This window comes from Jaculus jaculus, chromosome 4, assembly GCF_020740685.1.
Source record: "Jaculus jaculus isolate mJacJac1 chromosome 4, mJacJac1.mat.Y.cur, whole genome shotgun sequence".
In the NCBI taxonomy this organism is placed as follows: Eukaryota; Metazoa; Chordata; class Mammalia; order Rodentia; family Dipodidae; genus Jaculus; species Jaculus jaculus.
The window spans coordinates 78268802-78516671 of record NC_059105.1 but is presented as its reverse complement, the minus strand read 5'-3'; the positions used below and the strand labels follow the sequence as shown (position 1 = coordinate 78516671).

At 38.8% G+C, this 247870-nt stretch overlaps 2 protein-coding genes across 4 annotated transcripts; both read left to right on the top strand.

Annotated features, from left to right (window-relative positions):
• Positions 1-81400: 81400 nt before the first annotated feature.
• Psmd14 (proteasome 26S subunit, non-ATPase 14) lies at positions 81401-190908 on the top strand. 3 transcript variants are annotated; one of them, XM_045147433.1, is made up of 13 exons: positions 81402-81575; positions 96275-96401; positions 99081-99133; positions 118693-118735; positions 147934-148005; positions 148210-148329; positions 150611-150681; positions 151646-151796; positions 166955-167062; positions 172938-173012; positions 177420-177545; positions 187900-187962; positions 190495-190908. In XM_045147433.1, exons 6-13 carry the CDS (start codon positions 148210-148212, stop codon positions 190591-190593), a joined length of 813 nt encoding a protein of 270 aa, XP_045003368.1. In that variant the 5' UTR covers positions 81402-81575; positions 96275-96401; positions 99081-99133; positions 118693-118735; positions 147934-148005; the 3' UTR covers positions 190594-190908. The 3 variants fall into 3 exon arrangements, with proteins under 3 accessions (XP_045003367.1, XP_004651938.1, XP_045003368.1); XM_045147432.1 differs by lacking the exon at positions 118693-118735 and having other exon boundaries at positions 81401-81575; positions 96280-96401; XM_004651881.2 differs by lacking the exon at positions 118693-118735 and having other exon boundaries at positions 81401-81575.
• Positions 190909-195220: 4312 nt separating this feature from the next.
• Positions 195221-205155, top strand: Tbr1 (T-box brain transcription factor 1). Its single transcript, XM_004651882.3, has 6 exons — positions 195221-196142; positions 196719-196873; positions 197379-197500; positions 197988-198146; positions 199280-199341; positions 202593-205155. The coding sequence occupies exons 1-6, from the start codon at positions 195451-195453 to the stop codon at positions 203458-203460; spliced, it is 2058 nt and encodes a 685-aa protein (XP_004651939.1). The 5' UTR covers positions 195221-195450; the 3' UTR covers positions 203461-205155.
• The last annotated feature ends 42715 nt before the right edge of the window (positions 205156-247870 follow it).

Here is a 247870-nt window from a genome sequence, read left to right as displayed (position 1 = left end):
GCAATTGTCTCTGCATGTTTATTGAATGGTATACTTCTCACCCACTGTCTTAAACAGACTTCTCTTTGTTTGTTTGTTTAACGTAGGGACTCACTCTAGTCCAGGCTGACCTGGAATTCACTATGTAGTCTCAAACTGGCCTGTAACTCTTCGTATCTTCCTACCTCTGCCTCCTGAGTACTGGGATTAAAAGCATGAACCAGCCACCACATTAAAAAGACTTCTTTATTTTTTTATTTATTTTTTTTTTTCAAGGTAGGTCTCACTCTGGCCCAGGCTGACCTGGAATTAACTAGGTAGTCTTAGAGTGGCCTAGAACTCATGTCAATCCTCCTACTTCTGCCTCCCCAGTGCTGGGATTGAAGGTATGCGCCACCACGCCCGACACGCCCAGCAGACCTTTTAATTCATCTGAAATCTGTTATACTCTACAATCCACTCTTGAGGTTGATTTCTGCACTACCATTTTCTCTATTCTTCCACCTTTGTCACAATATTTTAATTTTACTCTCCTACATCTGGTATTACAAGACCTTCTTAAGCAGTTTTTAAAAATAATTTCTTTGTCACTCTTGACAATTTATTCTTTCATGCACTTCAGAATTACTTTACTGAGTTTAAAAGATTCGCTTGAGAACATATGCTTTGCTATGGAAAAATGCCCAAGATATATTAAGTGAAGAACAACATGTATAACATTATCTTTCTTATAATTTAAAAATGGCAGAAAAGGCACAGAAAGTGTTCATGTCCATTTATATGTGAATATGTACTTTATAGTTGCATGTTGGGAAATGTTGGGAAAAGGACCACAAGTAATATTAGCACTGTTTATCTCTGATAAGAATTATCAGAGATAAAGATTATAGAGAAGAAAATATAAGGTATCATCATGCAGTCTAGATTTACTACCATGAAAAGGTATTATTTTCACAATTTTTAAAAATTTTATTTATTTATTTGCAAGCAGAGAGAGATAGAGAGAAGAGAGACAGATAGAGAGAGAATGGACACTCCAGGGCTTCCAGCCACTGCAAACAAACTCCAGACACATGTACCCCTTGTGCAGCTTGATTATGTGGGTCCTGGAAAATCGAACCTCGGTCCTTTGTCTTTGCAAGCAAATGCCTAAACCGCTAAGCCATCACTCCAGCCCTATTCTCACATTTCTTTGTTAAAAGAAAGCCTATTTAGGACTGGGAATGTAGCTCAGTTTGTATACCACCTGTCTACCATGCCTGAAGCCCTGTGTTTGATCCTCCCAGCACTGCATAAACCAGGCATGGTGACAACGGTGGTAATCTCAGACCTTGTGAGATAGAAGCAAGAGGATCAGAAGTTCAAGGTCATTCTCTCCTGGGCATCATAGTAAATGAGGCCACCTATACCACATGAGACACTATTTAAAAAGGAGATCTTAAAAAAAAAAAAAAAAAACTATAAAGCTGATTGTGCACAAGAAGATAAATGCTGTATATCCTCAGTCACATGAAGTACCTAAACAGTCAAATTCTAGAAAATGAAACAGTGGCTTCCAGGGCCTGACGTGAGGGGAGAATGGAGGGTTTTGTTCAGTGGATGCAGCATTTCAATGGTGCAAGATGAAAAGTGTTCTGGAACTTCAGTGTGAATACAATGGTTAAGGTGGCAGATTTTATTGTATGTACATTTTATCCTAGTCAAAATAAGTAATCCAGCCAGGCATGTTGGCACACGCCTTTAATCCCAGCCCTCAGGAGGCAAAGAGAGGAGGATTGCTTGTCAATTCGAGGCCAGCCTGACACAAATAGTGAATTCCAGGTCAGCCTAGGCTAGAGCGAGACCCTATATCAAAAAACATAAATAAATAAATAATGATACTAATCCTTATGATTTACTTCTGAGAAATTGGACAGAGAAGGAATGATGATGTTTCTCATTTATATCTTCTTTATGGACTGAACTTTTCATTAGAAGCCTGTGCTATTTTCTTCTGCTGCTTTTTTTTTTTTTTTTTTTTTTTTTGGTTTTTCAAGGTAGGGTCTCACTCTGGTCCAGGCTGACCTGGAATTAACTCTGTAGTCTCAGGGTGGCCTTGAACTTATGGCGCTCCTCCTACCTCTGCCTCTGAGTGCTGGGATTAAAGGCATGCGCCACCACGCCCAGATGCCTGTGTTATTTTCATAAGGAAAAATTAGTATCATAGCTAATTTAAAAATTACTTAAAATTATAAGCAGAATAGTAAATTTATAAATTAATTGGCATTCTTTTTTATTTTTATTTGTGTATACCCAAGAGATGGTTCAACAGTTAAAGGTGCTTGCTTACAAAGCCTGCAAGCCTGGGTTTGATTCGCCAGTACTCATATAAAGCCACAGGCACCAAGTGGCACATGTGTCTAAAGCTCACTTTTTGGGACAGGGGCCTTGCCTGGAATGCCCATACTCTTTCTTATGTAAAAACATTAAAAAAAAAAAAAAACCTTTAAAATGGTGTGTGTGTGTGTGTGTGTGTGTGTGTGCATGCCAAGGTGCACACATGGAGGTCAGAGGACAACCTTGGATTATTGATCCTCTCCTTCCACCTTGTCTTTAGACAAGTTTTCTGTTTGCCACTGGGAAGGCCATACTAGCTGCCCTTAAGCTTCAGATTCTCCTGGTTCCACCTCCCATGACCTTAGATTGTAGGGCTTTTATTTCATTTTCCTTTATTTTGTTATAGAATCTTGCTGTGTAGCCCAGTCAGGTCTGGAACCCGAGTTTTTCCTGCTCAGTCTCTTAGGTTGCTGGGATTATAGGTACATACCACCATGATCACCTCATTTAAAAACAAAGCAAGCTGGGCATGGTGGCGCATGCCTTTAATCCCAGCACTCGGAGGCAGAGGTAGGAGGCTTGCCGTGAGTTCAAGGCCACCCTGAGACGCCATAGTGAATTCCAGGTCAGTCTGGGTCAGAGTGAGACCCTACCTCATAAAACTCGAAAAACCAAAAAATTAAAAATTAAAAAAAAAAAATAAAAACAAAGAAAAACAAAATTATTTGGTCCTCAGTAAAATCTGGGAATTTTCTTCACGTAAGTACTACACTGTAGCTCATTTGTTTGCCCTTGAGTTTTATATACTTGTATCTGTAATTTGATATGTAGAAATATAAAGCTATAAATAAAAGTATTACATAATTGTTATTGTATGTTAATTTGCCTCATTAAAGACTAATCCCTCAGTTTTTCTCAAGTTTAGAGAAACTTTGCATTTAATTTTCTGAATTTTAAGTTTAAAATCAATCCTAAAACAACTTATAAGTCCAAATTCAGATGAAAAGTATTGATATATGTAGAAATATTTAGTTTGGTCAATATAACTTTTTTTATTTACATGGACTTTTTTTAAGTGGGTACACATGACTTAATAGCTATTATGAGTAATACTCTATAAGTGATGACCAAATATAATACCTGTCATTTTCAAAAGGAAATGCAAAAGAGTAATGAACAAAATATAATGAATACTGTAGATAGGATGTCCATGAATAATTTATGAGAACTTAAGCCAGGAAGAAACAACAAATATGACCTATTTTGAGTTTGTAGAATTTTTCTCATATTTGTAGAATGTTTTTCTCTCCGGAAAGATTTTTTGCTACTCTAACAATAAATATATCTTCATCATAAAAAGTTTTTGATATTGGTTTTACAAAGAACTTTACTTTTTTTGTTTGTTTGTTACATAAATTAACCCATTTATTGCAGGCTAGGGATGTCTCAAATGATAGATTCTACTGGTCCTTCAGTCGGCTGGTGGCCGACTTGACTGTGACAGCAGAACGGGTGGTGGACGTCCTGGCCCCGCCAGCCACCGTTTTCATGCAGGACCCGCAGTGCCACATGCCCACAGCCCGTCGCTTCATCTTGATTTTGCCACAAAAGGAACAAGTGTACTTGGCATGCTGGCTGATTTTAGTTTTCTCCACCATTTTCTGGAGGGAGGCACCATAGAGGTCCCATACTTCAGACGTTGCTGACCTTCTTGGTGCGTTTGGCCATAATGCTGTGACCCGACCAAGAACTTTACTTTTTAAATATTTTATTTATTATTTATTATTTATTTACATTAGAGAGAGAGAGAGAAAATGGACTCACCAGGGTCTCTTATTTCTGCAAATGAGCTCCAGATGCATGCACCACTTTGTGCATCTGGCCTTATGTGGGTACTGGCGAATTGAATTCAGGCTGTCAGGCTTTCAATGAAGTCCCTTTAACTGCTGAGTCATCTCTCCAGCCCAGAACTTTCTTTTTTAAATCAGAGTCTCATGATATAGCCCAGACTGGCCTAGAATTCTTCAACCTTCTTCCTGAATTTCCTGGGTTCTGGTTAACAGGTGAAAACCATTGCTATAGGTTTGAAAGTACTTTCTTTTTCTTTTTTTTTTTTTTAATTAGTTTTTAATTTAATTTTATTTATTTGAAAGTTAGAAAGAGGCAGATAGTGAGAGAACGGGTGCGCTAAGGACTTTGGCTGCTGCAAACAAATTCCAGACATATGTGCCACCTATGTATCTGGCTTATGTGGGTCCTGGGACTCAAACGTTGGTTCTTTGGCTTTGCAGGCAAGTGCCTTATGGCTAAACTATCTCTCCCCAGCCTGAAAGTACTTTCTTTTTTTTTTTTCTTTGAGGTAGGGTCTCACTCTGGCTCAGGCTGACCTGGAATTCACTATGTAGTTTCAGGGTGGCCTTGAACTCATGGCAATCCTTCTACCTCTGCCTCCCAAGTGCTGGGATTAAAGGCATGCGCCACCACGCCAAGCTGAAAATACTGTCTTATATGAGGTCAGCCACAGAAATTTCCTTGGCCTGCTCTTCAAAAATTCTAACATATATTTCATATATTTATAAAAATGAGATTACACTACACATGTGGTTATATAGCCTCCTTTTTTGTTTTGTTTTGTTTTTCTAGGTAAGGTCCTACCTCAGGCTGACCTGGATTTTGCTATGTAGTCTCAGGGTAGCCTCCAGTTCATGCTGATCCTCTTACCTCTGCCTCCCCAGTGTTGAGATTAAAGGCGTATGCCACCATGCCTGGTTGGTTGGTTGGTTGGTTGGTTTGTTTGTTTGTTTGTTTGTTTGTTTCTTTCTTTCTTTCTTTCTTTCCTTTGTTTGTTTGTTTGATTGTTTGTTTTGGTTTTGGTTTTTCAAGGTAGGGTCTCACTCTAGCCCAGGCTGACCTAGAATTCACTATGTAGCCTCAGGATGGCCTTGAACTCTCTGCTATCCTTCTACTTCTGCCTCCACCTCCCAAATGTTTTTTTAAACATTTATTTATTTATTTATTTAAGAGAAAGAGAAAGAAAGAGGAAGATGAGTGTGACAGAGAGAGAATTGGCATGCCAGGGCCTCTAGCCACTGCAAACAAACTCCAAAGGCATGTGCTCCCTTGTGCATCTGGCTTACATGGGTCCTGGGGAACTGAACCAGGGTCCTTTGGCTTTTCAGGTAAATGCCTTAACCATTAACCCATCTCTCCCAGCTCTTGCTTTTGCTTTTGTTTTTGCAAGGTAGGGTTGCACACTAGCCCAGGATGACCTGGAATTCACTGTGTAGTCTCAGGGTGGCCTCAAACTCATGGTGATCCTTCTGCCTCTGCCTCCTAAATTCTGGGTTTAAAGGCACACACCACCATGTCCAGCAACCCTTTTTTTTTTTTTGTTTCCTCTTGTTGTATCATCACTGCTGTCTTCTCATGTCCATACATGTAGATCTTCATAACTCTTAACGACTACAATTAAAATGCATTTTTTAATTTTGTGGATGTCCCAAAATTTATTAATAATTTTTGGCTGGTTTGGTCTTGTTTATTTAGTTTTAGGTTTTATGTTTGTTTGTTTGTTTTGGTTTGATATTTTAGCTTGTGGTTTGTTTTTTGTTGTTGTTGTTTATTTATTTGAGCGCAACAGACAGAGAGAGAAAGAGGGGGAGAGAGAGAGAGAAAGAGAGAGAGAGAATGGGCGCGCCAGGGCTTCCAGCCACTGCAAATGAACTCCAGATGTGTGCACCCCCTTGTGCATCTGGCTAACGTGGGTCCTAGGGAATCGAGCCTCGAACCGGGGTCCTTAGGCTTCACAGGCAAGTGCTTAACAGCTAAGCCATCATTCCAGCCGTTAGCTTGTATGTTTTGAGATAAGATTTTGTTGGACAGGAACTCATTGTGTAGTCCTGGATAGTCTCAAATTGGAGGTCCTTGTGCCTTGGTCTCCCAAGTGCTGTGATTACGGGTATGTGCCCCGGATCTGTGAATCACTGTCCTGTTGGGTTCAACATCCAAGTAGTGTCAAACTTGGACAATGGAAACTGTAAGGCAACTTCTCACATTTCATAATTACTCCCTTAAGAAGTGGAATTTATGTGGGCTGTAGTAGTGCACATCTGTGATCCCAGTCACGGCTGTTCACAATTGCACACACCTACACCCCAGAATTCAGGAGGCAGAGGTGGAAAGATCTAGAGTTCAAGGCTACACAGGAAAAGGAGGAAGAAGAATAGGAGGAAACGGAGGAGGAAGAAAGAAATGTAAGTGCTATTTATGTCTTAAAATTAAAATATGCTTAACTGGGCTAGAGAGAAGGCTTAGTGGTTAAGGCATTTGCCTACAAAGCCAAAGTACCTGAGTTCAATTCCCCAGAACCCATGTAAACCAGATGCACAAGGTGGTGCATAAGTCTGCCCATTCTCAATATCTCTTTCTCAAATAAATAAATAAAATTCAAAAAGCTTTAGCCAGGCATAGCGGCACACACCTTTAGTCCCAGCACTTAGGAGACAGAGGTAGGAGGATCACCCCGAGTTCGAGGCCACCCAGAGACTACATAGTGAATTTCAGGTCAGCCTGGGTCAGAGTGAGACCCTGCCTTGAAAAACAAAAACAAAAACAAATATATATATATATATATATATATATATAGTAATTAAAGTTCTTTTTCCCCCTCAAAGTAGGATCTTGCTCTAATCCAGGCTAACCTGGAATTCACTATGTAGTCTCAGGGTGTCCTTGAACTCATGGCAATCCTCCTATTTCTGCCTCCCAAATGCTGGGATTAGAGGCATGCACCACCACACCCAGCAGTTGTCTTTAGCCTTTAATCTAGGTATGCTAGTTTTATCATACAGAGTTGTATGTAATCAATGGTATAACTATATTTAATGCTTTTTATGTCAATCTTACAAAGACATTCCTAGGCTGGAGAGATGGTTTAGCAGTGCAGGTGTTTGCCTGCAAAGCCTAAGGACCCAGATTCAATTTCCCAGAACCCACACAAGCCAGATGCACATGGTGGCACATGCATCTGTTTGCAGTGGCTAAAGACCTTGGCACATCCATTCTCTCTCCCTCTCCCTCTCTTAAACAAATAAATAAATTAGACATTCCTATAAGACTAATGAGAAAAAAAAACCTGAGACTGTATCCTAAGTATATTTATGCTTTCATATTTTATGCTTGTCTTTTATCTATCTATAGTTCTTTTTAAAGGTATCTGTTAGAAATGTAACCATTTTTTCATATTGGCTATTTAATATTCCCATATCATTTCTAAGAAATCCAGATTTTGCTACTGTTTTCTTGGATATATTATAATCTATTACATGATTTTATTTCCTGTTTCACCAGTCTTTATCAACCTTTTGATTCTAAAGTATCATGCAAGTTTTCTACTTCTTGTGTTGTCCTGCAACACAAACCCATACCCAATCTTTGTGGTTCACAACCACAAGTATTTTTTTCCTGGGTCATGTGAGGCTGGGTCAGTTGAGACATTTTGGTGCTTCCTTAGAGACATGCTCCCTTCCCTCCTGACTCCAGGCCAAACTTCGGACTTCTATGCCAAACTTCAGACTTCTATATAGCTCATTGCTCAGGCTGGCAACAACATCTGCTGTTGCATGATAGGAGGATAAGAAGATTGGCAGAGATTTGGTATACTCCCCGCACCATTTTTTTTTTTTTTTTTGCTTTTTCGCTTTTAAGTGTGTTTATGGAGCAGTGCTCATTTGTTTGCAGGGATTTATGAACATGTGCATGAAGACCAGAGGACAATCTCAGTTGTCATCCTAAGGAATTCAATTCACCTGTATTTTTTTTTTTTTTTGAAGAAAAATTTCTCATTGGCCTCTATACTGATTTCCATAGTGGCTGTACTAGTTTATGCTCCCACCAGCAGTGAATAAGCGTTCCTCTTTCTTCACACCCTCTCTAGCATTTGTTGTCATTAATTTTCTTTCTTTCTTTTTTTTTTTTGTTTTTCAAGGTAGGGTCTCACTCTGGTCCAGGCTGACCTGAAATTAACTATGTAGTCTCAGAGTGGCCTTGAACTCTCGGCAATCCTCCTACCTCTGCCTCCCGGGGCTGGGATCATAGGTATGGATCTAATTTCATTTTTCTGCAGGTAGATACCCAGTTTTGTCAACACCAATTTTGAATACGCTGACTTTTTTGTTTCAGTGTATGATTTTGACACCTTTGTCAAAAATTAAGTGGCCATAGATATTTGGATTATCTATGCCATACCATTGGCCTATATCTATTTTTCTGTCAGTACTATGCCACCATTGTCACTACAGCTCTTTAACAAATTTTATAGTCAGATACTTCTAGCTATTTTTTCTTTAGAATTGCTTTAGCTATTTATGGTCTTTTGTGATTTCATATGAATTTTTGGATTACTTTTTCTAGTTATGTGAGCAATATCACTGGAATTTTGATTGAGATTACATTAAATATGTATTATTTTGGTAATATATCCATTTTTACAATATTAATTCTGCCAATCTAGAAGCATGGAAAGGCTTTTCTGTCATCTAGTTTCTTCTATGATTTCTTCCTTCAGTGTCTGAAAGTTTTCATTGTAATGGTCTTTCACTTCCTTGACTACCATTTTATCTTGAGATGACTTTTGAATACAGAATAATTAGGACTTTGATTATATGACATGTATTTATCTCTTTCATAACTGAGGAAAATGTCTACCTGGTCATACTTTTATTCTTTTATTTTATTTTATTTATTTATTTATTTTTATTTTTATTTTTTTAAATTTTTTATTTATTTATTTGAGAGCGACAGACACAGAGAGAAAGACAGATAGAGGGAGAGAGAGAGAATGGGTGCGCCAGGGCTTCCAGCCTCTGCAAACAAACTCCAGACGCGTGCGCCCCCTTGTGCATCTGGCTAACGTGGGACCTGGGGAACCGAGCCTCAAACTGGGGTCCTTTAGGCTTCACAGGCAAGTGCTTAACCGCTAAGCCATCTCTCCAGCCCATTTATTTATTTATTAAAGAGACAGAGAGAAAGAATGGGCACACCAGGGCCTTTAGCCACTGCAAACAACTCCAGATGCATGTGCCACCATGTGCATCTGGTTTATGTGGGACCTTGAAAATTGAACCTGGATCCTTAGATTCACAGGCATGTGCCTTAACTGCTAAGCCATCTCTCCAGCCCTACTTTTATTCTTTATTTGTTGTTTTTTTTACTTTTTTCTTCTTATATTTTTTTGGAGGGGAGGGGTGTCATACTTTTAGACTAATGAGTAGCTTATTCCACAACCTTCTTGTGACAAGGTTGAAGGATGACTCTTGGGGCCCATAATAATAAAGTTGTGCTCTGTGAATTAAAAACCAAAATTATACTATATTAATTTTCAAATTATGCTAATGTAATTGAAATGGGTAATGTCCTAAAAATTTAAAGTAAAAATCAAATTAGAACAAAGATCCTATAAAAATGATGCATGATTGTGCACACCTTTAATCCCAGCACTCGGGAGGCAGAGGTAGGAGGATCACTGTGAGTTTGAGGCCACCCTGAGACTACATAGTGAATTCCAGGTCAGCCTGAGCTAGACTGAGACCCTACCTCAAAACACACACACACAGAAAAAAAAATATGCATGAAAGAAGTAAATGGAAATTATATTCTAAATACTCAAGGAAACACAAATGGTCCCCAATTTACAATGGTTTCATACACACACACACACACACACACTCACATTTTGTACTTTATACATACAATCAAAATTTTACGTTGAGTGTTAATCTATTTGCCAGTCTAATGATAAATGGTAAAATTGTCTCTCACAATGTAGAACATCAGCAGTGAGTTGAAGCTTCCAGTTATTCACAGGATCATGAAGGGGAGCAAGTGATACTTCACTATGTACTGTATTGCTAAGCTCAAAATATTATCATCTTACAATAGGTTTATTGGGACATAACTGCAACTGTGAGTTGTGAAACTCCTGTAAGGAATCCCACATACATCTTGTACAATCAATCATACAAGTGAGTAGACAAAAGACATAGAAAAATTAACTTAAAGATCCATCTAAAAGTGTTTTGAGGGAGTTGGGCATGATGAAACATGCATGTAATTCTAGCACTTGAGAAAATGAAGCAGGATGTCAGCTCAAGGCCAGCAAGACCATGCCAAAAGACAAAAAAAAAAAGAGGAGAAGCCAGGCATGGTGGCACACGCCTTTAATCCCAGCACTCTGGAGGCAGAGGTAGGAGGATTGCCGTTAGTTCGAGGCCACCCTGAGACTACATAGTGAATTCCAGGTCAGCCTGAGCTACAGTGAGACCCTACCTAAAAGAGGGGGGGGGGGAGAGGGAGGGAGAGAGAGAGGGAGAGGGAGAGAGAAAAGGAGGTAGAAGTGGAGAGGAAGAAGTTACTTCTTAAAAATCTATCAAACAGTTAACAAGGGGTGATTTCACCTCTGCATCATGCATCACTTAAACTTTCATTTGAAAATTATTTCTTGATTTGAACATATTTTTAAGGAATAGGAAGAAATTAATGAGAGTTCAAGTAATAAAAATATATAACTATAAAGTTCTAATTTAGGTCTGTGGTGATTTGATTGAGGTGCCCACCATAAACTTAGGTGTTCTAGCTAGACACTAGGTTCCCCAGATGATGGCAAATGGAAATTAGAGCCTCCTGGGGGCAATGTATTGTTGGCTTGTGGGTATTATAGCCAGTTTCCCCTTGCAAGGGTTTGACACACTCTCCTGTTGCTATTGTCTACCTTATGTTGGCCAGGGGATGATACCCACCCTCTGCTTATGCCATTGTTTTTCCCTGTCATTGTGGAGCTTTCCCTCAAGTCTGTAAGCGAAAATAAACCCCTTTTTTTTTCCCCAAAAGCTGCTCTTGGTTGGGTGAATTCTGTCAGCAATGCAAACCTGAGTGCAACAAGGTCCTTGAAACAAACTAAGGGAATTGGCATTATTCAATTTAAAAAAGCTGAGGTCAGTGGGGAGTGGAGGCTCATGCCCTTAATCCAAGCACTCCAGAGGCAAAGGTAGGAGGATCACTGTGAGTGCGAGGCCAGCCTGAGACTACATGGTGAATTCCAGGTCAGCCTGGGCTAGAATGAGACCCTACCTTGAAAAAACAACCCAAAAAACAAAAAGAGCAACTAAGGTGAAGTTGGGCTGTGTGTGTCTCTTCTTGGTGGTAGAGTTGTGTTTTTCAAGGGGTACAAGTGTGAACAAGGGAAGGAGGGAGGGGATAATTTAAGGCATAATTAGATTAATATGCAATTGTAATATTTATTTCTAGTGAAAGATGATCTTCTACATCTGAATTAGAACAATGTAGTACACTATATGAAAGTATTTATTGTCAGTTAGGTCAAGGGAGCTGGAGATAAATATCAGCAAGTATTTTAGGATTTCTATATTTGGAAAAAGAAATATTCTATACCAAGTAGGAGAATAGGCAGTTATCAGTCTGATAAAACTGTCATTTGAAAGTCAATGCCTGCCAGATGAACCCTTCCAACTTATGAACCTATGAGTTTATCTTAAAATAAGTTGCATAACATTTTAATGTATAATATTCATTACTATTTTTTTTTTTTTTGAGGCTGGTTTCAGTCTAGCCCAGGTTGACCTGGAACTCACTCTGCAGTCCAGGTTGGTGTCAAACTCATGATGATCCTCCTACTTCTGCCTTCTGGGTGATAGAACTAAAGGTGTGCATCATAATACCCAGCTTCATTAATCATTTAATTGAAGTCTTTATTATAAGGTTTCATCATAACAATGTATCTGACATATTTACATACATTATGTATATGCAGTAAAATTACACAGTTTCCTAATTTACTCATTTCTTATTAATAGGTAACCATAGTGATATTAGAAAAATGCATTTGGATAACTATAACTATGTTCTGGAGATTAATTGGGTTTATTCATTATTCAAACATAACCAAGTAAAGTTACTAAATTGTTCCCATCATTCTGGATTAAAACAGAAATTTTAGGGTTTTAATTTTGTTGTTGTTGTTGTTTTTCAAGGTAGGGTCTTGCTCTAGCCCAGGCTGCCCTGGAATTCACTATGTAGTCTCAGGGTGGCCTTGAACTCATTGCGATCCTCCTATCTCTGCCTCCCAAGTGCTGGGATTAAAGGCATGCACCACCATGCCTGGCTTAAATGTATTTTTTAATATTTTATGTTTATTTATTTATTTGAGAGAGAGAGAGAAATAGGCAGAGAATGAGAGAGAGAGAGAGAGAGGGAGAGGGAGAGAGAGAGAGAATAGGTGTGCCGGGGCCTCCAGCCACAGCAAAGGAACTCCGGATGCATGCGTGTGCCTCCTTGTGCTTCTGGTTTACGTGGGTCCTGAGGAATTCAGCCTGGGTCCTTTGGCTTTGCAGGCAAGTTCCTTAACCACTAATCCATCCCGGTTCAATTCTCTAGGACCCACATAAACCAGATGCACAAGGGGGCACATGCATCTGGAGTTCATTTGCAGTGGCTGGAGGCCCTGGCACACCCATTCATATTCTCCCTTCCTCTCTCTCTTTCTCTCTGCCTCTTTCTCTCTCTCTCAAATAAATAAATAACATATCTTTAAAATATGTTTTAAAAACAAATTTTATTTGTTTATGAGAAAGCGAGAATGGGCAAGCCAGGGCCTCCAGCCACCACAAATGAACTCCAGACACATGTGCTACCTTATGCATCTGAGTTACATGGGTATTGGGGAATTGAATCTGGGTCCTTAGGCTTCACTGGCAAGTGACTTAACCACTAAGCCATCTCTCCAGCCCTGAAAAAATGCATTCCTTTTTTTAAAAAAAGTTTTTTTGGTACTTTTATTTATTTGAGAGTGACAGAGAGACAAAGAGGCAGGTAGAGAGAGAGAATGGGTGTGCCAGGGCCTCCAGTCACTGCAAACAAACTCCAGACGCGTTCGCCCCCTTGTGCATCTGGCTGACGTGGGTCCTGGGGAATCAAGCCTCAAACCGGGGTCCTTAGGCTTCACAGGCAAGCGATTAACCGCTAAGCCACCTCTCCAGCTAGCCCGCATTCTTTTTTTTTATAGACAACTTCCAAAATTGTAAAAAATATCTCATGGTAATTCCCTCCCTCCCTGCAGCTTCCCCTTTGAAACTCCACTCCCCATCATATCACCTCCCCTTCTCAATCAATTTCTCTTTTATTTTGCTGTCATGATCTTTTCCTCCTGTGATGATGGACTTGTGTAGGTAGTGTCAGGTACTGTGAGGTCATGGATATCCAGGACATTTTGTGTTTGGAGGAGCATGTTGTAAGGAGTCCTACCCTTACTTTGGCTCTTACATTCTTTCTGCCACATCTTCCACAATGGACTCTGAGCCTTAGAAGGTGTGATAGAGATATTTCAGTGCTGAGCACTCCTCTGTCACTTCTTCCCAGAACCTTGGTGCCTTCTGAGTCATCAGAGCTCACTACCATGTGAAAAGAGAAGCTTTTCTAACCAAACATGAGAGTAGCATTAATATATAGGTATGAACATTAAGAAGAGTGCTTACTGGGAAGTTTGGTGAACAAAGTGTATACATTTAGCCAGACAGCAGCAGACGTTACACCCCTAGGGATCATGACTACTCCTGTTGTAGGTTTTCAGTATCAGGGATCTATTTACACTGGAGCAGGCCTCTACTACTAAAGGGTGGTTGGTTTCCTCTATAACAGATGTGCCACTATTGCACCCATTGGCTCATTTAGCCTGGCCAAATATAAGGTTGCAGTGTCCACCATTGAGTATCTTCACTGATGATTTCTCTCTCTCCCACTGAATTGCATGAAGTGTGGCTTTTTCCATCTTTCTGTCAGCTGGTCTACATGGAGGAGGTTTTCAGCTGAGCTCCAACAGGAATTCTCAGTGGCCTTGCAGCCCAAGTATGTGGAGTCTTCAACAATAGGGTCTTACCATCTATGCCTGGTGGGAAACCAAGGGCCCTGGCAATGGCCTTTGATGTTTTGAGGGCATCAGTGATCTCCCTGACCAACAACTCACTGGAAGGCATCCCATCCCTGGCACTGAAAAATTTTCAGTAAAAATCTATGGCTCCTCAGTGTTCCATGGTCCAAAAAAGTAGGTTTCTATGACTTATTTATATTCTCTTAGATTTTGATTAGCCCTCCCTCCCCTTTCCTTTACTCAATCTCTTCCCCTGACCTCACTTAGGCCTTTTCATCCCCATTAATCTGTTCTTCTACTTACAGATATATAATTCTATCCTATTAAGTGTCCCGCCCTCCTCCCTTTCTATTCCCTTTATAGCCCCGTTCTAGCTTACTGGCCTCTGCTACTGAGTTTTAGTCCTACTCACATAGAAGTCCAATCATTTGTAGCTAGGATCCACATATGAGAGAGAACATGTGATGTTTGGCTTTCTAGGCCTGTGTTACCTCACTAAGTATAATCCTTTCCAGATCCATCCATTTTCCTACAATTTTCATAACTTCATTTTTCTTTACTGCTGAGTAGAACTCCATTGTGTAAATGAGTCATATCTTCATTATCCACTAATCAGTTGAGGGACATCTCAGATGGTTCCATTTCCTAGCTATTGTGAATAGAGCAGCAATAAACATGGTTGAGCAAGTATCTCTATGTTAGTGAGACAAGTCCTTAGGATATATGCCTAGGAGTGGCATGGCTCAGTCATTTGGTAGATCTATTTTTAGCTGTCTCAGGGACCTCCACACTGATTTCCCCAGACCTGGGCCAGATCGCATTCCCACCAACAGTATAGAAGGGTTGCTCTTTTTCTGCATCCTTGCCACCTTTTATGGTCATTTGTTTTCATGATGGTAGTCAAATCTGACAGGAGTGAGATATAGAATCTCAATGTAACTTAAGCTGCATTTCCCCATGACAAGGGATGTAGAACCTTTTTTAAGCTGTTTATATGCCATCTGTATTTCTTCTTTTGAGAACTCTCTACTTAGTTCCATAGCCCATTTTTAAAAATTATTTATTTATTTATTTATTTATTTATTTGATAACAGAGAGACAGAGACAGAGACAGACAGAGAGAGAGAGAGAGAGAGAGAGAGAGAGAGAGAGAGAGAGAGAGAGAAAGAATGGGCACACCAGAGCCTCCAACCACTGTAAATGAGCTCCAGATACATGTGCCACCTTGTGCATCTGGCTTATGTGGGTACTGGAGAATCAAGCCTTGGACTGGGGTCCTTAGGCAAGCACTTAACTGCTAAATCATCTCTCCAGCCCATAGCCCATTTTTAATTGGGTTATTTGATTTCTTATTATGTAACTTTTGAATTCTTTGTATATCCTAGATATAAATCCTCTATCAGATGCTTAGCTGACAAAGATTTTCTCCCATTCTGAAGGTTACCTCTTTGCTTTATTCAGTGTCCTTTGCTATACAAAAGCGTTGTAAGTTCATGAGGTCCCAGTGGTTGATATGTGATTTCATTTCCTGAGCAACTGGGGTTATATTCAGAAAGTCTTTGCCAAGACCAATATGTTGAAGGTTTCCCCCTACTTTTTCCTCTAGCAGTTTCAGGTCCAATATTGAGGTCTTTGATCCATTTGGACTTAATTCTTGTGCATGGAGAAAGATAAGGATCTATTTTCATCCTTCTACAGCTACATATCCAGTTTTCCCAAAACCATTTGCTGAGAGGCTGTCTTTTCTCCAGTGAGTATTTTTGGCTTTTTTTTTTTTTTTTTTTTTTTTTTTTTTTTTTTGTCAAAGATCAGGTACCTGTAGCTGCTTGGAGTTTCATTTGGGTCCTCTATTCTGTTCCATTGATCTACATGTCTGTTTTTGTGCCGGTACCACACTATTTGTTACTATGGCTCTGTAATATAGGTTAAAGTCAGGAATTATTTTTGTTGCTCAAAATTGTTTTAGATATTCAAGATTTTTGTGCTTCCAATGAATATTTGGATTTTTTAAAATTTCTGTGAAGAATGCCATTGGAATTTTGATGGGAATTGCATTAAATGTGTAGAATGTTTTCAATAAGATTGCCATTTTCACAATATTGATTCTTCCAATCCAGGAACAAGGGATGTCTTTCCATTTCCTAGTGTTTTCTGCAATTTCTCACTTGAGTGTTTTTAAGTTTTTGGTTTACCTTGTTCTTCTTTTTCAAAGGCTTTCAGGTAAAGCATTAAGTTGTTACTTGCAATCTTTCTTATTTCTTTATTATTATTTTTATTAATTAACAACTTCCATGGTTATAAACAATATCCCATGCTAATGTCCTCCCCCTCCACTTTCCCTTTTGAAACTCCATTCTTCATCATATCCCCTCCTCCTCTCAATCAGTCTCTCTTTTATTTTTATGGGATGATCTTTTCCTCCTATTATGATGGTCTTGAGTAGGTAGTGTCAGGCACTGTGAGGTCATGGATATATAGGCCAATTTGTGTCTGAAGGAGCATGTTGTAAGGAGTCCTACCATTCCTTTGGCTCTTACATTCTTTCTTCCACATCTTCCACAATGGACTCTGAGCCTTGGAAGGTGTGATAGAGATATTGAAGTGCTGAGCACTCCTGTCACTTCTCAGTACCATGGTGCCTTCTTAGTCATCCCAAGTTCACTGCCATCTGAAAAGGGAAGGTTCTCTACCAAAAGTGAGAGTAACATTAATATATAGGTTTGAACATTAACAGAAGTGCTTACTGGGCAGTTTGATGAGCATAGTATAGTATAGATAGCAAAGACATTACACTATTAGGGCTCATGACTACCCCTGTTTTAGGTTTTCAGTATCAGGGATGTATTCCCTCCCATGGAGCAAGCCTCTACTCCCATTAGAGGGCAGCTGGTTTCCACCATGACAGATGTGCGACTATTGCACCCATTGGCTCATTTGGCCTGGCTGGCCAAATTAAGGCTTGCAGTGTCTACTGTTAAGTATCTTCACTGATGATTTCTCTTTCTCCCATTGAACTGCCTGAAGAATGGCTTCTTCCAGCTTTCTGTCAGCTGATCTACATGGAGGAGATTATCAGCTAAATTCCATCAGGATTTTTCAGTGGCCTTGCAGCCCAAGTATGTGGAGTCTTCAGCAATAGGGTCTTACTATCTATTCCTGTTGGAAAACCTAGGGCCTTGACAATGGGCTGTAATGTTTTGGGGGCATCAGGGACCTCCCTGGCCAACAACTCGCTGGAAGGTATCCCATCCCTGGCACTGAATTTAATTTCTTAATATAGGCACTTAAAGCTATAAGTTTCCCTCTTAGGACTGCCTTCATTGTGTCCCAAAGGTTTTTGTATGTTGTGATCATATCTTTTTTTTTTTTTTTTTTTTTGGTTTTTTGAGGTAGGGTCTCACTCTGGTCCAAGCTAACCTGGAATTAACTCTGTCATCTCAGGGTGGCCTTGAACTCATGGCAATCCTCCTACCTCTGTACCTCTGCCTCCTGAGTGCTGGGATTAAAGGTGTGCGCCACCACACCTGGCTCACATTATCTTTTGATGCTATGAAATTTTTTTATTTCCTTCTTGATTTCTTCACTGACCTGTTCATCATTTAGTAGTGTATTATTTAGTTTCCATGGCTTTGTTTATGCTCTATTGCTTTTCTTGCTATTGTTTTGTAGTTGGATCCCATTGAGATCAAATAGAGTGCAAGGAATTATTTCAATTTTCCTGTATTTGTTAAGATTTGCTGTATGTCCTGATATATGGTCTATTTTGGAGAATATTCCACATGCTGCTGGAAAGACTGTATTCTGCAGCACTTAGATGAAATGTCCTGTATATATCTATTAGATCCATTTGTTCTAAGACATCATTTAATCCAGATGCTTCTCTGTTTATTTTTGCAGGATGACCAGTCAACTGATGAGAGTGGGGTGTTGAAGTCACCCACTACAACTGTGTTTGGTGTTACTCGTGACCTTAGTTCTACTTGCGTTTGTTTGATGAAGTTGGGAGCCCCTATATTAGGTGTATATATGTTTAGAATTGTAATGTCCTCCTGTTGGAGTGTTCATTTAATCAACATAGAGTGACCTTCCTTATCTTTCCTAACTAATGTTGGTGTGAAGTCTAACCTGTCAGATATTAGGATAGCAACCTCTGCTTGTTTTCTAGGCATATTTGCTTGAAACACCATATTCCAACCTTTCACCCTAAGATAGTGTCCATCCTTTGTAGAAAGGTGGGTTTCTTGGAGGCAGCAGATTGAAGGATCCTTCATTTTAACCCAGTCTGCAAACCTATGTCTTTTGTTTGGAGCATTGAGACCATTGATATTAAGAGTTATTAACAAAAGGTGTTATTTTTACCATTGTTCTTATTTTGCAGTTCTTCCGGTTTTACCTTTGCTCTCTTGTATTAAGTAGTATGTGAATATAGTTTATCTTTACCAGGTTCCTTAAATGTGTGCTTTTCTTTCTCTTCAGCTTGGAGGATTCTTTCAAGTATTTTCTGTAGAGCTGGTTTTGTCTTCAAATATTCCTTTAGCCTGCTTAAATTGTGGAATATCCTTATTTCTGTCTATTTGAATGGATAGCTTTGCAGGATAAAGTAAACTTGGTTGACAGTTGTTATCTTTCAGAACTTAGAATACATCATTCCAAGCTCTTTTAAAGTTTGTGTTGAGTAATCTCAACTGTTGTGATCCTGATGGGCTTGCCTTTGTATGTGTCTTGATTTTTCTCTCTAACTGCTTTCAATATATTTTCTTTGATTTGTATGTTTGGTAGCTTAATTATAATATGGCAAGGAGAAGTTCTTTTTAGGTTTTGTCTGTTTGGTGTTCTAAGGGCTTCTTGTATCTGCATTGGCATCTCTTTCCCAATTTGGGGGAAGTTTTCTTCTGCCTACTATGCCTTTGGAGTGAAATTCTTCTCCTTCTACTATACCTTGAATTCTTATGTTTGATCTCTTCATAGTGTCTTGAATATCTTGAAATTCCCATTCATACTTTCCTAATAGTTTGTCTTTCTCTTTATTGGACTGTATTAGATCTGTCACCTGGTCTTCTAGTATAGATATTCTGTCCTCTCCTTCACCCATTCTACTGGTGAGATTTTCTACAGAGTTATTTATTTCATTGACTGTATTCTTCATTGCTAGTAATTCTGACTGGTTTTTCTTTATTATTTCTATTTCCTTATTTATGTCTTCTATTGACCTCTTTATTTCATTAAATTGGTTTCCTGTGTCTTCTTTAATTCCTTTGATTTCCTCTTTCATTCCTTTGATTTCCTCTTTGACTTCTTTGAGCATATTATTATTGTATTTTTGAAATCTTTCTCAGGCATTTCCTCACTGGAGGTAATTTCTGATGCATTAATTTCTGGTGGATTCATATTGTCTTGATTTTTTGCGTTTCTTGTGTTACAATGTAGATAAATTTTTGCATCTTGGATTAATTTAATGTTTGGATTTCCTAATTATCTGTGGTATTGTTAGATATATCAATCAATCTGATGTTATATATCTTCAGGGTAGGAGCTTAAAGTGCTTATTGTGGCTCTGAAGATTCTCAGAGTAACCACAAAAGTGACCCTAGGTGTTGGGTTTGCCTTCTATGAGAGTATTCAAAGAACAAAATACTGGCAAATTCTAAAATTTAGCTAAACAATGTACACATTCAATAAAAACAGCTCCGAGTATTTATGCAAGAGTAGTTATTATGACAACCAGATTCTCTAACAAAGCCACAGTCCCTAAGGATGTGTGTTGTCCCACACTCTTAATCCTGTCAACTGGGAGGCCAAGATTTCTGGTAGAGGGTTCCAAATCAGCTTGTGACCAAGTGAGACCCTTTCCCAATGAACAACAAAAGAGGAAACAAAGGCACTATAAATCAGGAAGGAACAAATGACAAGCACAAAATATAGCTTATTTAAGAATGGAGGCCAGGCTTAGTGGTGTATGCTTTTAATCCCAACACTTGGGAGGCAGAGATAGGAGGATTGCCATGAATTTGAGGCCACCCTGAGACTCTATAATGAATTCCAGGTCAGCCTGAGCTAGAGTGCGACTCTACCTTGAAAAACCAAAAAAAAAAAAAAAAAAAAAACCCAGAAAAAAGAATAGCAAATCTAACTATTTGACATATAATTTACCCTGCCATGGAAGGTGCAATTAGCACTTCCAATTCAAGCTTATATTCCAGGCTTACTTGGCCGATTCTGATGTGGTATAATCCCAGTTACCTTTTGGGGTGGTTTTGGACTCAATTATGCTGTGGTCCTGCTTGGTCCCTCTTTGCTGTGCTGTGGGCTCAGGTAGGCTGGCTGGGTCAGTGGGTCACTGCTCTGATCACCTGTGCCAGGTACTATGTGGGTGAGCTCCCTTCCCCAGGTCTCTGGTGCTTGCTGGCACTTGTATTGGCCATGGGGGAGGGGAGGACAATTGGGCAGAGCTGTGAAATATTTTGCTTTCAGTCTTAAGAGGACCTGACTAGTTTTATTTGTGTGTTTCTGTGTGTGTTTACATGTATGTGAGATGAGAATTTTAAAAATATTTTTATTTATTTATTTATTTGTAAGCAGAGAAAGGTAGAGAGAAGAGAGTCACAGTGAGCAGGAGACAGAATGGGAATGTCAGAGTGTCTAGACACTGCAAACGGTCTCCAGATGTATGCGTCACTGTGCCTGTGGCTTTATGTGGGTACTGGGGACTCAAACTCAGGTCATTAGGCTGTGCAGGCAAGCACCTCCACTGTTGAGCCACCTCTCCAGCCCAAGAGGAGAATTTTTAAGAGAGAATAAATGTCCATTTTCAAAAATATATGCTAGTCCAGTAAAGTAGCACAAGCCTTTAATCCCAGTACTTAGGATGCAAAAGTCAGAAGATGGCTGTGAGTTTGAGGCCAGTCTGAGACTGCATGGTGAATTCCAGGTCAGCATGGGCTAGAGCGAGACCCTACCTCAAAGAACTAATAAATAACCTATCAATTAAATTAGAGCAAATCATAAGAAACATACATTTGAAGATTATAACTAAGCCAATTAATATTACCATAATTAAAAAAATTTCTTAGCCGGGCGTGGTGGCGCATGCCTTTAATCCCAGCACTCGGGAGGCAGAGGTAGGAGGATCGCCGAGAGTTCGAGTCCACCCTGAGACTACATAGTGAATTCCAAGGTCAGCCTGAGCCAGAGTGAGACCCTAACTCGAAAAACCAAAAAAAAAAAAAAAAAAAAAAAAAAAATTCTTGCTCGAACCATTCATGTTATTTGCTTTCCTCATTTTTACCTGATTAAATGGCTGCTACTGATTTTAAGGCTTCCAATATGTTCTACTTTTTTTTTTTTTTTTCCTGAGGTAGGGTTTCACTCTAGCTCAAGCTGACCTGGAATTCACTCTGTAGTCTCAGGGTAGTCTCGAACTCATGGCAATCCTCTTTCCTCTGCCTCCCGAGTGCTGGGATAAAAGCTGTGTGCCACCATGTCTGTCTGTTCCACATTTTTATTGTGTTATTCAAACTACTGAAAAATCTCTTACTTGTAAGACTAGTAGACTATCAAAGTGTACTGATGTCTGTGTTAGTTTTTGAAGATTCCTTGAAGTATTCTTTGAATTAGATGAGAAAGATTAACCTACTTACTTATGATCTTGTTTTTAAATTTTATTTGAAAATTCAGATTATAGCAGTATGTCAAAACTTGATTAAACCGGACATGGTGGCGCACGCCTTTAATCCCAGCACTCGGAGGCAGAGGTGGGAGGATCGCCATGAGTTCGAGGCCACCCTGAGACTACATAGTGAATTCCAGGTCAGCCTGAGCCAGAGTGAGACCCAACCTCGAAAAACAAACAAACAACAACAACAAAAAAACCTTGATTAATGTGTGTGTATGTGTGTGTATGTATACTCTAAGGATTAACCCTTAGGGCTTCAAGTTGGTAGGCAAGCACTCTACTAAGCTATAGTCCCAGACCTAACGTTTGCATTTTTGAAAATTTATTTATAATATTTTGTTTATTTATTTGCAAGGAGTGAGGAAGGAAGGAAGGGAGGGAGGGAAAGAAGGAAGAAGGAGAGAATACACACATCAGGGCTTCTAGCCACTGTAAACAAATTCCACATGAACTCACCACTTTGTGCCTCTGGCTTTATGTGGGTACGGGGGAATCTAACTGGGGTTATTAGGCATTGCAGTCAAGTGCCTTAATAGCTGGGACTTCTTGACAGTCCAGACTTGCATTTTTTTTGCCATAATTTTCTACTGGTGGCATGGTAGTGACATCATAATTATTAGTAACTATAACCTTCTTACCCAAAGTCTTAAAAATGTCTTATTTGGCTGGAGAGATGGCTTAGTGGTTAAGGCGTTTGCCTGCAAAGCCTAAGGACCCTAGTTCAATTCTCCAGGACCCATGTAAGCCAGATGCACAAGTGGGCACATGCATCTAGAGTTTGTTTGCAGGGGCTGGAGGCCCTGGCATGCCCATTCTCACCCCCCCCCATCTTTCTCTCTCAAATAAATAAATTAAATAAAAAATATAATTTTTAAAAAATGTCTTCTTCAGGAGGATAGACGTTGGGCTCATCCACCTTCACAATGAACATGAGAATAACCCATTTAGAAGAAAATATAATGAAAAAGTGATAGTTTTGATTTCTTGGCCACAGACTCACCAATATGTGTAGATATATGCACAAGGTAGAAATAATGAAATATATCTCTAATTTCAAAAATCAGTTTCATTTTTATATTATTTTATGTTTCACTCAAGAAGCCACTCCTTTATATAAAACAAAAGAGAAAAATATAGCACAGGACTCCACTGTCAAAACTAACTGTGTAGCCAGGCATGGTGGCACACTCCTTTAATCCCAGCACTCAGGAGGCAGAGGTAGAAGGACTGCTGAAAGTTTGAGGCCACCCTGAAACTACAGAGTGAATTCCAGGTCAATGTGGGCTACAGTGAGACCCTACCTCGAAAAACCAAAAAAAAAAAAAACCAAAAAAAAAAACTGACCATGGTTTTAGGATGAAAATACTATTGGTTGTGTCCTATAACTAATGGTCCCAACCCTTCACAGCACCTTAAGCACCTGTAATGGAATGACATTAAAACTGGCCCTGGGTTCTTCAAACGTCTGCATATCATTGCTGTTTTAAAGGTACGGTTTAAAATTGTTTAGCTGGCATTTTCATTCACTGGAGTTAGCAATCTGGATGTGTCCCTCAAACTAAAATACCTAGTATTTCCAGTTCTCTGAACCTATCAGTATTAGCTACCCTCTTGTTGCTGGGACAAAATACCAGACAAAAACATGTAAAGAGGAGAAGGATTTATTTTAGTTTATAATTACAGCATGAAAAAGATGGCACCAGGAGCTTGAGGCAAGTGGTCACATTCATTCCACAGTTAGGAAGCAGAAAGCAATGAAATGTTCATGCTCAGCAAACTCTTTCCTTTTGATACAATCCAGGACTTCAATCTTATGCAATAGTGCTACCCACAATTAAGGTGAGTCTTCCCATGTCAAGTAATTTGTTGAGACAGTCTGTCACGGTATGCCTAGAGGTAACTCTAGTCTAGGTAAACCCTCACTGGTGATTCTAAATACCATCAAGTTGACCAACAATATAAACCATTACACTATCCAACAAAACACTCAAACATACCATCACAACAGTGTATTATAAGGTTACTCCTTGCATCATTGTGTCCAATGGAAAATGCTTGAAAAAATCTACATGTCCATCACAGATAGGTAGTTAAAGGTACCTATGTTCTTTGGAACACTATGCAGTGTTTTAAAAAAAAAGTGATATAAGCTGGATATGGTGGAAGATTCATGCATTTTCACATGGCCATGGGGCAAGAATGTTCCCTTCAACCTCCTTTTAAGGGCCATAATTACATCACAAGGGAAAAACTGTCAGGATTTACTCCTTTCCCCAAAGGTCTCAGAACCTCATTTTAAGAATTTTTTAAACTATTTTTAAAATTTATCTTATTTGAGAGAGAGAGAGAGAGAAAGGAGAAATTGGGAGAGAGGGAGAGAAGGAGAAAATGGGCATTCCAGGGCCTTCAACCACTGCAAATGGACTCCAGACTCTGCAAACAAACTCCAGATGCATGTGCTACCTTGTGCACCTGGTTTATGTGGGTCCTGGGGAACTGAACCTGAGTCGTTTGGCTTTGCAGGCAAGCACCTTAAATGCTAAGCCATCCCTTCAGCCCCCATTTTATAAATTTTGAGGGTACACTAATATTTAAACCAATACATACATCAAAATTTTAATCTCACTTATCTCTGAGCCCCAGAAGATATGTTGGTGGTAAAGTGATGCATTTTAAGGTATGGAGAAGAACTTTCAGTTTTTACTCTAAAATATTAATTTATACTTTCACTAAGTTTTACTCATTAATTGATATATCTTAATTTTAAACAATCATGCATCTATATATTTAATAAGTAAATCTGTAATTGTTAAAAATACTTTTACAAAGAAAAAAATTCTTTTATAAATAATTGTTCTTGGTCTTTTTTTCTTTCTTCTTCTTCTTCTTTTTTTGTTCCAAGGTAGGGTCTCACTCTAGCCCAGGCTAACCTGAAATTCACTCTGTAGTCACAGTCTGGTCTGAACTCACAGTGATTCTCCTACCTCTGCCTCCCAAGTGCTGGGATTAAATGCATGTGCCACTACACCCAGCTCAAGAGTTTCAGGTCAGCCTGGGCTAGAGCGAGACACTACCACAAAAATAAATAAATAAATAAATAAATAAATAAATAAAAAGCAAAATTTTAAAAGAGAATAAAACGGACTGGAGAGAAGGCTCAGCAGTTAAAGCACTTGCCTGTAAAGCCTAATGACCTACCTGGGTGTGTGGCATGCACACACACACGTGTGCAAATAAAATAACTGTAAGTAGAAGGGGGACTACTTTGGGATTATGGGACCACCAATGGAGGAGGATAGGAAGTATATTGTATACATGCATGACAATGACTTCATAAAATAATAAAACTTATTATTTTGTACAATTAATAATCCCCTTTTGAAAAGACAATTTTAAGCTGACTTGTAATGAAGACTCATGAAGAAAAATTAGGCATCACCTGTCCGTATGGTATCTACAGAATCTGATCTGGCCAACAAAAGTATACACCAAATAATCATTTAGTAAAATTTATTACTATGCTCCAAATGAAAAGGTATTAAATAAGATGGACCAAATAGAATGACAGGCACCTCCTTTTGGTGCAAGGATTCTGTTTTTATAGCAATTGGGCTCCAATGAATGTGATCCTAACAATTTAGTTCTTGTGCTTGGTGGGTGAGTTGGGGCACCATGGCAAACATTATTTCCATTGAGGATCTTTCCACTAGAACTCTTGGTTTGGAATATTGTACCTACCTGAAATGACAAGAGTATTCTGAGTTCCATCTGAAAACATAGTCTATTTCTTTGAGTATTGTGGTGTGGTGGTTTGATTTGGGTGTATGGACAATTAATATTTTCAATTTTCTCTGTTAATTGGACTTTTAGTTATAAGGCAAGCCACTGAAATGATTTTTCCTTGACACGAGAAGTACTATAAAGACGTTGGGTTATTTTACACCAATACATTTTATTGTGACCAACTCACAGTCATGTTCTGAAATGGGGCCTCCCATGCCTTCCATGACGTCAAATGTAAGGTTCTGAGGGTGGGTGCTTGCACTGCATCCCAGAAAGGACCATTATTCTCCAGGGTAGCACCTCTAATTATTTAAGGTAGGTCTTCCTTTTTTCAAATAGCTGTTATTCAAGTTTGAAAAGCAGCTACTCCGTAAGCAGCCTGACTCAAACTGACAAAAGCAAGGGAATTCTGGATCCATAATCCACCTTCCACCCCTTGACCTCACAAACCGCCATATTAGCGCGATCACACCAAAATACCAGCTTGTGTTTACAGTCTCAGGCCTCCTGATGGCGGACGGGCGCGTGTACACGAGCTCTCGCTCTGTGTGCACTGAATAGGATCACGATCCGGAGAGCTGAAAATGTAAACACAAGCTGGTATTATGGTGTGACTGGCGGTTTGTGGCTCTTTGTTTGAATACTTTAAAAATGGGCACCCTGGCAAGAACAAAAGAGGCAGGAATGCAGAACTGCTCTGAAATGGCTTCTCTCATCCTTGTTCTGCCTCAGGTAGACCCCAGAATGACTTATCGATTTCACGGGTCCCTAGCATCATGTGTTTTTGCCCAGTTGGCTACACTTCAACGCAACAGTTTTGTTTTCAAATGTAGGCCGTTCGTACTTTGCCTTTGGTAGTATTAAGTGATATTTTCAAGTCCTCAAGTGGTTCCCTGCTCTAGTTATATATGTCAAAATCGTCCACATTGCCAAATTCACTCCAGTGTTTGATGTGTTTAATCAAGATCCCAAACTACCCTATATGGCCTTTAAAAAGTATTTACAAGTTACCAATGGTTCTTTTACCCCAAATGCGTGTTGTCACCTAAACCCTGTGACAATGGATCTACCTATCATTTTTTTTTCTTTATGTTATTTCAGTTATTAATTTTGAAGTGCAGAAGCTGAGCTCAAGAGAATGCAAAGCATAAAAGTTAAATGAGAAACTTTATTTTACCATAGCATGTAGTTTCAGAATCTCTTTCCCTTCTAGTCTTGGCCATTTCTCCATATGAACATTAAACAAGTTTGACTATTGGACTCTCCACGGTAGCTTTGATTTTGAAATTGATTTCCTAGTGCATTGAAGAGATGATCATATTATTTCAGAAAGAAAATTAAGACACATTAAAAAAGAAAGTTTGAAAAAACTTTTCTGAAAAATGTCAACACAAAACAGAATATGCTTGACTCAGTGATAAATGACATTGTTGTTTTTCAAAGAACAAAATTTTCCCTTTGGAATTAGATACACACCATCGCTACCTAAAACCAGTAACTAAAGGAACAGTGGGTAGTTTGGCAGATCTCTTTTCTTAAATAAAAGTTACAAATTGATTTTTACACCTATTGAAGCAACCATTCGCCACTATAAACCTAGTTTTGACAACTGTTTCTTTTAGAATCAAATAAGTAATTGAAAAACAAAAGTGATTCTCTTGATGCAGTTGAAAAGTAGATAATGTAAAGACATAAACACAACTTATGGTCATACCTGTGGACAGCTTGATGCAGGCTATAATTCTTAATAAAGAAATGAGGGATGTTTTAATGACATGCCACTCAACTGGAGGCAAGTTATTTCAGAAGTGTTGTCAGTCACTTTAGACTGAAAAGAAATAATAAGAAATTCCTTTTAAGATATTAAATAATTTGCACTAAAGATGCTGCACTATAGCACTTCACGTTTGAAGAGGCCAACAATGGACTGCACTTGACCACTTCACGAAATTGCACAACTTCCCTGACCTTGGCCATGGTATATCTTGATTATCTCTCCCCATGTGAGATCTCTCACCAAGACTACTCACAAGCACTTCACAAATTATAACACAGGAAACACCTACATGTACATCAATACTGACAAATACCGATAGTCTTATTTTCACCTGAGATTTGTTCAGGCACAATTGAAAAATAAATTACGGAAGAAATAAGTTTCCTGAAAGAGTGAGTTTGGCCTTATCATACACATATGTTTTGAGAACAGCCACATAAAGCTGCTTTAGAAATTCAATATCTATGGTAATATGTCCAGGTATACAAATAATTAATATACAAAGAATTGACATATTCATAAGTTTCAGCACCAATATGACATAAACTCATTGTTGCACTTACCTTCTCACTGCTAGCACAAAGAACCCAACAAAAGCAGTTAATGGGAAGAAAGGATTTATTTTGGCTTATAGACTTGCAGGGAAGCTCCATGATGGCAGGGGCAAGGATGGCATGAGTAGAGGCTGGACATCATCTTCTGACCAACATCAGGTGGACACACATCAGGAGAGAGTGCCAAACACTGGCAAGGGGAAGCTGGCTCTAACACCCAAAAGCCTGTCCCCAACAACACACTTCCTCCAACCAGGCTCCAATTCCTAAATTGTCATAGCTGGGAATCAAGCATTCAGAACACTTGGGCTTATGGGGGATACCTAGTGTAAACCACCACACTCATCTTCCAAAGTATACTTCATATTCTGGAGAAAAAAACTATAGGATACAGGAATTCATAGCCATAAGTTTTAGCTTTTAGTTCTAGGGTTTGTTTTTAATACTACATTACAAATAAATGATGGAACTATACAAATGGTTCAGAACATTATTCCCATGCATATGTCCTCTTAATCCCCATAATTTTCTTTGCCTTACCTGCTTTCTAATGTCACCATTTTTATTGAAAATTTTTATGTATGAACATACTGCAATTTGATCATAACCCTCTCCCACTACCTTCTTTTGTTTCCCTTCCCCACCCATCCCACTGAACCCCCTTCTTTCCACTAGTCTCTCTCCTATTTTGATGTCTTTTTCTCCTCCCTCATCATTCATGTCAAAATGTTCATGGGCTCAACTTTGTGAGATCTTGTAATGGTAATGATAGCTGACAACTTATATGAAGTCATAAATGTACAGTGTCATTACTTTCCTGTTTGTATATTGGTAGCAAATAAAGATAAAGGTGGTAAGTTTATCTTGTTGGAAACAGCTAAGAAAGTAAAATGGATATAAGAGCTGCAGCAGTGACCCAACTCTACATCTCTAAGTGAGTTTTTTTTTTTTTTTTTTTAAGATGTAAAGGAACTGAGGAGATGGCTCAGTGAGTTAGAGCACTTGCTGGCAAGCATGAAGACCTGAGTTTGATACCCAGCATCCACATAAGAAGCTAGGGGTGTAAGCACATGCCTATCATCCCAGTGATGAGAGGACAGAAACAGGTTGATGACTGGGGCTCATTGTTTGGCTAGTCTAACTGAAAAATGGCACAAGCTCCAGGCTCAGCGAGAGACCTCATCTCAGGGAAATAAAGCAGAATAGTGACAGAAGATACTTGGGGTCTCCCCTTGACCTTTGCACAGAGTGTGTGCATCTGCTGCACATACATTCACATGCAATACACACAGAGAAAATAAATAAAAATAAATACTTACAAATAAAAATAAAAGGATAAAACAGTTCTACAAAGGAAGTAGACATGCGACAGATTAAGCAGATAAACTCTTCCCAATCTCATAGTTATACTTAGGAATGGCTAGTTTTGGAGTTCATTCAGACACCAATTATCATGTGGAGTGACAAAAACAATATTAAAGTTAAATAAAATTTATTAGCTATTCTTTGCTCCCTTTTCTGTATTTTTCTAACTGAACGTCTTTTCCTCCGGGTTATTTTTAGTCCATGCACATGAGCATATAACTTATCTGTATGGCTATTTGTAAAAATGGAAGAAAAAAGAAGTGAAAATAACACTGCCTTAAATACTAATGAATTTCAAGTAGTTGAAATTTTAAAAGTAAACTCTAAGTCATACTTTAGGGCCTACTTTCCCACTTTTTAATAGCTTTCTAAAAAAGCTCCAACCTTGAAATGCATGCAATTAGAAACATGCAACCGTGAGGCTAGGCTTAGTCACAGCACTATTTCAATGCAAGCTGCTTCTATTTTTGGTGTCCTACAGAGGAACAGAATTAGAATGTTCTAACCTCTGCTCATTCTGTAGGTGAGAGTATTAAACTGACTGTTTAAACAAATTTGGGAAGTCAGTTCTTTCTCATGTTGTAGTTCTTAGGTGATCGTTTTACTGTGATGTAGAACACTAAGGACACACAATTAATTTTGCACTCATTATTAACTCCAAAATCTCCCATACAGATTGCCATGGAGATAGCCTGTCTGTGAGTATCAGGACCTGGATTTCTCAAATTGTCTTAGCATATTGGTTTCACATCCTAGGTGCATGATTTTTAGGGCTTTCCATGATCCATGACAGACCACCATTATATGGATTTAAAAGATCTCAGAGCTTGTTGACTATTGGATTCACTAGTTCAAGCACCTGTCTGATGCTTGAATTGCTTCAAGTACTTATGCTTCCTCAACATCAATAATCCTTGTGATGGCAACACTGTTATAGCAGCAGCATATACAGGAAACAGGAACAGGAAAACTAATGAGCCAGGAATAAATTACTACTTCTTAATCTGTGGGAAAAAAAAAAGGATTAAATGAATTAACCTACATAAACCTGCCTAGCATAGTACTAGAAATATAATGTGAACTAAAATTTGTCATATTTAAATCCATCTGTGTCATGCTTACCCTTTAGGTTTCAAGTGCCTGGTGCTATTTTATGTTACATAGGCTTTTTTGTCACTTTGTTGTATTTACATTAAAGTTAGGGCTGCTGGAGTGACATGAGTCTAATATTATGCTGTAGTTTCAATTCACAATTTTTTAAAACAAAAGGAAAATGAAAATATCTATATTGTATGCTAGATTTTTATGGTACTGGGGCTTTGGCTACTTTAAGATAAATTTGCATAAAAATTTGCCTGTTAATTTTATTTGCCTTACTACTCATTCTACTGCTAATGACATATTACTAACAAACTATAAACATAGCCAGAAATTTTAGAATCTTATGACAACTTCAATAAATAACTATCTTTACAAATTTGAGGCTCTTCTACTTTATGCATTTCTCTTGCTTGACTAGGTTCTGAAGAGTGGGAAAGACTTAACATCTACATCTGAATTATCCCACAGGGCTATCTCATAATTTCATATGCAGTTAAAAAAAAAAAGGTTTTGCAAACCAATCAGCTGTCCCTCAGCTCACCTGAGCTGGAAGGTAGAGCCCACCACCATAAGGTTATAATTTTGTCTGCAGGGCGAGGGCAAGCTCTTTGAGCTGCCTGACCGCTAGCGAAACTCCAGCTCCTGGTGAGTTCTCCTTGGCTCAGTTCAGCCAGGTCAAGCTGAGGGGAGAGGCCCCTAGCCCCTACTTTCCACATGGGTTCGCTCTTTCTCTACATGGCAGGAGATCTTTGTACTCTCTTTTCTGTTCTCTCCATGGTTTTTCCAGGCCTGCCATGTGGGCTTTTCAGCCATGTAGGTGTATTCATTCTCCTTTCCTTGGTTCTGTACTTCCCTAAATAAGTATAATTTAATAGCTATCCTTCTCAGTCTCATTTTATTCAATTCTTCGCTTAAATGTAGACACGAGGGCTGGAGAGATGGCTTTGTGGTTAAGGTGCTTGCCTGCAAAGCCAAAGGACCCAGATTTGAGGTGGTGCATGCATCTGGAGTTTGCAGCCACTGAAGGCCCTGGCATACACATTCTCTCTCTATCTGCCTCCTTCTCTCTCTCTGTCTCTCTCTCAATAAATAAATAGTTTTTTTTTTTTTATTTTTCTCTGGTAAATTTTTTTCTGCCAGATATAGTTTTTGAGCTGTGTTCAAATTATCTTAGATTTCTAATTCTATGATTATGATTATTATTAAAACCATCTGGCTGTAAGTAGTTTAAGGTAATTCAATTTTTGAATATTACTTTAAAATCTTTTAAATAATTAGCAGCTCTGGTTTACCTTAAAGTTGCAGTTATCAGGATCATGTAATTTAATATCAGCACATCTCTAATATCGATGTTATTTAAAGCCATACATTAAGAGTCATAAGCATCTGTAGTGACAGAAGAGCATGCAGCAAAGTACTGAAAAACTGGAATAGAACTAATTGGTTTTGGTCTACCCACTTCAAATTAGAAAATAGCAACAGGGAAAAAAAAAAACACTAAATGTATTCGTTAGGCAGGATCAGCAATCATGCTGCCCACACATGATCTGCAAGTAATTTGTAAATAAGAAGATTCTTCACCTGAAAGATAATAAATGCTAGCTTTATGGCCAAAAAGACTAGACAAGTAAAAACCACTAATGAATGCACTGTATAAACACAGGGGCAAAAATGTACATTGGTTGAGCAAGTGAGGATAACAAGGAGAGTCTTTTCTTATTAATGTAAACCAAAAGATGTGTGACACATATCTGGAGATTTTTCTGAAGTGTTAACACTACTCAAAACAGGGTCACTTAAAAGGCGTGGAACAGTGTTACTACAAGGTAAGGAGGGCAAAAGTTGATGTTTAGAAAGAGCATTTTAATTTCTTATTTTTATTTATTTACTTTGTCATTTTGGAAGCAGGGTCTGATTCTAGCACAGGCTGACCTGGACTTCACTCTGTATCCCTGAGAGAACTTGAACTCATGGTGGTCCTGCTACCTCAGCTTCCTGAGTGTTGGGATTAAAGGTGTATGCCACCACACCTGAGAGAGTTAGGATTTTAAGAAGTAAGAATTGGAGCTAAAGAGATGGCTCAGTGATTAAGGCATTTGCCTGCAAAGCCTAACAACCTGGGTTCAATTCTGCAGTACCCACAAAAAGCCAGATGTCACAAAGTGGTGCATTCATCTGGAGTTTGTTTGGAGGCCCTGGTGTGTCCATTCTCTCTGTCTCCCCTCTCTCTCTCTCTCTCTCTCTCTCTGCTTATAAATAAATACTTTAAAAAAAAAAGAATCACTGAAAAAAAACAACAACAAAAACAAACCTGAGATACCTACCTTTTTTTTTTTTTTTTTTGGCTTTTCAAGGTAGGGTTTCACTCTACCTCAGGCTAACCTGGAATTCACTATGTGTAGTCTCAGGGTGGCGTCAAATTCATGGCAATCCTTCTACCTCTGCCCCCCAAGTGCTGGGATTAAAGGCATGCGCCACCACGCCAGGCTAACTACCTTAATTTTTTTTTAAAAAAAAATATTTTTATTTATTTATTTGATGAAAAGAAAGAGGGAAGGAGAGAGGACGAGAGAGAATGGGCGCGCCAGAGCTCCAGCCACTGCAACACGAATTCCAGACACATACGCCCCCTTGTGCATTTGGCTTACATGGGTCCTGGGGAATTGAAACTGGGTCCTTTGGCTTTGCAGGCAAATGCCTTAAGTGCTAAGCCATCCCTCCAGCCCAATTATATATAATTATATATATATATATGGTGGGGGGGGAAAGGTGTATTTAGAATTAACCAGCTGGATCCAGTTTAGATGATCCCAATTTTTTTTTTTTAAATCCAAACTTTACACATTGCCTTTCTCTTTTTTTTTTTTAATTAATTTATTTATTTATTTGAGAGCGACAGACACAGAGAGAAAGACAGATAGAGGGAGAGAGAGAGAATGGGCGCGCCAGGGCTTCCAGCCTCTGCAAACGAACTCCAGACGCGTGCGCCCCCTTGTGCATCTGGCTAACGTGGGACCTGGGGAACTGAGCCTCGAACCGGGGTCCTTAGGCTTCACAGGCAAGCGCTTAACCGCTAAGCCATCTCTCCAGCCCTAGATGATCCCAATTTTGTTGGCAACATCCAAGGCATCATAATCGGGAGCCAGCCGAATTATGCCTTCTTTCCATCAGGCCTGATTAGGGTGTTGACTTTCTCCACGTCAATGTCATAGTTTCTCACAGCCTGTTTGAGCTGGTGCTTGTTAGCCTTGACGTCCACAATGAACACCAGGGTATTGTTGTCTTGTATGTTCTTCATGGACGACTCGTGGTCAGGGGAACTCGATGACGGCACAGCGGTCAAGCATGCTTCTCCTGGGAGCCCTTCCCAGGGTATTTAGGCTGCCTCTGGATGCGCAGTGTCTTGGGTCGCCGACAGGTGGGTGACGGGCGGATCGTTTTCTCTTTGTGGCTGTGGATGCTTTCAGCGCGGCCTTCTCGGCTGTCAGAGCCTTTGCTTTGGCTTCAGCTTTGGGAGGGGCAGAGCTTCCTTCTTTGCTTTAGGCGCCAACTTGGCGAAAAGCACTACCTTAATTTTAGTTGTTACAATTGCATATTTGAAAGTCTGACTAGTAAATAATCATCTAAAATTATTATTTTTTTTTATTTATTTATTTGAGAGCGACAGACACAGAGAGAAAGACAGATAGAGGGAGAGAGAGAATGGGCGCGCCAGGGCTTCCAGCCTCTGCAAACGAACTCCAGACGCGTGCGCCCCCTTGTGCATCTGGCTAACGTGGGACCTGGGGAACCGAGCCTCGAACCGGGGTCCTTAGGCTTCACAGGCAAGCGCTTAACCGCTAAGCCATCTCTCCAGCCCATCTAAAATTATTTTAATTTACCCTCTTCAGATATGACTAAGCCTAGGACGAGATATCCCACACATAAGTTATTGAAAAAATAAGTATAAATGGAATTTAAAGTATAATTCTACTTTTGAAGAATTTTTGATGTGAAAAACTACATTCTACTGGAGAGATGGCTTAGCAGTTAAGGCTTATGCCTGCAAAGCCAAAGGATCCCCGTTCGACTCTTCAGGACCCACAACCCACATAAGCCAAATGCACAAGGGGGCTCACGCGTCTGGAGTTCGTTTGCAGTGGCTGGAGGCCCTGGTGTGCCCATTCTCTCTCTCTCTCTCTCTCTCTCTCTCTCTCTCTCTCTCTCTCTCTCTCTCTGTGTGTGTGTGTGTGTGTCTGCATCGTTCCCTCTCTCAAATAAATAAATAAATAAATAAATAAAAATTTTTAAAAACCCTCCATTCTCTTTTTTTTTAACTGCAGTTGTATACATTACATCTGCATTCAAGCTAAAGCACTCATTCAAGTGAAAATTTCTTTAGTGGCAGCTAAGAACTCAGAAGCAAAAAGGTAAAAATCTATTGGGTTGTTCATTTAAAATTCAAAGACCTGTTCTCCATGTCATACAAATTGAAAGCGGGACCCTGCAGTCAGTATACAATAGTAACTAATGCTCTGTTTGATTCCTATGCATACTAAAATTCAAAAGTGACTTTTTTTGGCTAATATCATGATTTTTTCAAGTATTTCCTGCTTAGGAAAAAGTGTTATTGTTTTTCAGACTCATATGGAAATTACATATGCAAAGTGTGGAAAAATATTTAAATGAAATAAGTATGGTTCTAGACCTGAAATGGAATCTAGATCTTACTGGAATTAGTAACACTATTACATTACTGCTAAAATCAAAAGGAGAATGAAGCCAATAAAAAAAAAAAAAGGAGTTCAATGCAGTAAGTAGTATTCAAGTTTTTGAATGATTGAAATATGCATATATTTCATTGTATAGTGAAAATAGTTTGAGGGTGGCCTCAAACTCACAGTGATTCTCTATTTCCCAAGAGCTGGGATTAAAGGTGTGTGCCACCATACCTGGCTTTGAGGAACTTTTCAAAATGTAAGACAGATGTCATAAGACACACAAATGAGATGCCATAAAGCATATGCAAGCTTATATAATTCATCCATAGGACTTATATTAGAGCTAATTTTCTTCGTATCTTATTTCATCACAGTACTTTATTGGTTGTAATATTTACAAAAATTATTGTAGAAAAAAAAGACATTTGCTACTAAAAGTTACTTGTAGGCATATCTGAGAAAAGAAGGAAAATTCTAATTAAAACATAAGTTTCACAAAAAACCTCAAGTATCTAAACAATTTTGAGCAACAAAAATAAGGTTGGTGGTATACCCAAACCTGATTTTAACCTATATTACAGAACCATAGTAGCAAAAACAGCATGGTACTGGCACAAAAACAGACACGTAGATCAATGGAACAGAATAGAGGACCCAGATGTAAGTCCAGGTAGCTATAGCCACCTGATCTTTAACAAAAATGCCAAAAACACTCATTGGAGAAAAGACAGCCTCTTCAGCAAATGGTGCTGGGAAAATAGGATATGTAACTATAGAAGGATGAAAATAGATCCTTACCTCTGACAATACACAAGAATTAAGTCTAAATGGACCGAAGACCTTAATATCAGACCTGAAACTGCTAGAGGAAAAAGTAGGGGAAACCCTTCAACATATTGGTCTTGGCAAAGACTTTCTGAATATAACCCCAGTTGATCAGGAAATAAAACCACAGATCAACCACTTGTAGCTCATGAAATTACAAAGCTTTTGTATAGCAAAGAACACTGTGAGTAAAGCAAAGAGGCAACCTACAGAATGGGAGGAAATCTTTGCCAGCTATACATCTGACAGAGGATTAATATCTAGGATATACAAAGAACTGAAAAAACTAAATAAGAAATCAAACAACCCAAATAAAAAATGGGCTATGTAACTAAATAGAGAGTTCTCAAAAGAAGAAATACAGATGGCATATAAACATCTAAAAAAAATGTTCTATATCCCTAGCTATCAGGGAAATACAGATTAAAACTATGTTGACATTCCATCTCACTCCTGTCAGATTTGCTACCATCATGAAAACAAATGACCATAAATGCTGACAAGGATACGGAAAAAGAGGAACCCTTCTGCCACTGTTGGTGGGAATGCAATCTGGCCCAGCCATTGTGGAAATCAGTATGGAGGTTCCTAAGACAGCTAAAAACAGATTTACTATATGAGCCAGCTATACCACTCCTAGGCATATATCCTAAGGACTCATCTTACTACCTTAGAGATACTTGCTCAACCATGTTTATTGCAGCTCTAGTTACTATAGCTAGGAAATGGAACCAGCCTAGATGTCCCTCAACTGATGAGTGGATAATGAAGATGTGGTTTATTTACACAATGGAGTTCTACTTAGCAATAAAGAAAAATGAAGTTATGAAAATTATAGGAAAATGGATGGATCTGGAAAGGATTATACTTAGTGAGGTAACCCAGGCCCAGAAAGCCAAACATCACATGTTCTCTCTCATATGTGGATCCTAGCTACAAATGATTGGACTTCTATATGAATAGGAATAAAACTCAGCAGCTGAGGCCAGTAAGCTAGAAAGGGGCTATAAAGGGAGTAGAAAGGGAGGGGGGGACACTTAATAGGATAGAATTATATATCTGTAAGTAGAAGAACAGATTAATGGGGATGAAAAGGCCTAAGTGAAGTCAGGGGAAGAGATTGAGTAAAGGAAAGGGGGAGGGAGGGCTAATCAAAATCTAAGAGGATATAAAGCTGGGCGTGGTGGTGCACGCCTTTAATCCCAGCACTCGGGAGGCAGAGGTAGGAGGATCACTGAGAGTTCGAGCCCACCCTGAGACTACAGAGTGAATTTCAGGTCAGCCTGAGCCAGAGTGAGACCCTACCTTGAAAAACCAAAAAAAAAAAAAAAAAAAAAAAAATCTAAGAGGATATAAATAAGCCACATGGAAACCTACTGTTTTGGATAGTGGAACACTCAGAAGGGATAGATTATTACTAGAAATTTTTCAGTTCCAGGGATGGGATACCTTCCAGTGAGTTGTTGGCCAGGGAGGTCCCTGATGCCCCCAAAACATTAGAGGCCATTACCGAGGCTCTTGGTTTCCCACCAGGAATAGATGGTAATATCCTACTGCTGAATATTCTACCTACTTGGGCTGCAAGGTAACAGAAATCCTGCTGTAGCTGAGCTGAAAACCTCATCCATGTAGACCAGCTGACAGAGAGCTGGAAGAAGCCATTCTTCATGCAGTTCAATGGGAGAGAGAGAAACCACCAGTGGAGATACTCAACGGTGGACACTGCAAGCCTTAAATTTGGCCTGCAGGCCAAATGGGCCAACAGGTACAATAGTGGCACGTCTGTTATGGTGGAAACCAAACACTCTCTAATTGGTCTGGAGGCCCACTCCATGGAAGGGAATACATCCCTGATACTGAAAACTTAAAACAGGGGTAGTCATGAGCCCTAGAGGGTGTAATGTCTGCTGGTGTCTGGCTAAATATATATACTATGCTCACAAAACTGCCCAGTAAGCACTTTTCTTAATGTTCATACCCATATATTAATGCTACTCTCACTTTCGGTTACAAAAGCTCCTCTTTTCAGATGGCAGTGACCTTGGGATGACTCAGAAGGCACCATGGTGCTGGGAAGAAGTGACAGAGGAGTGCCCAGCACTGAAATATCTCTATCACACCATCCATGGCTCAGGGTCCATTGCAGAAGAGGTGGCAGAAAAAATGGAAGAGCCAAAGGAAGGGTCCTTACAAAACATGCTCCTCCAGATACAAAATGTCCTGGATATCCATGACCTCACAGTGCCTGACACTCCCTACACAAGACCATCATAATAGGAAGAAAAGATCATGACATCAAAATAAAAAAGAGACTGATTAAGAAGGGGAGGGGATATGATGAACAGTCGAGTGTCAAAGGGAGGGAGAAAATTGCCATGGGTTATTGTCTACAATTATGGAAGTTGTCAATAAAAAAATTAATTAGCCAGGTGTGGTGGTGCATGCCTTTAATCCCAGTACTTGGGAAGCAAAGGTAGAAGGACCACTATGAGTTTGAGGCCACCCTGAGACTATATAGTGAATTCTAGGTCAGCCCGAGTTAGAGTAAGACATTACCTTAGAACTCCCCCAATAACAACAATAATAAAGTAAATAAATAAGTAAAACTATTACAACCTTCCCCCCCCACACACAATCTTCCATATACTATATTACTAAAAGACTGTAAATGGGTTCAGAAAGCCTAACTATCTCATTCCATGTAATCTGGGCTTAAACATTAACACAATTATAGTCATGTTTATAGTTGAATAGTGTAATTGAATTTTGTATTGATCACTAATCACTGGGAAAGAACTTTTTTAGGGGGTCATTTTACTTTTACTTTTGAGATGCTTTCTATTTCCCAGGTTGGCCTTGAATTCCTATGCTTCAGCTATCCTCTTAAGGCAGTGGTGGGAGGATTGTCATGATTTGTAGGCTACCCTGAAACTACATAGTGAATTCCACCTGGACTAGAGTGAGACCCTACCTCAAAAAAAAAAAAAAAAAAAAAAAGGAAAGGGTTCAGTGTGAAGGTGAGGGAGCAATAAAGGGTAATTATGGGATGAATTTGATCAAAACACATTATAGGGACTAGAGAGATGGCTTAGCAGTTAAGGTACTTGCCTGAAAAGCCAAAGGACCCAGGTTTGATTCTCCAGTACACATGAAAGCCAGATGTATATGGTGGCACATGCATCTGGAGTTTGTTTGCAGTGTCTAAAGGCCCTGGCATGCCCATGCTCTCTCCTTTTTTTTTTCTCTATCTGCCTTTTTCTCCCTCTCTCCCAAATAAGTATAAATCAAATATTTTTAAAACACATTATACATGTGTATGAAACTATCAAACAAAGTTAATTGAAAGAATTAGTAATCTTTACATATTAAAGAGCATCTCAGATTTACATCAAAGGAAGACAAAGTTGTTCCCAAATATTTAACTGAAGAATGGATTTGAGTTACTTAAACATAGGTGTCATGGAACAAAAGAAGCAGTAGTTCCAGGGTAATTGTTTCCTTATCTGACTAGGACAGTAAGGAACTGGCTGAATCCAAAGGTACTGCTAAGCTTCAGCTATATTGACTACTCTGAAAATTTCTCACTTTTGGGCTGGGGAGATACTTGGTTGGTAAAGTACTTGCTCTACAAAACATGAGGACCTAAAGTCAGGTACCCAGCACCTACATAAAAGGTGTGTGGGATGGTATGCACCTATAACCCCAGTGCTGGGGAGGCAGAGATAGGAGGATTTCTGGGGCTTGCTAGTCTACCCAATCAGTGAGCTTCAAGTTCTATGAGAAATGCTTTCTTAAGAATAAGGTGGAAAACAAAATGAGGAAGACATTCATTGGCTTTTAGACTCTACATACATGTGCAGACAGACATACAAATGTATGCACATCCACACACACAAGCACCCCACACACAAATATGCATGTACACCTACACCATACATATGCACATGTGAAAAATGGTCCACCTAACATTGAAAAGAATAAAGACGAAACCGGGCGTGGTGGTGCACGCCTTTAATCCCAGCACTCGGGAGGCAGAGTTAGGAGGATCGCCATGAGTTCAAGGCCACCCGGAGACTCCATAGTGAATTCCAGGTCAGCCTGGGCCAGAGACCCTACTTCCAAAAACTAAAAAAAAAAATAAATAAATAAATAAAGAATAAAGACTAATGAAGACCACAAAGTAAACTAAGGATGAAGTAGGTACTGTTAAGCTAAATAGTAATGGTGATATGGGGCATGCAAAATGAAACCAAGTCCCTTAATTTAAGAAAAATGCTTATTGAATTTTTAAACTAAATACATATAGATATTTAATGGAGAATGACTTTCATAAATTTTATTAACATCTTCCTTGTATGTTATTAACATGGAAGGGAATGGTCTCTGATGAGTGTAGTTACATGGGATACTTGATTTTTTGGGGGGGAATGGTGCCATGGATTAAATCCAGGGTCTCATACATGTTAGACAAGCACTCTACCCTAAAGTCCCAGTTCTCAACACTGTAACTTAGACCACATTTTGTAGCCCACATTGACCTCAAATTTGATAGGCAAGGTTGGCCTTGAATTCCTGATCCTCCCGTCTCTACTTTCCAAATGTCACCACATGCAGCTCATGAGGTATTATATATTCAAAAAATTAGTCCTTGGTGCTGGAGAGATGGCTTAGCAGGTAAGGTATTTGCCTGCAAAGCCAAAGGATCATGGTTCGATTCTCCAGGACCCACATAAGCCAGATACACAAGAGGGTGCAAGCATCTGAAGTTCATTTGCAGAAACAGGATGCCCTGGCATGCCCATTCTCTCTCTCTGCCTCTTTCTCTGTCTCTCAAATAAATAAATAAATACAAATATATTTTTAAAAAGACTACATGGGGGGGCTAGAGAGATGGCTTAGCGGTTAAGCGCTTGCCTGTGAAGCCTAAGGACACTGGTTCGAGGCTCGATTCCCCAGGACCCACATTAGCCATATGCACAAGGGAGCGTAGGCATCTGGAGTTTGTTTGCAGTGGCTGGAGGCCCTGGCACACCCATTCTCTCTATCTCTCTCTTTCTCTCTCTCTCTGTCACTCTCAAATAAATAAATAAAAATAAACAAAAAAAAATTTTTAATTACATGGGGTGGTGAAGGTCATTCTTGGCTACAAAAAGGCTCCATGAGATCCTGTCCAAAAAAAAAGAAAAAAAAAAGAAAGAAAGAAAGAAACATTAGTCCTTTAGAAGGCAAAATGGTTTTACTGATTAATTATAGTTAGCCAAAAATTTTTTATTAAGAGGGCTGGAAAGATGGCTTAGCTCACAAAAGCCAAAGGACCCAGGTTCATTTCCCTAGTACCCACATAAAGCTGGATGCACAATGTGGCACATGTGTCTGGAGTTCATCTGCAGTGGCTAGAGGCCCTGGTGCGCCCATTCTCTCACTCTATCTGCTTCTCTCTCTCTCTCTCATAAATAAGTAAATAAATAAATAAATAAATAAATAAATAAATGTTATTAAGAAATCACTATGTAACTAATGTGTTCCAGGAAATTAATGATATTGAAAGAAAAATTAATCTTTGTTTACAGTCTAACAAATGATGACTTAAAACAAAAAAATACTTAGTTATCAAGTAGGAAAAATAATTTTAATAAGGAAAATAATTCAAAAGGCATTTTAAGCCTCTAGCTGCTGTCTAATCAAAGCCCAATTCTTGCTTTTCCTGGTGTTTGGTGCCAGTTTATAAAGAAAACAATTCTCCTAAAAGTCTCTAGTCTTATATTTCTATAATTAACATATATTTCTATAACTTCTAAAACTGTTCATTCAAACATAAATACAAAATCATTTTTTTAAGCTAAGTGTGGTGACTATTCCCTTTAATCCCAGCACTCGGGAGGTTGAGGTAGCAGGATTGCCATGAGTTTGAAGCCAGCCTAGATTACAGAGTGAATTCCAGGTCTGCCTGGGCTAGAGTGAAACCCTGATTCAAAAACAAAACAAAAAAGATCATCATCATTTTTCCCTGAAGTTAAATAGATAGAAATTCTTTATGAATCTGTCACCATTGTGAGATGAGGAATATACATATAGAATTTGGAGATAGTGGAGCATTGCATTGAATCCTAACTTCACCACTTTTTAGTTTTGAGACAATTTGAAATTTCTCTGAACTACAACCTGCACTTCTACAAATAATTCATTATAGCAACTATGTGAAATCCTAAGTGGCACTGTGTGGCTGTGGTAGGGATTCAATAAGCTTTGCTTCCTTTAGTCCTGGGGCCCTTTCATTAACACAGATAAGCAAGGCTAGTCAATAGTAAAAACCTAAATCGGTACTGAAGGAAATGTTTCAGCTGGCATACGAACAGACAAGGGAAGGATTTAAGATGTTCTGAGCAAGAACTAACAATAGAATGACAGATTTAAAATGACAAAGAGAGCAAAAAGGCATATAAGCTAAGAGCACAGAACTGAAATTTACATGTAATATTGATGCAAAGGCACAGGTAAAGGGTAAGAAAAAGTAACACGAGAATGGCATTAGAGTTATATAAGAAATCAGCTCTTAAAAATTTATTTTATATGCTGGACATGAAACCATAGTGTTTTCTTGAAAAATGAAGTAAAACATGAGGAAACCAGCTGGTTTACCACATCTTGTCATTAAGCTGACTCAATGAAAATGCCTGATTTTCAAGTCTTTCCAAGGGAGAAAAATATAAAAGGGTCAAGTACTTCATGACTATGTGTTGAGAAATCCTAAAGGAAAAAATTTTGTTTGTTTGTTTTGTTTTTCAAGGTAGGGTTTTGCTCCAGTCCAGCATGACCTGTATATCACTATGTAGTCTCAGGGTGGCCTTGAACTCAAGGCAATCCTCCTACCTCCACCTCCCAAATGCTGAGATTAAAGGCACGTGCCACCATGCCCAGCCTCCTAAAGGAAATTTTTTTATTTTCAAGTTTTCTTTTTTTTTTTAAGTTTTTTTTTTTTCCATTTATTATTTATTTGCAAGCAAAGTGAGAGACAGAGAATTGAGTATCCCAGGACCTCCTTGCCACAGAACTCCAGATACATGTGCCATTCTGGGGAATCGAACCCAGACCATCATCAGGCTTTGTAAGGAAGTGCCTTTAACTGCTAAACCATCTCTCCAGCCCCACAATCATGTTTTCTACCAACACATTTTGACTTCTTCCTTTCTGTTCTGTACTAGTTTTTTTTTTAATTTTTATTAACATTTTCCATGATTATAAAATATATCCCATAGTAATTCCCTCCCTCCCCACCCCCACACTTTCCCATTTGAAATTCCATTCTCCATCATATTACCTCCCCATCTCAATCATTGTAATTACATATATACAATATCAACCTATTAAGTATCCTCCTCCCTTCCTTTCTCTACCCTTTATGTCTCCTTTTTAACTTACTGGCCTCTGCTACTAAGTATTTTCATTCTCACGCAGCAGCCCAATCATCTGTAGCTAGGATCCACATATGAGAGAGAACATGTGGCACTTGGCTTTCTGGGCCTGGGTTACCTCACTTAGTATAATCCTTTCCAGGTCCATCCATTTTTCTGCAAATTTCATAACTTCATTTTTCTTTACCGCTGAGTAGAACTCCATTGTATAAATGTGCCACATCTTCATTATCCACTCATCTGTTGAGGGACATCTAGGCTGGTTCCATTTCCCAGCTATTATAACTTGAGCAGCAATAAACATGGTTGAGCATGTACTTCTAAGGAAATGAGATGAGTCCTTTGGATATATGCCTAGGAGTGCTATAGTTGGGTCATATGGTAGATCAATCTTTAGCTGTTTTAGGAACCTCCACACTGTTTTCCACAATGGCTGGATAAAGGAAATTTTTGCTTAAAGATTTTCTTAAAGTTTTTACCTATGTTAGGAGCCGCGCAGACGCTATTACAAGCTGGCGCCGGTTTCTGGCCTCTTATTGGTCACAGCTGGTGTAAATTTAGCACAGTGCGCATGCTCCAACCCGTTGCGGGCCGATGCTAATGAGGCATCCAGAAAGTAACCAATCACTGGTGGCCACATATCCTCAGTTGACCAATCATTTGTGGGTAAGCAGCCTAAAACCCTATATAAACAGTTGCCTTTCGTGGTTCTGGGTCTTCGCGTCTTCGCATCAAGCAGTTTGGCAGTCCCCAATAAAGTGTGTTCAGAAGAATCCTGATTGTGGCGTCCTCCTTGCTGGTGAGGCGGGCGTGACATACCTAGATGCTCACAGTGCTCAATAAAAATTTGTACTATTTTTCTTCACTACACTCATTTCATTTGAAACCACTCCATCCATAGATAAAGCATTTATGGCTCATTGTGGGAGTGGATGTGTTATGCAAGTAAACTCTGTCGATGCATGTTCCTCACCATGTGATATCTTCTGCCATGTTAGGATGCAACAAAAAGTCCTTACCAGATATTAGCTGTAGAAGAAATTAACAACAGCAGAGAAGTAGGAGAGATCTGGAGAAACTAAAGCCTACATAGGCAGACAGAAGCGGCTGCAGCAGTGGCAGTACCAGGTCCGCTGTGGCAGCAGGTCCGTGGGCCCACAGCTCCAAGGCTCAGCTTGAGCCACAGGAAAAGCCAGGTGAGGGGATTTTCCACTCATGCTGGAGCTCAAGAAACATGAAGGTAGGACTGCAGTGACCAACAGAAGAGCAGATCACAAGGTAGAGGATCACGGGAGAAAGTTACCATCCACAGCCTCCCCTCCCCCACTGCCAGCAAAAAACCAGACACCTGGGGAAGGGAGCTCACAGCACCCAGCAGCAACTGGAGAAGCAATCCAGCAACCCAGCCAGCCTATTTGAACCCACAGTTCACCAAAGAGAGACCCAAGTAGAGTGCAGCATAACTAAGACCAAAATCATCCCAAAAGGTAATTGGGATTACACCAGCTCAGTACCCACCAAATAAACCTGGCATATAGGCTTGAATCAGAAATGCTAATTGCACCTTCTATATCAGGATAAATTAAATGTTAAATATGGTCGGATTTGCCATTCCTAAATAAACTATATTTGGGGCTTTTTATTTCTTGCTTCCTGATTTATAGTGGCTTTGTTTCCTCTTCTGTTGTTCATTAGGGAACAATCTCATTTGGTCAAAAGCTGACTTGGAACCCTCAACAGACCAGACATCTTAACCTCCTAGTTGACAGGATTAAGGGTGTGGAGCAACACACACCCTAAGGGACAGTGATTTTGTTAGAGGATCTGGTTGTCATAATACCTACTCTTGCATAAATACTCTGTGCTGTTTCTCATTGAATGTGTACATTGTTTAGTTAAATTTTAGAATCTGCCTGTATTTTGTTCCTCTCAGTCTACTTAAATACTCTCATAGGCAAACCCAACATCAAGGGTCACTTTTGTAGGTACTCTGAGAGTGTTAGGAGCCACACCTAGCACCTTAAGCTCCTACCCTGAAGATATATAACATCAGATTGATTGATAAATCTAATAATACTGCAGCTCAGCTAAGTAGGATATCCAAGCATTAAATTAATCCAAGATGCCAAAATATGTGCATTATTACAAAAGACACACCAAAAATCAAGAAAATATAAATCCACAAAAAAGTATTAATGCATCAGAAATGACCTCCAGTGAGAATGAGTTAGAGGAAATGCCTGAGAAAGATTTCCAAAGAATGATTATAAATATGCTCAAAGAAGTCAAAAAGGAAACCAAAGGAATGAAAAAGGAAACCAAAGGAATCCAAGAAGACACAGGAAACAAATCACAGATAACACCAAACACAGTTGTAGTGGGTGACTTTAACACCCCACTCTCATTAATTGACAGGTCATCCCAGCAAAAAGTAAAAAGAGAGGCTTCTGGATTACATGACATCGTACAACAAATGGACCTAACAGCTATATACAGGACATTTCATCCAAATGCTGCAGAATACACATCTTTTTAGCAACACATGAAAAATTCTCTAAAAGAGACCACGTATTAGGACAAAAAGCAAATTTAACAAATACAGGAAAACTGAAATAATTCCTTGTATTCTATCTGACCACAATGGAATCAAACTACAAATCAATAGCAAGAAAAGCTACAGAGCATACACAAAATCACGGAAACTGAACAATACATTACTAAATGATGGATAGGTTAATGAAGAAATCAAGAAGGAAATCAAAATTTCATAGAGTCAAATGATAATGAGAATACAACATACCAAAGCTTTTGGGACACAAAGAAGGCAGTCCTAAGAGGGAAATTTATAGCTTTAAGTGCCTATATTAAGAAATTAGAAAGCCAGGTGTGGTGGTGCACGCCTTTAATCCCAGCACTCGGGAGGCAGAGGTAGGAGGATTGCCATGAGTTCAAGGCCACCCTGAGATGACAGAGTTAATTCCAGGTCAGCCTGGACCAGAGTGAGACCCTACCTCGAAAAACCAAAAATAAAATAAAATAAAATAAAATAAAATAAAATAAAATAAAATAAAATAAAATAAAATAAAATAAAATAAAATAAAATAAGAAATTAGAAAGGGGGCTGGAGAAGATGGCTTAGTGGTTGAACCATTTGCCTGCAAAGCCAAAGGACCTCAGTTCGATACCCCAGGACACACGTAAGCCAGATGCACAAGGTGACACATGAATTTGGAGTTCGTTTTCAGTGGCTGAGGCCCTAATGTGCTTGTTCTCTCTCTCTCTTTCTCTCTCTCTCTCTCTCTCCCTCTCCCTATGTGTCTTTCTCAAATAAATAAATAAATAATAAAAATTAAAAAAAAAAAAGAAATTAGAAAGGTCTCAAGTAAACAACCTAATGTTTCACCTTAAATACTTGGAAAAAGAAGAACAAGGCAAACCAAAAGTCAGTAGACAGGAAGAAATAATAAGGATTAGGGCAGAAATTAATAAAATAGAAACAAAAAAAAAAAATCCAAAAGTCAATGAAACAAAGAATTGGTTCTTTGAAAGGATAAACAAGATTGATAAACCCTTAGCAAATCTGACCAAAAGAAAGAGAGAAGAGACACAAATTAATAAAATTAGAAATGAAAAAGGCAGCATCACAACAGATACCAGAGAAATTCAAAACCTAGTAGGGATATACTCTAAAAACATATACATCACTACATATAAAAATCTGAAAGAAATGGATGATTTCTTGATTTATTTGACCTACCTAAATTAAATCAAGTTGAGATTAATCACTTAAATAGACCTATAACAAGTATGGAGATCCAAGCAGTTATCAAAAATCTCCCAACTACAATTGCCCTCTATCTAATTGAACTGGAGGTCCGCTCCATGGGAGGGAATACATCCCTGATACTGAAAACTTTAAAAAGAGGCAGTCATGAGCCCTAGGGGTATAATGTCTGCTGCTGTTTGGCTAAATGTATATACTATGCTTATCAAATTGCCTAGTAAGCATTTCTCTTAATGTTCTTACCCTTATATTAATACTGCTCTCACTTTTGGTAGAGAACCTTCTCTTTTAAGATGGCAGTGACCCCTGCCCTGGATCAAAGCAGCCGTGGCGGTGGCCGCAGATCAAGACATCCTCGTGGCCCATGGGGCATCACCTCTCATGCTCTCCCGGCCTGCGACCATGACCGGAGCGTGGGTCGCTGCCAACGCAAGCCAGGATCGCGCAGCCGGCCACTGGCATGGTGGTGCACGCCTGTAATCCCAGTGCTCGGGAGGCTTCCAGAGTAGCAAGATCACTGTAAGTTCAAGGCCACCTTGAGAAGACAACATGGTGAATTCCAAGTCAGCCTGGGTTAGAGGAAGACCCTACCTCCAAAAACTTAAAACAAAAAAAAAAAGTTTTATTGTCATTGATAAAATGTAGACTTTGAAGTAAGTTTCTTAAAAAGTGTCAGTTTATTATGTTCCAAATAGTCTTGTTCATTTTTTTAAATGAAATGTTCTGAAGAGGTCTTGCTTAAACAAAGAACTCATGTTCAAATCTCCAGGTCTCACATAAACTAGATGCACAGTGATGCAAGTGTGCAATGTCTCATGCATAGAAGGGGGCGTATATGTCTGAAGTTTGTTCATAGTGGCTGAAGGCCCTGGCATGCCCATTCTCTCTCTTGCTCTGTCTGCCTCTTTCTCTTAAAAAAAAAAAAAAAAAAAGATAAGCTGGGAGTGGTGGCACATGCGTTTAATCCCAGCATTTGGGAGGCAGAGGTAGGAGGATTGCCATGAGCTTGAGGCCATCCTGAGACTACATAGTGAATTCCAGGTCTGCCTGTTCTAGAGTGGAACCCTACCTTGGAAAACCAAAAAAAAAAAAAAAAAAAAAAGTAGATAGTAAAAACTTCTTAAAACTTAAATCTTTAGTGTTCTCTGAGTAGTTTGTGCATGTTTTATTTGTATAATAAAAGAAGTTTCATGTAAGCAAGAGACCAAAAATAAGACAGTAATGAGACATTTTTGTGTTAAAAAGCTAGGAAAGGTATACAGATCAAACACACTGAGAAATGTATAAAATTACAAACCATATTCATATTGATGGCAAAAGTCTTGCTGTGTAGAGAAATCTATAACCTCATTCAGGCATCGGATGACTTTTTTCAAATCAGTCCCAGAAAACTCCCCAAGTGATGCTGGCCAGGGAGGTCCCTGATGTCCCCAAAACATAAGCCATTGCCAAGGTCCTTGGTTTCCCACCAGGAATAGATGGTAAGACCCTATTGCTGAAGACTCCACATACTTGGGCTGCAAGGCCACTGAGAAGTCTGCTAGAGCTGAGCTGAAAACCACCTCCATGTAGACCAGCTGACAGAAAGCTGGAAGAAGCCATTCTACATGTAGTTCAATGGGAGAAAGAGAAATCACCAGTAAAGATACTAAACAGTGGACACTGCAAGCCTTATATTTGGGCAAATGAGCCAATGGGTGCAATAGTGGTGCATCTATCATAGTGGAAACCAACTGCCCTCTAATTGGACTGGAGGCCTGCTCCATGGGAAGGAATACATCCCTGATACTAAAAACTTAAAACAGCGGTGATCATGAGTCCTGGGGGCTGTAACGTCTGCTGTTGTCTGGCTAAATGTATATACTATGCTCACCAAACTGCCCAGTAAGCACTTCTCTTAATGTTCATACCCATATATTAATGCTACTCTCACTTTTGGTAGAGAACCTTCTCTTTTCAGATGGCAATGACCTTGGGATGACTCAGAAGGCATCATGGTGCTGTAAAGAAATGACAGGAGTGCTCAGCACTTCAATATCTGGATCACACCTTCCAAGGCTCAGGGTGTGATGTGGAAGAGGTGGCAGAAAGAATGTAAGAGCTCAAGGAAGGGTAGGACTCCTTACAGTGTGCTCCCCCAGACACAAAATGGCCTGGATATCTGTGACCTCACAACACCTGAAACAAGACCATTATAATAGGAGGAAAAGATCATGACATCAAAATAAGAGAGAGACTGAGAGGGGGAGGGCATGTGATGGAGAATGGAGCTTCAAAGGGGAAAGTGGGGGGAGGGAGGGCATTACAATGGGATATTGTTTACAATCATGGAAGTTGTTAATAAAAAAATTTTTGAAAAGAAAACAAAAGATGGCAGTGACATTATGATGACTCAGAAGGTATCATAGTGCTGGAAAGAAGTAACTGGAGTGCTCAGAACTGTAATATCTCTATCACACCTTCTAAGGCTCAGGATTTAATGTGGAAGAGGTGACGGAAAGAATGTAAGAGCCAAAGGAAGGGTAGGACTGCTTACAATGTGCTCCACCCAGACACAAAATGGCCTGTATATCCATGACCTCACAGTGCCTGACACTACCTACACAAGACCATCATAAGAGAAGGAAAAGATCATGTCATTAAAACAAAAGAGAGACTAATTGATATGGGAAGGGAATATGATGGAGAATGGAGTTTCAAAGGGGAAAGCAGGAGGAGCAAGGGTATTACCATGGGATATTTTTTATAATCATGGAAGTTGTTAATAAAAATTTTAAGAAAAAAAAATCTCCCAACTAAAAAAAGTTCAGGCCCAGATGGATTCACTGGTGAATTTTACCAGACCTTCAGGGAAGAGCTAATACCATTGCTTCTTAAGCTTTTCCATAAAATATAGAAAGAAGGAATCCTAGAAAACTCCTTCAAGACCCGCACCACCCTGATACCAAAACCAGGCAAAGATAGAACAAAAAAAGAAAATTACAGACCAATCTACCTCATGAACGCAGACACAAAAATTCTCAACAAAATATTGGCAAATAGAATACAAGAATATATCAGAAAGATCACTCACCCTGACCAAGTAGGCCTTATCCCAGAGATGCAGGGATAGTTCAACATACACAAATAGATAAATGTAATATATTATATAAATGGACTGACGGGCAAAAATCACATGATCATCTCATTAGAAGCAGAGAAAGCATTTGACAAAATCCAGTATCTGTTCATGATAAAAGTCCTACAGATACTGGGAATAGAAGGAACATATCTCAATATAATAAAGGCTATTTATGACAAGCCTACAGCCAACACATTACTAAATGGAGAAAAACTGGAAGCTTTTCCACTAAAATCATGAACAAGAAAAGGGTGTCCATTGTCCCCAATTTTATTTAATATAGTACTGAAAGTCTTAGCCATAGCAATAAGGCAAGAGACACACATCAAAGGGATACAAATTGGAAAGGAAGAAATCAAGTTATCATTATTTGCAGATGACATGATTCTATACATAAAGGACCCTAAAGACTCTACCAGCAAACTGTTAGAGCTGATAAACCCCTATACGCATGTAGCAGGATACAAAATAAATACACAGAAATCAGTAGCCTTCATATATGCTAACAACAAACACACAAGGACAAAATCAGAGAATCACTCCCATTCACAATTGCCTCAAAAAATAAATAAAGTACCTTGGAATAAACCTCACCAAGGAAGTGAAGGATCTCTACAATCAAAATTTTAAAACACTTAAGCAAGAAATTGCAGAAGACACCAGGAAATGGAAAAACATCCCTTGTTCTTGGATCAAAAGAACAATATTGTGAAAATGTGAATCTTTTTTTAGAAGATTTTTTTTTAACTTTTTGATCATTTTTGTTTATTTATTTATTTATTTGAGAGCAACAGACAGAGAAAGAGGGAGAGAGACAGAGAGAGAAAGAAGGGGCACGCCAGGGCTTCCAGCCAGTGCAAACAAACTCCAGACGCATGTGCCCCTTGTCCATCTGGCTAACGTGGGTCCTGGAGAATTGAACCTCGAACCAGGGTCCTTAGGCTTCACAGGCAAGCACTTAACTGCTAACCCATCTCTCCAGCCCGAAAATGTCAATCTTTTTTTTTAAATGACCAGGTTTTACTTTATTCTTTTTTTTTTTTTTTTTATTTTTATCACCATACCTGATTTTAACCTATACTACAGAGCCATAGTAACAAAAACATGGTATGGGCATAAAAGCAGACATGTAGATCAATGGAACAGAATAGAGGACCCAGATGTAAGTCCAGGTAGCTATAGCCACCTGATATTCAATAAAAATGCCAAAAATATTTATTGGAAAAAAGATAGCCTCTTCATTATGGTGCTAAGAAAAGTGGATATGTAGCTGTAGAAGGATGAAAATAGATTCTTCTTTCTCTCCATGCACAAGAGTTAAGTCCAAATGGATCAAAGACCTTAATATCAGACTTGAAACTCTGAAACTGCTAGAGGGAAAAGTAGGGGAAAGCCTTCAACATATTGGTATTGACAAAGACATTCTGAATAGAACCCCAATTTCTCAGGCAATAAAACCACAGATTAACCACTGGGACCTCATGAAATTACAAAGATTTTGTATGGCAAAGGGCACTGTGAATAAAGCAAAGAGGCAACCTATAAAATGGGGAAAAAAAATCTTTGCCAGCTATATATCTGATAGAGGATTAATATCTAGGATATACAAAGAACTCAAAATATTAAATAATAAGAAATCAAACAAACCAATTAAAAAAAGGGCTATGGCCAAAACATTATTGGCCATTGCCAAGGCCCTTGGTTTCCCACCAGGAATAGATGGTAATACCCTATTGCTGAAGACTCCATATACTTGAGCTGCAAGGCCACTGAGAAATCCTGCTAGAACTGAGCTGATAACCTCCTCCATGTAGACCAGCTGACAGAAAGCTAGAAGAAGCCATTCTGCATGGAGTTCAATGGGAGAAAGAGAAATCACCAGTGAAGATACTCAACAGTGGACACTGCAAGCCTTATATTTGGGCAAATGAGCCAATGGGTGCAATAGTGGCACATCTGTTATGGTGGAAACCAATTGCCCTCCAATTGGACTGGAGGCCCGCTCTGTGGGAGGGAATACATCCCTGATACTGAAAACTTAAAACAGGGGTAGTCATGAGCCCTAGCGGTGTACCGTCTGCTGTTGTCTGGCTAAATGTATATACCATGTCCACCAAACTTCCCAGTAAGCACTTCTCTTAATGTTCATATCCATATATTAATGGTACTCTCACTTTTGGTTGAGAACCTTCTCTTTTCAGATGGCAGTGATCTTGGGATTACTCAGAAGGCAGCATGGTGCTGGGAAGAAATGACAGGAGTGCTCAGCACTACAATATCTCTATCACACCTTCCAAGGCTCAGGGTCTATTGCAGAGGAGGTGGCAGAAAGAATGTAAGAGCCAAAGGAAGGATAGGACTCCTTGCAGCGTGCTCCCCCCAGACACAAAATGGCTTGGATATCCATGACCACACAGTGTCTGACCCTACCTACACAAGACCACCATAATAGGAAGAAAAGATCATGATTCCCAAATGAACGAAATACTGATTGAGAGGGGGAGGGGATATGATGGAGAATGGAGTTTCAAAGGGGAAAGTGGGGGGAGGGTGGGCATTACCATGGGATATTGTATATAATCATGGAAGTTGTTAATAAAAAAAAATTTTAAGGGCTGGAGAGATGGCCTAGCAGTTAAGGAACATGCCTGAGAAGCCTAAGGACCTAAGTTCAATTCTCCAGGTCCCACCTAAGCCAGATGCACATGGTGACACATGCATCTGGAGTTCTCTTGCAATGGCTAAAGTCCTGGTATGCCCATTCTCACTCTCTCTTTCTCTCCCCCACCCTCTCTCTGTATCTAATAAATAAAGAAAAATAAATGTTTAAAAATTTAAAAAATTCAAAGGAGAAAGTGGGAGGGAGGGAATTAACATGGGATTTTTTTTATAATCATAATAAAAATTTGGAAAAAAATAAAAATAAATAAATAAAATTAAAATGTTACCATCTACCTGTAATAAGTTTTGTCATTTTTGCCAACAAACTCAAATTTCTCTACAAAAATGAGCCCATTTACACCCAAATTGGCAGGAAATTCTTCTGTTATACTAACATTTTAAAATGTTACACTTAGTGTTCAACTAATTAAATTTACAATAATACATAAAGAAATCACAAAATACTAAGAAGCTAATACATTAGATTACATTAGAAAAAGGTTTTAGTGAACTAGTCTGAATATCACACAAGTTCATTATAAAAATAGTTATACTCTAATAATAGAACTGTTTATAGACAATATCCTCTAACAAAGATGATTTGTTTAAACTGCCTCATTAACAGCTAAGAAAGCTTTTAAAGTTTAACTAGAGCAACATTTTCTGTTACTTAACACATTTTGATTTAATTCTTATACTTATGAGTAGATTATGTTTATTTTATTAAAGGGTTGGAAGCTTTATAAAAATCCTAATCAATAAGAAACTAATATTTTTTCTGTTAAAATAGCAACTAAGTTTTCAGTTTGAGGATTTTATTAAATTAAGAAAACTAAGTTTCTACTCAACTCTTTTTTTGTTTTGTTTTTCTTTTTCTTTTCAAGATAGAGTTTCACTTTAGCCCAGGCTGACATGGAATTCACTATGTAGCTCAGGGTTGCCTCGAACTCATGGAGATCCTCCTACCTCTGCCTCCGGAGTGCTGGGATTAAAGGCATAAGTCACCACACTCAAAATCTACTCAACTCTTAAGAGAGTATGATCTTTTGAAAGCACTAGTGTGAGTATTGAAACTAAAAAAGAACAAGAGGGGACAAGAAAGGGAGATTGAGCTGAGTGTGGCACATGCCTTTAATCTCAGCACTGGGGAGACAGAGAGAGGAGGACCTCTGTTAGTTGGAAGTCACCCTGAGACTACATAGTGAATTCCAGATCAGTCTGGGCTAGAGTGAGGCCCTAGTTTTTTTTTGTTTTTTTTTTTGGTGGCACACACTTTTTTTATTTTATTAGCATCTTCCATGATTATAAAAAAATATCCCCTGTTAATTCCCTCCCTCACCACCCCACACTTTCCCCTTTGAAATTCCATTCTCCATCATATTACCTCCCCATCTCCATCACTGTACTTACATATATACAATATCAACCTATTAAGTACCCTCCTCCCTTCCTTTCTCTTCCCTTTATGTCTCATTTTTAACTTACTGGCCTCTGCTACTAAGTATTTTCATTCTCACGCAGAAGCCCAATCATCTGTAGCTAGGATCCACATATGAGAGAGAACATGTGGCGCTTGGCTTTCTGGGCCTGGGTTACCTCACTTAGTATAATCCTTTCCAGGTCCATCCATTTTTCTGCAAATTTCATAACTTCATTTTTCTTTACCGCTGAGTAGAACTCCATTGTATAAACGTGGACATCTTCATTATCCACTCATCAGTTGAAGGACATCTAGGCTGGTTCCATTTCCCAGCTATTATAAATTGAGCAGCAATAAACATGGTTGAGCATGTACTTCTAAGGAAATGAGATGATTCCTTCGGATATATGCCTAGGAGAGCTATAGCTGGGTGATATGGTAGATCAATCTTTAGCTGTTTTAGGAACCTCCACAGTGATTTCCACCATGGCTGGACCAGATTGCATTCCCACCAGCAGTGTAGAAGAGTTCTTCTTTTTCCACATCCCCACCAACATTTATGATCATTTGTTTTCATGATGGTGGCCAATCTGACAGGAGTGAGATGGAATCTCAATGTAGTTTTAATCTGCATTTCCCTGATGACTAGTGACACAGAACTTTTTTTTAGATGCTTACATGCCATTCGTATTTATTCCTTTGAGAATGCTCTATTTAGCTCCATAGCCCATTTTTTGATTGGCTTGTTTGATTCCTTATTAGTTAACTTTTTGAGTTCTTGGTATATCCTAGATATTAACCCTCTATCAGATACATAGCTGGCAAAGATTTTTTCCCATTCTGTAGGTTGCCTCTTTGCTTTTTTTTTTTTTTTTCGAGGTAGGGTCTCACTCTAGCCCAGGCTGATCTGGAATTCACTATGGAGTCTCAGGGTGGCCTTGACTCATGGTGATCCTCCTACCTCTGCCTCCCGAATGCTGGGATTAAAGGCGTGCGCCACCACGCCCGGCTGCCTCTTTGCTTTTTTCACTGTGTCCTTTGCAGTGCAAAATCTTTGTAATTTCATGAGGTCCCAGTGATGAATCTGTGGTTTTATTGCGTGAGCAATTGGGGTTGTATTCAGAAAGTCTTTGCCAAGACCAATATGTTGAAGAGTTTCCCCTACTTTTTCCTCTAGCAGTTTCAGAGTTTCAGATCTGATGTTAAGGTCTTTAATCCATTTGGACTTAATTCTTGTGCATGGCAAGAGAGAAGAATCTATTTTCATTTCATCCTTCTGCAGATATATATCCAGTTTTCCCAACACCATTTGCTAAGAGGTTGTCTTTTCTCCAATGAGTATTTTGGGCATTCTTATCGAATATCAGGTGGCTATAGCTACTTGGGCTTACTTCTGGGTCCTCTATTCTGTTCCACTGATCTACATGTCTGTTTTTGTGCCAGTACCATGCTGTTTCTGTTACTATGGCTCTGTAGTATAGGCTTAAATCAGGTATGGTGAAACCACAAGCCTTATTTTTGTTGCTCAGTATTATTTTAGAAATTCGAGGTTTTTTGTGATTCTAAATGAATTTTTGGATTGTTTTTTCTATTTCCATGAAGAATGCTTTTGGAATTTTGATAGGGATTGCATTAAATGTGTAGATTGCTTTTGGTAAGATTGCCATTTTCTCAATATTGATTCTTCCAATGCATGAACAAGGGTTGTTTCTCCACTTTCTAGTGACTTCTGCAATTTCTCACTTGAGTGTTTTAAAGTTCTCATTGTAGAGATTCTTTACTTCCTTGATTAGGCTTATTCCAAGGTACTTTATTTATTTATTTATTTATTTATTTATTTATTTATTTATTATGCAATTGTTAATGGGAGTGATTCTCTGATTTCATCCTCTGTGTGTTGGTTGTTAGCATATATGAAGGCTACTGATTTCTGTGTATTTATTTTGTGTCCTGCTACATGGCTGTAGGTTCTGGTCAGCTCTAACAGTTTGCTAGTAGAGTCTTTAGGGTCCTTTATGTATAGAATCTGGAAATAATGATAACTTGATCTCTTCCTTTCTAATTTTTATCCCTTTTATGTGTGTCTCTTGTCCTATTGCTATGGCTAAGATTTCCAAAACTATATTAAATAAAAGTGGGGACAGTGGACACCCTTGTCTCTTGTTCCTGATTTTAGTGGAAAAGCTTCCAGTTTTTCCCCATTTAGTAATATGTTGGCTGTAGGCTTGTCATAAATAGCTTTTATTATATTGAGATATGTCCATTCTATTCCCAGTCTCTGTAGGACTTTTATCATGAAGGGATGTTGGGTTTCGTCAAATGCTTTCTCTGCGTCCCATGAGATGATCATGTGATTTTTGTCTTTCAACCCATTTATATAATATATTACATTTATAGATTTGTGTATATTGAACCATCCCTGCATCTCTGGGATAAAGCCTACTTGGTCAGGGTGAATGATCTTTTTGATATACTCTTGTATTCTGTTTGCCAATATTTTGTTGAGAATTTTTGCATCTATGTTCATGAGGGAGATTGGTCTGTAATTTTCTTTTTTTTGTTCTATCTTTGCCTGGTTTTGGTATCAGGGTGATGCTGGCCTCATAGAAGGAGTTTAGTAGAATTCCTTCTTTTTATATTTCCTGGAAAAGCTTAAGAGTCACATGTTGGGTCATGATTTGCAGAGACATTTAGCATACCAATAACTGGGGACTAACGCCACAGTGCACGACCCATTTACATCAACAAGGAGGGTCTAATGGGGGGGGGGGGTAGATCATAGATGAGCCTAAACAATGGTACCAAACTGCCTGTGTTTGATGAAAAGAAAACTAATAAATCAAATTAAAAAAAAAAAAAAGCAATGGTGTTAGCTCTTACTTAAAGGTCTGGTAAAATTCAGCAGTGAATCCATCTGGGCCTGGGCTTTTTTTAGTTGAGAGATTATTGATAACTGTTCGGATCTCCATGTTTGTTATAGGTCTATTTAAGTGACTAATCTCATTTTGATTTAATTTAGGTAGGTCATATAAATCAAGGAAATCATCCATTTCTTTCAGATTTTCATACTTGGTGGAGTATATGCTTTTATGATATGTCCCTATGATTTTTTGAATTTCTCTGGAATCTGTTGTGATGTTACCTTGTCCATCTCTGATTTTATTAATTTGTGTCTCTTCTCTCTTTCTTTTGGTCAGATTTGCTAAGGGTTTGTCAATCTTGTTTATCCTTTCAAAGAACCAACTCTTTGTTTCATTAATTCTTTGGATTTTTTTTTTGTTTGTTTCTATTTCATTAATTTCTGCCCTAATGTTTATTATTTCTTACCATCTACTGATTTTTGGTTTGCCTTATTCTTCTTTTTCCAAGGCTTTAAGGTGAAGCATTAGGTTGTTTACTTGCGACCTTTCTAATTTCTTAACATAGGCACTTAAGGCTATAAATTTACCTCTTAGAACTGCCTTCATTGTGTCCCAGAGATTTTGATATGTTGTGTTCTCATTATCGTTTGACTCTATAAATTTTTTGATTTCCTTTTTGGTTTCTTCATTGACCCATTCATCATTTAGTCATGTATTGTTTAGTTTCCATGATTTTGTGTATGCTCTATAGCCTTTCTTGCTACTGATTTGTAGTTTAATTCCATTGTGGTGAGATAGAATGCAAGGAATTATTTCAATTTTCCTGAATTTGTTAAGATTTGCTTTGTGTCCTAATATATGGTCTATTTTAGAGAATTTTCCATGTGCTGCTTAAAAGAATGTATATTCTGCAGCATTTGGATGAAATGCCCTGTACATATCTGTTAGGTCCATTCCTTCTATGACCACATCTGGTCCAGGTGCCTGTCTGTTTATTTTTTCCTGGGATGACCTGTCAATTGATGAGAGTGCGGTGTTAAAGTCACCCACCACCACTGTGTTTGGTGTTATCCGTGACCTTAGTTCTAATAGTGTTTGTTTGTTGAATTTGGGAGCCCCCATGTCATGTGCATATATGTTTAGGATTGTAATGTCCTCCTGTTGGAGTGTGCCCTTAATCAATATAAAGTGACCTTCCTTATCTTTCTTGACGCACGTTGGACTAAAGTCTACCTTGTCAGATATTAGGATAGCAACCCCTGCTTGTTTTCTATGCCAATTTGCTTGAAACACCATCTTCCAACCTTTCACCCTAAGATAATGTCTATCCTTTGTAGAAAGGTGAGTTTCTTGGAGACAACAAATTTTAGGATCCTGCTTTTTAACCCAATCTGCAAACCTATGTCTTTTTGTATGGGCATTGAGGCTGTTTGTATTAAGAGATATTATTGAAAGCTGTGTATTTAATTTTGCCTTTTTTTTTATGGTTCCGGTTCTACCTGTGCTCTCTTCTGTTAACTAGTATTTGTGTATTGCTTGTTTTTTCTAGGTTCCTTATATGTGTGCTTTTCTTTTTCTTCAGCATGGAGGATTCTCTCAAGTATTTTCTGTAGAGCTGGATTTCTCTTCAAATACTCCTTTAACCTGCTTTTGTCATGGAAGGTCCTTATTTCTCCGTCTATTTGAATGGATAGCTTTGCAGGATAAAGTAACGTTGGTTGACAGTTGTTACCTTTCAGAACTTGGAATACATTACTCCAAGCCCTTCTGGCTTTTAAAGTTTGTGTTGAATAATCTGCTGTGATCCTGATGGGCTTGCCTTTGTAAGTAACTTGATTTTTCTCTCCAATTGCTTTCAATATTTTTTCTTTGGTTTGTGTGTTTGGAAGTTTGATTATAATATGGCGAGGAGAGGTTTTTTCCAGATTTTGTCTGGCTGGGGATCTAAAGGTTTCCTGTATCTGCATTGGTACCTCTTTCCCAATTTGGGGGAAATTTTCTTCTATGACTTTGTCCAAGACGCCTACTATGCCTTTGGAGTGGAATTCTTCTTCTACTATGCCCTGAATTCTTATATTGGATCTTTTCATAGTGTCCCGAATATCTTGAAATTCCCACTCATACTTTTCTATAAATTTGTCTTTCTCTTTGTTGGACTGTATTAGATCTGCCACCTGGTCTTCTAGCTTAGATATTCTGTCCTCTCCTTCATCCATTCTACTGGTGAGATTTTCTACAGAGTTTTTTATTTCATTAACTGTGTTCTTCATTGTTAGTAATACTGACTGTTTTTTTTTTTATCATTTCTATTTCCTTATTTATGTCTTGTATTGCCTTCTTTATTTCATGAAATTGGTGTCTGCATCTTCTTTGATTCCTTTGATTTCCTCTTTGAGTTCCTCTTTGACTCCTTTGATTTGTTTTCTGACTTCTTTGAACATATTTACAATCATTCTTTTAAAATCTTTCTCAGGCATTCCCTCTAACTCGTTCTCACTGGAGGTCATTTCTGATGCATTAATGCTTTTAGGTTGATTTATATTGTCTTGCTTTTTAGTGTTTCCTGTGTTATAATGTATATATTTTTGCATCTTGGATTAAGTTAATGCTTGGATTTTCTAGCTAGCTGGGTATTTTCAGCTGTATCAATTGATTTGATGTTATATATTTTCAGGGTAGAGCTTAAGTTGTTAGGTGTGGCTCTTCAGACTCTCAGAGTTTCTCCAAAGATGCTCCTAGGGGTTGAGTTTCCCTGCTATGAGAGTATTCAAGCAGGCTGAGTGGAATAAAATACATGTAGATTCTAAAAGTTAATTAAACACTGTACACATTCAATCAAAAACAGCCCCAGGTATGAATGCAAGAGTAGTTATTATAACAACCAGATCCTCTATCAACAAAGAGGTTAAGATTTTTGGTCTGTTGAGGGATCCAAGTCAGCTTGTGACCAAGTGAGAATCTTCCCTGGTGCAATCCCAGTTACCTTGGATGATTTTGGTCTCATTCAAGTTGTCTGCCTGGGTCATCAGGCTGCTGTCCTGATTTCTGGAGCTGGGCACTGGCTTTTCCTGCGGGGCAAACCGAGCCTGACAACTGTGGCCCTGCACATCAGCTGGTGGAACTACTGCTGCTAAAGCTGCCACTGCTGGGTCTGTTGCCGCTGCTGCAGAAGCTGGTGCTGCTGGGTCTGCTGCTGCTGGGGCCGATGTTACCAGTGCCAGAGCTACTGATGTTGCTGCCGGACTCTGCTCCTGCTTGTGTTCCGCTGTCGGCTCATGTTGGCGTGGCCGGTCCCAGGACTGCTGCTCTGTTCGTTGGAGCTGGGCTCAGGTGGTGGGGGAGAGAGGAGCCGCAGCTGCTCTCGTTCTCTCACTGTTCCACGTGTTCTACCTCGTGGTCTGCTCCTCCCATTGCTCACTGCTGCTCTCCCTTCACGGTTCCTGAGTTGCGGAGAGCGCCGGTGTGAGTGGAAGCTCCCGCATCTGGCTTTTCCTGAGGCTGGAGCCGAGTCTGGGGGCTTTCTGGGGCGCTGCCACCACCACTGCCACCGTGGTTGGCAGAGCTGCCAGGGCTGCTTTTGCCGGCCTGTACGGGCTCTGCATGCTCTGGATCTCTTCTACTTCTCCGCTGCCACTTCAATTTCCTATACACCCTCCTTTTTAGTAAAAGTGTGTATTTTGCTGAGTTTTTTTTGGTCTTTTTCCCCCCCCTAGGCTGCTTTGGCGTGGTACCTACGCCACCATCTTAACCGGAAGAGGAGACCCTACTTTGAAAAACAAACAAACAACAACAAAAAGAGTATGATTAAAGTATGTTATAATCTTGTATAAAAAAGTTCACAATGAAACTCATATATGCAGATAAAAATGAAAAGAATAAAAGGAAATGATAACTCCATACTTCTTTCAGTTCTGTAATTAAATTACAGCTCAGGGGCTGGAGAGATTGCTTCGTGTTTAAGTGCTTGCCTGTAAAGGCTTGATTCCCCAGGACCCACGTTAGCCAGATGCACAAGGTAGCTCACGTGTCTGGAGTTCGTTTGCAGTAGCTGGAGGCCCTGGTGTAGCCATTCTCTTTCTCTCTCTCTCTCTCTCTCTCTGTTTCTTTCTCTCTCTGTCTGTTGCTCTCAAATAAATAAATAAAATAATCAAAAAAATGCTTTAAATTACAGCTCAGTAAGAGGAATATACATAAGCAGCAATACATAGAAGAGTACCTCTAAATGGGACTGTGGAGATACATGAATTGGCAAAGTGCTTGCCATACACAGTGTGGGAACCTGAGTTTGGATTATTTGTACCCATGGAAAAATGCTAGGCAAGGCAGTGCACACTTGTAATCCCAGCACTCAAGAGACACAATCAGGCCAATCCCCAGAGCAAGGGAGGTAGCTAGACTACTTGAATCAGTGAGCTCTGGTTTCATGAGAGACTCTGTCTCAAAATAATCTCAATAAAGGGGCCTGGCGTGGTGGCACATGCCTTTAATTTTAGCACTCAGGAGGCAGAGGTAGGAGGATTGCGGAGAGTTCAGGGCCAACCTGAGACTACTTAGTGAATACTAGGTCAGTCTGGGCTAAGTGACTTAGAAAACCATGCTAAAGTACAGCCTTTACATGCATGACCACATATGAAAGTCCAGCCCCCACGTGTGACCATACACATACGAGCATGCATATACAAATGCATACACATCACACACATACACATACATATACCAAAGAAAAAGTATCTCCAAAGGTTCAGCTACAGTAGTTCATACTGGCTTACTAGACCTCTCTTCTGCTTCTTTTGTCTTTCCTATAATCTGACAATTTTAGGGGAGGCTCCTCAGCTTTTCCCCCTTCTATATACCCCCTTCTATATATTCCCTAATTAATATGTGTTAGAAACAATAATATCATTCCAAAAATTGGGTTCCTCCTCAATGTTCTTTGTATTGAAGGGACCAAACAGACACCATGACAGGCTTTATAAGGTGCCACCCTAACTAGGCCTAAGTTTCAGTTTCCAGGACAGGCAGGCAACACTTCTGGGAAAGGGTAATCAACAGTGACCCTGACATGTGGCCGGAGAAGATAACCATCCAGGGGCTGAGTCACTTCCTGGAGACATGTCCCTTTTGCACCTTTTGCAACCCTTTCACGCCTTTTGCCCCAACCAATCAAAGACATACAACTGTAACTGATGCTTTTTTTTTTTTAATGAGAGAGAGAGGGAGAGAGAATTGATGCACCAGAGTCTCTAGCTACTGCAATAGAACTCCAGACACGTGTGCCACCTTTGTATCTGGCTTACATGGGTTCTGGGGAATTGATCCTCAGGCCTTAGGCTTCATAGGCAAGCACCTTAATTGCTAAGCCATCTCTCCAGTCCTGTTCTAGTTTTTTTTTTTTTTTTTTTTTTTTAAAGCAGGAACAGACTTGTGTTTCATCTGGTGCTCAATCCTTAGCCTATACCTTTGTGTTCCACTTTGGTATCTCAATTCATGCTATTTAAATGATGTTTTCCCAAGTCTATCTGGGGATAGTCCTTTATCCTAATCCTTCATATGGTTCTTTCCCTCACCCCCAGCCGCACCAATGCACTTACTGGTCACAACTAAGTGAAATGGCTGAGGAAGTCTCTTTTCAGTTTTCCGAAGTTCAATTTTATGTTATTTATGTTATTTTTTTTGCAGAGGAGGATGTTAGGTGTCTATTGCTCTCCCACTGTTTCCTTAAGACAGGATCTCTCAATGAACTTGGAGCCAAGACTGGCTAACTAGCTAGCTCCAGCCATCCTCCTGTCCCCACTCCTCTCAGTGATAGCATCAAAGGCATGTGCAGCCATGCATCTCAGGTGGCCTTGAACTCATGGTGATCCTCCTACCTCTGCCTCCTGAGTGCTGGGATTAAAGGTGTGCACCACCACGCCTGGCTTCCATGCATGTTTTTCATATTGGGGGTACTGAAGCTCAAACTTGGATCTTCATGCTTATGCAACAAGTGCTCTTACCAACCAAGCCATCTCTCCAGCCCTGAAGTTCTACCATACAAGTGCTAACCAGGCCTGACCCTATTGAGCTTCCAAACTCAGGTGATATTAGTTGCATTCAGGATGATATGGCTTCCTGAAGTTCTTTCTGTACAGCTCTCTCCTCTTGGCAATGTCCTGTATCTCTGCTCTGCAGCCTTGCCTTTCCCAGATTTCCAGATAACGCTTCAACTGAGGGAGGTCTCTGGGCTCATTGTGGTCTGTCCCTTGTGGTGCTGAGGCTTGGAAAACTTCCAGACAGTAAGCTGGAAAAACTGAGGAAAATGCAGTGTTATGGCCATTTGTTTTTCACCTCTCAGAGATATTTGATTTTATTGAGTGACCTGTGTCTTGAGTTCTTGTTTTCTTCCTTCTCATTAGAGATAAATCTCTTTTACAGCTAGCCACTGGAATGAAAAAAAAAGTGACATGGGTAAAATCTAGTTCATGCTTCAATACTTCCTATTATCTCCCTTTTCACCAAACAATGGTGTTAGAAGATGAATGGAGTGGTGTCACCCTGAACCTCACTGCCTTGAACTTTAGACTTTCATATGAGAAACACAGAAATGTTAAAACTGAGTTCCACTGGGCATGGTGGCACACACCTTTAATCCCAGCAGAGAAATCACCAGTGAAGATACTCAACAGTGGACCCTACCAGCCTTGTATTTGGCCAGCCAGGCCAAATGAGCCAACAGGTACAATAGTGGCACGTCTGTCATGGTGGAAACCAACTGCCCTCTAATTGCACTGCAGGCCTGCTCCATGGGAGGGAAAATATCCCTGATACTGAAAACATAAAACAGGAGTAGTCATGAGCCCTAGGGGTATAATGTCTGCTGCTGTCTGGCTAAATGTATATACTATGCTCACAAAACTTCCCAGTAAGCACTTCTTTTAATGTTCATACCCATATACTAATGCTACTCTCACTTTTGGTTACAAAAGTTCCTCTTTTCAGATGGCAGTGACCTTGGGATGACTCAGAAGGTATCATGGTGCTGGAAAGAAGTGACAGGAGTGCTCAGCACTGCAATATCTCTATCACAGCTTCCAAGGCTCAGGGTCTATTGCAGTAGAGGTGGTAGAAAGAATGTAAAAGCCAAAGGAAGGGTAGGACTCCTTACAACATGCTCCCTCCAGACACAAAATGGCCTGGATATTCATGACCTCACAGTGCCTGACACTACCTACACAAGACCATCATAGTAGGAGCAAAAGATCATGACATCAAAATGAAAGAGAGACTGATTGAGAGGGTGAGGGGATATGATGGAGAATGGAGTTTCAAAGGGAAAGTGGGTAGAGGGTGGGCATTACCATGGGATATTGCTTACAATCATGGAAGCTGTTGATAAAAACAAAATAAAATAAAAATAAAACTTAATCCATTATTATTTGGTTTTTGCTAAGGCAACTCATATATTAACCAATACAAGAAAAGTAAGTAAATTTCCCAAATTCACATAAATTGGAAATGATCAAGTCACTTTATGAGTTCAAGTCTGTCACTATCAAAATGATTGTTCATGGTCTAGAGGGATTGCTTAGCAGTTAAGGCTTTTGCCTGCAAAGCCAAAGGACCCAGGTTTGATTCCCTAGGACCCGTGTTAGCCAGATACACAAGGGAGCACATGGGTCTGGAGTTCATTTGCAGTGACTGGAGGCCCTGTCACTCCCACTCTCTCTCTCTCTCTTTCTCTGTCAAGTAAATAAATAAATAAAAATAAAATATTAAAATGGTTGTCCAGAATTTCCCCAAATTTTGTCCATTTTTTCTATGATTATCCTGTTTTTCTTGCATTGGCATACTTTTTGTGTGTGTGTGTGGTAGGGTCTTACTCTAGCCTAGGCTGACCTGGAATTCACTCTGTAGTCTCAGGGTGGTCTTGTACTCATGGCAATCCTCCTCTGCCTCCTGAGTGCTGGGATGAAAGGCATGGGCCACCACATCTAGCTTTTCACCAGTTTATCTTAAAAATAGATGCAGTTTATGGGCTGGAAAGATTGCTAAGTGTTTAAGGCACTTGCCTCCAGGGCCTAATGACCTGCTTCAATTTCCCATTACCCATGTAAGCCAGATGCACAAGTGGTACATGCATCTGCAGTTCATTTACAGAGGCTAGAGTTCCTGGTGTGCTCATATTTTTTCTCTCTCTCTGTCTTCCCCTCCGTGTATAGGTGTATGTCCAATAAATAAATAAATTAATTAAAATATTTTAAAAATTGACACATTTTATATAGTGAATTCCAGGTTAGCCTGGGCTAGAATGAGACCATATCTAAAAAAATAAAAGATACATTTGAAAGTAATTTAGCATGGCCTTCAGCAATAATGGCCATGAAATGACAGGTCTGATATGTTCTATTTTATTTTTTTGTTTTTGTTTTTTCTAGGTATGATCTCACTCTAGTGCAGGCTGACTTAGAATTCACTATATAGTCTCAGGCTGGCCTCAAACTCATGCAGATTCTCCTACTTCTGCTTCCCAAGTGCTGGGATTAAAGGCATGTGCCACCATGCCTAGCCTGATATGTTCTTTATATTTTTTTCTAATATATATCAAAATAAGTATATGTCCCTGTTAGTATAAAAACAGTGCCACGAATCATCTAAAATTATCTTGTGCACCATCTGTGGCACTAATAGCAACAAGAACTATACTGTATTTGTTTTGCTTTTTAATCATTTCAGACATTGAGGAGACAGATCAGAGCGTAGGGTCACAAGATCCTTACAGACCCTGCTTTTCCTGAGAGTACATAAAAAGCAAGTGGTTGCTAGGGCAGGACACATTTCAGTCACACAGCTGTCTGTACATGACCCAGGGGACTTTCTAGTGTGGGTGATGCAGTCACCTTTGGGTTGGTAGCATTCTTATAAGTTTGGTTCATCAAGCTGGATGTAGATGGAATCCCTTCTGTAGTCATTGGTGCCCTCTGTATCTGGGATGAGTGGACGTTTCTTCCTGCCTTCCCAGAAAATGCCATGGAAAACAGACTCATCCACAACTCTTTATTAAACTATACTTTTCCATAGCCCATCCCTTTTTTTCTTCCATATTTTTATTAACAACTTTCCATGATTATAAAAAAAAAATACCCCATGGTAATATCCTCCCTACCCCCACTTTTCCCTTTGAAACTCCATTCTCCATTATACCTCCTCCCCATCTAAATCAGTCTCTCTTTTAATTATGATGTCATGATCTTTTCCTCCTCTTATGATGGTCTTGTGCAGGTAGTGTCAGGCACTGTGAGACCATGGATATCCAGGCCACTTTGTGTCTGGAGGGAGCATGTTGTATGGAGTTCTACCCTTCCTTTGGCTCTTACATTCCTTCTGCCACCTATTCCACATTAGACCCTGAGCCTTGGAAGGTGTGATAGAGATGTTTCAGTACTGAGCACTGTGGTCACTTCTTTCCATCACCATGATACCTTCTGAGTTGTCCCAAGGTCACTGCCATCTGAAAAGAGAAGATTCTCTACCAAAAGTGGGAGTAGCATTAATATAAGGGTTTGAACATTAACAGAAGTGCTTACTGGGCAGTTTGATAAGCATAGTATATACATTTAGCCAGACAGCAGCAGACGTTATACTCCTAGGGCTCATGACTACTTCTGTTTTAAGTTTTCAGTCTCAGGAGTGTATTCCCTCCCATGGAGCAGGCCTCCAGTCCAATTAGAGGGGAGTTGGTTTCCCCCATAACAGATGTGCCACTATTGTACCTGTTGGGTCATTTGGCCTGGCTGGCCAAATATACGGTTTGCAGTGTCCACTGTTGAGTATCTTCATTGCCATACCCCATCTCTTAAAACTGAATGTCCAGAACCATTGTTTATAGATATTCTGTTATTTTCAAATATAATAACTCAAATATAATAACTCAAGGCTTAGTGTAGTCTCTCCACTAAGCCCATATATATCACCGTAGCCAAGAAAAGAACATATCAAATCCAAAGAATATATAGTCTTCTGTTTCCTGGACAAGGTCTTACTATGTAGTCAGGGATTGGCTAGCCTTGGACTCTCAATCTCCTATCTCAGCCTCCCTATTGCAGCCTCCTAGTGTCACAAGTGTGTCACCCTACTCAACTAAAGCATAGAATACAATCTCAAGTGTCACTGAAATCTAGGGAAGTAAAATTAAAACAGAGAAGGAAATAGCATCACACATAAGTTGTTTTATCCATAAAGGAAAATAAATCATGTGGTACTATGAATTTTAGCTCCACTATTGACAAACTCTATTTTTGCTACTAATTAGCTATATAACTTTTTCCTTATAATGTACTTTTTGGGGCTTCCTTTAATTGAGATGAAGAATGAAAAGTTTGAAAATGCAATAAAAGACAAGAAATTCCAAAGAAAAATAATATCCTAAAATCATGAATTGGCACTTCAGAAAAGAGAAATAATATGAATGTCTAACAAACATGTGAAAGGTACTCAACTTTATTAGTAATCAGGAACATTCTGGTTAAAAAAAAAAAAAGCCATTTTATCCCAGTTAGTATGGAAAAAATAACAAGTCTAATGATATTAATTCTTTTTTTTTTTTTTTTGGTTTTTTGAGGTAGGGTCTCACTCTGGTCCAGGCTGACCTGGAATTAACTCTGTAGTCTCAGGGTGGCCTTGAACTCATGGCGATCCTCCTACCTCTGCCTCCCGAGTGCTGGGATTAAAGGCGTGCGCCACCACGCCCGGCTATGATATTAATTCTTAACATTCATTGCTATGACGTGTCCCAAGGAAATGTTCTGATCATATTAGAATTCAATAAGCATTAGCTAGTAAAAATTGACATGTGTGTTTTAGAACCTACTGATTTTACTTTTAGGTGTATACACTTGAGAATCTCTAGATTAGATAACCAGAAGACACCTAGAATATTCATAGCAGTATTCACAACAGCAAAAACCTGGAAAGAATACAAATATGCATCAACTGGAAAATGGGTGGTGACACACCATACAACAATGAAAAAGTGTATGTACATGTAATTCTGACCTTAATACCTAAAAGACAGCATTCACTAGAGGGCTACAGCAGGTGGAGGATGACTGAGTAAGAGAGCCTATCAAATTCTCTTTCCAAAAATGCACAGGAAATGAAGGTGTAGAAAACCTTTGTCAGTTTCCTTTTTCTCATTTAGATTAAATGCTAATTCTGTTTTTCTGTAGCCCAGCATGGTGGTGCACACCTTCAATCCCAGCACTTGGGAGGCAGAAGTAGGAGGACTGCCATGAGTTCGAGGCCACCTTGAGACTACATAGTGAATTCCAGGAGAGTCTGAGATAGAGTGAAACCTTACCTCAAAAACAAAACAAAACAAAAAACTTTTCTATAAATGGAAAATCATTTTATAGTATGAAATAATCAGCATTTTTACAAAAATCTTTAGATTATCCTGAGTTCCTGAGCTTAATGAAGCTAGATACAGGCTGTTTTGTGTTATTCTGTATATTCTATTTTACTAAACGATAGGAAATTAAGTTCTAGCAGCTACTTGAAAGCAGAAGTTATTCTTCTCACCCAAAAGCAAACAGCAAAGATTCTGTGGATTTGATTTATACTCTTATTGTGTTTTTTCTTAGCAGATGGTATCACAATTCTTCATTGAATTATTTGTTCAAACAGTTGAAGAGAACTAAAGAAATTACTATAAAAGATTAAATTTTATTGACACCAAAGATACTTATACCACATCACCAAAAATTGATGGCAATATCAGTAGTGCCTTTTAAATTAAATGACAAATTGGAAGTGTTTAACAACATATGGTCGCTTTTCCTTGACATATATGATTAAGAATGTATCTTTTTATCAAAATGTAAAATACCATCTGGCAGAGGTAACAATTATTCTATTGGCTTTATACATTAAATTGATTCACTGTACTTTAAAATGTAAATATTTTCCTATTTTTTTCTCTTCCGAGTGCTGGATCTATATTTATTTATAATACAAACTGCATAACTCAAAAACTATAATTAGGTATAACAATTAAAACCAATTTTTAATTTTGAACATAAAATGTTTCTTAAATGCTTTCCAAACATTTCTTAAAAATTTAAATGGCAACAACCCCTTTTTAGCATTCATAATTGCAAAGCTGGGTGAGCTGAAAATTTACTATTGCAACTTATTAGGCACATCATCAGACAGGAAAGTAGTTGTTCACAGAGCTCTTTACAAATAGGAAGAAATTTTTATAACAAAGTTGATGCTTTTAAAGGTTGTAATCATGTATGTAGTAATGCTACTAGTCATTCATTCATTCATTTAGTAAACATGCCAAGTTTAGAGAATACCAAATGAGCAGGAAAGATTTTCTCTAACGTTAGACATTTCGTAATATGAACTTTTGGCAATTTATGATTTTTAGAAAACATATTCAACATTTCACAATTCTGTATGCTATACTATTCTTCAAAAACCACAGTGGGACTAAAATAATGAATGCTTTAAGCATTTGCATGTGATGTTCATATCAGATATATAACTATGTAAATTTTGTTGCTTGTTCTTAAAGAATTTATTTATTTTATTTTATTTTTTGGTTTTCTGAGATAGAGTCTCACTCTAGCTCAGGCTGCCCTGGAATTTACTATATAGTCTCAAGGTGGCCTTGAACTCAATGTAATCCTAACTCTGCCTCCCAAGTGCTGGGATTAAAGGTATGCACCACAATGCCTTAAGGAATTAGTTGGCTTAAGGAATTTATTGTTTCCAGAGTTGTATCTGGATTTAAAATGTTCTATGTCTTGAAATGCCCAGTACTGTAATATCTCTATCACACCTTCCAAGGCTCAAGGTCTAATGAGGAAGAGGTGGCAGAAAGAATGTAAGAGCCAAAGGAAGGGTAAGATTCTTTAACAATGTGCTCCCTCCAGACACAAAATGGCCTGGATATCCACAACCTCACAGTGCCCAACACTACCTACACAAGACCATCATAAGAGGAAAAGATCATGACATCAAAATAAAAGAGAGACTGATTGAGATGGGGAGGGGATATGATGGAGAATGGAGTTTCAAAGAGGACAGTGAGGGGAGGGAGGGCATTACCACGGGATGTTTTTTATAATCATGGAAGTTGTTAATAAAAATTTGAAAAAAAAAAAAAGCCCTTGGTCTTTTCCAGTATAATAGGAGTATAAGATGATGACATCAAAATAAAAGAGAGGCTAATTGAGAGAGAGAGGAGATATGATGGAAAGTGGAGTTGTGAAGGAGAAAGTGAGGAGGGAGGGAATTATCATGGTTTATTCTCTATAATTATGGAAGTTGTCAATAATAAAATTAAAAATATGAAATAAAATAAAATGTTTTTGGTCTTTTGAAGTTTTTTTTGGTAAAATATTTGGATACATAGCTCTAAAATTCAACAATAGTTTTTAGTATATTCTGTGACTAAGCCATTCACTCGACTTTTTTTTTTTTTTTTTTTTTTGGTTTTGTGAGGTATGGTCTCACTCTAATGCAGGCTAACCTGGAATTCACTATGTAGTCTCAGGGTGGCCTTGAACTCATGGTGATCCCCCTACCTCTCCCTCCAAGTGCTAGGATGAAAGGCGTGCACCACCACACCTGGCTTCAGAGTTTTATTAGAGTGGTATTTTACAGTATTAGTCGTTTGCAACTTATTTAATTTCCTGATGTTTTCAAAATTTATCCATGTTGTTTGCATGCAGTTTCCCCTTTTACTCCTCATTCCCTTTCCCCCTCCTTCTTCTTTTCAGTTTTTTGAGGTAGTGCCTCACTCTAGCCCAGGCTGACCTGGAATTCACTGTGTAGTCTCAGGCTGGCCTGAAACTCACAGTGATCCTCCTACCTCAGCCTTCTGAGTGCTGGGATTAAAAGTGTGCATCACCGTGCCCAGCTACTTTTATTTTTCAAATATTGATCTATAGATGGCAAGACCCTATTGTTGAAGGGTCCACATAATTGGGCTGCAAGGCCACTGAGAAACCCTGCTGGAACTGAGCTGACAACCTCTTCCATGTAGACCAGCTGACAGAAAGCTGGAAGAAGCCATTCTACATGTAGTTCAATGGGAAGAAAGAGATACCACCAGTGAAGATACTCAACAGTGGACACTGCAAGCCTTATAATTGGCCAGCCAGCCCAAACGAGCCAACGGGTGCAATAGTGGCACGTTTATCATGGTAGAAACCAACTGCCCTCCAATTGGACTGGAGGCCTGCTCCATGGGGGGAAACACATCCCTGATACTGAAAACTTAAAACAGGGGTAGTCATGAGCCCTAGGGGTGTAACATCTGCTGATAGCTGGAAAAATGTATATACTATGACTATCAAACTGCCCAGTAAGCACTTCTCTTAATATTTATACCCTTATATTAATGCTACTCTCACTTTAGGTAGAGAATCGTCTCTTTTCAGATGGCAGTGACTTTGGGATGACTCAGAAGGTATCATAGTGCTGGAAACAAGTGACTAGAGTACTGAGTAACATCTAGATCACACCTTCCAAGGCTCAGGGTCTAATGCTGAAGAAGTGGCGGAAAGAATGTAAGAGCCAAAGGAAGGGTAGGACTCCTTACAATGTGCTCCCTCCAGACATAAAATGGCCTGAATATCCATGACCTCATAGTGCCTGACACTACCTGCACAAGACCATCATAAGAGGAGGAAAAGACCATGACATCAAAATAAAAGAGGGACTTATTGAGATGTGGAGGGGATATGATGGAGAATGGAATTTCAAAGGGGAAAGTAATGTGGAGAGGGTATTACCATGGGATACTTTTTATAATCATGGAAAATGTTAATAAAAATTGAGGAAAAAATAAAATAAATATTGATTTATTTTCAAACAGAAAGAGAAAGATTAAGATAGAGAATGGGTGCATGAGGGCCTCCTCCCACTTCAAATGAACTACAGATGCATGTGCCACTTTGTGTATATGGCTTTATGTGGGTATTGGGAAATCAAACCTGGGCCATCAGGCTTTGCAAGTAAGTACCTTTAACCTCTCAAACATCTTTCTAGCTCTGCAGCTTTTTTTAAAAAAAAATTAAATTAAAAAATTATTTGAGGGCTGGAGAGATGGCTTAGCGGTTAAGCGCTTGCCTGTGAAGCCTAAGGACCCTGGTTCAAGGCTCGGTTCCCCAGGTCCCACGTTAGCCAGATGCACAAGGGGGCACACGCGTCTGGAGTTCGTTTGCAGAGGCTGGAAGCCCTGGCGCACCCATTCTCTCTCTCTCCCTCTATCTGTCTTTCTCTCTGTGTCTGTCGCTCTCAAATAAATAAATAAATAATTTTAAAAAAAGTTTAAAAAAAATTATTTGAATACAGAGAGACACAGAAAAAAGACAGAGAGAGATAATGTGTATGCCAAGGCCTCTAGCCACTGCAAACAAACTCAAGGTCCGTGTGCTACTTTTTGCATCTGGCTTTATGTAGGTACTGGGGAACTGAACCCATGTCCTTAGGCTTTGCAGGCAAGTGCCTTAACTGCTGAGCCATCTCTCTAGCTCCTGTAGCTTTTTAAAATGAAGTATCACTAGCTACAGATGATTGGGCTTCTGCGTGAGAAGGAATATACTTGGTAGCAGAGGCCAGTAAGTTAAGAGGGAGACATAAGGGGAAGAGAAAGGAAGGGAGGAGGATACTTAATAGGTTGATATTGTATATATGTAAGTACAATGATTGTAATGGGGAGGTAATATGATGGAGAATGGAATTTCAAAGGGGAAAGTGTGGGGGTGGGGAGGGTGGGAATTACCATGGGATATTTTTTTATAACCATGGAAAATGTTAATAAAAATTTAAAAAAAATTACAACTAAAGGAAAAAAATGAAGTATCATGTTTATGTCTTAATGTGCACATTTGTTTTTATATATATGTGGTGAATATCAAAACAACAGCTTAATGGATCAAATGTTAGTTATATTTTTTATTTTGTTTTATTTTTATTTTAAACTATTTTTTATTTCTATTTATTTGAGAGAGAAGGAAGGAGAGAAAAAGAGGTAGAGAGAGAGAGAGAGAATGGGTGCATCAGGGCCTCTAGCTGCTGCAAAGGAACTCCAGACACATTGACCACTATGTGCATCTAGCCTACATGGATCCTGGAGAATCAAATCTGGGTCCTTTGGATTTGTAGGCAAGCACCTTAACCACTAAGCAATCTCTCCAGGCCTCTATTTTTATTTTTGAGGTAGGGTCTAGCTGTAGCCCAGGCTGACCTGGAATTTACTATATGGTCTCAGGGTAGCCTCCAACTCTCAGCTGTCCATCTACTTCCATCTCCTAAGTGCTGGGATTAAAGGTGTGTGTCGCCACATCTAGCTTATTTTTATTTTTTTATGTATTTTATCTATTTATTTATTTATTTGAGAGAAAGAGGCAAAGAGAGAGAAAGATAGAGAGAATGGGCACACCAGGGCCTCCAGCCACTGCAAACAAACTCCAGATGTATGTGTCCCTTTGTGCATCTGGCTTGTGTTGATTCCTGCAGAATTGAACCAGATCCTTTGGCTTTGCAGGCAAACACCTTAACCGCTGATCTATCTCTCCAGCCCTTTATTTACTTATTTATTCAGTTATTTGGGGGAGAGAGAGAGTGTGTGAAAGAGGCAGAGAGATAGAGAGAATGGGAGCTCCAGGGTTTTCAGTCATTGCAAATGAACTCCAGATGCATGTACCATCTTGTGCAATATGGCGTTCGTGGGTCCTGGGGAATCGAACTTGGGTCCTTTGACTGTGCAGATAGGTACCTTAACCATTAAGCTATCTCTCTAGCCCTTTTAAATTAAGTAATTATACTTTTTTGGTGGCAGGGGAAAACAATGGCATGAGCAGAGGGTGGATATCACATCCTGGCCAACATAGACAACAGCAACAAGAGAGTGTGTTCTATTTCCATTTATTATTATTACTGTTTTTGGTTTTACAAGGTAAGGTTTCACTCTAGTCCAGGCTGACCTGGAATTCATTATGGAGTCTCAAAGTGGCCTTGAACTCACAGTGATCCTCCTACCACTGCCTCCCTAGTGTTGGGATTAAAGGCATGAGCCACTATGCCCAGTTGACTCAGTCACTTTTTTTTTTCCTTGAGGTAGGGTCTCACTCTGCTCATGCTGACCTGCAATTCACTATGTAGTCTCAGGGTGGCCTTGAACTCTTGGTTATTCTCCTATCTCTGCCTTCCAAGTGTTGGGATTAAAAGTGTGTGTCACCATGCCTGCCATTCAGTCACTTTTGATAAACTTCCTACTTGAGCCTCTAGCAGGCAGACCTTTGGCACAGGGGATTGTCACTGGTGGTGATCCTGGTATTCAGCTCTAAGGTGTGTTTGGGGGTGGATCTGAGTCTAGCCCTACAAGGTGTGTAGAAAGCAATTTGAGCTCTGATGATCAATGCTTATTGGTATTTGCTGGCTATTTGGTGATGTCTCTCTGCTTGGATCTATGAAAGGGAGACAGATTCTTCTACCACTGATGGAACTTCCCCTGGATCTGTAAACCTGAAATAAGCCCCTTCCTTTCATAAACTACGCCTGACTGGATGTTCATCTCAGCAATGAGAAGCTGACTGTAACAGCATGTATATGGAGATCAGAGGACATGGTTTAAGATCCTTTTACTCTTTTGAGGCAGGATTTCTCTTTGTTCGCCACACAGTTTGCCAGGCTAGCTGGTCTGTGAGCTTCTTGAAAATTCTTGTGTCTGCCTCCCATCTCCCTGTAGGTGTGCTGGGATTACAGAAGCACATCACAGCTTCTGGCTTTTATGTGTTAAAGGGATCTCGATTCAGGTACTCATGCTTGTGTGGCAAGTACTATATTCACTGAGCCACCTCCCCAGTCTTTATATGTAAAAATGTTAAAACAAGCCTAATGTGATGACACCTATAATCACAGACCTCAGGAGGCTGAATCCAGGGAATGCGATCTTGAGACCAGGTTGGGCTTTAGCAAATTCCAGGCCAGACTAGGCTATATAGTGAGACCCTATCTAAAAAAGAAAAGAAACAGAAAAAAGTGCTAGAATAAGTTTTGAAGTGTTTGTGCTTTTTAAGTTACTGTTTGCCTGACATATTTTTTTCTATCCCTTTTGTATAATTGATACTAAAGTTTATCTCTTGTGGATGGAATATTTTTGTACCCATTCGCCAATGTCTACCAATATAATTGGAACATTTGTTCCATTTACATTTTTGTGTGTGTGTGTGTGTGTGTGTGTTTTGAGGTAGGGTCTCACTCTAGCCCAGGCTGACCTGGAATTCGCTATGGAGTCTCAGGGTGGCCACGAACTTATGGCAATCCTCCTACCTCTGCCTCTGGAATGCTGGGATAAAAGGCGTGTGCCACCACACTCAGCCCTTCCACTTACATTTAATATCATCACAGATAAGGTAGGATTGACATTTGTTGTTTTGCTATTTCCTTTCCTTCCCTTCTCTTACACCTTCCTTCCCTCTCAATTTAAAGTAAGCCTTTAATTTATTGTTTTATTTTATTTTATTTGTTTATTTGATTGAGAGCAACAGAGAGAGAGAGAGGGGGGGGGGGAATGGGTGTGCCAGGGCCTCCAGCCACTGCAAATGAACTCCAGATGCCTGAGCCCCTGTGCATCTGGCTAACGTGGGTCCTGGAGAATCGAGCCTTGAACCAGGGTTCTTAGGCTTCACAGGCAAGCGCTTAACCGCTAAGCCATTTCTCCAGCCCGTAAGTCTTTAATTTAATTCCTGAAGGATAACAGACTTTAAACATTTCCTATGATCGACTCAAGCTCTAAAAGTCAAGTATCACAGGAATGGAGAAAACAGAGGAAGTATAGCTAAGATGTGGGGAAGGCATAATTAAGAAGAGGCAGGTTACAAAGGGCCTTACAAGAAGGTAAAAAGTATAGTTTTGGGGGCTGGAGGGATGGCTTAGTGGTTAAGCCCTTTGCCTGCATAGCCAAAGGAGCCAGGTTAGATTCCCCAGAACCCACGTTAGCCAGCTGCACAAGGGGGCACACGCATCTGGAGTTTGTTTGCAGTGGCTGAAGGCCCTGGCATGCCCATTCTCTGTCTCTCTTTGTCTCTCTCTTTCCCTCTTTCTCTGTCAAATAAATAAATAAAAATAAAATATTCTTTAAGAAAAGTATAGATTTTTATCCTAAGGGCAGCCGCTTCTCTTCTTTTAAAAAATTTTTTTTTGTTTATTATTTACTTATTTGAGAGTGACAGAGAAAGAAAGAGAGAATGGGCGCACCAGGGTCTTCATCCACTGCAAACGAACTCCAGACATGTGTGCCCCCTTGTGCATCTGGCTAACGTGGGTCCTGGGGAATGGAGCCTTAAACCAGGGTCCTTAGGCTTCACTGCAAGTGCTTAACCACTAAGCCATCTCTCCAGCCCTCCACTTCTCTTCTTTATGTCATGTCTTTCTGTTTTGTTTATGCATTTCTTCATTACTGCAAGCTTTTGTTATGTTAAATATATTTCCTCCCTTCCTTCACCTGTTCCTTCCCCCTTCCTTTATTTATTTATTTATTTATTTGAGGTAGGGTTTTACACTAGCCAGGCTGACCTGGAACTCACTATGTAGTCTCAGGATGACCTCTGCCTCCCCAGTGCTGGGATTAAAGGCATGCCACCACACCTGCCTTTTTTTTTTTTTTTTTTTTCCTCTCAGGGTTTCACATTGCAGCACTAGCTGGGCTGGAATTTGCTATGTAAATCAGGCTGGGCTCAAAGTCCTGATGATCCTCCTGAGTCTGCCTTCCAAATGCTGGAATTATTCATGCCTCTGTAATGGTTAATCTTGTCAGTTGGACAGGATTTAGAACCACCATGGAAACACTTCTGGTTATGTCTATGAGGATGCTTTCAGAAAGGGTCTATTGAGCATGGAAGACTTACCTTAGACACAGGTGGCATCATCCCATGGGTTGGAGTCCTGAAAAAGGAGAAAATCAGCTGAGCAGCTACATTCATCTCTCAGCTTTCTCACTGCATATGCAATGTGAACAGCTGTCTAAAGCACCTGCTATCATGACTTCCCTGAAATGATAGACTATGCCCATATGAGCCAAAATAAGCCCTTCTTTTCTAAAGTTGCTTCCTTTTGAACAATTCAGGAACCAGATAACCAGACAGACATCATGACAGGCTTCAGAGTCCTCAGTTTCTGTTTCCCAGCAAGGTCTAAGTTTTTATTTTCTGGTAAGGATGGTTTTAACAGTTACTAGAAAAACCACAAACTAATTACACCATACATTCTTATAGTCATAGGTAAGTTCAGTTCCCCCGGCCCCAGCCTGCCAACTTTCCCTGACAAAATCCTAAGCCAATCAGAAGAGTACAAGTGCAATTACTGTTTAAGTCAACCAACCATGTACCTAGCCCCTTCTTCTATGTTCAAATTCCTATAAAAACCCTACCCTCCCACTACTCAGGGCTCTTGTACAGATCCACTTCACTGGTGAAGTCAAGAGACCGAGCTTAAGTCCAAAATAAAGCTCCTTGCCCTGGCATACGTGTTTGGTTCTCCTTGGTGGTCACTGGGGGTGCCGAGAACTGGGCATAACACTTTCGGGTATTTGACCACAGCAATGAAAAAATGAACACAGCCAGCATGCTCAACCTTATAATCCTTGTAAAATTTTCTAGTATGCCATTTTATTTCTCTTGTCCTTTAATTGTGTGTGTGTGTGTGTGTGTGTGTGTGTGTGCGTGTGTATACATATATATTTGTGTATGTGTTTTTTGCTTGAGGTAGAGTCTCACTTTAGTCCAGGCTGACCTAGAATTCACTCTGTAGTCTCAGGGTGGCCTCGAACTCACGGTGATCCTCCTACCTCTGCTTCCCGAGTGCTGGGATCAAAGGCGTGCACCACCACACCCGGCTTGATCATACATATTTTGGATATTCTGAATTTGGGTAGAGCAACTTAATTTTAATACTATATGAAAGTTTGTGATTATAGGTCTTCATTTCCTTCCTCTTCATCTCTTTGTCCTTCCTCTGTTATATCTTTATATATACCCCCATTAATAAAGATTTGTAATTGTTGTTTTAAGCAGTTGTCTTTTAAAATCAAATAGGAGGAAAATGAGTTACAGACAGACACACACACACACACACATACACACACACAATAATAAAGAAAGGAAAATGAGAGCTAGGTCCTAGTATACTGAAGAGACTGGAGAAAGAGTTCTCTGGTTTAGTGGTACAGGCCTATAATCCCAGATACTTGGGAAGCAGTAAAGAGGATGGCAAATTTAAGCCCCATTTAGGCTTTAGAATGTATTAAAATACTAGGCAGAGCAACTTAATGAGATCCTATTGAGATAACCATTTAAAAAAAAAGGCCCAGGCCTGACTTAAAGAGAACTAGCTGGCCAATGTGCTGATCTTTTGCTTCTGTAAACTTTGCTTGATTAATTGCTGCCTTTCCCCCTAAAGTTTCTGAGGAATCTCCACTTCAAGGACATTGCAGAAATACTCCACTGCTGGGGGGGGGGGGGAGGGGGGAGCTGGAGGTGGGGTCCTCCGGCCTCCAACCACCTGCTTAGATAAGAAACTGAGGAATCTCTACTTCAAGATCAATGGAGATTATTTCACCTGCCTGGAGTGCCCCTAGCTCCTGCCCCCAATTTTGCCCGCTGAAACCCCAAGCCAATCAGAGCTGTTTAAATCAACCAATCATGTATCTATCCCCTACTTCTTTGTTCCAATTCCTTTATGAATTCCTTCCCCCAAAAGAAAGGGGCTCTCTCCCTCACTACTGCTGTGCAGGACTGTGGGGACAGAGCCCAGGCCTAGGCTTGCAATAAAGAAACCTGTTGCTTTTACAATTCGAGTGTCTCGGATTCTGTGGCGGTTCTCTGGGTGACTCCTGGGTGACGGGGGTGAGGGGGGTGGGGGGGCGGCGGGGTGGGAGGGGACTTGGCTCCTGGTCAGTGGTCTTGGCACAACACTATCTAAAAATAGAAAGTAAAAAGAGATCTGGGATAGAGTGCTTACCTCATCCGTATTTATGAGGCATTAGATTCAATCCCTTGTGGAGGTTGTGGGAGGTGGACTGGAAAAGCTAATATTGAGATGATACTATGTAATTTCTACAGTAATTAAACTGGCAGAGCAACTTGGAATGATATTACCTGTGAATAACTTAATCTAAGTATTTTTCAGTAGACATGTGAATATCTGAGAGAATATGAACTGCATACAGCTTTAGATTCATAGTATGTAATCTCTTCTCACCCTCTATCTACCATTTTTAATTTAGAAATGCTTTAAAGTTGTGTTGGAACAAGTCTGAGAAAGTGGTGCCCTAAACAGAGACAGTATCTACACCCAGAGTGTGATATAAGCTTGTCAATATTTATTTCTTGGGCAGTTTTGCTTTTGAAAATCTAGTATCACATTGATAAAAAGGTGTGTTGGAGACGAGGAGATGAGCCCTGAACAGATCTTTGCCCTGAAATAACCTCTGCCCTGAGATAACTTCTGCCCTGAGCAACTTCCGACCTTTCCTCATCCCCCCCACTCTGCCATACCTAACTGATTCCATCCCCCCACCCCGCCACACCTAACTAATTAACATCCTGCCTGGGGACTACAGAGACGTGAGAACTATACCGTGGTTCTTGGAATAACTGCAAACTGTCCTAGGCCAAAGGCCAAGAAGATTCTGTAACTTTCCACCACCTGCCTCCTCCAGCCCCCCCCCCCAAGACCCTAACCCTAACCCTTAAAAAGGCTGCTGTGGCTCAATAAAATTGGACTCTTGACAAGTGTACATTTGCTTGAGTCTCTTCCTCTCTCTCTCTCTCTCTCTCTCTCTCTCTCTCTCTCTCTCTCTCATCTTATTTCAGGTTAGGGTCCCCCTCGCCCCCACGAATAACGAGGCCCCGCGGGTCGGGACAAAGGTGAAAGGTAGCCAGGCATGGTGGTGCATGCTGTTCATCTCAGCACTCAGGAGGCAGAAGTAGGAGGATTGCTGTGAGTTCAAGGTCACGCTGAGACTACATAGTGAATTCCAGGTAAGCCTGAGCTAGATCAAGACCCTACCTCAGAAAACAAACAAACAAACAAAAAAAGTGAAAGGTAGATGATGATTTGAAGAAGCCTGGACAATTCTTTTAAAAAATAATTAATTAATTAATTAATTAACTTTGGTGTTTTGAGGGAGGGTCTTACTCTATCCTAGGCTAACCTAGAATTCACTATGTAGTCTTAGGCTGGCCTGGAACTCATGGTGATTCTCCTACCTCTGCCTCCTGAGTTGGGATTAAAGGTGTGCACCACCACAACTCGCTTTATTTATTTATTGGAGAGAGAAGCAGATAGAGTGATAATGGGCATGCCAGGGCTTCCAGCCGCTGCAAAGGAACTCCAGATGCATGTGCCACTTTGTGCATCTGGCTTAAGCAGATACCGAGAAATCAAACGCAGGAAAGTGTCTTAACCACTAAACAATCTCTCCAGCCTGAGCAATTCTTTAAAGCCCGTAAAGTAAACCAAATAGGGAGCATAGACATTTGGAAAACGTTAATTTCCCCCGAAATCAGGTCCAGTGAAACAGTCAAGCTCAAGTGGACTATGGAAATTTTTCTTTCTAATCGTATTACCCTTGTTCTCTCTCTCTTTTATTTTCCCCTTTATTTTTTTTGTTATTTCGAGGCTGACCTGGAATTTACTATGTAGTCTTAGGGTGGCCACGAACTCAGTGACCCTCCTACCTCTGCCTCCTGCACGTTGGGATTAAATGCGTGCGCCACCACGCTCTGCTCTTTTTTTTTTTTTTTTTTTGCTTCTCAGTTGACCAAATGTAACTTAATAAAAAATTAAGTTTCACATTTTGAAAAGGGCCACAATGGTGATGAACGTGAAAACAAAACGGGTCTGGGTTGCGCAGTACTGGCAGATCAAGCTAGTCACGTCTCAGGAGGAAGAGCCAGCCAGAGTGCCCAGGCTCCCAAGCGCAGAGGTTGGGAGAGACCAGAGAAGCTGTGCAAAGGGCGGAGCACAGCGGGGCCGACTTCCGCCTCGCGCTGCGGGGTGGGGGCGGGGGCACGCCGCGCGCCGCGGGCTCCGATTGGCCGACAGGGAACGGAAACAGAAGTAGCGCCGTGAACCCGGAAGTACTTTACCGTTGAGGCCTGAGCGACTCTTTTGAATGGGATCGGGCTGATTCATCGCTGATTTTCCGAGCTACTGACTGGCGGGGTTTGAGCCGCTGTCACCGCCGCGGGTCACAGCAGAGGCAGGACCAGGGAGCGGACCCTTACCTGCCGCCGCGCCGAGCCTCAGGTGAGACGGAGAAGGCAAGCCCGCGAGATCCGGAGGCGGCCGCCGTAGGCCGCCGCCAGCCCTGGCCTTTCCTGAGTCACGTTGCCCGAGCCTGGGTGCCCCTGTAGCTCGGAGCCCTAGCGGGAGAGCCCAGACCCTTCTCGGGCTCTCGAGGGTCTCTGGCAGGGTCAGGTGTGGGTGTCATCTTCCTCCTCCAAGCGTTTCTACTCCGCAGCTTGAGAACTGTCCTTAAACAGGCGAATCCGGAGCCCTGTTTGTGTTCTCTCGTTTGTTGCTCTTTGTTAAAAAAAAAAAAAAAAAAACAATTTTAAAACAGTCAAAGGAAACAAGGAAGAGAGAACAAAATTAACCTTCCCGCAGAATGCATTCTTGTTTTATCATTCCTCTCTGCTAGTAGCCTGAGGTTTTCTACTCCCTTCAAACATTAAAAATCCTTGGAAAGGCATTGTTCTTAATCTTGAATATTTTCAAAACAAAGTGTGATTATTCCTGCAATGTCCGTTAACTTTGAATATTGCCCCAATTGAGTAGCAATGTATGGATTGATTATATTTCCTGTTGATTAAGTATATGCTACTGCATGTTAGCTCAGTGTCTATGAAGAGAGTAGTGTAAACATTTTAGGAGCTTAAATAGAAATCTAGCGACTATATTTTTTTTTTGAGACTTGGGCTCCCGCTGTAGCCCAGGCTGGCCTGGAACTCATATAGACTTTGCTTGCCACAAACTGTAGGCAGTCCTGCCTCAACTTCCTAAATGTTGGGATTGCAGTCAGTCATGAACCTGGCACAGAGTGAAAAATAAAAGAGAAAGTGATAACCAAATGTTAAACATTTCACTTGAAAGGCTTTTTTATTTTGTTTTTAAAGAAGCTTCTCTGATTCCCACGTTCTTTTTATTTTTATTTATTTATTTGAGAGAGATAGAGAAAGAGGTAGAGAGAATGGTCATGCCAGGGCCTTCAGATATTTGCGCCACCTTGTGCATATAGTTTATGTGGGTACTGGGGAATTGAGCCTGGGTCCTTAGGCTTTGCAGGCAAGCGCCTTAACCACTAAGCCATCTCTTCAGCTCCTGAAAGGCTTTAAAATTACTTTGTTCTTGTATTTTGAGATGGTGTGTTGTAACTGTATAGCCTGGCGCGTGCGCGCGCGCACACACACACACACACACACACACACACACACAATATATATATATGTATACACACACACACATATTTAAACATTCTATTTGAGAGGGAGAGAGAAAATGGCAGCACCAGGGCCTCTATCCTCTCCAGATGAACTCCAGATGCATGCACCATCTTGTGCATCTAGCTTATGTAGGTACTGGAGAATCAAACCGCTTCACAGGCAAGTGCCTTAACTGCTAAGCCATACTCCAGGCTTAAATTATATAAGTTTTAAGCAAATTGCTCAGATTGTGGATTTATAGAGATGTAGATAGAGGCTCAAAATTAACAGTAGGTCAGGTGGGGTTTTTTTTGTTGTTTGATTTTTTTTTTTTTTTTTTTTTGAGGTAGGGTCTCCCTCTAGCTGAGGCTGATCTGGAATTCACTATGTAGTCTCAGGGTGGCCTTGAACTCATGGTGATCCTCCTACCTCTGCCTCCCAAGTGCTGGGATTAATGGCAAGCACCACCATGCCCAGGTTAAGGTGTTTTTGGTGAAACATTTGAAAGTTGAAGCTGGGCGAGGTGACACACACCTTTAATCTCAGCACTCACGAGGCACAGGTAGAAGAATCACCATGAGTCAAGGCCATTCTGACACTACATAGTGAATTCCAGGTCAGCCTGAGCTAGAGGGAAACCCTACCTCAAATAGCAAACAAACAAAAAAGAAAGTTGAATTTTTCTTAAAACAAAATTAAAACTTGCTAAGATAAGAATGCTTTGAAGTCTCTTTCATTTTAGCCTCACCTATTGAGTTTGGAAGTTTTACTCCCCCCACCTTTTGCCATCCTAATTGCTAGGTAAATAATATATTGCCATTTTAATTGAAACACTGGATTTTATTTTAACCTCAGTGACATGATTCATCTTAGTTTTATATTTGTCATATAAACCTTGCGTTTTTTGTTTAGGTTGTTCAGAACCATTTGTTTGAAAATCAGTCACAAGAAGTCATTGTGATTTTTATCTTATTTATTTATTTGAGTGAAAGAGGCAAATAGAGAGAGAGTGGGCACACTGGGGCTTACAGCCACTGCAAATGAATTCCAGATGGATGTGCTACCTTGTGCATCTGGCTTACGTGGGTCCTGGGGAATTGAACCTTGGTCCTTAGGCTTTGCAGGCCAGTGCCTTAACCGCAAAACCATCTCTCCAGCCCCAATTTTCAATATTATAGCAATATTTCCTTTATAATTGAGGGTGTACCTGGAAAGCTTTGCCTGAATATTTATGTGATTTTGTTCATAAGGTTTTCCTACACATTTGTTGCACTCATTTCACAATTCATAATTTTCTGATGCTATGGTATCTTTCTCTGTACAATGAGAGAATTGAACAGTCTTTACTAGTTCTAAGATCACTGCAACAATAATAACAGCATTTATTGAGTATCTAGGAGGTTCCAGGCAGTACGTAGTCATGTTCATGTTGGATTCATTCTGACAACAGATTTGCAAGGTTATATATATATATTTGACTTTCAGAATATAGAAAGTGACTTGCTTGAAGAAATGTAGTGAGTAGATAGTGAAGACTGAGGTTAGATCTAGGCTGACTGGTTCTAGTGCCTTTCCTAGTCTATACTATTGTCTTTGTGCATTCTGACTTTTGTTTTTACATGCCCATCCCCTTGAGAGTATAAATGTTCTTTCAGCAAGTCACTAAATTTCTTGAGTGCACATGGTATAACCCAGTAAATGTTTTGTTTTAATGTTATAATCAGGAAATATCTTAATAGATACTTTTTTAAAAAGTTTATTAGTTGGCTTAATTGTTTGTGTTTTGTTTTTTGTTTTTCAAGGTAGGGTTTCATTCTAGCCCAGGCTGACCTGGAATTCACTATGGAGTCTTGAACTCACAGCTATCCTCCTACCTCTGCCTCCTCAGTGCTGGGATTAAAAGCGTGTACCATCATGCCTGGCTAGTTGATATAATTTTTTTAAAACATTTATTCATTTTTCCAATTTTTATTAACAACTTCCATGATTATAAAAAATATCCCATGGTAATACCCTCCCTCCCCCATTTTCCTCTTTGAAACTCCATTCTCCATCATATCCCCTCCCCCTCTCAATCAGTCTCTCTTTCATTTTGATGTCATGATCTTTTGCTCCTACTATGATGGTCATGTGTAGGTAGTGTCAGGCACTGTGAGGTCATGGATATCCAGGCCATTGTGTGTCTGGAGGGAGCACGTTGTAAGGAGTCCTACCCTTCGTTTGGCTCTTACATTCTTTCCACCACCTCTACTGCAATAGACCCTGAGCCTTGGAAACTATGATAGAGATATTGCAGTGCTGAGCACTCCTGTCACTTCTTTCCTGCACCATGCTGCCTTCTGAGTCATCCCAAGGTCATTTCCATCTGAAAAGAGAAGGTTCTCTACCAAAAGTGAGAGTAGCATTAATATAAGGGTATGAACATTAAGAGAAGTGCTTCCTGGGCAGTTTGGTGAGCATAGTATATATATTTAGCCAGACAGCAGCAGATGTTACACCGCTAGGGCTCATGACTACCCCTGTTTTCAGTATCAGGGATGTATTCTCTCCCATGGAATGGACCTCCAGTCCAATTAGAGGTTGGTTTCCACCATGACAGACGTGCCACTATTGCACCCATTGGCTCATTTGGCCTTGGTGGCCAAATACAAGACTTGCAGTGTCCACTGTTAAGTATCTTCACTGGTGATTTCTCGCTCTCCTATTGAACTGCATGCAGAATGGCTTCTTTCAGCTTTCTTTCAGCTGGTCTACATGGAGGAGGTTATCAGCTCAGTTTCAGCAGGATTTCTCAGTGGCCTTGCAGCCCAAGGGTGTGGAGCCTTCAGCAATAGGGTCTTACCATCTGTTCCTGGTGGGAAACCAAGGGCCTTGGCAATGGCTTATAATGTTTTGGGGCAACAACTGGCCAACAACTCACTGGGAAAGTATCCCATCCCTGGTACTGAAAATTTTCTAGCAACAATCTACAGCTCCTGAGTGTTCCACTGTCCAAAAAAGTAGGTTTCTATATGACTTAATTATAGCCTCTTAGAAAATTAGCGTTCCCTCCACCTGTTCTTTACTCAGTCTCTTCCCCTGACCTCACTTGGGCCTTTTCACCCCCATTAATCTGCTCTTCTACTTACATATATACAATGCCATCCTATTAATTGCCCCCCTCACTTCCCTTTATATCTCTTTTCTAGCTTAATGGCCTTTACTACTGAGTTTTATTCCTTACACAGAAGTCCAATCATCTTTCACAAGGATCCACATATGAGAGAGAACATGTGACGTTTGGCTTTCTGGGCCTGGCTTACCTCACTAAGTATAATCCTTTCCAGATCCATCCATTTTCCTGAAAATTTCATAACTTCGTTTTCCTTTACTGCTGAGCAGAACTCCATTGTATAAATATGCCTTATCTTCATTATCCACTCATCAGTTGAGGGACATCTCAGCTGATGTTCCATTTCCTTGTTATTGTGAATTGAGCAGCAGTAAACATGGTTGAGCAAGTATCTCTCAGGTAATAAGGTGAGTCCTTCAGATGTATGCCTAGGAATGCTATAGCTGGGTCATATGGTAGATCTATTTTTAGCTGTCATAGGAACCTCCACACTGATCTCCACATTGGCTGGACCATATTGCATTCCCACCAACAGTGTAGAAGGGTTCCTCTTTTTCTGTATCTTCACCAGCATTTATTGTCATTTGTTGAAAACTGGTTTTATTTAAACCTGACATTAACCTGGCCTAATAATATTAGGGTCTTCATAGCATCATTTAAGCTGCAAGCTGTGGGCCCTGTGTGGTCCAGGATAGCTGTGAACAAGACCCAATTCAAAATCATAAACTTAGCCGGGCGTGGTGGCGCACGCCTTTAATCCCAGCACTCGGGGGGCAGAGGTAGGAGGATCGCCATGAGTTTGAGGCCACCCTGAGACTCCATAGTGAATTCCAGGTCAGATAGGGCTAGAGTGAGACCCTACCTCGGAAAACAAAAAAAAAAAAAAAAAAAAAAAAAATCATAAACTTAGTTAAACTTGAGTTTTTTTTTTTTTTTTTTTGGTAGAATCTCACTGACCTGACCCTCCTGAGTGCTGGGATTGAAGGTGTTTACCACCTTGCCCAGTGATATGAGGGTTTTTTCTTTTCTTTTTTTGTAATTAGATAGTGTGTCACTATTAAGCATGAGCTTTGTGGTTGACAAACATGTTACAACTTTGAAAGTCTATATACTTTATACTATTTTTGCTAATTAGTGTTCTGAATATTATTGTATGACATTGGGTTGAATATGTTAAACACTATTCATATTACCTAATGCATTCAGGAACTTCTTTGTGTGATTTAAAAAATATATTTATTTATCTATTTATTTGAGAGAGAGAAGTAGAGGCAGACAGAGAGAGAATGGCCGCATCAGGGCCTCCAGTCTCTGCAAATGAACTCCAGATGCATGCACAACATTGTGCATCTGGCTAACGTGTGTCCTGGGGAATCGATCTTGGGTCCTTAAGCTTCACAGGCAAATGCCTTAACCACTAAGCCATCTCCTCCCCAGCTCTCAGTAACTTTTTAGTAGTTATTTTTATTACTATGAACTTCATGGCATGAACATATTGCACATTGGTCATATTCCCATGGGGTTACAGTCTTTTCCCTTGTCTCCTATCACTATTCCACTGAGAGTTCTTAGTGGAGTGTTTGTATTTATCATGGGGCCATAAATGCACTAGTTAGTCTCAGTGGGCAGGAGGAAGAACAATGTCTTGGATACTCCTTTGACCCTGTGGCTCTTACAATCTTTCCACCCCCTCTTTTGCCATGTGCCCTCAGCTCATGGGGCATGCTATAAGTCGTCTTTGGTGTTCAGCTTTCTGTATCCTTTGAAATTATTTTTTGATGTGTTTTGAATCTCCTCAGTGTATGCCACCATTTCCCTGAATGAGATTGCCAGGCCAACGGTGAGAGCAGCACTGTAGTTTATTGGGCAGTGGTAGTTGTGATAGAGGTGACTCATCTCTTGCTAGACAGTGCTACCTTTTCTTGTCATATCTTGTTGATGGATTTGCTGCCGTCTGTAAAAAAGGAAAAAAACAAAAAAAGATTCTCCAGCTGTAGCAGACAGCTTCAGGTTGCTGAGATGAACTTCCAAAACAGGCGCATTTATGAAAGGATATTTATTGCAGTTTACAGATCTAGGGGAAGTTCCATAATGGCAGAAGTTGGCCTGCTTTCACAGGTCCAAGCAGGGAGAGAAAATACAAACCAAAGCCCCAAAGCCACCCCACACAGCACACTTCAGGAACTCTAGGTGGAACTCAGATACTTTGCATATCTGTAGACTGGAATTCCAAATCTACCACCACACCATAGGGTTGACCCTAAGATCCACCCACTGATACCTCTTCTAGTCAAGTGGCTGGAAATCCAAGAAGTTTTAATAAACTCTTGAAACTATTGGGGGAGCGGCATCTATTCAAACTACAACAGGAGTAACATGGATCAAGGAAGTGTCCAGTAATTTTAATGAGTAAGATTTTTAATCTTCAGCTTTTTGATAGGTATATAAAGTTATCTTAAATATCTTAAATATAGTACCTTTTATTTTATTTTTATGTATATGTGTGTATGCAGGTGTACATGTATATAGATGTGCATGCATGTAGAGGCTAGAGAACAACCTTGGATGTCATTCCTGGAAGTCAGTCTGTCTTTATCTAAGACAGTCTCATTGGCCAGGAACTGCCATTAGGCTAGACTTGCTGGCCAGTGAACCACAGTTTGTCTCTTACTTACCATCTCTGGGATTATAGGCATGTGCCACCATACCTGGCATTTTTGTGTGGGTGACTATCAAACTCAGGTCCTCATATTGCAAGGCAAGCCGTTTACTAATTGAACTTTTTTTTTTTTTTGAGGTAGGGTTTCACTCTCGCCCAGGCTGACCTGGAATTCACTGTGTAGTCTCAGGGTGGCCTCAATCCTCCTACTCTACACTCCCCCCCACCCCTACCCCCACCCCCGGTGCTGGGATTAAAGGCATGCACCACCATGCCTGGTCCCAATTGAACTTTTTAGTGCTCCAAAAACCTTTTATATTGCTGTTATTTCTAAGAATTGAAATTGTTGGGACTGGGGACATGGTTCAGTGGTAAAAGGTGTTTGTTTGCAAAGCCTGCTGGCCTGGGTCAGTTCTTTAGCCACTTAAATAAAGCTGGGCAAGCATTTGTTTATTACAGCCAGAGACCCTGGCAAGACATTTTTCCACACAAATAAATAAATAATAAAAATTACTAAGGAATTGAAATTTTTCTCTTATGGTATAACATTTTAACTTTGTGACCCTCTTTGCTGAATTTTCTAAAATCCAAGTACCTTTCTTCAATGTGATTAATTTAGTTATGTGTAATATGTATGATATTTTTAAGCCTACAAAATGGCAAATTATGTAAGGAAGATGAGAAATGACAGTAGACAACATTGATCGTGTATTTATGTAAGGAAGATGAGAAATGACAGTAGACAACATTGATCGTGTATTTATCTTATTATTCTTGAGATTGCATTAAGTGTTTTTCTATGTCTATGAGATAGATGCAACCATTGTTCCTAGGAATTAAGAGGCTGAGGAAACTGAGGTTGAGCGGTAGTTGACCCAAACACACAGCTGGTAAGTGTTAGAGCCAGTATTTCATTCCTGCTACTCTTAATTGCAGAATGATAGCCACTTGCCCTTAAATGCCAAGAAAGGTGCTTGTCATCATTTACCATCTCGGCCCTCTGGGCCTTTTTTATTTTTTGTGCCTTTAGGTCCTCATACAAGTAATTTTGAGATGAGAAAATGAAAGGATAGCGAAGATTTTATGTCAGGGATGTTAATGAAACTTAACACATAGCAAAGACAAACATTTATGTTATGTTATTATGTTTTGAACCTATACTGTACCTGAAATGGACAACGTCCTTTGACTATAGTTAACTGCTCACCAGTCACCATATATGACCTGGATCATGTGTCTTGTATAGATTACTTCTGTATTTCAATATAGCTGTGGGCTATAGAGTTCCTCCCTAGCTTCCAAGAGTCTCTGGGTTTGATCCCTGGCACTGCCAGAAGGAAAAACAACCCCTGAACATGTAACTACATTGTTAATAGACCCTAGCTTATTATTTTTGGTTTTCTTCTTGTATGTCATACATTCTCTATGTGTGTTTGTTTATAAAATGTACATCATAAAATTTATCATTTTTAATTCTTGCTATATAGTTTTATGGAATAAGTACATTGACTTTACTGAATCACTTTCATTATTGCCATTGACCATCTCCAGAGCTTTTGCACCTTCCCAGTTGTAGTACTTAGTAAACATTGACAACTCATAATTCTGTTGACTAGTAAAGGAGACCCACAATAGTGCTCTATAACTATAAAACACTTTTATTTTTAGATTTATAGACAATTTCATTTCTATATTGTCTATTTCCTTCTATTTCCCTTTGTACACACTAGCATCTGTCCACTTAGGAACTATATGTCAGTGTCATAGGAGATCAGATAGATACATCGTGTCTTTAAGCCAAACAGATGCTTGTTATAAAATAGTGTGATGAACCCTTGTTGACTAACAGGCTAAATAAGACTGACATGTATTTTTAAAAACATTTTATTTTATTTATTTTATTTTTGGTTGTTCAAGGTAGGGTCTCGCCCTGACCTGGAATTCACTATGTAGTATCAGGGTGTCCTCAAACTCAATAGCAGTCGTCCTACCTCTGTCTCCTGAGTGCTGGAATTAAAGTCGTTTGCCACCCACCATGCCTGGCAATATTTTATTTTTATTTATTTATTTGACAGAGAAAGGGTGGGGGGAGAAATGGGCGTGCCAGGGCCTCCAGCCACTGCAGGCGAACTCCAGATGCGTGCCCCCCCTTGTGCATCTAGCTAATGTGGGTCCTGGGGAATGGAACCTGGGTCCTTTGGCTTTGCAGGCAAACAGCTTAACTGCTAAGCCATTCCTCCAGCTCCTCAGATGTCTTTTTTAAACTTAGAAACATCATTCCCTTATTGATTCTTGTAAAAACTAATTGTGAGGAAATTCACTTAAAAACCATTTTAAAATTAACAGTTCAGTATTCTTTAGTCACAGTACTGTGTAATTATTATCCCAGTCTATTTCTAGAGTAGTTCAATCATTTCAAGGTGAAATGCCTTATCTCATGAGTAGTTTCTGATTTCCTCTTTTTCTCTTGTTCTTGGCAACAGTGTATCTGCATTTTGTCCCTGGACTTGGATATTTCCTATTAATGGAGTCACATGCTATATGACTTTTATATTTGGCTTCTTTTTCCTTTCTTTTTTTTCCTTCCCAAGTGTTGGGGATTGAGCCCAGAGTTTCCTACAAGATAGACAAAGATTCTCTGGCTTTGCATAATGTTTTCAGCTTTAGCTAAATTATAACATATATCACAGTACCTTATTCTTTTTTTTCTTTTTGTGTTTATTTTTATTTTTTTTCTCAATTTTTATTAACATTTTCCATGATTATAAAAAGTATCCCAGAGTAATGCCCCTCCCCCCACTTTCCCCTTTGAAATTCCATTCTCCATCATACCCCCTCCCCATCTTAATCAGTTAATCAGTCTCTCTTTTATTTTGATGTCATGGTCTTTTCCTCCTCTTATGATGGTCTTGTGTAGGTAGTGTCAGGCACTGTGAGGTCATGGATATCCAGGCCATTTTATGTCTGGAGGGAGCAGTTGTAAGGAGTCCTACCCTTCCTTTGGCGCTTACATTCTTTCTGCCACCTCTTCCCCATTAGACCCTGGGACAGTACCTTATTCTTACAGAAAAGTAATATTCCATGTATTCTGCTGTATGAGTAGATAGTAGAATTTGTTTTCTATTCATCTTGATGAGCATTTGGACTATTTTTACCTTTTGGCTATTGTGGTAAGATGTTGTCTACATGTGCACACATGTCTTATTTTGTTTTGTTTTTTTTTCAAACTAGGGTTTCACTCTGGCTCAGGCTGACCTGGAATTCACTATGTAGTCTCAGGGTGGCCTCAAACTCACAGCAATACTCCTAACTCTGCCTCCTAAGTGCTGGGATTAAAGGTGTGCACCACCATACCCAGCTCTCACTAGTCATATTTTAAGGACCAATTTTATATTCTATGGTGCATATTCCTAGGAGTTGGGTTCGTGGGCCACATGGTAATTTTATGTTTAAATTTTTGAAAAGTACCTAACTTTCCAGTAACCTTACTTTTCAAGAACTAAGTATGCTTTTTTGGTTGTTGTTGTTTTGTTTGTTTTTTGAGGTAGGTTCTCAGTCTAGTCCAGGCTGACCTGGAATTCACTCTGTAGTCTCAGGCTGGCCTGAAACTCATGGTGATCCTCCTACCTCTGCCTTCCAAATGCTGGGATTAAAGGCATGCACCACCATGCTTGGCTATATGCCCATTTTAGAAAGTGAACATAGGACATTGTTATCTTGAGGTCCACAGTCTAAGGTTTTGTTTATATCAGTGGTTCTCAACTAATAGTTATTTTGCCCTTTATGGGACGTTTGTCAATGTTTGAGACTTAAAAAAATTTTTTTGTTCATTTTTATTTATTTGAGAGTGACAGAGACAGAAAGAGGCAGAGAGAGAGAGAGAGAGAGAGAGAAAGAGAGAGAGAAAATGGGTGTGCCAGGGCTTCCAGGCACTACAAACGAACTCTAGATGTGTGCACCCCCTTGTGCACCTGGCTAATGAGGGTCCTGGAGAATTGAGCCTTGAACCGGGGTCCTTAGGCTTCACAGGCAAGCACTTAATCGCGAAGCCATCTCTCCAGCCCTTGAGACATTTTTGATTGTCACACTGAGTAGTACTACTGGCATGTAGTGTTTTAGGACCAAGAATGCTACTAAACATTCATTGTGTCCATGCAGGTGTGTATGTGTGGTCACATATGTACCTTGGAGTGCATTTGGAGGTGAAAGAACAAACCTTTGGTGTCAGTCCTAACTTCTATCTTGTTTGGGGCAGGTTTTTCTTTTTCGGGTGTTCCCCGCCCCTCCACCCACACAGGTAGGGTCTCACTGTAGTCCAGAATGACGTGGAACTCACTCTGTAGCTCCAGGTTGATCTTGAACTCATGGCAATCCTGTTACTCAGCCTCCCAAGTGCTGGGATTAAAGTTGTACACCACCATGCCCAGCTTTTAAAAAAGTTTGTGGGTATGGGTAGGTGTGCCAGGACCTCTTGCCACTGCAAATGAACTGCAGATTCTTGTGCCACTTTTTGTTTTTCCGAGGTAGGGTCTCACTCTAGGCCAGGCTGACCTGGAAATCACTTTGTAGTCTCAGGGTGGCCTCAAACTCAAGGTGATCCTACTGCCTTTCCCTCTGCAGTGCTGGGATTTAAAGGCATGTGCTACCACACCTGGCTTGTGCCACTTTTGTATCTGGCTTTACATGGGTACTGGAGAACTGAACCTATGCAGCAGGTTTTGTAAGCAATTACCTTTCACTGTTAAGCCATTTCCTCAGACCAAGGACCAAGGGGCAGGGTTTCTTTTGTTGTTCACTGCTGCCTTCTAGCTGGACTACAAGCTACAAGCTTCTGAGATTCTTTTGCCTTCTCCTATCTTGAACAAGGAGAGTTGAGATTATTATAGATGCTTACTACTGCAAACAACTTTTTTTTTTTTTTTTTGAGGAAGAGTCTCACTATAACCCAGGCTGACCTGGAATTCATTCTGTAGTCCCAGGCTGGCCTTGAACTCAAGGCAATACACCTACCTCTGCTTTCTGAGTGCTGGGATTAAAGGGTGTGCCACCATGCCCAACCTGGATATGACTATATGGATTTTGAGGCTCTGTATTTGTCATCATGCTTTGTACAGCAAGCACTTTTAGCCATGGAGCCATTCCCCACTTCAGACATTCTGTAATGCATAAGGCAGCCCTCACAGAAAAAATTTCCAGCTCTGAATGACAGAAGTACCAAAATTAGTAAATTCTGACTTGGAGCATCAATTTTATTATTATTATCAAATACCTAAGTGTTGTTACCTGCTTTTTTGCATTTACTTTGTGATTCTGAAATAATTGTGAAGCTTTTTTCCTAGTAGCTTTCATCCTATGCTGTTATAAGTGGAAAAGTGAAACTTGTAAATTGTGAAAGCAAGAGAACAGCAATAATATTTCTAGCCCTCCTCCCCTGTTTTTATTTATTTATTTATTTATTTATTTATTTATTTATTTATTTATTTATTTATTTATTTGAGAGTGACAGACACAGGGAGAAAGACAGAGGGAGAGAGAGAGAATGGGCACACCAGGGCTTCCAGCCTCTGCAAACGAACTCCAGACGCGTGCGCCCCCTTGTGCATCTGGCTAACGTGGGACCTGGGGAACCGAGCCTCAAACCAGGGTCCTTAGGCTTCACAGGCAAGCGCTTAACCTCTAAGCCATCTCTCCAGCCCATCCTCCCCTGTTTTTTGAGAAGGGTCTCAATATATAGCTCAGGCTGCCTGTAGCTCACTAAATACCCCAGCCTAGTCTCAAACTTTCTCTATCCTCTTTTCTCAGCTTCTGGAATGCTGTAATTATAAGCATGTGCTACCAAATCTAGCCATCTCTAGTGTTTTATTTTTGAGGCAGGATCTTATTCTATGTACTAGCCTGCTTCAAACTTGAGATCTCCTGCACCATCCTCTTTTTGAAAGATAAACAGGTCAATGCAGTAAAAATTGAAGGATGTTCTAGTTGCTGTAATTTGTTTTACTTTTGTATTGGTGTATACAGTTCTTATCATCCTTTCATTTTCTTACCTTAACCCTTTTGTCATAGTCATGAATAATTTATGAAATTTATTAATTTTTTAATGTATATTTTAAAATTTTATTTATTTGTGAGCACAAAGAGAGAGAGAAGAGAGACAGAAAGAGAATAGGTCTGCCAGGGCCTCCGCCCACTGCAAATGATCTCCAGATGCATGTGCCCCTTGTGCATCTGTCTTACGTAGGTCCTGGGGAATTGAACCCGAGTCCTTTGGCTAAGCAGGCACCTTGACTGCTAAGCCGTCGCTCCAGCCCTAAACCATTAATTTTAAGGAGGCACATTACCATATCCAAATGTCACTAGTCTTTTTATTTTTGAGGAAGGATCTTATTTTATAAGTAAATTTTTGTTGTTTTGAGAATTCTAGAAAGACTAAAGTCCATAGAATGTTAGTACTCAAAGCCAGTGCTCCAAAGTGAAACATGTGAACAGAATTTGGGTACAGAGTTATTTACTATATTTTGTAGCTGCTTTAGATGGTCAGTCAGTCTCTGCTTTCAGAAAATGATTCAAAATCAGTTCTAGGGCTAGAGATGTATGAGTGCTTGTCTAGCATGTGTGAGGCCCTGGGTTTTTTCCTCAACATTGGGGGGAAAGTTGAGTTCTATTTCACTTGTAGAATTTTGCCTCATTTAAAGATTTCTGTATAAAGCTATCCTCTTTAATTATTTTATTAATTATATGTACCTTCTTTTCTTTCTTTTTTTATGTATATCATGCAACAAAACCTTTATTAACATTTTGTACACAGATTCAGCCATTGTTGAAACAATTTCTAAACTTAAATTGAAGCAAATGGCTAGTGCAGAATAATTCCATCCTTGGCCACTGGGAATGGATTAGAGAATTAACAGCCACCCCTAAGACAGAGGACCAGGTCCAGGGTGGACTCTGTCTGGATGTTGTAATCAGAAAGAGTGTGGCCATCATCCAGCTGCTTGCTGGCAAAGATGAGAGGCTGCTGGTGGGGAGGATGCCTTCCTTACCCTGGATCTTGGCTTTCACGTTTTTTTTTTCTTCTCATTTTAATTTATTTGAGAGTGACAGAGCAAGAGAAAGAGGCAGAGAGAGAGAGAGAGAGAGAGAGAGAGAGAGAGAGAGAGAGAGAGAGAGAGAGAATGGGCACGCCAGGGTCTCCAGCCACTGCAAACGAACTCCAGACGCGTGCGCCCCCTTGTGCATCTGGCTAACATGGGTCCTGGGGAACTGGGCCTCCAACCAGGGTTCTTAGGCTTCATAGGCAGGCGCTTAACTGCTAAGCCATCTCTCTAGCTCGGCTTTCACGTTCTTGATGGTATCACTGGCCTCTACCTCCAGGATGTCTTGCCTGTGAGGGTCTTCCTGAAGATTTGCCTGCTACCCCTCAGGCACAGGACCAGGTGCAGGGTAGACTGTGGATGTTGTAATAAGAGTGTGGCCATCTTCCAGCTACTTGCCAGCAAAGATGAGAGCCTGCTGGTCAAGGGGGATACCTTCCTTATCCTGGATCTTTGCTTTCACGTTCTTGATGATGTCACTGGGCTCCACCTTCAGGGTGATGGTCGTGCCAGTCAGGGTCTTCACAGAGATCTACATTTTAACCTGTTAGTGAAGGTGTACAATTTGCATCTCGCTGACCTTGTCCAGGCACCCCAACACCAACTACACAAGCTCTCCAGGCGAAACAACTCTTCACTAACTCTTTTTTTCCCCTCCCTAGGATAGAAAGGGGAAAAAACCCCTACTTGGTCAAAATTATACCTGCCAGAATTAGCAAGAGTTTGAATTTAAGAAGAGATTTGCTAAACCTGACAAATATCACCATAAAAGTTACACTTGCTGAACAGGTAAGGTTGATGATTCAGGATATGATAAAAAAAATTACTATGAAATGTATGGTTTGTGCATATATGTGTGTATGATATGCATTTATATATAATGTATATATGGTGTGTGCATATTTGTATATTTATGAAGGAGCCTGTGTGTGTGTGGTGGTGTTGTGTGTGTGTTCAGAGAAAAGCTAGAGGATATTATCCTTAGGAACACTATCCATCCCTTTTTAGACCGGGTCTCTTATTAGCTTAGAGTTCACAAATTAAGCTAGACTAGTTGCCCAATGAGCCCCAGGGTTCCTTTTGTTTCTGCCTCCCCAGCCTGTGACTCCAAGTACATGTTACCATGCTCTGCATTTTATGTGGGTACTGGGGATTGAAATCAGGTCCTCATGCTTGCATTGCAAGTAGTTTACCCAATGAGCTGTCTTCCTAGCCCCTAAATGTATTTTGTTGTTGTTGTTGTTCATCTATTTATTTATTTGAGAGCAACAGACACAGAGAAAGAGGCAGATAGAGAGAGAGAGAATGGACGCTCTTGGGCCTCCAGCCACTCTAAACGAACTCCAGACACGTGTGCCCCCTTGTGCCTCTGGCTAACGTGGGTCCTGGGAAATCAAGCCTTAAACCAGGGTCCTTCGGCTTCACAGTCAAGTGCTTAACCGCTAAGCCATCTCTCCAGCTCATATTATTTTGTAAGAGATCTCAAATTCTGAATATATGCGATATACAGATTTTAAAGTACATAATTTAGAATAGTTATCAATATATTTCATTTCAAACTGTTAGTATTTTTATTGTGTTTGACTTTAATGTTTTAATTTGTTAGATATATTTTCCTGTTCACTGAGAAAGTTTTGCATAAAACACAAATTTGGCCTGCCAGATTTTCTTTCTCTGTGCTCCCCACGTTGTTCATGTAGATTCACAGCATCTGGAGTCTATAAAGTCATCAGAAACAACACAGGGAAAAAAGATAAACTGAATGCAGCTGGGAATAGAGTTTGGCCTAGAATGAATATATGTATATATGTTCTAAAGTACTGAATGTGTTTCTCCTCCCTTTAGTTTTGTAAGCTTGACATGTTCCAAAATAATTTTTTGCCTTCTTTAGGAACATATTCTAGAGAAAATGTCTAACATTTTAAGTAGACGAGATATTTTGCTCTGTAGCCTTTAAAATATGCATTTTATTGAATGGCTTATTAGAGTTGAAAAATTTGAAGATCTTATTTATAAATGTTACAAGATGAGTAAGGTTGTGAAGTGAAAACTTTGGAGTATCAAATTTTCTAGCTGTTGAGTTATAAAAATGAATTTACACCTGTTGTGAATTTCACAAACACATTGAGTAAAACAAGCAAGACACAAAAATTATATGAATCTGTTTACGTCAACTTTGGAAGCAGAACTCATTCGTCCTGTTTTAGTTGTAGTTTCACCTTTAGAGTGGTAGAGACTGGAAGATGATAATGTTGTATTGATGTAAGTAATGTTAGTATCTTTGAATGTATTCACCTAGTGAACCTTTGTATTTGTAGACTTGAATAAAGATTGCAGTGTTATCATTGTTAATTATCAGTAGTATTAAATTATTAACAATTGACTCAACAAACGAGTGAGGAGAAATGTAATAATCATAAGTACATGATTAAGGATTCATTTGTATAGTCATTCTTACTAGTACAACATAGACAAATCACTAATACATTAGTATTTAATTTGAAGTAATTTATAGTGATATCACTTTTGAAAGCATACACACAAGAGGAATTTTTAAGGCACAGAAGCAACTTTTAACTAGAAAAATGCGTTTTCATTTTAAAGTAATTGTCTTTCATTAATTTTTTTAATATTTTAAGGCCATATAAGTATACTTGATATTTCTTCCCTTTATTTCTTCTATGAGAGTCTCATGCATGTATCTTCTGTAGTGTTCTAAACTGAAAATGAATCAAGTTGTTACCTAAAAGTTAATGCTCTCTGTAATGATTAACTCTGAATTGTAATTTAGAATACCAAGTGAATTTCCTTAATGGAGGGGTATGTATCTCATATACAAAATAACAATGTATCTGTACAGGTTCTAGAACACTATCTTAATGCATTTAATATTTACTCTATAGTATTTCTTTTAGAGTAATAATTTCATTTTTAAAAAAACTTTTGATGCTAATTCTGAGATCCATAATCCACTGACAATGTCTTTTACATGTAGTTTTGATGATAACTGACAAGCTGTAAGTTAATTAGTGCAGCACTTACTAATGAGGATGTTAAAATTTAATTTAAAAGTGAGGATTTTTATTTGTACACTCTGGACAAATTGAAGAAAATTCAATCATACATATAAGCATTTCAGGTTTTTCCCTCCATTCAGGTACTTTATTAGATAACAATAAGAAAATATAATTAACTTAATGATAGCAAAGTTTTGAAAGTATGCTAAGATTACTTGTCTTTAAAACTGGGGATAACCAAAAACCAAAGCAGTAAAATAAGGTTTGTTAATTAGCATGGAAGACAGCTTCTTGAATTAATATGTGGTGTTAATTAACAGGAAGTCTGATGTTGTGTTGTAATTACCACCAATATTTTTGACATACTGAGTGACTGAAGGTGAATTACATAGATAGCAATTGAGTAAACACTTTTGTGCTTAGAAACATTTCCTTTGTTTCTGTTTTCTAGAAATAATGGACAGACTACTTAGACTTGGAGGTGGTATGCCTGGATTGGGCCAGGTTAGTATGTAGATGCAAAAAAATTTTTTTAGTAAGTATGCTGTAAGTTTTTCTGTAGTTATTCAAAGAGAAAGAAACCAACAGATAACCTTGTGATAATAAGTTAACTGTATTGCTGATTGCTGTATTGTAACACTAAATAACCCAGAAACCTTTTTTCTTATTATTTTAATTTACTTTTCTCCTGGGAATAAGACTTTTCACTTTGCTTGGTTAAAAATTTTGAGATATGTGAGATTACAAAGTTGCCTTTTCAAAAAAAAAAAAGAAAGAATATGTTATTTCTGTGTTTGTAGTTAAACTTTATATGTTACACATGAAAAAGTAAATGTGAAGTATTTTTAGCTAGATCCAGAATACTGACCCATAGACATAAAGTATAGTATTAACTGGTGAATTCCTGCTAACAATTCCAATACATGGATGAATTGATAAATAATTTTTTACATTTGTTATGTTTATAGTTTCTTTTATATCCCTATTACAATTAAATGCTCTTTCAGTTTTTTGTTTTTTTGTTTTTTTTCCAAGTAGGGTCTCACTCAGTCTAGCCCAGGTTGACCTGAAATTCACTCTGTATTCTCAGGGTGACTTTGAACTCACAGAGATACTCCTATTTCTGCCTGCCGAGTGCTGGGGTTAAATGCATGTACCACCACACCCGGCACTCTTAAGTTTTTTTTTTTAACATTACTATGTTCAATGCTACTGGGAAAATGGTCTCTAGAGAAATTTCTTTTGAGGATATTATGTGTATTTTCTTTCTTTCTTTTTTTTTTTGGTTTTTCGAGGTAGGGCCTCACTCTAGCCCAGGCTGACCTGGAATTCACTATAGAGTCTCAGGGTGGCCTCGAACTCACGGTGATCCTCCTACCTCTGCCTCCCAAGTGCTGGGGATTAAAGGTGTGTGCCACCACTCCCGGCAGTTATGTCTATTTTCTTTTTTTTCTTTTGGTTTTTCGAGGTAGGGTTTCATTCTAGCCCAGGCTGACCTGGAACTCACTATGTAGTCTCAGGGTGGCCTCGAACTCACAGTGATCCTCCTACGTCTGCCTCCCGAGTGCTGGGATTAAAGGCGTGCGCCACCACGCCCGGCAATTATGTCTATTTTCAACTAAAGATTGTCTGTCTCAATTTTGCTGGGGATCAAACCCAGGGCTTCACACATGCTAATCGTATGCTCTACCACTGATTTACAAATCCAGTCTTCTCCTTTTGCTTAATTAAAAAAAAAAAGTGATTAGCTATTTTTTCCTTAGTTTTTTGTAATGTTAGTGTTTTATGATTAATAGTAATATCTTGTAACCTAGTTGAAGAATCCTTTAGTTAGCAGCTTTCCCTCATTTGTAATATCACTATCAATAACTTTATCTTTTATTCAGGGTAAATTACATTTATAGCAAGAAACAGTTTTGTTTGAAACAATGAGTAATTTTCTTTATTTTAAGCACTTTTAAAGTCTTTGGTTAAATCTGCCATGTTTTATCCCTGGTTATTCCTTTTAGAAAGGTGTCATCCTTTTGTGATTCTATATTGTATTACTGGATAGACTTCAGTTATTTTTTATTTACTTTTGTTAGTTTTAATTTTTTTTGTTGTTAATCAATTTTATCATGATTCATCACTTTGTAGCATCTGTAAAATGCATTCTTTTTTTTTTAAATTTATTTATTTATTTGAGAGCGACAGACACAAAGAGAAAGACAGAGGGAGACAGAGAGAATGGGTGCGCCAGGGCTTCCAACCTCTGCAAATGAACTCTAGATGCGTGCACCCCCTTGTGCATCTGGCTAACATGGGTCCTGGGGAATTGAGCCTCGAACCAGGGTCCTTAGGCTTCATAGGCAAGCGTTTAACCGCTAAGCCATCTCTCCAGCCCGTAAAATGCATTCTTTAGCTCATAAAAATGTGAGGGCAGGGCTGGAGGAATGGCTTAGTGGTTAAGGCATTTACCTGCATAGCCAAAGGACCTAGGTTTGATTCCCTAGGACCCATGTTAGCCAGATGCACAAGAGGTCGCACACATCTGGAGTTCCTTTGCAGTGGCTGGATGCCCTAGCATGCCCATTCTCATTCTAGCTGCCTGTTTTTCTGTCAAATAAATTAAAATAAATAAATAAATAAAATTAAATAAATTTAAAAAATAGTTTAAAAACTTGAAGGCATGGAAAAAAACCACAAAGCATAGATTGCAATATTGTCTTAACAGAATTCTTTTTTAATTTTTAAAATTAATTTATTTTTATTAAAAATTTCCATGATTATAAACACTATCCCATGGTAATGCCCTCTCTCCCCTTACTTTCCCCTTTGAAACTCTATTCTCCATCATATCCCCTCCCCCTCTCAGTCAGTCTCTCTTTTATTTTGATGTCATCACCTTTTGCCTCCTGTTATGATGGTCTTGTGTAGGTAGGGTCAGGCACTGTGAGGTCGTGGATATCCAGGCCATTTTGTGTCTGGAGGAGCACGTCGTAAGGAGTTCTACCCTTTCTTTGGCTCTTACATTCTTTCTGCCACCTCTTCCTCAGTGGACCTTGAGCCTTGGAAGGTGTGATAAGATACTGAAGTGCTGAGCACTCATCTGTCACCTCTTCCCAGCACCATGATGCCTTCTGAATCATTCCAAGGTCACTGCCATCTGAAAAGAGAAGGTTCTCTACCAATAGTGAGGGTAGCATTAATATATGGGTATGAACATTAAGAGAAGTGCTTACTGGGCAGTTTGTTGAGCATAGTATATACATTTAGCCAGACAGCAGCAGACGTTACACCCTTAGGGTCTCAGCAAAATTCTTAACAGAAGTTGCACCAACCTCAAGTTAAGCTAACTTGTTTTGTAGTAACCTCTGTAAGCCTTTGTATTATTTGGAAAACTAAATGATTGTTCAGTAATCTCTCATTGGCTTCTGATTATATTAACCAGCCTTTGGGGCCTCACCGTGTACTCTTATTGGAACTTAAGTATGTGCTGCTTAAAAACCTGTCATTTAATAGATATATTTCATTTCTATAGTTAGGTGATAAAGGAATAATTTGTAGAATTCTCATTTTTGTGGTATCACAATTCAAATAGTATATCAATTTTTTTCTCTAAAACTTTATTTGACTCTTGTTCTAGGACTAATTTGACAGTGTTACTTTTGCAACATGAAATGTATATTATTTTTTAATAAGCAGAAGTGAAATATTAAGTGTATTTTAAAAAAATATTTTAATTTTTATTTATGAGAGAAAGAGATGGGTGCACCAGGGCCTCCACCTGCTGAAAACGAACTCCAGATGCAAGCACCACCTTGTGTATCTGGCTTACATGGGTGCTGGGATTTGAACCTAGGTCCTTTGGCTTTGCAGGCAAGTGCTTTAACTGCTAAGCCATCTCCTCAGCCCTATTTTTACTTTTTATTTATTTATTTACTTATCTTGGTTTTGTGAGGTAGGGTTTCAGTCTAGCTCAGGCTAACCTGTAATTCACTATGTAGTCTCAGGCTGGCCTTGAACTCACGGCAGTCCTCCTACCTCTGCCTCCCCAGTGCTGGGATTAAAGGTGTGCGCTACCTCGCCAGGCTATTTTTTATTTTTAATAAGAGTTAAAGTCTCTTTTTGTTGTGTTTTGTTGCTAGGTCAGACATGTACCACTGAACCTCTAGCCCCATAGGAAATCAATGTTTTACCACTGGACTAGATAAAGTCAAAAACCTGTGAATAAGTCATTGGGCTATCCATCCAAAAAATAGTGGGAAAGATTATTTTTTTCCATTTAGTAGAAAGGCATAATTGTCTCACAAATAGGATGGGGTTATTTGCTGCTTTCAGGTTGGTCCTTTAAAACATGACATTAGATAAGAGCAGCCAGGCAAGGGTCTTATATAATACCTTGAGAGTCCCTTGTAGTTGTAAGAGTTGGATAGGCTTTGCCTGTTTTCAGTAATTAATTTCATTGATTAATGTAGGTGAACCATGGATATTTTATGGGTGAACAGGTCTTGCTAAATCATGTCCTTATGAATAGCCTAATGGGTAAGTTAAACGTTTAATCAAAAGACAGAGAATAATAAATAAAAATTAAAACAAAATTCTAGCACAATTTTTTTAAAAAAATTTATTTATTTATTTGAGAGCGACAGACACAGAGAGAAAGACAGATAGAGGGAGAGAGAGAGAATGGGTGCGCCAGGGCTTCCAGCCTCTGCAAATGAACTCCAGACGCGTGCGCCCCCTTGTGCATCTGGCTAACGTGGGACCTGGGGAACCAAGCCTCGAACCGGGGTCCTTAGGCTTCACAGGCAAGCGCTTAACCGCTAAGCCATCTCTCCAGCCCTAAAACAAAATTTTAAAAACACACAGAGGGGGTTAGGGAGTTGCTTTAGTGATTTAGACGCTTGCCTACAAAGCCAGAGGACCCCAGGATGGGGAAGGGAGGCCTCTTACTACTGCAATCTCCAGATGTATGCATTATTTTGGCATCTGGCTTTATGTGGGTACTGGGGAATTGGCCTCTGACATGATAGACAAGTATTATGTTGTATCACTGAGTGTTGCAGTCCAGTTCACATTGCTGATAGAAATCACCCAACCAAGAGCAGCTTCTGGGAAAAAGAGGTTTATTTTGGCTTATAGGATCGAGGGGAAACTCCACGATGGCAGGGGAACATGATGACATGAGTAGTGGGTGGACATCAACCCCTGGCCAACATAAGGTGGACTCTAGCAACAGGAGAGTACCAAACACTGGCATGGGGAAACTGGCTCTAACATCCATATGCCCCAACAATACTCTCCTCCAGGAGGCATTAATTCCCAAATCTCCATCATCTGGGAACTTATCATTCAGAATACCTAAGTTTACAGGGAACAACTGAATCAAACCACCACACTGAGTTACATCACCAACCTTGATGCTAATTGTTTTTGTATCTTGCCAGTATTAGGCTTAATACCTTTAATGTAACCAAGTTGTAGTCAGAAGGCCTTTAGGTTTTGATTGGTAGCCTTACTCTCTTTTTAGGAGAAGTTCACTGAATTAGGAATGCCAGTATTAGAAGACCTGATTATTTTGTCTTACTGTTGGGTTCGACAATAAAAGCAAGCTTAAAAATAACAAATTTTCAACCATTTTAGTCTTAATTTTTATTTATTTAATTTATTTGATATGGAGAGAGGAAGATAGAGAGAGAATGGTGGGCATGCCAGGGCCTTCAGCCACTGTGAATGAACTCCAGACACATGCATCTGGCTTAAGTGGGTCTTGGGTAATCGAACTTGGGTCTTTTGGCTTTGCAGGCAAGCACCTTAACCACTAAACCATCTCTCCAGCCCGAGTCTCTTGATTTTGGATATAAGGAGATTCTTCTTTTCCAAGGTTAATAATTCCATAGTCTCTTGCATCCTTGTTTGTCTCCACTAACCTCTTTCTCTGCTTACAAAGATGTTTATGTGTACTGTATTAAAAAAAACTCAGAGTCAGGCGTGGTGGCGCATGCCCTTAATCCTAACACTTGGGAGGCAGAGGTAGGAGATTGCTGTGAGTTCGAGGCCACCCTGAGACTACATAGTGAATTCCAGGTCAGCCTGAAGTAGAGCAGTAAGACCCTACCTCAGAAAACAAAACAAAACAAAAAAACCCTCAGGTGTATCTTTTCATTAACCATTCCCCCATTTGTTTCTAGATTTCCTGAAAAAAAAAAAGAAAAAGAAAAAAACCCCTATTTTCTACTTGCTTCTTTTTATTTATTTATTTTTTTTACAGAGAATATTAACTGAGTTTATTAACTTTAGGAACAATAATTTAAAAGGCTCTCATATTACAAGTAATGAAAAAAATGACTATACAATAAATGAAGATCAGTGGTCATACAGCCAATGGCCCATATATACAATCAACTCACAGAGCTGGAATGTGTACCATATCCTCACTTGTTTACCAAACATAAAAGTGGATTAATTCAAATTAGCTCTGTTAACTCTACTTATACGTCCACCTGATATTAATATTTGAATGGAACACATAGCTCACACAACACTAGTTTTCTAGGGTTGTTTTTTTTTAAATTTTTTTTTACTCTAGATGCATGCACCACTGTGCATTTGGCTTATGTGGGTACTGGGGAATTAAACCTGGGCCCTTTGGCTTTGCAGGCAAACGCCTTAATCACTATGCCATTTCTCCATCCCTCTACTGACATTTATTAACTCCACACTCATGAGATTATATTCTGTCTCTTCCATTATTGTGGTGAATTTGCTCATTTTGCTGAGGCTATTGGTCAGTAAACCTCCTACCCATTCTCCCTTTCTCCTAAGTGCTAGACAAGTTTTCTACATCCTTTTTATTTTACTTTGAAACAGGTTTTTCTAAGTTACTTACATTAATTTTGAACTTGTTACCCTCATGCTGGAATTCTGGATGCTGGCTTGATTTTAGTTTCAATTAAATTTCAACATTCCACAGTGTCTTAAGACTTAGTTTTCCGATAGTTCCCTTTGTTTGTATGCTTGTGTACTATGTGTGGTGTTGCATGTGTGGGGTTTTATACATGTGTGTGCAGATGCACACACTCTGTGTGCCTTTATGTGACAGAGGAGAACATCATGTGATCTCTTCTTTGCTCATCTGTGTATTTCCTTGAAACAGGTTCTGTGAATCTGGAGTTGTAGTTTTCCTGGAGTCCCAATGATTCTCAGGACTGCCAGGCCATGTCCAATGTTTATGTGGGTGCTGGGGAGTCAAACTGAGATGGATTCAGGTCTCATGCTTCTGTGGCTATTCCTCCTAACTGCTGAGTTATCTCCCCTATAGTTCTTTATTATTGTGAATATACCTAAAAGCAACTTATGTCTTTTCAAATTTTATTATTTTTGATTTATTCTAGACAGGGTCTCTAGCCCAGGCTGAACTTAACTGTATAGTCCCAGGCTGTCCTTGAACTCACAGCAGTCCTTCTACCTCTGCCTTCTGAGAGCTGGGATTAGTCATATATCACCATGCCTGAACAGAATGTTTTTTTTTTTTTTAAATATTTATTTATTTATTTGAGAGTGACAGACACAGAGAGAAAGACAGATAGAGGGGGAGAGAGAGAATGGGCGCGCCAGGGCTACCAGCCACTGCAAACGAACTCCAGACGCATGCGCCCCCTTATGCATCTGTCTAACGTGGGACCTGGGGAACCGAGCCTCGAACCGGGGTCGTTAGGCTTCACAGGCAAGCGCTTAACCGCTAAGCCATCTCTCCAGCCCCAGAATGTTTTTATAGTATGTTGTCTGTCATATTGTAATGTATCAGTACTTGAATAATGGTGGGTTGAAGAGACCAAATCTGTCCACAATTTATTTTTATTTGTTATTATTATTTTGATGTAGGGTTTCACTGTAGTGTAGGCTGACCAAGAATTCACTGTAATCTCAGGGTGGCCTGGAACTGGCAGTGATCCTACTACCTCTGCCTCCTGAGTGCTGGGATTATAGGCATGTGCCACCCCATCTGGCTCACAATTTTTGTTTTTTGGTTAAATTTCATTTATTTATTTATTTGAAAGAGGTAAAGAGGCAGACCCCCATGGGGGAGGGGTGAGAGAGAGAGTGTATGAAAGTGGCCACCAGCCACTGCAAACAAACTCTAGACCCATGCACCACTTTGTGCATCTGGCTTACGTGAGTCCTGGGGAATCAAACCGAGCTCCTTTGGCTTTACAGGCAAATGTCTTAATAGCTAAGCTATCTGTCCAGCCCCACGATTCTTTATGTCCATATAACATTAGTAGCTTGAAGCAGTAGAAAATGTTAATACTAACTTAAATATGTAAAACAATATCTTTGAATTTCAAACATGTTTTTTTAAGTTACTTTGTTAAAGTCTAAATTCTTGAAATTACTAAAAATGTGTGTTGATTATATTAGAAGCATGTATTTCTAGAACTTGGCTAATTATCTTGTACTAGGTCTTGTCAGCTAAACTAGTTAAGCAGGAAAGAATAAAACTGGCCAAACATAGTGTCTAGCTCCTAAAAGTTTTCATTTTAGCTTGTTTCTCAGTTTCAGTTTGAGAATGTATTCTTTCAATCCATGCTGAAAAATAGATGAAGCTTTTGTAAAGTGTTAATGACATTTACTACCTTATCTACAGTTTTAATTTTGTTGTGGCAGTGTTTTAAATATGATTGTTAGACTATAGGGAATGCCAAGATGAATGAGAACATCAATACTTTACTCAGGAATTTTCTAACCCGGTAGATACATAAACGATTATGTGTACCTGGCATGTATTCACTACTTTGTGATTTTTAAGTGTGGTAGTGCTGGGGTTTACTTATTCCTACACAAAAAAAGGATAATAAGGCTGAATTGAGGTGATGTGAGCTATGTTTTGAAATGTATGCCACATCATGCTCAGAAAGGCTAGAGACGTAGCATAAGAGGAGAGAAGCTGGTAAAAGAAGTTTGGAATAGGTTGTGACAGGTTTTTATTGGAGTGTCATGCCTGGTGATCTCTTTTTTTTTTTGGTAAGCCTTGTAGTTCCACAAATATGTTTTTCTTATAGACTTACGAGATAATTTAATGTGTATTTTTATTTAATTAAAATTTTTTTAAAATTATTTATTTATTTACTTGAGAGTGACAGACACAGAGAGAAAGACAGATAGGGGGAGAGAGAGAGAGAATGGGCGCGCCAGGGCTTCCAGCCTCTGCAAATGAACTCCAGATGCGTGCACCCCCTTGTGCATCTGGCTAATGTGGGACCTGGGGAACTGAGCCTCGAACCGGGGTCCTTAGGCTTCACAGGCAAGCGCTTAACCGCTAAGCCATCTCTCCAGCCCTTGTTTTTGTTTTTTGAGGTAGGGTCTCACTCTGGTTTAGGCTGACCAGGAATTCACTATGTATTCTCAGGGTGGCCTCAAACTCATGGTGATCCTCCTACCTCTGCCTCCTGAGTGCTGGGATTAAAGGTGTGCGCCACCACGCCCGGCTTTAGAAATTATTTTATTTATTTTGTGTTTTAAATTTTTTTGCTTATCTTTTTATTCATTTATTTGAGAGCAACAGACAGAGAGAGAAAGAGGCAGATAGAAAGAATGGGCGCGCCAGGGCCTTCAGCCACTGCAAATGAACTCCAGACGCATGCGCCCCCTTGTGCATCTGGCTTACATGGGTCCTGGGGAACGGAGCCTTGAACCAGAGTCCTTAGGCTTCACAGGCAAGCATTTAACCACTAAGCCATCTCTTCAGTCCTTAAAAATTATTTTTAAAAATATATTTTATTTACTTGAGAGAGAAAGAGGGAGAGAGGGAGGAAGAGAGAGAGAGAGAGGGAGAGGGAGAGAGAGAGAGAAAGAAAGGGCACACAAGGCCTTCACCCTCTGCAGGTGAACTCCAGATGCATACGCCCCTTGTGCATCTGGCTTACATGGGTCCTGGGGAATTGAACCGGGATCTTTTGGCTTTGCAGGCAAGCGCCTTAACAGCTAAGCCATCTCTCCAGCCCTAATCATTTTTTTTTCAAGGTAGGGTCCCACTCTAGCCCAGGCTGACCTCAGATGGCCTTGAACTCACAGCAGTCTTCCTACATCTGCCTCCCCTGTGCTGAGATTAAAGGCATGCACCACTGCACCCGGCTTCTAGCCTAATTTTAAAAATATTTTATTTATTTATTTGAGAGAGAGAAAAGGGGAGAGGGAGAGAGAATGGACATGCCAGGGCCTCCAGCCACTGCAGATAAACTGCAGAACTATGCACCACCTTGTGCATCTGGCTTACATGGGTACTGGGGAATCAAACCTGGGTCCTTAGGCTTTGCAGGCAAGTACCTTAACCATTAAACCATTATTTCCAGCCTCCTACCCCCTTTTACAGACAGTCTCATGTTGCTTAAACTGGCTTTGTACTCACATAATGGAGAATGACCTTGAACTCCTTCCAAGTGATAGAATTACAGAGTGGGCTAGCACACCTGGCATGTCTCTAAATTTTTTTTTTTTTTTTTGGTTTGTTGAGGTAAGGTCTTACTTTAGCCCAGGATGACCTGGAATTCACTCTGTATTCTGAGGGTGGCCTCTAACTCATGGCAATCCTCCTATCTCTTCCTCGCGAGTGCTGGGATTTAAGGCATGCACCACCACGTCTGTCATGTCTCTAATTTTTAAAACAGTGGAAGCCAACTAAGCACATACATAGCAGTTCTAATTTGTTTACTGGTTTGTCTGCCACCTTTAGCTAGCAAAATGTAGACCCTTATAGCTTATGATACAGTGATTAAGATGTAAAAAAAAAAAATACAGTGGGCAAGTTACCTGATGAAGCTTTTTGTGATGAGATCTACTTTATATTTTGATAGCTAGAGTTCAAAAGTTGTTCTATGGATTGAATATATTTTTATAGTTCCAAGTTAGTTTAGTGAGTATTAACAACTTTGTGTGTTTGTATGTAGGTAGTAGGTGTGATGTGGGGGGGGGGGAGGGTATATGTTTGTGTGTGTAAATATGGCTCCCCTTGTGCTCTTTGAGGCCAGTGGAGAAAAGTCAGGTGTCCTTTCTCCATTGCTGTTCCACTTGTTTTCTTGAGGCAGAGTCTTTTCACTGGTTTTGCAGCTTTGGTGTCAAACTTTATAACGTATACGTTGGAAGGCATGCCTGTTGAGATGGCTGTTACCAAGCCAAAAAAAAAAAAAAAAAAAAAAAAAAACTTGAGGAGAATTGGAACCTTTGTACCTTGATAATAGGAGCATAAAATGGTGTAGCCATTATGGAAAACAGTGTGGCGGTTTCTCAAAAGATTAACAATAGAATTTCCTTACAATGCAAGTCCTACTTCTGGATATAGGCCCAAAATAGTTGAAAATAAGACTCCAACAAATGTGAATGCCAGTAACATGAATAATAGTCAAAAGATGGAAGCAACCTATATATTCCCGTCAGCAGGTAAATGGATATATGTATAATGAAGTATTATTCAGCCATAAAGGAATGACATTCTGATATATGTTAATACTAATATAATAATATGTTCTGGGTAAACCTAGAATGCATTCTAAATGGTATAAGACCAGATATAAAAGGTCAAATGTTGCATGCTTTTATATCAAATATCTAAAACTGGCAGATTAACAAAAATAGAAAGTAGTATGGTGGTTGCCAGGGCCTGGAGGGGAGGATAGGGGAGCATGGAGAGTTATTGTTTAAACTGCAGTTTGGTTTTTCAAGGTTGGGTCTTGCTCTAGCCAGCTGACCTGGAATTTGCTATGTAGTTTCAGGGTGGTCTCAAACTCACAGCGATCCTCCTACTTCTGCCTCCTGAATGCTGAGAGTAAAGGGCATGCACTGTCACACTTAACAAGAGTTATTGTTTAATAGTTGTAGAGTTTCAATTTGGGAAGATGAAAACAGTTCTTGAAATGAATGGTGGTGCTGGTTCAGCAGTGATGAAAACACACCATTGAATTGTCAATTAAAAATAAAAAATACCTTTAAGTGATGAAAAAAAAAAATATATATATCTTTTATTCCCCCAAAATTCAGTTACTATACCTTTTGTGTGTATGTTTGGTGTACGTACATGTATGTGTGTTTGGCTATACATGGTTATGTGTGTGTGCATGTGTGTTTTGCATGTGGAGACCAAAATTAAAGTTGGGTATCTTTTTCTCATTATTCTTTACTTGTTTTTAAAATTTAATTATTGCTTGTATCTGTGTATATAATTAATGAGGTGTATATATGATGTGTGCATGTATGTGCTCTTGCCTGCTGTTCCATTGTTCTCCTACCTGTTCTTATTTGATCCAGACTTTCTTACTGTTAACTGGAGCTTGCTGTTGTTTTTCATGAGCCTGGACAGTTCTGTGTTTCTGCTCCCCTTTGCAGGACTGGAATTAAAGATATGCATGTGGTCACACCTAGCTGTGTAGAATCTTGAGTTTTGAACTCAGCTAGTTTCAGGCCCCCTCAGGCCTTCATGCTTGTGCAGGAAGCACATTTAACCACTGAGCCATCTCTCAAGACCTCTTTCTTACTTTTGAGACATCTCTCATTGAACTCAGAGCTCAGCCATTAGACTAGCTAGCAAGCCCCAAGGATCATCCTGTCTTTGTTTCCCCAGTACTGGAATTAGAGGGGAATGCCATCCTTGCTGGCTTCCACAGCAAGCACTTTGTTACTAGGCCATCTCCAAGGTCCTGTCTACCATATGTTTAAAATCATTAATAACACTGTCCTCAAATAATTCTTTATGAGCATTTAATAAACTACCATGTGAACGTAATAGACAAGGAGAGGCTATTTCTCTTCCTCAACAAGTTTTGCTTTGATATAAGAAAGAGTAAGTCAAAGATTCATAATTTCCCTATGTTTGCACAAAATTACTAATTCTTGTTCAAAGAGACCAACTTAAATGACTAGCAGTAGAGGAGAGGAGGTAATTGTAATACATCTAGCAGAACCACAAATCATAAATAACCTGTGAGAAAGAATGTAAATTGATAATTTGTAGACTAAGAATGGCCAGTATAAATATGGCGTCACTGTATATTGGAGAAATGAAAACTAAAACAACAGTTAATGTTTGAGGTTGTAGAAATATAATATGATGTAGAAGCATTAGTATAAATATTAAAAAACACAAAATACTTTTTAAGGGCACAATTCAAGTAAATCATTATATTCTCTGGAGAAGCACTATGCAGTACAATTTTCTGTGAGGATGGAATCTTTGTTCCATATCTGCACTGTCTACTACTATAGTTATAAAGAGCATGAAATGTGGTTGAAGCATCTCAAGGACTGAGTTTTAAATTCTATTTAAGTTTTATGTGCCTATTGAGACCATAAGATATCTAATATGATTGAAGAATTGAGTTTTAAGTTACTTAAACTTAAGTAGCAATATGTAGCTAGTGGCTACCATGTTTCCTCATGCCAGTGTTTGGCACACTCTCCTGTTCATGTTGTCCACCTGATGTTGGTCAGGAGGTGATGTCTACCCTCTGCTTATGCCGTCTTTTCCCCCTGACATTATGGAGCTTCCTCTTGAGTCTGTAAGCCAAAATAAATCTTTTTCCCCCTAAGCTGCTCTTGGTTGGGTGATTTCTGCCAGCAATGCGAACCTGACTGCAATATCATGCTTGTAAGACAAACATTTTGCTAACTGGTAAAAGTTTTTCTGAGGAGGGTTTTAGTTTGAAATGTTATGAAAATTGTAGTAACAGCAGGGTGTGGTGGTGCACACCTTTAATCCCAGCACTCAGGAGGCATAGGTAGGAAGATTGCTGTTGAGTTTGAGGCCAGTTTGGGACTACAAAGTGAGTTTCAAGTCAGCCTGGGCTAGAATGAGACCCTACCTTGAAACAACCAAAAATTGTGGTAACATAAGGAGGCAACCAAATACTCTGAATAAGGAATCATTGCTTGTGGAGTCTAAAGCAGATGTATGGATCCTTAGAACCATATTTGTTGAAAATTGGGATTCTTATCTAGCATTTACAGAAGTGGAGTGGGCAAGGAGAATAGAGTCAATAGCTGAAGGTATTTCATGCTCTATTTTAATGCAATTAGTCTTTGCTTTTATTCTTAAAATTTTATTTATTTGAGAGAGCGAGAGATAAAGGTGGGCGGGGGGGGGGGGAGAGAATGGGCGCTCCGGGCCTCTAGTCACTGCAAACAAACTCCAGATGCATAAGCCACCTTGTGCATTTGGCTTACGTGGGTCCTGGGGAATTGAACTGAGGTCCTTTGGCTTTGCAGGCGAATGCCTTAACTATTAAGCCGTCTCTCCAGCCCCTGCTTTTATTCTTTTTAAAAATGTTTTTATTTAATTACAAACAGAGACAGAGAGGGAGGGGGTGAGAGAGAAGAGAATTGATACACCAGGACCTCTAGCCACTAAAGGAACTCCAGATGCACATGCTACTTTGTGCATCTAGCTTTACATGGGTACTTGGGAGTCGAACCTGAGTTGCCAGGTTAGACTTTGCAGATAAGCACCTCAAATGCTAAGCCATCTCTCTAGCTCTGGCTTTCATTCTTAAACAGTTCTGCAAAAGCAGGGATAATTTTTTTTTTATATGTTTCAGTCAGAATTGATAGAAAGTATAGCTAGATCTGGAACACCAGTCTTTCTGATGACATAACATTATCTGTCAATAACATTTCCTAAAGCAGATAAGCTATATTGTTACTGGCTACCTGCTTCATAAATTAATAAACTGTAAGTAGCCTTAATCAAGATAAGATAAAGAGTTAGATGCTTGCAATTTTAGGAGATCTAAAATATTTAAAGGCATTATTCTTTGTTCCATAATACTTTGTCCATGTCTTAAGAATTTCTAAAAGATGAATATGTCTTCATTCTATTCCCTATGACAATGTATATGTTGGCACATTGATAAAGGTAGAGGTTATATAATAAAATTGTACAATTTTTAAAAAGATTTTCAAAACATTTTTCTTACTATTGCTCTAAAGTAGTTGCCTAACTATACTGCCTAAATGAAAAATTGTTTGGGGAGCGAGGCTTCTAGTAAGCTGATTTCAGTGACCCATCAAGATATACCTAGACTTGTAATAATGAAAAAAGAGGTACAGGGAGCTGTTTTATTTGAATAGAGTTGCCAATTAGCCATCAAGTGCTTCCATCTGTGAAATTGTTGATCAGATGGGTTAGCTGGGATGTTTCCAGACTAGGGCATCATAAATGGCACTTGAAAACTGTCACTTTGATGATGAGTTTCAAGTATTACACTGCTTGATGCTGTGGAACCTTTTTTCCCCTCTTTTGCAGCACCATTTTTTTTTTTTTTTTTAGAACATTCTGATCCCATTTATGAATTCTGTGGCATCATGAGAACTTGGGAGACCTGCCACTGATGTAAAGTTCTGCTTAATCTTCTGCTCTGGTCTGTGCTGGGTTTAAACCAGAGTGGGAACAGCTTCTTTCATGGCATTCACAATAATGTTGTGTGGCGATCTGACTGGCACAGGGAGGCAATGCTTCCTGCTTTTTGGCCATGGTGTTGGCACACTCTGGCAGGTTTCTTTGCACTATCCAATAAATATAAGCTCATTTTTAAATGTCTCATTCCTTTATATAAATAAAGTAATTAAGCAGTATTTGCATATGTCACTTGTATGAAATTTCTTTGGTATCTGTTCTGTGCAATATTTAAGGATTTAAATTACTTTTTGCTAACTTAGACTTTAAACTTTGTTTGCTAATAACTTGAGAATATAAATTTCTGTAAGTAAAAAACATTAAAGCCCAATGTTAATACTCAGCACCCTGAGTATAACATTAGAAATAATAAATTCACATTATATTTTTAAACATTGGAGTTTTTGAAACTAGTAGCTTAAACTTTCCCAAGTATTCAGATTCAGACTCAGTTTGGATATTCTCTATATTTGTATAAGCAAGAGGGAAATGTGCTTTACATTTTTTAAAATTTTTAAAAATTGTTTATTTATTTGAGAGAGAGAGAATGGCACATCAGGGCTTCCAGCCACTGCAAACGAATTCCAGATGCATGCACCACTTTGTGCATCTGGCTTATGTGGGTACTGGGGAATCGATCCTTGAACCAGGGTCCTTAGGCTTTACAAGCAAGTGCTTAACTGCTAAGCCATCTCTCTAGCCCTGCTTCACATTTTTTTCCTTTAAAAATTTTGTCTACCTAAAAAGCATATTTGTGTATAAAACTCAATTTAGGGAAAAACAAAGTATTGAACTTTTATGTCTAAATGTAGTACATAATTTCTAAAGCATATACGTATTGAAATTAGATTTGCTATGTTTTTGGTAGACACTAGTAATCTTAAGTATTAAAAGTTTATTGTTAGAAGTAGTGGGAGGAATAGCAGCTATGTGCCAGGCTCTGTACCAAATACATCCCATATGTTACCTCTAATCCTTACATTAAACAGTACCATGTGATATGATTAGCCCCATTCACAAAGAAAACTGAGCCTTAATTGTAGGCAATAAAGATGCAACCTCAGATTTCCAAAATAGCCTTTTGATTTCCCAAAACCACCTGATTGTAAAATGCTTCACCAGTCTTTAGTTTGAGAGGAGAGGGTTAATCAGATTGATAGACATTGCTGCTTGCCTTATAAACTTGAAAGTTAGGGTTAGCAAAGTATGCAAATAGATCCATTTGCAGTAACTGAAATGATATATTTCAGTGAAGGAAATTGGACTTTGGATCAAGAGATACAAGTTCTAGTTTTGACTGTGTCATCGACCTGTAGCTTGTACAAGTTATTTATCTGCATCTTTCCGTGTACCTAAAAAATGATGTATCATTCCTCTATTTCATTGTTGTGAAGATCAGTATATAATGCAGTTAAATCATATATATAGCACTGATACAGGTAATTTAATCTAACTGATGGTATGTGTGTAGTGAAGTGTACTTGTCTAGGCTCTGGGTTCCATTTTTAGCACAAACAAAGCAAAAGATGATCTCTAAGCATGTAGCATGGTGGTGGGTTGTAGAGTCTTAATGAAACATTGAAACTAGATTCGTGTTTTTTTTGATGAGAATTTCTCTCAAAGAATTCTTGGAGCTATTTTTGGAAGTATAAGTTACAAGAAGTGAAATTATGAAACTGCAGTGTGTGTATGTGTGTGAACACAGATGCTTTAATCTACTTCCACTATAGGTAGGGCCAGGAGATATTTTTTGCAATATGGAAAAATTGCTCTTAAAATTTTTTATAGGGGGTACATCTATGCTAGCCTTTTTTCCCTTTCTCTCTCACTCTCTTTTTCTCTCTCTCTCTTTTTCTCTTTCTTCCTTTCTTTCTTTTGGTTTTTTGAGGTAGGGTCTCACTCTAACTCAGGCTGACCTGGAATTCACTCTGTAGCCTCAAGGTGGCCTTGAACTCACAGTGATTCTCCTACCTCTGCCTCCCAAGTGCTGGGATTAAAGGCGTGCACCACCACACCCAGCTTTAGTCTTTTTTCTTGTCATTTCCTAAACAATATATATATGGACTATTTTCATAGCATTTTTTCATTACAATAGGTATTATAGGTAATCTAAGTAAATATGGTATGTTATATAGGAGGATTGCATAGGTAATACACAAGTATGCCCTTTTATGTAAGAAACTTGAGCACCAAGATTTTGACATCTTAGAGGGAGTATAACCTGATGAACAACCATCACTCTCCAGATTGATTTATGCTCCTTACAACCCTCCCTTTATTCCCAGGCCACCACCACTCTGTTATCATTGTACATTAGTTTATGTTTTTACTCTTTACAAGAGTAAGATGTTCTTACCTGTCTTTCATTGCTTCATAGATGGTGGCTCCACTTACAAATTTTCAACTGTACCGTTAGGTGTTTATGATAAGCAGTCAGTAGGAACCATACTTTGCATTTTGAATTTTGAAATTTTTGTAGGCTAGCCATATGTAGTGTGGTAACTGTCTAGATACAGCAAGCTACATAATCCTAGTCAGCCTCATTATGATGATGTAAGCAACGAGAATGGATGCTCTGTATTAGACTATGTTACTGAGCTCTGATGTTTGGGAAGTTGATATGTGTCTGGAGTTCATTTGCAGTGGCTGGAGGCCCTGTGTGCCCATTCTCTCTTTGTGTATGGCTCTCTGTCTGACTCTCCCAAATAAATAAAAGCGCTTAACCACTAAGCCTTTTCTCCACCCCCAAATCATTTATTTTTATTACTGATTTGTATTTCAGTATATGGATATACCTTACTTTATCCATGTACCAGCCTGTCCATGGATCTTTTTATGTTTTCTGATTTTTGGTTATTAAGGTGTTATGAGTATTATGTACATATCTTTGTATAGATAATTGTTTTTAATTTTTCTTTGTTAAAAACTTAGGAATGGATTGTCCAGATCATATTGTAGGTTGTATATTTAACTTCTAAAAGCTGCTAAATTGTTTTCCATAGTGGTTGTGGCATTTTATTTCTCAAACTGAAGTGTGTAAGAGTTATATTTCTTTTACATTCTTGCCAATACTTGTAATTAACTTTTATAATTTTAGCCATCTTATTAGTAGGTCATAGTACCTTTCTGAGTTGATTTAATTTATATTCCATGTTACTTTTTATTTTTATTGATTTAGTCTTTTAAAATTTATTTGCTTATTTACTTTTTGGTTTTTGGAGGTAGGGTCTCACTCTAGCTCATGCTGACCTGGAACTTTCCCTGTCACAAATCTACTCTCCATCATATCCCCTCCCCCTCTCCATGAGTCTCTCTTTTATTTTGATGTCATCAGCTTTTCCTCCTATTATGATAGTCCTGTGTAGGTAGTGTCAGGCACTGTGAGATCATGGATATAAAGACCATTTTGTGGGCTGGAGAGATGGCTTAGTGGTTAAGTGCTTGCCTGTGAAGCCTAAGGACACTGGTTTGAGGCTTGATTCCCCAGGACCCACATAAGCCAGATGCACAAGATGGCACATGCATCTGGAGTTCGTTTGCAGTGGCTGGAGGCCCTAGCACCCCCATTCTCTCTCTTTCACTCTCAAATAAATAAATAAATAAACAAAAAATATTAAAGACCATTTTGTGTCTGGAGGAATGCATTGTAAGGAGTCCTACCCTTCCTTTGCCTCTTTCTGCCACCTGTTCCACAATGGATCCTGAGCCTTGGAAGCTGTGATAGAGAAGTTTCAGTACTGAGCACTCCTCTGTCACTTCTCAGCACTATGGTGCCTTTTGAGTCATCTCAGAGGCCACTACCATCTGAAAAGCGAAACTTCTCTAATCAAAAGTGAGAGTAGCATTAATATCTGGGTATGGACATTAAGAGAAATGTGTACTGGGCAGTTTGGTGTGCATAATATATGCATTTAGCCAGATACCAGCAAGCATTACACCCTTAGGGCTCATGACCCCCACCCCACCCTGACCCAATCATAGATTTTTAGTATCAGGCATGTATTCCTTCCTGTGGAGTGGGCCTCCCCACTCTGATTAGAGAGTAATTGATTTCCCCCATAACAGATATGCCACTGTTGGACCTGTTGGCTCATTTGGCCTGGTTGGCCAAACTTGCAGTGTCCACTGTTGTTTACCTCCACTGATAACTTCTCTCTCTGCCGTGGAGCTGCATGCAGCATAGCTTTTTCCAGCTTTCTGTCAGCTGGTCTACATTGAGGAGATTTTTAGTTCAGTTTTAGCAAGATTTCTCAGTGACCTTACTACCCAAACATGTGGAGTCTTCAGCAATAGGCTCTTACCTATCTATTCCTGGTGGGAAACCAAGAGTCTTGGTAATGGCCTATAATGTTTTGGGGCATTCTTCTGATATTAGTTTGTTTGGAGAGAGAGAGAGAGGGAGGGAGAGAGGGGGAGGGAAGAACATGAATGAATGAGAATGGGCACACGAGGGCCTTAGGCTGCTGCAAATGAACTCCAGACGCATGTGCCACTTTGTGCATCTTGCTTTACATATTGGTTTTGGGCAATTGAACCCAGGTTTATAGGCTTTGCAGGCAAGTGCCTTAACCTCAGAGCAATCTCCCTCTAGCCCTCTTAATTAGTTTTTAATGTAGTTCTCTTTTCCTGTTAATCTGCCTAGGTTTTTATTTAACCTACTTGATTGTGCTGTTTGCTGATATCATGTGAGTAAATTTTTTATTTATTTATTTTTATTTATTTTATTTTTCGAGGTAGGGTTTCACTCTAGCCCAGGCTGACCCAGAATCACTGTGGAGTCTCAGGGTGCCCTTAAACTCACGGCAGTCCTCCTACCTCTGCCTCCCGAGTGCTGAAATTAATGGCATGTGCCACCATGCCCAACTATATGAGTAAATCTTGAGATCTTGTTTAATCTAGTTTGATAATCTGGTTTTTTTTTTTTTTTTTTTTTTTTTTTTTGGTTTTTCGAGGTAGGGTCTCACTCTGGTCCAGGCTGACCTGGAATTAATTCTGTCATCTCAGGGTGGCCTTGAACTCATGGCAATCCTCCTACCTCTGCCTCCCAAGTGCTCGGAATAAAGGCGTGTGCCACCATGCCCGGCTAATCTGTATTTTAATTGAGATATTTAGTTATTTTATATTTATAGTTTTTCTTGACAGAGTTAAATTTAAATATATAATGTTATTATTTGCTTATTATTTTTCCTCATTTGTTCTCTTATTATTTCTTTTTTGCCTCCTTTCATATTAGTATTATAATTTATATAAAATCATTGTTTAAATCTTTGCTGCATTTCTAACTGCAACTTGTTTGTTGTTTTAAAGTTTATAGATGATATCTCTAAAGTTACTTAAAGCAGGTCAAATATTTCCCTTATATGGATGTTATCAGTGGTATACTTTGTGTCACCCCTCTGGATCTTTTTGCTGCTGTTAAACTCCAAACAGCCCATTTATTTATTGCAGTAAAATATATGTAACAAAAATTTTCATATTAATAATTTTTCAATCAGTTCAATAGAATATGACATAATCCCACTGTTGTTCACCATAACCACTGTTCTCCAGAACTCTCAAACTCTGTACCCATTAAACAAGAATTTCTTCTTTCTCTGTATTAATTACTTTCCTCATTGCTGAAACAAAATATCTAAGCAGAAACACTTAGGAGAAGAAAGATTTATTTTAGTTAGTATTTTCATTGTGGGGAAGGCTTGGCAGTGGGAGCAGCTCCTGCAGTGGTGGCAGAAGCTCAAGGCCTCTGACCAATCAGGAAAACAGGGTCTCATGCTGGAAGCAGGGCCAGCTGTTAGTCCCCTGTGTCTTTTGTCAACGAGGCTTCATGTCCAAAGGGTTCCACAACCTCACAAAATAGCGCTACCAGCTGAGGAACCAAGCGTTCACTTTTGTCATCTGGCTTATGTAGGCAGTTTGGGAATTGAACCCTGGCCTGTAGGCTTTGCCAGCAAGTATCTTTAACTACTGAGTCATCCCCCCCTCCCCATCCCTTGAAGAACAACTGTTCAAACACGTAACACTGTGGTGGGTCTTTAACATTCAAACGTTAACACTCCCTTTCCCTTAGTCTGTGGCTACTACCTTTCTACTTTCTACTTGTGAATCTGAAGTAGAACCATGGAGTATTTGTTGTTCCAGACTGGCATATTTTACTGTGATAGCACATGCGAGAATTTTCATTCCTTTTTAGGGGTGAAACGAATTCATTGAAGTATATGCTACCTTTTGTTTACCCATTCATCCATTTATGCATATTTGTGTTGTTTCCACTTCTTGGCTGTTTTGACTATTGCTTATATGAGCATTGTAGAAGAATATGTTTGAATCTATAGTTTTAGCTCTTTTGAATATATAGTCAAAAGTGGTAAGGCTGGTTGGTTCGTTTGTTCTTTCTCTCTCTCTCTCTCTCTCTCTCTCTCTCTCTCTCTCTTTCTTGAAACCATACTGTTTACCACAGCAGTCTATTGTTTTGTTAAGGGGAAGAAAAGCTTAATTAGTTGTCATTTCTAGTCGTGCCCATGTTCTCTCCTTTGTGAAGGTCTGTATTTGTATCTGGTATCATTTTATTATTTTTATTTATTTATGAGTGAGTGAGAGAAAGAAGCACAGAGAGGGAGGGATGGAGAGTGAAAATGAATGGGTGTGCTAGAGCCTCTAGCCACTGCAGACAAGCTCTAGACACACTCGCCATTTTGTGTATCTAGCTTTGCATGGGTATTGGGGAATCAAACTCTGGTCCTTAGGCTTTGCAGGTAAGCACCTTAACCACTGAGCATTCTCTCCAGTCCAAAGGATATAATTTTTGTAGTGTAATGGTGTCTATTTAAAAACTTAAGCATGGGGCTGGAGACGTGGCTTACCAGTTAAGGCATTTGCCTGCAAAGCCAAAGGACCTTGTTCATATTCCCAGGGTCTGTGTAAGCCAGATGTACAGGGGACACATGCTTCTGGAGTTCCTTTGCAGTGGCTGGAGGCCTTGGCATGCCCATTCTCTTTCTCTCCCTCTCTCTCTGCCTCTTTCTCTCTCTCAAGTAAACAAATAAATTTTTAAAAAAACTTTAAAAAGTTGGGCTGGAGAGATGGCGTAGCGGTTAAGCGCTTGCCTGTGAAGCCTAAGGACCCCGGTTCGAGGCTCGGTTCCCCAGGTCCCACGTTAGCCAGATGCACAAGGGGGCGCACGCGTCTGGAGTTCGTTTGCAGAGGCTGGAAGCCCTGGCACGCCCATTCTCTCTCTCCCTCTCTCTGTCTTTCTCTCTGTGTCTGTTGCTCTCAAATAAATAAATAAAAATTTAAAAAAAAAAAACTTTAAAAAGTTAACGTTCACATTTTTAGCAGTTGAGATCTTAATTTACCTTTTGTGTGTATAGTTGCATGTGTGTGTGGTCGCGTGTATGTGTGTGTGAGCCAGAAGACAACCTTGTCAAATATGTCATTCATATGTTTTTGAGAGAGTCTCACTGGACAAGACCTTGCCAAGTTGGTTAGACTGGCTGACCAGCAAGCCCTAGGGATCTGCCTATTTCTACCTCTCAGTGCTGGTATTAGAAATTCAGACCTCCATGCTTGGTGCTTACATGTTAATGGGAATCAAACTCAGGTCTTCATGAGTAAGTACTTTTTCAGCTGAAGTGTATCTTTAGCCCCTTAATTACGTTTTAGAATTCTTCCTTTGCCAGCACTCAGGAGGCAAGAGGTAGGAGGATTTCTGTAAGTTTGAGGCCACCCTGAGACTACAGAGTGAATTCCAGGTCAGCCTGGGCTAGAGTGAGACCCTACCTCATAAAACAAAACCAAAAAATTTTCTTTTGCTTTTAAGAAAAGGTATGTTTTTGTAAACTCTTTTAAGACTTTTCTTTTTAATCTGTTGTTGTCACAAGCCCCCTTATATGTAAATAATTTCTCCCAAGCCACAATGTTCTTTGCCCTTTCTTTAGGATGGCCTTTGAAACAAAAGTTTTTAATTTTGGTGAAGTCCAATGTATAAATCTTCTATACTTTTTTCTTTTTATTTATTTATTTGAGAGCGACAGAGAGAGAGAGAGAGAGAGAGAGAGAGAGAGAGAGAGAGAGAGAGAGAGAGCCAGTGTGAACGTGCCAGAGCCTCCAGCCACTGCAAACAAACTCCAGATGCATGCACCATCTTGTGCATCTGGCTTGTGTGGGTCCTGGGGAATCGAGTCTCAAACTGGGGTCCTTAAGCTTCACAGGCAAGTGTTTAACTGCTAAGCCATCTCTCCAGCCCCACTTTTGCTTTTGATATCAAATTAAGAATTGCTACCTTATCTTCTTATTTAAACTTGCCTGTTTTCTTGAAGAGTTTAATCATTTTGGCTTCCCCCTCCCACTTTCCTGGGTATTCGTACTAGAGTCTTAGGCATTCTAGGCAAGAGCTCTATCAATGTACTGACCTTTTTTTTAGTTTTTGAGGTAGGGTCTCATTTTGGCCCAGGCTGGCCTGGAATTAACTATGTAGTCTCAGGGTGGCCTCAAACTCACAGTGGTCCTCCTACCTCGGCCTCCCGAGTGCTGGGATTAAAGATGTGCGCTACCATGTCTGGCTGTACTATTTTTTACTCTAGTAAATATCTTTTTGTTTTATTGAAGGAGGGTGTGGTGGTTTGGTTCAGGTGTTCCCCATAAGCTTAGGTGTTCTGAATGCTTACGGTCCCAGCCGATGGCAATTTTAGAATTGAAGCCACCTGGATGTAATGCATTGTTGGGGCGGGTTTATGTGTGTTAATAGCCAGCTTCCCCTTGCTAGTATTTGTCACACTCTTCCTAGTGCTATTGTCCATCTAATGTTGGCCAGGAGGTGATGACCACCCTCTCGTCATGTCATTATTTTTTTCCCCGGATCCTGTACGTCATGGAGCCTCCCCTTCAGCCTGTAAGTTGAATTAAACCCTTTCTTCCCACAAGCTGATGGTGGTTGGTGTTTTCTGACAGCAACTCGAAGCTGACTGCACCATGGTTTCATAGATCCTAGATTAGCTTCATAGTCACTGTGTAGCCAAGACTAGCACTGAATGACCCTCCTACCTCCACCTCTTGAGTGCTTAGATTACTGGTGTACACCAACAGGCTCAGCCTTTTATCTCTCTCTTTTTCCCCAAGGTTGGGTCTCACTGTATCTGAGGCTTACCTGGACCTCCCTGCGTAGCGCCAGGCTGGCCTCAAACTCACGGTACTCCTTCTACCTCAGCTCCCAAGTGCTGGGATTAAATGCAAAGCATGTCACCATACCTTTCTTCCCCTCCTTCCCCCCTTCAGACAAGTTAAAAAAAATGAAGAAGAAGAAGAAAGAACAGTTGTATGCAAGTTTTTTATGCTAGACTGGTAGTTAATGTGTAAATATGATTTAAGGGTGCAGTCAATCAAGGGAAAAGGGTACAGATGCTTTAGTGATATTTTGTTTCATAAGCTAGGTAGTGATTGGAGACTTAATTTTATATTTGTATTTCTAAGTGTTTCATAATAAATTTTATAAGAAATAAAGGGAACAAATTGGTTAGAAAAATTATGTTATATATTTCTGCTCATTGTGGGTAGTGGTCATGGGGCTCTTTCTTTGTACTACTCATATGCCTACCTTATTGGCCTCTCTCCTAGAGAGGAAGCTTTTTATTTCGGCCTAAGATCAGATCTCAAAAGCAAATGACCCCTATTCCCAATCTGGTGCCTAATTGGTTTGCCATCTAGTCTTTTTTTTTTCTTTAACGTCTAATTTATTTATTTTTTATATGCTTACCCTTCTGAACAGATCTAAAGTTCTTAAAGGAGACCATACAAACAGGATTGCCTTTGGCATTTTCATGTATGTCTGGCTTAGCAGTGAGCACAACTATATTTATTTATAAAGCCATAGAAGAATTAATTATTCAGCATTCTTGTGTGTGCATTTGATAATCTTATTCTAGTATGGGATTCTCTCAATTATGTCCATAGTCTTCTCTGAACTTTTTGAATTTTTTTATTAACTGAATTGACCTGATAACAATAGTATTATGTAAAGCACAAACAAATGAATGTGAAAACCAAAGTGTGTGATTTTTTTTTTTATTTTTATTTTATTTATTTATTTGAGAGCGACAGACACAGAGAGAAAGACAGATAGAGCGAGAGAGAGAGAGAATGGGCGCGCAGGGCTTCCAGCCTCTGCAAACGAACTCCAGACGCGTGTGCCCCCTTGTGCATCTGGCTAACGTGGGACCTGGGGAACCGAGCCTCGAACCGGGGTCCTTAAGCTTCACAGGCAAGCGCTTAACCGCTAAGCCGTCTCTCCAGCCCAAAGTGTGTGATTTTAATGGAGACCTGATAATGGTATTAGTATTGTATATAGGAAAATAAGAACAGTTAGGTGATACAGGCTTACATGAGACCTGGAGACATGACCTGGGTCCTTAGGCTTCACAGGCAAGTGCCTTCACCATTAAGCCATCTCTATAGCCCTCAAATAAGTATTTTTTTTTATAGTGTCAAATAAGTATTTTTAATATAGATATGTCTGTGAGCATATTAATTCTTACTAAATGAATACCTTTGCCTTCATTGTTTATTGATTGATTTATTCCTTACTTTCCTTCTAGTCTGCTTAAATAAACCTTTCCTCCTTGAAGTTAGGGTTGTGATTTAGAAACAATTCCTAAATCTGAATGACTGAACACCACAAAGCTTTTGTGGTAGTTTGTATATAATAGTGTAAATGTATGGCCCCATACATAGGCTTAAGTGTTGTATTAAACAGTTGAGTTTGTTGGCTGGGCATGGTGGCATATGCCTTTAATCCCAGCACTTGGGAGGCAGAGGTAGAAGGATCGTCATGAGTTCAAGGTCAGCCTGGGCTAGAGTGAGACCCTACCTCAAAAAAAAAGATGAGTTTCCAAGTTTGGCCCCTAGCAGGCAGATTCCAGCAGGGCATACAGGGGTGAGGTCACTGGGGACTGGTCTGATTCCAGCCCAAAGTTAGACAGAGCAGTTTGAGTTCTGGTGATGTGTGTTTGCTGGTATTGGTGTTTGCTTGTTGCAGTTTCTCTCTGCATGAATGTATGGAAGTAAACAGCTTCTTCCACAATTGATAGAACTTCCCCTAGATTTCTAAGCTGAAATAAATAAAATCTGTTCCTCCCATAAACCGTGTCTGGTTGGATGTTCATCATCCCAGCAATGTGGTGCTGACTACAACAGCTTTCTTACTTACACTGAATGCATGTCTGTAATAGTTCAGTTGTGTTCTCTTTGGTACCATCATTATTCTGGGATTCAAGGTAATAATGTTATCACTGAACAGAGAATGACTCAAAAGCTTTCCTAGGAGGATTAGAGAGATGGCTTAGTGGTTAAGGCACTTGCCTGCAAAACCAAAGGACCCAGGTTCCATTCCCCAGGATGCACCTAAGCCAGGTGCACAGGGTTACACATACATCTGGAGTTCATGTGCAGTGGCTGGTGGCCCCAGTGCGCCCATTCTCTCGCTCTCTCACACTGTCTCTCTGCCTCTTTCTCTCTCAAAAAAAAATTTTTTTTTTAAGTTTTCCACATGTCACTTCTGCTGCTTCTTTCAGTTGACTTTTTAAACAGCCAAATTACAAGAGATCAGTAGAGTGCAACTACCTTTCTTACATTCTGAGTTACCGTTGTATCTATACCTGTTAGTCTCTTCCTACTTTATACTTCTGTGACTTTTTGTGGATAGCTGTATCTCACTGAATTGAAAATCAGGTAAAACTCTGTAGCACAGAATTTGGTATTTTGAAATTGGCTCTAGACCTTTGAAATTTCAGGTTGGTAATGTGTGCCAACATAGCCCAGTCATTTCATTAACCTGACAGTAATGAAATTCTTTGTTAGATAAGTTCAGCTCAGTAGTTCTCAGCCTGGACTGGACCTTAGGATGTCTTTGGAACCTTAAAAAATAGTGTCTGTGGGCTGGAGAGATGGCTTAGTGGTTAAGCGCTTGCCTGTGAAGCCTAAGGACCCCAGTTCGAGGTTCGATTCCCCAGGACCCACGTTAGCCAGATGTACAAGGGGGCACATGTGTCTGGAGTTTGTTTGCAGTGGCTGGAAGCCCTGGCATGCCCATTCTCTCCTCTCTCTCTCTCTCTCTGCCTCTTTCTTTCTCTGTTGCTCTCAAATAAAAATAAAAAAAAAAATAGTGTCTGAACTTCACCCTAGAACAGTTAAATCTGAATCTATAGGTAGGCCCAGTTATCATCAAAAAAATTTTTTTTTGGTTTTATTTTATTTATTTATTTATTTGAGAGTGACAGGCAGAGAGAGAGAGAGAGGGAGGGAGGGAGGGAGAGAGGGGGGGGGAGGGGGGGAGAATGGGCGCGCCAGGGCTTCTAGTCACTGCAAACCAACTCCAGACTCGTGCACCCCCTTGTGCATCTGGCTAATGTGGGTCCTGGGGAATTGAGCCTTGAACCAGGGTCCTTAGGCTTCACAGGCAAGCATTTAACTGCTAAGCCATCTCTCCAGCCCTCATCAAAATTTTTTAAGCTCCATGGAATACCGAATAAAAACAGGCCTAAGAACTGCTGGCTTATATGTTCATTTCTTTGAAAACTAGAGCTTGCTTTTTGTTCCCAAGGTACCCATGCCCATGTACACTGCTATGGTGGACTTACTGCCTGTATGCTATTCCCTCTCTCTCTCTCTCTCTCTCTCTCTTTTATTTTTTTCTTTTCAAGGTAGGGTTTCATTCTAGCCCAGGCTAACCTGGAATTTACTATGTAATCTCTGGGTGGCCTCAAATTCACTGCAATCCTCCTACTTCTGCCTCCCAAGTACTGGGATTTAAGGCTTGCTCCACCACACCTGGCTGCTATTTCTTTTCTTTTTTTTTTTAATTTTTTTTTGTTTTTTATTATTTTTATTTATTTATTTGAGAGTGACAGACAAAGAGGCAGGTAGAGAGAGAGAGAGAGAGAGAGAGAATGGGCGCGCCAGGGCCTCCAGCCACTGCAGATGAACTCCAGATGCGTGCCTGGCTGCTATTTCTTATATGTTGTTCCTTTGTCTTTTATTTAATTAGATGAGATAAAAAAATTTGAAAAAATAAAACATGAACCTAACATTTTTGAAATATAAAGCAAAAAACACAAAGAAGCAAGGTTATTAACATTCATTTTAATACCTCCAGGCCCTGGCTTTTATAGTTGCTTAGTGGTTCTAACAGCTGATCACAGTAGGATCCACTTAACCTTCAGCTCCTTTGATCACTGAACCAACTAATCCTAGTCTTGAACTCTGTATTTCCTTCCAGAGGTGCCCATTGGTTGGATGTCTGAAAATCAGCTTCACGTATTACTTGTTAAAAGAATAGTATTCTGTGAACCAGAGATAAATCGGATGTAATGTTTATATGATTTCTTAAACTAAACAGATTAATGTCACAGAATCTCATTATGTTCTAAGATATTTTGTAAGGAAAAGCACATTATCTTGTTCTAGTATCATCTTTTTTATTTTAAATTTTTTTAATTTTTAATTTTTAAATATATTTTTAATGACAACATTCATAATTGTAAACAATATCCCATGGTAATTCCCTCCCTCCCCCCACTTTCCCCTTTGAAACTCCACTCTCCATCATATCCCCTCTCAATCAGTGTCTCTCTTATTTTGATGTTATGATCTTTTCTTCCTATTATGATGGTCTTGTGTAGGTAGTGAGTGCCAGGCACTGTGAGGTTATGGATATCCAGGCCATTTTATGTCTGGAGGAGCAGTTGTAAGGAGTCCTACCCTTCCTTTGGCTCTTACATTCTTTCTGCTGCCTCTTCTGCAATGGACCCTGAGCCATGGAAGGTGTGTTAGAGATATTTCCGTGCTGAGCACTCCTCTGTCACTTCTCAGCACCATGGTGCCTTCTGAGTCATCCCAAGGTCACTGCCATCTGAAAAGAGGAGCTTTTGTAACCAAAAGTGAGAGTAGCGTTAATATATGGGTATGAACATTAAAAGAAGTGCTTACTGGGCATTTTGGTGAGCTAGTATATACTTTTAGCTAGGCAGTAACAGATGTTACAGCCCTAGGGCTCATGACTATCCCTGTTGTAGGTTTTCAGTATCTGGGATTTATTCCCTCCCTTGGAGTGGGTCTCCAGTCAAATTAGAGGGCAGTTTGTTTCCCCCATAACAGAAGTGCCACTGTTGCACCCATTGGCTCATTTGGCCTGGCCAAATATAAGGCTTGCATTGTCCACTGTTGAGTATCTTCACTGGTGACTTCTCTTTTTCTCATTGAGCTTTATGCAGTGTGGCTTTTTCTTGCTTTCTGTCTGCTGGTCTACATGGAGGAGGTTTTTAGCTCAGCTCCCACAGGGTTTGTATGTGGAGTCTTTAGCAATAGGGTCCTACCATCTCATCTGTTCCTGGTGGGAAACCAAGGGCCTTGGCAATGGCCTGTAATGTTTTGGGGGCATCAAGGACCTCTCTGGATAAAACTCATTGGAAGATATCTCATCCCTGGCACTGAAAATTTTCTAGTAACAATCTATGGCTCCTGTGTGTTCCATGTAAAATACATACATACATACATACATATATTTATTTATTTATTTATTTATTTATTTTAGAGAGAGAGTCAGATGGACAAAGAGAGAATGGGTGTGTCAGGGCCTCTAGCCACTGCAAACAAAGTCTGGCTTATGTGAGTACTGGGGAATTGAACCTGGTTCCTTAGGCTTCACAGGAAGCACTTTAACTGCTAAGCCATCTCTCCAGCCCTAGTTTTATTTCTTTTTTGGTTCTTCAAGGTAGGCTCTTGCTGTAGCCCAGGCTGACCTGGAATTCACTCTGTAGTCTCACTGTGGCCTTGAACTCTCAGAGATCTTCCTACCACTGCCTCCCAAGTGCTGGGATTAAAGGCGTGAGCCACCATGACTGGCTAGTATTTCTCAACTGTGTTGCTGTTATTTTTAAATATTTTTATTTTATTTTGTTTGAGAGAGAGAACATATCAGGGCATCTAGCCACTGTAAATGAACTCCAGATGCATGTCCCACCTTTTGCATCTGGCTTACATGGGTCCTGAGGAATGGAACCTAGGTCCTTGGGCTTTGCAGGCAAGTGCCTTAACTGCTAAGCCATCTCTTCAGCCCCATTATTATTGTTGTTGTTATTATTATTATTGTGTGGAGGGCATGTCAGCTAATTCCTTACTATTTGACTTAATGTAGAACTAAATACTTTTCATAAATGCAAAAGTATAGATAAGATCTACATATATACATATATGTGTGTGTGTGTATACGTGTGTGTGTATATATATATGTGTATATATATATATATATACACACACACACACATACATACATACATACACACACATTTATTTATTTATTTATTTATGAGAAAGAGGTAGGGGGGAGAGAGAGAGAGACAGAGAGGGAGGGAGGTAGGGTGGTAGAGGGAAAGAATGGGTGTGCCAGGGCCTCGAGCCACTGCAAAGAAACTCCATATGCATGTGCCCCCTTTTACATCTGGAGAATTGAACCAGGATCCTTTGGCTTTGCAGGCAAACGCCTTAACTGCTAAACCATCTCTCCAACCCAGAGTTTACTTATTTTTAAAAGGCCTACCTTTAAAAAGAAGTGCTTTAGAAAATCACTCATAGAAATTGAAGCGACATTATATTTGACTTCTTTGTTTCCACACTTTAGTCAGCTTGTTTTCTTGTTTGCTGCCATATCTCTGTACCTTTGAGTGCTCAGTATTTGAATGCTTCACCAAATAGCCTCTTAAGTCTTGGCCCCTATTTGTAGTTATGAGAGAGAGCTTAGGGACTGGGAAGATAGCTGGTAAGGTGCTTGTCTTTCACACATGAGGATTTGATTGATCGCCAGTATCCACATCCAAAACTGTTTTGTAATTTCAGTGGCTGGGAGGCAGGGACAAGAATTCCTAAAGTTCCCTAGTCAGCCAGTTTAGCCTAATTGGCAAACCCCAGACCAGTGAGAAACTCTCAGAAAAATATTAGCCAGTGTGTTCGTTTGTCCCTGGCCTGTATATACATACACCTGCACCTGTTCACACATGCGCTAAACACACAGCATAGTTTTCCACTCCTAAATGTTTACAGTTATTTTTTGGTCTCTAAGGTTTGGTGTGATGCTCTGTAAATACTGCTTCTTTTAAACAAAAAGTAGTTGAGTGTTGTATTTGTTCCTTTCCTGTTGCAATATGTGATAGATACCAGAATGGAAGGTAGACACACTGGTTGTCTATTCTGGCAAGAGTTTATGGATGACTGAAGTAACTAGTGCTCACAGCACATTTTACACACACACACACACACACACACACACACACACACACACGTTAAGTAGGTGAAAATAGTTTAAAAGTGACTCTCAAGGGTGGTCTTAAAAGGAAAGAAATGTCACAGTTGGGCATTGGATACTAGGCCATCAGGTCTTAAGTTACTTTGATCAGTATCTTTATAATTGGTGCTGGTGTAATTTCCTTCTTTCCCCTGCTACTACATCGCTTCACTTCTCCCCACTGCCTGTTAACCTCTGAAAATTTTCTGTTCTCTAAACATTGTTTCCAGGGCAGCCAGTTAGTTTTGCTGTGCTGGATAAGCTCAGTACACCTAGGGTGGGAAAGTTTTCAGAAAGCCAGTTTATCAAATAATTGGAGTTCTTGTGAGGAAGTGAGTGAGGAGGGAAAAGGATAACAAGTTTGTGATATAGGAATATACTGTAATTATCATCTTTGATATCCATGAGGCATTATATCTTCAATTATTATTTTTAAGTGTCTAAGGAGTAAGCACATTCTTGGTTATACTCAGGAACACAGCTTTATTTCATTGGGTAAAATTATCTCCATCATATTAGTAATTATTGATTTATTACAAATATGTGGTTGTAGGTTTCAAGTGTAATATGTTTCAAATATTTGCTTTTTAAAAAATTTGTTTCTTTTTATTTATTTATTTATTTGAGAGCGACAGACAGAGAAAGAGGCAAAGAGAGAATGGGCGCACCAGGGCTTCTAGCCACTGTAATTGAACTCCAGACGCATGCTCCCCCTTGTGCATCTGGCTGATGAGGGTCCTGGGGGGAATCGAGCCTCCAACTGGAGTCCTTAGGCTTCACAGCCAAGCTCTTAACCACTAAGCCAGCTCTCAAGCCCTGAAATATTTGCTTCTTAACTTGATAATGTGACTTTTTCTTTCTTTTTTTTTAAAAAAATTTAATTTATTAATTTTCTTTTCAGCAAATACAGGCAGTTTGGTACCATTGTCTAGGCTCATCCATGATCTACCCCCTCCTATTGGACCCTCCTTGTTGATGTAACTGGGTCGTGCATTGTGAATGTGACTTTGTTTGTTTGTTTGTTTGTTCATTTTGTTTTGTTTTTCAAGGTAGGGTCTCACTCTAGCCCAGGCTGACCTGGAATTCACTATGTAATTTCTGGGTGGCCTGGAACTCATGGCGATCCACCCACCTCTGCCTCCCAAGTGCTGGGATTAAAGATGTGCGCCACCACGCCCGGTGATAATGTGACTTTTTATTAATGTTAATAATTTCAAGTTTACTCAGCTACAAGACAGCATATGCACATTAATTTTTCACCAACTTAGAATATTGTAATATTGTTTATTTTTATTTTAAATTCCTATAATTAAAATATATGGGAATTTTAGTTTTTACAAATGTGGCATTTGAAAAGCAATGCATCATTATTTTGACATTTCCATTCTTATTTTTTTTCCTTCTTTTTTGTCTTTCTCTTTCTCTCTTTTTAAAGAATTAATGTGCCATCTGGAAACCTGAGATCATGCCATAAAAGGAATTTAGGCTTTCTTTTTTTTTTTGGCAACCATTTCATAGGATATGCTGTGACTCTGCACCTTATCAGAATAATGAAGCATAATTAGAAAGGTGCATTAACTCGTAAGCTTCAAAGCATTATGTTGCAAATTCTTATGTGGGCATTATGGGAATTGAAAAATACTACTAATTTATCCCTTTGTTAAGGTGATTAATTGTATAGTTGTGGATTCCCAAACATGAAGTTACGTCACAATTATTTTATAACTAAAATGGTTCTAAGCTATTTCTAAACACTATGTGCTAGATCTTTTCAGTATTAAAGTAAGCAAGTGCAATTAGTTTATGTTTTTCAGAGGGAAAGCAGCAGTATTATGTTGCAATTAACTTGTTGTATTCTCTTCTGAATAATGTAGTCAGTGGAACTGTCAGCCAAAGGACTACTTTGGAACATTTTTTTTCAACTCTGAAAAAGTAGCAAGTTTTTAAAAATTAATTGAGAGAAAACAGCCGAAATCTTGCACTGAAAGGGTTAAGTCCACATGAAAGAATTCATTTCCACTTTAATGACCTAGCCTTGCTGGGTTAGGACGATGGGGAACATGCTTCTGACTTGCACTCCTATTGCCAATTAACACCTCCTATAACAGGTTGCTTCAGCTAGTCATTGAAGCTCAGGCAGTAGAAATAGTTTACATGCAGCTTGTTTTTCACACTAGTTGTTTAATACTCACAAAATTAAAGTATTAAAAGGTTCTTTCTTACCTTGCTGGGTATGAGATAAACAATGTAGTATTAGCTATTGGTATATGTTTGAATTCATTTATGTTCTGTTCTTGTTTTTAAAGGGATTTTAATTGAGGAAACTGAAGGTGGTCATTACATCAATTTTTATATGTTATGGTAGAACTGTTAAAATTCATATTGGTTACCATATATTTAAAGATACTCTCTCTCAACTGTTGAACGAATATTTAAGGTTTTACTATGTTTTAGAAATGATAATAACCTTCATTTTCTAATAAAGTATTTCCTCTGTTAAAAAACATTTTTTTTTAAAAATATTTTGTTCATTTTTTATTTATTTGAGAGTGACAGACACAGAGAGAAAGACAGATAGAGGGAGAGAATGGGCGCGCCAGGGCTTCCAGCCTCTGCAAACGAACTCCAGACGCGTGCGCCCCCTTGTGCATCTGGCTAACGTGGGACCTGAGGAACCGAGCCTCGAACCGGGGTCCTTAGGCTTCACAGGCAAGCGCTTAACCGCTAAGCCATCTCTCCAGCCCTTAAAAAACATTTCTAATATACCATTAAAGGTAATTCTAAAATGTAAAACCAAAAATACACCTTAAACAGGCATTATAAAAATAAGTCCTATGTAATATTTTATTATTAGCACTTTTTTACACATTTCGAGATGTTTAATGTCATTCCCCAAAGTAACTTTCTAGTATTAGCTATTTGGGGGATATTTCAATTCAGTCATACTATTTATTTTACATTTCTTTTAAGTGACACTTTGGTTCATGTTTAATCAGCAGGTATTTTAATAACATAATAAAATTGGCTTAATAATTGATAACAGTTCACACTAAGAGAAAGGTGGAGTAATATAACTAATAGTGTTAACAAATTTGTTAAAAGGCCTGAGTAGGTAACACTTTGAGGCAATAGTTTTTATGCTGTTATAATGGCAAATGCCTTTTTTATTTTATTTTATTTTTTTAGCACTTAGTCAACAAGGGCTGCCCAAGTAAAAGTTACAGCATTTATTTTTATTCTGGATCACATTTTTAACCTTCTAAATGGGGAGGGAAAAACAAGACAGAACAAAATACCTACATATTTAACCATTTTAATTTTTTTAATGCTTTTTAAAAAAAGATATTTATATATTTATTAGAGACAGAGAGTGTGTGAGAATGGCCACACTAGGGCCTCTAGTCAACTGCAAACACATGCGCCACCATGTGCATCTGGCTTATTTGGGCACTGGAGAATTGAACCTCAGTCCTTAGGTTTTGCAGGCATGCTAAGCCATCTCTACAGCCCAATTTAACCAAATTCTTCTTCTTCTTTTTCTTCTTCTTCTTTTTTTTTTTTTTTTTTTTTTTTTGAGTTAGGATCTCACTGTAGCTCAGGTTGGCCTGGAATTCACTATGTAGTCTCAGGGTGGCCTTGAACTCAGTGCAATCCTCCTACCTCTACCTCCCAAGTGCTGGGATTAAAGCCGTGTGCCACCACACCTGGCTCCAATTTAACCATTTTTAATTTGTAAACCTGAATGATAATTTCTGATTATTCATTGTACGAAGTAAGTGCGTTTGTAGAGCCCACTGTTGGTTTTACATTACTGGTTCATTAGATTTTCATGTATGAATAAAGACTAGTTACACTGTGAAGGCATATGGCTTCACTATTTACCCTGCAATTGTGTAGATAAGTGACTTATACATTGCTTCAGTTTACAGATACAGTTTCCCCCCTTTAAAATATACTTAAAGAGCCAGAATTCAATAACTTCAGAGTTAGCTGTAGGAATTGAGTGTTGCCAATTATATAACAAAAGTACTTGTTTATTGTCTTTATGAGGGATGGATGTATTTTAGTTTCATACTTAAGTTTTTTTACTTGTATGCACACAGACACGTGCATGCTAGTATCTCCTGTTGCTACCAACAGACATCAGACATAGGCTCTTGTTTTTGTGTCTGACTCACATTGGTGGCTGATAAATTGAAAAAAAGTCCAGCAGGCTTTACAAACAAGCTCCTTTAACTGCTGAGTTGGTTTCTCAGCCTCAGTTTTGTGCTATAACAAAAATATATATCTGTAAACATTCCAATTTGTATTGCTTATTTTGTTTTTTTGAGTAGGGTTTTGCTATATATCCCTTACAGGTGTGATACTAGGTAGCTCAGGTACCTAGCATCAACAGGTTGAACTTGTGGCAGTGCCTCAGTGGCACAGTGCTGGGATTTCAGACATGTTCTTCCATGCCCAGCATGCTCTCTTTCTTTTTCTCCCCCTCTCCTCCCTCCCTCCTTCCCTCCCTCCCTCCCTCTCTTCCTTCCTTCCTTCTTTCTTTTCTAGATAGGGTTTCACTGTAGCCCAGGCTAACCTGGAACTCACTTTGTAGCTTCACGCTGGACTCAAACTCATAGTGATCCTCCTACCTCTGTCTGCCTCTGGAGTGCTGGGATTAAAGGTGTGTGCCACTACACCCAGCTTCAGTTTTTAGTAGGAATAATCCCTGAGGGTCTTACTCTAGCCAAGGCTGACCTGGAATTTACTAGTTTCAGGCTGGCCTCAAACTCACAATTATTCCTCCTGCCTCTGCCTCCTGAGTGCCACCATGCCCAGCTAGTAGGAACATTTCTTTAAGTTTTAACAGTAGAGTATAAAGTCCGAGAACATTCAAATGATTTTTTAAATTTTTCTTTTCTAAGTAGTATATATGTTTTTAAAAATACATTTTATTTATTTATTTGAGAGAGAGAAAGAGGCAGAGAGAGAATGGATGTGCCAAGGCCTCCAGCCACTGCAAACAAAGCTCCAGATGCATGTGCCCCCTTGTGCATCTGTCTTACATGGGTCCTAGAGAATTGAACTGGGGTCCTTTGGCTTTGCAGGCAAGTGCCTTAACTGCTTAGCCATCTCTCCAGCCCTGTGTTTTGTTTTTTTTAGTGACACTGTGTAAAACACATGACTGAAATGCTTCACATTTATATATTTATTGAACATTTTTAGAAGTCCTGTAATGGAACATTACCACTTATCCTTGTATGTGATCAAATATGTCCACTTTAGTTGAATATAAGCATGGCCCAACAACAGTTAAATCTGACTTGAGAAAGCAGTTGTGTTCTCACTATAATAATAGAATGAATATAAGGGCAGGAAAAGTTAGAGACTGGAACTTTCTATGGGTGAGAGTGGGGAAAAAAAACAAAACAAAGCAAAGACTGCTGCTGTCATTCCTCTGGTTGTACCTTCCTGTCCTGAGACTTTTTATAGTCATTACCATGTCATTATCTTGATCACTCTTGTTTTCTGTGTTTCCCTCATTGAAACTTGGTTCTTTTTTTGAGGTAGGGTTTCACTCTAGCCCATGCTGACCTGGAATTCACTGTGGAGTCTCAGGGTTGCCTTGAACTCACAGTAACCCTTCTATCTCTTCCTCCGGAGTGCTGGAGGCGTGCCACTATACCTGGTTTCATTGGAACTCTTGACTTTCTTTTATTCCCTCTCTTCCTTTCTTCCTCCCTCCATCCCTCTGTAAAGCAAACTGGCTCCCTATCTTTTTGGCTGTGCTTCCCAGAGTACAGGGATTACAGATATTTAATTTGCTTAATATTTAAATATTTAGCTATCTTCTATGTCATTATTTTTATTTGATTAGGGTGTAGGCATCTAGTAAATGTTTCTTGAAAAAACTTCATATTTGAGACTTTTTTCATGTGTTTAGTATGTTATTGTCTTACTGATTTATTTTGAAGTACATTTAAGTAATATGTTTTATATTTATGTGATTCAATTATTTGAGCAGCTTATTTGAGAACTATTCTGCCTTGTTTTTAATCTGTCATTTGTATGCTATGATTCTAAAAGTTCTAAATATTTTGTTTTACTTATATTTCCTATACCTAATTTTACTAAGAAGGTTTGATATTGCTGTTGATTTCCCATTTGCCTACATACTATTTTATGAGTACCTCCATTACTGCATTTTGCTTTGCATAGCCCAGTGTGCCCACCTGAATTTCAGAATACATATTGAGGCACTGACGTGTTCCCCTTTCTCCATGGGCATTGTCTTAGTTATCTTCTTGTTTTTGGGAATAAATACCTGATCAGGGACAACTTAAAGAAGAAAAGGTTTCATTTCAACATACAGTTCCAAGGTACAGAAGGGAAGGCATGGTGGTAGAAACAATATGCTGGTGTCAAATCACACCAGTAGAGAGGAAGTGAGAGAGAAAACATCATGCAAGCTGGGCTATAAAACCTCAAGATATGCCTGCAGTGGCATACTTCCTCCAGCAAGGTTTTGCTTACTAAAGGTTCTATAATTTTCTGGAGCAGTGCCATCAGCTATGGATTAAGTATTCCAATACAAGTGGTTATGGTAGTCATTTTATATTCAAGCTGTATTCCATGCTTTACACCACCCCTTCTCCCCTTGCTCTTTGCTCATGATATCATGCAAAATGCATTTAGTTCAACTTTAAAAGTTTTTTTTTTTTAACCAATATCATATTCAAAGTCTCACCTGAGACTCAAGGCAATCTCATTTGATTTTACCCTGTAAAATCAAAGCACAAATTACATATTTCTACAGTATAATGGCCCAGAATAAATATTTCCTTTCCAAAAAGGAATGGATACAATGTAAGGAAAGATTGGACCACCAAAGCTAGCCCCAACCCAGCATGGGAAACACAAAATCCATTATCTACCACTCCTGATGAATCCGCTTAGTCCCAAAAGACTTGGGTAGCTTGCTGCCTGTTGTGGGCTAGATCCACTCTGAGCCTACACCTTTCCTTGGCAGGCATCCTGTTTTTGCATCTTTAATATCTTGAGGTCTATGTTGCATCATAGAATTTATATTCATCATGGTTTCATGCAGTGGCCTCACGGGGCCTTCTAGCAGGGTCTTCTATCCTGCCTTACATTGCTTAGCCTCAGTGGCTCTCTGGAACTGGGGTGCAATATTCTATGACCTCTTCAATCGTGAATTGTTCATCTTCTAAAAACCAGTATTATGTGGCAGTGCTGACAACTTCTGCCAGGTCAGGATGAACCCTGAAAGCCTCTGTATGCTGACTTTGAGAAGCAGAGATCTTCAACATTCTTTCGTTAGGCCTTTTCCTTTCAAAAGAATTCACATTCTTACTAGCTAGAGCCTACAAGGGCTGGGTCTTGCCCTTAGACATCGTTACTATGGTTTTGGTGCCAAATAGTTGGCTTATCTGTTTTTAAAAAATATTTTGTGGGCTGGAGAGATGGCTTAGCAGCTAAGCGCTTGCCTCTGAAGCTTAAGGACCCCAGTTCAAGGCTTGATTTCCCCAGAACCCACGTTAGCCAGATGCACAAGGGGGCGCATGCGTCTAGAGTTCATTTGCAGTGGCTGGAGGCCCTGGTACACCCATTCTATTTCTCTATCTTCCTCTGTCTGTTGTTGTCAAATAAATAAAAATAAAAAATATTTTATTATTTGCAAGCAGAGAGAGAGAGAGAGAGAGAGACAGACAGACAGACAGACAGACAGAGAGAATGGGTGCTCCAGGGCCTCCAGCTACTGAAAACAAACAACAGACGACACATGTGCCATGTTGTGCATCTAGCTATATTAGGGTACTGGCAAATCAAACCCAGGTCGTTAGGCTTTGCAGACAAGCATCTTAACCACTAAGCCATCTCTCCAGCCATGTTGGTTTATCTTTCTTTTTTTTTTTAATATTTTTTGTTCATTTTTTATTTATTTATTTGAGAGCAACAGACACAGAGAGGAAGACAGATAGAGGGAGAGAGAGAGAATGGGCGCACCAGGGCTTCCAGCCTCTGCAAACGAATTCCAGACGCGTGTGCCCCTTGTGCATCTGGCTAACGTGGGACCTGGGGAACTGAGCCTCAAACCGGGGTCCTTAGGCTTCACAGGCAAGCGCTTAACCACTAAGCCATCTCTCCAGCCCATGTTGGTTTATCTTTAATGTGGTAATCTCTCTAACAGTTATAGAAAAGAGGCTGCAATTTCTGTGTCTGGGACTTTAAATTTTTCATATGCATTTCTGTACTGTATGTGTATTTTTATTTATTTATCTGAGAGGGGCCGATAGAGAGAATGGACACACCACAGTCGCCAACCACTGAAAACAAACTAGATGCATGTGTCACCTTGTGCATCTGGCTTATGTGGGTCCTGGGGTATTGAACCTGGGTCTTTTGGCTTTGTAGGCAAGTGCCTTAACCGCTAAGCCATCTTCACAGCCCCCAACTTTATATTTTTCGTGTCTTTCTGTTTTCTCTCCTTACAGATCTGAAATAGAGCAGCAAAAAGATAACCATACCATGAAGTCAGTATTTTCCTATTTTAAGTTTCCTCCACCTAACATGCCAATCCATTGCTTTTAAATTCAACTTTGTTCAAATTCTTAGGACAATGGCAGAATGTAATCAGATTATTTGCCAAAATATCACATGGATTGCCTCTAAGCCAGTTTTCAGTAGGGTCCATATTCCCCTCTAAAACCTCATGAGTCATTTCTTCATTGAATGCATTTCTGTTATATCAGTTAATGTTCTCATTGCAAAATATCCAACCAAACAAAGCAGTTTAGGGAAGGAAGGAATTTATTTTAGCTTACTGTTCCAGAGGGTCAAGTAGTAGGGAAAGCATGACAGGAGCAGGAAGCTGATCTCACATTGTCATATCAGCACAGAGAAAGAGAGAAAACAGCAAGCCATGGTTGAACTATAAACCTCAAAGCCCAACCTCAGTAACATACTTCATCCAGTAAGGAGCTGCTTCCTAAACGTGCCATAAGCTTCCACAACAATGCCACTCAGGGTTACTTATTCAAACACATGAGTCTATGGGAGTCATTTTACATTCAAGTCACCACAGACATATTAACTGCTTTTGAATAGGAAGGGCACCCAAAGTTTCCAGGAGTCATTTTACAATCATGGTACCTCAGGCATATTAACTATTTTTGAGTAGGAAGGACACCCCAAGTTTTTTTTTCTTCTATTTTCCTTAATAGGAAATAGATCCAGATGGTAGAAGGGGGCTGAAGATTCTAAAATTGTAAACAATAGAAAGTTGCTTAGCTCTCAGAATAAAAGTAGGTTTGGTCATATGAAAGTGGAACAGCATGATATAGTGGAATTTGCATATTACTAGATGTCATGAGGTTGTTTTTTAGTTCCAATGTGATATTTTTTAGCCTTGAGTATATGTCAGTGTACTTGGACTGCCTCACAGGATTCTTGAAGCCATTATGTACTCACACATTTCAAATAAATACTTAAATATTATTTGTGGCTATTCACACATTTGAAATAAATTCATTCTTTTTCAAAGCTTACAACAGGAATTTTGGATCTTCTTTGATAAGATTGTGTGGCCCATAGAATGATTTGGGAAATTTTAACGTATTATATAACAGTTTTCTCCAAATTGAAACATTCCATCCTAGAGGGAAGATTCTTAAGATTGAGGAAGTAAATAGCTTACAAGTTTCAGAAAGCTCCTGAAACACCAGTCTCTTTCCGATGGTTACATAATAGTGAGGTAGCTCAAGGGATGCAGCTTTGGAAGAGTCATTACCTATCTTAGGGTGTGGACTTTCTGATATCACAGCTTCCCTTGAATAATCCATACTGGTGGAAATAACCCCTCACCCATACTCCTAGAAGTAACCCCAGCAAACTCACTGAATCACTAAGCTAGACTTGAGTGGAATCGTTTGCTTGGTGTGTTGTTCTCAGTGACTTGACTAGGATGAATGAATATTTGTTCACCCCCGGGAAAGGTAATGCAAAACAGATAAAACTTTTTTACCCCAGTGTAAAAATTTAGCGCCTGTACTATTCTAATATACTTGAATACAGTATATCCCAAACTTAGTTGACTAGGAATAAACTTTTTGGGGAGTAGTATTTACTTGCAGCTACTTTCTCTAAAGAGAGTAAAAATTCAATGCCATATTGCAGAGTAATACATTTGGCAAAACTTGGTGATATGTTGAATATAAAGACTGTAAGAATAAAGAAAAAAACCTTAGATATTTAATTCAAGACTCAAGATACTGCTCGTACAGTATGCATAAAGCCATAGGTATGATCACCAATGCATGCTTGTTATACTAGCACTTGGTAGTTGGGGGCAGGAGCATCAGAAATTCATCATCTACATTCAGTTTGAAGCCATCCTGTGCTGTATGAGGCACTGTTTTTAAAGAAAACACATTAGTTTATAGAGAATGTAATACATTTGGTTTTGGAAGATACTGGATTTGGGATGTCTTCCTTGGGAAAAAGTATGATGTTTGATATAGAACGGAACTTGATCCACATCATCTAATCAGTTATGAAATGCTTACAAATCTGAACAGCTGCTCTTTATTAACAAGTTGCAAGGAATTAATTTTTACTTTTCCAAATACCATGGACTACCACAAGACTTTTCTCATTGAACCCTAGTCTATGGTCCTTCACAATTCTTTCTATTCACCTGCCATTCTATACACTGTATAGTCTTAAGTCAGTGGCTGGGCGTGGTGACATACACCTTTAATACCAGAACTCCAGAAGCAGTGGTAGGAGGATCGTCGTGAGTTTGAGGTCACCCTGAGACTACATAGTGAATTAATTCCAGGTCAGCCTGGACTAGAGCAAGACCTTACCTTAGAAAACAAACAACAAAACAAAACAAAAAACCAATATAGTCTTAAATCAGAGGTCTTCCAGCTTCATCAAGCCTCAGAGTCATTGGAAGGTCCTATAAGACTCTTCTTTTTGCACTGTGTCCTTTCAATTTCTGATTAAGAATGGGTACTGCTAACAAGTTTGTTAGTAATACTAATGGCATTGGCCCAGGGTCAGTGCTTTGAGTACTGTTAGTCTTACTTGTATTCTGGCATTTTTTTTTTCAGGTACTTAAACATAGAGCTGTTTAGTGCTTCCACACTACTTCAAGTTCATTTTAACATTTCCCATGTGCCATGACTTTTGTCATGATCCTTTACTGGGTAAATTGGATTTTGAGAGTGAAGGACTCTCTCAAAGTGGAATTCCTTACTTAAAATCAACTGACCCGGCCGGACATGGTGGCCCACACCTTTTTAATCCTAGCACTTGGGAGGCAGAGGTAGGAGGATTGCCATGAGGTCAAGGCTACCCTGAGACTCCATAATGAAATCTAGGTCATCCTGAAATAGAGACCTTACCTCAACCCCTCCCCCCCAAAAAAGAATCAACTGACCCCAAAAGCCTGAATCCTTGAGTAGTTAGAATACTTACACTATAAGCATTTAAGCCCACATGATTATTTTCTGGGTTGGTTCCTGATTACTTCACTATCATCGAAGAAAGAGAAAACTCCCTTATGAATGGATGTGGCAGCCATCTTCCTTTTGTTCCTCAGCTTTTCTGAAGTAAAATTGACAATAGTATGATCTGTACAATGTATAATTTGCTACACGTATGTAGTGAAATGATTATCATAATCATGGTAGTTTAGAGTCTTTATATTAATCAGATTATACCTCCCCTTATGTATAATTTTACTTGGCATAACATCTTTAAGACTTATCTAAATTGTTGCTGGCAGGTTTCTTTTTTATATGGCTGTATAATATTCGTGTGTGTGTGTAGACATATAAGTATATATCTACTGTCAACATTGTTTCTGTACCTTTGCTATCATGTATAATACAGCAGTAAATATGGGAGTGTAGATTTTTTTTTTTTTGTGGTGTTGGCTTCATTTTCTTTTAGTATGTTCCTCAAAAGAAAACTTGTTGGTCCATATAATGGATCTGTTTAATATTTTGAGTCACTTGATTTTTTTTTTATTTTTATTTTTATTTTTTTGTTTTTTCGAGGTAGGGTCTTAACTCTAGCTGAGGCTGACCTGGAATTCACTCTGCATTCTCAGGGTGGCCTGGAACTCATGGGAATGAATTCCTCTGCCTCCCGAGTGCTGGGATTAAAGGTGTGTACCACCACACCCGACTGAGTCACTTGTTTCATAATGGCTATATCAGCTCATATTCCAGCTCAGTTTAGGGTTCCTTCCTCCCCATAACTTTAATTCTTTCTCTTGTCTTTAAGGGAAGGATTCCTTCACAATTCTAAAGATTATTTTGATGTTTAAGATGTCTAGAGCCATCATTGGAAGGGACTTTTAATAGTATTTTTTAATTTTAGGTTGTTTGTAGATTTTTTTGGCATTACTTAAAGAACTATTCAGAACATGACTTCTATAAACATTTCTGTTTATTTACTCAAATAATTTCTAGTAGTTAGAAAGTAGGTCACAAAGTATGTACTTTGTTCTTTTAATGGTGTATATATACATTGTTCAGTTGATTTTGTTAGATTGTATTATATTCATATTGCTATTAGTAGCACTCAATGCTTCCTTTATTACCCTTTCCAGAATTGGACATTGTGAAACTTGTTTGGTAGGGGGCAAAGTCTTTAATGTGTTAATTGTTATTTCTTAATTAAAGAAGGTCAGCTAGGGAGGCTGAACATTTTTCTTATTTCATCATGTACCTTTTTTAAAATTTTTTTAAAAATTTTTATTTATTTATTTGAAAGTGACAGAAAGAGAAAGAGGCGGAGAGAGAGAGAGAAGGGGCGTGCCAGGACCTCCAGCCACTGCAAACAAACTCCAGATGTGTGTGCCCCCTTGTGCATCTGGCTAACGTGGGTCCTGGGGAATCGAGCCTTACACCAGGGTCCTTAGGTTTCATACGCAAGTGCTTAACTGCTAAGCCATCTCTCCGGCCCTTATCATGTACCTTTTATATAATTAGTTTTTATAGTTTTGCCCATGTTTACAGTTAGGGGTTTAGAATTTTATTTTATTTTTTAGTATTTTATTTTTATTTATTTGACAGAGAAAGAGGTAGAGAGTGAGAGAATGGGCACGCCCGGGCCTCCAGCTGCTGCAAACAAACTCCAGACATGTGCGCCACCTTGTACATCTGGCTAATGTGGGTCCTGGGGAGTTGAACATGGTTCCTTTGGCTTTGCAGGCCAACGCCTTAACTGTTAAGCCATCCCTCCAGCCTGGGGTTTAGAATTTTTTAATTTACTTATTTATTGACTTATAAATAAAGCACAAATTTCTTCTGGAAGTGGGGGCTCCTGTCTGTAAGCTCAGCATTTGGGAGGCTGAGGTAGGAGCACCATGAGTTTCAAGCCAGCCTGACCTGTATCAGTCTGGACTAGAATAAGAATCTGCCTCAAAAAATAAAAATCAGCTGGGTGTGGTGGCGCATGCCTTTAATCCCAGCACTCAAAAGTCAGAGGTAGGAGGATCGCTGTGAGTTGGAGGCCACCCTGAGACTACATAGTGAATTCCAGGTCAGTGAGACCCTACCTCGAAAAACTAAATAAATAAATAAAATAAAAATAAAGGATAAGAGAAAACCAGAACTCAAAACCAAAATAAATAAATAAATAAATAAAATAAAAATAAAGGATAAGAGAAAACCAGGGCTCTTCTATTTTCTGGAACCCCTTCTTGCCTCCTCTCCAGTAAGAGCTCTGTATTCCTTTCCTCTCTGAGTCTGTCTATAATCTCTAGAACAAGATCTTGATCAGGTTTACCCTCTGTTCTGTGAATGTCATTCTTTGAATTCGCAAGTCAAGAAACTGGAAGCTGCTCAGTGGAAGCTTTGTATTTCCATGATAGTTAGGCACCCTAACTCCTGGCTGAAGCCCAACCAGGAGCATGACTCCATCAGTTTCAAAGACAGTTTAATTACTATATCATATCTGGTGCATTAGCTATGAAACTCAGAGGGTGTTTTCCAGCTTCCCACCTTCTCCATCTACTGGCAGGAGATTTTCTATCTCCATTTTTTTTTAATAGGGTCTTGTTCTAGCCCAGGCTGTCCTAGACTTTATAGTCTCAGGTTGGCCTCATACTCATGATGATCATCCTACCTCTGCCTCCTAAGTGCTGGGATTAAAGGCATGCACCACCATGCCCAGCAGAAGCCTCTTTTTTGGGTCTACTGACACCAAGTGTTATCATGATTTCTTTTTTCTTTAAGGTTTTTTTTTAAGGTTATTTATTTAATTGAGAGAGCAAGAGAAGGAGAGAGAGAGAGAGAGAGAGAAGAGAGAGAGAGAGAATGTGAATGAGTATGGGAGCACCAGGGCCTCTAGACATTGCAAATGAACTCTAGATGCATGTGGCCCCTTGAGCATCTGGCTTACGTGGGTCCTGGGGAATCGAACTGAGGTCCTTTGGCTTTGCAGACAAACATCTTAACTGCTAAGCCATCTCTCCAATAATAATGGTAGATTATTCCCCCTCCTCCCTGGTTTTTAGCCAATTTTGGGGTTAGTCAGGTCATGTTTGATCTCTAGTTACATATATACTCTCTAATCTAAGTTTCCAGGGTTTCTCTTCTATAGGGTCTTGTTGAAGGTTATTTTGAAATGGTGAGCATGTGCAAATACTGCAATCTAAGATACTCATTGCTACATGGTGTTCTAGTGTCTGTCCCATAGTTTTTTTCTCTCTTTTCTATCCTTCTCGTTGTACATTTAAATACTACCAAAACTTCACTAATTTTTTAATCAGGCTTTTTTTCTGAGAAATTTAGTCTCTAGATCAAGTGACTGAACAGGTGACTCACACTTGAGCACCTGGGAGGCTAAGGAGATTGAATCCAGACCTAGGCTGGCATAGGCGAGTAAGGGAGAGAGAAAGGTTTGGGAAGAGGAGAGTAAATATATGTTCAAAGCACTGTCATTGTTTTAGCAAATATATTATTCTTGTTCTTACTGTGTGCCAGATACTTTGCTGAGTATTCTAGGTATTGATTACATATAATGTCTAACAGAAACCATCTTCTTTCTCTAGTTTTTGTTTGTTTGTTTGTTTATTTATTTTTGTTTCTCAAGGCAGGGTCTCACTCTAGCTCAGGCTGACCTGGAATTCCCTATGTAGTCTCAGTGCGCCCTTGAACTCACAGTGATCCTCCTACCTCTGCTTCCTGAGTGCTGGGACTAAAGGTGTGTGCTACCATGCCTAGCTTTCTTTCTTTATTGGTGGCAGAAATCGCTTCTGGATTCTGGTGTTTTATATTTGCTTCTCTTTTTCTAAGTAAATATTTTCTGAAAATTTGAGAGGCTGTATTAATATATCTCCAGTGAACTATGCTTTTTTTTTTTTTTTTTTTTGAGGTATGGTTTTGCTCTAGCCCAGGCTGACCTGGAATTCACTATGTAATTTCAGGGTGGCCTCGAACTCCCGGCGATCCTCCTACCTCTACCTCTACCTCCTGAGTGCTGGGATTAAAGGCGTGTGCCACCACACCCAGCTGAGCTATGCACTTTTTTTTTTTTTTTTTTTTGTTTGTTTTTCGAGGTAGGGTCTCACTCTGGTCCAGGCTGACCTGGAATTAACTCTGTAGTCTCAGGGTGGCCTTGAACTCATGGCGATCCTCCTACCTCTGCCTCCCGAGTGCTGGGATTAAAGGCGTGCGCCACCACGCCCGGCTTGAGCTATGCACTTTTTAAGTTGCTCTGGCTCTAGGTAGTGTTTATCATCCCAACCTTAATTTTTTACTTCCTAAAACCTCTCATGACATCTGAATCACTATAGTCTTCAACTTTTTTTTTTTTTTTTTTTGCATGTGTGCATATGTGTGTGTGTGTATTTGTAGAGGCCAGAGGATAACCATGGGTGTCACCTTCAGGAACACTGCTCACCTTTGAGACAGGGTTTCTCACTGGCCTCGAGTTTACCAGTTAGGCTAGAGTAGGTGACCAGTGGTTGTATACCACCATTTCCAGCATTGTACATGGGTAGTCTGGATTGAATTTAGGTCCTTACACTTGTAAAGCAAGTCCTTTACCAACCTGAACTACCTCCTTCATCTTTTTTGTTGTTGTTGTTGTTCATTTATTTATTTATTTATTTGAGAGTGACAGAGTGAGAAAGAGGCAGAGAGAGAGACAGAGAGAGAGAGAGAATGGGCGCGCCAGGGCTTCCAGCCACTGCACTCCAGATGCGTACGCCCCCTTGTGCATCTGGCTAATGTGGATCCTGGGGACTCAAGCTTCGAAGTGGGGTCCTTATGCTTCATAGGCAAATGCTTAACTGCTAAGTCATATCTCTAGCCCTCCTTCATCTTTTTAACTTTCTAAGTGAATAAAATTATAGCACTAAAATTTTGATAATGTTAAATATTTTGGTCTGATAGTTATTTTTGTTAACCTTAAGAAAGTTTCATTCTGAGGATTCTTATGTACTTGGAAGATAAGTTATAATGGAATGTCTAATGATGATTGAGAAATTGGGTTTCCTCTGGAACCTTTTACACTTAGTGCTTCCAGTAAATATTATGCACTTTTTAAACTTAAAGTTATGGAGCAAGTGGAATATAATGTGTAATGTGTTATTTGACTTCAAAAGATATAAAAAAAAAAGGGGAGAATTTGAGCTGCTAACATGTAAATAAGGAACAGAACTATATATATTGTTAGGCAGGGAAGTTTAAGTAAAACAGTACTTAACAACTATAAGTCATTTCTCAGTGTAATTTTCCCAACTGCCTACTGTTACAAAAAGAAACAAAAAAGTCTTTTTGTGTAGTAATTGGGGCAGAATTACATTTATAAAACTGTACATTGAAAGCATCTTGAGGGTAAGGGTTATAAGTTTTTAGTTTAATCTTAAAATAAGTTTACTTTTTTCTTATTACTAACACAGGGTCTTTCAATAGAAACTTAGTATCTTCAAAGGTAGTGATTAGGATTTTGGAAACCATTTCATATTATCTACATCCACCTTAACCAGTTTGTTCACACCTGAGGCAGTTGTGCTAAATTTGATTTGTGTGGGGAGAGCAACAACTTCATTAGGTGAAGTGCAGAGTATGTTGTTCACAGTTCTCTCACCTAGGGATTAGAAGTCTTCTTCCACCTTCCCTCTCACTGTATCTTTGAATCTACAAAGCGATCCCATGTCCCTCCCTAATCTACATGCTGTCTGTAGCTAAAACTGAAGAAGCTCTGAGGATTTTAAGTAAATCACATAAATCCAAGAGCATTTTTAATTCACATTGTGGTAAGAAACATGGGTGTGGTAATTATTTTGTATTAACATTGCTGCAAAATTTATATTTTATGATTATTGGAAACTTGCCTAGGTACTAAGTTTTGACTGTTTTCTTCAGGTGGTATTTGCAAACATATTTATATGATTATTGGTGTTATAACTGAGTAAAAAGATCCTTGACATATTTTGAAGAATCTTTTAAAATAGTTGTTTATATGCCATGTAGCTCTGATTCCACCTTCTATATTCTGTGTGTTACATTAAGTGATGCTTGTGTCTAGGGGCCGCCTACAGATGCTCCTGCAGTGGACACAGCAGAACAAGTCTATATCTCTTCCTTAGCATTGCTAAAGGTGAGTATTGAGTGGACTTGCTTGTTTTAAAAAGCCTTGCCTTTCATTCTTTTTGCTTTGGCATATTTATTATCTTAATCCTCAGAGGGTACATCTGTAAAAATAGACTGATTTATTTCCACAGAAGCAAATTAGGTTATAGTTGGGAGTGAGAAAGGATTTCAATGAAATGTGCTTTTTGTCCACCTTTATTTCTCCTTACAGATGTTAAAGCATGGCCGTGCTGGAGTTCCAATGGAAGTTATGGGGCTTATGCTTGGCGAATTTGTTGATGACTACACCGTCAGAGTGATTGATGTGTTTGCTATGCCACAGTCAGGAACAGTGAGTACTTTTATTCGGCTTGCTGCAAGTAACTGTATTCCTTGCCTTCTCTTATACAAACTAACCTCAATCATTTTATATTTCCTCTTTTCAATAGTAAAGAGTAATCCTAAGATTAATAATGTAAATTTCTAGTTTGTATTGAATTAATTCATCAGTCTCTACAAATTGGAGGTTGTGCCAGTATTCCCTTTGCTCTTTCTTTTAGCCTTAATGAGAAAGCATTCTGGGTTTAAAAGTTGCATATAAAAGCAGGCTACTAGTTTGAGTTGTTTGAACATTTGCTTCAAAGATTTTCAGAAACTATATAAAGGTTGAGTATATATTAACTAGTACTCATGTCATGTTTTCATTGTTTTGAAATCTGTTCTATTTTAATGTTCTATATGTGGTGGTGAAGGACTTTTGGACTTTACCATAGTGAAAAGTTAAATAGTAGAAACAAACAAACAAAATGAACTAGAGCTAACCTTTGTTTTGCCCTGGCATGTTACTACGTACATGAATCATACTACCTTCAGGTACTGCATATTACCTAATGTATTGGTTTAGTATATATTGTTCTTTCTAGAGGTGTTTTTTTTTTTAATTTGCTTTTTTTGTTTAATACAGTAGACTGGAGTATATCAAGGTACTTTTAGATTTATAGCAAATAGTCAAAAATCAGTAATACTTTCATGTCAGGTGTTACAGTTTGTGCTGTAATCCCACTACTTAGGAAGTAGAGGCAGGAAGATCAGGAATTTAAGGTCATCCTTATCTATATGATATCTTTGAAGCCAGCCTGGGCTACATGAGACTATGTATGCATGTATGTATAAAAATAAGTGAATAAATTGTGACAGTTGTACCCACCTTCCAAAAAATGACACATTTAAGTTTTCTCACCTATTTGCTTTGTATGTATTTTTCTGGTGGATTTTATTTTTCTGCTATGTAACATTATTCTTGTTTAGATTTTCGCTTAAAAGTTTAAAAATCCCTTACTGTGAGTTTGCTTTGATAAGGTACATACTAGAGAACAAATTATATATTTAACTGATGCATATATATGTATTTGTAGGTTCCTATGATAGTAAAGTTTTTAGGCTTTATTACCATTACTTCCTTGCAAATGCTTGTTTCACAATATAAAATAGATTATTTTGACCCTTGTATCTATATAGTTCGATTAGAAAGTACTTCTTTGCATTCAAAGGTCAGTAAACTTTTCTGGAAAAGTCAAAGGTCTCTGTTGTAGACCCTATCCTCTTTTTTCTTCTCCTTTTCCCATTCCCCTCCTATCCCTTCTCTACATTCTTTTCATTCTCTCCCTCTTCATCTTCATTTTAAGATATTAAAAACAAACATACAAATGTAAAAACATTCTTAGCCCAGCAGCAGACTGCACACTCCTGTTCTCAAAGGATAAACTGTTTATTGGAATTCAATATGCCATTTGCTTTGGTGGGAAGGAAGTACTTATGTTCAACTGCTTTGTTTAGCTAGAATAGATTTAGATTCCTGATGTTAGAGCAAAGCTGTGTAGAAGCTGTAATGGCATATCTGTTGCCAGAGAGATAATGCAACCCTTTTTATTTCATCTCATTTTGATTGAGCTAACCATGTAATGAAACATTTAAATGGCTTGGTCATGTCTGTCTCAAGGAAGTTTTTTTTGTTTGTTTGTTTTTGTGACTATTTTTATATGAGGCAATAAAGCCCTCTTAAAGGTATTTGTTATTGATACAAATGTTCTACATTAACTGAATAGTTACAGTCCTTAGTAGCTATTGAAAGATGGTATTAGGAAGTATGCTTGCCTTAGGTAGGTCTATCCAGATATCATATTCAGCCAGTTATTTAGTTTTTTCTGAAAAATACATATGTAATAATAGTTGTAGGGGTCCTTAATTTTCTCTTAAATCATTAGTTAACAGCACTTTGGTACTTAAACATTTTAGGAATTTTGGCATAAGGCTTATAGTTAAGTTAAGTAGGTATCAAAACATAAAATTGTTTTGATATCCTAAAATTATATGCATAGGTACTTGAGAGAGAGATTTTTGTTCATTTGTAGTAATGATTTTTTAAGTTACCAAAAAAAAAAAAAAAAAGATCATTTTAGCTGGCCGTGGTGGCACACGCCTTTAATCCCAGCACTCAGGAGGCAGAGGTAGGAGGATCGTCATCAGTTCAAGGCCACCCTGAGACTACAGAGTTAATTCCAGGTCAGCCTGGACCAGAGTGAGACCCTACCTCAAAAAACAAAAACAAAAAATCATTTTTCTTTCTAATCTAGGGTGTCAGTGTAGAAGCAGTTGACCCAGTGTTCCAAGCCAAAATGTTAGATATGTTGAAGCAAACAGGAAGGTAAGTATTTTACATTTCATGTTTTAAAAAATAAGAAATATGTTTAGAAACATATCTTGAAGTTTATTCCAAGGGGGAGAAAAATGAATTTGGTATAAAAGGATCCTTGTTTGTTATGCATTGCCTATCTAGTGCCTCTTCCCTTCAAAATGAAAGAAATCTACTAATCAGAAAACCATGTTGTATTAGAAAAATTCTCAAATACCACATAGCAAGCTTGGGCTATAGCTTTCATCTTCTTAGCGTATGGAGTTACTGCCTTATAACTTACAATTGAAAGAGCTGGTATGCTCTGTGTATTACAAGGATACAGCTGAATAAAATTCTGAATATTTAATGTTTATAGACATAAATTTTAATAACAGACTCTAAATAACCTTAAAGTTTTTTCCTGAGTCTAATTTTCTCAATAGTTGTCATTCTCTTACTCAAATTCTTCTACTGTAGGAAAAAAAAAAACTTTAAAATTAATGTTAGCAAAAGGCTCAGCAGCTGAGCAGAATGGTGCAAATTAGTTTTTGACTGAGTTCCTAGTTCTACTGCTGGTTTAATTGATATTTAATCCTTTCACAACAGTGGATCCTGGTGTCCATTGTTAAAAATGTTCTCTTTGCCTGGAAAATCCAACTCCCAGAGCTAAGGAGTTAAAGAGTAGATATTTACTTGAATGCTAAAAGGGTAAAAACTGGCTCTGAGAAAGTGTGGTAACAAGGTGAAAAACTGAAAGCCTACCTACCACTGCTAATGTGCATCTCTTAATGATAGCACTCCTTTGTCACACTTACTCATTTCCATGTTTTCTGGATAATATGGTGTACAATTTCAGAGTTTCTAATGGTGATTTTTCACACCTATGTATTTGTCATCTCTTCTTAATTTATACCCTGTTAGTGTGTTGTTTCTTTCATCTCATAAATGTATGACTTTTTCTGTTCTGAACATCTGAATGCCCTCTTTGTTTCAGGCCAGAGATGGTTGTTGGTTGGTATCACAGTCACCCTGGCTTCGGCTGTTGGCTTTCTGGTGTGGACATCAACACTCAGCAAAGCTTTGAGGCCTTGTCGGAGAGAGCAGTGGCGGTGGTGGTGGATCCCATTCAGAGTGTCAAAGGAAAGGTAGACTCATTCCATCTTTATGACATCTGCTGCCACATCTTTCTATATGTACATGCAATAAAAATCCATCTTGATTTAAACATTATTCTTTTCAACAGAAAATCTCTTTTTACTTTATATGAATGCATACATGTCAATAAATTCGTGCTATTAGCATATAGCAAAGCATGTAGGGATTTGTTTCTAGTTTACTCATCTATTGTTATAAATGAATTTTAAAAAAATTTAATTTCATGTATTTGAAGTCATATTAAAGTCTGACATTTATTTTTATTAGTATTTAATAAATGTTACTGTACCTTCCTTAACTTTCAATTAGTAAATTTGGAATCCGCAAAATTTTAAATATGTGTATAGGGGTATGTTTGCAGACATTATGCAGGACATATTCTGGACTTGTATGATCCAAAAATTTTAGGAAAACTTGCCCCAAACATTTACTATAAACCGTTCACATACTTGGAGTGAGGACACAGATGAATGATTAAATATGCTAAATGATTCTGAAAGAGATTAACTTGCACAGCATATTGGGTTATAGTTCTTTGTTGAAATCTCTTTTGTTCTTGTTTAGTTCCTTGTCTCTCTCTCTCTCTCTCTCTCTCTCTCTCTTTTTTGTTCGTTCTTTCGTTCGTACTTTCCCCTTTTTTATTTCTTTCTTTCTAGCCCCATATGCCATTTTCCTATTTCCTGCCTCATGACAGCAGGGAGCAGCTCTATTATCACCTTCACAGAGCTGTCTGCAAATGTGAGAGGCAATTCGATTTTGCTCAACCACAGGGAGAGTGGATTAGAAAAACTACAGAACATACAGAAATTGGCTAGGTGGTTACTGCTTTAAAATACTGCTGAGGTGTCTTGTTTGAGCATGTACTTTCATTGTAGTGTAGAATAATTGTTAAAATAAAATCACAATACACTTATGGAATCCTTTTTATTCAGGTTTTTAAAAATAATTTTAAAGCACTTAGAAATAAATATTAGGTTGATATTTATCAGACCTAGAGTTTGATGGTTGTGTAGATTAGATTTACATCTGTTTACCAGCTCAAACAAACTAGACATGGTTGTTAAGACTGATCCTTTATGCTATAAATTTGAAGTTGAATGTTTTCTGCTACATTATTATGATGTAAAAAAAAACTGGGGTCTTCTTTAAAACATCCTATTAGACATAATTTAACTTTACAGAAGTAGAAACTCCTCGAACAATAGTAATAGAAACTGATATGCTAAACAATTCAGGATAGATAACTTCTGATGCTTGCTATTTTCCTATATTTCAGTTTATTCACTGCCACTTTTACTAAGTGTATTGTTAACTAATACAGATAAAGGAATTGAAGATCCTTGGTCTTTGTTTCATGAATTAAGTTACAACATATTTCCCTCATATAAAGGTATCTTTTTGGTAACATATAGGTAATTTAAATAAATAATAATTTGATTATAGGAATATGGTTATCCTCATAAAGCCCCCTATCGCAATGACTTATAAATAATAATTAATACTCAATTTCAAATATAAATTGAAATTATAATGTAAGCTATTTAACTGACTTTTAAAAATATATTTTATTTATTTGAGAGAGATAAATACAGAAATAAGCAGGTAGATAGAGAGAGAATGGGTGTGCCAGGGCCTCCAGCCACTACAAACAAACTCCAGATGCATGCAACCTCTTGTGTATCTGGCTTACATGGGTCCTGGGGAGTTGAACCTAGGTCCTTTGGCTTTGCAGGCAAGTGCCTTAACCCCTAAGCCATCTCTCCAGCCCCTTAACTGACTTTTAAGTTGTGTATAATATTGGAAGTTCCATTGTTTCTAGTTAGTTAAATTTCATATCAAAAGGAAAATTATATGTAAAAGAGTATTTGTATCATATGATCTAACAATTTTGCCTTATTTTCTAAAAGTAGTAAGATGACTATGCAATTGCGCATTGCTCTGTAGCTTTCTAGGACATGAAAAGTATTGTTGAAAAGATTAATATAATTATATGCCATTGGTGAGTCTCAGTGCCTGTGCTTGTTTGCCTTGCATATAAATCTATATACTTACATCTCCTGAGTGACCAATTCTTGGTGCTGTTCCACCTGCAGAGTGTCTTGGTTGTAATTTAGAGTTCTTTCAGTGTCAGGACCTGTCATGTTTGACATCGGTCTCAGTGCTACTAATTTATGATTAGTGTGTCCTAGTTCATTCATTAAATTTAAGAATATAAATTTATGAGAATGAAGAATAGCATTGTATTCTCTCTTCTGTAACTTATCAAAACTCAAAATATCTAAGGAAATGATTAGATTAAGAATTCAATTGATAGTCTATATGTAAATGACTGAAATTGGGTTTTATGTTTATATTTTTAAACCATTCTCCTTTATATTTTTTAAGTTTTATAAATCCCAGTATAACCATGGAGTTTTGAATAACCATGGATTCTTTCTTTATAATCTAAATTCATTCACAATAAATTTGATTTGGGTGACTTGATTATATTTTTATTGAACACTTGCTCTATGCTGAGTAATACAGCAATCCTAGAAATAGACATAATTGCTATTATATCATAAATGAAATGTTAAAATTATAGAAATTAGGGTCAAAGCTAAATATATAAAGTTACCATTTGTTCTTTACTTTATAGGATGTGTAGCCCAAGCAAGCAACTCAGGAGTGGAAAGTGAACACCAGAGGTCATTGCATAGCCCTTTCTTAAGTTAGTATGTGACAAGATGTCATTCCTTTTAGCCTCCTTCAGCCCAAGTTAGGGAAAAGAGCTATTCATTTTCTCTAAATTCTCATAGCAATTCATATTGTTATAATAGGTATTAATTGATATTTCCATATAATATGGGTTTTATTAATATTGTATTGGACTTATTCCCTTTAACTTTTGTGGCACCCCTAGCACCAAACAGTAAAACCAACATTAATAAAATACTATATAGTAAAAAAATATGTATCACTCATTAAACTATACAGTGATTTTTTTTGTCTTGCTTTGTTTTGTTTTTTGTTTTCTGAGGTAGGGTCTCACTGTAGCTCAGGCTGACCTGGAATTCACTATGTGGTCTCAGGGTGGCCTTGAACTCATAGTGATCCTCCTACTCTGCCTCCTGAGTGCTGGCATTAAAGACATGCACCACCATGCCCTGCTCAGTGAAAATATTTTTAACTGATGCAGCTATAAAAATCTTTTTTGCAAGTTGCATTCATAAATAAGTGTAGAGTAAGATCATAGAAATCACCAATGAGCTCTACTCTAATCAATGAAATACCTTTCAAGATTCTGGTTCAGTTTTCTTTCTTTTCTTTTCCTTCCTTCCTTCCTTCCTTCCTTCCTTCCTTCCTCCCTTCCTTCCTTCCTTCCTTCCTTCCTTCCTTCCTCCCTCCTCCTTCCTCCTTCCCTCCCTCCTCCTTCTCCTCCTTTCCTTCCTCCCTCCTCCTTCCTCCTTCCCTCCCTCCTCCTTCTCCCTCCATTCTCCTCCTCCCTCCTCCTCTCTCCCTTCCTCCCTTCCTCCCTCCTCCTTCCTTCCTTCCTTCCTTTCTTTCTTTCTTTCTTTTTTGCAAAATACACATTGAAATATTTTATACTTGGGTCCTGAATTTGCATAGTGGGAACCTCTTGTTTGATTTTTGTTATATAGTCAACCTACAACTGAACTTTGTCCAGCAGCAGATTTAGAAGTTAATTCAACTGGTGCCATGGATAAACTTTCACAGAAGGAAAGAGATCTGGGTATGGTGGTGTTAAGAATCTATGTGAGTGTGAAGCTAGTGTGGAGTTAAAGAGTGAATTCCAGTTCAGTTTGGGCTAGAGTAGGACCACTACCTGGGAAACAAACATAAAGGTCATTTTGGATTTTATATAAAAGAAAGTTTGTCATTTTTAAATTGTTGGAAAAATACTGCCTTAGAGAGTTTATTTTACTTTGAATAGATTCCCGTTCTTAAAATGTACAGATGCTCTTTACTATTAACTCCAAGCAATCATGGTGCCTATTTTTTTGTTTTGAAAACATAGAATCCATTACCATTTATTCTAAATATATCAACCACTGGCTAAGATTTCTTTTAAACATGTTTATTTATTCTTAGGTGAAATAGTCAATGGGCTTTTAAAAAATGGAATGTTTATCTAATTACATATCACCAGCAGGTATCTCTTAAGAATATCTGATATGGCTGTAGCTAATGATAAAACATAATCTTTGTAACTTTGAGATGATAATTCATATACATTTAGTGTCACTAGTGAGCAGAGCAATATTCTGCCAGTTACATGTTAATATAAATTGTATACTAAGGTAGTGCAAAATAAACTGATTATGTTGCTTATTTCTATAAGTAGTGAATTGGTTCCTAGAGACAAATAATTCAACAAATACTTCTTGTATGTGCCAATATTCAGTAAAGCATATTTTATAGCAGATATAACAAATAGAAGTTGTACCATGTGAAAAGATGTAGAAAGAATGCCATGTGGTACTTACCTCTTTGTTCATTCTTTTTTCACAGATAATAGATTTTAAAATGAGTAGTGTTATTATTAATGTTTTTCAGTCAGCTTTCCAAGGATAGGGCTCTGGAATGTGTCATCACAAATGTAGAAGGAATGAGTTAGAGTCAATGTTCTACGAGCTCAACTATTATTTTTACACATCTAGAAGGTTATGTCTTTTTTTAGGAGGCAGGGTAAATGTATTTTCACATTAGTTTTAAGTTACTAGTAGTTTAAAATACTCATAAAAGTTTTATGTTAAGATTTTTTTTGTTTTACATTGTTCTTTTTTTTTTTGGTTTTTAAAGGTAGGGTCTCACTCTGGTTCAGGCTGACCTGGAATTCATTCTGGCGTCTCAGGGTGGCCTCGAACTCATGGTGATCCTCCTACCTATGCCTCCCGAGTGCTTGGATTAAAGGCGTGTGCCACCACACCCGGCACATTGTTCTTTAAGAATATGTGAGGGGGCTGGAGAGACGGCGTAGCAGTTAAGGCGTTTGCCTGCAAAGCTAAAGGACTTCAGTTCTATTCCCCAGTACCCATGTAAACCAGATGCCCAAGGTGGCCCATGTGTCTGGAGTTTGTTTGCAGTGGCTGGAGGCCCTGGTGTGGCTATTCTCTCTTTCTCTGCCTCTTTCCCTCTATCATTCTCTCAAATAAATAAATAAAAGTTTAACAAAATGTAGGGAGAGAGCATAAAGTAATGGAGAGTACAAGCTTTGAGTTGATCTTGAATTAACATCCCATTTTTATAGCATGACCTTAAGTTACTTAATTTTCTTTAGCTTCAGTTTAGTACCCATCTCCTAGTAGTATGTCTATCCTTGGGTGATATACATAGTCATTAGTGTGTATTATCACCTATACATGTTGATTTCAGTATAAATGTCACATAGGAAGTATGTGATGACACTTTATTTTAAAAAATATATTTTAAAGAACTAAGAACTAAGCTTTAAAAAAAAGAACAGAAATAATTCTGGAAATTCTGCTAAGAAGTCTGAGTTAATCCCTAACTTGTTCACATTTAGGAAGGTGATAGTAAGGATTACAAAAGAAAGACTTTTTCCCTAAATGGGGAGGGGGGATTGTCTCAGTTAATTTTTATTGAAGATGTAACATTTTCAAAACTTCACTTGGGCATGTTGACAAAAAGGAAGGTGGATACAGTATAGTAGAACTCTTACCTGCAAAGTTGTCCATGTATTGCACATAAACACTATGTTTAGTTATCTTCATGCTGTCTCCCCCACAAGATTAGGACTTGTTCAAGGGGAGAAAAAAAATCACATCTTGGAATAAACATAGTATTTGGCTAAAAGAGTTTATAAATCAAGGAGGGAATGTATGTCAGTGTCTATTAGAAAGTTTTATTTAGGTTTTAGCATATCATACTACAGCTAACTTTGAAGCACTAGTGTTTTTATCAAGTTAGCAGCCACAGGGTCATTTATTTTTTAAACTATTTGTATGTATTGAGGGAAACAGAGACAAACAGGCAGATAGAAAGAGAGTGAGTATGGGATTGCCAGGGCCTTCTGCCACAGCAAATAAACTCCAAAACACATGCACTACTTTGTGCATCTGGCTTTATGTGCGACAAATGAACTCCATAACACATTCACTACTTTGTGCATCTGGCTTTATGTGTGTACTGGGGAATTGAACCTAGGCCATCAGGCTTTATGAGCAAGCTGTTTCAACTGCTAGGCTATCTCTCCAGCTCTCATTTATTAAATATGTAAAATGTGAGGTTAACAAGGTCAGATAAGCAGCTTAATTGTTGACATTGGTTTAGAATTTGAACCTTGCATTATTAGAGGAGATCTCAAATTTGGCATGTTATTTGCCTTCTGAAAAGGTTAAATACATTCCATGGGCCTACTATTTATGAAATTGCTCATTTGCTTCCTGTTTTCTTGTAACTCTCAGAAATTGTGACAATGCATATGAAAATAATGTAGGCGCTAGTACATTGCCTATACTGTTTGTGATTTAAAAAAAAAACTTTATAGGATTTATTTTTTTTTAATTTTTTATTTATTTATTTGAGAGAGACAGACACACAGAGAGAAAGACAGATAGAGGGAGAGAGAGAGAATGGGCGTGCCAGGGCTTCCAGCCTCTGCAAACGAACTCCAGACGCGTGCGCCCCCTTGTGCATCTGGCTAACGTGGGACCTGGGGAACCGAGCCTCGAACCGGGGTCCTTAGGCTTCACAGGCAAGCGCTTAACCGCTAAGCCATCTCTCCAGCCCTAGGATTTATTTTATAATCAGTTTCAGCCAGGACTTTAAAAGCACTTTTATACTTATAATGTAATACTGAAAGGATAAATGTTAGAGGTGAATGTTTCAAGTAGAATTCCTTTTTTTTTTCTTTTTTCTTTTTTTGAGGTAGAGTTTTGATCTATAGCCCAGGCTGACCTACAGTTCACTATGTAGTCTCAGGTTAGCCTCATACTCACAGTGATCTTCCTACCTCTGCCTTCTGATTGCTGGGTTTAAATCATGCTCCCCCACACCCAGAAAGTAGAGTTCTTTTAACCTAAACCTTCTATATTAATATCTCTAAGCTAATTTATTCTATATTAGTACTTGCTATACATTTTGAGTGATGTAAATAAAGTTCAAATTAGTTTAAATGCAACTATAGTTTTAGCAAAAATACATTCAAATCTTTCAGGCAGTTCCCTCTTATGTGTAAGATGATTATTGACTCTTTGGCTTGCTAAATTTTTTATATTAATTTTTAATGATCACATGGTATATTATTTAACATCAACAGTAGTTAATTATGAGGGATTTTTTTGGACCTATGTTTTGGTTTTGAAAGTCTTCATGTGTTATAATTTCCTTACAAGAAAAGAATTAATAGTAGTGTAAATTTTCTTAAAATACTTTGCTGATTGCTCATTTATTATTAAACTACTAGTAAGCTGAGTAGATGCTCTTTGCCTCACTTCACATTCCAAATTGTCTTACAGTTTTATTGTATACAGTTTTCATTTTAAATGAACATGTCATTGTTATAAGATGCTTGAGCTTTTCAGTTTGGCATGTCTTTGAAAGAGTGCTTCATGAGTTAAAAACTAAGCAAGTGTAAGGAAATGAGAAGAATGTATATTGTCAAAGCAAATATTTAAAATAGATCATTGGTATATCTTTTTTCTTTTTCTTTCCTGAAAAATTTAAGAAAATATAGACATGAAATATTAAAATCTTACATGAAATAGTAACCAAAAATACTTTCTTAAAGTTTTCATTGTATTTATACCACATTTTATGGGCTGTATACTGTTACGGAAACGCAGTTGCTTGCAAAGTCTGCCAGTTGAGGTTTTATTCCCTAGCCACCTATGTAAGCCAGATGCAAAAAGTGGTTCATGTATCTGGAGTTCATTTGTGCACCCATTCTGTTCTCTTTTTTCTCTCTGTCAAGTAAATAAATAAAATATTTTTTAAGAAATTATACATGGGAAGTTCGTTGACCTTGGCATAATTTTTGGCTAATTGCATTTGCCTTTGGAGGCATAGTTTGAAGAGCATAAAATGTGATTTTCTTTGAAGATGGTGTTATGACACAACAAATGTGTGTGCCTTACCTGTCTTCTGCCATGTTAATGTGGCTAAACCTTAGTCTTTAGTCTCTAGGACATTTTTTATTCTATATTTTATATGGAAATGTCAACAAGGAATGGCACACCAATTGTGTTACTTCAGTTGTGACCTGGAAAGGGATCTGAAGTCACTTATTCATTTTATGAAGGGTGACACAGTAGTCTGAGTAAGCTCCAGAGAATTGGTACTTTCTGAGTTGATAGCAGACCAGTGACCCTACATAGGTGATAGGCTCTTGAAGCTCATTAGATACCCCTGGAGTTCACTTTTATTTACTGTTTGTCACATAAAAATCAAGAAGTAACTATCTTGCACAGTAACAAGATTCTATACATTTTATAAAACAAGATAACATTTATTATAACTACTTTCTTCTTTATTTTAATTAGGAATTTTTCTGAGGAAATGTCTTAAAATGCATATCTCCAAGTTCATTATGATTTTTTAATATGCAAAATGTCTGTGGATGCCAAACATAATTTGATTTTTTAGAACTATTCTAGCTTTTAAAAGTGTTTACTATAGCAGAACTCTGCTATATTGTCAGTTTAAGTGCTGTAGGGATCATCCACCAAAATGAGATTAACCACTACAGATGTATTTAGATGTATTTATCCTAGTGAATAAAAGAGAGAATCTTTAGACAGCTATTGTTTGACCCTGGAAAAGACCAAAGCGAAGGTGGCATTGGATTAGAAAAGCCAGACTATCAGATAATGGGGAGTCCTTAAGCCTAAGTTACTCTTCTTAGGAATTTGTTTTTGGCAGAGCTGGATAGGTGCCTCATGCCACTGTTGTGTTTAGTCATTGACTCTGAGCAGCCCAGAGCAACCATGGCCTGTAGTGAGTTCCCAATAGATCAAAAAGTGTAGCAGCTGGAGGTTGGGAGTCAGCTGTGCTGTCCCCAGCAGGTTTTATAGAAAAGAGCTCTGAAGGGAATAGCTCCATGATTCCCACAGTTAATAACAGTAAGAACTATAGTGGCAAGTACACATACATTATTTAGTCTTATCAGCCACTCTGTGAGGCATCATTTTTGAGCAAACAGAGAGACGGAGACATTAAGTAACTTGTAGGTCACTTAGCTAACAAGTGATAGACCCACAAGTCTAACTTAGAAATGATTCTCACTAGCCTGTCCTTTGGGTACTTTACCTGCTATATACTGATTATATAAATACAATGTAAAAAATTCTGCTAAACTCCCTTTTACAACTTAAATCCTTTTCATAATGTTACATGAATCTAAGTGTCAAGTTACCTTTTACCATACTAGTTGTTTAAAAATGATTTGTTTTCATTATGACATGTATGTTCAAAACTTGTAGGTTTACCCTTTGAATTTTGATACCTTTGCTCACCTGTCAAAAAAGCACATTATGGTAGCTCTACTCAATCTTGTTTTTCTCCAAATATATTGAAGTTGTACTACAGATCTCTAGCTACAGTAAGAAATTCTCTGGAGAGGAAGAAAGAAAATGTACATTCACATAGGAATTTATTTTCCAGAGCTAAAATTGACATTTTATAAATAATTTCCATGTTTCAAACTTGAGACTAAGAAATCATAGCTATTCAGTGTTATGCATTTGGCATGAGTCAGTTTTAGTTTCTAGTGCTTTCCATTGGAAATGGCATAAAAAGTAAGATATCTCTGAATTTTTTATGTTGTGGGCATCCAAGAGACAGAAAATGTGTTTATCTTATAGATGTGTGGCAGTGCATAGCAGCAGAAGTAACAAAATGGTCACAAAGCTCAGCAGTACTTCCCAGGTCACATTCACCCTTAATTTTTGACGAATCTAGAAACAACCTAACAGATAACAGATCATTTCTAGGTGATAAAGAGTATTTATCTAGTATGGGGTGTTGTTTTTCTTCTCATACTTCTTATTTTTATGGTGATTTAGAGATTTATTTTGTATGCCTATGAGCTTATTTGTTTTTAAATATGTGACCTAACTGGTAATTTAGTGCCCCATTTTTATTTTTAGTTTTAGTTTTAAAGGTATTTAGCATTGGTTTCTGAGGTTTTTTTTTTTTTTTTTAATTTCAAGCTTTATGCTTTCTTATTGAGCTGATATGTAAAGATATGGAAGATCTGGTTGTTTAGGTTTCTTTTTTTCCTCCTTGAAGCCTAGGAAAATATATTCAATATAAAGTCTTGAAGCATCAGTCTCTTGTTGGTGAAAGACTTATTGGTTATTGGCATCAATTAAGTACAACTGGAAATGCTATAGCATAGGACGGAGTGGGAAAGAATTTAACAGTAATCACTACTAGAAGTAGCTGTACATTTTACTTAAAATACATTTTTAGTAAACCAGTTTGAAAAATGTTGCTCAAAAATAACTTCCTTTGAATGTAAAAGTTGGAAATTATAGATTGGTACTTTAGAAATCTAGTCTAGCCTTTCAGTGACCTATCAGTTGCTATGAAAACATGAATCAGAAGTTAAATATCATATTGGCTGAACTGTAGCATACTTATGAAAGAAGCCAAAAATATGGATTAAACTGAATTTGAAAATAATTAGAGCTTAAGACCTAAACCTTATTCATCATTAAAATGAAATGATAGGTCCTTGACCCTTGGGTATGCCTGTAATAAACATGGAACTCAGTATTGTTTTCAACACTATTTTGGTTTTATAAGCTAAGACAGATGTACAAAAAAGATGCAGCTTTTATTTTGTATCGGCAGCTTCCAAATATTTAGTGTCTATTTCCAAGAGTTGCAATTAGTAAAGCAACTATGGTACTGAAATCTGCACATCCCACAAGCTAATTATATTTGCAAGGTCAGAGTGAATACATATTTTCAGAAAAATAAGGGGTTATATAAATATGTGTCTTCTACTTGGCTGTTATATCACAGTTTGTTGATCTGGAGTATAATGTGTACAATTCACAAATTTGTCTGATAACAGAAAGTGGTGTGTGATTGTGTTTATTTTACTAACCAGTATATTCACAGCAATCACTTCCAAATATCTCTCCAGTAAAGATGTGTTAATTACAAAACAGACAAGGTCTTCTATTATATTAAAGCTACTAACAAGAAGACAGCAGGAATCACACATGTAAATAGCATCATCAACCCCTATTTTAGTCCTCTGTTTTGATCTGTGAGTTGCGCATAGACCAAAGGTGCTATTAAAGACTGAGTGTATGAAATAGGCAGCATTATATGAACAAAATTTATTCAACAAGAAAACAGACCTTTAACATGAATTTAACAAGCCCGAGAAATTATAAACTATCATATGCTGCAGATTCATGCAGTGATAATAAACAAAAAAGGAAAGTAAGAGGTTTCCCTAAGCTAGCCAAACTGCTAATGGTTTTGTTATAAGCTGTCTACTGTTGCAGTGACCTCTGAAAAGTCTCAAGGCACTTGTACCAGAAAAAATTAAATGGTCAGGTTGCTGGTGAATAGAGATTCAGTGAGGTTTGCTGGACTTCACAGTAGAAAGGAATTTTTGATTTTCATCCTGTGCTTGAAGGTTATTGTTAATGATATATTAAGCAGATAATTTTGCTGCAAAGTTTAGTGGTTAAATTTTGAGACAAGATAAATGACTTGTTTAATGTTTATATACTTCAAAAAATGAACTATTTAAATAATTTAGATAGCTCTAAGAAGAATTTATAATTCCTCTTAATTCCATCTCCCCATACAATACCATAATTCTTTAATATGTTATATCTTATATTTCTCTTTCTGAGTATGGAGTGACCACTTTGCTGTCATTCTCTTGCATCATGCTGTGAATACACAAACATGGAGCAGTGCCCTGAGCTTGTACACACCTCCAGGTTCTCACTAGGGCTTTTTCTTGAATCTTACTGTGGCATAATTAACACCTTCTTCACCCATTGCTCATTAGTGTACTGGACATTAATGAGTCTATTTTGATACGTTGCTCTAAAGGAAAAATTCACTTATTCTCACAGTAGAAAAAGCAATTATAAAATTGTACAAAAATTAAAGTATAGAATATATTGCCATATTTATTTTTTATTGCATGCTAAATCTAATTTTGGTTTGCAGGTTGTTGAACATGTTAATTTCCTTAAGTCAGTTGCTATAGTGATGGCAGTAAATTCCTTTAATGTTTTTTGTTGGCTATCACATTGCTGTCAGTCTAAACATGTCATTTCACATGGGTAATCATTTATTAGTTGAATAATGTATTAAAGTCTTAAAGTTCTATTTTATTAATAGAATTTTTAATTTTAGGGTTTAAAAATAGATTATAGGGGCTGGAGGGATGACTTAGTGATTAAGGTGCTTGCCTTCAAAGCCAAAGGACCCAGGTTCGATTCCCCAGGACCCATGTTAGCCAGCTGCACAAGGGGGTGCATGTGTCTGGAATTTGTTTTCAGTGGCTGGAGGCCTTGGCACACTCACATTCTCTGTCTCCCTCCCTCCCTCTCTCTTTCTGTTAAATAAATAAAAATAAAATAAAAAAATAGATTATAGTACCCACTTAGCTAATGTTTTCATGAATTTTCATACTTGCTTATAATATTTTAGAGAAATAACACAGAGGTTTTACATGTAAAGTTACTATCTGATATTTTAGTTTGAAAACATTCCTAGTAAAAATATATGTTAAGCTGGGGAGATGGGTCATTGGTTAGTGGCACTTATAAAACCTGCCTATGTGGTTTTGATTCCCTAGTACCCATACAGAGCCTGATGCACAAAGTGGTACATATGTCTGGAGTTTGCAGTGGTAAAATGCCTTGGCATGCCCATGCATACTCTCTCACTTTCTCTGTCTCACAGATAAAATATTTTTAAATGTATGTGATATGTATTCATTGTGATATATAATGCAATTTGCACAGTTTCTGTAATTTTATTTTCATACAAATGATATTCAAATAATCCTTTGTTCTCTAATATTTACCATTCATAGCGTGGCGCTTCTTCATTATGAATCTGCTTAGGTTATACAGCTTTCTGTCATATTGGTCAGTCACCCTATCTTCCTTGCCTCACCTTTTAACCTGATTTTAATCTATGGGCCTTTTAGTTAAAAAAAAAAAGTGTTAAGATGTGAAGACTTTTTTATTTTTTTGGTGAGGGCTTTTAAAGCAATTGTTGGATAGGGTGTGGTGGTACACGCCTTTAATCCGAGCACTCAGGAGGCTAAAGTGAGTTCAAGGCCAGCCTGAGACTACATAGTGAATTCCAGGTCAGCCTGGGCTAGAGCAAGACCCTACTTTGAAAAAACAAGCACACAAAAAATAAAGCAGTCGGGCTGGAGGAATGGCTTAGCAGTTAAGACACTAGCCTGCAAAGCAGAAGGACCCAGGTTCGATTTCCTAGCACCCACATAAGCCAGATGCCCAAAGCGGCACAAAGGCCCTGGCATGCCCATTCTCTCTCTCTCTCTCATATAAATAAAAATTAAAAAAAAAAACCTAAAAATAAATAGAGCAATCACTGGAATTCTATATGATGACATCCAGTTAAAGTATATCTAATAGTGATACCTATTTTATTATTGCTTCATAGAGATACCTTGGCTACATTCTTTTTTGGGGGTAGAGGGTTCTCGAGGTAGGGTTTCACTCTGGTCCAGGCTGACCTGGAATTCACTATGTTCTCTCAGGATGGCCTTGAACTCGGGCAATCCTCCTACCTCTGCCTCCTGAGTGTTGGGATTAGAGGTGTACGCCACCATGCCCAGCTGGCTACATTCATTTTTATATGAATGTGTATTGTATAAAAAGGAAAAAAGTTTTCATAAACTAGTAAATCATTTATGTTCTGGAGATGCTTGATTTTATTTTGAGGTAAGAGGTGTCTTTGGGAAATTTTGAACCATTAGAATTAAAAGCAACACTGAAAGCTGATCCCCCCCCCCAACTAGAGTGCAGAAACGTTACATTGGTTCTGCCATCATTATGTTCTAGTATAAGTACATACATTGTTAGATTGAATAGATTTCAGTTAGCTTATTCTGAAAATAATCTGTTTTGAATCTCAGTATACTCATTTACCAATTGTACAAACAAGGAGAAAAAATCCAGATGACAGCAGTTGGCAAAAGATTGGAAAATCTCATTTGTTCAAACACTTTGAGAGGCAAATATACTCTGCTGTCTTGTTTTATGTGATGAACAGGAAGAGACAATTTGCTTAAAACACAAATTTATATAAAACTTAACAAATTTTAAAAGCTTTAACCAAATTCTTTCAGATCTAATTAATGAATACAAGCATGATATTAATAGGTTAGTGGATAGTATATCATTCTTGTGACTCTTATGTGTAAAAACTAAAATGATATTGGATCATGAAGAAATTAGAAGTCTTTCTATATAGACAAAAAAAGATACATACTGTCATTTCTTTTCTATGACTTCATCGCCATAATTATTGTATATAGTGTTCCTGGTTTGGGTGACCTTGTGTTTTTTTGTTTTGTTTTGTTTTTATCTCGTGCCTTCTAGTCTTGACAGTGGCTTGGACATTTAAAGCCATCAGACAAGTTATAAAGTCTTTCATAGTCACAAGAAGTAAAAGGTATTGGACTGGTAGAAAGTACACGCGCAAGTGACTTGCTGGCTGCCATTGTGTTGTCATTTCAAGTACTCTGGGAGTGTGTTGATGTGACAGGGTTGGGCTTCAGATGCAGTCCCTAAGCTTGTGCTCACTTTCAGTTTTCGTTTCTCTGTCATTCAGTTTGACTGGAAAAATTTAGGTGACAAACATATGCACAACAGTGAAGGCTATTTGGTGTAAGTTTAGCAATGACGTATTTTTAATAAAGATGCAAAGTTACTGTTTTGCTGCTTCATGGAAATTGCAATAATTGGTGTCATCTTACATTACAAGATAGAAAGTGGTATACTGATGGCACTATCAGCAGGAGGTTCTTTTTATTAATATTATAATTAAATGATTTCCTGGAAATAGGCCAGAAACAGATGCAAGTTGATGGTGCCTTGTCCACTGTTGCCTGGTGCCATCACCTGTGTTTAAAAAGACTTGACTTGATGCCTTGTTTTTACAGGTTGTTATTGATGCCTTCAGGTTGATCAATGCTAATATGATGGTCTTAGGACATGAACCAAGACAGACAACTTCAAATCTGGGACACTTAAACAAACCATCTATTCAGGTAATAGATATAGCTGATAATGTATTAAAAACGCTGTTCTGCATTTTTAAAATATGCTTTAGATAGTCACTTGAAATTTATTGCTTAGTGCTTTAATATTTTGTTTTAAAAGAGAATTATGTTCCACCTGAGGCTGATCCTGTAGAATTTAAAGTTTGAGCCCATCCTTGGCAGTAGAACAAAACACTGCCTTAAAAAAAAATACATGAGGGCTAGAGAAATGGCTCAGCAGTTAAGACACTGGCCTATACAGCTTAACGACCCTAGTTTGATTCCACAGTACCCACGTAAAGCCAGATACACAGAGTGGTGTATGCATCTGGAGTTCATTTGCAGCACCTAGAGGCTCTAGTGTGCCCATTCATATTCTCTCCTTCTTGCCTCCCTCTCTCTTTCTGGGTATGGTGGTGCACACCTTTAATTCCAGCATTCTGTAGGCAGAGGTAAGATGATCACTGTGAGTTCAAGGCCAGCCTGAGACTACACAGTCAAAGACCCTACCTCAGCAAACAAACAAAAACAAAAATATTATTGTAAAATTTAGATTTGCTTATGAGTCAATTTTTAGTAGTGCTGTAAATTTTTCCCATTGTGCTTTCAGGATAGCCATTTTAGGACCACAGTAGAGCTTTTATCTTGATCATATCATCTGTCTAGTTAACATTGCAGAAAAGGAACTTTAGGAGTTTGAGATGTAGGGCCATTGGCTATCATTGTTTGGTTCATAGACAATCTTCATATTAGAAAATAGTAGAGAAAACATAATGTATTTTAAGAGATGTCAAGAAACAGTTTTTAGACAGTACTTCAATTTTTATACCTTTTTTGGTTGTATCCCTATGTTTAATATAAGTCCTATAAAATGCAACTAAACATTACTTTTTAAAATATTGTTTACTTTTATTTATTTATTTGAGGATGAGAGAGAGTGAGCACACCAGGGCCTCCAACCACTGAAAATGAACTCCAGATAAACGCAGCACCTTGTGCATCTGGCTTACATGGGTACTGGGGAATCAAGCCTCGAACTGGGGTCCTTAGGCTTTATAGGCAAGCACTTAATCACTAAGCCACCTCTCCAGCCTTAAACATTACTTTTAACAAGAGTTTATATCTTATCAGTGATGTCAACTCTTATTGTAGTATTGGTGTTCAGACATTGACTATCCTCTTGAGTGATTAATGTTCTCTTTGTATCATTCACATGCCTCATTGTTTTAATACAAAAGTTTATTGTTTGTAAGAATTAGTTTAAATGTGCTTTTAAATGCACCACAACCCTTGTCTATGTAGGTAATTATTTCTCTAAAGATTAATTAATTGGACAGAAATACATGTTTGATTGCGTAGAACCACAACACAAAGACATAGTAGCTGCTACTGGTCCCCTTCTGACACCTTGTTTTGCCATAAGATTGTCTTTGGGGAATTATGACCTTAACAGTTAACCGTAGGTAAGCCTTGGTTATACTTTGCTAACTTTGTATTTTTAAATGCTTATTTTGTGCAAGTCACTCCATCTCTTCATAAAAGTGAAATGTTTTGTTTCACAGGATAGGGGTATATTACTTTTGGAAAAAAAATACTTTTACAAGTTAGGGAAAACTGCAGTGCATAATGAGTATGAAGTAAGCTCCCAGTGACTTTGATTGGGCCCAGACAAGCCCATACTTGCTGTTCCAAGAGAATATATTATTGAACCTGTTTAGTCCATGATAATGGCCTTTCTTATAAACCCCCATAGCATCATGCTTCATTATTCTTTTTTTTTTTTTTAAACAACATGTTAAATAGCATCTCACAATCCAGAATCATTGTGATTAAGTGCATGGTATATTTCTGCCAGTTTTTACTAATTACAAATCAGCAGCCACCTGTTGCATGTATCTTTTTTTAAAAAAATTAAAACAGTGCCTTTTAACCTTAAAATATATAATCAGTATTAGAATTTGTTTTTTTCTACACTTGTAATTTTTATTCCCACCTTATAGTCCATAATTAAATATGAACCTTATGAAGCAAACCTGAGTTAAATGACCTATGTATAACAGCTATAGTGTCATTATTTTTCCTGTCTTTCTAGTTTGTTTTGCCTTCCAATTAGAATCTCTAAATTTACTTGTTTGCAGTGTATATAGCGCCCATCAGAATGACGTCTATCTGGGTGCTTTATAGTTTCTAGACAGTTTCAACACTGAGGCATATAAATGGGATTAAGCCAAATGTGATGGAAAAATGCCATACCTTAGAACATTTAATTATTTTGTAAAATAAGCTAGAGTGACCCAGAAGTGACAGAGGAAAACAGTTAATCCACAATACAATTGAAATGTGTGCTTCCAAGATTTTTAGCTTGGCAATTCAAAAATACCATATCTTCTTTGTTAGTTTTTGTATTTTTTCAAGGTAGGGTCCTACTGTAGCCCGAGCTGACCTGTAATTCATATGCAATCCTAGGCTGGATTCAACTCATGGTGATGCCCTTACCTCTGCTTTTTGAGTGCTGGGATTAAAGGAATGCACCACTATACCTGGATTCATCATGCCTTTTATTTTAAAATAAAAGTTAGCTAGTGTTGAGAGAATCTGCTCTCAAGGGGCTGGAGAGATGGCTTAGCGGTTAAGCGCTTGCCTGTGAAGCCTAAGGACCCCGGTTCGAGGCTCGGTTCCCCAGGTCCCACGTGAGCCAGATGCACCAGGGGGCGCACACAACTGGAGTTCGTTTGCAGAGGCTAGAAGCCCTGGCGCGCCCATTCTCTCGCTCTCCCTCTATCTGTCTTTCTCCCTGTGTCTGTCGCTCTCAAATAAATAAATTTAAAAAAAAAAAAAGAATCTGCTCTCAAGCCAACTTAAATGTAATAAGGATAGTTGTATAAGAGAAGCCATTATTTATAGTAGTAAGTGAAAAGTATAATGTGTATTATCTTCTGTGTTAAAACTGGAGAATATATATTGCTTTGTACTTGCAAACATTGGACTACTATTGTCTGTGTCTAGAAATGATAGTTAATAGGTATATATGTTAGTGACTAAATTTTTAAAGATATTCCATTAGAAACTTGTTCAGTGGCATTTCAGATCCTTAAGTGTCACAATAAATTTGAAGACTGGTTGTCAGCCTTGCAAGTTTAGTAAATATTGATGCATGGATGCATTCACTGGGGCTTTGAACATCCTAGGTATAGCCATGTAGCATCGTGTAATAGAGTTATTTGAAAATACTATTTTCTGTAATTATGAAACACAAAGTTTAAAAATTTTGCATTTAATCCCAGCACTCAGGATGCAGAGGTTGGAGGATTGCCATGATTTTGAGGCCAGCCTGGGACTACATAGTGAATTCCAGGACTTCCTGGGCTACAGTGAAACCCTACCTTGAAAAACAAAACAAAACATTGTAGTTGAACTATGATGGTCATTTTGTGGTGTGGTAACTGAGGCCTAGAAAGTTGACTTGTTCTAGATGTTCAGTGTATTAATTCAGGAAATGGTAGATCTCATTCTTCTCTGTTGCAGTTGGAAATTTAAATATTTTTGTATAAACAATATATGAATATAGTTCAAAATTCAAAAGGTAAACGCACCAATAAATATCTTTTGCTACCTAGTTCTTCACTCCAGAGGGAACCACAAAACATGATTTGTTTTTGATTTCTGTTTACATACTGAAAGCTTCATTTTAGAATGTGATTTATTGGATAGTATTTATCCTCATCTTTTAAGTTTATTATAATTTAAAACAAATTTATCTTTAGATCTAAACACATTTTAATAGCATGAAAATTTTCTAAACTTATCAAAAACCTATGAGCAATGTATGTATAATGCACAAGCTGTATGTATGGGCTCACTATGTATCTATGCTGGTAAAAAAATACAAAAACAAAAACTCCATCCCAGACTCGCCTTAACCTTGTGATCCTCCTGCTCAGGAGTGCTGGCATTATAAGTTGTGCATCATCATTTCCTGAGTTAAGCTGTATTTATAATATGCCTGCTTTTTTCTTGAGCAGTTAATATATAAAACTAACCTGGCCCTGTGCAGTCCTCTTTCTGCATGAGACCAAATGCTCATAGTTTATGATTTGGGATGAATACTCAAGGGATATGAAGTAGATAAGTAAGTAAAATTGAAGCACTGCTTGAGACTATTTGTTTTACCATTGCCTTTGCTAATCTTTCATGCTGCTTGTGTTCATTTTTCTATTTATGTAAGCAGTTTAATTGAAAAAACAATAGGTAGTGCCGTCAAATCAGTAGTATTGCTTAATTCTGAAATGTGGGTCTGTATGCAACCATTGGCTTAAGTGCCTACAACTGTCACTAGTTTTTTTTTTAATTATTTTTATTTATTTATTTTATTTATTTATTTATCTATTTGAGAGAGAGAATGGGCACACCAGGGCTCCCAGCCACTGCAAACAAACTCCACATGCATGTGCTACCTTGTGCATCTGACTTTACATGTGTTGAGGATTTGAACCTGGGTTCTTTGGCTTTGCAGGCAAGCACCTTAACCATCCCCCTCCAGGCTTTTTTTTTTTTTTTTTTTTTTAGGTAGTATCTCACTCTAGCTCAGGTTGACCTTGAATTCACTATGTAGCCTCAGAGTGGCTTCAAACTCTCAGCAATCCTTCTACCTCTGCCTTCCAAGTGCTGGGGTTAAATGCTTGCGCCACCACACCTAACAACTGTCACTAGTTTTGCCACCATGTAGAATTGTGCAGTTAGTGTATCATATAGAGGTGCTTTGACAGGTGATTGAACCTAAGATCTACTCTATAACCAGACTGTGTACTTACGGACATGGTCATATATTTCTAGTCCTCACTTCATAAAATGCACCTCCTAATGTACACAGGGATGAGTGCAGGTTTCGGGAAGTCCTGAGTAGTTCTGATTTTTAAAATTGTTGTAAGTATTTTGGGTTTTATGCTAGAATTAGATACGTGGGTAGTATAACACCTAGAGGTACTGTTTTTGTTGTTGTGGTTTAATAAAGGCATGGTATGCTTAACTTATTTTTTTTCTTTTATTTATTTATTTGAGAGCTACAGACAGAGAAAGAGGGAGGGAGGGAGGGGGAGAGAGAGACAGGGAGAGAGTGGTCACGCCAGGGCCTCCAGCCACTGCAGACGAACTCCAGATGCATGCGCCCCCTTGTGCATCTGGCTCATGTGGGTCCTGGGGAATCAAGCCTCGAACCAGGGTTCTTAGGCTTCACAGGCAAGTGCTTAATCACTAAGCCATCTCTCCAGCCCAGGTTTAACTTTTTATTATGATTGGCCTGTCTTGTCTTGGAGATGGGTGCAAGAAAAACATTCTGGGTAGTAAGATTTAGTATCACTGGATTACAGCATGAGTAAAACAGACACAGTAAAGAAAAAAATCCACGTTGCTAATTTGGAGAATTCCCTAGACACAAGTTTTTTTTAGTTAACGAAACTGAATTTAGTGCAAAAAAAGGAAAATTGAGATTAAGTAAAGAAACAGGTGTGCTATTGATGAAGTTTTTGGCTTTTCTTCTGAAATACCATAATCACCTAAATATCATGAAATCAGACAATAAAATACAAATAGTTAATTTGTAACCAATTGTGAAGAGTTCAGACCTATTGCTGATTCTGCAAATCTATTGAAAACTGTTAAACTGTAAAGCTTCATGTAGTGCTTTAAAGAATTTATCACTCATTCCTCAAATCTTCACTTCTAAACTGTAGAAACTGAGAAAAATGTTATCATTTAATCTTAATTTAGAATAAAATTTCTTCTTTAGAAGATGGTAAATGTATTGTAAGCAGCATGACATGAGTTTCTTATGTTCATATGTTATTAGATGAAAAACTTTAACTTATTCTTTTTTTAAATTACATAGGCATTAATTCATGGACTAAACAGGCATTATTATTCCATCACTATTAACTATCGGAAAAATGAACTGGAACAAAAGGTAACCTTAAATTTATTTTTATTTAAATTTTTATTTATTTGAGGATGGGAGAATATGGGTATTCCAGGGCCTCCAGCCACTGCAGTTGAACTCCAAATGCATGCACCACCTTGTGCATCTGCCTTAATTGGGTCCTGGGGAATTGAACCTGGCTCCTTTGGCTTTGCAGGCTAAGCCCCCAAATTTAAATTTTTATCTTAGAAGCAGAAAAAAAAAAAAAGTTGTTTATTTATTTATTTATTTGAGAGGCAGATAGATAGAGAATGAGTGCACCAGAGCCTTTGGTCACTGCAAATGAACTCCAGATGCATGCTCCCCCTTTTGCATCTGGCTTACATGATTCCTGGGGAATCAAGCCCTGAACCAGGGTCCTTAGGCTTCACAGGCAAGCACTTAACCACTCAGCCATCTCCCCAGCCCCTAAAAAAATCTTTTCTAATCTTATTTGAGCTATTTATTGCCTGATAGGATTTAAAATTTGGATTGTTGACCACCTTTACTTCAAATATTTTTCCATTTCTGATGACATATAACATAAAATAAAGGAATATTCTAGTTGGGCTTGGTTGCACACACCTTTAATCCGAGCTCTTGGGAAGCAGAGGTAGGAGGATGGCTATGAGTTCAAGGCCACCCTGAGACTACATACTGAATTTCAAATTTGATAAGAGTAAATAAATTGTAATTGTGTAGAGCCTTTTAATGTTTATACTATTTTACTTTTTTTTGTTGGAGAAAGAAAGAGACAGAGAATGGGTACACAGTGGCCTATAGCCACTGTAAATGCATGTGCCATCTTGTGAATCTGCCTTATGTGGGTACTGGGGAATATCCAACCTGAGTCCTTAGGCTTTACAGGCAAGCACCTTAACTGTTAAGCCATTTCTCCAGCCCTCTGGTGCCTTTTAAAAAAAGATGTCGTGTTTATCTATGGTAATGTAAGAGGAGTCAGTAGGAAATGAGGAGGGGATTTACATATTTCAAGTTAGATTCATAACTTTTCTTAAGCTAGGCAGTTTTAAAATTCGATTACTTATTCTTCTAGGTTTGTTTTTGAGACAGTGTCCCATACGTCCTAGGCTGGCCTCATATTGTGTTTAGCCAAGAGTGACTTTGAACTTCTGATTCTCCTACCTGCATCTCAAGTGCTGGGATTACAGACATGTACCACCACACCTGGTGCTGGGGATAAAACCGAGGGCCTTCTACATGCTGGCCATATACTCTACAAGTGAGCCACATCCCTCTATAAAATCTAGTACTTGGTTTATATTCTTTTTTCCTTCCTTCTTTCTTTCTTTCTTTCTTTCTTTCTTTCTTTCTTTCTTTCTTTCTTTCTTTCTTTCTTTCTCTCTCTCTCTCTCTCTCCCCCCCCTCTCTCTCTCTTTCTTTCTTTCTTTCTTTTTGTGAGGTAGGATCTCACTCTAGTTCAGGTTGACCTGTAATTCACTATGTAGTCTCAGAGTGGCCTTGAACTCATGGCGATCCTTCTACCTCTGCCTCCCGAGTGTTGGGATTAAAGGCATGTGCCACCACACCCAGCATATTGGTTTCTGTTCTTTTTTTCTTTTTAATTTTTATTAGCATTTTCCATGATTATAAAAAAAATCCCGTGTTAATTCCCTCCCCCCCCCAGGTTTCTGTTCTTAATAGCTTAGTTCATCAGCTCTCTCAGTAACAAATGCCCCACCTTTACTTTTTTATCCAGATAGCTCTTATATTTAATCCCGAAGCATTCCCAGTGGAATGGTTGTCTAAGCATGGTATGGTTATTCTGGTGATCCTTGATAACTTTGATTGCTCTGTAAGTGGTAGGACAATCTTATGGTTTATTGCAGCACAGCATAAGTCATTGCAGCTGTTTCATAATTCCTGAGTATTTTCTTGTAGAACAGAGAAGGATGAGGAGCAAAGAGAGAAATTGAAATTACTTGCACAAGATTTTTCCAGATTTTTGTTACAATTTAAAAGAATAAGTGTACTGTTTTTGCCCTTGGGAATACAGGAAGGGCATGGGGGAGCCTTGTATTTTAATCCTCACAGGTGGTTTTTGTCATGCACATTGTTTACTTTAAAAATATTTTATTACTTATTTATTTATTTGACAGAGAAAGAGGGAGAGAGAGAATGGGCCTTCCAGGGCCTCTAGCCAATGCAAACGAACTCCAGACATGTGTGCCCCCTTGTTCATCTGGCAGACATGGGTCCTGGGGAATCAAGCCTGGGTCCTTTGGCTTTGCAGGGAAATGCCTTAACTACTAAGCCATTCCTCCAGCCCATGCACATTATTTTCTAATGTAAGATAAACTTTGCACCCCAAATAGATGCAAACCTCTAAACATGTTGGATAATTTTTTAAAAAACAATTAAACACATACATTTTGAGAAGTTACATCTTCAGGTTCTCTTGGCTCAGCAATCTCATTTAAAGTCCGCTGGTTCTCTTTCTCTGTGTGTTTTAAGGATTGAACTCACAACTTTGTGCACTTTGTGTACCACTGAAATAAACCCCACAACCCCAATCCCTAAAGTGAAGTTCACTGATTCTGTGTGTGTGTGTACATGTCCATGAGTGTGAGTGTATGTGTGATGCTGTGGATTTTGAACCCAGGGTTTTGTACATAAGGGGCAAGTTCTCTGCCACTGAAGTACAACCCTAGCCCACAAGTGAAGCAAGTATACTGGTTTTTTTTTCCTTTCTTTCTTTTTTGTTTTTTTTTTTAATCCTGCTTTTCTTTTCTTTTCTTTTTTAAATTTTTTTTTAAAATTTATTTATTTGAGAGCTACAGACACAGAAAGACAGATAGAGGAAGAGAGAGAATGGGCACGCCAGGGCTTCCAGCCTCTGCAAATGAACTCCAGACGCGTGTGCCCCCTGTGCATCTGGCTAACGTGGGACCTGGGGAACCGAGCCTCAAACCGGGGTCCTTAGGCTTCACAGGCAAGCGCTTAACCGCTAAGCCATCTCTCCAGCCGTATACTGGTTTTGATGATACAGCAACCAGCCTAAGATTTTCTCAGTTATCTGAAGAAAAAAATAACTTCTTACTTAGTGATAGTTCTTAATTGAAGAAAAGTTCTAAAGTATGACTTTAAGAAAAACAATCTTAAAAATATAAACTTGTCCATGTCCCATGGCTCTGTGTGCACTGTACTTATGAGTGCTTATTTTCTAATTTTGCTTTTTCACCTGCTAAAACAAACCTTGGATACTTGCTAAGTGTGTGTATGTGTAAGTGTGGTGTCACATGCCTTTAATGTTAGCATTGGGGGAACTGATGCAAAAGATCATGAGGGCTGGAGATGGCTCAGCGGTTAAGGTTCTTGCCTGCAAAACCTAAGGACCCAGTTCGATTCCTCAGTACCCATGCACAGGGTAGCACATGCATCTGGAGTTCGTTTGTAGTGGCTAGAGGTCCTGGCATGCTCATTCTCTCTCTCCCTCAAATAAATAAAATGAAATACTTTTGTTAAAGAATCAGGTCTTGTCTGAATATTTAAAAAAATGGATCATGAGTTTGAGACCTGCCTGGGCACTACATAGTGTGACTCTATTCCCCCCCCCCCTTTAAAAATATGTATATACACACACTTGAAAATTGGTAAACTTCCAAGGATATGTACATTGAACTTGAGTCCGCTTTAGGAAACATTAAATGAAGGTGTTGAATTTCATGATCACTATTACAGGCCCCTATCCCAGTTTATTGATCTGAATGAAACTGGTTATATCTTTGATGTACTTCCTAGCTTCCTGGCTGTGTGGCTATGAAGATGTTTTAAATTTTAAATTATCAGTGGAATGTTAGGATTTGTTAGAATCTCTCAGGTTATCTAATACATGCTCCTAACCCATAGATATATAAATTGAGGCTTAAAACAATTGATTGGTACAAAGTCAATTAGTGGGAAATTTTATCTAATCTTGACATTTGAAAATTTTGCAAATCTTAGTAATACATGAGTGTATTCATTCCTTCATTTAATAGATGTTTATTGTCTGCTGTGATTAGATACATTTTAGAATCTAGTCCTGGTGATCTTGAAGATAACTGAACAGAGTAAAGAAAAGTTCTTTGTCTGCAGATATAAAAAGACCATAACTGGATGAAGGATGAAAGATCTTTGTTAAAGTGTGAGATGGCCCTTTGTAGATAGTGTACTCAGGAAAAGTATGTCTCTGTCTCTAAGAACAAGGTAAGTCATGCAGAGATGAAATAAAGCTAGATTGGTAGCAAAGGCAAAATCCATGGCATTGGAGCACATCTTAAATTATATTAACGTACATTTAGGAAATTTCTAATTGCAACTAATATTTTAATTTCATTTTTCTGATTTTTTTCCATAAGACAATGAAGGAATTACCTTGAAGGAAGTAAAATAACCTTTTCCTTATAATCTTTTTAGATGTTGTTAAATTTACATAAGAAGAGTTGGATGGAAGGTTTGACACTTCAGGACTACAGTGAACACTGTAAACACAACGAATCAGTGGTGAAAGAGATGTTAGAATTGGCCAAGAACTACAACAAGGTCAAAGTCACTTTTAAAATTTGTCTTTTCATAACATTTGCAATATATATGATTAGATGCCAAAACATACATAATATAAAAAATTATAAAAAGACCTGTTTTTAGATTAGATTGTAAACATTTACTTTAAAGTCCATCCTATCTCTCAAAGCCACTGTACAAATGCAGCTGTATAACATTGTAAACAAATGAAAGTGACTGTTGTATTAGCCGAGGCAGCTTGGATTTGACTGTTGGGCTATAGTTTTACCAACCCCTTTTTTATTACTGTGTAAATAATCACACAATCATTACTTAGAGAATTTTTCTCGGAAGAGAAGGAGCGTAAGGGGATATAGACAGCAGCAAAAGCATTTAATATTTGCTATAATTTATTTTATGAATTTTCTATTTTTCATTTAATAAGCACAGTTGAAAACTCCTAGTGCCAGACAGAATATGATAAAAAACAACACATACAAAAACTTCTATTCTCTAAGCTTATTTTCGGTAGGAGAAACCGAACATATACCAACGCTACATAATATATTGTGATCAGTACTGTGGAAAAAATAGGGTGATATAAAGAATGACTAGTAAGATCTGCTTTATATGAGACCACTAAACTATTCATATTAGAGGTAGGGGAAATTGTTCAGTGGTTAGAGCATATTGGCTAGGTTTTATTCCCTAGCACTCACAGAAAGCCAGATGCATAAAGTGGTGTGTACATGTGGAGTTTGCAGTGGCAAGAGGCCCTCTGTCATGCCCATCTTCCTCTCCCCTCTCTGTTTGTAAATTATTTAATTTGAAATTTATTTTGGGCTGGAGATAAGGATCAGTGGTTGAGAGTGCTTATTCCTTAAGCACAAAGGCCTTTTGGACCAGAATGTTTTATTTAGCTGGCTGTGCACATGTGTAAATCTAGATGCTAGCAGGGAGAGACCAGAGAATCATTGGGGCTCGCTGATGGATAGCAGCTCCGGAAAGGAAGTCACAGATGAGCAGTAAGAGAAAGATACTAAACATCCTCTTCTGACCTCCACACATGTACACATGAGGCACATGTATCTGCATGCACACATGTACATATAGTATACCATATACATATTCTACACACACATACACAGAAAATGCATATTACTTGGATATGGTGGATTGCCCTTAACCTCAGCACTCAGGAAGTCCAGGTAGTTTAAGGCCACCCTGTGCTACAGAGTAAATTCTAGGTTAGTCTGGGCTAGCGTGAGATCTTGCCACAAACAAACAAACAAACAAACAGAATTTAATACTATACAGAATCTGAAGATGTGTGCTAAAATCTATCTGGCATGATAATGTTTTGTTGATACACTTAGGTTCCTTTAGAATTCTGAAATGAAGGAAATACTTGACTTCATGGCAAGTTGTATTCCATGCCACATTAGTTTGCTGGTATTGCCGTAACAGATGACTATAAACTGGTGGCTTACAGCAGCAGAAATTTATTTTCTCACAATTCTAGAGGCTGGAAGGCCAAACCAAAGTGTGGACAGGGCCAGGCCTCCTCAGAAGCCTGCAAGCTAACTCCAGATGCATGCCCACTTTGTGCATCTGACTTTACTTGGGTACTGGGGAATTGTTGCAGTCAGGTTCTCATTGCTGGCAGAAAACAACTAATCAAAAGTAGCTTTTGGGGATAAAGGGTTTATTTTGGCTTATAGACTTGATGGGAAGCTCCATGATGGCAGGGGAAAACAATAGCATGAGCAGAGGATGGACATCACTCGCTGGCCAACATCAGATGAACAATAGCAACAGGAGAGTGTGCCAGACAATGGCAAGAGAAACCTGGCTATAACACCTATAAGCCTGCCCCCAATAATACTCTGCCTCTAGGAGGCTTTAACTCTCAAATTGCCATCAGCTGGGGAAACCTACCATTCAGTACACCTAAGTTTATGGAGGACACAGGAATCAAACCCAGACTCTCAGGCTTTGCAAGCAAGCACCTTTAACTGCTGAGCCCATCTCTCTATCCCATCCTTAGAGCGTTTCCATGCACACATTGTTTTGTTTTATAACCCCTAGGCTTACACACGTCTCTCCTTCCCCTTCCTGCCTCTCCTCATTTTGTACCTGTCTACTTCCAGTATTCCTCTTTCTACTTTCATGTCACAAATGTTCTGTTGCCCCTCCCTACTCTGCTTCCTTACAACCTGTTTTTTGCCAGGCGTGGTGGCACATGCCTTTAATCCCAGCACTCAGGAGGCAGAGGTAGTAGGGTTGCCATGATTTCGAGGCCACCTGAGAATACAGAGTGAATTCCAGGTCAGCCTGGACTAGTGTGAGACCCTACCTCGACAAACAAAAAAAAACTTTTTCTCCGTCATGGGTCATTTTCTAGTTTTACAACCTATTCCTAAAACTACTTCCACAAAGCATACATATATAAAAGTTAGAAACTACATTTTTAAAGAAGAAATTGAAATGTGGGATTAAAAATTAATAGTAAGGGCTAGAATTCAAGATTAAGGTCTTATAGTCAAGACTGATGTTTTTACAACAAAAAGTAGAATTTCTGTTTTTAAATACATCATATAAAAAAATATATTTTCCAGGAGACAGTATATAAGACTTACCAGGTGGAGCAGAAAGCTTTTTTTTTTTTTTTTTTGGCAGGGGGAGGAGAGCATTGAAATAAAAAAAATAATGGGGTCATACATTCTAAATTCCAGCAGTTAGGCATGGTTTTGAGGGGCTTGTCCTGATTTGTATGTAGTGTCTCGACTTGAAATCGCCTGTAATACTTGAGTATAGGTCATTTTTTCTTTCTTTTTAATACTGCCTTCATGCTTTAGAGATTGAATAGAAGGTACTTTATCATTTTAAGTTAATATTGTATTCTTCAGAACTATTCAGCAGACTGTGTGAGCCATTTTTATTTCTGTGTAGCATTACATTTAAGTAAATTCTCATTGGTACCACTGCCAGGAAGTAACCTATTTATGGTTACAGCTGCCCATCCATAGAAGTTTTTCCTATTTTACAATTTAAAAAAATCTTGTAGCCCTCAAAAACTTGTAAGGTTTGGTTAAAAAATGAAAACAATGTGTAAGCTGTGATATGAAGAGTCCAAATTTGAGAATGTAATTCCCTCTATGATTGAAAGAAATACGGTGGATTTTTTTTAGTAACACTTAAAATATAAAATCAAAGGCCCATGTTACTAGTTCTTCGTAGTATTCTTTTTAATTGGTTGTTTTTTTACACTAAGGTAATTACTGTTAGATGCCAGTCAGGTCCTAAACCAAAAGGAGGTTAGATGGTAATTAAATTCCTATCTTCCAAGTTTTCAATTTCAGTTCTGAATTCCACACAGAAATTTTGCTTGATCATTGCTCATTTGATTTTCTAATTATTGAACTATAACACCTACAGCTCTGTTATCCCAAACTTTATAATTTATTCTTGCCAAGATGTATTTGACATTTTAAAATTTTTGTTAATATTTGATAACATATTTGTAAATAAATGTGTAGGTGAAAAATGTATTACAAAAGAATATTTTAAGAATAACATAGAAACAAAAATTTGCCTTCTTTTCAAACATGTAGCTGTAAATTCTGAGATCTGACAGCTTACTTTCCAGATGAATATATTAACTTAAATAGTAACTTAAATGAAAAAATTGGTTGTTTTTATAAGATTACATTTCCTGTGGTAGCTATACTAAACAGATAAATCTTATTTCATGTTTGTGTAGTTAACACACAAAAGGATAGATAAACATTGAAGAAAAAGGGCCAGATCATCATTTGAATACCATGGATTACGTTTGCAAACAGAAATTCAAGAGAATAGGCTAGAAATTTTTTAGAACTGTTCTATGTCAAGAATTATGTAGAAGATAAAAATAAGTTATGAATCAGTTAGAAAAAAGATAATTGGCATTAAACATGAAAGTTTCTAACCTTTTAAGTAAAACAGCAAAACAAAGTTTATGAAAATGTAGTGTGAAAGTAATTTTGTTATAACATTTTTAGAGATGATATCTTAATCTTAAATGCATATAACTCTTGAAACATCTTTAAGTATTTAGTATGAGAAATAAAATTCTCTAAGATTATTGGGTGTGGTGGTGTCTGCCCTTAATCCCAACACTCTTCAGGTGGAAGTAGGATAAAGATCATCCTCCTTGGCTACGTAGTTTGAGACCAGTCTGTGGTACATGAGGTCCTGTCTCCAAAGAAGGGCTAAATTAATTTCTATAACTTAGAGAAAAGAATTACCGTTTTATGTTAGATATAAAAAGTTAATTTGTATAACAATATAATAAGTCACTACTATTTTGCCGCCTTCTTTCTGCCCTCAACTGATCTCTGTTGTACATAGATGTATTGTATTGATAACAGTGTCATCTCAAAGGAGGAAGATAGAAAAATTCTATTCTTTTAATGTAATTCCTGAATTTTTTTTCACTTATATCTAAGAATGTGTCAACTCAAACTAGCAATGGATTATAGAAGGGTGTGCCTGTCATACTTTAATGCCAATATGAAACTTAGGTCATCAGACTCAGATTCTTTCTGTCTTTCTGCTCTACTTTCCTTGTACTGGCTTCTAGCTTTTAGGTCATCTTCAGGATTGAATGCAATTGCTAAATCTTTAGTCAGCATTATTGGAAGAGGAAAAGAAAAAGCAAAGGGGTGTAAATCAGTTTCCTTTCAGGACTTGTTCTATACATTTTCTGTAATTGGCAGAACTTTGTCACATGTACATACCTACAACAATAAAGTCTATATAATGTACTCTTCTAGATGAAAGCATTGATGCCTGTAGTAAAAGCATGGTTATATTATTTAAAAAGATGGATATTGAATAGGCAGATACTCCCATAACATTTTTTTTTCTAAAAAACTGAATCACGAAAACATGTTAAGTGAAAAAGAGACAAACACAAAAGTCATGTTGTATGATACTATTTGAATGAAGTTTCCAGATTAGGTAAATCCATAGAGATACAAAGATTACCAGGGACTTGGGCAAGTAACAGCCTAAGTAGGTTTTCCTTTGAAATGTTTTGGGATAGAGGTGATGGTTATATATTATGAATATACTAAATGTTGAAGTAACTAATGTAATGTTAGATAAAATTTACTTTAATTAAAAAAGTTTAAATGAAGCCGGGCGTAGTGGCGCACGCCTTTAATCCCAGCACTCTGGAGGCAGAGGTAGGTGGATCACTGTGACTTGGAGGCCACCCTGAGACTCCACAGTGAATTCCAGGTCAGCCTGGGCTAAAGTGAGACCCTACTTTGAAAAACCAAAAGGAAAAAAAAAAAGCATAAATGAGTTCATGTCCCTAGCTTTCTTTTAGAAAGCCTTTGAAGACTGACATGTCTTTGCTCTATAGTGAAGTTCAAACCTGAATTGCCTTCTGCTTGCTTCTGTAGCTTTGTCTCCTACCCAGTTACATTATCACAATGCAGAATAGTTGGCAGTGCTTCAAACTTACAATCCCCTTCTTGCTTCTTAGCCTCACACATTCTTTGTAACCATAGCCTCTTCCCAACTCCTGTTTTTTATACAGATCTGAGTATAACCCTCTTCACTAATGAGACCTTTGCCATACCAACAGACTGATGCTTTAATAGTATTCTATCCTTTCAAATGAATCATTTAGCCTTGCCTGCCCTCCCTCCCTTCTATCTTCTTGTCCCTGTGTCCTTCTTCTTTTCTTGAACCCAATGATCAGATTAGATTACAGGTGTGTGCTGCAACACCCCAATTAATTTTTATTAATCTTCTGGTTGTATAACTGATTTACAAGTTCTCTGAATTAAACTCTAAAATCTCATATTATTTTTAGCACACTTAGAAATAGTGCCAGATAAATAGTTGTTGAATGAATGATGTGTTAGAATACTTGTATTTTCTACCAAAATTGTGACTGAAAAACAAATCATTCCAGGCATGGTGGCACATACCTTTAATCCCAGCACTCAGGAGTCAGTGATAGGTGGATTGCTATGAGTTCGCGGCCTCCCTTGGACTGTATAGGACCAAAAGAATAAAATAAAGTAAAACTAATAACAATCATAGCAGCTAATATTAACATAAAGTCCCAAAATTTAAGGAAATGCTCTTCTGCCTTTTAAAGGCTCCTTCACTATTTCCTCTGCTCTTCATGGCCTGCTTCATTGCAGCCCTGTCCTTAGGACTGCCTTTTTTTTTTTTTTTTTTTTTTTTTACAAGGAGCGATAGCTACATTTACCTACCCCTGTATCTTCCTCTTTTGTATGTTGACAATAATTTGAGAGTTACAAGCAAGCCAAGCCCAAATGTGAGTAGGTCCTTGAGAGCAAGAAGAGTTTGAAAATTCCTTGATAGAAATATTACTGGAGCTAATGTACCTCAAGTAGAGAGAGCTTAAAAATTAAGTCAGTTGGTCTGGAGAGATGGCTCAGTGGCTTAAGCACTCACCATTCTCTCCTGAGTACACAAATTCATTCTCCAGACTCCATGGAAAAAGCCAGAAGCTATGGCTGGCTTCTATAAGCATGCGGCAGAGACAGGCAAATTTCCCTGAAGCTCACAGAGCAAAGAACAGCAACAGCAGAAAGATTCAGAGAGAGGCCCCACTTCAAATTGGGGGAAAGGTTAGGACTGACCTGAAAGTTGTCCTCTGAACATGCATGTGTGCACACATGCAAGAATTCAGTAAATTAACATTTGTAAAAGCATGTATATATTGATGCTTAGTGATAATAGTAAGCAAAATAGTTTTAATGTCATTATGAGCCTCTTCTTTCATCCCAATTTTCAAATTGCTTAATGTTTGTTCATTTTGCTTGCTGAAGTACATTTTTTAAATTTAGTCTCTACCCTTGTAACCCACAGGGCTGTTTACAGTTATATTCTCAATTTGAAAAGTCAACTTTACAGCCACATAAGCAACAAAATGTCTTGAAATCTACTTGAAGTTACACAGATGTTGTTTGCCAATGAAAATAATAGCATATGAGCTAGAGGGATGGCGTTTGCCTGTAAAGCCAAAGGACCCAGGTTCAATTCCCTAGGACCCACGTTAGTCAGGTGTACAAGGGGATACGTGCGTTTGGAGATCATTTGCAGTGGCTAGAGGCCCTGGTGCACCTATCCTCTCTTTCTCTCTCTCTCTCTTTCCCTCCCTTTCTCATTTCTTTGTCAAATAAATAAAAGTATTTTAAAAAACAAAATAATAGCATATGATGTCCAAAAGCATGTATGTAACTGGAATAGAATGAACACAGAGTGCTGGTAGAGAAGAACTCAAAGGAATAGTCAGAAGTCTATGGAATAAGAGATTATAAGATCAAAAGTAAAGGTCAAGGATTGGAAGAGAAAACAGAGTTGGAGTAACTCTCAAGGAATTCAGAAAGGTAAGAAAATTGTAATTGGCACAGTGAGATCCTTAAAAGAAGGCAACGATATGCCAGGGATCCATTCTGTGTTAAAGGGTAAATAAAATCTGAAATAGTTTCCATTTCAGAAACTTGACCATTAGCAGGGGAGAAAAAAAGATGTTTACTGGGTTTAGTAGAAATATCTTTAAGATGGGGTACATTTGAGGGGATTATGATCACATAACAGATCAAATTCCAAGAAATTCTTAGAACTGTGCAGACCGTGCATGATGGGATAGCCATCTGGGGGTCTTTGTTGATAAACTGTTAAAAACGTTTCTAGTGTGAATAGCCACAAACATTTTCAGTGCTTTTTTGTTGGTTGAGTAAACCGAAGAGCATGAATGCAAAAGCAAAATTTGAAGCCAAATCACAGAAGTTGCCATAAACACAGAAGTTCCCTAGTGAGGACACTGCCTGTGCCTGAATTTCATTTGTTTCTGCTGCTGCCATTTCTTAATTCTTCCTGGGGACTAGCCAGATTAGAACTGTGAGTGAAGACAGGCTGGTCTTGCCCAGATGGTAGATTAGATATAGGTAACATAGGTAGATTGAGATAATATTTAGGGTTCTGATGTGATGGTGGTCTATCCTAGAATGGAAGAGATGTGCTTGCTCTTCTGTAATGGGGCTTGCAACCTTAGTATATGCCTAAATCTACAGCTGCTCCTCAGCTCCCAGATGGCATCCATGGCTGGGAGTACTTTTTACCATCTGTACTTCTCAAAGAGTTTGTGAACTCTCTTTTAATTATTGGGAATAGAAAAACTAATTGGTAAAGTGATTAGATGATGTAAAAGATTCTTAAAATTTATTAGAGCTTTTTATATCCTGTTTGTCCTTTCAAATAAGATTTAAAAGTTTTGAATGCCTTTTGGCCTTCATCTTTGTAACTATCTTCCAGCTATGCTATTTGCACTAATCCAAAATATTCTCTTAATTACTTATATGCAGATTGTTATTTTGAGCCAAATTCCCAAACTCTTTTCTCCTTCTAGTACTGTTGTTGGCATGTGTGTAGAATAACTAACACTGTACGATTATGGAGTACAATTTTATGTGAATTGTTCCATTCATCTAGTATGTTTTTGTCAGGAAAGTACAGTATAATTGTAACTTAGAAAAATACTCCTAATACATTTCAATGTTTCTATTATGAAAAACATTGAAAAGTAGGAGAAGCACTTTCCTAGTTAGAAAATACTTTCATAACTAACTGAAAATAATAGAATGACACCTGACCCTGAAAATGAGCACATTCTCTGCCGTTGGAGTTCTAGATCTGGAGAGTTATACTGACTTTTGTTTTTTCTTTCTTTCTCTCTTTCTTTCTTCCTTTCTTCCTTTCTTCCTTCCTTTCTTCCCTCCCTCCCTCCCTTCCTTCCTTCCTTCCTTCCTTCCTTCCTTCCTTCCTTCCTTCCTTCCTTCCTTCCTTCCTTCCTTCCTTCCTTCCTTCCTTCTTCCTTTCTTTCAGGTTTAAATGTAATTCCTAACAATATGCTATAAATATCCTTAGTAATCAGTAGATACAATACTTATTTACCATCTTTCTCTGTAGGCAGGTTCTACTGGGGAAAATTCTCTAGATAGTTTGTCCATTTATAAAATTAGACACTTGCCATCTTTGCTCATTTTCAAGTTCTCTGTTTACAAAACTATTAAGAAGGTGTGAAATACAGCCAAACTTCCCAGTTTATGGGAAATGTCTGATGATTGCATTTTCTACATGTTCATTGTTCACACATGAAGAAATTTGGCAGCTGTGAGATTATTAAAGTTTAGAGTGTCCAAATCTAATCCTCCCTGGGCTTTTGGATTCCTGCTTTCTGACACTACCATTTCATCCTCCCCTCCCTGACCCCTCTACCCCATGCACACACCCTTTGTAACCAGCTTTGTGGTAAAGGCTGTGGTAGCATTTCTAGAGACTGGCGATTGTTTTCTTTCATTCCATTTATCAGATGTTGTGAATACATTATAGACCATGTACAGATTTCTATCTTCAGGCCATAAACCCCACCAGAGTATTCGGATGAAGGCTTCTTAAGCTTAGAATGTTTCATATATAGGAGTGGAGGAAGGGGGATATAAGAGTATAACCTTTTAGAAAATAATTTTTAAAATGTTCCATATAGAGGTTTTTGTGTTGGTGCTATTATTGGGAGAGGCCAGTAATGGTAGCTCTAATTTAAATGTTGTAATTATTACAGAATGATCTTGCTACCAAGCTTCTCATCAGACACATGAGAATTTGTAGTTAACTCTGGAAGTAGTAAAAAGTGGTTTGCATATGCTGTTATTTTTGGTTGACTTAATTTTGATTTGACTTGATTTTTAATTCATGTAATTATTTCAATATTAACTTGAAATTATTTCTTTGTAGTTATTAAAGATTCTTATGTGGAATTAATGAGTTTTTTTTCTGAATACATGTACTATAGAGGTAAAAGATGTATAGAGAGTAAAATATGATTTGTTAGATTGGTCAAAAGTCAACACTTCTTTGATCCTAAGAGATAATAAATACTGGATATGCACAGGCTGGGTTGAGGAGGGAAAGGGAAAGGAACACGTGGGAGCTTGTGGAGGAACTGCTGTGGGAAAAGGAAAAAAGTGAACAGAATAGCCCCAGTGCCAAAGCAGGCTACATCCTACTTCCATTTTCCCACCATCTCACTTCAATATGGTTTCTAGCTAGGACTACCATTTAATGATCTACTTTGATATCTTTCCAGTACTGTGTACATATTTGAGTGTTTCCAAATGATAGTGGTTATAGTTTTTATTACCCCAAAGGTTATTATAAAGATAAGCAAAATTGCCCCTTCTTGCTAAATAAATTATTTGAATAAAATATGTTCTGAATGAAAATGATGATCACCATTGTTTAGGTGATTATTCAACAGAGCACATACTTAATCTGAAACTCCTTTGTGTTTCATTCACAGGCTGTAGAAGAAGAAGATAAGATGACACCTGAACAGCTGGCAATAAAGAATGTTGGCAAGCAGGTAAGGAAATTGCAGCAGGTCATACAGCTGTATGATGAAATGCTCTTGTAGAATTAAAACTATCTTGGGGCCTGTATATTTTTTTTTCTTATTTGTGTACTGTACATTTCTGTCATTTAAATCTGATGTCAATTTTAAAGGTCATTAAATTTATTTGATGCTATGTTTTCTTGGTCATCCAGAGAGAATAAATTACCAGTCTGTACCTATGATCATTAGTGACAATAATGTATTCAAAATAAATTAAGACTCTCAGGTCCTGAGATAATTTTACTAAGTATACATCAGGTAAAAATAATAAAATAGTATATTTGCTTTCTATATAAACATTTTTAATAGTACATTGTGTCAGTACAGTATACCTGCAGATTTACTTCATCTGTGACTTTTTTTTATTTTTTATTTTATTTATTTATTTATTTATTTATTTTAGTTTTTTAATAGGTAGGGTCTCACTCTGGCCCAGGGTGACCTGGAATTCATTATGTAGTCTCAGGGTGGCCTCGAACTCACGACTATCCTCCTACCTCTGCCTCCCAAGTGCTGGGATTAAAGGCATGCACCACCATGCCCGGTTTATATGTGACCGTTTTTAAAGACTTATTTTGTCAATAGGTAGGTGATACACCTGACAATGTTTAGAATTCTGTTGACTGTACTGATTAAGAGTATTGGGTATTTTACTTTTCTAAGATAAATATACATATTTTTAGCCCCATTATCTGAGGAGAGGAGGAAATACACCAACCAATTAAAGGAATCTACAGATTAATTAGACTGTTTTTAAAGAATGTTGATTACATTTTTTCCCATTTCATGGAACATGGTTATCATATTGCTGATGTTGGCAGAATCTTGATATTTCAGATGCAAGACACTAAGCTGTCTTTGCTTTCAGCCATCCTACCATATGCTCTGATCCCATCACATCTCACAAGCTATGTAGGTTTGGGCCAGGACCATTCTTGGATGGGAAATCTCTAAGAATCACCCAGCTGCCACAAGAAGTAATGTAGATAACTGATAAATGAGTTACCAATTCACTACAAAACCAATTACTCCCAACAGACTAGGAGGGCAAAGGTTTCATTGTATATAATAAGTGAAGAAATCAAATCTGAGTACATCACGAATATTATAAATTTAAGAGTATACTTCCAACCTAAAATGCATCATAGTTCATCTAATTTTCCTGTCTTATGTGATAACAGTCTTGTTTTCAAGTTTTCTACTTATTTTCATCTAATATATAGTATTAGATCACTAACTTGGAGCCTTATCTTCCATAGAACTCACTATTTGAATAAATTGCTTTTTGAGGCTATAGTTAACAGTCAGCAGCAAAATTGAAGGACTCAATTAAAACTAAAACTGAAAATATATGATTGACAAAATTAATAATTACAGACATGTTTTTAGATGTAGTGAACAAATAATTTGGCCTACTTTGTGACAAAAGAAAAACTGTAGGTAATAGAATAAAACCAACATATCTTTATGCTTGCTGTCTTACTCATTACCTTTTACCTAAAATGCATTAAGACTTAGTTCCAAAATAAAAATAAATACTAACATTGTGGTCTAGATACTTGGAGTCACCTGTAGGCTGTTCTGTCTTTGGATTGCTTAAAGAAATGGGTATATTAAAATTATAGTTTAACTAAAGTATAGCTAAATAGTAATCCAGTGAAGGAACATTTATTTTAAGAGTCTTGGGTATTCTAACATACCCTTAAGGAAATGATGCTTTCGTTTGTTATTGTGTGCAATATATATAATTCCAAAGCTTTTAAATTTGGCAAAATACTTCATTTGCCCTTAAACATAAATATAAGTAAGCATTTTAATTTTCAGGTTCTTCATTGCAATGAAATTTTAAGTCTCATTTTTAACCTGGCAGATTTTAAAGATGGATTTGATTATGTTTAAGAGTTGTAACTATTAGGATGTCTGTGATATGTTTTATTTTTTAATGACTAGATGAAACATTCTTAATATTTTAGAATCCAAATTCTATGTGATTTTTCAACTACAGTGACATTTGATCCAAGAATAATTTCTGAATCATGTAAAGCACTGCTTTTGAATTATTATACATAGTTAATATTTTTACCAAGATTTAGAAAGAAAGTAATGAGATTTTGTGTTGAATCACAATAAGCATGCTTGCAAACATTTAGAATGTTAATGGTAGAGAATACATGTACTGCTAAGGCACATATAAACACTACCTTTTATAAAATCTGATGATTGTCTTTTAGAATTCCTTGTTTTACCCTTTATAAAAATCTCTGACAGAGTTATAACATTGATTGTACAAATTAATCTTTCACTGTATATTTTTTTAGTTACTTTTTAACAGATTTGGAAAGTAAAAGTATAATCTGTTTAAAAAGTTAAGTTATTAAGTTTATATAGATTTTGGTATTGTTACTAATTTCATCAGTTCCTGGGGTGGGGGGGAGATCAGGTTATTTATTGACCTACCAGTAATGCAACTCTTCTTTTTCTTACATTTTTTTTTTCTTTTAGGATCCCAAACGTCATTTGGAAGAACATGTGGATGTACTTATGACTTCAAATATTGTCCAGTGTTTAGCAGCAATGTTGGACACTGTTGTATTTAAATAAAGCAACACAGAAATCTATTAGTGATACTTTCAGTGAATATTTCTCTGTTGTTCCTAATGTTCAAAATCAGGGGACCGCTGAAAGTATACTGGTTAAATGTAAGACATCTGGCATCATTTGCAGCACTGTAACACCTTCGGTCTCAGTTGTGCAATTACTTCTGTTTCTTTAGTCAGGTCTTTGTGGATTCCAAAGTTGTACAAACATACATCAAAGTGGACACATTTTGTTAAGATCCCATTTAATATTTGAAGAAATCAGTAGCACAAGTATATTTTGATTGTTGCTTTCAAAATAAAATACATTTACAATGCATGTCTCCTGAGGTCTTTTTGGCACCTGGTGGAACTGACAGAACAACATTTGGTAGTGCTTTGGAAATTTCACACAGATATGCTTCTCTTTACATTTTAAGATCTTATAACACATAAAACATTAGTATGATGACAAAACACAAATGAAAAATGATTGTCATTAATGAATGGCTACTTCATTGGTGAATAACCCAGAAAAAAAAGGTTGACATTTTAAAAAAGTATTTTTCACAAGCTAGCATGGTATATTCAATATCTTAAAATTATGCTTTGAGGATTTCAGAGGAATACATTTAAAACAAAAAAGGGCAGTTTTAATTTAGACTGTGTCATATTTTAAAGGTATTCTACCAACAGTTTTGAACCTGGAGGTCGTCTGCTGGAAGCACCATTAAATTTTCATATAACATGGGTCAAGAAAGTACATAATGTCTTCAAACTGAGGAAAGTAGTCATAATGCAAATTTAATAGCATGAGCTTATAAACAGTTGTTTTTTTCTTCATAGTTCTCAAATTAACCTAGAGGTACTCAGTCAGTACTGACTCTGGCAGTTTTTATAGTTTTCTTCCTGTGTGATCATTGTTCCTCTCTGTTAATTCTCATGGTACATCATCATACTGGGTATCTCAAGGAGTGTGGCACAGGGTATGAAGGCAAAGATTTAATATTTAATTGTAGTTTTCACCTTTCTTAAAATATGGTAAGAATATTTTAAGGTTTAGAGTTGTTTTGAATGCTGTGATAGACCAAATTACTGTCTTACTTGAACAATTGTAGATAGACTTTTGTGGTTACCTAATGAAGTTAACAGAAACTGAAAGGGCTTAAACTCCCAGTATGTTTCAGGGTGTCATTTTGTGTTGATGAAGTTATCTGGGTACTTGTAGCTTGTCCTATAGTTTCTTTTAGATTTAGTCATGGTATATTGTTGCTATAACGTGTGTGTGTGTATGTGTGTGTGTGTGAGAGAGAGAGAGAGAGAGAGGGAGTGTGTGTAAATTTAACTTGTAATTGCATCTGCTTTAAAGACCCAGCACCTCTCATGCTAAAGCCATGATCAGAACCATGCATTCATGCAGCTTTAAAAAAAAAAAAAAGGAATATTTAATGGGGGTTAGACTTTCCCTTTTGCTTAAGTCATACTTCTCTGCAGGTTTTGGGAGATATGGTTTCTTTTTTATGACTTATTTTACAGGTATTGTTGATAAGAACTAGCTAAGATGTCTTTTATATATTATGCTCTCAGGAGAAACCTTCAGTATTCCTAAGGCTGTTCTTAATTTTCTGATTAAAAGAGTGTGTATTTTTGGTTTATTTTTCACTTAGTTAAAAAAAAACAAACCTGAGTTCATTATCTGTGACTGGGAAAGCTTACACAGTATCTGTCTTTTGCCCTATTTGACCACATGGTCTTTCTGAATTTCCCATAGTTACATATCACTTCCTCTTACTTGGTTCATGTTGGAAATATTCCCAATTTCAGAACCTTGCCATAAATTCTTACAATAACCTACTTTCTTAGTAAAGTAAATCAAGATAACCTAAGAGAAGACAATCACCAAACACCCTTTGTCTAGAAATGTACAACTATATTAGTAGCAACCTGATGTTCCAGGCCCATTTAGGCATTGAACCAACTTGTTTAAACACAAGTTCAATAAGCTATTGAAGACTGTGCATGTGCACATGCCAAAGTGTTTATATTAACACTGTTAAATGGCTCTGGAAACAACTGCTTCTACTGCAAAGATGTCCCTCTTTCTTCCCTGTGGGACAATGAGAGGCCCTTCTAAGTGTGATGTGCCTGGACCAAAAACATCTTTGTTTTACAGAGATTCATGTAGAGTTCAAACCCTAACCCAGGCCTACACTAACAAGACTTCTGATAGGGCTCATGTGCAGTTCATATTGAGAACTGATTGACAGTAGAAGTGATGGGGAAGAGTCCTTGTTTTCCTTCTGAGCATACAAAAATTGCAAGGCTAGGCTTGTTTGTGAGGAATCACGGAAATTTGTACTGATTATTCAAAGTGGGTCAGAGTGTACATTTATCTTCCATTCCTAAAAAACTAGAGAAGGTTTACCTGATTTTTTTTTTTTCTTGTCCTTTTACAATGTTAACACCGCCATTTTAGCATTCTTGAAGGGACCAGTTCACTGTTGAGAAGGGCAAAAGCTGGGGGGTGAGGGGAAGCCCAGGTGGTATCTCACCTTCATACATACTTAAAGCTCTGTGTCCATCCACCGAGGAAGGAAAATGATGCTTGGAAGCAGCAGGAGGAGAGGCACTTGAGTACAGAAGTTGATGATGGACAAGAGGAAAACAGCTGGACAAAATGGGTTAAAAGACTACGAGGACACGTTGGGCAGGGGTTAGGGGTAGTTAAGGGAGTCAAGTGATGTAGCTGTTTTTCCCATTGGCCCCTTAATGCCTTAACAGCTAAAAAAGCCTGCCCGTTGATGAAGCTTCCTTGCCAGGAGCTGAGGTTTCTTTTCAAAAGGAAAAATGGGTCTGGCTTTATTTTCCGCCCAGCAAATTGCTTCGACGTGAGTCTGAGACATCTGGTCGTTAAACCTGTCCAGCATAGGGCCGCCAGTACCGCGCCTCGCTAGCTCACGGCTCCCTGCCTGAGGCGCAGCTGGTCTCCTCGACAGCCAAACGCCCAGCCCTTTTCGGGGAGTGGCTCGGTCTGCGCTCAGCACTGACCGCTCCATCCCAAATTACCCTACAACCTCAACGCTGTAAATAGGGTTAGCCCTCCCGCTGGCGTGCCCAACACCCACCCAGTGTCCCCAGCGCCGCTGTCTGGGGAAGATGCTCTGGCCAAGGGAGGTGGTCTGCTAGCTTGAAGGCAGAGGCACCACCAAGACATGAGAAGAGTGAGGCGGGGTCCTCGCCAGACTCTCGCCTGGCGATTCTCAGGTTGGGGCGGAGCCACCTCGCTGGGCAGAACTGCGCTGGGGCGTCGCGCCCTGGCCCGTCCTGCACGGCAGCAGGCGGCCCGCTAGGACAGCCACAGGAGGGCTGCAGGGACACGGGGAGCAGCTTTGGGCACATAGTGTCAGGTGCTCCTGGCACTCTGTACTGGCCGACCGCCTGGACTCTCTCCGGGTAGAACAGGTACTAGGAGATCTTTGCTCCCTACACCTCTAAATTGCTTTGGTCCTCGTGCAATTTCTGCCAACAAATATTATTTTCACTATTCCTTCTTGGCTTTTTTCCCCTCCTTTTAATATTACTGGCATGGATTATTTTTCGTCTCTCCGGGTTATGTAAACACACACACACACACACACACACACACACGTGTGTCTTCAGTAAGATCACTGCATTGACACCACATCCAGTCTGTGTCCCCAGATCAGCGCTTCTGACGAGCCCATTTGCACCTGGGATTCAGCCCTCTTTTCCTGGCAAGGCTTCTGAACCTGCCACCAAGTCACCACCTTGGAGGGAAGGAAAGGCAGTGGGACCCAAAGGATGGAGAGCGCCTGCCCCCATTTAGATACTCTTCAGATAATCTGCAACCAAGTTGGCTGATAAAATATTTAGTAAAGACCCAGTAAACATCACTGCAAATACATTAAAGCACTTCAGCCCAAGAGCTTATGATTATTTCAAAACTTAGAAAGGAGATCATAGATTGTCACTGTTTCTGTACTCTACCAGGAAACCGAACCTTCCCAAGGTGGGTGGATGGGTGGGTGAGCTGCTGCTTTGCGCCTCCACTTCTCCCCTCTCCAGCTTAACACTGTGTCCCTCAGCAGCAGAGATTTATTTATGTATGGAGTTTGAAAGGTGGGGGAGGGGCGTCAAGGACACGCAGGACCTACTCACAAAGCACCAGAACCAGCACCAGCTCAGGTGTTGTGTATATTTCTGTATTAACTGGAAAAGACAGACTGGAACTTTTACCGGGCGAGAAGAGGCCACCGGCTCGCGCTTTGTATACTTTGCACTTGAAATCGTTACATTCAACTGAATATTTGGCTCATTCAGATCCGAAAAGTCTCCTAGCATCATCGAATTCCCTCCTCTGCCCCTCCTCTGTAAAGAGAGGATGGTGGGGGGAGGAAATGTTTAGTAAATTGCACATCTTTGAATCTTCCTAAAGCAATGGTCACAAAGCTTAAAGGTGACATAACAGAGCTCACGTAAACCAACACATATTCCCCACCCCCATCAAGCCAACAATAAAATCATCCCCTTCAATTTGCCATGATCGTCGCGACCAGGAGCCAGGTGATTATCCTAATTAATGTCTATCTAATTAAATTACTGTCAGCAGTTAACCAATGGCAGGAGCCGTTTCATCGGCTGCATAAGCAGCGAGATCAAAAGTGAGCCTTTTCTGATTGCTGCATAGTGTCAATTGGCCAATCTCTTCTCCCAGGGAAAAAAAAAAGTAAATCAAACCTTTGAGAAGCATTTGCTGGTTGAAGTGCTTTCTGTCTAGTGAGGGGGTCTGTGGATTTTAGCTTATGATAAATAGGACTTTAAGAACCAGGGACGGGAGGGTGAGCATCCAGGTTCTAGAGCTATGCAGCTGGAGCACTGCCTTTCTCCTTCGATCATGCTCTCCAAGAAATTCCTCAATGTGAGCAGCAGCTACCCACATTCAGGCGGCTCTGAGCTTGTCTTGCACGATCATCCCATTATCTCGACCACTGACAACCTGGAGAGAAGTTCACCTTTGAAAAAAATTTCCAGGGGGATGACGAACCAGTCAGATACAGACAATTTCCCTGACTCCAAGGACTCACCAGGGGACGTCCAGAGAAGTAAACTCTCTCCTGTCTTGGACGGGGTCTCTGAGCTTCGTCACAGTTTCGATGGCTCTGCAGCAGATCGTTACCTCCTCTCTCAGTCCAGCCAGCCACAGTCTGCGGCCACTGCTCCCAGTGCCATGTTCCCGTACCCCAGCCAGCACGGACCGGCGCACCCCGCCTTCTCCATCGGCAGCCCCAGTCGCTACATGGCCCACCACCCGGTCATCACCAACGGAGCTTACAACAGCCTCCTGTCCAACACCTCACCGCAGGGCTACCCCACGGCCGGCTACCCCTACCCACAGCAATACGGCCACTCCTACCAAGGAGCCCCGTTCTACCAGTTCTCCTCCACCCAGCCGGGATTGGTGCCCGGCAAAGCGCAGGTGTACCTGTGCAACAGGCCACTTTGGCTGAAATTTCACCGGCACCAAACGGAGATGATCATCACCAAACAGGGAAGGTAATGCTACTGTCTTGCCTGCCGCCGTTCCACGCATGACCCTGGGCGAGCGCACCCAGGTTGTGACCGTCAGGGCAGCGAAGATGTGGGGTCGGGAGTGGAAGGCGCTCTGGTGCGCCCTGGAATTGGCTGGTTTTGGAAAAGGGGAAAGTGGAAGGAATAACTATCACGGTAAGGTGGGTAGCGGGGTGCCTACTAGACAGACGCGGTAGGAGAGCCAGGCTGGAGAAAGGCTGGGAAGAGGGAGAGAGCCGCTGGCCAACGCCTGGCTCAGGGAGGAACGCAAATGCTCGCCAGGACCAACGGTTGCAGTCGCGGGTCGCCAACCCCGCTCTCCACCGGAGCAGAGATGCCCGCTCACTCCCCCACCGGCTCACTCACTCCTCTCCGGGAGAGGACCTACTTCTTTTTCTCCCCTACTATCCCTTTTCTAGATCAGCAGGCATTCATTCCTCTATGCTATGAGAACAACTTTTGCCTTGCTGTTTGGCGCCCCGCTTCTTGCATTTAATCTTTAACATTTATTTTCTATTCCCCCCCGCCCCCCGTTGTCTCTTTCCTTCTTCATTTAAACAGGCGCATGTTTCCTTTTTTAAGTTTTAACATTTCTGGTCTCGATCCCACGGCTCATTACAATATTTTTGTGGATGTGATTTTGGCGGATCCCAATCACTGGAGGTTTCAAGGAGGCAAATGGGTTCCTTGTGGCAAAGCGGACACCAATGTGCAAGGCAAGTCCTTCCAATTAACACGTTTTCTTGACACTTATTTAGGTGAGAATCATTAATTAAAGGCTTTGTGGACTGGCTCGAGCGACTTTTAAAACGATCGGCAAATGACTTCTTAAAGAAGAGAGGGACAGGGAGACAGACTGAGCGGCAAGAAAAGGGAGAATTATGCAAAAGCTATTTTAATCATTCTCAGCTAATAGGAATAAAGCATGGCCTTAAAAAAAAAAGCCCCAGCTAATGGGCCTCCCAGTGAAAGGTGTGTGTGTGTGTGTGTGTGTGTGTGTGTGTGTGTGTGTTACGTGGTCAGGAGTTGGGACTGGGCAGTAAAAGCTATTTTAGTCATCCTCAGTTAATAGAAGAAAGCATGGCCTAAAAAAAGCCCCAACTAATAAGCTTCACAGTGGAGTAAGGGGTGTGTGGTGTGTGTGTGTGTGTGTTTATGTGCCAAGGAGATGGAACTGGGCAGTGCCCGGGGCATACGTAAACAACTTATTTCTTTCTCTAGGAAATCGGGTTTATATGCATCCGGATTCCCCCAACACTGGGGCTCACTGGATGCGCCAAGAAATCTCTTTTGGAAAATTAAAACTTACGAACAACAAGGGAGCCTCAAATAACAATGGGCAGGTCAGTGGCTCCACTCTCTCTCCCTTCTCCCCATTTCATTTCTCTACTTTAAAACAACATAGCATTAGCCTTTTTCCTTTGCTTCACTGAAGACTTCAAAAATCCTATATCCACCCTTCAAAATTATATTTGATTTATGCATTTGTTCTCTTTGCCTTTCGCTGAGACCCCATTCCGGAATGCACAACCTTCCCAAGTACAGTTATTGAGAAAGAACCCCACACGATCTGCAGGTTCCGAAAAATCTTTGTTCCTCCTTAAAGGAGGACCGGAAGGAGGGACCGAGGCTCGGCAGTGGGGCTCACGGTCCCTTCGGTGCCTAGCAGATTTCGTTCTCCGAGGTGTGAGGGCCAGCTTGCCCCGACACCCGGTCCCCAGCCAGAGGAGTGTCATCGACAGTCGATCCGGGCGGGCTCTGGTTGGCCTCGCGGGGCCTGGCCCGGGGCAAGCAGCCAGCACGAACCGCCAGTTTCTCTTGGCCGGACAGATGGTGGTTTTGCAGTCCCTGCACAAGTACCAGCCCCGCCTGCATGTGGTGGAAGTGAACGAGGACGGCACGGAGGACACCAGCCAGCCGGGCCGCGTGCAGACATTCACTTTCCCGGAGACTCAATTCATCGCTGTCACAGCCTACCAGAACACCGATGTAAGGAAGCCCGGGCGCTGGGCGCGGCGGGCCCGCACCTCCTGCATGCCCTCCTCCTCCGGCCCTTTTGGGCTCGCACACCTGCTACAGCTGGCCCAATTGCGGGTTTTAGGCATAGGGATAGGGATCTGCTAGGTGTGTGTGTGTGTGTGTGTGTGTGTGTGTGTGTGTGTGTGTGTGTGTGTTCGCGCGAGCGCGCGCGCGTGTTTGTAGTGGTGGTGGTGGTGGTGGTGATGGGGGGGTGGTAAACCCTTCCTATTGGCTCCAGCCCTGGTCTCCTAGACCACCTGTGTAGTGGCCAGGTTGTTAAGGACCTTTCTTTTGGGAGCTTTGATTTGGTCTTCAAATTAGACCACGTTAAAAACTCCTTCCTTCTTTCCTTCTTTCTCTTTTTAAAGTTCTCTTTCTTTTAGGAAACAGACAGATCTCCCCCTTTTCATTCTTGCCAAGCTTTGGGATCTAAAATAACTTTTTTTAAATCTCAGAACTCGTGGTTGAAATGGTCCAACGTACATCACTGTTCTGGGATCCTAAAAACAAAACCATAGCCATGGATATATGTGAAAACCCCAGTACCTTCATTAGGACTGATGGAGTTCTTTAGCATCAGCACGTCTTCAATGTTTGAAAAAAAAAAAAAAACTGTTTTAGGATCAGATTTGACTTCTAGAAGTGAGAGGTTTTGGGATCATGTAAGTGAAAAAAGTCAGAATTTAATTTTAATTTCAATTCACATCCGGTTTTTAAGATGCAGGTTCTTCAAACTGTTAGAATCAGCCACCTTTTAAGAATACTGTGAAATGCTTGAAAATAGACATCGTTTGGTGACAAAGTTCTTAAAGATTTTTTTTTTGGTCTAAGTGCATTTTGCAAAAAAAATATTAAACATAAGAGTATGGTTCAACAAAGATCCCAAAAGAAAATGCATGATGAATTTAGTGTTCCTCAAAACTTTCATTTTTCTCATACTTTTTCTTTTTCACATTTCCATCTAGTCTCTCAAATTTTTGTCAAAAAACCTTGCTTTTTAATGAAACTGTAGGCCTCATGCCCCTGTAAAAAATGGCATATATTCTCAAACACACAACCTCCCTGTATAGAAGGTGAGATCACAGTCACCCTCTCTTTTTCAGATTACACAACTGAAAATAGATCACAATCCCTTCGCAAAAGGATTCCGAGATAATTATGATACGTAAGTGACTTTGCATATTCCTTTCTTGATAGTTGTTGAATTGACCTTAGCTCAAGGCAGATCATTTTGTGCAAGGGTTTTAGAAGGTGAAAAGTGAGTGTAGACTTGTTTGAGATTTTCCTTTATTGTTGGTTTCTTCTCTCTGGTGACCTTGGTGACTTGGATTTGTGTGACTTTGGTCACAGGTTTTGTCCACCTATGTTTAGCTTTCTAAAAAAATCCCAGAGTTATGGGAAGGCCTGTGGGGCTGGCTAGGTCACTGGGTAAACCTCCCTAGTTCCTGGTGTGTGTGTTGAATGTGGCACTGCATACACTCAGCTAAGATTCTCTGTGTCTGAAATGGGCAATTCTGCCTTGAAAGTATGTGTGGCTCTGGCATTTGTTACAGTCTTCTTGGCATATGTGACTTTTATTTACCCATTTCCAAGTTTTGCGTAATAGCATTTCCTATACAAATTTACTATGGATGGACTGCATAAAAATATGAACCCACTACAGGCAAGTCCGTTTGCATCTATGGTATAATTAAGTGTGCTGGTTCCTATTTCTTCAGGACTCCCTTACCTCCCATCCTCTTCCCTCTTTAAGCATAAGGCTGTTCTATGGGACACCAGCAGGTGTAAACCAAATGCTTTCTAGACTGTTTCTAGGGTTCTTTCTCAGGGGCCACCATAGTGCCCAATAGCTTTCAGATAGTTATGTAGCAAATTTAAAATTAGGATTGTGGGCCAGGAGTGGTGGCGTATGCCTTTAATCACAGCACTAGGGATGCAGAGGGAGGAGGATTGCCACCATGAGTTTGAGACCACCCTGAGACTACATAGTGAATTCCAGGTCAGCCTAAGCTACAGCAAGACCCTACCTCAAAAAAACAAACAAACAAAAAATTAGGATTGTGGGATTCATCTACTTTTCCTGGCCACAAAAAGAAAGGTACATGCCTCTTAATTTCATGGGTTTGGGATAGACCTAAATAGTTGAAGCTGTCTTTGGTTAGAGATAAACCAAATGCATATACCTACCTGCATACCTACACAGGTAGGTCTTTTACTCAATCTTTAGATACTTACTTTTCTTCTTGATATTTTATAAGAACTTGGAAAGTCATGCTCTTACTGCCTATAACCTTCTTGCATGTCCCTCAAAACTAGTTCAAAGGAACTAGACGTGGCTACTCTAGTTTTCAAAATATGAAAAGATAGGCCCAGCACAGTGGAAGGAATGAAGCTCAAGGGACCAGGGATGCTAGAAGCAAGTCCTATAGATTTTTGAGCTTTTAATTTTGTTGTAAACATCTGTTCAAGATCATTTCATTTTGCTCAAATCAATTCAGTAATCCGCAGTGGGTTGAGACCTGGATGGGCACCCAAACTATCATTTATAGACTGCTTTTTTTAAAAAAAAATAATACTGTGGTGGTATACAGAAGATATTTGTACCTTGCTAGTTATGTTCCCTTCCTGCTTCCCTTTTTAAAATTCGAAACAGGGATTAAATTTCAGGGGGAAAATTTTGTGCAATAAGCAGAATGCACCTGAACAGCCATGGCAAGTCCCACTGCCCCTCCTCTTCTGAATACTTGCTGTTGGAAAAGCCACCTAAATCACATATCTGACATAAAAAAATTCTTCTTTATCTGAGTATATGATAACTAGGTTTTGAAGGGTGGATAGTAGTAGTGGATTTAACTTTACCTTTCCCCTTCAATGTTAGTTATTTGGTTCTGGCTTGATTCAGAGAAATAGGGGAAAGCATAAGAGTTCAGGGCTTACTAGAAGGTTGTTTAGCCACACCTCAGAGAATTTCCTCTGCAAAGGATTCAGGTTTGACCTGACTGGGGCTGTCCTTGAAGAGTCTGTTGATTAACATGCTGAAGTGTGAAAGAGGAATCCCTTCTAATCACCATCCAATCTCTGGTTTCCTCTCATGTCTACTGGGATTTCCTAGGTCCTGGACCTAAAGTCAATCTTTATTTTATCTAAGGTAATTTCCAACAACACAATCTCTTTTGATTATTGAGCAAGTTATTTAACTTTTCTTTGCCTCAGTTTCCTTTGAGTTAAGTACTAGTTCATCCCATTTTCCTAATAAACTGTACTAGGTAAATAAGGCCCTATTTGTACAGCCGTGAACATCTGAGCTCTATTTATCATGGTTGAGTGATTGGAAGATGTGGGTAATTATTTTTTTCAGTTTATTTTTGTTTATTTGAGAAAGAGAGAGAAAGAGTGAAAGAGGTAGAGGGAGAGGGAAAGAGGGAGAGAGAGAGAGAAAGAGAAAGAATGAGAATGGGCACGCCAAGGCCTCCAGCCACTGTAAACAAACTCCAGGTGCATGCTCCACCTTGGGCATCTGGTTTACATGGGTCCTGGGGAATTGAACCGGGGTCCTTTGGCTTTGCAGGCAAATGCCTTATCCCCTAAGCCATCTTCTCCAGCCCAGTTGTGAGCAATTATGAGCAATGGATCAAAACCTGGGTAGGGAACATCAGAATAGAGTACATGTTATACTTCTTCAAGAATTGTATTGTTTCATGAATGCTATTTGCAAGTAGTAACTCTTGTTTGCGCTGGTGGAGGTGAGGGTTAAAGGGGAGATAAGAGAGCAAAAGTACCTGTAAAGATTCCTAGCGATGCTCAGGGTCTCAGAAGGCCAGTGAAGGCCAGACTTTGATGATCATTACTACCTGGATGCGTGTGCCTCTTACCCTTTTCACGTGGTTCTTTTTTTCTAGGGATTTCTTAAACTTATTTGAAACGGGGGAGAGAAATCATCTGAAGTGCCAACTGGACACGGGGAGGGGTGGGAGTCTTAAGAGGGCAGAGGAAGTGGGTGGTTCGTTTAGAAATTTCACTCGGAATTTTACCACAGAGGCCCACCAAGCAAATAGGGGCTTAAAGTCTGTACACGTGCTGGAGAAGTGGGATGAGAGCCCCCTGCTGAGCTCCTTTCCAGGCCTGGAGCTTGTGTGTGTGTGTGTGTGTGTGTGCGTGTGCGTGTTGGGTGTGTATGTGGGGGAAAGAGCAGAGATGGCCCGCTCAGGTCTCCACAGGCAGCCTTTCAGTACAGCTGCACGACTCAGGCCCGGGGAGATGCAGGCCTGGTGACCTTTCTCGATCGGTCGGTCTGCACATCTTGTTATGGGCAGCGCAAGTTCCTGGTGGCAGGCGTGGGGGGTGGCTTTCCCCGAGGGACCTCTGCGCCACCCCTGGGTTCTCTCTCTCTCTCTCTCTCCCTTCCCTGCCCCGCAGGATCTACACGGGCTGCGACATGGACCGCCTGACCCCTTCGCCCAACGACTCCCCTCGCTCGCAGATCGTGCCCGGCGCCCGCTACGCCATGGCGGGCTCTTTCCTGCAGGACCAGTTCGTGAGCAACTACGCCAAGGCCCGCTTCCATCCCGGGGCAGGCGCGGGCCCGGGGCCGGGCACGGACCGCAGCGTGCCTCACACCAACGGGCTGCTGTCTCCTCAGCAGGCCGAGGAGCCGGGCGCGCCGTCGCCACAGCGCTGGTTCGTGACTCCCGCCAACAACCGGCTGGACTTCGCGGCGTCGGCCTACGACACGGCCACGGACTTCGCGGGTAACGCGGCCACGCTGCTCTCGTACGCGGCGGCGGGCGTGAAGGCGCTGCCGCTGCAGGCCGCCGCCGGCTGCACGGGCCGCCCGCTCGGCTACTACGCCGCCGACCCGTCGGGCTGGGGCGCGCGCAGCCCTCCGCAGTACTGCGGCAAGTCGGGCTCCGTGCTGCCCTGCTGGCCCAACAGCGCCGCGGCCGCCGCGCGCATGGCCGGCGCCAACCCCTACCTGGGCGACGACGCCGACGGCCTGGCTGCAGAGCGCTCCCCGCTGGCTCCCGGCGCGGGCGCGGCCGACGACGCCAAGCCCAAGGACCTGTCCGATTCCAGCTGGATCGAGACGCCGTCGTCTATCAAGTCCATCGACTCGAGCGACTCGGGGATTTACGAGCAGGCCAAACGCAGGCGGATCTCGCCCGCCGACACGCCCGTGTCCGAGAGCTCTTCCCCGCTCAAGAGCGAGGTGCTGGCCCAGCGGGACTGCGAGAAGAACTGCGCCAAGGACATAGGCGGCTACTACGGCTTCTACTCGCACAGCTAGGCCGCAGGGGCCAGGTCCCAGCCCCACGCGCCCCTGCAGGCCGCCCCAGCTCCTCCGCCCCGTTCCTCCTCTTCCTCCTCCCCAGGCCCACGATCCTGTCCTCGGCCCTCGGTGACCCGTCTGCGCGCAATCAGTGCAGGCCTCCCTCCAAGAGTTTAAACTTGGCTTTCTCTCTCCCCTTCACCTCTTGCACAGCCACGTCTGCAAGTTAGCGCACCGACCTTCAAGCTTTGCTGTTAACCTTCTGGTTTTTCCAATTTTTCCTGCCTGTGAAGTTATCCTCTTCACAGTCCTCCTCCCACCCCTCGTCTTTGTTTTTCTTCTCACCCGCTACCTCCTCCCCTCCCCCCCAGTGAAACTTCACCTTTAGGAGACCTGGGCAGTCCTGTCAGGCAGCAGATTCCCGACCCGCCTTGTTTTTGCCTCCCCATTAACCATAGGATGTTGACTCTAGAACCTGGACCCACCCAGCGCGTCCTTTCTTATCCCCGAGTGGATGGATGGATGGATGGTAGGGATGTTAATAATTTTAGTGGAACAAAGCCTGTGAAATGATTGTATATAGTGTTAATTCATTGTAACGAATGGCTAGTTTTTATTCTCATTGTCAAGGCACAAAACCAGTTCATGCTTAACCTTTTTATTACTTTCTTTTCCTTCCTTTGCTTTTCTTTATCTCCTCTCATTCTTTCTCTCTTCTTTTTATTTTCTTGTGAGATATTAAATATTCTAGGAGGCTCTGGAAACTTGAAACACTCCACAGTGATGGCTTTCTCACTTCTCAAGTCAGTGTATGATATAATTACTATTGTGCCTAGTGCACACAAAATAGCTAAGGAGAATCCACCGGAACACCTGTAAAAGATAGGTGTCTGTTCATACGCAACTCGATTAAGTGGCATGATACCTGCCAAGCAGAGATAACTGGAGTATGTTTTCCTCCCTTACTTCTAAATAGAATAGCTCGACATCAGCAATATTATTTTGCCTTATTTGTTTTTCCCCAAAGTGCCAAATCCATTACTGGTCTGTGCAGGTGCCAAATATGCTGACGAACTGTTTCTGAGTATCTTTTCAGCCCCTCCACCTTTATATGCTGTAAATCTTTGTAATGAATATCCACTAATGATATAGATGACTGAATTGTTGGTAACTATAGTGTAGTCTAGTGAAGATGAATTGTGTGAGTTGTATATTTTACTGCGTTTTAGTTTTGACAATGATCTCCCCCACTACATAGAAACAGCTGAAATTTGACTTTCTTGGGAAGACACTAGCATTATTGCAAGTAAGGCTGATTCTTCCGGACCCAAGTCTTGTTATATTTGATAAGGAGCATTAATCCCCCCCGGAAATAGATTAGTAGGATTTCTAATGTTGTGTAGCAAACTTATACTTTTTTTTGTACTTTAATGTGAAATATGCATCATACACAATATTCAACCTAGATTCCAGTCCATAGGGGGGATTTTTTTTTTCCCAATAGGAATTCAGGGTCTAAACGTGTGTATACTTTGGCTCTTCTGTAAATCAAATGTTGTGATTTTTATATTTGTTTCGTTTTGTCTGTGAATTGAATAATTTATACAAGTACACACTCCATTGAGAAACGTTTTCTTCTTTTCTTTTTCTTTTCTTTTTGCTCGTTTGTATCGTCTGTGTATAACAAGTAAAATAAACCTGCTACAATGCTAACTATGATGTTTGAAAGCAATTTACAGCTTGGAAATAAATTGTTATAGGTGATTACTATTAAGAGTTAAGGAAGACTAGCCTGCCCCTATTCTGATTTGGGGCAGTTTGTTTAATACCAACCAACTCCTATTTCCTCCTTAATTTTGTTTTCTAGTATCCCAGGCATTACTTTTTTCCTATTTGTTTAAAAATTAATTCACTTAGTTGAGTTACTCTTTACTGTGCTCCCCTCCTGCATCCTAGGAAAATATGTGCCCATTCTTTATCTTATTGTGTCTCTTCACTTCCTCTCAGGTTGGAAATATGGGCAGAAAGAGGGTCTTTAAATGCGTTGAGCATTTCTTTACATTTGATCAAGTACGGCATCACGCACTGAGTAAAAAAGTTGGATGTAATTTCAAGCATGTCACGATAGGAGGGTGACTGTAGATGGGGAGAATCAGGTCTTACAAAGAGGCCTTTGGAGGTCAAGGGCGAACTGTTAGATGCAAACAAAGAATGGCGTGCATTTCTGAACGTATGATTTCCCGGAATTGTGCAGGGGCTCGTTGGAGGAGGACTCTCAGAACAAGCTTATTGGAAAGGCGATTTTTAAAGGAGTGTTTAAAAAGTTGCTTGTGGCACCGGGTGCCTGAGGACTAAGACTTTGTCCCTTTTGTAATGGAACCCCTGTGCCAGCCAGGCCCCCATCTCTTGTGGATCAATGCAGAAAGAAGAATTTCATCTGAAAATGAGAAGGCGTCTTAGTCTAGTTCATAGTTCTATCTGTACCTTGTGTAGAAGTAATTTCTGTACTTTTGTCTCCAAAAAGAGGGTGATCCCAGAAAGAGGCAGAAAATGGCTTAACGTTCTTGTGTAGTCTGGGTTGCCCTCAGGTGACTGGGACCAAATTTACCATCACTTAGAGATTGTCCTGTGTCCCCTTGGCTGTGTAACAAATGTAAAGAGCTTCAAAATTACAAGTAAAATGAAAATTCGAAGGAAAATTACACTGACTTGCTTTCCCCCAGACAATTCCGCCACTAGACGGCGTTCCGTGGAGTTTTGTGTGCCACACAGGAAAAAAAAAAAAAAAAAAAAACCCAAAAAACAAAAAAACAAAAACCACCCTGACTGATTTTCCTTTGTGTTCCCCTTTCCCTCTCCGCATCAAAGAAATAAGGAGGACGGAAAAACTCGGTGTGCGCGCGCGCGCGCGCGCGCGCGTAGCGAGGGAAGCAGAGCAGGACGGCCACGTGACCGCGCAGCGGCCCAGGGCCGTGGTCCCGGGCGGGCCCGCGCCATCACTGTGGAGCCAAGGCACGTGCAGGCCCAGCTGGGAGTCAGTGCGCGCTCTCAGGGCCAGAGCCAGGGCTGCGGGGCGCGCGGCCCGCGGGCTCCGCGTGCACGTGAGGTTCCCCCCCCCCGCCCCAGGCTGGGTCACGGGAGCGCGCGGGCCGCCGCCCTCGGGGCCTGTGCCCTGGGGAGCCGTGAGCCGCGTGAGGTGGCCACACGAAGCTCTGAGAAGCCGAGGCTAGTTTACACAGGCACGAGGCGCCCCGTGCTCGCAGGACGAGTTGAGCGGCTCTTGGGAAGCGCGTGGAGAGAGTGGGGAGGTCGTTTCCCCGCAGCTCCGCCACCATCTGCTGTGTGGACTGAGTCAGCGTGAGGTAAACGTGCAGCCACGCGCTCCGTCTCCTGCCTCACAAGACTGGCTGTCCAGGGAGGTGACACTGTCTGTGTATCTGAGAAGTTCAAGGGAAATCCGAGTCTGGATTTGGGAGACATTCCCCCAACTCACCCCCCGACCTTGCGAGTCCCCAGTTGCCATCCCGGCTAGGTACTTTCTCGCCGCCATTATTGCCATCTAGGGTGAGGGGACCGGACGAAGATCGGGAGGGACGGTGCGTCCTCCCCGTCATCTTGGGCCACTCAACATTCAATGGAGAATTTGTAAGGGAAGGAAGGAGGAAAACAACAAACAAAACAGGCGGGCGGGCGCGGCTAGCTGGCCCTTTCCTCGGGCCCGCGCCTTACCCACTGGCGGCCCGCGCCATCTTCACTCAGTTTTACCTTCTGTCTGTCTGTCTCTCTGGGCCCGGCTTGGCGTCGCCGAGCCGGGGCCTCTTAGCGTCCAGGCCCCGAGTCCTGCACGGCCCGCGCCGGCGCCCGAGGCGCGGTCCCCAGGCCTGTCCCCGCCGCCGAGCCTGCGCCCGCGTGGCCGCCACCCTCGCCTCCCGGCGCTTTGCCCTCGGGGGCGCCCAGCAGGACCAGGCCCGGCGCCGGTCGTCCCCATCCCCGAGCTCGCCTCGGTGCGCAGCGTTCGCTGCAAGCCACTGCACACAGGCCTGAGGATTGGACGGGATTTAAGACGTGAATGGCGAGTGTTTTTTTTTTCTTCTTCTTCTTCTTCTTCTTCTTTTTTTTTTTTTTTTGGTTAGGACCAGCAGAGAACTTATTGACCAGTTGGTTTTAAGAATCCTATTTTCGGCTTTAAAAAAATTGACTTACGTCATGGAAGCTTTAGATGAGTAATAACTTAGGGTCTGTGTACAACTGAACAACTTGACCTCCTGCAGCTTTATTTTCTTACAAATCCTAGTGCTAAAAGTTCTTTGTAACTCACCTGAGTGTGTATGTATGTGTGTGTGTGTGGGTGGGGGGTTACTATCATTTTAGCACCTGAACTTTAAAGGATGTTTTATTTTCTGTTTAGGAGGCACATTAGAGAAAAAAGCTTTGTTGAGTAGAGGGCTTATTTTCCCAAAGAATTAAAACACTCTATAGTGATGTTTGAAGAATATGCCTATCTACATAAATGATTTTTATAAAACAGTCAGCCTGTCTTTAAGTGAAGCACCTTTTATTCATGTATTTTTGGTTGTATGACAGTTATCAACCATGTAGGCATTTTGATTATGGGATGGGAAATAAGTAGAACCTGTGAGCCTATGTTAAATCTATACAGATTAACATGACAAAAAAAGCAATGATAGGTAAACTCATGTATGAAGTACTCAGCAACTGTGAAACCTAATAACTCAATTTTTAAAATACTAGATTTACTCTAGTACATTGTCAGTTTCTAGGCTAATTTTATTTGAATGAGTAACATTATAGCCTAATAGGGTGAAATCAGTTAGTTAAGCCATTTTTTTTTTGTATTGTATTTATTTATTTATTTAGGTAGGGTTTAGGCTAATCTAGAATTCACTATGTAGTTTCAGATAGGCCTCTACTCCAAGTGGTCTGCTCCTACCTTGGTCTTCTGAGTGCTGGGGTTAAAGGTGTGGGCTACCATACCTGGCAGTTAAGACTTTTTAAGAAAGTTGAATCTATGTGATTTTTATATGAAAAGGTAGTAGTCTTTCAGACAAGATAGATAAACTAGACAAGATTTTAGTGATTCTATGTACTTGATTTAGTTCATTTGCTTTGAGATTTATGTCCTTCCTCTTTTGGCTTGTGTGTTAGGTTGTCTCACACTTAAAAATATACCCACTTAAAAGAAAACCTCACTGCTTTCAAAATAAAGTAAACTTGATACTGTACAAGTCATTGGTCTCATTTGAGCTGATTGTATTTTCTTTGTGTATATTTTACACCCACAGTATAGTTTGCAGTGGCTTTCAAGGCATGGCATGAAAAATGTGATTTGAATAGTTCCATTAAAGCAGTGGAAAAAAAAAAAAACAAAAAACCCACAACCCATGGCCCAATAGACCTTGTATTGATAGCTCCCCTTCTTACTATTCTAACTCTGAAATAAATATGTAATCTGGTATTAAGAACATGGCATTTAGAGAACTCTTACTGGTAGTATTTAACTTAACAAACATACTGTGAAGGAATTAATAATTGAAGCTGGTAACACAAGCTGATTCTTTCAGGTTGTTTGACCTATTACTTGTGACTAGATTTCTTATAAACATACCCTAAGACATATAACTTTAACTTTATGAATTGTTATGAAATTGTTTTGGATTTCAAAATTTAAAAAATGATCTGTATGGTAAGCATTTTATATGCCAGATATTGTACATATGAAGCATTTATAGCATTTATACTTTAGTATACTGGCAAAACTTTCAAGAGTAGATAGATGGAGTTTAGGATGGAAGGGCATCTCCTGGGATATGCTTCTGATTATTTTGTCTGGTATTTTGTTCTAACACCAATAGAGAAAGAATAGAGAATTAAGTTTTAAGGCAAGAGTTGGATCTGTATTTGATAGTTAGATACTAAGTTTTAAGAAATGGCAAATTAAATTTTCTGGTTGGGAAATATAGCAGCTAGTGCTTATATTATACTTAGTACTTATACTAGGTTCATTTAGGTTTAGGTTTAATATATCTTTTCTGTCAGCAAAAGTGCACTGTATGAGAAAAAAAGTCACTTCAATTTAATCTTGTTCAGGTATATAAAAAAAATTACAAAACCTCCTCAACAATGTTGTTCTCAAACCACAGGGTCTTCCTAACTCACATTTAGACTTTCAGGATGTATTTGTCATTTATTTTGCCATTCCTAGTATGAAAGGAAAGACATTTTCAAACTTACAAAAATTCAGAAGCAAATTTTTTGGTTCTCAGTTAATTCAGTTTCATCTTAAAAGTTCAAATTTAGCAAAGCACATGTTCCCTTGTTCATGCCAAGTGTGATAAAAACTAGTCGAAAAATAAAACCATTGCAAACAAGTAGAGCACTGCACTTCACTGCACACTATACAGGCCACATCATTTCTGGGTCTGATGTCACTACCTGCTGGGCTGCCATTTGTGGGCATATATAAGTTTGCATTTGAAAATTGATAGAAGACTCTACTATTTCAGATGTATGTGTTTGCATTGTGTGCTTTAAATGCCCCTTTTCAGTAGTGATATGCACATCCATAAACATTTAGGCATTTGCAATCTTTTATCAACAAAATAATTCTTTTCAAAGCTCTAGGATGTTATTTTCTTAGAAAAAAATAAGGATGCACTAGGAGACAATTTTTTTTTATTAAGTTAAAGTATAACTTAGTAAAGTCACCTCTCTCTGTAATATAATCAAACTGCAGTTTACTTTATGGAATTACAACTTTCATAGTTTTATTTCTGTGTTTATAATATGAATCTAATATATGCAGATGTATATGTATGTATGTATATATGTATGTATATATATATGTAGCTCAATATTCTTGAACTTTTAGTGAATGAACAAAATCTCCATGAGCGGGCTGGAGAGATGGTTTAGCGGTTAAGCGCTTGCCTGTGAAGCCTAAGAATCCTGGTTCAAGGCTTGATTCCTCAGGACCCACGTAAGCCAGATGCACAAGGGGACATATGCATCTGGAATTTATTTGCAGTGGCTGGAGGCCCTGGTGTGCCCATTCTCTCTCCACCTATCTGTCTCTTTCACTCTCAAATAAATGAAAACATATTAAAAAAAAATCTCCATGGGCTTTATGTAGATTAAGTTTAGGCCATCTGCAACCAACACAGATATTTTATGAGAACTTTCAATTATCATATATAGTTGCTATTATTTCAAATGGCTTGTATTTTTAATTTAAAATGACTGGGACTTTTATAATGTGTTATGTTTTTGAATAGGAAAATTATAATTTTACCAAATAATGACACTAATAGTACTACTCAACACCTTTCTCTTGAGAAAATAGAAGCTATAATGAGGATATATCCTTTCACAGTTTACTTAACATTGAATGCTATATATTTTATTCAGATAAAATCTTTATACCACCTCTGTCTTACTTTACTATTTTTATTTTTTGTTAGCATTCAAAGAATTAAGTTTCAATTTGTTATTTCCTAAAATGGCTACACCATTAATAATTATTATGTCACATTCACCTTTAGAATTTATTCCCTTAGTTTATGCTCACATGCTGCTTTGTTCCTGTAGAGAAAGTAGAAGAAACATACTGATTTCTTTCTTAACAAATTTGTTCCTTCCTCCAAGTCTGCTCTTTCTGATTCTCATTTTGCCCTTGTCAATTCTCTTGCCGACAACTTTTTTTTTTACCCTTATCTTTTTTTCTCATGCTACCACCCTCAACCCGAGTCTTTATAAAATCTATGTCTGACTCATCAGTTTTCTTATTTAAAGTTAGAACTTTCATGTTTTCTCTAAAACAATTATAAAGTTTTTGAGACAAACAACAGATACAAAGTTGTTATTTACTCCCTCCCACACTTTAAAAATTATGTTTTTTCCCCTTGTATACTTCTATAGCTAGTTCATCTCTTGATATTCACCTTTCTGTGATCTGCTTTCTTGGTATTTGTGTAAGGACAATCTCTTATGTTTCTCATACTGGTTTCAATTCCTCTTAGGTATGGACATTACTACATGGACGCTACTACAATAGTCTTTCTTACTATATTCAGTAGTGCACTCTTAACAGAATTCAGTGACCTTGTTACACACTAGTCTTTGGATTTTTAGCTATTTTCAACCCTTTGGGTGACTAGGAATCACAGATTCTGCAACTTACTTATTTACTTCTAGCTTTTCTTTCCAGCTCTCTCCTCATTCTCATTCATTCATCCATCCACCCATTTTTTTTTTTTTTTTTTTGAGGTAGGGTCTTTCCCTCTCTAGTCCAGGCTGACGGAATTCACTATGCAATCTCAAACTGGCCTGGAATTCACAGTGTTCCTCCTACCTCTGCCTCCTGAGTGCTTGGATTAAAGGAGTGTGCCACCATGCTGGGCTTTTCCATTCATTTTTTAAAACAAGGTTTCTAAAGAGTTTCTATTCACTAATATATGTTATCTATACCTATCCTAAGAAAATTTTCACAGTCATGTTGCATATGATATGGAAGAGTATCTGTTAGTAATTTATCTCTCTCTCTCTCTCTCTCTCTGTATGTATAGGACAGAGCCACTCAGTGAACATGGAGCTCACCAGTTTGGCTAGCCTAGCTTTCTAGTAAGCCTTAGGGATCCTTCTATCTCCACCTCCCCAGTGTTGGACTTATAGTCATGTGCCAGGACACCCAGCTCTTACATGGGTGCTGGGGATCTGAACTCAGGTCCTCATGCTTACATGACAAGCAATATAAAATATGACAAGCCCCAGGTAGTGTTTTTCTTGGTATATATCTTGAACTCATTAACTTCACTTAATTGATGATTTTAATTTCTTGTAGCCTGATTATATTCTAGGCTTTCCTGTTTGGCCTCCTTGAACCTTCTATCTTTGTTTTTAAAGCTTAACATGATGAAGAGTAAAGGGGACTTTATGAAGTGTATATGTCAATATCATCAAGGAAGAAGAAATTTCATGGCTTTCAAAACATAAATGTTGTGTGTGTGCATGCATTATCATGAATGTAGAGAACAAAGCATAAAATCAAGGAAAGCAAGTGGGCATTTTTCACAATACCTGTGCTTTGCTGCTCTAGAAACTATCATGTGTGTTCTTTGTGAACCTAAGTAGGATAGCATATGATGATCTGTACTGTCCTCATTTGTAAAATGAAAAGATTTACCTAGTAAACCTATTAAAAATATTAAAAAAAAAAAAGGCTAGGCATGGTGTCACATACTATTAATTCCAGCACTTGGGAGACAGAGGTAGGAGGATAACTATGAGTTCAAGGCCACCCTGAGACTACATAGTGGATTTCAGGTCAGCCTGAACTAGAGTGAAACTCTACCTCAAAAAAAGAAAAAAAAAATCCAGCTGTAAGGAATTTGCTTTTATGGATTTTTCATTTCCTTGCAGTTTGAATTCAAACGTTTTGAGCTAGGGTAGAGTTATGTCCAGAGTGGCTTTAAACTTTTTAAAACTAGTACTTAGTAATACACACACACACACACACACACACACACACACACACACACACACAGAGGCAAAAGTTTCACCAACTGTTTTTGCAATATTGTTTACTCTGATATTTTAATCTTATTTTCAGTCTCAGTGAAAAGAAAAATTCTTGTTATGATTTAGAAAATACATTTTATGATTTCCTAAAGCACAGTGGCTTCAAGTTTAGAAAACAGAGTCACTGTTAATTTGGTTAGCCTAGCTTACCTCCATTTTCCTCTTATATCTTCTATAAGTACATTTTAAAATTGTTTTTCTAGAATGGTACAGTGTATGACAATTGATTGACTAAAGTACGTAAGGCATAAAGTGGTGATTAGGTATAAATATGGAAAGATCATCCTTTTTCATGTTTTTTCTATCATTATGATCTTCAAGCTTTTTTATTTTATTTTAACTTTTGTGAGCAAGTGATAGAGAAAGAGAGATGGAGACAAAGAGAAGGAATTGGTGTGCCACGGCCTCCAGTCAGTACAGTTGAACTCCAGATGCATGCGCCTCCTTGTGCTCATGTGTGACGTTGTATCCTTGTGTCACTGTGTGTCTGGCTTACTTCTGGAGAGTCGAACATGTGTCCTTAGCCTTTGCAGGCAAGCACCTTAACTGCTAAGCTATCTCTCCAGCCCTCAAGCTTTTAAAAAAGTTAATAATTTTAAATTTTAATAATTCTTTGGAATTATTATAATTTGTTTACAATTTAACTTTAATTTTTTAGACATTTATGTTGCATAAACACAACACATATAATTCAATGATATTGTTTTATGGAAAATTAAGGTCCACTCTAGACTTGGGTATAATGAACAGGCCCTTATTTATTGCTATGGTTCTTTGCCTGAACTGCCTCCTATCCTTCCTGACATCAAAGCACAGCTGGATAGAGGGAAGAAGACAGCGGCACTTCTCAAGTCCCCTAGTCTTTGTCCACTTCTCCCCTCTCTCCTTCTTTGTCTCTTTGTCTCTGTCTCTGTGCTCCTTTCTCTCTCTTCCTCTCTTTCTTGTGAAAGGAATTAAACTCAGAACTTCACACATGCTGGCAAGAGCTTTACCCCTGAGCTACATCCCCTTGTCCTTAAAAATAACTATTTTCAAATGATGTTCTTTTGAAAAAAACATGTCAGTATGTTTGCCTTTTAGTTCAAGCATCTTTAAAAGAATAATTCACTTGTTTATTTGTGGGGGTGGGTATGGGCACGCCACTGCAAGCAAACTTCAGAAACATGCTTTACCATGTGCATCTGGCTTCACGTGGATTCTGGAAAATCAAACCCGGGCCCTCTGGCTTTGTGAGCAAGTGTTTCTACCACTAAGCCTTCTCCCCAGCCCATAGTTAAAGCACTTTATCTTAAGAAAAAAGTATCTGAAGTGCATTATCTTCTAACTTTTTGTTTGAGGAAGCATATGTACCCCTTTTTCAGTTTAATAGGATAGCACATTGAGGCTGAGTGCTGCCTCTGGAAATTCTACCACCATCAAAAAGGAAGCTTTTATCTAGAAAGACTGAAATTGGAGGGTGTTTTGGAAGAATTGTGAGCTTAAGCTTGGATGTTATTTTCCAAAGAATAAATGCCACACTATCTACAAATCTATGGAACTAAGAATTTTAAAGGTGGGAAGTCAATTTAGGCACTGGCAGCATGTACCGTATTTCAATTTAGTTATAAAAGGATTAACTCTAAATATGTCAGAAAGTAAAAATTCTTCTCATCAATATAGGCCAGATACCAGTAGCTTACTTACTCAGAATGCTTCATAGTCCATGTCATTCACTTTCAGTGGTTGCATCCATTTGGGTTATGATGAGAACATTACCCAGCAAACTGAATTACAGATTAATTTATGTATTTGAGAAGTTGTTATATTCAATCTATCATTAGAAATATAGAAACTTACATTTTTGTTTTGTTCAGATTCAGAATCCACTAAAGTTGTAGAGGGTTATTTAATATTATTGTTTCTGGGAAGTTCATATTAATTGTGCATGCTTGTCTTTTAAGCAGTATTTATATGGAATATTATAATGAAGAGAGGATGCTTGCTTGCTAAGATATATAAACTATAATATGAAAATTGATGAGCTATAGGACTCAAAATGGCTAAAACTTAAAAGGTTAAAAGAAAATGCTTAGCTAATGTATTTTGGGATTTACTGAGTCTAAATTACTAGAAAGGCCATGTGTGTGTGTTTTTGACAAGGTCATATTTTATATTTCAGGCTGTTCTTGAGCTCCCTGTTTATCTAATTCTGCCTCTCAAGTTCTGGGATTACAAGAGTATACCACCACATCCTGCTTAATTTTTGTTATGTACAATTTAGCTTCTATAATTATAAATCTGTAGCCTCTATGATTTAAAAATGAAAGAGAACCAATAAGAAGAAAAGTTAAACTTATTGATTTTATTTATTTCTTATACTCCTTACTTTCCCAAATGTGATGTTTCATCTGTGCTGGAATTAAGTATTTATTAATGTTCAAGAAACTAGGCAGTCATATGACCATGGCTTATTATAGCTCACTCCTATATTTAGAAGTGTTCCCAGATTGAAAAATGGTAAAAGGAATAGAGAACAAATGCACAGTTTTTAGTTTTTCTTCCTTATTTTAGATTTTATATATATTTAAAGATTTCATTATCCAAATATTTTAATATTAATCCTTTAAAGGAATGAAGTATTAATAGTTTTGAGATCCCTAAGTTTTATTTGTATAAATCATACACATTTTTATTTATTCAATGAACATTATTCCTAGAAGTGATATATAGTCAGTTTTTTATTATGGAAGCATTTTCTTTTTCTGAATTTTCTGCATATATTGCTTCTTACTTGTTCCCATCTGCCAATCTTTTGATTATTTTACTTCTTAGTCTTACTTGTTAACAAAAAAGGAAAATTATGGTAAAAATGAAATCTGTTTATTAGTGAATGTAATTTGGCAAGAAAGAAGATACAGATATTTCTAAAATGAAATCTTTGGACTAATGGATTTTATTTATCCTTGCTCTTTTTACAGTCCTAGACTATAATTAAATGAAAAGGTTTTAGTTTATTTTTATTTTTTGCAACCAAAAGCAGCATTGTGATAGTCTCATAGATAGCCTAGTGAATGTGTTCTTACCAAGATAAACTGTTTAAGATGGGAATACCTGAAGATTTCTCTGTCATTATGCAAAAGCTTCCTTGGCTATACTCCAAACTTGATGTTCTATCAGTCCTTCCCCCCCTGGGGGTTGCTGTTAGAGGGAAGAGTAATGACAATATCACACCCCTGCTTTTTGTCCCTATTGAGGGTTATTATAGTTGAGATGAATTTTCTTTTTCTTCATGTACTGCTGTCAGAGAGAAATGAAAAGTAGGTTTCTCTTTACAAAATGATAAAAAGTTGGATATTCTTTATTGAGCACAAACTAATGCAAGAAGAATTTCTGTATGGATTTGATTACTATTTTAATTTTGTGAGATTTTTCTTATTACTATGATTGATGCATTATATAAGACACCATTGAGATTCTAGGATGAATTTAATGCATATTCTCTGATTTATGAAAATATTATACTATAGGATGATAAGTGGTGAGTGATGAGTTCTTAAAGAGAGCCTTAGAAGAATTCCTATAGGAGCATAGGGTAGGGTGTGGTTATGCCTAGCTAAGGGAATCATGAAGGCTTTGTGGATGTGATACTTGTTGAGGCTAGACTTTCACAAAGTCCAGGTTATGAAAAGGCATTTGGACAAGGAAAATAAACCTCACAGTTGAGGTCTGGGAGATAGGGAAGAGCAAAATATAATTAAGAAATTGCTAATAGTTTTGATGCTTGGAAAGTAGAGTGTGCAGAGGAGGCAGAAGTAGATAAGATTGGAAAGGATCCAGAATTCCCACTTAGGGTGCACATGAAAAGAACTCTAGTCAAGCTTACTTGACTTGCACTATGAATTATAAAACCCTGTGTATTGCTGTGCAACTTGCATCTCTTATTTAGGCTGTATTACTATGTCAATACACATTGACCTCATTCTTTCTAACTTCTTTACCATTAGGTTGTTAGGGATAAACTATACCTAATATAACCAGCCCTTTATTTATATATATGTAGTTTTTGCTAGTGCAAAAAAAAATGACACATTGTCTGTGTTTACTTGTGTTAGTTATCAATAGGTTAAGTTTCTAAAAGTAGAATTTCTGGGCTATAAGCTATATTGATTCATAGTTATTCTATAAGTTTTTAAAAATTTGTTTCTCCATACTGTTACTAGTTCTAGCTATGCCATTCTTGACACAGTTAAAAATTTGATCATATTGATAAAATTATAAATTGGCCTCTAAAATAGGAAGGTATCTGCTAACCAGAGAATATATGACTTTGGGGAATATGCAATCTTTGGATAGGATAGTAACAGAAAAATCATATAGGAATAACTTGAGGTATTTTCTTAAAAATGGTAGAAGACTCTAACCTCTCCTGCCTTCTCATAGGCAGGAACTCTCTGTACTTTCGCCTCCTTCCTTCTGCTAATCTAATAGTTTCTCTAGGCTTAAAAAAATGTGAAGGAATATACATCACTTTTATTTTAAAATAAGCTCAAAATATTGAAGGTAGAATTTATATGATTTTAAATTAATAAGATGAACATTAAATGTATTTCATTAGTAAATTACATGTATGAGAGCACTGTGTATATTAGAAATTACTATACAAATGTTACTTCTGTATTAGCCAATTACCTATTACAGGACATGAAATCTTCACTGCTTAGCTAAATACCAATAAATAAGAAAAAGGAATTATAAATAATTTACTCTAATTTTGTGATAGAATTACTATAATGTACAAGTCAAAAGGCATCATAGAGTAGAATTTAGTTAACACTTTACTTTGATTTAGTTTGTAAGCAGACTATTACATTGCTATAGAGAACATCATAGCAACTTGTTTCTTATACATTTTCCTTTTTTTTTTTTTTTGGTGGGGGAGGGTTTCTTGTTTTTTGTTTATTCAAGGTAAGCTCTCACTCTAGCCCAGGCTGGCCTGGAATTCACTATGTAGTCTTGGTTATCCTCTTACATTTGCCTTCCAAGTGTGGGGACTAAAGGCATGTACTATATTTCCTTTTCTAAAGAGTCATTTTATTTATTTATTTATGAGATAGAGATAAATGGATAATAAAGTAGTTTGGGTATGTCAGGGCCTTTTGCTGCAGCAAACAAACTCCAGATGCATGTGCAACTTTGTGCAGTGACAGGCAGAGAGAAAGACAGATAGAGGGAGGGAGAGAGAATGGGCGAGCCCGGGCTTCCAGCCACTGCAAACGAACTCCAGACGCATGCACCCCCTTGTGCATCTGGCTAACGTGGGACCTGGGGAACCGAGCCTCGAACCGGGGTCCTTAGGCTTCACAGGCAAGCGCTTAACCACTAAGCCATCTCTCCAGCCCTTGTTTGTTTGTTTTTTGACATAGCGTGTTATATAGGTTAGGCTAGCCTCCAATGTGCTATGTAGGTCTGGCTTTGAACTGATCTTCTCACTCCATCTCCTCAGTGCTGGGATTATTCGTATGTGCTATTGCACCACTGTGGATATTTTTTGACATACATTACTTCAAAGAAATTTTACACTAGTGTTAGATGTTTTGGGCATGGCCCATGACTTCTAGGACTTTCTGAGCAAAATAGTTGTTCTGATGGAAAATAGTAAAAAGCCTCATTAAATTTCTTAACATTTTTTAAAAATTTTTTGTTCATTTTTATTTATTTGAGAGTGACAGAGAGAGAAAGAGAGAGAGAGAGAAAGGCAGAGAGAGAGAGAAAGGCAGAGAGAGAGAGAGAGAGAGAGAGAGAGAGAGACAGAGAGACAGAGAGAATGGGCATGCCAGGGCTTCCAGCCACTGCAAATGAACTCCAGACCCACGCGCCCTCTTGCATCTGGCTAACGTGGGTCCTTGGGAATCGAGCCTCGAACCGGGGTTCTTAGGTTTCACAGGCAAGCGCTTAACCACTAAGCCATCTCTCCAGCCCAAATTTCCTAAAATTTTTAATAATTGTGTATTTCTAAGATATGTAAGCTAGGTGATTCTAAAGTATGTGCATTGTAAAAATTCTAACTTAAATAATCTTTTATAATTATATGATCATAAGCTGGGCGTGGTGACACACGCCTTTAATCCCAGCACTTGGGAGGCAGAGGTAGGAGGATTGCCATGAGTTTGAGGCCACCCTGAGACTACATAGTGAATTCCAGGTCAGCCTGAGCTAGAGTGAGACCCTGCCTTGGAAAACCAAAAAAAAAAAAAAAAAAAAAAAAAGAAAAATATGATCATGGTCATAAGGAATGGCATGTGACAGGTGACCAATACTAGTTACTAAGTCTAGATCTGTGAATTAAACTTAAATGGAGATTGGCGATGTCATAACATGCTTCTAATAAAAACTTTATCTAGCCAGGCATGGTGGCTCATGCCTTTAATCCCAGCACTCAGGAGGCAGAGGTAGGTGGATCACTGTGAGTTCGAGTCCATCCTGTGACTACATAGTGAATTCCAGTCAGCCTGGACTAGAGTGAGACCCTATTTCAAAAAACCAAAAAAAAAAAAAAAAAAAAAAAAAAAATTTCTGTAGGAACTATATACCCAGATTTTAAAAAAGGCAGAAGCAACGGATTTAATTTTCTTGATTTTGTCAATATCTACTATTTCAAATCTTTGTAGTAGTTAACAGTGATGAAAGGTGGTTTCTGTATAACCTGGGATGTTCTGGATAATCTTCAATATGTAAGTGTGCATGACCATCATCATATTTGTGTCTTTTTCTTTTTCTTTTTCTTTCTTTCTTTTTTTTTTTTTTTTGAGGTAGGGTCTCACTCTAGCCTAGGCTGACCTGGAATTCACTATGGCTTCTCAGGGTGGCCTCGAACTCACAGCAATTCTCCTACCTCTGCCTCCCGAGGGCTGGGATTAAAGGCGTGCGCCACCATGCCCGGCCATCATCATTTTTCTTAGTGATGTATTTCATAAAGATATTTACTTTTAACTTGTAGATTTAAGTTGAAAATTAATTTTTAATGTTCTTTTTTCTTTCAACTAGCTAAGAGAAAGGGAAGAATTGGTTATTACTCATTTTGCTGAATTTTATAGCTTCTATAGTTCTGATCAGCAGCAAAAGAATTCTCCAATTATTTAATATTTTTCTTAATGAAAATATTTATGAAATGCTAATAAACTATTAAGTGAACAAGTAATACAATATGTGATAATTTTTACACCCTTCCTGCAGTGTGTAAAATTTTAATACAAACTTGGTGTATACTTGATAACAATTTACATGTTTATTTTACCATCTGGTAAATGTGTAAGCGATATTTTGAGAAGCACATTTTACATTCACTTTAACAAGTTATCCTTGACAATATGTGCCCTATCTTATGTATCAACTGGAAGGATCTTGGAAAATTTTGAAAAGATGATCCAGAAAAAAAATCATGACTTAGATTGTTTGTTTATAAAAAATATTATGGTGATTTAAGATTTAATTTTTAGTACCAAACTGAGGAATTGTATTGTTTGCTGACTTTTAGCAGACATCCTGCTAATTAGGGTAGAATAGTCAGAGCAGCTTCCAAACATACCATGTACATCAAACCAGGTTTCATACTAATGCTGTAAGCCACATAGGTAGCAATAATGAAGTAAATAAGGTTTGTGTGTTGTTGGATAATACTATCACATCTTCTTGAGAGTGTCTGGTTTGCTATCACATGTGTCTAAATATGGGAAAATCATGTTTTTTCTTTAACAGTATTCCTGACAATTTGGCCTTTTGTCTTTTTTCATTCTTGTTGTTCATTGGTCTCATTGGAATAAATCTCAGGGACTTACTTAAAACAAGCAAACATAATTCCTTATTTAGTTTTGTTTTAATGAACTCTTTCTTAGCTGGTAATAATCTGAGACCTTTTGTGGAATTTCATAGACTACTCCTACATACTAATTACCAGCTGCTCATCTGTAATGAAAGGGTTTCATAGGCGAATTTTAAATGTTGTTTTTAACAAATTTATTTCTCATCACAAAATCCTTACACTGAAATCAAAATAAAGTTCAAAATCACATTTTTGTATTTTTAGATTTAGAGATCAAAGTGCTGGAGTTCCTAGTGAATGTTTGTGCAAAGCCGAGTGTAGTGGTGCACACCTTTAATCCCAGCACTACCCTGAGACTACATAGTGAATTCCAGGTCAGCCTGAGCTAGAGCGAGACCCTACCTCAGAAAACCAAAAAAGGGAATGTTTGTGCAAATGAATCATATCATCAATTATTTTAAAATTCTAAATAGAAATACAAATGCCTCAGTTTAGTTCTTATCCTTTGTCTCCTCATAGTTTTACTCTCTAAACTTACAGATAATGAATGGAAAAGTTTTCACCTTTTGTTCAGGATTATCAGTGATATATTTGTCATGTAACTTCTTTTGTATAAAAGAAACAAGCAGCATCTAAAATAGTTATTATTTCAAACTAACAAAAATTATTTTTACCAATAGCATTGCCCATTTTAGTAGATCTTTTTTATTTTATAACATTTTCTTTTTGAAATGTTTCTATTTGCATGTATGTGTGTACACATGCATGCACCCATACGCACAAGCATGTGTATGGGCAAACAAGTGTCTCTTGCCACTGCATATGAATGCCCATCCAGCTTTATGTGAATGGCTGGGGAATTGAACCCTGGGCTGGCATACTTTGTAAGCAAGTGCCTTTTATTGGTGAGCTATATACCAGTCGCTTTTTCCATATATATATATATATATAATTTTTTTTTTTTTTTGAGTAAAGGTTTCATAGACCCCAGGCTGGCTTCTGACATTCAATCTTGCTTCACAATCTTCCTGTCTCCTAATGCTACAATGCTGTTGTGAACATGGGTGTACAAGCGTGAGACCTTGTTGTGGGTTTATACCTAGAATAGGTTGATGGACCATTTCTAGGCTTTTCTTTTCTTTTTTTTTTTTTTTTTTGAGGTAGGGTCTCATTCTAGCCCAGGCTGAACTGGAATTCACTATGGAGTCTCAGGGTGGCCTCGAACTTGCAGCGATCCTCCTACCTCAGCCTCCCAGTGCTGGGATTAGAGGTGTACGCCACCATGCCTGGCTTTTTTTTTCTTTTTTCATACTGAAGATGTCATATCTGAACTACATCTCTAGCCCTTCCAGTCTTTTGTTTTGCTTTTATTGTTTACAAAATTTTTTTTGAAGCCAAAGGAAGAATGTAGACACAAAATGGCCTGGATATTAATGACCTCACAGTGCCTGGTACTACCTACACAAGACCTTCATAATAGGAGGAAAAGATGATGACATCAAAATAAAAAAGTGACTAATTGAGAGGGTGGGATATGATGGAGAGTGACATTGTGAAGAGGAAAGTGAGGGGGGAATTATGGCTTATTGTCTGTAATTATGAAAGTTGTCAATAAAAATATTAATTTTTTTTTGTGTGTGACAGGCTCTTAGTATGGAGTCTAGGCTGGTCTTGAACTTGTGATCATCTTGCCTTTACTTCCTGAGTGCTGGGATTACAGGTGTGCACTACCACACTCTTTTTCCAGTCTTTTGCAGCATGAGTATTATGAAATCTTTGTCTATAGTATGCATTCTTCTCTTGTTTTTGCAAGTGAGTCACTGGTGTATATACTTTAAAGATGTTTATTATTCCTTTATAATGTAGGTTATGTGTGTGTTCATGTGTGTGTGGGAGGGCACACATGCCATGGCTGTGTATGGAAGTCAGAAGACAGCTTTTGGGTAGGTTTTCACCTTCTGCTTCCATTGAGACAGAGTCTACATTCCATTTTACTTCTCTGTTTCCATGCTTCGAGGAAATTCTCCTGTGTCTGTCTTCTTTCTTGCCTTAGATATGATGTGATTACCATAGTCTCTGTCTTTTGCATGTGGTCTAGAGATCTGAACTCAAGTATGCCACAGAGTTTTGTATCAACTGCTTATCCACTGATCCATCTCCCCCCAGTAAAAAGGTAGGGCATTAGTGTTTTAAGAAGTATCCCAGGCAGTTTTTTAAACTATTAGTCAGTGTTGAGAACTGCTGAGATGAAGGGATAAAATGTATGCTTTAGAAATTAGCAAATAGTAGGAAGAAGAGATTTTGGGCCTAGAGTCCTTCTGGTATCCTTAATCTCACATATGTAGATCATGTGTCCTTAGCTTATTCTTGAGGCTAGTGTTGCTGGTAAAACAGTGAGAAGAGGCTGTGAAGAACTCTGTAACTACCAAAGTCTGCAGGTTTGCTTCCTTCATGTTTATCATCCCCTAGTACCTGGCATTAAGGAATCAGCAAATTATTTATTTGTTTCTTCCCCTAAGAACCTACATTGCCAGTTTCTCAATATTTGGAATTTTAAATATCATAAATTATTCTTAGTCTACTTCGTGTTTTCAAAAATTTTGACACATTATGTAATGGGAATTGATGCTAATTTTGACAGCTTGTGCAATATTCAAGTACTTTTATAGAAAACAAAACAACTCCCTTTTTTTAAGGATAGGTCAATAATTAATAGGGAGAGCTTGATTAAATCCAGTCATAGCTCTAGCATTTAGATTAGGTGTTATCTGAAACTTGCATGGATTAATCAATTCATTTCTTTTAAAGATCTTACACTGAGCTGCACCATAGTGGATCAAATACTTTTAATTAACTCAAATGAAAGTGGTATCTAGCACCTACCTATGGTTTCAGAAATTGTTTGCAGTTTGGTGGACCTAGAATTGTTAAGACTATTTGATAGAAGCTACTCAGACTGGTTCTTAAGGAATTAAGATAATTTGAGTAGTCTTTAAATCCTTTTCTATATTAGAATATGGAACATTTTTATAGGTGAACTAATTTTGTTTGGGGGAAGACAAAAATGTGGCATTGAGAGTTAGTTTTGGGCTTTGGGAATCACTTAATTTTGTTGAGTCACTATCTGTCCACCAATATTTGAGTATGATGATGTTTGCTCTGTTCATATTATGAAGGGATTTGGGGAAGGCAAATCCCATCATGCAATATTATGAACTACCGAGTTGAAATATGTTATACATAGTGAGTCTTCAGTAAAACTTTATTGAAGTGTTAAGTGTTTTATTAAAGTGTATCATAAAGATAGCACATTATTAGAACAACAAGCTTGCTAATATTAAGGATCTGTTAGTCACAAAAGGTGTCATATGCTCCCACAGCACTTTTCATGCTACCTTCTCTATTCAGGTATCAGATTGTATTGTAATGAGTTACTCTATTTTTCCTGCTTCTAGGTTTCATGTCTATTTCTCCTACTAGATTTCATTCATCTTCTGAGTAGGGTCAATTTGTTTTCCTGTTGACTCCTGTGCAACCCTTGGCACATGATTGATTCAGTAAGTGCTTGCTCAGTGAGTGTTCTTTATTTATCTTAGATAAGAATATTTAATCATCCTATGAAAATTATTGTACTTTCTGGACAGATACTATTTGAAAACATAATTTTCTGTGCCTAAAACTATGTAAATGTAAGCTTATAGGGATTTCATTGCTTTTGAATGTGCATTGGCTTGGAACCTGAATTATATTGTCAAAATGATCTAGTGGAGGGCTTAGATTGCTGTTTTATAATAGGCAATGAAATGTCAGGAAAGATGAGTACTTCTGGGGCTATATGGACCTCATTTCAAGGTTGGTGATCTTGGGAAATTTTCTGCTATCGGTATAATAGGGAAAATACTTCATAACTAGTTGTCATGATTAAGTAGAATTGTTATTAAAGCATATACTACAATGTCTGGACATATTAAAGGTTATCATACCTGTTAAGTAAGTTAGCAAAAGGATTCTTTTTAAGGTGGTAAATGATTTTAAGACATGCTTCTATATTCCAAGATATTCAATTGAATAGGTAGCTCTGATTTTTTCTTTAATTTTATGAAAATTAACATAAAAATTTCCAAATTAATTGTGAAATTTTGCCTAGATATATTTTGTTCTTTGCTGATAAGGTATCTTGTACTATCAGAGGATTACAAGATGAATCTAAACTGGTGGTTTTCATCTAGCCCTTGTTAGTCCATGTCACCAAATTACCACACAATTTGGAGCATTTGCCAGTGTTGGCTCAAGTGAGGCCAATCGAGACACTAATAGATGCATTTTCTCCATGAATACACCCTTGGATCACACATAGAATTCCTATTAACAGCAATGAGAGTTAAACTTGTAAATCCCTTATGCATTGATGGGAGAATAGACCTTTTAGTTTACTTAGCCATCTTCCAGTTATTTGGCACTTTCCCCATCCCTTGTGAGTTCTCCAACATTTTCATTAAAGGCTTTTCTATTTTCTATTCTGCTTCATTCAGTTTGGGTTGTAATTCATGTTGGCCTGATGCCTTGGCAGCAATGAATGATTCTAATTGCCTCACTATCTATCTAGACTGGCCTACTCATAAAGCCTTTCAACTTTTCATTCAAGCTTCTTGCAGTATCAACCTCATGGGTCACAAACTTCCCACTCATATCTTTTCATTCCCTCCTAGCCGCTTACCTCTTATGTACTTAAGAGAATCTGGAGAGTTCATTGTTATTTCATTCCTGTTCTGTTATACCACCTTCTCCTTTTTTTAAAATTAAAGCTGCACTGCAAATGCCCAAGGATTCAAGGACGACTTTTGTCCAGACATTGTATCAGAAGTTTGATGTATTTACTTGAGTTAGCTGTAGGAAAGGATGAGAAATAAGAAAGAACATTTTAAAGATTCTTCTTCCTTTTTTTTTAATTTCAAATCTTCTTTGACTATCAGTTTAAATTCCTTTTATATCCATTGTAGTATACTTTTTCCTTTATTTGTGTCCTAAAGATAGACTTAATATGAGGAACATGATGATACACTGAAAACAAAGGACCTATTTTGAATTAATGGATTTCTGGCAAACAGAGAGGCTGTTCCTATGCTTTGTGTAGCATGGGTGTTCTGTCTGAGTCTGTGTGGCAATGTTTTTTTTTTTTTTTTTTGAGAATTTTTTTATTGACGACTTCATAATGGTAAACCATGGTAATTCCTTTTCTCCCACCCTCTTTCCCCTTTGAAAATCTGCTCTCCATCATATCCCCTCCCCCTCTTAGTCTCTCTTTTAGTTTGATATCATGATCTTTTCCTCCTGTTATGATGGTCTTGTGTAGGTAGTGTCAGACACTGTGAGGTCATGGATTTTTTCCATTTTGTGTCTGGAGGAGCACATTGTAAGGAGTCCTACCATTCCTTTCACTATTACATTATTTCAGTCACCTCTTCCACATGGACCCTAGCCTTGGAATGTGTGATAGAGATACTTCGGTGCTGAACACTCCTCTGTCACTTCTTCTCAGCACAATAGTGCCTTCTGAGTCATCCCAAGGTCACTGCCATCTGAAAAGAGAAGCTACTCTAACCAAAAGTTAGGGTAGCATTAATATATGGGTATGAACATTAAGAGAAGTGCTTACTGGGCAGTTTGGTGAGCATAGTGTATACATTTAGCCAAACACCAGTAGGCATTACACCCCTAGGGCTCATGACTACCCCTGTTTTAGGTTTTCAGTATCAGGGATGTATTCCCTCTCATGGAGCAGGCCTCCAGTCAAATTAGAAGGTGGTTGGTTTCTACCATAACAGTAGTGCCACTATTGCATCTGTTGGCTCATTTGGCCTGTCTGGCTAAATATAAGGTTTGCAGTGTCCACTGTTGAGTATATTCACTGGTGATTTCTGTTTGCCAGTATTTTGTTGAGAAATTTTGCATCCATGTTTATGAGGGAGATTGGTTTGTAATTTTCTTATAATGTATACATTTTTGCATCTTGGATTAAGTTAATGCTTGGATTTTCTAGCTAGCTGAGTATTCTTAGCTGTATCAATTGATTTGATGTCATATATTTTCAGGGTAGGAGCTTAAGGTGTTAGGTGTGGCTCTTAAGACTCTCAGAGTATCTACAAAGGTGCTCCTAGGGGTTGAATTTCCCTGCTATGGGAGTATTCAAGTAGGTTGAGTGGAATAAAATATAGGTAAATTCTAAAAGTTAACTAAACACTGTACCCATTCAATCAAAAACAGCCCCAAGTATGTATGCCAGAGTAGTTATTATAACAACCAGATCCTCTCTCAACATAGAGATTAAGATTTTTGGTCTGTTGAGGGATCCAAGTCAGCTTGTGACCAAGTGAGACCCTTCCCTGTTGCAACCCCAGTTACCTTGGCTGATTTTGGTCTCAGTCAAGTTGCTGCCTGGGTCGTCGGGCTGCTGTTCTGATTTCTGGAGCTGGGCGCTGGCTTTTCCTGCAGGGCAAACTGAGGCTGGCAACTGTGGCCCTGCAGATCAGCACCCCCGCTGCTGGAACTGCTGCTGCTAAAGCTGCCTCTGCTGGGTCTGTCAGCAGCTGAAGCTGCTGCTGCTGCTGGGTCCACTGCTGCTGCTGCCTCTGCTGCTGCTGCTGCTGTAGCTGCCACTTCTGGAGCCATTGCTGCTGCTGAAGCTGCTGCTGCTGAGTCCACTGCCACTGCTGCCACTGAAGCTGCTGCTGCTGGGTCTGCTGCTGCTGCCGCTCCTGGGTCTGCTGCTGCTTGGGCCGTTGTTATCGGTGCTGGAGGCACTGATGTTGCTGCCGGACTCTGTTCCTGCTTGGGTCCCGCTGTCGGCCCAAGTTGGCGTGGCTGGGTCCCGGGACCGCTGCTCTGTTCGCTGGAGCTGGGCTCAGGCTGTAATTTTCTTTTTTTGTTCCTTGTCTTGTTTTGGTATCAGGGTGATGCTGGCTTTGTAGAAGGAGCTTGGTAGGATTCCTTATTTTTCTATTTTATGGAAGAGTTTAAGAAGCATTGGTGTTAGTTCTTCCATGAAAGTCTGGTGAAATTTACCAGTTAATCCATCTGAGCCTGGACTTTTTTAAGTTAGGAGATTTTTGATAACTGTTTGGATCTCCATACTTATTATAGGTTTATTTAAATGGTTAATCTCATCTTGATTTAATTTAGGTAGGCCATATAAATCAAAGAAATCATCCATTTCTTTCAGAGTTTCAAACTTAGTGGAGTATATGTTCTTATAGTAAGTCCTTATGATTTTTTGAATTTCTCTGGTATCTGTTGTGATGGTGCCTTTATCATCTCTAATTTTTTTTTTCAAGGTAGGGTCTCACTGTGGCCCAGACAGACCTGGAATTAACTATGTAATCTCAGGGTGGCCTCAAACTCATGGTGATCCTCCTACCTCTGCTGGGATGAAAGGTATGTGCCATCATGCCCAGCTCTTCATCTTTGATTTTACTAATTTGTGTCTCTTCTTTCTTGCTAAGGGTTTATCAATCTTGTTTATCCTTTCAAAGAACCAACTCTTTGTTTCATTGATTCTTTGGATTTTTTTTTTTTTTTTGGTTTTTATTTCATTAATTTCTGCCCTAATCTTTATTATTTCTTCCTGTCTACTGATTTTCAGTTTGTCTTGTTCTTCTTTTTCCAAGGCTTTAAGATTAAGCATTAAGTTGTTTACTTGCGACCTTTCTAATTTCTTAATATAGGCACTTAAAGCTGTAAGTTCCCTCTTAGGACTGTCTTCATTGTGTCCCAAAAGTTTTGGTATGTTGTGTTCTCATTATCATTTGACTGTATAAATTTTTTAATTTCATTCCTGATTTCTTCATTAATCCATTCATCATTTAGTAGTGTATTGTTCAGTTTCCATGATTTTGTATATGCTCTAAACTTTTCTTGATGTTGATTTGTAGCTTGATCCCATTGTGATCAGATAGAGTGAAAGGAATTATTTCACTTTTCCTGTATTTGTTAAGATTTGCTTTGTGTCCTATTATATTGTCTATTTTAGAGAAGGTTCCATGTCCTACTGAAAAGAATGTGTATTCTGCATTATTTGGATGAAATGTCCTATATATATCTGTTAGGTCCATTTTTTTCTGTGACTTCATGTAATCCAGATGCATCTCTGTTGATTTTTTGGTGGGATGACCTGTAAATTGGTGAGAGTGGGGTGTTGAAGTCCCTCACTACAACTGTGTTTAGTCTTATTTGTGACCTTAGTTCCAATAGCGTTTGTTTGATGAAGTTGGGAGCCTCCATGTTAGGTACGTGTATGTTTAGAATTGTAATGTCCTCCTGTTGGAGTGTGCCTTTAATCAATATAAAATGCCTTCCTTATCTTTCCTAACTAATGTTAGACTGAAGTCTACCTTGTCAGATATTAGGATAGCAACCCTGTTTGTTTTCTAGGCCCATTTGCTTGAAACACAGTTTTCCAACCTTTTACCCTAAGATGGTGTCCATCCTTTGTGGAAAAGCAAGTTTCTTAGAGGCAACAAATTGAAGAATCCTGCTTTTTAACCCAGTCTGCAAACCCATGTATTTTGTTTCGGGCACTGAGATCATTGATATTAAGAGTTATTATTTAAAGGTGTATATTTATTTTTACCAGTTTTCTTGTTTTGTAGTTCTTCCAGTTTTACCTTTGCTCTCTTATATTAACTAGGATGTGAGTATGGTTTGTTTTTTTTTCAGGTTCCTTATATGTGTGCTTTTCTTTCTCTTCAGCCTAGAGATCCTGTCAAGTATTTTCTGAGGAGCTGGTTTTGTCTTCAAATATTTCTTTAGCCTGCTTTTGTTGTAGAATGTCCTTACTTCTTCATCTATTTGAATGGATAGCTTTGCAAAATAAAGTATCTTTGGTTGACAGTTGTTATCTTTTAAAACTTGGAATACATCATTCCAAGCCCTTCTGGCTTTTAAAGTTTGTGTTGAGTAATCTGCTGTGATCCTGACTGGCTTGCCTTTGTATGTGAGTTGAGTTTTTTTCTCTAACTGCTTTTCATTGGTTTGTATGTTTGGTAGTTTAATTATAATATGGCAAGGAGAAGTTCTTTCTAAGTTTTGTCTGTTTGGTGTTCCAAAGGCTTCCTGTATCTGCATTGGCATTTCTTTCCCAATTTGGGGGAAGTTTTTTTCTATGCTTTTGTTGAAAATGCCTACTATGCCTTTGGAGTGAAATTTTTCTCCTTCTACTATACCCTGAATTCTTTTTTTTAATGTTTGATCTTTTCATAGTGTCCTGAATATCTTGAAATTCTTATTCATACTTCCGTATTAGTTTGTCTTTCTCTTTATCAGCACTCCTCCTCTGTCAGCCTTCTGAGTACTGGGATTACAGGTCTGAGCCACCATGCCTGGGATATTTTACAAAATAATTCCAAACATTTACAAATATTTTTATCTTAGATAATTTCATATATTACATTATAATCCTATAATAAGCTCTCACTTATCCATTCCTGTTAAGTTGAGGGCATTTATAAAATTCAGGGACAGTCCTGGTGGTACTTTTTAGGTGATAGTATATACTTCTATAGTACATGATTGTCTTCTGTCAGCCAATGGAGATGTCTGTTTTGTCTCTGCCAGCCAAGACTACTGCTGTCAAGAAAAATTAACACATTAAAGTTTTCAAAATGAGATTTTAAAGGTCTATTGTTTCTTTACTTGTTATCTAAAATAAGTATAAAAAGTATTTACTTATAAGAAAAATTAATCCTTTCCCCTTGCCAGTTCAAAATAATGAAGTGAACAATCAAGTACTTTCTATTATCATGTATTTCAGCAATTCAGTGTGTTTCCACCCTGGATTTATTATCAAAGTATTCTATTTTTGGTCTATGATAGCATATTCATTATAAATCTTGATTGAACCCATGTCCTCATACATGCCAAGCAAGTGTTCCATTACTGGGCTGCATCTCTAATCTTGATTTATTTATTTTTTTAATTCTGTTTTTATTTATTTGTAAGGAGAGAGAGAGAACATACACAAGAGAGACTATGATTAGCCCCACCTAGGCTTCTTGCTGCTGCAAACAAACTCCATTTGCATGTGCCACTTTGAGCATCTGGCTTTACATTGTGTTGCAGTCAGCTTCAAGTTACCAGACAAGCATCTAACCAAAAGCAGCTTATAGGTGTAAAGGGGTTTATTTCAGGCTTATATATTCCAGGGGAACACACACACACACACACACACACACACACACACACACACACACACACGGCAGAAGAAGCTGGCTATCTTCCATAAATCCAAACAGAGAATTACCACCAAACAGCCAGTAAGCACCAATAACAGCAAACACTAATAACCAGAGCTCCAACTCTTCTCCACACACCTTAGGGCTGGACTCAGGATCCACCCACTGGAGACTCATGATTCAAGCATGAGTTTATTGGACCATACATTTAAACCACCATGCATGGATACTGCAGATTTGAACTCAGATGGGCAGGCTTTGCAAGCAAGTGCCTTCAACCATTGAACCATCTCTCTACCCCTCTTGATTTCCTTAGATATAACTGTCAAGAGACTGCAATAGCATTCTTTTCTTTCTTATAACAAGATATATTTGGCTCCATCTTGAATTCTGTATGGTTCATCAAAATTAGATTTCTTTTTTTTTAATTTTATTTATTTATTTATTTATTTGAGAGGGACAGACACAGAGAGAAAGACAGATAGAGGGAGAGAGAAAGAATGGGCATGCCTGGGCTTCCAGCCTCTGCAAACGAACTCCAGACGCGTGTGCCCCCTTGACATCTGGCTAACATGGGACCTGGGGAACCGAGCCTTGAACCGGGGTCCTTAGGCTTCACAGGCAAGCACTTAACCGCTAAGCCATCTCTCCAGCCCAAAATTAGATTTCTTACTGATCACATGTTTTCTTGTTAACTCTACTTCATTGGAAATTAGAAGCCACAATCAGGATGCTATAGGTGCTACTGAACTCATCATTTGAGGGGCTGTATCAGAGAGTTGTATATACACACACACACAATTGTAAACTAAAATGCATCATGGGTTTGTACTAATATTTCAAATTCTTTTTTTAATTTTTTATTGTTTTTAATTTTTATTAACATTTTCCAAGATTATGAAAAATATCCCATGGTAATTTCCTCCCTCCCCCCTACACTTTCCCCTTTGAAATTCCATTCTCCATCATATTACCTCCCCATCTCAATCATTGTACTTACATATATACAATTTCAACCTATTAAGTACCCTCTTCCCTTCCTTTCTCTTCCCTTTATGTCTCCTTTTTAACTTACTGGCCTATGGTACAAATTCTTTTTCTTCTCATGCAGAAGCCCAATCATCTGTAGCTAGCTAGTATCCACATATGAGGGAGAACATGAGGTGCTTGGCTTTCTAGGCTTGGGTTACCTCACTTAGTATAATCCTTTCCAGATCCATCCAGTTTTCTGCAAATTTCATAACTTCATTTTTCTTTACCACTGAGTAGAACTCCATTGTATAAATGTGCCACATCGTCATAATCCACTCATCAGTTGAGGGACATCTAGGCTGGTTCCATTTCCCAGCTGTTATAAATTCAGCAGCAATAAACATGGTTGAGCATGTACTTCTAAAGAAATGAGATGAGTCCTTCGGATATGTGCCTAGGAGTGCTAGAGCTGGGTCATATGGTAGATCAATCTTTAGCTGTTTTAGGAACCTCCACACAGATTTCCACAATAGCTGGACCAGATTGCATTCCCACCAGCAGTGTAGAAGGGTTCCTCTTTTTCCACATCCCTGCCAACACTTATGATCATTTGTTTTTATCATGGTGGCCAATCTGACAGGAGTGAGATGGAATCTCAATGTAGTTTTAATCTGCATTTCCCTGATGACTAGTGACGTAGAACATTTTTTTAGAATGCCCATTTTTTCTCTCTCTCCCTCTTTCTCTGTCAAATAAATAAATAAAAATACTTAAAAAAGCAAATATGATATGCCATTCGTATTTCTTCCTTTGAGAATGCTCTATTTAGCTCCATAGCCCATTTTTTGATTGGCTTGTCTGATTCCTTATTATTTAACTTTTTGAGTTCTTTGTATATCCTAGATAATAATCCTCTATCAGACATATAGCTGGCGAAGATTTTTTCCCATTCTGTAGGTTGCCTCTTTGCTTTTTTCACTGTGTCCTTTGCAGTGCAAAATCTTTGTGATTTCATGAGGTCCCAGTGATTATCTGTGGTTTGATTGCCTGAGCAATTGGGGTTGTATTCAGAAAGTCTTTGCCAAGACCAATATGTTGAAGGGTTCCCCTTACCTTTTCCTCTAGCAGTTTCAGAGTTTCAGGTCTGATGTTAAGGTCTTTAATCCATTTGGACTTAATTCTTGTGCGTGGCAAGAGAGAAGAATCTATTTTCATCCTTCTGCTGATATATATCCAGTTTTCCCAACACCATTTGCTGAAGGGGCTATCTTTTCTCCAATGAGTATTTTGGGCATTTTTATCGAATATCAGGTGGCTATAGATACCTGGACTTACATCTGGGTCCTCTATTCTGTTCTATTGATGTACATGTCTGTTTTTGTGCCAGTACCACACTGTTTTTGTTACTGTGGCTCTGTAGTATAGGTTAAAATCAGGTATGGTGAAACCACCAGCCTTATTTTTGTTGCTCAGTATTGTTTTAGATATTCGAGGTTTTTTTGTGATTCCAAATGAATTTTTGGATTGTTTTTTCTATTTCCATGAAGAATGTCTTTGGAATTTTGTTAGGGATTGCATTAAATGTGTAGATTGCTTTTGGTAAGATTGCCATTTTCAATCCAATCCAGGAACAAAGGATGTTTTTCTACTTTCTAGTGTCTTCTGCAATTTCTCACTTGAGAGTTTTAAAGTTCTCAATACAACTGTTTATACACAAGTTGGAGTAAAAATCGGTAGTAGAGGCCAGTGAGCTAGAAACTATAAGGGATGGAAGAGAGTTGACGACTTAAGGAGGTGGTGTTGTATATATGTAAATAAATGAACAGATTACTTGGAGTGGGATGGCCTAAGTGAGGTCAGGGGCAGAGAGCAAGTAAAAGAAGGGTGGGGAGAAGGGATAATCAGAATTCAAGATATTATGTATAAGCCCATATGAAAACCTTCTTTTGATAATGGTGAACCTAGAAGGCATAGACTGTTACTAGAAAATTTTCATTGCAAGGGATGGGATACCTTCTAATGAGTTGTTGGCCAGGAAGTTCTCTGATGCCCCCCAAGCATTACAGACTATTGCCATGGCTCTTGGTTTCCTATCAGAAATAGATGGAGAGACCCTATTGTTGAAGACTCCATATACTTTGGCTGCAAGGTCACTGAAAAAGTCAAGCTGTAGCTGAGCTGACAACCTCCTCCATTAGACCAGCTGACATAAAGCTTTGCTGCATGCAGCCCAATGGGAGAGAGAAGTCATCAATGGTGAAAACAGTGGAAACTGCATGCCTTAAGTTTGGCCAGCCAGGCCAAATGAGACAACAGGTTCAATAATGGCATGTCTGTTATGGGGTAATCCAGCTGCTCTCTAATTGGACTGGAGGCCTGCTCCATGGGAGAGAATATATGTTTAGTACTAAAACCCTAATCAAAAACCTATGGTGGGGCTGCAGAAATGTTGTAGAAGTTAAGGTGCATGCCTGCCAAGCCTAAGGACCCAGGTTCAATTCTCCAGTTCCCATGTAAGCCAGATGCACATGGTGGCGCATGCATCTGGAGTTCCTTTGCAGTGGCTAGAGGCCCTGATGTGCCCATTTTTTCTCTCTCTCCCTCTTTCTCTGTCAAATAAATAAATAAAAATACTTAAAAAAACAAACCTATGGTGGGGGAGGTCCTGAGCCCTAGGAGTGTAATGCCTGCTGTTGTCTGGCTAAATGTATATATTATACTCACCAAATTTCTTTGTAAGCACTTTTCTTAACCATTAGTGGACCCAGAAAACTATACAAATGGCCACACATGCAATCTGTACCCATTCGCACAGTAGTAGCATGTCATTTATGGAGGTAACCAATTGTTTTCTAATTTGATATGAGGCCCACTCCATGCTGGGGAATTCATGCTTGATACTGCAAACCTAGACAAAAGCCTATGGTTGGGAGGGAGTGAGTTACTACTGTTGTTTGCCTACATAAAGATATTATGTCCACCACATTGCATATATATTAATGTTGCTTTTACTTTTGGTTACATTCTCTTCAGATGGCAGTGACTGCTCAGGAGACTCAAGACTCATCAAAGTGCTTAAAAGAAGTGACAGCTAAGTGTTCAGCACTTAGTGAACCATGTCTGTCATACCCTGAGATGGCTCAAGAACTCTAGGGGGAAGGTGGAGGAAAGAATGTAAGAACCAAAGAATGGGAAGGAATACTCTGGAACATTGTCTTCTACACACAATGTTGTTGTTGTATTCATGATCTCCCAGTGGCTGTCATTCTCTGCACATGATCTGTATAATATTGCATCCACCAACAGGTTGTCATAGATAATGGAGAAATTCAAATTTAAAAAAGACATCAGCTGGGTGTCATGGAATATCCCTTTAATCCCATCACTGTAGGCAGAGGTTGGAGGATCACTGGGAGTTTGAGACCAGTTTGACACTACATAGTGAATTTCAGGTCAGCCTGGGCTAGAGTGAGACCCTATGTCAAAAAACTAAACACTTAAAAAAAAAGACATCAATATATAGACAAGGAAATAGTTAAAAAAAAAAGTGGTAGTTCAGTGGAGGGGGAGGGTTGTGGTAGGGGATTCTGTAAATTGTCTTTGTTTTGTTTTGGGGGCAGAATCTCATTTTAGTTCAGGCTGACCTGAAACTTACCCTGTAGCCAAGACTGATCTTGAACTCATAGCGGTCCTTCTGCCTCTGCCTCTAACTGCTGGGATAAAAGGTATGAGGTTAATTATGTAAAATTTTAAAATGAAATTTTCTATTTTAGGGGGCTAGAGAGATGGATCAGCAGTTTAGGTGGTTGCTTGCAAAGCCTTATGGCCCCAGATTGCTTTCCCCAGTACCCATGCATACAGAGTGGCAAATTCTCTATTTGGAGTTCATTTGCAGTGACAGGAGACCCTAGTGTGCCCTTTCTGCCTATCTCTCTGTCTTCTTACAAATAAAAAATATTTTTAAAAAGTTCTTTTGGCCAGATGTGGTGGCGCATGCCTTTAATCTCAGCCCTCAGGAGGCAGAGGTAGGAGGATTGCCATGAGTTCAAGGCCACCCTGAGACTACATAGTGAATTCCAGGTCAGCCTGAGCTAGAGTGAGACTCTACCTCGAAAGACCAAAAAAAAAAAAAAAAAAAAAATCTATATCTATATCTATATCTATATCTATATCTATATGTTAAAAAAGAGAAAAAGATTATCTTATATTTTTCTCATCAGTTTAATTTTTTCTTACTGCATTTGAAATCTGCATTCAATACCTACACTTTGCTAATTTTTAAAAAAATTTTAGTTATGGATTTTTATTAGATTTTTATATTTCTTCTATGTCAAAAACTCATTTAGCACGTATATTACATATTTTCTTAATCTGTTATACTCTAAGTTAATTTAGCCCCCTAGAGAACATTATCTCATGTTGGGAAGCATTTCATATTTTCACGACTAGAAGAAGAAATGCTGCTAGAATAATGTAGGTAGAAGCTAAAGATATGGTGAAACATCTCATAATAGGTGAAGAAATACTGATTCACAATGCAAAGACTAAGAAATTTTCAACTAAATATATGAAAAGGTTTATTGCTTGCCTTGGTTCATCTCTTCATTTCTATCTCTCTATTTTATTTTATTTTGCATGTGTTTGTGCATGCATGTGTGGATACACCTGGAGTCCTGAAGTTGACTTTAGGTGGCTTCCTTCATCCCTCTCCACTTCATTTGCTGAGGTACAATCTCAGGTAACCAAAGAGCTCAAAATTTCAGATGGTCTAGCTAGCCATCTTGCCCTGAGGATCCCTGCCTCAGTTTTTCAGGTGATTACAAATGGGCTGCCATTCCCATCAGGGATTTATGTGGTTGCTTTGTGTCAGAACTTGGGTTCTTATCTTCATGTTTGTGTGCTTGTATGCAAGAGTTTTATCCACAGCGCCATCTCCCCAAATGCTTTTATATATTTTTTTTTTTTGTGTGTGTATGTCTTAAGCCATCATCGTGATGACGATTGTGTTGTTTTCTCACATGGCTGTAGTGGTGATATAATCTTTTTAACATTACGCATCTTCCAGCATCTTTATTATACTTGGAAAGTAGATAGTATTTTTCCATTGTTAATAACTTTTGAATGATATCTTGACTAGGCATAGGACTTATGAGTTGTATTACTTCTCCATATTCTGTCAATGTTACATTTTTTTCTACTTTCCAACATTTCTGATGCCAACTTGACTTTTTCTTTTAAAATATAATTAATTTGTTCTTTAAGCACTGAAGCTTATAAATATATATATTTATCTTAGACAGTTGGGAGACTTATATTTTCTTGCCTCATCACATTCTTTCCTTCTTTCATGTTTTTATTCCTTCTGTGAATTTAATTGTATGCTTCAATATATTCTTATTTCAGAGAAAGTTACTTCTTTGATATTTTTGGATTATTATTGTTTTTCTATGTCTGTAAAATTTTTGTTTTTAAACTTGGGATGTGTTATACATGCAGTAAAATGCATGCACATATTTTAAGGGTATAAGTTCCTAGGTTTTGGCAAGTGCATATGCTCACATAACTCACACCTTATTAAGTATACAGATTATTTTATCATTTCAGAAAGATTCTATATATCACTTTGAGATTTTATTTTATTTTATACATTCAGTAGATAATTACTGATCACTTAGTATACATATCATTTTTATTAATATTTTTAAAAATTTGTTTTTATTTATTTATTTGAGATAGAAAGAGACAGAGCAAGAGAGAGTGAGAGAGAAAGAGAGTGAGAGTGAGTATGGGCACTGCAGGGCCTCTAGCCACTGCAAACAAACTGCAGAGGCATATGCCACCCCTGTGATCTGGCTTATGTGGGTCTTGGGGAATTGAACCTGAGTCCTTGTCTTTTGTAGGCAAGTGCCTTAACCACTAAGCAATCTCTCCAGCCCTTATTAATAAATTTTAAAAAATATTCTTATTAGAGGGAGAGAAGGAGAGAGGGGGACAGAACAAGCAGATAGAGAGAATGGACAAGCCAGGACCTCCAGCCACATCAAATTTCAGATCCATGTGCCACCTTGCGCATCTGGCTTATGTGGGCACTGAGGAATTGAAACTAAATCCTTAGGCTTCTCAGGCAAGCACCCCAACTGCTGAGCCATCTCTCTAGCCCTTAAAATATTTATTCATTTATGTTTTGATGAGGGAGGGAGGGAGGGAGGGAGGGAGGAAGGGAGCAAGGGCAAAAGAGAGAAAGAGAGAGAGAGAGAGAGAGAGAGAGAGAGAGAGAGAGAGAGAGAAAGGAGAGAATGGACACACCAGGGCCTCTATAGAGCCATTGTAAACAAACTCCAGATACATGTGCCACTTTGGACATCTGGCTTTACTTGGGTACTAGGGAGTCAAACCTAGGTCCTTAGGCTTTGCAGGCAATCACCTAAACTGCTGAGCCATCTCTCCAGCCCAATAATTATTTTTTAACATAGGTTGTAGTATGAACCCCGCCCCCCTAAATAGTTTCCCTGTGCACCCTCCTCAGTTGTATTATTGGTGTTCACTTGGGGTAATTAGGCCCTCTGTCTGTAGGGTAGCAGTGCCTCAGGTTGTTTTTACCCATCTTGTGGCTCTTACAATCTCCCTGCCCCCACATCCACAACAGTGCCTGACTGAGTCTTGGCAGCTATGTTATTTGTTAGTGTTGACTTCTCTGCAGCCTCTGTATTTCTGTTGTGGTGTGTTTTGGCTCATCACAGGGTTTGTTACTATATTCCAGGATGTGGCTGTTGGGTTAGCATTGAGAGCAATATTCCTTTTGGTGCTTCTTCCACAGTTTCTTCTGAGCTGAGGTAAATGTGGTAGAAGTGGCACATCTTGTGGTGGGAATACAGCTGTCTTTTCTTATGTTGATGGATCTTGGATCTCCCCAGTATTTTCTGCTGTCTGTAAAATAAAAAAGATTCTCTGGCTAAGGTTGACAGCAGCTTTCATTAAAGGAGATATGCACAGGAGCCTGAGAGTCATTTTGATGAGACTACCCACTCAATTTGTACAGCAAACACTAGAGGTTTCTCTCTGGATATTGTGATTTTCTTAACCATGGGGTGCTGACTTGGTTCCTGGTAACAGTTATCAGTTTGCTTCCATTGAGTAGGCCTCATCAGAGGAGGACAGTTGGTTACCAACAGAGGCTGTATACTGGTATTGTACATGTGTGTAGTTCTTATCTGGCTGGTAGATTGTGTGGCTTGCAGGGTCTCCTGCTTGTTCATGCTGTTGTGTGGTCTTTGTCACCCAGTAGCTCCCATAGCACTTTCCAATGCCATGAAAATTTGCCAGGTGAGAACTGGTTTTCTTCTATATTCCCATGTTTTCTGTCAGTGTTTTGAGATGGCAGCCTATAGTGTCAGCAGTATTGGGGGTTCTATCTTGTCTACTGGTTTCCAGGAGAAAGGTTACTGTTGTGGTGATAGCTTTAATGTTTGGTTTTGTATAGTTTCCCTCTTCACCCTCCCTTTCCCTGCCCCTCCACCCCCAAATTTTCCCATCCAAGTACTAACCAGGCCTGACTGCTTAGTTTCTGAGATCAGATGAAATGCCCCAATATTCTTTCCCTTTACTGTTTTTTTCTGGCATCCCTTCCTCTCCTTTCTCCCCAATTCCTCTTTTTCTTGGTTTCATTCTTGTTACATGCTTATAGTCCTAATTCTTATTCCCTTTTAGACTCCTCTTCTGCTGGTCCAGTGTAGGAGTCACATGTGAGAAGAAGACATGTGATATTTGTCTTTCTTTGTCTATGTGACCTCTCTTAGCATGTAATTTTCCAAAACCATCCATTTTCCTGTGAATTTCATTATTTCAGTTTTCCTTAATGCTGAGTAGAATTCCATTGTGTAAATATACTACATCTCATTATCTATTCACTCATTGATGGACATCTAGGTTGATTCTAATTCCTAACTACTGTGATTAGGCAGTGATAAACATGGTTGAACAAGAATCTCTGAAGTATAGAGTGGAGTCTTTAGGGTAGATACTGAGGAGTGAAATAGCTGTGCCAGATGGTAAATCAATATTCATCTTTTTTTTTGTTTTGTTTTTTGAGGTAGAATCTCACTCTAGCCCAGTATGACCTGGAATTCACTGTGTAGTCTCAGGCTGGCCTCGGACTCATGGTGATCCTCCTACCTCTGTGTGGTGGTTTGATTCAGGTATCCCCCATAAACTTAGATGTTCTGAATACTAGGATCCCAGCTGATGGAGATTTGGGAATTAACACCTCCTGGAGGCAGTGTATTGTTGGGAGCCAGTTTATGGGGGTTATAGCTAGTTTCTCCTTGCCAGTGTTTGGCACACTCTTCTGTTTCTCTTGTCCACCTTACATGGGCCAGGGGGTGATGTCCACCCTCTGCTCATGCTGTCATTTTCCCTGCTATCATGGAGCTTCCCCCTTGAGCCTGTAAGCCACAATAAACCTCTTTTCTTTCCCATAAGCTGCTCTTGATCAGGTGATTTCTGCCAGCAATGTGAACCTGACTGCAATAGCAAAGTGGTACCTAGCAGTGGTGTCATTTGCTCTAGACACCTGACTGTGTGGCTTTGGCCTTTTGGAGCTGATTTTTAAGAAGAATGTGGAAGGATTTGAAAGCCTGGACTAAGAGATGCCTTGTAGTACCATAAGTACAGCTTGATGGACTATTCTGGTTAGAGCTGCAAGACCTGAATGTAGTAAGAGCTATGGACTGTAAGGTTTGGCTTGTGAGGGTGAGAAGGAGCTTTGCTTGGACTGGCCTAGCAGTTTGTGTGAGAAACTTGCTGTTAGGCCCATATCCTGAGAAATTGTGCAGGGTTGCTTTGCATAGAAATGAACTGGTGTGAGCAGAGGGATATGGCACAGAAAGAAAAGTCTTTGGGTGAACTGCTGCCCATTCAACTGCAATTGAGAGGTTACAACTTTTTTTTTAAATAAAAATCAAAATTTATTGCATAGGCATAGATGGATTTTCAAATTATTTTTGTTTCATAGCTGTTCTGTAAACCATCTGGTCCATGGCAGTCCGAGAGGTTACAACTTTTGAGATTTGGCCAGCTGGACTGCACTGGAGCAACGGGAAGAATGTAGACTCTTTTGAAGGGGACTGAGTGCTCAAAGGGTGTCCTGTTCTTCAAAGTCTGTTTTATCCCCCCCAAAAAAGATTAACAAATTGGCACCCTACTTGGTATTGTGGAGTATAAGAAATTCAGGAAAGAGAGGGTCATTGAGTTTGAAACATGGCCTTGTTTTGGAAATGGCCATGGGCAGTGTGAAGCAGGTTTGCTGGTTGCCTGCATGGTGACCCCATGGGACCATGAGGATGAACTGTGGACTTCAGTGAAGACCCAGTGGAGATGCCGGGACCATGAAATGGCTGCTAAGAAAAACTGCCGGCCCTGATGAAGTTTTCCAGGACTGTGAGTAGCCTAGCTGGAAGGGTGGAATTGGAATACCAGAGATATGTTCCTTGTTAGAATTATTGGACTTGGAGATTTGTCATTGACTAGAGTTGTTGGACTTGAAGCTACAAAATTTGATGTTTGCCCTCATTGTTTTAAATCTTGTATTGACTGAATATTTTTTGCTCTGCCCAATGCCATCTTTTGCAGTGTGAATGTTTATTCTGTGCCATTATGGTTTTTTGAGGTTATTTTTTGTTATTATGGCCCAATTAAAAGATCTCGGACTATGGGGATATATGAACATCATTAGAATTGATAAAAACTATGGAGAATTTTAAAGTTCGATGAATGCATTGCATTTTTGTCACATATGGTTATCAGTTTATGGGGGCCAGGGGTGGAATGTGGTGTTTTGATTCAGGTGTTCCCCATAAACTTAAATGTTCTGAATGCTAAGATCCCAGCTGATGGAGATTTGGGAAATAATGTCTTCTCGAGGCAGTGTATTGTTGGGGGCCAGTTTGTGGGGGTTATAGCCAGTTTCCCCTTGCCAGTGTTTGGCACACTCTCCTGTTTCTGTTGTCCACCTTATGTGGGCCAAGGGGTGATGTCCACCCTCTGCTCATGCTGTCATTTTCCCTGCCATCATGGAGCTTTCTCCTTGTGCCTATAAGCCAAAATAAACTTCTTCTTTTCCACACAAGCTGCTCTTGATCAGGTGATTTCTGCCAGCAATGTGAACCTGACTGCAACACTCTGTCTCCTGGGTGCTGGGATTAAAGACATGTACCATCATGCCTAGCTTCCATATGAATTTTGAGACTATTTTTTCTATCTCTGTGAAGAAAGTTGCTCAAATTTTTATAGGGATTGCATTGAATGTGTAAATTGCTTTTGGTAGAATGGCCATTTTCATGATGTTGATTCTTCCAATCTATGACTATGGGCGGTCTTTCCATCTTTTCATATCCTCTTCATTTTCTTTGGTGTTTTTATGTTTTCATTGTATGCTTTCACTTTCTTGTTTAGTGAAATTCCAAGATATTTAATTTTTTGTGGCTATTCAAAAATGGGAAAGCCTCCCTGACCTCTTTCTTTATGTTTGTCTTTAGCATATAAGAAGGTTACTGATTTTTGTGTGTTGATTTTGTATTATGCCACTTCACTGAAAGAGTTTATCACCTTTAGAAGTTTTTTGGGTCACTTATATATAAAGTCATATCATTTGCAAATAGGGATAATTTTACTTCTTCCTTTCAATTATGATCCTTTTCATTTCTTTCTCTTGTCTTATTGCTTGGGCTAGGACTTCCAGCACTATGTTGAAGAGCAGTGGTGAGAGTGGGCACCCCTGTCTTTTCCCAATTTAATGGGAACTCTAAGTTTTCCCCAAATTTAGTATGGTTTGGACCTTAGGTGATTTATGTTTATATCCCATATTATGTTGAGATATGGTCCTTCCATCCCTAGTCTCGCCATCATTTTGATCATGAAGTGATGTATTTTGTTAAAGTCCTTCTCTGCATCTATTGAAATAATCATGTGGTTCTTGTGTTTAAGTTTATTTATGTTGTGTATTAGGTTTATTGATTTCCACATGTTGAGCCATCTATGCATCCTTGTTTCTCATCTCTTAGGGATCAGAGTTCTAAACTGTAGCCTAATGTTTGAAACTGGTGGTTTACGTGTTTATTCTTCTAGTTGTTTATAGTAGGAAGGTAAATCCTAGAAGCACTTAATCTTTTGTGGGTAGAAACAGAGGTCCATCTCTTTGTATGTTTTTAAAATATTTTTATTTATTTGTGAGGAGAAAAGCAGAGGAAGGGGAGAAGGAGGAGAAAGAAAAAGGGAGAGAGAAATGAGATAATGATGGAGAGAGAGAGTACATGCATTCACTAGGGCCTCTTGCTGCTGAAAAAATCTGATGCATGTGCTACTTTGTGCATCTGGCTTTACATGGGTCCTGGGGAATTGAACCTAGGCACAGGTTTTGCAAATAAGAGCCTTTAGCCACTGAGCCATCTATTCAGCCCTCTTTGTATTTTTTTTTTTTTTGTTCTGTGTTTAAGATATTTTTTTCTATCTAGGCTTCTGTTTGATTTACTGTAGTTATAATCCTTTTCAATTCAGCTACTGAACTTTGGAATTAAAAAATGCTGCTGAATTCCAAAACGTCTTTATGCTGTTAATAAATTTCTTTCTTTTTTATTTTTAGGTAGGATCTCTCTCTAGCCCAAGTTGACCTGGAATGTATTGAATAGTCTCAGGGTGGTCTTGAACTTATAGCAGTCTTTTTACCTCTGCCACTCAAATGCTGACACTAAAGAACTGGAGAATTTCATGTATTCTTTTTATCTTTGTTGTTAAGATTCTTCTTACTAGTTCATTATTTCATTAGTTTCTCCTCAATTCTGTTATTTTTTTCATCAGATATTTGAGTTCCCTTAAATCCATTAAAAAGTGTACTTATGTTTACCTTCAGAGATTACAGCTTTTAATAGCACAGTAGTAGTAGCGTACTCCTGAATATAAGAGGCAGGGGGACACAGTGTTTTCTTTGTTGGTATAGTATGAAAATCTGTCATACTTTTGTCATGCTAAGATAATGTCCCAAAATTTTAGTGTGCTATATTTAATGTTCCTTTGATTTCACTGGCTTTTCCTGATACCTTTCCAAATACATCCTATATTTATGACATTTGGAATTTCACTTGCAACTTATTTTCCTAAGCATTTGTATTTTTGAAACTATTATTTTTTTGTAGTTCTATTAGTGTTTGATTAGTATAACAAATAACCTAGGTTGGGTAACTTTTAAATGGAAATAAATTTATTCAACTCATAATTTTGGATGTCTAAGGACATAGATATGACATCAGCTTGGTAGTGGAGAAGGCTTCATGGTAGATGACATTATTATTATTATTATTTTAAAATAATTTTTTGTTTATTTTTATTTATTTGAGAGTAACAGACAGAGAGAGAGAGAGAGAAAGAGAAAGAGGGAGAGAGATAGAATGGGTGCACCAGGGCCTCCAGCTACTGCAAACAAACTCCAGATGCATGTGCCCCCTTGTGCATCTGGCTTACATGGGTCCTGGGAAATGGAGCCTCCAACTGGGGTCCGTGGGCTTCACAGGTAAGCACTTAACCACTAAGCCATCTCTCCAGCCCTATAGATGACATTATAATAGTGAAACACATGTGAGATCAAGCCATCATATTGTTAGAAAGGAAGCCAGAGAAAGAGACTGAGGTCTTACAGCCCCTTCTCAAGGTAGGCCACCAGTTAACCTAAGGACCTTTCATTAAGCTTCAAATTCCAACACTACAACCCTGCAGACCAAGCTTTCAATATATGAAACTTAGGAAAATAATTTTGAACCTTATCCAAACCATAGTAATAGCATGTTTTCCCTCACTCTTGTCCTCTAAGTTTATTTCTTCTTTGTACTTTGAGAGTCAATTGGACATGTTTTTCACTCCAAATGGCATGTGACTTCCTCACAATGTGTGTGTGGTATGTGTGTGTGTGTATGTGGGGGGTGGTTACTGATCACAGTGATCACAGAATAATTCAAAACAAAAGTGTTACACAACCAGGCTTGACAAATGGGTATGGGAGGAAAAGCCAAGAGAAAATTCAGTCAAAGGAATAGTATGCAAAGGACACATACCATGCTGCTACTGATAGATACCCTCATTCTACTGATTTTCACTTCTGCTACCAACTCTTTGGCAAATAATTCATAATTGTCTGCATATTTTTTTCTACATTCCCATGATATGAAGTCCCAAGATAATTGCATCCAGTTGTTCAACTCTAGGTCATATGTATACTTCCAGCTTCTAGGTAGTAGGGAAAGTAGATGTTTGTTTTTTCCATGGTATTTATAGGGAGAATGAAGATCTTACCTCTCCCTTATCTTGAAATTTCCTAATAACAGAGGAATATTTGGATGTTAAACTGCCAAAAATAGCAAATGTCCATTCTATCCATCCATCAATCCTTCCTAAATATTATTTATCTTGGCCAGGATTTTGATCTGTATTGGACAGCATGAGTTCAAGATTGTATTTGCTGACAACTACCTGGAGTGCTGCTAGTCTATGTTGCCAATTAAATAAGGACCCATATGCTTTAACAGACAGTGGAATTGAGAGTAGGTCTTATATCCTCTTGTGAAAGTTAAGTTGCCTAATTTAGAAATAGGACTGATTGGAAGGCCACCCCTGGTGCAAAGCAAGCTGGCATATGCGTCTGGAGTTTGCAGTGGCTAGAGGCCCTGGTATGCCCATTTTCTCTCTCTTTCAAATAAATAAATAAATAAATAAAATACTAAAAAATTATTTTGACTAGGAAATACAGTCACATGATTAAAAGTGGTACTGAGTACAAACTCTCTTACTTCATTTGTTCAGTCCCTTATCCACTGTACTTAACCAGCTGGGTTGCTTTTTATCCCTTCAGAGTTACTTTAATGAAATATGCATATGCAATCCTTATTCACCCCTTTAAACACACAAATACCATACTATGTTTACTTCACTGTATCTTGGTATTTTAATTTCAAGTTTTCTTGATTTTTTTTTTTTTTTCGAGGTAGGGCCTCACTCTAGCTCAGGCTGACGTGGAATTCACTGTGTAGCCCCAGGATGGCCTTGAACTCATAGCAATCCTCCTACCTCTGCCTCCCGAGTGCTGGGATTAAAGGTGTGCACCATCATGCCCAGCTTACATCTTGATTTTTAAAGCAATAGATTCTTAGAGGTCTTTTTTTATAGACACATAGAATGTCCTTCCTGTTTCTCTTAAATAATAGAGTCTATTGTATGGATATATCATCATTTAAAATATTTTTATTTTTTAAAATTTATTTGAGAGAGAAAGAGGTAGACAGAAAGAGGGGTGGTGGGGAGGGAGGGAATGGACACACTAGGGCCTCTAGATACTGTAAGCAACTCCAGATGCATGTGCCACTTTGTGCATCTAGTTTATAAGGGTTCTGGAAATTGAACCTGAGTCCTTCGGCTTTGCAGGCAAATGCCTTATCAGCTAAGTCATCTCTCCAGCCCCTGTATCATCACTTAAAAACATTAACCCTGTAGTGAAGGAAATTTTAGCTGATTCCTATTAAAGAACATAATGTATTATTTAACATCATGTATTCTTTGATGTTTGTATTTGTTGCTTTTTTGTTGCTGTGATCAAATATCAGACAAGAAGAAAGGGTTTACGTGTTTCAAGTTACAGTATATCATGGAGAGGAAGGCAAAAATTTGATGCAATTGGTTATATTACTTCCACAGTCAGGAAGAAGAGAATGATGAATGAATGGTACTCAGCCAGCTCTTTCCTTTTCATACAGTCCAGGATTCCAGATCATGAAATGGTGCCACCCACAGTTAAAAGTGGGTCTTCGAATTTCAATTAATCTAATCAAGATAATCCCTCACAGGTTTGCCCAGAGGCTAACCTAATCTAGATAATCCCTTACAGGCATACCCAGAGGCTGGTTTCCTAGGTGACTCCAGGTCCTGTCCAGTTGAAAATCAGTATATGACATCTTTCAGCAATGTTTTAAAATTTCCCTTTGAGCATTGGCATTTCTTATTAAGTTTGTTAGTAGATATTATATTTTGAGAAAGGGCATTGTAAGTGGAATGCTTTCTTCCTTTCTAGTTCTACTGGTTATTTTTAAAATGCAAAATGTTCTTCATAGTAATTTGTATTGTGCTAGTATACTAATATTTTGCTGCTTTTGGTAGTTTAAAAAATATTTTTATTTATTTATTTGAGAGAGAGAGAGATACAGGAGAGAGAGAGAGTGGGCACACCAGGGCCTCCAGCCACTGCAAAGGAACTCCAGACGCATGCGCCCCTTTGTGCACTGGCTTACATGGGTCCTGGGGAGTTGAACCTGGATCCCTTGGCTTTGCAGGCAAGCACCTTAACTGCTAAGCCATCTCTCCAGCCCGCTTTTGGTAGTTTTGCAGTTAATTCTTAGGGATATTGCAATTATTCAGTCAAATTGCTTTCATTCTTATATGATTACATTAGCAAGCAGAGTCAATTGAGGTTAAAAGAATAGTGGTAACAGTTATTTATTTCTTTCTGATAGGGTGGTATTGCTTCTGATTTTTCCCATAAAACTATTCTGAACTTTGGGGACACAACAGAAATATTTTATTATAGTAATCCTTATTTTTTAATTTTCTTTTTCCTTAGTAAAAAAATGACTTTGAACTTTTCAAATTTTCTTTAGCACATTGGAGGTAAAGTTTTCTTTTCTTTCTTTTATTTAAGTGTGTGGTTGTGTATACATAGGCATGTGGTGACCAGGGTACAAACTTGGGTCTCATCCTTACATATACCATCCACCTTCTTTGACAGAGGGTTTCTGATTGGCCTGGAAGT

Bases quoted from the DNA above. Each gene is read 5' to 3' on its own strand.
- Tbr1 (XM_004651882.3), top strand. From the start codon at position 195,451: ATGCAGCTGGAGCACTGCCTTTCTCCTTCGATCATGCTCTCCAAGAAA. The intron at 196,874-197,378 runs GCAAGTCCTTCC...TTCTTTCTCTAG, and splicing joins AGCGGACACCAATGTGCAAG to GAAATCGGGTTTATATGCAT. The intron at 199,342-202,592 runs GTAAGTGACTTT...CCTGCCCCGCAG, and splicing joins TTCCGAGATAATTATGATAC to GATCTACACGGGCTGCGACA.
- Psmd14 (XM_045147432.1), top strand. From the start codon at position 99,086: ATGGACAGACTACTTAGACTTGGAGGTGGTATGCCTGGATTGGGCCAG. The intron at 148,330-150,610 runs GTGAGTACTTTT...TTTCTAATCTAG, and splicing joins CTATGCCACAGTCAGGAACA to GGTGTCAGTGTAGAAGCAGT. The intron at 167,063-172,937 runs GTAATAGATATA...TAAATTACATAG, and splicing joins TAAACAAACCATCTATTCAG to GCATTAATTCATGGACTAAA.